Below are 233,006 nucleotides of genomic sequence, written 5' to 3' on the forward strand. Positions count from 1 at the left end.
GAAAATACTTACATGTGTATATTTATATTCATATAATTTATATTATATGAAAATATATTTTATATATAAGCATAACATATTTTTCTTAAATATATCCATGCATGTGTGTGTATTTAATATATACAAAAATAAATATATACACAGTACACACACATACATTATGTGAACAAAAGCTTTTATTTTAAATGCAATTAATCGTTTAACAGCACTAAGTACCACAATGAATTAAACACATAGAAAATTGTACATAATATTTTCTCGTGAAACATACTCCAATAATCTTTGTTTTATTTACAGTTTATTGTACAATAATTGTCTTGCAGACCACTCTAATAAAAATATATTCACTTTTCAATGTCCTGTTGACTGTCAGTCCAGTGCTGTATTTCATATTCATGTATTTCATCCAGGACGAGTCTGTCAATCAAACCTGAGCACACACAGTGAGTCTGGTGAAAGTTCAGCTGGTGCACAAACAGCTAAATATAGACACATTGGGTTTCTTTTTCTTTTATTTCCTTCTGTTATTTTTGTCTTGATGTGTGGCACGTCGCCCACTCGAGCTTAAAATTTTTTCCTGTTGTGTCGAAAAAATGGACGCTAGATGGCGATACAAGATCAGCCCGTGATTCAGCGTCCTCCATCACTTCTACTACTACTGGTCCTACTATAATAACAACAACAATACTACTACTACTACTACTAATAGTAATAATAAAAATAGTAATAATAATAATATATTTGAATCAATATCATTTTATGTTAGTTATTGTTTTATTCTTGAGGACTATTATAACATTTTAATCACCACTTTAAACATTTAGTAATGTAATTCATGTTTAAAAATATCAAACAAATAATTAAAAAATACAGAGTATATTTGATAAATATTGAAAACTTTGTAAGTATTTTTAAACAATAGGCCTAATTAAAATGGTAATTTAAAATATCCCAATTACACAACAAAGTACAAAAAAATACAAAATAGTCTGTGTACACACACACACACACACACACACACACACACACACACACACACACACACACACACACACACACACACACACACACACACACACACACACACACACACACACATATTCTTTGTCGTCTTACTGGGATTGTGGGAAGTCGTGGCCCAATGGTTAGAGAGTCGGACTCCCAATCGAAAGGTTGTGAGTTCGAGTCCCGGGCCGGCAGAAATTGTGGGTGTATATATATATATATATATATATATACACATATATATATGCAATTATATACATAAATCTATCTATCTAATGTATTTCATCAAAAATTATGATCGCTTTTTGAAGAATGAAATAAAAATGAAATGCTGTAGTGATTATATTATATAATTATAATATTATTTACGCGATCATACATCATACATGATCATATTATATTTACTTATAATTATATTTATATACAATTCAATGTTTTTTTTTAATACTAAATAATTGCAGTTTGCGTCCAACACTTATGTTTAAAACTCATTTTCCACTACACAGTTAAAACTATTTCATTTTAAATCTCCTTTAAAAAAAAAAATAATAATAATAATAATAAAAAAAATGCTACTACTAATGACAAATTTAATCAGTAAATATTTTACATAAGTGACCACCGCTCTGTTTTTGATTGACAGGTACGTCACTAGAGATAACCACGCCCCCTCCAGCAGAGCTCGCGGAGCGTCTCGTGCGCTCTCTGCAGATCAGTCGCGCGGAGCAGCACGAGGAATATAACGGAGAGACAGTAAAGGGACGAATGGCGCTCATGGCCGGGATTGTTAACGCGCTCGCCTCGCTCTTCCTGGGGATTTGTGCAGGTCTGTCCACTCCGAGGAATCCTCCGGCGAATGAAGGTGAGAGGGGCTGAATAAAGAGGAAAAGTTTAGGGCGCCAGCTCCCGCAAACTTATTTATAATTTTTACTACATTATCACTAAGGCTTTTTTGTAACATTAGAAGTTTTTATTGCAACTGATGTCTGGAAATATAAATAAAGTACACACTATTTATGTATGCACACAACTAACTTACATATTATACATACTAGAGGTATGCCACTTATGTATTAATCACATTTCACATTTTTGACATATAATTATTAATTATTTTATTGATCCATACTCTATTTAGTTTTTCAATTTTTTGTAATCTTAAGCATTAACTTTAAAGTGATTTGGGCGTTTTTTTAGCAAAAGGCTAGTAATAATTTGTTATCTGGATATATAAACAATAGCCTACAAAGTATGTCTGGCATCATAACACAGACTGTATATGAGTTTATAATTAACTTGAAGATGATTTGTTGGCCTTATTGTCAGAATGAGTTTTATTGTGAAGACTGGAGGGCTTTTTTAAAAGTGGTTACTGTACTTTGCACAACTTTTAAGAAAACAATACACTTTTCTTTACATTTTGATTAATTATTTTGCAAATTATTATTTTTAATAAATGTTGATAATTTTTGACTAAGTTCAGTGCTTGTTCAAACCTCTGTGCACTTGTCACTTTTCAGCGGCGTTTGCAGCTGTTGTCATTATTATCAGAGATGCATGGCTTCCAGCTTCATCCTAGCATCAGTTTTGTCTCTGTGGATAAGATGCAAGTCTTCTCAAGTCTCTGTGTTTTTCTCCTTCAGTCACGCTGCTGGATTCCAGATCAGTTCAGGGAGATCTGGCATGGGTCGCGAGCCCGACCGAAGGAGGGGTGAGTCCCTCTTCCTCCAACTTCACCTCATTAGTATTCATACGTATAGTTCGAACACCGTTTCATACATTTAGATAGACGCCACATCTAAACTGACGTCGATATATTATTACATTCATAGGTTAATTGCATTGCATTTCTAATAAATGAGAGGAGTTAAAGATGTTTAACACCATTAATTTAACTAATTCTACATTGTAACAGTTTCATTCTGTTCTGCTTTGATGATAATTTAATTCAGCAATACAAAGAGTGCAGGTGACTTTATTTTTATTAGACCCATCTGGAGTTCATTTATAAATATTTTTACCATTAATATTGTCTTTTTAGACTGTTATATACTGAAAAGTTCCATGGAATTGTCTTTAAGTAATAAACTTTGGTGGTACAGTTTAAAAAATCAAGGTTCTTTATTGGTATTAATTGAGATTAATCTCAGAATTGAAATATAAGAACTTGCAATTGTGCAATTGCAATTCTCAAAAAGTCAGAATTGCGAGAAGTTGCTGTAAACGAAAAAAAGGTGTGGGAGTTTTTAAGATAAAAACTTGCAGTTAGCTTTTTTATTTTTCATCCCTCGGCAGGAACCTAAAATGGTTCTTCTATAGCATCACCATTAAAAAAACAAACAGAAAACATTCAGAACCTTTATTTTCCTCGTTGTACCCTCACAATTTTGGTTCCAGTCTTCAGAGAGCCTCAAGGTTGTTTACTTCTCGTATATAAAAGCATTTACATTTTAGACGCTGTCAGCGTGCTGATAATGTTTGCTTCAGCATCCAAAAATGTTCATATAACGTATGAATACAAGTGAGATCAGCCTGCTCTCTCCACTTCTCTGGGATGTAAATTTGGAAAGCTAGTTTACAGTGACGGGCGTCAAATTTCCTAAATAGTTGAGGGAGACAGAAATGCCCTTTGTTAGGAAACTCTATCCCTTTTCTCTCAAAAGAGGTAGGGGGGAGAGACTTGGCAACCCAGAGGCAGAAAAAAGGTCTGTTTGAGTTTCTGTGTGTGTGTGTGTGTGTGTGTGTGTGTGTGTGTGTGTGTGTGTGTGTGTGTGATTTTAGATCGAGGGGGTCAGCGGGTTCTGTCCGATAATGTATGCTTCTGCACTGTTCGAAGCCCCTCATTACCAATTAGCAGTTTAACATCTTCAGATCAGGTGCATCTAAATTAGCACATCAGCGATTCAATAAAACACAGAATTCTCTTTCATTCCGGAGCAGCTCGGCTTCCTTTCGCATCGATCCAAGTCTCTTTGAGCTCCTGAGTTCCTCTCCCTCTGTGATCTTCTCCGTGATGGACAGGCATTTGGCACGGACGGTGGGCGGATATTCAGACTTTAATACGGCCAATTAGCTCCTTTCTCCTCTCGTCCTGCTATCAGCAGCTCCAGGTTCTTATCTCTGCGCTGCTCCTCAGGGCTTCTGTAGTTACACAGATGAAGGGACGAGCCGAACGGAGACGATCACGCTCTCTGACGGACACCGGATTGCTGTCAGTCTTACTATCGCACAAATGCTCAATTAGTAATTAATTCCTGGAGACTATTTAAATCTGTCGGGATGATCTTAATGGGACCGTGGATGATTTGTGATTATTTTTTTGCTTTCTGAAAATTGCTTATTAATAACTTGGTAAATTGATAGATCGGTCTGTGCCTGTTAACTGATACAGTATGTGCACATTTGTACTCTATTTGGATAAAAACGTCTGCTAAATGAATACATGCACATGTAGTTAAAGGTCAAATGGTCGTTAATACAGATCGGTCAAAAGTTTGGAATAATTAAGATTTTTTTTTTGATGCTTTTCAGTCTCATGCTCAACAAGGCTATATATATATATATATATATATATATATATATATATTTTTTTTTTTTTTTTTTTTTTTTTTTTTTTACAAAAATAGAGTAAAAGTGTAATACTGTCAGATATTATTTCAGTTTAAAAAACTGAATCATATTACTGAAAGACACAGAAGTGTACAGTAATGATGCTGAAAATTCAGCTTTGCATCACAGAAATTAATTAAATTTAAAACTATATTCACAATTGTAACAATATTTCACAATATTGCTCATTTTACTGCATTTTTGCTCAAATAAATGCAAAACAAAAAAAACATTTAAAAGTCTTAACGATTCCAAACTTTTGACTGTTAGTGTAAGTTAATATGTGATATTTCCCATTTAGACTCTTGGGTATCAGCAGTTAAATTTGCATGTGTTTATATGGTGGTCATTTCCTTTAATACAAGTCATTAGTGCTGATTAGATGATGAAAACTCAGTGAGTCCAATCAGACGCTGTAATGCTGGTTTAGCAGACGCAGAGAAGTGTTGTAGGCTGTGAAACATTAATGACTGTCTAGAGTTGTTATTGTATCTGAGGCTAGTAGAAGAAGAGTAATGATGATTTTCTGAGGTTAGTTCAGGCAAACGTATTCTCAAGCCTGTTAGAAGGGAAACAGATGTTATGTTTTAGATCTATATTTACTCTGTAGATTCTCAAGGTTCAGTTCTGTTTTCACTCTGGATGACCTCATGTTTGTTTAGTTAACTGATCGGCTGTTTTCTGTTGTTTTGGTGGGGTCTTATGAGCCTCCAGCTTTATGCTGTCATCGGTTTTTAATAGAGATGCTCCGATGAAGATTTTTCCAGTTTTCACATCTTCCGAATCAGCCGAATCTGATTATTTACATTTGCATTGGGAGTTCTGTCATAACTGATTGACAAATACTGTACTTTGATGTATGGATAATCAAACAAATAAGCACAAATGTACTAATTTTAAAACAAAAAATGTCAATACTATTCTTACACAAAATATTATCTGTTACAGGACATATGATGCCATAGCATACAATGCTTAAAGTCAAAGTAATGTTAAAAACTCACAGGTGAAATTCAATTATTGTCATGATCATTTGGCACATTTTATTCATGCATTTTACTGCATTTCTGCTCAAATAAATGAAAAAAAAAATATTCCAAACTTTTGACTGTTATTAACAATAATGAAAAAACTAATATAAAGTCATGACTTTGTGAGAGAACTGATTAAAATTCATCAGTCAGTTGTTTATTAACTGCTGCAAAGTTTCTGATTCACTAAAAAGAACCTGTATAAGAGTCATTTGTTCGTGAATGGTACACAGCCATATCAACAAATAATTGACAGATAGTTAGGAAATTGAAATGCAAAGTGAATGAACAGTTTATGTGAAGAAAAAAAAACCTCTCACTTGCATGTTTAGGTAACATGGTTTTCAAAAAGCAAGATAAATAGTCAGATAAATATTTGAACAGAATAAACTTATGAAGTTTACCACAGAATGAACACAATTTTTGTCAGAAAATATTCTGGATCATAGTTCACGTATTTTGCATTTTAAAAAGATTTAAATTTGACATTGAGATCATCTTGATTTTCTTCATTTCTAAAATTGTTCTTTGCTGTCTGGTGCAGTGGGAAGAGGTGAGCATCATGGACGAGAAGAACATCCCCATCAGAACATACCAGGTGTGTAACGTACTGGAGCCCAATCAGAACAACTGGCTCAGGACTCACTGGATCCGGCGCGGCCCGGCCCAGCGCATCTACATCGAGATTAAATTCACCCTGCGTGACTGTAACAGCCTGCCCGGCGTCATCGGCACATGCAAAGAGACGTTCAACCTCTATTACCTCGAGTCCGACTTCGATAACGAGCGCTACATTCACGAGAGCCTCTTTTCTAAGATCGACACGGTGGCGGCGGACGAGAGCTTCACGCAGGTGGATATTGGTGATCGGATCATGAAGCTGAACACTGAAGTTCGGGATGTCGGCGTTCTGCGCCACACGGGGTTTTATCTGGCCTTCCAGGATGTAGGAGCCTGCATCGCACTGGTTTCCGTTCATGTGTTTTACAAGAAGTGTCCGTTAGCCGTGAGGAACCTAGCACAGTTTCCTGACACGGTAACCGGAGCAGACACGTCGTCACTGGTGGAGGTGCGCGGCTCCTGTGTGAATCACTCTGAGGAGCAGGAGGTTCCCAAAATGTACTGCGGCGCAGATGGAGAGTGGCTGGTGCCTATTGGGAATTGCCTGTGCAATCCTGGATATGAGGAACGGAATGAGCAATGCCAGGGTAAGACACTTCTGATGCTACACTCAGACTAGCCACATTTCAGACACATTTCTCTTCATTTCATGAGTTGGAATTTTAAATCACATTGGTCACACCCAAAGGGAGTTGTCACTGTCTCTGTTTTTTTAACCTTCAAGTCTTTTTAACTCTCAGAGACCAAAGCATAGATATACACAATGTATTATTTCTTGTCACCCTTACCTGATAGTTTAGGTAAAATGTGCATTTGGGGTATAAATTGGACAAGAATTGCAAAATTGCAACACTATCCATTTAGAGTTATGAAATTTCACAGTTTTTTCACGAATTTCACAACACAACTCTGCACGCAGATGTATTTGAAATTCATCCGGTAAGGATACCGTTATGAAAAGTTACTAAATGTCATTATTTGGCTACACTTAATAATGACAAAATTGCGAATTGCGAATAATGACAAAATAGTGAAATTGTATCTTTCAGTTCTGACGTTTTTCTTGCAATTGTGAAAAACGAACGTACAACTGCGACTTCGTGTTATAAAGTCCAAACTGCATACTGTAAACTCTCAACTGCTAGAAAAAAAGTCCAAATTGTGAGATAAAAAGTCACAATTGCCTTTTTTATTTTTTATTCAGTGGCGCAAACAAGTTTTCATGCTTGTATAAATTCCTTTACATTTTTCAATTAATTTAAATTTTTGTTTGAATGGCCTCAATTCATATTCGGGAACTAAACTGAAATTCAAAAGGGGTTCTTAATTCTTTTCTGCATTGTGACTTCCGTCTATCCATCCATCCATCCCTGTGTCTTATTTCTTCTCTGCTCAAGCACGAGTCTGTCATCAGGTGGTAATAAGAGTGTTTCTGATTGGTTTATCAGCATTGTGCTTGTGTTATAAAGAGGACTGAGGACTCTCCTCCCATGAGAACAAGAGATGCTGATTACAAACACAGAGTAAAAGAAGCAGTAAATCCACGACTGCTGAGCGTTCTCATGGAAATAACTTCATTATAATCATACTAGTTGGGCTCTGGACTTTGTAATTAACAGATTTCTGGCGACTTCATGCCACATAATAGGATGTGACTCACTGTGGATGTGTGTGAGAGAGCAAGAGAAAGATGGAATGAGTCGAGGCATGTTATCCAGAGTCTAAAAATGGCAGAGGACCGCGAGTGTGATGAATGGATCTGTTGGAGGAGAAAAAAATGTAATTATCTTTAAAACTGACATTTCATTCTGCCATAGATCAAGCCAAATAAGAGCCTGTGACAATAATAAATACACATCACACAGAAGTGTTGACAGAGAAAAAAAAAAGTTGGAGTTCTCTTGTGCTTAATGGCTTCTAGACATGTACTGCTATTTGTAGAAGAGCCGCAAAGACGCACTGCAAACACTTTGCGTGGTTTCCATAGTGATGATAAGGGAAAGCCGGCACCACCCATGACCTTTGACCTGAGAGGTCACAGATCAAAGGTTACATTCTCGCTCTGGACTCAAGTGCAGTCATCTGGGGCTGTTTCAGGTTTCCTTATGGTTCTGAAGGGGAATTATGTTACAGACAGATTATTAGTGGAGCCTTCATGAATATTGATAGTATTTGAGTCTGCATTAATTATTCAGAAGATTGAAAACTATGAATAGCAACACTTTGTGGACGTTCTTTTTTTACACTTTGCATAGAGACACTTTCATGTGTGTGTGTGTGTGTGTGTGTGTGTAGATGGATATAAGTGGATATTTATGAATGCGTGTGTATATGTTATATTATCTTATATATATTTATGAAAATAATATATAACTTAATTAGATTTGTTTACATAAATGAAATATAATCTTAAATGTTATAATTGTTATAATATTATAAAATAATATTGTAAATATTACTTAAATATAAAATATAGTTTTACATTCATATATAACAAATGTTATATTTATATATAATTTACATAAATTTTATATATTTATTTTAATTTGAAGTTATATTATTATATGTACACTATAAATATTAAAATGAATAATTGTATCTGTCTTTCTTTCGATGTCTTTTTTTAAAATAGAAATGCATTGCTTGATTTGTTTGTATTTAATTCTATAGTTTAATTATATTATTTATTTATTTTCACAGTGGACAAAGTTTTTACCCACCAGTATAAAACTGTCTTTCAGTTAATTAAAAATAAACCTAAACAAAGGCACTTTTTGCACATTATATAGCCATGTCTAACCAAAGAGCTCGTGATTTCTGTAGGTCTACTTGACTATTTTATGAAGAAATATGTTGTTAAATACAATAAATACAAAATCTCATTCATTCAAAAGTTACCTTGGTAGATATAGTGTGGAAAGAAAGAAAGTAATGCATTACTTATCTCTTCTGAGGAGTTGCAGTGCATGTGGAAGTATCTGTGTGATGCAGGCGATGCTATTGTTGAGCTGACGCTGTGCTGAAAGGAATCTGTCGTTGCTCTGTGAGAGTTTTGGGGGTTTTGGGGGAGCTGCGGAAGAGGTCTGGGGCAGGTCAGAGGTCACTTACTCTTTCATCCATCTCTGACGCTTGGCTGACAGCTGGAGAGGAGAAATTTATTAAGACATCAAAACTCTTGACAGCTGGGTTTCCACAGGAAGCCATGAAGACACAGGGGCCGTGATCGTGGCTCCTTCATGGATCTTTACAAACTCATTCGTGTTTTCTGAACAGAAATGATATTAAATTGAGAATAGATATTAAATCGTGTCTCCTTTATAGAGTTTCAAAAGCAGACTGCACATTAGATTTTTAAGTTGCAAGGATAAGTAATAATAAAATAAAATCATTTTTTTAATGATAAATTATGCAGTATTTTTTTTTTTGGCTCAGCGATGTACAGATGGCCTGCAAATTTGCTCTCTTTAATATCTCAATTGCTTCTCCTGTCAGCTAAAATGTAAAGAGCAAATTGAGATTTTTATTTTACTTTATTTTAAAAGTGCCATAACTGTATAATAAAAAAATATTAGATTTGGCTATTGTCTTTTGCATTCTTTTACATGCATTTGTTTGATCTCATCTCCTGAGCTTTGAATAAGCAATCTCTGAGCCATAAAATGTCCTGTGTGTAATCAAGAAAAGGACAGAAGAGGAAGGAATCAATCTCTCTCACCTTTTCTTCATCACTTTCCTGCTTTTTTTTCCTCGTGCCTTTTATTTGAGCTTAGGGAAAGTCTGTGTTGAACTGTGTTTCGTGTTCCAGCTTTTTGTGGCCTCGTTTTCTCCGACACGCCTGAATGGTTTAAACACACAGCAGGATAAAAGGAACAGGTCAGAGTTTAAAGCTCAGCCTGAAGAGCTCGGGACGACCTGCAGAGGAAACGCAGACAGAAAGAGTCCTGTGTGTGCGAGTCCAACATCATTCCAGAGGTGTTGAGAGCTGTTTCTGGTCTGGATGGTGTTCTGTTCCCTCACTTCTTTATCTCCCACTGTCTCTCTCATCGCCGGCTCTTCCTTTTCTAAAAGGAGCGTGACAGAAGCGTGAAGGACGGCACCGACTTAACATTGATATAATGTTGCAGCTCGCTGACAGTCCCTTATATTAACCAGACTTAATGGACTCTCTGGAAGTCTTACAAGGGAACGTCAGGAGACGTGTGGCCTCGGCTGAACTGAATTTCAGTCAAATTTAGCGCTGATTCAGTCGTCTTAAAGGGACAGTTCGCACACAAACAGCCAACTCATCCTCATGTTACTCAAAATAGGAAATATTAAGCAAGCTTCAGATTTCTCCTGCACCAAAAACACCAGTACTACAAGAATGGTGAAAGATACAAGTTTTAAGTCAAACATTTCTCTTCAAATTCCTATTGAAAATTCCCTTCAAATTTCTTGTAATCTGATGACTCAGAAAATTCTAAAAAGCGTTCTATAAAATTTTATAAAAATTTGTAATAAAATTATTATAAAATGATATACTCTATCTCTCTCGCTCTCTCTCTCTCTCTCTCTATATATATACACTGTATACACACACACACTCACTTAATCCATTTATTTATTTCCAAACATACTATAATAGTATAATAGTTTTAAAGTAGCTCATATGATTAATGTCTTTTGCATCTTTTATTCTATTCTATTTTTTTCTGTGGCATCGTTGTGAAGAACCTATTGAGCACCTGTGTGTTTGTGTGTGTGTGTGTGTGTAGTAATGAATCCATATGATAAGTGCTGTGTATTTCAAGTTTTCTAAATCCATGCAATAGATCTGTGCATTTTTCTCCCCTTAAATCATATGGTGGAAAATAGTTAAACTTAATTTTTAGTTTGTTTCTCAACCAAAGTGATTGTATGACTACAGAAAACCTGTCATGTACAAGTCACATTGACTATGGTACTTTCACAACTTTTTTGAAGCTTGAAACTTTTTAGTCCAAATTCATTGTGACTTCTGTATTGTTTTCTCTCTCTCGCGCGCGCAGAGAAAACTCCTTCTGCCTTTGAATTCGTCTTTTATTTTCTGTCAAGAGGGGGTTAAAAAAGACAGAGAGAGAGAGATAGATGTGCAGTAAGAGTAAGAGGGAACAACAAAAGACTGAAAGACAGTGAGAATAAAGGAGGTGATCGCAGAGAAAAACTGATTTGTCAGCACACAGAGAAGGTCAGCGGCCTCCTCTCAGACAGGAACAGACCAGAGAATGAAAAGGAGCTGATGTCTAGAGAAAGAGAGAGGTTTTTAGGTGGTCTTTGATTTCTTTTCCTCATCATTCACTTCACGTTCCCTTTAAACATCCCTTTGATGTGATGACAGATGCTGTCTCTTTCTCCGTCGCTCTCCTGTAACAATGGACTGTGATTGGGAGGTTGGAGTTGAAATCTTAAGCTCGTCAAACGGAGGGAGGTGTGTATGTAGTCTTTACTCAGTTTTGTGATGAAATGATGGATGTAAAGAGGTGTAAAAAAATTTATATGTTCTGAAACTAATTTTAATACAGTGAGTGTGTTTCAAACCCCAATTCCATTGCTCTTCTTTTTAGGCCGCTTTGAAACTGGAACAGTAGCAATATAACACTTTTAATAAGCATGGTAGTACTCACAAATATTATCTGAAAACTAGTCATTTGTTATTAGATTATACTAATATTGTAGGTATATATGCACAAATATACATATGCATATACTCACACACAATTATATATATATAACTTTGGTTAGTATTTTTGAGATGTGAAGCATAAATGTAATTGAAATCGAGTTTGAAATGGTTTATTGTAAAGAACTTATTCACTCAAATGAATCAAACTTTCCAATTCAATGCCCAGCTCTAATGCATTACTGAAACATTTTAATTTATGAATCATTTTTACCTTGGAGGGCAACCACTTGAAATAACACATATAGAGTTGATTGAGAAAACCTATCATGTGTCTGTGACTGATTTCTAAAGGTCAAGTAGTCAAAGTAGTAAAGGTTAAAGGTCAAAATAAGAGAGTTTGTCTTGTTAGTGCTGCCATATTTATCATAATCACATCATTATGTTCACGTGTACGTGTTTGTACCATATCTGTGTGCATTTGTTTTCCAAACAAACCAATAGAAACGTATCTAATTCACTGCTGTTCACGACTTCCCATAATACACACACACACGCACACACACATGCACATGCACAATGGAAGGTGTTGCAGGTCCAGACAGTCTGTCGTCCCGCTTTTCCAGTGGTTTAGATTAACAAACTAAAAATACACAGCCTTGTTTTTTCACCCTGACTCTGTAAGTCACAGTATCTAAACAGTGAACTCATCACATGATGCATCATGTTGTAAACTTGAACTCATCCCATGATGCATCATGTTGTAAACTTATGTTTGTGTGATGTTTCTTTTGTAGTATGTGTCAGAAATGGCTTTGCATGAAGAGTTGTTTTTATAGATTCACCTGGAAACTGTGTGTGTGTGTGTGTGTGTCTGTGTGTGTGTGTGTGTGTGTGTGTGTGTGTGTGTGTGTGTGTGTGTCACTATATGAACTCGACCTATGTGTGTGTGGAACTCATTTGCATATCCTCCTGTGCCAAAACTTCCTGTACTAGAAAATAGTGTTGCAACTTATCATGTATAACAATACATGCAGACCTTGCCAGACACACACTCATCTTTCTAATCTCTCCATTCTTTTATTTTCGTGGTAGTCGCTATTAAATTGTGCATGGATTTTAAAGACCCCTGCAGCCCAGAAGGGTGTATGCGATCCTTTTCCCGATAAAAACGCCGTAATTTGAGGAAATTCCTCTCTCTGAATGGAGGAAGTTAGTGTACGTGGTCAGGGCAGCTTGAAGTTAAAGTCATTTCAGGAAGTCTTACATCAATAGCTTCAAAAACCTGCCAAATCTGTTATATTAAAACAACACGCTTTGACAGAATAATACTAACAACGTTATGGTTTCATAACATATATTAATAAATAATTCAGCCGCAGAAGTGAATGATGTGTTCATGTTGGGTATTGCTGAGGAGAGGTCAAGCTCAGGTGACTTTGGTTATAATTCACCCAAAACATATACAATACATTAATTCGCTGTAGGCCAAAATGCAGTGATTCACTGAAAAGTTTTCCATTTTTAGGCAAACCTGAAAAGTTTATATTTACAAAAGAGTGGTATATTGTATGATATATTATATATGTATATATTATTTATCATATAGCTATTATTTATAATATTATTGTATTTTCAATTTTTTTTATTAAAATTTTAATAATTTTGTTATGTGTATTTGTCATTTTTTATATTTCTATTTCGTTTTTTTTTAGTTTTTTTTTTTCATCTAATATTTGCATTTAATTTCTCAGCTATTTATTTTATTTTTTTACTATTTTTTTACTTTTAGTTAACAATATTGTTCTGAAATAATGCCCATATTCTGTTCATTTTAATTAGACATTCATTAGATTTTGTTTGTTGTGAAAAAATGATTTATAGAGATTAAAAAGACTAGATAAGAGCATAACTCGGCAAACTTAATAGAGCTTCTTATTATTTGTAATTTAAGTATCAACTTTGCCTCAAATGTTTCTCCTTGGAAGAAAAAAAACAAATTAGTCAAACGTTGACATAGAGATAAGAATTCAGAGTTATAAAATGAATGTGAAACTAAGATCACTGGGGTCTTCGTTTGCTCTCTATTTAATCTCATTGCTTTTAGGAGCAACAAGTGAGATATTAAGAAGATCTCATTTGATATTTTTCTTTTCTTTGGGAAGTTAAGACGTCATACAATACAAGCACCAGCATCCGAATCACAACATGCCCATCGATATCTACTCAGTAGCTAAATGAGATTTGCTTTTGTTCAGGTTAATATTATTACTAGAGCTCGTCGGATGCGCTCCGGCAGGCATCGGGAGATGGACGACTTCCTCTGGAATGAGAATAGAGTTTGTTAAGGTGAAGCGGGGCTTGTGCTGTAGGCCTCAGGGTGGGGTCAAGGTCAACATGTGGAGCGAGTGAGTCATCGGTCAATGTGATCCGCCGCCCTCCGCATGTTTGTCATCAATCACACTGATGGAGGCGGCCCTGCGTTTGGAGGGGGTCAGAGGTAATTGTTAATTAGTGACTAAACCCTGTAGAACAACAGATGTCAGACCGTGAGACTAGAAGCCAATTGATGTTTCTTTCACGTAAGTGTGTGTGTGTGTGTTTGTGTGTGTGTGTGTGTGTGTGTGTGTGTGTGTGTTAGAGAGATCTTCCATGCCCTCAGGAGAGAAAACTGATCTTGATGTTTTTGTCTGAAAAAATCCTGGTGCTCTGCAAACTGTCATTAACACACACACACACACACACACACACACACAAACACACACACACACACACACGCGCGTTTATCTAGCAATCTAAATGGAGACTTCCAATTGCCTTCTGTTATTCTTAAAGGCATAGACACCTAAAAATTATCTGCTCGTCATTATATCACAAAGTTTGTGGAATAAAAATATTTATAGCACTTTTCCATGCCTCAATGTCTTTTGTTTAATTATTGGTTTGTTCCCCACAAAAATGTATCGAATGTCTTCAGAAGACCTGAAATATAGTGCACAGGTTGCATGGACTACCTTTATCATGCTTTTTCTGGGGAGAAGACTGTTATTCAGCTTATTTTTTTTTAAATATAAATAAATACTCTTGTTCAGCAAGGATGCATTAAATTGATAAAAAACGACATTAAATACATTTAAAATGTTACAAAATATTGCTATTTTATATTAATTATATTCTTTTGAACTTTCTATTCATCGAAAAAACCTAAAGAAAACTTGAAGCAGCACATCTGTTTTCAGCATTGATAATTATAATAAACACCCATATTATTATTATAAATAACATTTTCGAAATTGATCAGAAAATCAGCATTTTAGAAGGATCATGTGAAACTGAAGACTGGAGTAATGATGCTGAAAATACAGTTCTACATCACATAAATAAATTACATTTTAAAATACATTGAAATAGAAACCAGTTTTTTTAATTGCAATAATAGTTCACAATATTGCTGTTTTTACTGTATTTTTGATCAAATAAATGCAGTCTTTGGAAACAGAAGATATGTGTTTCAAAAACATAAAAAATCATACAACCCATACAAAGCCAATAATGACATAATAGTGAGTAAAAGTGAGTAGTATCGAATGAAGGATGACAACAAGAGAAATGAGTGATAACAAGGTTTAATCAGAGTAGATTCAAGCAGATAATGAGAGTAGAGCAAAGACAGAGACGTACAGAATTAAACTTTAGAGATGTTGTTTAATAAAAGTACAAGATTCTCTTGAGCAGCCTGTCTGTGTGTGTGTGTGTGTGTTTGAGGATTTTGCGGCACAATCTGGCCACCCACCGATATATTTGTCTCTCAGCGTCTCGCTAATGGAAAAACGTTGATTGGAGGGGTCAGAAATGTGACTGATATATCTTCTCTTCATCCTGTATAGATATCAGGGAGCATTGGAATGCATGCTGGAAACCAGAAGACACTTTTCTTTGTCTCTTTATCTCAGAGGGTCATGTCATATAGCCAGTGTTTGGATGTCTGGAGGGTTTTTGTCCTTACAGAAAAGCTCTTTCAGTTCGGTGAAGATTAAGTCCAGTGCAAAGAGTGAATGAGAGCTGCTTTCCTCTTCCTCCAGCACCTCTGGATCAATCTCAAACAGAGATTAGAGTCCTAGGACCCTGGTGATAATCTGTCGGGAGGTCTGTTCGCTTCTTTAGGATTAGCAGAGGAACATCTAAGAGCCTAATGCGAGAAAGAGCTTCTTGAGGGGGTTATTTTTCCTTCCAGTTTTGGGGTTTTTTCTTTAAACTCCACAGTTTTCCAACATCATTTAACCCTATAAAGCCTCAAACTTAGCTGAAAAACATGTTGCACACAATCTACTACATGCATTCTGTCGTCTGATTGATAATTTAGACTTTTTTAGCAAGTAAAAACCCCTTTTAGTGTGGTTGTTCATACATCCACCTTCAACTCGTGCATCATGTGTCTTTCTGCTGTGAAACCTTTACTGATTTTTATCAAGTATTTGTAACAATAACTACAACAATAAATGAACACATACTTGGCAATCTTGTTCAAATGTATCAAATATGACTATAAGGCTATTGAGAAGTGTTTATTTGTTTATCTCTGCATTATATGTTTTGATCATAAAACTAAGCATTTAAATATCATATTACTAGTATATATTATTGAGAGATATGACAGAAGTGACAAATCATATTAATTTATGTTATTTTATGCAAGTAGTCAGATATACTGTTATAAAGATCTCATTGATTAACATTACAAGCAATATCAGAATTACATCTTCATCACTTTTCGGACCACGTAAATATCAGCATAAACACCAAATTGATATTTTTGCTCAGTTTTCGGTTTAAAACTAAGCATAACTTGGCGATGTAAGGTGTTTAACATCCTCCATATTTTTACTCTGAGCCTAAACATCCTGATTTGTATCAAATATGATACTCAACAAAAACACTTTTTTAGATTAAAAAATAAATAAATATTCAAAATTTTTTAAGTTTAATAAACCAATCTATAAAAAAAAGATATATATGTATATGTATATATATATATATATATTTTCTGGCTGTTTTCATATGTCAAGCTTTGCATGGTTAAGAATGCATGAATGACTTGCACTGTATATGTATCAAATCTATTATTGTTAAATGGGATTAAAAATGGGTGGTTGAAAGTGTTACTTTATTTGAGTTTATTTGACTTTTATGGAAGTAATTTAACTGTTTGCATTACGGTTTATTAATGCAGAGATGCTTTTTGCCATCATATGCTGGTTATAGTTGCAACATCTAGCAGCAGGAGAAAACAGGGTCGCACTATCCACCTAAACCTCAAGCCCATCATTTCTGTCTGGTCTCTGGAGGCGCTGGAGTCTAAGGCATCTTTCATCCTCCTCGTTTTCATCCATACACATACAGACATCCAAACACTGAGAGAGGTTTCCGTGCACGCTTGTGTTTGCATGTAAATGAGTGATAAGGATGACGAAAAACAGTTTTCAGGCAGGAGGAGTAGGAGGACGCGACACGCTAGATTATTTAAACATCGTGCATTCTTTGTTTATGATGTCAAAACATGTTTTACTCAGATATGCGAGGCGGATTCTTGAGACGTATAGAAGTGAGCGTTAAAGGTGACTGGTGCATGCTGGGAAACCTCCTAGAATTCCTCATTTATCATCGTCTGCTCTGTCTCGCAGTCTCTTGACTTCACCTCCCTTTCCTAGCTTCTCTCTTCATCATAAATGCATCACCGTTTTGTATACAGAAAGCTGGCAGGTTTTCATGCTCCTTTTTTGTCTGCTTATATACTTTATAATCATTTCATAATTGAGGCGTTTAATAATGTCTTATAATAGTTTGAGTCATACCCCAGGTATTTTGTTATCTGGGTAGCATACTGTATTCAACACCTTGTTTTTTGCTGAATTAACGGTGTCCTGAATCTTTCTCTTCTCTTGTAGTGTGTAAGGTGGGCTTCTACAGGTCTCTTTCTTCAGATGGCGGCTGTCGTAAATGTCCACTACACAGTTACTCCATGAAAGAAGGAGCTACTTCCTGTGATTGTGACAAAGGATATTACAGATCGGAGACGGATCCCGCTGCCATGCCTTGCACACGTGAGTTAAACATAAACATTTGCACCAGTTTGAAGTGGGTGCACTGTGTTATTTGGACACTGTGGTGGTGATTTACATGGGCATTTAAGTGCCTTTTTTAAAATTTTACTTTACTCTAGTTTTTTATATCACAGCTTCCATTTAATAAGCATTTTAACCCTGTAAAGCCAGACATATGAAATAATAGTCTGAAAATACAATGCAAGGCAATGATGACTGAGAGATGAACCAATAAACGTTCCTAAAAAAAGCAGAAATCATATTTGATACTCACATTTTAGCATGATTTTTCTAAAACGTTATCTATGGATAATCAGGTAAGTTGCTCTTGTGTTATTAGTATCAGTATAAAAGTTATCTTTTGTTTACTTTTTAAAAAATTAGTAAAGATTTAACATAAAAAAGACACGTGAACCACAAGCTGAAAGTGACCTTTTTTTGTTTTGCAATTATACTAAAAGGCTTTTACTTGCAAAGAAAGTATAAACTATCACTCAGACATCCGTTTTAGTCACGTTGATAATTAAGAGGAAATTTACACATCGAATACGATGCTGGAGGATTTATTGACATAAGCCATATGTTCTCTTTTGACTCTTGAAAAATCTATAGTATAGCTTCAGAATTTTTTATTGTTTCCCTAGACTAAAATTTTTATTAAATACAAAATGAAAAATTAGCCGAAAAGTATTCTTTTTGAAAGTATACTAGTTTATTGTCTAAAAAAAATAACTAAATATATAGAAGTAACTAATTGAAATCAAAGCATTCTAATAGAACGTTGTGCATGGGCATGTGATTATTTCTGTTTACATCCTTTTGTGCGAGCAGATGTTCCTCACATCAAATAAATGAATTTAAATGAGACAGTATCAGTCTCACTCTACCAGCTGTCTGTCCTCTCTCTCTCTCTCTCTCTCTCTCTCTCTCTCTCTTCCATACTAATGACCAGCTCTAGCTCTTTGTAGAACAGACGCTGTTTGTCTTCTCCTTCTGTTCTTGTTCTTTCTCTTCCTTCATCCTACTGTTCAGAAAGGATGGGAAATTTTAGAATACACAAAACGGTACTTGCATAAATAAACACACACACACACACACACATAAACAGTAAACAAAATAAACACTAACAAAATAGAACTGTTGAATGTACAGTAGCTCTTTCAATCAAATAATTTTAATTGAAATAATTCCAATTGATAATGAATTATATTTATAGAGAGAAAGCGATTGAGAAGAAATTTTAGATGTAATTTATTATAAATATTTGTTCTAATATTTATTGTATTATATATGTTGTATATATGCGCACCAAGTCTGCATTTATTTAATAAAAATTACAGTAAAAACAGTAATTTTTTGAAATATTATTACATTTTATATACTGTTTTCTATTTGAATATATTATGATAGTATCTATATAATAATAATAATAATAATCTATAATAACGTATAATCTCATTGCAACATTGTTATTTAAATACAATAACATTTTCCTCTAAGAATTAGCAGGCTATTATGTAAGTGTTATGCGCTTCAAGTTCTTGCTCTCTTTCTCTGTGTTTATGGCAGGTCCTCCATCCGCTCCTCACAATCTGATATCTAATGTCAACGAGACGTCGGTGCTGCTGGAATGGAGTCCACCTCTCTCCTCCGGAGGCCGTCAGGATCTCACCTATAACGTGGTGTGTAAGCAGTGTGTGCGAGACACGCAGAGATGCACACCGTGTGGAGACGACGTGCGATACTCTCCGCAGCGGCTGAGTCTGCGCTCCACATGGGTGTCCGTTCATCAGCTGCAGGCACACACCAACTACACCTTCCAGATCTGGGCCGTCAACGGGGTTTCCAAACACAACCCCAGTCTGGAGCAGGCCGTGTCCGTCACGCTCACCACCAACCAGGCCGGTGAGAGAGTGTGTGTGTGTGTGTGTGTGTGTGTGTGTCCAAACATGCTCAATTCAATCAAGCATCATGTTTGCATGTGATTAGGCAAGTGAAACTGATCCTCACTAAGTGTTTTCACGGAGGATTAGAGAAGAAATATAGCATGCCACCAGTCAAAAATTTGGATGAATTAAAATTTATTTTAATGTTTGGGAACAAAGTCTCATATGCTCACCAAGGCTGCATTTATTTGGTTAAAATGACAGTAAAAACTCTAATATTGTGAAATATTAATAGAATTTAAAATAACTGTGTTTTATTGTAATGTGTATTTTAAAATGTAAATTATTCCTGTGATGTGCAGCTGAATTTTCAGCATCATAACTTCAGTCTTCAGTGTCACATGATCCTTCTGAAATCATTCTAATATACTGATTTGCTGCTCAAGAAACATTTCTTATTATTGTTATCATAAACAACAGGAAATCGAGATTTAAAATATAAAAGAAGAGATTAATACTTTTATTCAGCAATGCAATAAATTGAGCACAAGTGACAGTAAAGACATTTATGTTTATAAAAGAATTATTTTCAATAAATTAGGTCCTTTATGACAAAAAAAAATAGTTTAGACAGAATTTTAGAATTTTAAGCAGCATTGATAATAATAAGAACCATTATTGGTACGTGTGAACCTGTAATAATTGATAATAATTGAGCAGCAAACCAGCATATTATAATGATTTCTGAAGATCATGTGATGACTAATGATGCTGAAAATCAGATTTGATCACAGGAATAACTTATATTTTGAAATTCAAATAAAAAACAGTTATTTAAATTGTAATAATATTTCACAATATTACAGTTTTTACTGTATTTTTGATCAAATAAATGCAGCCTTGGTCAGCATAAGAGACTTCAAAATCATAAAAAAGTCTTAATTAATCTGAACTTTTGACTGGTAGTGAACTATATTTCTCACTTAATCCTCAATGAAAACATTTCACGGGGTTCAATTTCACTCACATATTCACCGATGGAGAACTTCTGCATGACCTTTCTGCTCCATTACAAACACAGTCACACATGTAGAGAGTCAAAACACTATTTTGATTCATGGCGGTGTGTGTGTGTGTAATTGTGGACGTGTGATACACGGTCTGTGCTCTTGATGGTGTCTTGGGTTTCCTTCGGAATGAAGAGTTAGCTGGAGATCCGGAACTTTCTGTGACAAGCCCAGCCTGTAAATCAGCCTGAGGGTGGAGGCTGGAGGGTGGGGGTTTACCATGCATTGACGTGCATTTGGCTTTAGAACAGAGAACCTGAATGCATGTGTCCTACGTAGTCATGCACTAGGCGGTTGTGAGTGTATATTAAAAATAATTAACATATACGTCTTAAAGTAGATGCTGCTGACACAATATACGCATGCTGGCAAAGTTAAATTGAAATTCAGATAAAGGCATCTTAAACTTTCAGTGCAGGTGGAGTACATAAAACCTCCTGAACCATGATAAAAATTCACTGTAACATGCTGTCGTTAGGAACAGAAATATGATAAAAGACACCAATGTTTATCTTTAAAATCATGCATACGCCTCTAATAATAAAATAAAAAAATGCTTTTGTATTATAGATGATGGTTTTCTAACTGATGCAGCATTATAATGAGACTTTTTGAAAGAATATGTGAATAAAAATGCTAAATTAAAATGCTAAAATAAATTTTTGCATTTATTTTAAATTAACCTTTACTATCAAAACACCTGTTTTTAAGTTTAATCAATATGAATTATTATTATTTAACTGATCAAGTATGTATTTGAGCAATAAATCCAAATATCGCTGAGTATTTGAACTGTTATATACCACATAAAACAGTATTATTACAAATCATTTATGTAAACACATTATATATATGTGTGTGTGTGTGTGTATATATATATATATATATATATATATATATATATATATATATATATATATATATATATATATATATATAAAGTATGATAAAAATAGTTATTTAAAATATATTTTATAATATTAAATAAAATGCATTTAATATAGTAAACTATCTTTAAATATATATTTATTTATATACAGTAATATATTTATATTTTTATAAAAAAATTAAATATCTTATGAAGTCTTTTATGCTCGGCAAGGTTGCATTTATTTGATCAAAAATACAGTAAAATAAATGATGTTGTGAAATATTCTTAAAATGTAAAATTATATGTTTTCTGCTATATATTTTGACATTTTATATACAGTATATTATATAGTCTGACATTTTATATTTTAAAATGTCCTTTATTCCACTGATGACAAAGTTGAATTTGTAGTAGCCTTTAGTCATAACTATCAGTTTTAAGGATTTGGAATATTCTTAGAATTCGGTTTGTAATATTTATTATCATTTTTTATGGTCACAGCTCACAGGGATGCCATCAAACGTTACGCCACATGTGAAGTGCAGCATATTCCAGCATGCACTAAAGGTGTTAAATGAAGCATATAACATGTCGTTCCTAAATCAGTTTTACAAAATCTTAACATGCCTGAGTGTTTAAGATGATTGAGCACAGATTCTCATCTTTCCTTTAAGTTATCTCAGCCAGACACACACACACCCGCAACTCCATTACAGCCCATATCTGTCAGAGCAGAGGGCATGATGGATGAGCGTTAGAGATGAGTGTGTTAGGTGTGTGAAGGGGGGCCAGTGACCTCTGTGTTTTTGGCTGGAGGGGGTCGTCTCCGAGTCCCCCGAGGGACAACCCTAAATCACGTTTAGCCTGTCGGGCCTGGCAGAGGAAGACTGATCTGTGAGATGGGAGAGGGCCGCTGTCGAGCTGCTGCTACAGCTGGCGGGGGATTGAATTGTTTAACAGAATCACACACACACTCGCTAATGCACAGAGATGAAACTCTAGCTTAAGCATTTGTATTTGGGATGCTTGTAGGTAGGCCAACAGTAAACGTTTTCTGTGCTGATTGTGGGGAAGAATTGACCTATATATAAATATCGCTTCATAGTTCATCTAAATAAAACCGTAAATTGTAAAAAGGCTTATTGCAAAGGTGGCGATTTAATTAAATCTATGCACTGTATGTTTCTAAGTGAAGCACAGCACTGTGTACATTTACACACGAGCAGCGGGCTCCAGGGCTTTCAGCATCTCAAAGCGGCTCAATTCACATCTGCTTTTAGTTTGGGTCTCTTATAACGTGCATTTGTTAATGCAACATGCACCAACCGTCTTCCTGAACTTGAGAATCATTTAAACCAGCTGCTGTTGACATCAGAAGAGAAGCTTTAAGAGTTCCATGCGGTTTTCTTTCAAAATAAAAGCTGAGTAATTTAATGTTTGTAAATTAAGAAATGAAGACAGCCATAAATATTTGTATTTTAACAGGGTGTTAAAAGTTATTATTAAAAAAAAATAATTGTTTTTAATAAAGTGCCTGTTGTCAACAAAAGAGATACTTTATGGGTTCCCTGCAGTTTTGTGACAAAATAAAAGCTCAATTGTTTAATATTTGAAAATGCAGAAAACAGCCATAAATATTAGTATTGTAATTTTACTTTAATTTTAAAATAAACTAATTTTATTATATTATTATTTTACTTGGATACTAATTATATATATATTCATTTTATTCTATTCATTTTACAGTGAAATAATGGTAATATTTCTTGCTATTGTTTAATATTTAAGTTCATCTTTTTTATATTAATATTGTATTCAAACATGTTGCTATGTGGTTTCTGTGCACAATATTTTTTGTTTGTTTGTTTGTTTGACACTTCGATTTTTCAGCTCTCAGTCACCTAAAATACCATTTACATGTGAAAATGATGCCAAAACTCTACGTTGTCTGAAACATCGTGGCCTTAGAATTTGAGGGTTGTTCAGTGTCAAGTATGATCAATTGTAATAGTGATGCTTGACTTGGCAATGTGTAGGACTTTGCCAAAAACAATGTTTGAATTCTGTGGAAATATGCTGAGCTTTCTGTGGTTTTGATGTGTTTGGTAGAGGCAGCTAACACAGAAAGATCTTTGCCATCTTCCAGATCCGTTTTAACTTTCTTTCGCTGTCTTTTTGTTTACTGTGTTTTCAACTCTGTGTTTTGTGTCTTTGGAAAAGCGGAGAAGCCGCTTGCACATCTCTGTTTTGTTTGTTTCCGAGTCTGTTTGACTTTCTCACCCTCAACAAAAACAGCTTCGGGGGAAAAAACCCAAGCAGACAATAGCCGTCTTAACTCCACATCCACAGTTTAGAAGAAGAAAAAGCTCTCCTTGTCCTCCGGGTTTATCCTTTTCCTCTCTGTTTGTCTGTGATGTGAAAAAAGAAAGACAGCTGTGTTAGGAAAACCTGACAAAAGTACAATTTAGTAAGCCTAGTACAATTTAGTAAGCCTTTTATAAATATATGAACTCTTTCTGTGTGTCCTCAGCTCCCTCCACGGTCATGATGGTTCAGAGTAAGGACATCACGCGCCACACGCTCTCTCTGTTCTGGGACAAACCCGAGAAACCCAACGGAGTCATACTGGAGTACGAGGTCAAATACTACGAGAAGGTAAATGTTCTTGTTTTTTGTCATAGGATAAAAATTATGGGTGCACTGTTCCTTTAAGAAGCTATTGTTCAAACACGCTGAACGTACACACTACAGCAATCCTTGTAGACATTCGCTGTCTGGATAAACAGGAAGTGAGGTTTTTATTAGAGTTAAAATAGCTCCCTAATGTGCCCTTTGGCTTCTCACCTTCCTCTCGTCTTCCGTTCTCTGTCTCTCCATTTTTTTATGAATCTCAGGATCAGAACGAGAGGAGTTATCGCATCATAAAGACGACGTCTCGAATCGCTGATATTAAAGACCTGACTCCGCTGACCTCCTACGTGTTTCACGTGCGCGCTCGCACTGCCGCCGGATACGGAGAGTTCAGCGCCCCATTTGAGTTCAGCACCAACACCGGTGAGTGTTGAATGATCTAGAATGATCTAGAATCAGCTTCATAAACTCAAAAAATATAAAGAGACCTCATTTAAAAATCCATGTTGAGTCCCAAATGACATGCAATACTATATACACTTATACACTGTGTACTTATGCAAGTGTATGAATTATATAAGGTTATTTTTTCATTCAACTTTAGAGTCTGAAGTGCATGAAGTGTCCAACATTCCACATTTTGTTTTTTCGATTATTTAAATGCGTGATCCGGGTGTTTAATATGCAGCTTTTCTTTTAGAATTTTCAGTGTGAGCGAACTACTCGCACTATTTAAACTACAAAACAGCATAGAATAGTGCATAAGCACACAAATTGGGATGTACAATTTGCTCTAAAAATATGCAGAAAGAATAAATGTAAATGTCTTTCTCAGTCGCAGCTCCTGTTGTTGGAGGAGTCATGAGCTCTGCTGTGCTGCTGATGTTGGTGGCCGGATGTGTTGTTGTTCTCCTCCTCATCCTCATCATTACCTTCATCATCACCAAAAGGTGACTGAACATCCAGTATATTTTCCATGATGACAGACCAGTGTTGAGATTGTTAACTGAAACTAAATATAGTTTTCTGAAATAAAGCTGCAATAAAAAGAAATATAAATTTTAGATGAAAAAAGTTTCTAAAATGAATACAACTGCAATCAAAATAAAGCTAAATAGAAATATTGAAAAACAAAAACTAATAAAAAAATGGCAAAAGCACATAACAAAATTAATAGAACTTTAACTATAAAGTTCTGAACACTTCAAATATAATATGATTATAATAATAATAATAATAAAAAAATGCTTGTGTGTGTGTAAATGTAAAATGTTTTTTATATTTTTATTTTAAAAATATATTTTTTCTTTTATTTTTAAATATAAAAGAGTTTATAATACATTTGTTCATATATATATTTACATGCATCTTGAAAATAAATTCTGCTGATTTGCATAAAAGGCCTAATATTATCTAATTTCATGATGCTGAGATCACAAATATCAATAAATACTTTTCATCATGCACAATTTTTTTAAACAAAATAAAATGAAGAATTTAACTTATATGTGTCAGCATTAATAACAAAAGCAGTCAAAAGTACTGAAGTATTCAAAAGTACTATTACAGTGTATAAACAGTTGTAAAATACTACTGTGATAGATAAATAAAAGTATGAATGGTGAAAATTTATGTATGTTTTAATTTCAGGAGGAGCAAATACAACAAAACTAAACAGGCAGAGGAGAAAAATCTGCAGCCAGGTAAGAAAACCCCTTTCATTACTCCTCAGCTGGAGCCAAAGATGAACATCTATCGTTCTCAAACCTTCTGTTGATGTGCTGGCAGGGGTGCGAATATATGTGGACCCTTTCACCTACGAAGACCCCAACCAGGCGATCAGGGAGTTCGCTAAGGAGATCAATACCTCCTGTATCAAGATTGAGAAGGTGATCGGCATCGGTGCGTTAACAGCCTTTTTATGTCTTCAGAATGTCATTTATTGACGATAGATGCATGTGAAGTCACTTCCTGTCTCTGTAGGTGAGTTTGGCGAGGTGTGCAGCGGCCGTCTGAAGCTTCCAGGAAAGCGAGAGATCTGTGTGGCCATCAAGACCCTGAAGGCGGGGTTTACAGAGCAGCAGAGGCTGGACTTCCTGAGCGAGGCCAGTGTGATTGGCCAGTTTGACCATCCTAATATCATTCACCTGGAAGGTGTGGTCACCAAATGTAAGTCAAAGCTGACATCATACATTTTTATTTGTGAAATCATATATATATATATATATATATATATATATATATATATATATATTTTTTTTTTTTTTATTTAGTTTATTATATTTATAGTAAAATTATAATGTATGTATTACAAAGCCCTGCATCTTGAAAAAATTCTGATTTGCAGAGGTGACCTAATATTACCTTGATATAATATTACTCTCTTAATTATGCTGAATTAAATATATATATAGCATTTTTTTTACATTTCACAGAATAAGACTCAAGATTTTTCAAATATATGAAAAGTTTATTTGCAAAAACTCTGTTTTTATTCTTTTTTTTTTCAAATCATGTTTTCTATTGTGTTTTGTGTTAGTTAGCTGTTTTTTTTTAGTTATTATTATTTAATCAAAACAACCCAACTGCAGTTTGACTGATATTAATTGGAATGCAGGACCAAAAAAAATAAATAAATAACATTGATTTTTGCGATCTGTTTAAGCAAATGTACTCAATAAAAAAACAATACAACAAAACAATAAAGCAGTCAAATGATAAATGTTTTGGATTTAACTACAAATATGAAATATTCAGAATGTATCATTTTACTTTCATTCTGCAAAAGAGTGGAAGAGTAGAAATCAGCATCAAATCAGTATCGTAAATCCAGGACTTCATACATTTGAAAATGGGCTGAGAACTGAACAAATAGTTGTGGGGAATCATGTCAGCAGTTTTTCTGCTGATTAAGGGTTCATACAAGATTTCTTCATATTAGAAATTCTTTTCAAAAGAAAAAATGCTACATATTCATCATATTTTTAAGAAAGTGTGACATGCTTAAAGGGATAGTTCACTCTCATATTAAATTTTGATATGTTTTAGCTTACCTCAAGGACATCCAAAATGTAGGTTTCTCTGTTTCCTCAGTATTTCCCATTTTGATATTTTTAGGTCCAACCGTTCTTGTCTGTGACTCACATAATGGATGTCTATGGTCACCACCTCAAAGAGCATGCACAGAGGAGTCAAAATTAAACAATTCCCCATCATAAGTGCACATTGATGACCTAAGACACGAAACGAGCAGATTGTGTAAGAAAACAAACAGTATTTATATCTTTTTTACCTTTTGTACACAACCACGTCCAACTGATCTGAGTTCGCGAGTGCTTCCCGATGTGACGTGCGCGCGCGCTCAGGCTTAGTCTGCGCAAGCGCGGAAAGCCCCGGATGTGATGTCTCACGCATGCACATCACTCATTGTTTACCACACGCTATGCTTTCAATCTGCACTGTCTGAAATATAATGCAGTAATTGTAATAAATTAATGTTTATAATGCACCCTATAATCGTTGCGTTTATAATAAAAATACAACACATCACTCACTCTATTGACAGCGTGCCATTGGGTCCCTCTGGCATTGGACGTCGCCTCCAGTTTATACGTGGCACACTAAACACAACGTGCAAAACGCTGCGTCTCAACAGCGGAGAAAACTCAGGATCTTCAGTCAGGCAGGCGTGTGATGTGATACTGTCAACGTCCTCGTCGTCATCTTGTAGTTGCTCCATTCGTGACAACATATGCTCTCCACTTCTGTTGGCATCTCACAACACTTGCTACTAAAACACCACCAATTTTGAAGAGATCTCTGTCTCTGAGGCTTGAAGACGTGCTGCTGCAGCGGATCGCTCCTGAGTACTTGGTCTGTGTATTCTGTTTCAAATAAATATGGTTGTGAAAAAAATTCAACGTTGTCTATGGATATATTGAAATCGTCTTCCATTGCAATTTCCCACGCGCGCGCGCCCACGTCACATCGGGAAGCACTCGCGAACTCAGATCAGTTGGACGTGGTTGTGTACAAAAGGTAAAAAAGATATAAATACTGTTTGTTTTCTTACACAATCTGCTCGTTTCGTGTCTTAGGTCATCAATGTGCACTTATGATGGGGAATTGTTTAATTTTGACTCCTCTGTGCATGCTCTTTGAGGTGGTGACCATAGACATCCATTATGTGAGTCACAGACAAGAACGGTTGGACCTAAAAATATCAAAATGGGAAATACTGAGGAAACAGAGAAACCTACATCTTGGATGTCCTTGAGGTAAGCTAAAACATACCAAAATTTAATATGAGAGTGAACTATCCCTTTAAGCAAAACAGCTTTTTGGAATCAGCACAAAAAATTAAGTACTGAATTTTATTCAGAAAATATGATGCATTATTAAAATACATCAAGAGCTCATCTTTGTCTTCTTCAGTAATTTTTAGTTTGGGATGTTTTCAAGAGGTTCGATATTAGTTTTGAGTAAATCACGGTGGAATTCAAACAGGGACAGAACTAAAAAGATTCAAAAAAATTCCAAAAATATTTACTATCACGCAAATAAAATGCCCCAATGAGTCAAAACTCATACATTTCATGCTAATAAAAACCTGTTTATGCTTCTGTGAATTAGACAGCAGAATGCTGGTCAGAAGTGGGGATCATAAGTGAGCACAAACCCCTGAAGAAACAGGCTGCTGATAGAATGTGTCTTTCTTTTGATGTGCTAATGGTGGTGTGTTTATGTATGCATGTCCAGCTTATCTGTCTGTTTGCTTGCTGAGCGTGTCTTGACAAAAACTGCTATGTGATGCACACACACACTCACACACACACACACACACACAACCTTGTGGTCTCCAGATGGAGTGGGTCGCTCTGGACGGATAATGTGAGCTAAAAAGCACAGCAGAGTCATTAATCAAGTCGTCAGAGCTAAATGTGTTAGGGGTTAGAGTGTCACCCTATATCTCTAACCTACAGCCTCTGCTGTGTGTGTGTGTGTGTGTGTGTGTGTGTGTGTGTGTGTGTGTGTGTGTGTGTGTGTGTGAGAGAGAGAGAAAGTCACACTCCACACACTACACATTTAGCATGTTTCTGATTCATCTTGGCTTTCCTTCTACTTTATTTTTCTGTTCACTTTTACTAACTGCCATTGCACTTATCAATATTCGTGATAATGAATTAAAAGCTTTGTTTTAAATGTGAGAAACTGATTTTTTTCAGAACAAAAATAGATTTTTTTTATATTTATTAATATATATATGTAATATAAAAAAAATAATATATATATATATATATATATACAATTTATACACACACACACACACATATATATATATATATATATATATATATATATATACATATATTATTAATATATTAGTATATTCATTTTTTTTTTATAAAATTGTTAATTAAATATTTGTTTTTAAATGTATGTTATTAAAATAAAGTATGCTGTATAAGCCAAAAGAAACACAGTTTTGAGCAGCAGGTGACATCAAAACATTGATTTATAATCCCTTAGTAAATTAAAATGGTGGGAGACATTTCTAACAGTTGGATATCAGCCAGCACTGTCAATTTATAATTTAATTTTAGCTCATAAATGTCCCCTTGAAACTATAAAGCCATCTTAAGTCTCCGGCTTTGTGTTACAACAGAGCTAATGGAGTTGAATGCTTCATTTGCATAATGTAAATGAGTATGAAGTGAATCTAAATATGTAAATACGGTGGTGTTGGATACTGGGCCTCTCAGTTCTGATTCAACAGCATTTCTTTGTGATTATTTTTTTTATGACTTTTGGTAGTTGTATTATAAATTTTAAAAAAAATGCACGTTTTATTTATTTATTTTTTAAATATAAATAGTGTAATGTGTTATGTTTTGATGGAGATTATAATCCTTGTCTCATAGAGTTCATTGTCAAACATACACATGCATGTCTGCACAGCCGTACATGCTAAGTCAGTAAATGCTTCATTAGCATTGTAATAGGGTGGGCGGAGGAGGGGCGGGGCTGGGAAACTCTGACAGTGAGAGGGCGGGGTCAGAGGTCACCTGCTCCTCAGGCCCTCTGGAGGAGCTGTCAGTAAAACTCGCCTCAAGGTCATCAGAAAGGCCAGCCCAACAAAGATGTCCGACAATGTGTCTGGTCCAGCTTTAGTCCCGCACTTCCTCTAAAGAAAAGGAGCATTGGCTAAGTGTCAATCAGTCGGTTTGTGACTGTGTGTTGATTATCTTTGAAAAACTAATATTCATGCTCTGTGCTCAGTGTTTACATCTGACTGACATTGACTTTTGTGCAAGAAGTTTCAGTAAACAGTGTCGCATTTGCCCTGTGCATCTCTGGGATTTGTGTTTTTGTACAGAAACTTACAGAAAAGTAATTGTTCTCTTTTTGTCTCTATTTGTGATTTCAGGCAAACCAGTTATGATTATTACAGAGTACATGGAGAACGGCTCACTGGACATGTTTCTCAGAGTAAGATTGTGTAGAATTTGTGTGTCTTGAGTGTCGTTCTACATTTAAAAAATATATATTTTAATTACATTCATTTGTGCATTTCAGATAGTAAAACATTCATATAAACAAATATCCACTGACAGATATTTACAAACCCGATTCCAAAAAAGTTGGGACACTGTACAAATTGTGAATAAAAACAGAATGCAATGATGTGGAAGTTAAAAATTTCAATATTTTATTCAGAATAGAACATAGATGACATCAAATGTTTAAACTGAGAAAATGTATCATTTTAAGGGAAAAATAAATTGATTTTAAATTTCATGCCATCAAAACATCTCAGAAAAGTTGGGACAAGGCCATGTTTACCACTGTGTGGCATCCGCTCTTCTTTTTATAACAGTCTGCAAACGTCTGGGGACTGAGGACTTGTCTAATACAGGCTTCTAGTTGCTCAACTGTCTTAGGTCTTCTTTGTCGCATCTTCCTCTTTATGATGCACCAAATGTTTTCAGTGGGTGAAAGATCTGGACTGCAGGCTGGCCATTTCAGTACCCGGATCCTTCTTCTACGCAGCCATGATGTTGTAATTGATGCAGTATGTGTCCTGGCATTGTCATGTTGGAAAATGCAAGGTTTTCCCTGAAAGATAAGACGTCTGGATGGGAGCATATGTTGTTCAAGAACTTGGATATACCTTTCAGCATTGATGGTGCCTTTCCAGATGTGTAAGCTGCCCATGCAACACACACTCATGTAACCCCATACCATCAGAGATGCAGGCTTCTGAACTGAGCGCTGATAACAACTTGGGTTGACCTTGTCCTCTTTAGTCCGGATGGCATGGTGTCCCAGTTTTCTAAAAAGAACCTGACCACAGAACAGTTTTCTACTTTGTCACTGTCCGTTTTAAATGAGCCTTGGCCCAGAGAAAACGCCTGTGAAAGTGAAAGTGACGTGACATTCAGCCAAGTATGGTGACCCATACTCAGAATTTGTGCTCTGCGTTTAACCCATCCGAAATGCACACACACAGAGCAGTGAACACACACACACACACTGTGAGCACACACCCAGAGCAGTGGGCAGCCATTTATACTGCGGCGCCCGGGGAGCAGTTGGGGGTTCGATGCCTTGCTCAAGGGCACCTAAGTCGTGGTATTGAAGGTGTGCTTCTGGATCATGTTTAGATATGGCTTCTTTTTTTACCTATAGAGTTTTAGCCAGCAACAGCAAATGGCGCGGTGGATTGTGTTCGCCGACAATATTTTCTGGAAGTATTCCTGAGCCCATGTTGTGATCTTCATTACAGTATCATTCCTGTATGTGATGCAGTGCCATCTGAAGGCCTGAAGATCACGGGCATCCAGTATGGTTTTCCGCCCTTGACCCTTACGCACAGAGATTGTTTCAGATTCTCTGAATCTTTGGATGATATTATCCACTGTAGATGATGATAATTTTTCTCTGAGAAACTCCTTTCTGATATTGCTCCACTATTTTTCGCCGCAGCATTGGGGGAATTGGCGATCCTCTGCCCATCTTGACTTTCTGAGAGACACTGCCACTCTGAGAGGCTCTTTTTATACCCAATCATGTTGCCAATTGACCTAATAAGTGTTAAATTGTCCTCCAGTCGTTCTTTATATGTACATTTAACTTTTCCGGCCTCTTATTGCTACCTGTCCCAACTATTTTGGAGTGTGTAGCTTCATGAAATCCAAAATGAGCCAATATTTGGCATGACATTTCAAAATGTCTCACTTTCAACATTTGATATGTTATCTATATTCTATTGTGAATAAAATATAAGTTTATGTGATTTGTAAATTATTCCATTCCTTTTTTGCTCACAATTTGTACATTGTCCCAACTTTTGTGGAATTGGGTTTGTATTAAGTAGTAGTGAATTGTATGTAGTAAGTATTCTAAATGCATATCTATATATATAAAACAAATGTTATAATTTGTTACATTTTTTAAGACATAAAACAATCATATAGCCTTTTTTGCTATATTCCTGGCTTTGTAAATATTGAATCACTCAAAGTCATGCCAATGAAGTTATTACTTTCTAAAAGTTTCTGAAAGTTTCCAAAAATTGATTGAAAACTGAAAAACTGATGCATGTTTTTGATAAAGGACAGTGTTAAAGCTCAACTGGAGTTTTTCTCTATCCTAAATGATTTAGGAAAGCAGTCAAGACTAGATCAGCTTTGATTGTTGTCAGCGTGTCGTTATTCAGGTCTGACGTGTTCTTTCTCTTCCAGAAGAATGACGGCCGCTTCACAGTTATTCAGCTGGTGGGCATCCTGAGAGGAATCGCATCTGGAATGAAATATCTGTCTGACATGAGTTACGTTCACAGAGATCTGGCAGCACGCAACATCCTGGTGAACAGCAACCTGGTGTGCAAAGTGTCTGATTTTGGGATGTCCAGAGTGCTTGAAGACGAGCCAGAAGGAGCGTATACTACCAGGGTAAGAGAGTGTGTATGTTTTTACATTTATTTATTTATAATTGTACATTCATATTATCAAATATACAATCAAGTAACTTTTGGACATATAATGGCCAGTTATTTTGTTAACAAATAGGAACCACACAAGCTTCTTAAGCATTTATTAACATTTTTCATGTTTATTTTTTTGTTTTCATTTTAGTGTAAGCTTTAGTCATTTTGATGTGTTTAATGTGTTTGTAGGTTTTTTAAAGGTCGATTACATTTTTTTTTCAGCCTTAATTTAGTAATTGTAGTAGTACTTATTTTTCAGTAAACATTTTATTATACACATTTAAATATATAAATATAAAAACACACAATATATCAGAATTTCACAATACTAGCACTGGTTCCGATATTGTCATATGGAATATCATACTTCTAGGAATGTCACTTATTCAGATTAATTCTGATATATAATGCTGTTTTGATTTAGATGTTATTATTGTCAATAACATGAACCTGTCAATCACAGGGAGGGAAGATCCCAATCCGCTGGACGGCTCCAGAAGCCATCACATACAGGAAGTTCACCTCAGCCAGTGACGTGTGGAGTTACGGCATCGTCATGTGGGAAGTGATGTCATATGGTGAACGACCATACTGGGATATGAGCAACCAGGATGTAAGTGGCATTGTAGCACAAATCTAATTAATCTAATCTGGTGTTCTCACGGTACGCTTTCCAGAAATGCATGCAAAGTTTTAATACTCAGCTTTATCGTGCTATTGTGTGCCATGCCAAGTCATACATACAGACTGAATGCCGCAGTTCAGCAAGTTCAGTCATTCGTTTCCTCTCCTCTGTTTCCTAGGTGATAAAGGCAATAGAGGAAGGCTACCGGTTGCCGCCGCCCATGGAGTGTGCTCTGGCTCTGCATCAGCTCATGTTGGAGTGCTGGATGAGGGAACGAGCGGACAGACCCAAATTCAGCCAGATCGTCAACATGCTGGACAAACTCATACGCAATCCTGCCACGCTCAAGAGGACGGCAGGAGACGCCAGCAGGTGAACACACACAGAGATTTCCATTCACATTTTTATTGCTATTTTGAGAATATTTTGGTACAAGTATGTGTTTGGCATTTGTCAATGCTAATAATAATAATAAAAAAATTGTGTTCCCTTGTTCCCCAAACATGTATTTTGTTTTTCTGTTCTCTGGGGACATTTTCAGAAATGTATTCTTGAGAGAAAGCAGCTTATAACTGCTGTAATCTGTAACACTAAAGTTTGCAATATTTCAAAATACTTGTTTCATCTGCCATTGTGTTCCAGCTTGCATTTTCGTGTTTTTTTTTAAAGAAATTACTAATTTTATTCAGCAAGGATGCATTCAATCGATCAATTGTGACAGCAAAGACATTTATTAAATTAGAAAAGATTTGCATTTCAAATAAATGCTGTTCTTTAATTAATAAAAATTTATTAAAAATGTATCATGGTTTCCACAAAAAATACTAAGCAGCATAACTGTTATTTTAACAGCATTAAAATAATAAGAAATATTTCTGAGCAGCAAATCGGCATATTATCATATTTTCTGAAGGATCTTGTGACTCTGAAGACTGGAGGAATGATGCTGAAAATACAGCTTTGATCACAGGAATAAATTACATTTTAAAATATATTACATGGAAACTAGTTATTTTAAATTATAATGATATCTCATAATTTAAATCATTAAATAAATGCAGCCTTGGTGAGCATGAAGTATCATACAGACCCCAAACTTTTCAACTGTTGTGTATGTTTTAGGCTTAACCTAAAATATGCTTTTTGGTGCACACACACACAAACACACACATACAATTCTGACTAGTTTGTTTTTTTCAGGATTAAAATATATTCTCTGATGTTGTCATCTTCAGGCCCCACCATTTCACACTTCACCACGCCCCCTCTGAAGGCTCCGCCCCCTCGTTGGGTTCTGTGGACGAATGGCTGAAAATCATTGGACTTGAGCAATACAGAGATAACTTCATCACAGCAGATTTCTGCAGCTTAGAGAGCATCTTACCCATGAGTCACGAGTGAGCATCACTTTAACACATTACATACAATTACACATCCTGATGAGCTTGAAGATGACTTCAGCTTCCCAAAACTCCCTCTTTTACAGGGATCTGGCCAAGATGGGAATCTCATGCAGTTCACATCAAAGGAAGATCCTGAGCAGCGTGCAGGAGTTATCGTCTGGAATGCATCACAGACAAGACACAAAGCTTCCTGTCTGATCTGTGACGAGGAAAAAAAAAACAATGCATCATGTTGGTTAACATGGATTACAAGAGGGACGGAATATTTCACATCACTCTTGCACTTTAATTAATGTGAATGGTATGAAGATCAGAGTGAATGAGCTAAACTGCACTTTTCTGGGCCGCTTTGTGCTTCTATAAGGAATTTTCTTCAAGTCTAAGGATTTTAAACTGGCATTTTGCCGACAATTAACATGACTTAATGCGTCTCTCTGGATGAGATGTTTCTGTCCCTGTTGTTCTAGGCGGCGAGGCAGTGTTTTTTGACAGGAGAAAGCTTGAGAGGGTCCTCCTTCTGTAAGGGGAAAGAACCATTTCAACTAAGTGCAAACAGACTACGACGCTTTTCACCTCAGGATCTTTTCAGGATGGCCACTCGTCGTCAGCAGGAAGGAATTGTTCCCTGTGGATCAGATTTGAACGTTATATTCAAACAGATCTTTTGCCTCGGGAGATGATTTTGAGCCTTTGCAAATGAAACTAACAGACCTTTTGGATGGTGTGTGTTTGTTTTATGAAGGCCAGATGGGAGTTTCAGAGGCATTGCTGAATGGAAAATGATATTGCTTTATTTGTTGAAAAAAAATTAATAAATAAAGGGAATGAGGAGATAGATCCAGATAAGATTTTAAGTCTTAAGTTACTCATGTTCCTTGCATCCAATCTTTGCATTTTTATTTAGCAAAGTCAAAGACTGATGGTCTTTCGTATTTTCTTGTTTCTTTCATTTCTTTTCTTTCAGTTTCATTTATTTCCACGTCTAAATAAATCCTACGCAAACAGCTAAATCTGTGTTTCATTTGATAAAAAATTTTAAACTGCTGAACTGAATCATTGTGAGAATTTCATAGTCACAGGTATATTTTTTAAACGTTTTTTTCCACTGTACATAATCTAGGATTTTGTATGTACATAGTTTTTAATTTTTTTTCTGCATGATGTACATAATACTAGCAGATGTTTCCATGTACAGTTCTGAGTTCCCTCATCTTCCTTTTTTCTTTCTTAATTGAATGTATTTAATTATACAGCAAGCATAATATTCAAGTTGGCAGTAAACTTAACATTGTTAAACAGCAGTACATTTAAAAAGGTTCGGTAACAAGTTGAGGATTCTTTTAATTTCACAGTTTCTGTATTTCCACCTTTAGGTGCATCTAACTTATAAGCTTTATTTATGATCTTTTATATCTAGTTCATAAAATAAAATTTGGAAGAAATTGTTTGCAGTTGCCGTTCTATATTATCTTCATTATCCAACATCCACATTTCTCTACATTAGAACAAACCGTGAAATCCTTTCCATGTGTTCAGGATGTTCCTCTTCATACTGTACGTACAGCTTGCAATGACATTAATATTAATGCATTTTATGAGTTGTCCCCCTTTTTTTCCTTTTTTTTTAAAGGGTTAAATATAACATTTATTTTAGTGGTACTTCTTCAATTTTGCGATGATTTGTAGTATGGAGAGTACTTTCAAGTCTGACTCTTCCAGATCATTCTCAAGGAGATCAAGTTCTTTCAGCTGGGATGGATTTGATTTCAGAGCTTCAGTGCCGCCAAACTTTCATGTGTTATGTTACTTTTGGACAACCTGAAGAGAGAAGAGTGGATTTTCATAAAGTAGATAATTTAACAAACGAGGGTATAAATGTTGTTTGGGTATAAATGTTGTTTGGGTATAAATGTTGTTTATATATTTCTATATCTTAGTGTTTTCAATCTACAGTTTGGATGACGAAGAACAGCAGACACCAGCTTTACTTCCTGATCTGTTGTTTCCCAAATCCAGCTCTTTCAGAGTTTGAGCTCAGAGCTGAAGCTAGCGATTCGAAGCTTTCTGTTTTGATTTTGCAAGTTGACAGTCAAAAATCACTTTAAAGGAAAAGTTCACCAAAAAGTCTGTAATTTACTGATAAATTAACTTTTTTTGTAGGCTTGATTTAAAAGCAGACCTCATAATCCACATTTAACATTTACTTTTTCATAACAAAAGTTTGAGTCATTGCTGAGTGAAAGCTGATCTTTTTTTACATATAAAATTCCCGACAACGTTCATGTTTTTAAACGTGTTCTGGTTTGTCACGTGACACGTTGGGCGTCGATGACGTCAAACGCGCGTACAAAGGCGCCGTTTTTAACGGATACATTCGCATATTATATTTTACGATAATTACTCCAGGAGTACTTTAACTTTGCTGGTCACATAGAGTTATTGTATTGACCCGAGATACTTGAAACATTGCGGTCATATGAAGTAAGTCCATTTGTTTTAATTAGCCTAATTAAATTTTATTTTGGCGTGCCGTTTAAAAGAATGTTATTTGTTTTCACTGTCCTCAGTGAAATCTCGTCTTTCGCCGAAGAAAGAAACTTGCATCATAAAGACATGGGGGTGTGTAAATAACTTTCATTTATGACTCAGTTACTTTTTTAAAGACAACATGAATTTAAAAGTCACTCTAGTTACATTTTGATTGCATTTTCATGGTATCATTTCAAATATTTTTCAAATACTTTCATCAAAAATGCAATAACCACTGAAACAACTTACCTTTTCGATTGACAACACAAAGACCACATTTTTATTATAGAATAAAAACCTGTCATATAGTGACTTTTATCTTTTAATTCCCGAAGGATAAAATCAAGTTCAACCATAGTATTGGAATTGGGTTTGGATAAATAGCACATTATTATGGTATGTCATGGGTAAGCAACATTTATTAAATCAAGATTAAATGTCAATATAATTTGAAATTAAATGTAACTTAAACAATTTCTAATTTTAAGAATTTTTTAGCTGAACTAATACTGACTTTGATCCGTCACTGTTGTCTTGACAGTCTAGTGTACAATCTAGTTGTATTATATTTCTGTGGATAAGTACAATACTTATAGTAATGTAAGTAATCAAGCCTCACTCACCCTTTCAGTCCATTGAAAAATGTCCAGAAAAAACTGTAACCGTTGCCATTTATTAGAGACATGTTTTTTTTCCGTATGTCTCACTCACATATGTTTATTTTTCAACACAATCTGAAAAAAAGACTTTTAGGTTTAAAGTTTTTAATTTTGTGATTGTAACAAAGTTAAATGTTAGTAGTCACAGGAAGAAGGAGGCGGGAACCTGCTGACATTTAACTTTAACAATAAAATAAACACAAATCAATGCGACATCGAATACGAATACGACACGAATATCGCGCACAAACAAAATCAAAACACAAAATAAAACCCAGGCCTGGTCCTCTTTCGTCCTTCAGTGTTGTAACTCCTCCTTTTATCCTTCTGGATCTCCTCTGTGGCACTCGAGACCGATGAGTGCTGCAGGTGTTGCTCATTATCACTTTTACTCCACCGGCCTCGCTCCATTCCCAAGGCTCTCGGCCCCGCCCCACTCATCACAGTGATTATACAATATGATATGTTTAACTTCCCAGAGAAAGCATATATATTAATTATGTGTTTTTTTTGTTTTTTTTTACACCAATTATCTCATTTTGATAGAGATATCTGCAAGTTTATGAGTGTCTGGTGTATTTTAGCTCCAATTCAGGAGGTCATATGTTACCTGCCATCTATCAAAGGCTGTTCTCTATATCCTTGTTTGCAGTGGTGCTTACTTGTGTTTTCAGAACTCAACCTGCTGGTCCATGTAAATCAGTCAATCAAAGTGTTGTATTTTTCTTTTTCACGGGTTACCTGCTCCTCCAAATGTGAGCATGTTGTGGCATTAAGGAAGTGGCCTATAGTCTTAGCCTCAGTTGTCACACCCTCTAAAAGTCTGATGCTTGTTGCACGCAAAAATGAAAAGCACATTCTCAGTACAACAAGTGCAAATCTTATTGGCTGGTTTTGCACAACTTCCCTGAATAAAGGCACACCAGGCACATTAGTCTGCCGTGTAATAAAGTTTTTGAGGATGGAATAATTACTAGATTTAGCGGATTTTGAAATCAGAAAATGTTTCTGATTTTTTTATTTTGCATTTAATAACAAGAAGACTAGATGTCCACAAGCAGAACCACAATTATTAGAATGATTTTCTGCTTTGTTTATGTTTTTTTTTTTTTTTTTTTTCAATAATAAAGCCTAAGTCCAACCTAAAATGAATGTCATCAGTCACAGTCATGTCATTCGAAACCTGACTGGAGAATGTAGTCGGGTCAGTTATGCAGGTTTCTCTATGCCTCAGGTTTAATTGTCAGTCTTGTAATCTGGTTTAATCATATTCTATCTATTTGGATTTCTCTACCTGGATTTGATTTTATGCCTTTTGCTTATTATAGTCTTGGATTTTCTCCTGACACCATGTCATTCAAATCTCTATTCCTAAATCATCAACCTTGTGAGTTTTCCTAAATTCAATGTTCAAGAAATGAAGCATGAAGGTTTATGTATGTGTGCATTTATTATATTTATTTATTTACATATATTACACATGTGTAACTCTTTATAAAAGTGGATAACATCATATTAGTTAACATAACCAAATTTATAAATAGAAAATATACCTATGAACACAAAAAAATATATTTTGAATAATGTTGGTGACCAAATACTTACCGGTAGCCTTTGATTTCCACAGTATTGAGGAAAAAAATTAAAATACTATGGAAATCAATGGCTACCGGCAACTGTTTGGACACCAACATTCTTCAAAATATCTTCTTTTGTGTTCAACAGAGGAAAACTAAATCATACAAGTTTGCAACAACATGAGGGTGAATAAATGATGACAATTAGAATTTTTGGTCCCTAGAATGCATCATAATTTGGTATTATGATTTCACATTCTCATGTATGATTACTACTCACAATGTTAAAAGCTTGAGTCTTTATTTCTAGAGTTATTTAAATGATCACTGTTTTATGATGACTTTTCACTGACTCTTCCAGATCATTCTCAAGGAGATCAAGTTCTTTTAGGTGAGATGGATTTGATTTCAGAGCTTCATTCAGTGCTGTCACCCCTTCATGTCTAACTTTACACTTGGACAACCTGAAGAGAGCAGAGTAGCTTTATAAATTAGGTCAGTGATTTTAGCTATTTCTTCATCTGATTTTAGTGGTTTTGGATCTTTGATTGCACTAGACATTTTCAGACTTTTACCTTAGCTTCTCTAGTTTACAGTGAGGACTTGTTAGTCCGAGACAGAGCTTCTTCACCCCTGAGTCTTGTAGATAATTCATGCTCAGATCCAGTTCTGTTAGACTGGAGGTCTGAGAGCCGAGAGCTGAAGCTAAAGCAGTGCAACATTTCTCAGTGATTTCACATTTGTCCAACCTGAGACAGAAAATCATAATTTACAATGATCAGTTCTCAGTTATACTGGCCTTGTCAAATTATGTAGTTCACTGTTATTGGGGAGAAAAATCTAATTTTTAGGGTTCTTTCTTTTGGGTTAGTAATTATACAGTCGTTAACCTTAAATGCATTTAATAATGAGTTATATAAACTAACTCTGTTATAACTTACTTTAGTGTTTCCAATGCACAGTGAACTTTCACCAGAGCAGCACAGAGGTGTTTCACTCCAGAATCTGCTATTTCATTCCAGCCCAGGTCCAGCTCTCTCAGATGAGAAGGGTTTGAACTCAGAGCTTTGCTCAGGTAAACACAACCTGCTTCTGTTACTCTACAGTTCTTCAGACTACAGAGAAGAGAAAATACATATAGTCTCAATCTAAAAAGAAGAGAGTCAGAGCTTTCTGGTTTGATGTGGCAACATGAAAGCCTATTGAAAGAAAGTCCAAACATTCTTAACAGTAGAAATTCCAGTATATTTAATCGATTAGATTAATGGTTTAATCTTACTGACATCATGGTCACATGTATGTTTTTCTCATAGCTTTTATCAGTATATCAGTACTGACCTTGTCCATTTATGTATTTCAATGTTATTGGGGGCGAAAAATCTCATTCTTAGGGTTATAAATTATACATAAATGGGAGACATATTTAGGTTTGAGAGTAATGGTTTAAAAACCTCCTATTAAAAAAAACATATTTGTTAAACACTTATCTAAATATTAGACGAGTGCAGTTATCCCTTGCTTGTTTTCTAGTGTTTGTGATGTTTTTGTCACTATTACTTTGGCTTTGAAAATTCAGAGGTAGCCCATACAATACAAAAACCCTTCACCATGAAGCTAAATAGTTTAATGTTCAGTTTATTCACTTATTCTACCAGAAGTAATCAGAATCATCTTGCCTGAGAGTCTCCAGTTTACAGTGAGGATGATGGAGTCCAACAGAGAAGAGCATCACACCCAAGTCCTGGAGCTTATTCTCACTTAGAGAGAGCTTTTTCAGGTTTGAAGGTATTTGTAGTATTTTAGCCAATTCTATACAACTTTTATATGCTATGTTGCAGTTATTTAACCTGTTAAATACATTTAAAAGGCTCTTTAGTCATAATCTTGAACTATTTCATAATTAACTGTATAAGCTATTTGTGTTGTTACTCACCTGAGTGTTTCCAGTGCACAGTGAACTTTCACCAGAGCAGCACAGAGGTGTTTCACTCCAGAGTCTGCTATTTCATTCCAGCTCAGGTCCAGCTCTCTCAGATGAAAAGGGTTTGAACTCAGAGCTTTGCTCAGGTAAACACAACCTGCTTCTGTTACTCTACAGTTCTCCAGACTACAGAGAGAGGAGAAAATGGATACATGTTCTCAGTCTAAAAAACCCATGTTGCACAAAGTCTTCTGAGAGAGTTAACACAACCTACTTCAAATATTCCAGTCTACAGTCCGTGTCTTCTAGTCCAGCAGTGTGACATAAATAATCTTCATAATTTATGTTCCCTTGCTTACTCAGATTAAGTCCATCAATTTGCTTAGTGCTTAACCATTCCTTCACCCTGGAGTGAGATTGAAACATTTCATTAAATGTCTTTAAAAATAAAACATTTTAAATATAATGTTCCGATGTTTTATACTCCACAGAAGCGTACAGTGATTCCACGTTGGGTAATTTCTTTAATCCAATACAGAGTATTTCCACTCCTGAGTCCTGCAGGTTGTTGTGGCTCAGGTCCATTTCTCTCACATTGGATTGTGATAAAAGAACCATAGACAGCGTTGCACAGCCTTTATATGTGATATTACAGTCATTCAACCTGCCAATAATATAAGTTCATTATTTGCTATTTTTTTGGCTTTATTATTTTTTGTTGTTGTTGTTATGTAGACTAAATGGATTCTTCATGTAGTGCAATAACTGCTGTCCTGAATAAGTACAAATAGTGATGAATTCTACTTATTCAAGTGTTAATAGAACCCTAGTGAAAAATAAATATACTAAAATGTATTTTAAAAAATTAGTACATTATATGATTAATGCAATTTAATTGTGTGGAAGTAGTGCTGAAGTCCAACTAAAGATATACTGAAGTGTATTTGATTGTGCTAAAGTGGAACTACTGCAAGTATACTTTAGGTAAACTTTAAATATCTTGCATTTTAAAAGAAGACCACCAATTTCTGTGAACTCAGTGTGCAATGATCTATATACAGTGCTGCAAGACAAGGTGGATGAACTTGACAATCACCATTCTGGATTTTGGCTTATACTTGATGGGTGGCTAATAGACAAGGAAGGTAATATGCTATTGTACTAAAAGTAAAATATGTGCCAGTAAAGTTGATTTTGAACACATATTTGAAGTTAAATGTTCTCACCAGATCTTTTTTGACAACTTGATCACAGGAAGCAGCCAAAGCAGGGCTGCGTCCAATCTTCCGTATTTACGAAGGTCAAACTCCTCAAACTTTTCACTTGATGTCATTAAGATGTACACTAGAGCCAACCACTGATGAGGGAGAAGAGTGTCTCTGTTTATTTTACCAGAGGTCAGGTAGCTTTGGATTTCTATAATGAGGGATTGATCATTGAGTTCATTTAGACAGTGGATAATAACAAGAGCCATTTCTGAGCAAGGGATTGTGTTTAACATTTTCTTGAGATACTCAATAGTTTTCTCTCTTTCCAGGAAGCAGTTGGCCTTCTTCACCAAAAGCCCTCTTTTCACCAAAAGGCTCTCGTTTGACTCCATTGAAAGTCCCATGAGGAAGCGAAGGAAAAGATCAAGATGTCCGTTTTTACATTGTAAAGTTTTGTTAACTGCACACTTGTGTAAACTCAACATTGTTACAGGCTTTTCTGATTCATGTTCTTCAAGCACATTTATTGTGCTGTTGCAGAAGGTGAGGTGGACATATAGAGCCGCTAGATGTTCCTGAATGCTCAGATGAACAAAGCAGAAGACTTTCCCCTGATACAAGCCAAACTCCTCTCTGAAGATCTGAGTGCACAATCCTGAGTACACTGATGCTTCTGTCACATCAATGCCACACTCTCTCAGGTCTTCCTCATAGAAGATCAGGTTGCCTTTCACAAGCTGCTGAAAAGCCACTTTCCCCAGTTTGAGGATCATGTCTTCATCTGTCACGTTCTTCTCATAGTCCTTCTCATGTTTGATGTTGGTCTGAAGGATCAGGAAGTGTGTGTACATTTGAGTGAGAGTCTTGGGAATCTCTCCACTCTCTGCTTGACTCAACATCTTCTCCAGAACAGCGGCTGAGATCCAGCAGAAGACTGGGATGTGACACATGATGAAGAGGCTCCTTGAAGATTTCAGGTGTGAGATGATCCTATCGGCCAGACTCTGATCTCTGATTCTCTTCCTGAAGTATTCCTCCTTCTGTGGATCATTGAAGCCTCGTACCTCTGTCACTCGATGGACACACTCAGAGGGGATGAGATCAGCTGCTGCTGGTCTGGAGGTGATCCAGATGAGAGCAGAGGGAAGCAGATTCCCCACAATGAGGTTCTTCAGCAGCACGTCCACTGATGCTGATTCACTTACATCACACAACCTCACATCGCTCTGAAAATCCAGAGACAGACGACACTCGTCCAGACCATCAAAGATGAACAACACTTTATATTTGTCACTGGATATTTCCATTTCTTTTGTTTCAGGGAAAAAGACATAAAGAAGATCCGAAAGACTGAGTGTTTTGTCCTTCATCAGATTGAGTTCTCTGAAAGGAAGAGGAAATATGAGCTGGACGTCCTGATTCTCTTGTCCTTCAGCCCAGTCCAGGATGAACTTCTGCACAGAGACAGTTTTTCCAATGCCAGCGACTCCTTTTGTCAGCACAGTTCTGATGCGTTTGTCTTGTCCAGGTAAAGCTCTAAAGATGTCACTGCATTTGATTGGTATTGTTGCTCCTGCTGCAGTCTTCAAAGTTTTTTCTATCCTTTTAATTTCATGTTCATTACTGATCTCTCCATTCCCTCCCTCTGTAATGTAGAGGTCTATGTAGATCTCATTCAGGAGTGTTGGGTTTCCCTGCTTTGCAAATCCTTCAAAAATGTACAGATGCTTCTTTTTTATTTCTGATTTTAATCTATGAATCTTGACGTCAGGCGTTTCTGAATCACTTGTGTTGAAAATAGGTTTGTCAGTATCAGAGAATATGCACAAATACAGACACTATAAATAAGAATATTGATGCACTGAACCTACTGATGAATGAATTCTCCAAGAAAGCTGCCAGTCTTTACAGCGTCCTGACATGATTTAGTTAGTGAATCCCTTATAGACAAAATAATATTTTGTAATATGCATTCAAATCTATACAATGTAAAACCTCTGAGAATTAAGACTTTTGCATTATTCTGAGAACTGTATAAAGTTTTGTGTGCACTATTTACCATTAACTTTGTTGAAGCAAAATAAATGAGTTCTTATAATTGAATGTTACCTTAGTGTCAGTGGAGGTGATCCATTCAGATGAATTGGCATTTGCATTGACCGGTTGCTCTTCATGGACAAAACACTTGGGCCAGAAGAGTCTGATCTGTCCACCAAACTGTGAGAGGAAACACAATATAATGTCATGCTATATGATGTAAATAAAAAAATATTATATTAATATTTACATATCACAACATCACAAACATTTTCATCAGTTGGTTTACAGTAATTGCAATCCTATAATTAATTATTTATTTGTTAATTATGCTTAAAATGATGTAAAAGAAATTACCTTAAATGTGGTATATATGTTTTATTTGTTAAGTGAATTGGCATTTGCATTGATCGATCACTCTTTAAAGACAAAACACTTGGAGCAGATGAGTCTGATCTCTCCTGCTGAAGACTGACAACAAAAGTAGAATATACAGTATTTCAGAGAAGGGTTAACAAAAAACCATTGAGGGGAGGAAGGGATCAGAACCTTCATCCTCCTTATGAATGTGTTTGCTATCACAGCTGGTCACTTCTGACTGACTTCATTTAGCTTATGTGAGTTATTATCATTACCTTTTTCCCAATGGAGCTAATCCATTTTTCAGATGAATTGGCATTTGCATTGATCGGTCGCTCTTCATAGACAAAACACTTGGGGGCAGATGAGTCTGATCCCTCCTGATCAAAACTAAAAGCAAAAAATAACCATTTGTAGATTTTAATAAAGTCTGGAATTGTAGTAAAAATTGGCAGCAAACCATTGGTGAGGGTGTACCAATTCCAATCCTAATCCTTGTAGTTGTGTGTTACTGCCCTGATGACCCACTGTTCTGTCTACCTTTATCTTAAACTAGCAGTCGTCATTACCTTTTTTCCATTGATCCATTTTTCAAATGAATTGGCATTTGCATTGATCGGTCACTCTTCATAGACAAAACACTTAGGGCAGATGAGTCTGATCCCTCCTGATCAAAACTGTCAGATGCAACATTAAAATTATGAAGTTATATTTAAAACTACAGTTCAAAATGTAATCACAGCAATGTTAGGGCATATATAGCACAATACAATTTATCCTTGATAAGTTGAAAAATCTTCATCTTTTAACTGAACTGATGTTGACAATCCATCACTCAAGCTAGGTTGAGGTAGGACTGATGTAATCTGTTGTAATGGACTTTAAATATCAGAAAGTAATCGTTTCAATTTGTAATATAGGTTTCATGAATATACAGATTCATTTTATTGTACAAATAAATAAAATATATTTGTCTTACTCGTTCAGTCCATTGAAAGATGTGCAGGAATCCCTGTTGTCTTCAGCATTTATTGTCGACATAGTGTGTTTTTTTATTTTATACATTTGTTTTTCCAGTATAATCGAGGGATAAAGAACCTTTTGTTTTTCTGAACATGGCATGCTACAAATGAGGAAGATAAACATGACTAAGTATGCAAACTCTCTTTAAGATCTGGTTTTACTGGTTTGGTACAGTCTAAAAAAGGTCAACAGATTTAAAAAAAATATATATTTTAAAGCATTAATTACATGACATAAAAATGAAAGTATACAAATACTGTTTATTAAAACAAATACAAATATATTTTGTATAAACATTTGACAGTTAGCTTAACATTACATATATATTCTGCAAAACCTTTTCCACAAGCACAACTTCTAATAGTGTCAGGTTATTTTTGTCTAATGTGATTCATCAAATGCTGTTCTCAGTCTGTGCAGAAGTACCACTTACCAGAATGAAGATTTCTGTTTCTCACAGGTTACCTGCAGCAGGGTGATGTTTATTCTTCAGTGCTGTTGTGAGCGAGTTGTGGCATCAAGGAAGTTGATGGATTAGTTTCTGCCCCAGACGTCACAGACCGCCCACAATGTTCACTAACTGCTTTATGCATATTTTCATTTTTTAAATTTAACTGGCAGGTTTTGTCTGTGAGAAAAGATTCACAGCTCTTTTAACAATTTAATAATAATTATAATTGGTTACATTTATATAGCATTTTCTAGTCATAGCACTTTACATAAAAGGGGGGAATCTTTTCAACCTTCCAGAAAATAACATGTTCCTGTTTAGAAAGTATCCCGAGGGTCTGGAACCAGAATCTCTGGATTTTACGTTAAATTTGTGAAATATACTCAGTTTTAAGTAGCATTCTTGATGTTCAGTACATGGTTGTATATTTTGAATTGTTTTCTGCTTATGTGTTTGAAACAGTCTGACCTTTATCCCTTCTGTACTTCTGCACTCAACACATTTTTCTTTTTCCCCCAGCATTCAGCAATTTTCTGTAAAAAACTACTATATGCTTTTAATCTTAATATTACACAAAATTACTTATTTATTTTTTCTGTGGCACGAAAATATTTCTTGCAATAATGGTAGAGAGAATTTGGTCTTGCAGACTTCAAGGAAGTACCACAAGAATTGAAAACAATGCATGTGCTGTATTCCAAGTGTTGCAATACAATAGTTTTGTCTGTGGAACAGACTGAATTTAAGTTGTTATTAATTGAAAATGTAGTCTTCCACCTGTAAATTGCAAACCTGATGCTTCACTAAGATAACTATCATACAAGAACCCATGAAGTCCACAATAGCATTTTGCCATGATTGTTATGCTGCAAAACAATTAAGCCATATTTGAGTCAAGAATTTTAGTTAACAAGTCCCTTTAAAGAAGCCACTCCGCAATCACATTTGCAATGCACACCGTGTTGTTTCTTATAGTCAAATACGATTAAAAAAGCTCAGTTATTTAAAGATACAATACATTATATAGTCCTAACTTGTTCTCAAACAGACGTGTTACAAACATGGCAAATAAGTACTTTAATTTACACAATATATCACAATTTATTCATTATGCATTTTCATTGTGACATATGTATGCAAAAAAAAATGAGCAGTGTCTTAATCAAATTTAAATGATTTTGTAAACAATTTTTACCTTTTGGATACGACTTTCACCTTAGATTCTCTAGTTTACAGTGTGGACTTAGCAGTCCACCACAGAGCTGCCTCATTGCCTGTTACAACCTGAAAGTCTATTGAAGGAAAGTCCAAACATTTACTCAAGAAATTCCAGTATATTTGATTAATTTGATGCAAAAAGGTGTTACATGTCTTGCAAGTCAGAAATGACATAAGGCAGCCTTCATGTAATGAGTTATGTGTTTGTTTGTACAGTAATCCCCTGTGCTTGTTTTCCAGTGTCTATGATATTTATGTCCCTATTACTTTGGCTCTGAACATAAAGTAGCCAACAAAAAACATTTCATTAACAGATAATACCTTTTTAATATAATGAAGAAACTGAAATGTTACAAACAATTTATCAAAAAAACTTGACTAATTTGATGTTTAAAAAAAAGTTCTATGGTCTCTAATTAGAGCTTCTAACACTTTTTGTTGCTGTTGTTTATGTTTCACCTTTATGTGTATGTCTGTTGTATTATCTCTCCTGTGCAGTCTTATAGATTACAGATGCTGTTTTTACAGCAGTTGGGTTTCATACACCTGTACAGTGAGTGTGTTTCACTGAATTAATCAGATGCTCACATTCATCAGACTGCTGACAGAAGCATGAGATCATCTCAGTGATGTAATAATTCTCTCAGATATACCCAGCATGTTAATGCAAATAAGCTTCTAGTAAAGGTGTGTCATGAATATGCAGATGTATTTCCAGAAAGAGTGATTCATTATTTTTATTCTTTGCTGGTAGGGGTTTGAGTCTAATCCTGTTAAAGCGTCGAGCAGTCAGGTGTTCTGTAATGTGCTGAGACAAGAGAGATCAGGTGGTTGAGTGAGTGATTTACTTTTATTTGATAAACATTTGCATAATCTATAAATGTGATGAACAGCAGGTGCATTCATTACAAACAGTGAGTGCAGCCAAAATGAGTGATAATATGTGTGTGTATGTAAACTGATGTATGCTGTCCACCGTTAGCCTGTTACTGTGCTTTCATGTGCTGGCAGAGAGCAGATGTTGTACACATTCACACAATCAATTTACTTGAGAAGAAAAATGACAGAATATAAAAAGTCTTGTTTGTTTTTAGAGAGTTGTAATAAGGTTTCTGTTTAAAACTAGAAAAATACTATTTGCCTGTGGGGTTAGACAAACAATCCAGTTTTTCCTTAGTATTTAATTCATTTTCTGACCCCCATGGCTCATATTTTTTTCAGTAAACAATGTCACGTCATGCTGTTTCCTTCTCAAATAAATGTATCTTGTTTTATGCATGTTTGCATATTAATGCTAGGAAAACGAGACGAAAATACTGATTATTTTGTTGCAGTGTTCTTTCTATAGGCCTTGTGATATTTAAGTCAAAGTGAAAACACATTTGCAAATGTTACTAATAAAAATAAGTTGACAGTTCTGACTTGATTTTTAATGGAGTTGACAACGTCCGACTTGATCACAGCTCTATGTGAAATAGGATAGAATAAAATGCATTTAAAATTAAGAATAGAATAAAATCAATTGGAAAGGAGTAGCAAGTTAAATTACATTTTGATGACACATCATGCGGACAAACATGTCCAGAAATGTGAATTTCAGACATTGTGACAGACACGTTTATATATGAATAATTTGTTTTTAATAACAGACACACACACACACATTCACTGGTCTGCTCTGTTGCTGCCAGCATGGCCTGCTGCTTTTCAGTGGTCACATGCAAAATGTGTTGATTAGAGAAGTGCGGAGAATGCCAGATAGACCACTGTGACACACACTTCTCTGTGTTGTCTTTTCCTTACAGTTCAGCGCTGGGCTAGATTTATTCTCCATGGAGAGAGCTGTGATCATCTCACTATTTTGGGTTCTTGGCACATGTGTTTTTCAACTTTCAACCTTTTTCCAGCTTAAAATATAGTTACTTTATTCCTGGTTCTGAGTCATCTAATCTCTCTCCTCCTATATCTGAATCTGTTGACAGGAGTGGAAGTCCTGACTGAGTTAGCAGACTGACCTCTGACCCTTCAAGGAAACTTACATTTAAATCTAAGAACTTCCTGAGAAGAGGAAAACATCCAGTCTGTGATGAATGTCCTTTTTACCTTTTGTGTCACATATTACTCGATCCAGGTGAGGCCTCAGACGGCAAACCCATGGACTGTCTGATGCAGCACAAATATGACAAGAATTTCAAATCCATGAGTTCCAATATGATACGAGCTTTATGTATTTTCCAGAAGTCAAAGTGTAGTTTTTATTGGTCCGTCAGGAAACAAAGACATGTTTAAATGTACTAAAGTGCTTCAGTAAAATCTTCCCAGGAAGAACTTGTTGCTGGATTACGGTTTAAGCAAAGGTTTGTAACCATTGGAATTTTTAAAGAGTTTTATTTGAAGTAAATAAATTAATTCTTAAAAACCTCAGAATGCATTAAAGGCGCAATATGTAATTTTTCTGCTTTAAAAATAGCAGATATCACTATATCTATGTTATATATATTTTTTAGTTGTGTACTTACATTATCCCGAAAGTTTCCACAAACTTTCAAATCCAGAGAAAATTATACTTTAATTAGAAGACACGGCAGGTTTCTTTATTTCCGTTAAGTCGCCCGTCTATGGCGTCATATAAACTTTGACCCCTCTAGTTTATCTAACTTCCTGCGGAACCGCCAAATACAAAGGTGAATAGAAGCAAAGACGAGGCGAAGAAGAAAAAGTAGTAGCTAGTCTTGATCGAGACTATTATATTTTATATTTATATTGTTTATATTCGTATTTATACCTCAATCAATAACTTAGTTATGGATCATGATTATGCTTTGCCTGCACGTTCTGTGAAGTGCAAACGTACGGTTGAAATAAATGACCTGAGAAGGTTTTGGGACAAGAGAACAAACAAGACACGGGTAAATATTGGAGTTGCATTTCCAAGATAGAGAGAGCTTCGTGACAAGCTGAAATTACAGAGAGATGTTTGCATTCTAATAAACAGGTATGCATCCATTCAGCTAACTGTATCTATCCGTATATTTTGTGAAACGATGATGTCTTGTGTAAAACGCAGACGGACTAGCTCTCATGTAGAGTATAATGTAAATCTACATGTGTTCTATATCTAGCTGGATAAAGTAGCTTTTTTAACATATATTGTGTTTTATACATATATTACTACTAGCTAGATGGAATATTGATTTGATAGGGGTCTGATAATTCATATATCTCTCCGTTGGAAAAGACGTGATTGTCAAAATACTAGGCTGCTGCTGCTGTAGGTGACATAGAGGGAGACCGCTGACAGACCAGGCTCTTGTCTTCATGACAACAATATCTGTTGAACATAAATATAGCGCCTACTGATAAAGGACACCGTCAACAGTATTGAAGGCAAAATAGACGATGTTTGACAGGTGCAATATTTGAAAATCGATAATTATTATTTATTTTTTAAATTACATTTATATCTGAATTTATGTCAACCTATAGACTTCAAACATCAAAATGTCATGAATTAATATGTATTTGTGTACAAAATTACATATAAACATATTTTCCTATTATATTTTGCCTGGAAACGCGTCCAACACGCGTGCGTGTCGCGTGAAAAATAGGCGTCGGTTCTATTTCTAGCAAGCACGCGTTTTCCGCGTGCCTTGAGCCGCGCCTGAGACGCGCGGCTCACACAGGCAGTCTGCAAGCTCTAACCTATTAACATGGGAGCCGAATTAAAAACTGACACGCCACGCAGCTGAGACGCTTGCGCCACGCATCCAGTGTGTCGCCGGCCTCAGTTAAAATGAGTGAGGAATGTGGGGAGCGACAGGGCGCGTGTTCCAATGAACAACAACTCCCATGAGCCTACGCTCTTTCCCGACGTCATCAAAGTACGTCTTATGTTATTATTTTGATTGATGACCCCTGGTGGCCAAAAATTCCATACTGTGCGTTTAAGACACATAAGCTCTTAAAATACAATTGTATTAGACTTTAACCACATCAACTCTGGGGACCCACCGGTGGGTCCAATATTGCATATGCCTAATTCTCAAAAAATCAAAATAACAGCTGAAGTGGTTAAAAAATATCAAATTATGTGGTATTTATTGCAAAATAAAGTAGTTTTACATGCAAAATATTTTACAAAATACCATTTTTTAAAAGATAAACCCATAATCTTCCTATTTCAAAACAACCAACTTCTAAAAGTCACATATTAAAAGTAACCTGTGGTCAGAGACTTTATGTGGTGTTAAATGGCCTCTTGTCTAAATTGGTGGTTCTTATGCTGATGGTAGAAAGTCCGGCTACATGAGACTAGAAAAGCACAGGTGGGTCTGTTTATGAATACTGACCATTTATAAATTGCTTAGCCTTCTTAAATGTTTTAAAAAACAAGTCCACGTAACCAATATCTATGAAGACAAAGCACTGGTGTTCTTCCAAAGAGTGAGAGCGAGAGAAAGACATTTCATAGTGCTGTTCCTCATCAATTTCCTCTCTAATCCCTGCATAATTCCCTCAGAGTCATAAAATATCAGTCGAGACAGCCTTTCCTCCTCTTCTGGAGAAATTCCTGCCTGACTTTCGTGAGAGAGGGATTTGGGAAGATTAAGAGTAGTATGTAAATGACATGAGAGGGAAGGATTTAGGGAAGAAGGACCATCACATTCCAGAAGCAGACTGAGATGGGAGATGGGGAATAGTTCCCGGGAATTTCCCTTGGTATTCTTTTTCTGTTGAGAGAAAAGAGCTGTGATCAGCACCATATAGATTTGACATTTTGTGTAAGAGCAGTCAGGTTACAGGACGCCAGAGCGCTGGAGACCACAGCGGATCTCTGTGAGATGTATGACCGCAAGAGACAGGGAAGATGTGTTTTGCACCAAATACAACACAATTATGGACTATTATACAAACCAGCTGTTCAGAAACCCAGTTTGTTGCCTTTTTTGGTAAGACTGCTCAAAATGCTTCAATCGGTGTCAAAGTTTTTGATTAGAGTTTGAATATATTCACCAATGAAACACTGCAAATTGTGTGGATTTGATGGATGAATCTGACAAAAACAGTTTGGATGTCTTTCTAGGACCATTAGGGGTTATTATTGATGTGATTTTATTTTAATGACAGTTATACACATCATTCATAATTCCATCAAAAAATATAAATTAAATAAAAAAATGTATTTTTATATATATATATATATATATATATATATATATATATATATATATATATAATGTATATATATATGTATATATATATATATGTATATATATATGTGTGTGTATATATATATATATATATATTACTCCCAACGCTTATTGCTGTAATGCAAAAATACTCATTATTTTAATGCAAAAAAAGGTAACATTTAAATTTTAAACTGTTACATTGTGATTTAATTTAGTATTTAAGGTGGTTCCTGTAATATGTGTGGAATTAAATTAAAAATGTAAATAGTTTTAATGACAGTTCTGCCCATTATTCCTTCCAGTGTTCATTCCTGTAATGCAAAAAAGTAACATTTAAATTATAGTGCTTCCTGTAATATGGGTTTAAATGTGACATGTTTTCAGTGATATTCAATGTGAACTAATGTTTGGATTCTGTGTAGCTTATGTAAATATAAACATTAAGGCAAATAATCAACTAAATTCCTTCACCCTGCGATGTGAGCATAGCACATGTTGGGACCCTCTCTGGCTCTTTCTTCTCCTCATCTCTCTCTTTCTTTCTGTCCTCTCCTAATTTCTCTCTTTCTTCACGGTATAGAGTTTTAATCAGGCCCAGCTGTATGATATTGCACGGCCAATTAACGAAAACCATTTGGCTCAGTCTCAAATGAGACGACCACATTTACCCGTTTTCTCTCTTTCACACACACACACACACACACACACACACACACACACACACACACACACACACACAGATTTCATTTGTAACGTTATTTTTTATTGTGATTTTCTATATGTGATCATGTTTTACAAGATGCAGATAATTAACAAGCATAACTTACATGTTCTCCGTTACAGATGCAGTGAAGTGCAGAAACAAGCTCATGAAAAATCCACACGTCACCATCTCGCTCAACTCAAATTAAAAGTTCAACATCCCCGAAAAACAACTGCAACTGTCCCAGACACGTGAACACTGCATTCTGATGAAAGACTTCATTTAGGAGCCAAGACCTTTGCAGTTTCCTGTTGATAGTGGATCACAGCTGGAGGTCAAAGGTCATCTGTATGTGTGTGTATCTGTGTCACCCAACACTCTGACAAAGTGTCTTTCATTTTTCATTCTGTCCAACATCACTGATTAAACTATAAACAGACCTTTTTGCAGGACTGCTAAAGAGTGAGATCCTGAAACCAATTTTATCAACAATATTTTCATCCTTTTGATAATTTAATTATGTTTTTCCTTGTGAAAACTTACAAGACATTGTATCACAGCAACATAAATAAAAAGATAATATACATCATATTAAGCAACTTTTTTTTTAGTGGCTTAATATAAGAAAAATTCCACATATGTGCTGCCACAACATTAATTTCTAGGTGCAGTATTATGGATAATTTAGGTAAATGAAGTACAGTAAATGCTACACAACAGATCAAAATAGACAGTTTTATTGAAATCACTCATTCTACGTCAGCAGTTATTGTTTTAGCAGTTAGATTTATACTGTGTATGAAGTTTTTAAAAGGTATCGTCCAATTTATTTACTTGCCAAAGCTAATTTCACTTGCTGAATGTTCATTTTGGAGCATGTTTGAACTTCACATGTAGGTCTGTCCAGATTTGCTCCTTTGAAATCATGAAGTCTGATGCCAGCAAAATGACTTCAGAATGTTCTTATGAGCCCCATCCAAAAAAATCAGCTGGTTTGTTGTTTCACTTCAGTCGTCCTTTCAAGTTTTCCAATGATCCGATCACAGAGGTGAGTCTAGATCATAGTGCTTGATTGTTTTGTCATATCACGGCATACAGAATAACGCAGATGCTTTGTAACATCTTTCAGACTGATGGAGAAGTTGAGCGTGGATCTGAAGATGTGGGGGAGGTGAGAGAGGAGTATGTCGGGGATTTCTCACGTGACTTGGGTCTACTCGTGTTAATCAGGTTCAGTTAAACACAAGCACACTAGCGCCTGGATTGCATTGGACACGCAGATAATGTTAAGAATGAAACCAGTAGGGGTGAAGCAGAAGAAAAGAGCCAGATCAAAGACAGATTGAAAGTATGATAGATTCCTCCCCTGATGTTTGTCAGTAAAGAGACATGATGGACTTTAAAGAGAGAAGGAGAAGAAGGTGTTGGAGGACACGTTCTGCCTGTTTTTGTCTCGCAGACATACAGTGGAGCCCAAAAGCTTTAGCCCACTAGTGAAAATGCTTTCTTTTTTAAATTATATGGTTAATAGAATTTAAATACTCTAATGTCTGCTTAATATGCAGATACGACTGTAATAAAGCCAATTATGACATTTTCAAAACTTTGTTTTGGTTTCAAATGGCCTGACACAGCAAAATTGACCAATAGTGTGAGTTTGGGGTGGGGCTATCTGTTTAGCTGACCAGTGGAACATGGAGGAGTGGTTGGGAAACCTCCTCGATAACAATCATTATTTTGCAAATTTGTTTGGAGATGTTGGTGGTGCAGAATGTACGTAATTTTAATGGCAAATTATGTTTTCAGGATGCCAATTTAAAGGAAATTATGAATTGACTTTGAAATTATGATGGGACTTTACCATTTGTTTGTTATTTGAAATGTGCCTGCTTTGTTTTATTGACAGCTCTACTGGAGCTGACAAGATCCTGATGTTCGTTTTCTCATGTTCTCAAGTGCATCTTGAGCATCAATGGAAGCAAGAATACCTGGCCATCTGTCACTCCTTTACTTATACTTAATCTCTAAATTATAAATAGTGCATATTGTTTTTTTTACATTATAACTTATAATGTACTGTTTTAAGTGTAAAAGTATGATGTAAAAATATGAAAACATTTTATTTTCAGGTTTTCAGGACCCTGCTAACAAAGAAGTGACACCTTATGCATCAATGCACGTCATTTTCCTGTACATTTGCTTCTTTGCACGTACTGTAAAGCTGTACTCTTAAAGGTCTGGTGTGGTTCAGTGTGGTTTTTGATGTTTACTCAGAGAGCTGAGCTGTTTCTGTGTCACCACGTCCATCCGTGCGCTAGATCACAAACACCAAAACCACATGATCTCACTCATCTTTACGACCCACTAACAACCCCACTGATTCAGCTGCAAACACACTGGAAACTATTAAGACTTCACCGCAACGTAACACTTTATATGTGAAAACAGATTAATAACAGACAATGTTTCTCCAGCAAGCAGGATAAAAGATTGAGGAGTTTGGTTTCCTGATGCTAAAAGCAGCTTTCTTTAGGAGAGTGGATGGCCTCTGGGGACTGATGTCTGAAGTGTGTGGAATTAGACGTTCTTAATAAACATCCATGCTACGTAGTAAACATTGCCAAGTGATTAGAACGCTACGAACCCATTTGAAATCATCTGAAGCTAATTGAGTCTCAGAGGGGAATGTGACTCCTTGTTTTAAAGGAAACTATAAAGTATCGACTGCTGTCTCCTTCAGGGTTGACAGGATTCTGTTTTCCTCAACATGAAATCATCTGGAAAAGTTCCAGATCATCTATATCTCTATCTATCATTCCATATCTATCTATCTATCTTTCATTTTTATATTTCGTTCTATGTATCGTTCTTTTGTTCTGTGGATATATTGTTTGATCTTGTTAGCTTGAGATGTTTGTTTGTCCATCCCATCAATCTTTTTTGTTTTCCTCCCACTTCCCTTCTGCTTCATGAAATTAAAATATATAAAGCTGAATTGGATATAAACACTGCACACACTCGCACGACTGAAAGCACTGATTAGACGGACAATAGAAAGAGAAGACAGACTGGAACATTCAGTGTTCTTTTGGCAGCACCTGCCTGTTTAATTCAACAATCCCTAAACTATAACACATATATACACACATCTGTCTTTCTTCCTCTGGCATTGCTCAGTGATTAAAACTGTGATTTCTGTTAGCAAGGATTTAAACAACGGATGCACATTTGCTGATTGGTGCGTTTTGATCGTGTAAATGTTAAACCTTTATATTTGTGTTGTGCTAAATTGTTAAACATATGTGTGCTGTACGTTCAATGCTGTAAAGCAGGTTGTCTTAAATGTGTGCATGCCCATGATCTCAGCAATAATATGTCAAACAACATGCATTATTCTGCTCAATAAAACACATCGGAAGATAAATATCAATGACAGACGCTCCTCTGAGGGGCTTTTAAGATTGTGGATGTGTTTTCTGTCACATTTCTCTGAGTTATAGAGCACTACCAATGAGATACGGAGGCACTTTAAATGACCTACACACACACACACTTCTTTTCAAGGCTTTTCTGGAAACACTGGCAGTGAAAGAGCTGCCTCTTCAATGTCTAACCATACCATTTTTTTCAGGGTGAGGTATTTGAAGTCAAAGATGACAGCATGACAGCTTTTCTTAGGTGACTGACATTTTCATTCCTATTCTTTTGTTTGTGTTGGCTCATAAAAATGTTCAAAGTAGATCAGTGTGTATAGGTCGGTTTTCCACAGAGAATCAACACTGCCTTAACACTCAGGACCCCACCATTCCCATATTAAATTCATCTTTATAATTACCAAAGTGCATGGAAGTAACATGGTAAATTAATTCTGTCAGACTGGTCTGGTTGAGCGCAATCTCATGGGAACCCAAACGTGCAATTAAATCTTCAACCTTTGAGTTATGAGCTGAGAAGGCGAGCAAAACGAACTAGTTTAAAATAATTAAGACCTAGTACTCATAACTGGAATTGAAAATGCAATGAGATTTGCTTTTGTGACATATTTTAAAGCATGTGTTGCATATAACAGTACAAAGAGCATATTGTGTGAGAAGTGTGTTTGTGTCATTCCCCGTACATGTGCAGTGTGCGTATTAAATTAATGTGTAAAGAATGTGTTTTTTATAGTGTGTGATGCATGCTTTGAGTGTCTGTGTGCGTTCTGCAAGCAGAAGTGTGTTTACCAAGTCAAGTATTCTCATCATGTGGGATTTATTATTGTCAGAGTGTTAAAGTATTTTCACAGTTTGTAAATATTATTTCCATGAGATAATGTTGTACATTCAGTCAAACACAGCTTAAACCCTGGACTTTCACTAGGGGCCAAGCATTGAAGGTGAAACTGTATGTTTGCAACATGACCTTCTTCATCTCCACCATGCCTTTGGGGAACTTGAGCAGTTTAGGAATTGTGCCACTTACTAGTAAATGTTTCCAGTGAAACGGTAACAAATATAAAATGTCTTTCTTTGCTATGATTTTAATTATTAAAATAAAATTAGTATATGCCCACAAGACCATTTCTATAATAATATATCACAATACATTACTGGATAATAAAATAAAGAACCAGACAGGATAATCAGTTCTTTGGGTAAAGTGTGTAATTAATGTGCAACTAGTGGCACAGAATGGGATTCGAACAAACATAAATGCATGATTTAAAACATATAGCAGTCTGATTTATTTGATCTAAAATATTAATTCATCCACCCAAAGAAGTCCTGAAAAGGGGAAAAAATTACATAAAGGAAGAATTTCACCGCTACCTCTGGATCCTTTCAGACAGATTTAGTGCAGTTTGGGAAGTCGTAGATCCTGCACCTTTCACTGCAGAATTATACACACAGAATGACCTTAAGAGATTTTCAGGACATTGGTTTTGTGTCTTATGTGTCTGCGTTGATAACTGAACTCAACCACCTCCCAGTTTTAACACACGCTTTTCAAAAACACACACTTATATCCATAGATTTCTTCCAAAACACTGAATAATGAGTGAGATACAAATGTACTGACTGACTGACTGACTGTTTGTTTGAGTGTTTGTGGGTCTGGAGCGGCTCGGTTAGTGATTGTGTTATTGTATTGCGATATGTGTGTGGATTTGTTCTGCCCTGGGGGGTTCTGTGTCGTTTTGGCTCAGATCTGTTTCACCCATCTGGTTTTGGAGCACAAAACTGAGAGGATCAGACCTAGCCAGAAATATTTCACTCACTCACTCACACTGAGTCACACACACAGTGAAGAAACATGAGCAAAGCACTACAATCAGAACCTAAATTAATTAACAAACAATTTCTGTTATATGTTATTTTTATTATTCACAATTAAATTATCTTAGTTTTTCTGACACCAAACAAATGGAACTTACAAGCACTTTTTAAGCAATTCTGAGTGTTTTAGTGTATTATAATTGTTCTGGCTGGTTTCTAGGAGGTTGATAACTGGTTTAAAGTCACTGTTGTATTCTGGTCTGTACATATGTAAGCATTTTAAAATTCTACTTTTAAAAACAACCCTTTAAAATAATAGCACACCTCTTTTTAACAAGACATTATTTGTGTTCAGTTCTTTGCAGTGCATATGACATGAGTTGTGTTATGCTGCAATGATGAACACTTTAGGTAGAGTTTTATAATGAACATCTAAACTTTATTCATCTAAACAAATTCTACAGATGTCATTAAGACACAAAAGCAAGTAGATGCATAAGGAGATCAGAGGAAAAATATGCAGAGACTCGTGTGTGTGTGTGTGTGTGTGTGTGTGTGTGTGTGTTTCCCTGCAGGAGGTGAGCTGGTACGACCAGCAGCTCAGTGTGTTGTTGAGGAACAGGTGGAGATGGAAGACACCACAGAGACTGTCATGGGGGTGTTTGGGCTAAACCATGCCATACCTGTGAGAACAGCACGAGTTGAGTCCATTTAACACTCTGCTGTCCAGACTCAGTCATGCAGTCAAACAAAAAGCTTCGACATGCTCATTTTCATGAAGAGAAGAACAAAAACAGAACTACACCTATATTTAATGAAGAAAATGTGAATAGTGTTTGCTTAAGCAAAACTCACTGCTATAATGTTGCAGTGATCTGAGAGGTTGCTAGGGTGTTTTTGGTCATTGATAGGTAGTTTCAAGGGTGTTCAGAAGGTTGATGTGGTGTCAGGAGGTTATTATCTTGCTACACTCTCAGAAAAAAAGATACAAAAGCTGTAACTGCAGTACCTTTCAAAAGGCACACCTTTATACCTAAACAGTCATAAAAGGTACAAAAGTGTACCGTTTAAAAAGGTACCGCCCCAGTGACAGCTTTCGTACCTTTTTTATCTGAGAGTGTGTAGATGTTCTTTAGGGATGTAACGATTTACTCAACTTGTGAATATGCAATATGATTCACGATGGCTACTGATTTCATGATACAATTTTTTTTTTTATTATCAAAATGAGAATTAAGATGAATTATAACTGAAAAGGCATCCTTTTATCATTTCTCAGACAAAATGCTGCACATTTCTCTGGTAAATTGAAAAGTCTACATCAAATAAAAAAAAATATCTTCATATAAACAAAACATATCTGAAGGGAACAAAAACAGCAGATGGGCTGAATGAAAACGCACATTTACTCTGACAGCAGGTGGCGCTTGTGGAACAGCAGCAATACAGCATTTCCTTGGTTACTGCTGTAAACAAAGCAGTGCTGCACTTTACAAATTCTACTGTTTTAATATGCAGAGGCAAGATGAAAAGAAAATAGCATCTTGACTCTTCTGAAGACTATCAATTCCCCTCAGACAGAGAAACATTCATATAAACCAACGCCCTGAACTGTATCACGATTCGCTAAACATCTCATCCGTCTTGAATCATCAGTTTTTTTTCTTTTCTTGATTTTCAAACCCACTAGAGGTTCATGGTTACATTTTTAGTTAATAGAATGTTCTAAATTATTGCTAGGGTGTTTTTGGTGGTTGCTAGTGTGTTGTTGTTTTTAACATTCGTGTCCATAGTAGGCCTACAAATGGAAAAAGGACAAGTTACATCTTAAATGTTAGAACTGAAAGTCTTTTTGTGTTTTGTAATGAGAACAACATGTTTAAACCCACGCACACACTTTTGTTTACTCATCGGTCTGGTCTAAAATGTAAAGTCACTCTGTTAGCGTGTTGAGGGACGATTTGAGAGAGAAACACACCGCTTGGGCTCGAACTGATGAACTGCGTCTGGCGTGTGGAAGTCAGGATTTCTGAAACACTTCATGATCACTCAGCACCAGCATTCACTCGTCATTCTTTACCTTTGCTTTCCACTCTAACACACGGAAAAACTCTCGGTGCGTTAATGTCCAATAGCTTTCTGCACCCTTTGAGTGTGTGTGTGGAGACATATTCTAGTTGTAAGATCTGTTTTGGAGGGAGGAAACATCAGGTTGAAGAAAATGTTATGACAGAGCAGTGAGTGAAGCATCGCAGATGTGACCACACACACATTCACAGCGCTGAGAAAACCTTTTATGAAGACACACTCATGTTTATGTGTGTCTGAAGCCAATCGTTTATTAATCTTACAGTAGACATGATGAAGACCTTGATGGTGTTGCTCTAAACGGTTGAACGTTTCATTTGGACCCCAATTAAAATAATTGCAGTGATTTAGTTTGCTATTCTGGTTCTCCTTTTTACATTATATCTCTTGCTGAGAGATTATCGGTTTTAATTATCAATTAAGGGCAAAAACCTACATAGATATTATCAACAGCTAGGCTAAATTATCCTAAGAATTATATGGTTGGTTGATTAAAGAGGGGTTTTCATGCATTTCATTTGTACTTTTAGATTTGGACCACACTAAACTTAAATATTTGGTTTGTCTTGGTTTTAACCACAAGTTTTCAGTAACATTTAGTCCAAAATTATCCACACTGAATGTGAAGGCAACATAATCATGGCTATTCAGATCACATTTAATATTTACTATAGTATACAGTAAGTATGATTTTGGAACAATAAGTCATCATATTCATTATACATACTGCTTTTTGTATACTATCAGTGCTGGGTAGATTGTGTACAAATTACAGTCCATTACTGATTCCAAATGACACAAAAATTGGTCAAAAATTGGTCATCAAGTTAGTGATGTCATCTTTTATATTACACATTTTAGGTAATATATTCAGACTATATTTTAGTTTAGTAGGTAATATAATCAAACTACTTTTTAAATATGCATATTTGGTAGACATTCTCTGGAGATTTCCAAATGAATTTATAGGGGAAAAAACAAGCCATGTTTTGCATAATTGCTAAAGTAGAAATACACAAAAGAATGTTTTGAGTGTGTTGTCTTGGAGCTGCTAATAATTTTGTATCATGCTTAATTTGCTAAGTTAATTTTATTTCTCTCGAAGCACACAAACCCCATCTGAAACACACACCCTAACTCTCTTTAATTAAGATCGATTTCTCTGTCCAAGTCAGTGAATGAATGATCTTTTCTTTGGCGAGCAAGGCAGCGGCTAATTAAAATCATCTCGTAGAGATCAGAAGGCCTCAGAATCCTTTACTTACATCCCAATACACACTCTTGGGGAAATTCTGCAGATTACTCCTAGACAGATTTTTGGCTGCTGTGATTGAGCTATTCGACAGGCGAGGCTAAAAACTAGTCAGCATGATTTGCAATCTCATGTTTAACAATCATGACTCAAAGCCAAAGAAGCTTTCTGCATTGTATATGTATAATGCTGACCAATGAAGTGATGCTTGGTCTATTTCTATAGTGCTGACTCAATCTGAGGTCACTTGACTGAACTCTACTCTCAGAGCCACAGATGATGGTCTCCTGCCACCTAGTGGAGATCATACAAAACACAAAAAGAGGACTCGTTATTTAACTAGTTCAACACTTGTATGCTCAAACGAGTTAAAAGTGTGCCTGAAGTTGCCAGTTTCAATGAGATTTACTGGCGTTACACAACTGTGTAGCTGTCCTGGAAACAAATTTTTGTTGCCAGATTGATACACTGAAAAAAAAAAAAAGATTTGTGATGTTAGTGGCACCAGTTTTGTAAATGTGTAAAAGACAGTCCCTTGCAGAATCGGACAGTCAGTTCTCAATTAATCTTTCCACGCTGGACTGTTATTGTTTTATGAAGTAGCCCATTTAAGTTAAATTGCATGCGAATCAAAAACCGTGGTGGGACGCTTTACTTTACATGGGCAGATCTTGGACAGAATGGGCTACAAAGTGGCAGAGAGTCAAAAAGATGTGTATTTTCAGACAAACCATAGAAAGAAATGATTCTTTTATTTATAAATGTGCTTTAAGGTTTGGAAAGTGGCAGTACAGACTGATCACAACATCATTCATGATACAAAAGTTGACTGAATCAGTTTTACAGTACTCAGAATTACTACCACTCCTTTGTTTTACATCTACATTATGTGTAAACAAAGGGAAAGCACTCAAAGAAATTTAAAGAACACAAAATGTGTGAGAAATGTGTACAAACCAGTAAAAACAAATAATTCTGCTAATACTATTCAAGTGAGAACTCATCGAGGAGATGTGAAACTGAAATAACATCAGATTCCTGATCACTGCAGGAACTCTGCAATAAAGTGGCCAAGTGCCCTAAAAGTGTTTCAGAAATGTGGTCTAAAAAGGATATTTTTTTTTTATATTTAGTAAAACCACTGGGATTGTCATTATGACTGTGCAGCAGTCCTAGACCACCAACTCAAAATGAAAGCAAGAAGTGTTTCAACACCTGATTGTTTTGTGTTTGTCTGGATTCAGGAGCTCTTGAATCATAAATCAGACGTTCATACTCAGTCACAGCCTACAGCTTAAAATGCTTCCTGCTTTAAATTTAGTCAGTGACAATAGTATAATGCACCAAAAGCAATGTTGTGCAGGGACAGTTGTTTGGTCCGCAAACATAACACTACATCAAGAACATTAGTAGTACTCTTAAAGGAACAGTTCACAGTTTATGAACATGAACAGTTTTTTTAACCTTCATGTTATACTAAACTCCATTTTAGTTCTTCTTCAGGACACAAAAGAAGTAATTTGCTGCTCTTGATCTGCACAACGAGTGCATTCAGTAACAAGCGAACTGCGAACTCATTAGAATATAGTGCAGAAGTCGTACGGACTTTTAGGGAACTTACTTGCTTTTTTGAGCTTGAAAGTTTTGCATTCATTGAATATTTATCAAAAGTGTTATTTGCATTCCACTAAAAGTCATATCGTTTTGGAAGGACTTGAAGGATGACAGATTTGTACAGAATATTTAGGTAACCATACCTCTTCCTCATCTTTCCTTGCCGTTCCCTCATTCACGTTCACATATTACAGGACAGTTTGGTGGCAGGCCTGCTGGTAACTGGTCGCGTTGACAATATTAAACATATCATTTCTCACAAACGACATGAAATTACCCAGAGGGCATAGCGACTGAGCAGAGTGTCGATTGTGTTCACGGCAGAAGGCTGTGTCAAAGGTCAAGTCCTCTCCGTTATAGAGAACACGGATGAACATGTTCTTCATCCACTGTCCTCGTTTTCTATCACTCTTTCTCTCATTGTCTTTCGCTTCTGGTCCGTTCCACAGCTCAAACACCAGCCTCGCTGCAAACTTTGGAAATCCGGCCCTTTCCAGACCAAGCGCACACAGCACCGGGGCCATTGTTACGTCGTGAGCAGATGCTAAAGCGAAGACCACCTCTTCCGTTCCTCTGCGTGTTTGGCTTGCTCTGACAATCCTCTCCATCCGTGTTGCAGTACGGTTTAAGTACGGATGTGCCGCGAGCACAGCATATCGGCGGTAAAGCCCCGCCTCCCGCCGCTCCAGTTCATCATCTTTCTGCTGCCGTCGAATCACAGCAAAGTGCTGCAGTGTAAGACACGCCCCCTCATCCGGAGCGTTTGATGTAGTCCGTGTGCTAGTGCATGGGAAAGCAAGACCATGACAAAAGTGACACAACAATGCATCCACCGGATTGGCCGCCCTCAGAATTTTTGTGGCCACGCCCAGCGTCTTCGCCATTGTGACGTATGTGCGCTCCAGTTCTGTGTCTGCAGTCCTCTGCCGATACTGCCTGCGCTGCTCCTGCTCCAGGAACCGGTTCCGCGCGGGACAGTCGCACAAGGAACCGCAGAACAGCGTACTCCACTGCTGTCTTACCGTCAGCCGTGACCAATCGAAACGTGGCAGGAAGCCAAAGAGGAAGGCCAATCCACTCTGTAGGGTGCGGCTTTTACCTGTAGTCTCCACCCACAACTGCCGTGGTGACCAATCAGCAGTGAGCAGATTGTGACGCTTGATGTAGGCCTGGCGAAGATGATCGCCGTTTTTCAAGTGCTGCACGACTCCTGATAGAGAAAAAGAGAGAAACATTAGTAAGAATGTGGAATAACATTCCACACCAATGTTATTTTAGTATCATTGACATATTATAGTTTTTATTGATAGTAATACAAAAAAGTTTTTATTTTTATATTTGATTTTACATTACGTTTTAGTAATTATGTGTTTTTGTCATTTTTATAAGTTTTAATTAATGTTAAGGTTTTTTTTTTCTTCAATTTAACTAAATGTTAACAACTAACTGATATTAAGTTAATTCAGTACATTTAATTTGATTTCATGTATGTTTTTATGGTTTCAGTTTTGGTTAACTATATTATCCCAGTCTCACACCTACAATAAATCTATAAATAATAAAATTTTTGATTAAATTTTTTCATATATAAATATATTTACCTGTCTGTGTAAGCTCTCCCATTTCACAGGTGCTGTGATTGGGTAATCGGGGCAGAGATCCCAGTGATGCGTCCCAGTGACCACGCCCACCGAGAGCCATGTGACTAATGAAGGAGGCCAAGAGGGGGTGAGAGGGCTTTCTGCAAAATTATAACCATAAAAGATTTGTGTTTCAGAACTTTAAATCAGGAATAGTTTTAGATGTGATACATTTGAACATCATAGTAGGCATCATAATGACCAACAACGAGCAACTCCATGTGAGCATGTCATTACTAGATGTATCCAGAAGGGGGAGACATTACACTAATGATCTGAATTTAACAAAGCTATTTTATGCAATAAGGACATCTTCAAAAGGGAAAAGTGGTTCATAAGAAGTTGGCTAGCATTTTGATTAATTATACAGCCACCAATAAGTCTACTTTATTTTTAAAGTACATTTTGGGTCAGTCTGTAGTAAAATATTTAACATAGTTTGAAAACAATAAGAATCTACCTTGTTCCAGAAAACTAACTCTCGTCAATTGATGTTGACAACTGCATGTGCCAAAAACAATGATACAAAATTTGGAATTAGAAATACATGAAACATGCATAATTTTAATAATTACTTCATGGGTTTAATGCAGGTCTAATGCAACCAAGGAATAAAACTGGTTAGTAACAACTCTATATCTAACACCACACTGGGTATTATTTCCCTTTGCAGGCAGTTTTAAACGCGCAGGAGATTTCTGACAACATGGGATGTCAGATCACAATATTTTATTATAATGCATCTTCATTTTTGAGTCAAATCCCATCAGATCAACCCGGCCAGTTGGGTCAGGTCACAGAGTTGGCTCAGAGTATATCTGAGCGTATGTAAGAACCAGAGCATGTTAAAGAGAAAGAGATTGAAGGATTTGTGGTTTAGGATTACTTTGTAATACATAAATCATCATGGGAATATTATGATTTGCCATTGATTGGAATACTCTGGACAAAAGCATTTGTCATGCCATAGGAAAGAACACTACGATGAAACAATGGAAATGCAACAACAACTCTATTTTAGGTAGAGTTACAGTTGACTGTTCACTGCTGCAATAACCACAGAGACACGGCTCAGGGACAGATAAAAGACAGAGACGGGAATTAAATATTAATCTGATAATGATTCATAAACTGCATGACCTAAACCTGATAAACACACACACACACTAAGCATGCAAATATAAGTCACTTGTGCTTATCAGATAATTTACATATCAATGTGTACCTCTTGTCTGATAGGACGCAGTCAATGGCAGGCTTCTTGGTTTTGGGGATGGAGTACAGAGGGAAACGGTCTCCATGTCGGATCATCACATGTACCGACAGCAGCCTGTAGTCAGCCGGACTGTGACCTACGCCACACAAATACATCAGCATTCAGCACACGTCTGAGAGAGACTTCAGGTGAGTGAGTGAGAGAGAGGGGAAATTAGTGTGTTTCTTACCCTCCCAGCTGTGCTCGGTAAGGTTGGGGTAATTGCAGTACCGGTGAGAGTCTCGGATGGGATCTGGAGCAGGAGCATCCGTGTGGAGGACCGGATTCACACGCTTTCTGCTTTTACCAAGTGACATTTGCTCTGCCACCGGATTGGTTGGAATGAGGTGCACTAGGGAGAGAAAGAAAGAAAGAAAGAAAGAAAGGACTATGAGAGTCATTGAGCACAAGCACACACTTTTTCCAGCTTCCTCAGTTCTGACCTCATAAAACAAACATTGAGACTGCACAGTACTGCGGATTGTTACATTTTGGGAATTGCTATGGTGATGTGGGCAGAGGGAGGAGCCTGACAGGATTTTATTACCCAGTGACTGACAGCTACTAGAAAGTAGTGCTAGAGAGGATCCAGGGCACCTTGTCTCCAAAAATTTGACTGATGAGGGTCATAAAAGCCATCTGTTCTGGACACCTGTTTGTACACCCCCTCCCCTCCCTGTACACCCTCCAGTGACCTCAATATGAACTTTTGAACCAAGGAGGAATTTCGGAGGGAGGGAAAAGTTGTGGGAAGCTATGTGCTTTTTTTTTTTAAACTTTGAAAAGGGGCGAAATCATGAAAATGGTGTAAGGGAAGATTTTATTAAGGTTTTAAATAAACAGTGTATTTCAAGAAACAGATTATAAACACATAGCAGCAATGGATACAATGTAATGATCGTTTTCGTAGTTGGAAAAGTGTAACAACATTGTTAAAGTTGTTACAAATGAAATAAAACTAGGTTACTGGTTATTTATCTGATACAACCAAACGAGCAAATATAAGAACATATCTTATATCTGATATAAACTAGTATAATATAACGATGGTAAGTAAACGTCTCGAATGAAGACGATGTTTAAAGCAATATTTTAATACCCAAATTCACAGAAATATTGTTTTGTATGAACAAAGAGACCCACTTACATGAGTCCAAAAACTGGGAAAACGAGTCGTATAGGCCCTAAGCGTAAGACCAAACCATTGCAATTAGGATGGTGAAAACTACGGTAAACAGATTCAAACAGAAAGAGCTAACAAAATCATGGAAACATAATCGTTCTGGTTTCAAAGTTTAACGCTATGAAAAACATTGCGTTTTATATCTATTTATATGTGTGTGTGTAAAGTTCTCTAACTTGCTCTATTCTTTTTTTATTCAATCTGTTTTCTTTTTATTTATTATATTATTTAAAAGCCCATGCTTCGTGTACTGTGTTAACCTAACTGAGACTTGTTATAACACTTATATACCATTGCTCTTTTTGTTGTTTTGATTGCTTCCACCGTCCTCATCTGTAAGTCGCTTTGGATAAAAGCGTCTGCTAAATGAATAAATGTAAATGTAAATATCTCACCACTCTAGCAAATTTTAGGTGTACTTAGCGGGGGCTATTGTGTCTTTAGGGTATATTGTACTTATTGTCATTATGGATATTTGTACGCTTATTTTCATTTCGGCATCTTAATGAACACTTACACAATTTGTCTTCGTTTGAGTAACTAACGTTACTCGACGGTCACATTTAAGTTTTCACCGCTTACACTCATCAAAAACACCCGAAACCTGTAACTCTGTCATAATAAGGTTAGTTAAAAATACAAAAACTTAATGCCTGACACCTTTGTAACTGACTAAAAACTGATGTTTAAGCTAAACAAACGACAGTGGCACTGTGCCTAAAACTGCGAACACAAACATCACTAACTTAAATGAACAAAAGACAATAACCACCAATATGTGTTCACACAGTTAACTTTATTTAGATGATTCAACATTAACTTAAATGAACGGATGATAATAACCACCAATATGTGTTCACACAATAAATTTATTTAGATGATTCACGGAAATAAAATAACTCTTGAGTTGTTAGAAGAGAAAAATGTGTACTGAAATAACTGCGAAAATGACTTAAGGGCCCTATGAATCGGTTCATTGAACTAAACTGTTCAAGTGAATCATTTTTCAGAAGTGAATCGGACTTTGCATCACTAAAACAGATCACAAAAAAGAGATTTGTAACATCACAACATGGAAGGAGCGTATACTTCACAAACAGTGTAGAAATCTTTGCAAAGGTGTATGATGGGTATTGTAGTTCCCTGACCTGAAGATCTACGTAGCTTGAATGAGGTATTAGTTAAATGTATTAAATTGAACCCCTTTGTAAAACAAAAACATATAATACATATAATAACAATAAATAACTGTTAACACATATTTAGACTAAACGACTATATTCAAGAATAATACGATATACTGTACATGTGCTAAAATAGGGTTGGCTATGCTGTAATGGAGCAACCGTTGTCATGTTATCTTGTGAACCATTGGGATTCGTGTGTCCTGAAACCAAATAATTGTCTTTATCTTTAGAAAAAGACATTCGTGTCCTGCTGCTGTGGTCTGAATATCCAGTCTGTCTTCATCAGGAAATGATGAACCCCCATCATCAGACCCCGTTCTGGAGATTGTGTGTATGTTTGTTTTTACAGACATATTTCATCATAAAACTAGGTAAGCAGGGCCTTGTAATAATATGGTAAACATGTCATAAGTCGGTCAACTGTGCATCCAGAGTTTATCTTACTACATCTCTATAATAAATTTCTGCAATGGCTATACTTGTCACGGTGTTTTCAAGTCGGGGTCTGGGGGTTGTTTTAGGAGCAAACCCTTGTTTGCCAAACTAGTGTTAAGCAACACTGTCCGCATTTTTAAAGTTAAAGAGGATAATGAACACTTTCACAATCTATTATTGTCAGAATGCATAATCAGTGTTAGGGGTCAACTAGTTACATATAGCTAAATTATATCATTTGATTACAAAAATAAAATGTAATCAGTTACAGTCACAGAAAAAATAATTAAATTGCGGTTAATTATGAAAATGTTACATCTGAATATTTTTTCACACACGTACAGATTTAATTGATATATTTCATAAACCACCTTAACTAACTCTAACTACTCTATGTATTTAATCTCCAAGCAAATCTGATTTCGTGGTGGTTGTGCTTTAAAATGAAATCACGATCACAATCCTAATTTAAGTGATGAAGGATTTTGAAAAGTCTGACGGTCATTAGTTGTTGATTACTGTTAACCCCGTCCTGTTTACACGTTTCAAAAGATTAACGGTTGAAAACATTACAAGTCTTAAAACATGTAATAAAAAGTAATCAATTACATTACTTTTTTAAAGAAATTGATATAGTTCCACAACCTTTTAGATTTTAAATAGGGTCATTTGTGATCTATAACCTATTGCAAAGTTCATAGTAACCTCCCCAAAACTGTGCGTAAAATAATTCCACCAAGGTCTCAGTTACAGCTAAACGTTAAAACAAAAACTTAAGGTCTTTGTCGGCAGTTTTGTGAGGAATGTGTGTGAAAACCGCGTGGTTTGAAAGAAAAATGTTTTAGCTTATATATGTGATTTTACTACAAACTATAAGCAATCTAACTAAGAAACCTAATATGTTTTTATTTATTTTTTATTTTCCAACCAAACCGGTTGTTCGCATTTAAAAAGTCATAAGAATGTTTATTGTGTTTTGAAAAGAAAGTAAGTTATGATATATAAATAATATATTTTTTATTGTTTAACATCAACCACAATGCGTTTATGTATTTCTTCTGCTTCATGTATACAACAGTTACCGTACACACATTCAAGAGAAATGCATAAACTCAGTTGTTTTAAACAATCTAAACCAACTAGTCTGTCATTAAAAAACTCTTAAATATTTTTCTTCACGCATCTATTTTCATCTGTCTCTGGACTCTTGCTAAAAACATTTGAGTGCTGACATGAATCCTACATGAAAGCTAAAAAATAATACTTTTTAAACTATTTTAAACATCATGGTTAACAACCCCATTTGGAAAGTGATAAAGGACATCTAATGTTTTTCTGTATGTCTACATCTGTATCTGTGTGTGTGTGTGTGTGTGTGTGTGTGTGTGTGTTTGTTTGTTTATGATTGTATGGTTGTGTTTGTGTACTTGTTTGCATTCTCAGTACATCTATGTTGAGGTTGAAAGATCTATGGGTTAATAAAAATAATAAATAAATGTAATTAAAATAAAAACTAACGATATATATATATATATATATATATATATATATATATATATATATATATATAAAACACCCTCTGTCTTGTTAATCCTAACATTGGGATGTATGACTGGATGGTTTTGGCGGTTAAATGACAACACCAGATGCCGGACACAGTCACGTTTCGATGCACGACTTGAGACGATATATTTCTTTCCTGTTATATTGTTAAATGGGGATACTTTTAACTACATATGTCTGGTTTATTTACTAGATAACACGACATAAGCGCGGGAGAAGGACAGTATGTGTGTGTGTGTGGGTGTGGGTGTGTGGGTGTGGGTGTTGGGTGTATTGAGACTTGAAAAAAGCAAGGTAGACTACGCTTGTTTGTTTGTGTATTTATGTACCTGTTTGAGTGTATATTTGTATTTGTTTGGTTACATGTTCATGTTTTCTGTATGTTTAAATTTGTATCTGTGTGTGTGTGTGTGTGTGTGTGTGTGTGTGTGTGTGTGTGTGTGTATGTGTGTGTTTATGATTGTATGGTTGTGTTTGTGTACTTGTTTGCATTCTCAGTACATCTATGTTGAGGTTGAAAGATCTAGGGGTTAATAAAATTATAAATGTAACTAAAATAATCTAAATTAATTCGAATTAAACTACATTTTTCTATGGTCTGACTTGTTAAAAGATTTCACATCCTTTTGACCAGTAGATGAACTTTCAGCTAAACTTACTATCCAGGTCTAACCCATAAAGTTGAAATTGTCACCCTTTGATCACGGAAAACACCAGAACCCCCGGAAAACTAATTAGATTACAGTTGAGTTGCAAACCCCCCTCCAAAAAACCTTTAGATGTTTTAAAGTCTGACATGGTCGTAAAAGTTAACAAAGACACCAGACGCGTTTCTACGCACTACTAGAGATGAAATATTTAGCCTTTCCTGTAATGTTGTAAAAGTTTCTTTGGCAAGAAAAGCCCATCTTGACATATCACATTCATTCCTGTTTAATATTTGTGTTTGCCTAAACGCATGTTTTAATTGATATAGCAATGATATAAGTTAATATTGACAACATAAAAGACGTATTCAAGGGTTTAGACTACTAAAGTATGTGTGAGTGACTTATTAAAATTAAATAAAACAACACTTTTTCCAACAAGGAATTTTGTTGAGATTAAATAATTAAATCGTATATGTAAACCTAATTTTATAGTTAAAACATCGGTCTAATATTAAAACCAGGTAGAATGTTTTCATCGAATGAGAACTGATGTGTTGTTATTAAAAACATTTCTTGGTTTAATTCTTTTAACATACATTTAAACCTTTGCGACCAACGTTATTAGGGTGGTTGGGGAAGTGTTAGTGTGTGTTTTTTATTTTTTATTCGATGCTTTAAACATTAAAAACATAAAGACGTCCATTACATCATAAAACAAAATAAATGTAAAATAAATAAAACAACACTTAAGAAAAAATAAAAATATAATGATAAAGAAAATGTAGTGGGGAGTAACAGATTTTCACATTAAGAAACCAAAGTCCTCTAATGAAGAATACAAAAGTCTTGGTTTGGGACTTTTCACGCCTTTTAACGCCCCCAAATACATCACAAATTCCACTTTAAACGCCACTAAACGTGGGGAAATTTTGAAAAACATACATTTATGAATCTAGAATTTCGTGCCAGAAGTTAATAAGTTAATAAGAAGTTAGTAAGTGTGAGTGGCTTATTAAAATAAAATAAAACATCAAGGTCTTTTGTTTAGATTAAAAATAAAGAGCATAGAATACCAGAAAGAACATCTAATCATCCGTCCGTTTATACTACAGAAATGATTGTCATATTTTTGGCTCTTCAGTGGGGTTGAACACATTAAAGTAGTCATATGTTCAGACTCATTTTCAGTACTATCAAGTTTAAAGAGTGGTGAAGCTTCTACTAGACAAAGCATTTTGTCAGGCATTTTACAGAGTTTGTTCAGAATACAAGCAATAACAAAGATTTATTTTGTATGGATACCCACACATATAGTTAATGAAAGTAGTGGACCAGATAAAAGTGGACCATTAAAATGTCAGACATCTTATTTAATACTCCAATGAGTAAATTAGAAATAAAAGGTCTAATTAAAAATAAATAAAAATAAAAAGATACGTGTCAAATTAAATGGGTTGGTTAGAATAAATGCCATCATTTATATAATATTCAAAGACCAGTTGGAAATGAATGGAGAATTTTTGGGAATAGAAGAGAAGATCTCGCCATAGAATTGGACACATTGCACTTAATCAGTCATTATTTATAAGATGAAATACATGTGTCTGGACTTTGTGTTAAATGCGATATTGTGAAACAGTTGAGTGTGTGTGTGTGTGTGTGTGTGTGTGTGTGTGTGTGTGTGTGTTAATTGACATAGCTTGAGAAATTAAGCATGACAAAAATAAAAAAATATATCGACGGAGATAGTCTAAATTTAGACTAGTCATAGATTAAAGTAATTAACTTAACACATTTAAAACAAATAACGCTTTTTCAACTATGTTTTTTTTTAAGACTAGCCTAAAAGTAAATAAAAATCGTATAGTTCTACATCATTTAACAAGTAAAAATTGACCATATGTTTAAACGGATATAAAGTTTGCACTAATTAAGGACTGATGTCTATTTATTAAAAACTACTTAGTTTAATTATTGTAACGTTTAAATCTATTTAATGCTGCTATCACGCCTCCTGCCCTGCCCTCTCTAGCGCTGGAGGCGTGGTTTTTTTCCCGGAGCATTCCCGAGCCTCATTCTAACTGTTCATCGGTGCCGGGAGGTTGTTTTACGGACGCTTCACAACTCTGCCGGAGGATCTTTTTTTTTTTCTTTCATCTAACAGTCTTGCTTTTTAAAATTGTAGTTAGTGGTAAAGTACTGCATAGATTTGACAAGTATCTTGTCTGATGTAGGCTATTTTCTTTTAGATCCGCGTAAATGCCTAAGTTACCTATTTTTTTCTTTTGTTTTAACTTTTCACCCGACGTGACAAACGCCTACTTTCTTGGTTTATAACATTGCTTTACGTTCGCTTCTTTTTTTTTTTGTTTGAGTCGAGCTAACGTTACCGGAGACGTCATAACACTTTCCTGTGAGATCTTTTTTTTCTTTTGTTTAACTCTTGTCAGTAAAATTTTAGTTAGTGGTAAAGTACAACATAGTTTTGACAAGTATCTTGTGCTGGTGTTTTAAAGACGGGGTCTGGTGTATTTTATTTTAGATCCGCGTAATGTCTACCATCTTTTTTCTTTTGTTTTAACTTTTCACCCGACGTGACAAAACTCCTACTTTTCTGGTTTGTATCGCTGCTTTACATTCATTTCTTTTTTTCAGTTTGAGGTAAGGTACAAATGCTAAAACTCTATTACCTAGTTTTCTTTATTTTTTAACTGGTAACAAAACACCATTTTTAAATTGTAATGCTACAAGCTCTCACATCTTTTTCACGTATTGCTTAATGAAAACATATCTGATAGTTTTGACTCGTTTGGTTGTATCAGATAAATAACCAGTAACCTAGTTTTATTTCATTTGTAACAACTTTAACAATGTTGTTACACTTTTCCAACTACGAAAACGATCATTACATTGTATCCATTGCTGCTATGTGTTCATAATCTGTTTCTTGAAATACACTGTTTATTTAAAACCTTAATAAAATCTTCCCTTACACCATTTTCATGATTTCGCCCCTTTTCAAAGTTTAAAAAAAAAAGCACATAGCTTCCCACAACTTTTCCCTCCCTCCGAAATTCCTCCTTGGTTCATAAGTTCATATTGAGGTCACTGGAGGGTGTACAGGGAGGGGAGGGGGTGTACAAACAGGTGTCCAGAACAGATGGCTTTTATGACCCTCATCAGTCAAATTTTTGGAGACAAGGTGCCCTGGATCCTCTCTAGTGCTACAATCCTTCAATGTGACAGATGAAAACATCTGGATTTGACTAAACATCTAAGCTGCATACTTGCATTTAAAAGTACAAATAAACAACGGCAGGAACTCATTAAAGGGCTCATAATTATGATCAAGCTAATTTTCTTGGAGTTAAAGAGTAAACTGCACAATAAAACCATACTCCAACTTTAAGAACGGTCCAAAACCAGCATTTATAGAAACTATGACGCTTTAACAAAATGACCAAATTATGACTGTTCTGGCAAAAAACTAAAACAAATAAAAAACCTTCACTAACATATGTAGATCTCAAAAATAAATAAATAAACTGTTGTAAACAATGCATGATATGAGTCTTAAATAACATGAACCGTATGTTTTATTATAACTTCAATGCATGAAGTTAAGCCAGGCATTGCTAACATTTTTAATCATTCCTTCTATATAACAATTTGGCATAAATTTGAGCATAGTCACTTCTACAAATTTCTTTTAACCCACTGACATTAAAAAATATTTATGCAACATTATGAAAAACACTGTTCAATAAAGCTAAACACAGAATAAATGAATGAATACATGGGAATGGGCTGAAAGATACACATCAGCATTTCTAACTAACCCTAACCCTAACCAGGAGTTAAACTCACCAGACAGAAGTATGACAGTTAGCTGGTTTATACGCAGAGCGATGGACATTCTGGAGATGTTAAAGCCAGTGTGTGCAGGTGTATGTGTATTTGCACCTCTTACTGGTTTTAAATCAGAATCAAACCCCATTTGATTCCTGTAAAAGCTGCCTAACCAATCGCTTGTAAGCTTGGAGCTCTCAGCCAATCACAGCTCAGCTCAGTGCAGAGGCCGGCCACACAAAGAGCTCTTTGTAGCTGAAAGGCTGAGCATAGTGTACAAAATGAATCACACACACCTAAACACAAATACAATAGACTCAAATCAAACAGGACAGACAGTGTTTGCACTGCCGCTCAAGGCCGTCAGGCTGATATCGTGTGTGTTGTTAGTAGTGTGTACTTAGTAGTGTGTGACAGAAACCCACAATTCACTGGGATGAGAACCGGTCATCTTTCATTCTTCACTTCTGTCTTTCTCGTTCTCGATGTATGGCCTCTTTCTCTCTCTCTCTATAGACCTGAAGCCTCTTTCTTTAAAACTACATCAGTCATGCTTGAGTGAACTGAAGTGAAGAGAGAGAAGAAGAGAGGTCGGCTATTTTAAGATGCTGCTCTGTACTACATTCAGCTTTCAGCTCTTGTTGGAGACACCACAAAAGGAAGGAATAAATTAGTAATGACCTCACACAGGGCAAAAGAAACAGACAACGTGAGGAAGAAGACAGTAAGGATGAAAAACAGTTTGGGCAAAGATACACATGCATTCAGGCATTTAAGAACACTTAAGATCATTAGATTACAAAATAAACCAAGTGTGTAAACAGAGGCTGTTTGCAGAGTTATTGCAGCTGGTCTCAGTGTGGATGTATAACACAGGCCCCAAGCAATGAAATGCTTTAAGAACAGAAAGAGACTGTAAACCAGGTCAAAGGTCATGTCGTTACTATCAACAAGCACACATGCATGTCTGAACACAACAAAAATGTGGTTTTCTTATGTTGCTCTGCTGCTCAGACTGAGCTGTGATTGGCTGTTGAATACAGAAGGCGGGTATTAAGTGGATCGTTGACCAATCCCCGCTCACCTTCTCATGTTTGGTTTCATTAGTATTCAAATTCGTACCATCTGTGCTTTTAAATGACTAAATTAGCAGGATTTTCCCGTAGCTGTCACTGTGACATGAAACGTTTAATCTGCTGATATTTGCAGGGCTGGTTTCTCAGATCCCAGTCCACGGTGAAAGAGGATTTTGAGTCAAGGACAGAGGACATTGGTGTCTATTCTGGGAATAATCTGTCTCTGAAGCAAATCTGACTGACCATTGCATCAAAAAAAATACATAAACATTCATCTACTGCAAACCATGTCCCCGCTGATGACTTTCAGGGGCTTTGCTTTCACTTCTTAAAAATAAAAATTAAATAAAATTTCCCCGTTTATTTTCAAATGCATATTATAGATCTGATTGAACTTTTTTTTTTTTTGACGCCGTAATTCTTAATCAAAATCTCTTCCAGTGAAAACGACAGATAGAGATTTAAATCCAATTCATGTTATAGATCTTATTATGGACATTTCATCCATGCATGGGTGTGATTTTTTTGTTTTGACCTTGTAATTTTTAATAAAAATATAGATACAAATTGTATTTTTTTGGTTTGCATTTATTATATTTTCAGTCAATTGAAAATGTATCCCTTAAAACTGTGCTCTACTGAAATGTGGAAAATCCATGATATATAAGGCATATCTTCAAGGGAAATGCCTTTGTTTAGAGTGCTGAATGAGACCCTATTCCCACTGGACACAAAACCCACACTCATGCACATACTAAGAATGTAAATACAATTCAGCGGAGGTTATATTCCCACCTGACAGACTAAACACACAAACACAGCAGTCCCTGGAGAAACCTTAGAGCATGCATGAATAGCTGTAAGTTCATAGAGAGGAAATGTGACTGGAATTATACATTGTGTTTAACACTTACAATACTGCAGGCTGAAACTCAGCACCGCCAGCAGTGCACCCACCACCAGCACCAGCATGAAACGGCTTCGTGCCAGCATTGTCCTGTGATTGGTTCAGACGACTGTCCATCAGCCATACATGCACAGCCCCCGTACTGTCGCCTGGGAAATTAAGAGCAACGGTAAAGTAATATTGCACACATATGAAAAACACTAAATGCATGCAATGCTTAACAACTGTTGAGATGCTACAAGGACAAAATGCTCAACGCAAACATTGTAATGAAAACCCCACAATGCTGGTTTCCCGTTTATATGCAGCAAAATACAGCCAAAGTCTGGTGAAACACAAACTGACAAACCTACACACTACACCAAGAGGCAACGTGTAATTTACCCTGGTTGCACAGAAGCAAAATCTGCTATTAACTCTAAATACAGATAAGAGCTGTGTCTTTAAATTCCTACAGTGAGCTTTTTGAGCGAATCTGAAACATGCACAGCTGATGAACTGAGCAGATGTTAAAAGTCGCCAGAGAGTATTAAACCACTTCCCAGATTACAACCTCACTCCTCAGAGTAAAAACAGATATGCATTGAAATGTGCTAAATGTGACACCAGTATTACAGCTGCAGTTAGACTTGATCACCTTTTTCGCTGTTGGTTTTGTTTAAATATATCCCCTGTAACTGTAATGTCTTTTGCAGCATGACATGTTTTATTCCATCTAAAAGTATTTTAACTTTTTGTGTAATTATTACTCATGCCGTTTAATGGCAGGAGAGATTACATGAAATTTTTATGCTTTTAAAATGTGTCGCACAGCAGGGTTATTTAAATGAACTAATGAATGCTACAACAATTCAGAGATGCATTTCATACAATGACTTGAATACACACTAGTCTATAATGAACATGTTTTAGGTTTCTGAAATGAAAAGAACCATCTTGTCAGTTCTGTAGAAAAAAAACATTACAGGGTCATCGAGTTCATAAATTTCACAATGGACTTTTTTTTTTATAAAAGGCCTGTTTTGCAAAAAAAAAAAAAAAAACTTTTTTACACCTTTCACATCATACAACCGGTTTATGTGTGTGTGTGTGTGCGTGTGTGTATATATATATATATATATAAATACATATACACACACACATATACACTTACCTACCTATATTCTAAGGACTGCGTACTTTATATTATTACTGTATTTTTTGCAGATTTGAATATGTGTTTCTAAATATTTTACGATTTTCTCTGCAGGATTGTATTTCTTTATAGGCCATATGGAGAAGTTGCCGAGAAGACTGCTCGCATTTCATAACGCATTTACACAATATATGTCCCTGCCTGAAAGTGTTTAATCTTCAAACTCTGACAATGCTGGAACAGCGCTGTTTTCCTGCAAATATTTTACATTTTGTGTTTTACGAGTGAAGACGATCAGTTTGCGATCTCGACAGCGCAACAGCGGCGTCTTCGTGAAATCGTGCAGAAGGAAAATGCGAAGAATTCGTACAGAACACGACAGAACTGCATAGGATTCTGAAGGTAGAAGCAGCGCGTGCAGTGAGATCAGCAGATCAAACACACGGAAAGACACGTCAAGTGTGGGAAACCCGCTTTACCTGAGCCAACAGAGCCGAGATATTCCGTTCAGAGGAGTCGATCCGTGCCCTGATCCATCTGCCCCTGAAGAATGATCAGACTCAGCCCCGATATGAGCCTCTAACAATATAAACTGTGTGTGTGTCTGTGTGTGTGTGTGTCTCACACATATTATTTTTGTGTTTCATTGCTCCCTCTGCTGGTCATAGATGACAAACCGTTGTGGTGATGTGATGGTGTCTCATACACTAAAGCACTGTATATTTATAGGCTATATAATAACCTTCGCCTGGCATGTTGTGGTAGCAGTACAAGTCTGTGAGATGTTCTCACTACTCAATGCTTTGTGTGTAGGCATGTGTTTCTTGCGCCCTCATGCACGTAGACCTGAAAACTATTAATGATCCATTCTGGTTTTGCTTCAGAACACAGATTTTATACTGGACATCAAGTGGCAAAAGTATTTATTAACTGTCTCTTGAATTTGCCTGATGGGAGTGTGACCTACAAACAACGTTTACCCTTGTTGCAGACTATATTCATTCCTTTTGAAGTATACTAGTAATAATAGTAAGCCTATTTATTTTGTAAGTATGCACAATTGTATGGCTAGTTGCACTGTGTAATTTGCATTTAACATAGTCTAGATTTCTTTGCTGTCTGTCATTTTATGCCGCTGTGTGTGTGTGTGTGCTTGTTTGTATTGATTCTATGTTATTTGAACTGGTAGCCAGGTCATTTATCGACGACTGACCCATTACGGTACTTAATTGGTCTTTGGCGATACATTTGTATGTTTTTGGTATTTTGCATGTTTGTTCTTTTTGAGCTTATTGAAAGGGTTAAAGTGGATTTGTAGAGCAGCTCTAACAAGACAGTATAGTGTAATTATTAAGTTGAAGTCAGTTCAGTCAGTGTTTGTTCATTTCAGTTCAAACTGTGAAAAGTTTAATCAATTATAAAGCAAGATCAAGCTTGTAAGGAATAGTGGAGCAGAAGGGAAAGAGGAACTATGCAACAAGGATATACCAATTAGATACCAGTCAGAGAAGTACACTAATACTTACCATTCTCCCACAAAAAACAAAAACAAAAACAAAAAAACAAAGAATAAGCGTTTTCTGCCCTCTCAGACTTGCAGACACATTGACTGTCTGTGAGAGGTTCGCTAATTAATGCATGTTTGCGCACTGACTCATGTGACTTTTGTAGTTAAAGTCATACATACAGCCACAACCTGAATGAATAGAAGACTGAATCACTTTAATTATAGACCTGCCTGTTTACACAGAATACACACAGTTCAAACAGCCTCTGTCTTCTAAAATGCCCTATTACATTACTGACAGTTGTGATAGAGATATTCTGTGTCTTCATCTCAGATTTTGTCTCTCTTGAACATACAGAAACAGTAACTGCAAATGCCTCTGTTAATTATTCAACTAATTATTTATAACCTAAATATTTGAGGTTTGTTAATTGCATTTTGCATCTAATAATGGTTAGGATATACTTTTGTAATAGTTTAATTTAGGGGTAGGAACAGCAGTTTAACAAGTTTTGTCTAGGTTAAAGACGTGCAAAGATTTTACTGATCATCACCATGTTAATAAACAGTACCAAGTATTACAGTTACCCATTCACACACCCTAGTAGACCCAATAATTCTGCTTTGTGACCCTGGACCACAAAACCTTTATTAAGTCACTAGAGTATATTTTTAGCAATAGCAAAAAAAAAAAAAAAAAAAAAAACATTGTATGGGTCAAATTTATAGATTTTTCTTTCATGCCAAAAATCATTAGGATATTTGCTAAGAATTCATTTTGATCTTCAAAGGGGATTTTCCTTTCTTTGGATTTTTTTGCACCTACAGATTCCAGATTTTCAAATAGTTGTACCTTGGCCAATTATTGTCCAATCTTTTTGAGAAAAAGAATTGACACTTAAGACTGGTTTTGTGGTCCAGGATCACATATGTAAGTATTTATTTATTTTGTTTTATTTATTTTTATGCAATTCATGTGCAATTCCACAGTCAGAAAAATGAAACTGGCAGGTATGTTATGATTTATGGTTCAATTTCAGTAAGCCACCAAGGGAAAGAGTTAACTATGCTTTGAAATTAGTTTTGGAAAACATAGTGTCAATCAAAGAGCATGTTTTGTGCACAACATTATTGTTTGCTATCAAAGTACAGCTTCAGATTTTCCATTTTGAATTTGACATAATTTTTTTCTCCTCCTAAGATGCCAAAAGAAACAAAGTAAAGGTCTAAAAATCACATTGACAGAAAATCAACTTAAAATGTTCCCTGCTAATTAAATAATACTATCTTCCAGGGAAAATAAAGGAAAGTAAATAATTAATTAAAAGAAATATAATTATTTAAAAGGAAAAAAAAGCTTTCTCTGACGGAAGAATGCAGCAGCCAGTTATAGGAAGTTGTTAATAAAACAAAGACTATTGAAGTACGTTTTATAAGAATATGCTTCCTATTGTTACAAAATTTCATGTGTAATTAAATACATTTCTTTGTAAATATTTGTAAAAAAAAAAAAATACTAGCAATTTCTGAGTTATAGTTGTTTTTGAAAAGTATTTAATCCAGTGTATTATGCATAAAATAAGTAAAGTCAAGTCTGCTTTACAATTCTTCCACATGTACAGTATACATACAGAGAATTGAAATTGCGTTACTCTCAGACCCTTGGTGCATATAGATAACACTAACAGTAGAGCATAAAGATGGAGAGTATCTATCAGAGTATCTATCAAATAATACAGTTTAGTTGTTGCTGGCAAAGTTGGTCATTTAAAAAAAAATTATTATATCAGTATGTAACCCTTGACAGTAATTTGTGTGTGAAAGGGCAGTGATCACGTGAAAGGCGCTTGATGAAGGCGGGCTCTGAACAGAAATCCACCAATAGACGCTTTTGTTTAGCGCCCTCTGATTGGTCCATCGACAGAGTGAACTGAAAGCGCGTTTACGTAGTAGAGTATGTGTGTGTGAGAGCGTACACGCACGGGGAGAAGGTGAAGAGTACGCGCGGGGCAAAACAGCACGTTTTTAACTCTTTGATGTGACCTTCTGCTTGGAATTTGACCCGGATCAGTGATATGCAGTCGCCTCTTCACCACACATTCACTTTCAGACCAACTATTGAAGAATTGACGAGCGTTGATCGATCAGCGTGGGTTTGTTGGAGCTGCTTTTAGGTCGTATAAAGTCACGAGTAAAGAGCGCGACTCGAATCCTTCGCCTCCGCATGAGCACCAAACGGACGACTACAGCGCTGTCCAGTCCGGTGTTTACCGGGGAGCATGAGCCGAGATGAGCCAGAGAGACACGCTCGTGCATCTGTTTGCTGGGGGGTGAGAGCTTCGCTCATAAATAATTACTTTAACGTACATAAACAAACATATAGTCTAGTACTACTAACGTTACTAACAAAAATACTAATAATAGCTAACTTAATTGTTATTTTTAAAGGATATAATATATTTTTTGAATAACTTTTGTGGGGTTTTTTTGTCTTTGTTGATAACTTTTACTTTTTTAAAAGGTTACATTAACTGGAGTTTTCTGGAGTTTTCCCAATACTTTAACTTCCCCTTTGAGTCTAATGTGTTAAAATTAGGGAAAGTTTGCATTTTTCTTATGAACATATTTTCAGATCCTTTGTTATGCATGTGTATTATTTATTCAGTTATTTATAGAAAAACTACCCCATGCTACTGTTATTACCATCACATCAACTATATAAAATAAAAAAAAAAATTTATTTTTGTTTGATCTGCAAAGACGAAAGTCTAAGAGTTTGAAGATGATTACAGGTTTTAGATATTTCTAGTGTAGCTTTATTAGGCCTCATGACAGAATTCAGAATTGTAATTAAAAAACAATATATTTTTATTTATGTAAGATAGGGTTGTAACGATTAACTGTGAGTTTATATGAATGTATTTCTGGTGTAACACAGGAACTGACAGCTGTTATAAAGTCATTCAGAGCTGATAATGACTCTGATGATGTGACTTTCAACACAATCTTCACTTAGTGAGACACTGATATCTAGCAATTCAGCTTGATTCTGAAACAGACAGAAAATCAACAAGTAAAAACAAACGTAAATAAACGACACATTGTGGTCTGCAGTATGACTGTGCAGAATTTAGCACCATCACCCCAAGAGACCATGCCACACTGATGTTTATATAACAGTCTATATAGAGAGAGATATTTGCATTCTTTTTCTATAAAATATTTCTAGACATGAAATGGAAGGTTTAAAGCTTTATTATTTACTTGAATCAAAATGGTAATACTATTACTAACTGCTGGAATGTGTTCTTATAAATGACAGTCATAGTTTTCTGGAACTGATCTGTTCTGGTAGTCTGCTTTCCTGAAATTGCACGAGGGAATAATCATGCCTGGCATTGATATTCTGTGCCCACCGTGATTATAACATATGCTTTAAATATCTGTCCTCGAATAAACCAGCACAGTGTTTAAAATAGAACTATTGACTGGCACTCTCATAAACTCATATCTGACTTTTTATCCCATCTGCTCTGTGATTAGTAATTGCACAGTATCACATACCATTTTTCTTACAGTGTTGTTATATATGAAAATAATAATCATGGTATTACTATATGATACAGTTTTTTAAATGCAGCGATTGAAACCTTTGTTTAGTTTAGTATCTTTGTTTAATAAGCTGTTCCTCTGATTTGTAGTACATGTATCACACCTCAGATTTCAGATGCCGCTTTTCCATTGGGGAAACACTGATATCAGGTTGTTTTCGGCACTTGAGGGTGGTTCGGGTTACTGTGTTCATTGACCCACATCTTGTGGCACGAGTGCAAGTGCTGGAGCCGATTAATGGAAAGTTGTGATGTTCGACTGAAGTGTCTTGGCTTTCAGATAAGAAGTCGTGAGATGACTGACCCTCATTGTGAGGTCAACTTTGGACTGCTATTGACAGAATTTGACCATACTTTAAATCGATTCTTATGTGCATAAAAGGTTACATTTTACTGTCCCTGAATTATTATTTTTTTCTCTCTCAGATGTGGAGGCACGGTGGGTGCGATCCTGACCTGTCCGTTAGAGGTGGTGAAGACGAGGCTTCAGTCTTCCTCAATAACGCTTTGCATCTCTGAGGTGCATCTGAGCACAGTTAATGGAGCCAGCGTGGCACGTGTGGCTCCTCCGGGGCCCCTACATTGCCTCAGGTATGTTTAAACAAGTTAGACCTCTTTGCATTTTATAAATATATAAAATATACTAGCTCAACAAATTATATGTAGCCTATATAAACTAATTTATATTATAAAATATTTTATATAATGTTATATTAAATTGTAAAAAGGCACATGTTTGTAATTATGTACAGGAGTGTTGGCTCAGTGTTTTCTAAACATTTGCTCTATGGTTTGTGGGCCTAAAACCAAGTGTCCATCATGCCCTTTCTGTCGGCTCTTTCCAAAAGTGCGGTCATATTGCTTCACTTACGCCATCAAATGTGACTAAATAAAGTCAGGAGACAGGACAAAATAAGGAATGCTGTTTTGCAATCTAAGAGTTTGAGTTCTGATTGGTTCTCTATATATAATATATAATTATATACATTACCAAAACAGAACTTCAGTGTTTATAAAGTCTATAATACCCTCTCTCTGCCTCTTTCTTTCTGTTTTCCTTATAAAGAGACTGTTTACAGTGCTTTCCACTCCCCCTTACCCAACCAATCGCTTCCCTCACACTAAACACTGCGTCTTGGTGCTTGGCTCTCGGGTGATGAGTGTGTGTGTGTGTGTGTGTGTGTGTGTGTGTGTGTGTGTCTGAATCACTGGTTCTCTAAACAGGCCCCTTGTCCTCTTAGTTTAACCCGGGTTATACTTCACTGTAACATACCAAAATAGTAAACACACAGACATTTAGATTGACTTTGGTTTTGTTTATCAATGTAATACGGTGAGTAAATGATTCTGACATCATATACACTCCTTCATGGTTCAAACCTGTCCATTGGCGTAAGTCTATTTTGGCTTTTTGACGTATTGAAGTGTTGTAGACTTTGAATGAATGCATGTCTTTTGAGGTCAGCAACAAAAGGTATAGGAAGTGTTTCACCTGCTTTTTAAAAGTTGATAGGTCTGTTTATTTTGTTATACAGACTATGTCCAATTACGCCCAGTTACATGGGTGGCTGTGTTTTATTATTTCCAATTGGCATTGTTCCCTCGCCTGATGTCTGTGACCTAATGTGGCCCTGTTTTCTGTCACAACCCTCCAGTTGACAACCACTGGGGTTCAAGATTACATGGAGTATTAAGATTTAATGAAGTCCATGATAGAATAGAAATAACTTTTGCATGACCTGCTTAAGTTCACCATTTATTTGATTACATTTTTATTGAGATTTTCTTTATGACTTTCTTTTGTACAGTATGTCTGTGATGAGAATAACCTCTCACACATTTATTACGCATGTCTAGGGTATTTCTTTGATTGAACATGTTGTTCAGAGGTGTGTCTTATTGGCCGAGCGAAAGATTAAAAAATATTTTGGTGTTTCTCACAAAGTAATGTTTTGGTTATATTTAGTTCCAAAACAACTCATTTTAATTCACAGCTTTACAAAGGATAAATAATCAAATAGCGACCTGCTTATAGGGCTAATAAATTTAGTTTTGTGTCATTTTCGTGACAATTAAGAACCTATTTTTATCTATAAATATACATCAACAAGCATTATTATTATTATTTTTCCATAAAAAATTAATTATCGTTTGCTTGGATTGCTTAATTGTTATGAAAATGAAGTCACAATGAAAAAACACTACAGTGTTCCTAAAATAGTATAATTTTCATGTTTAATAAAATGTTGTATATATATATATTTTTTTTATATTTTGGAGTGAAATATAAGGCATACATTTCCCAGGAACAACATTACATGATTTACCAACTCCAGAGTGTGTTTGTGACCCTGGACCAAAGCCATATGTGTCAAAATTAGCTGTATAAATAAGCTTTTCATTGATGTATGGTTTGTTAGGATCTGACAATATTTGGCGGAGATATAACTATTTGAAAATCTCGATTCTGAGGGTGCAAAAAATTTATAAATCTAAATATTGAGAAAATCACCTTTAAAATTGCCAAAATTAAGTTCTTGGCAATGCATATTATTAATCAAACATCAAGTTTTAATATATTTATGATAGGAAATTTACTAAATATCTTCATGGAACATGATCTTTTCTTAATATCCTAATGATTTTTGGCATAATAGAAAATCCATAATTTTGACCCATATAATGTATTTTTGGCTATTGCTACAAATATACCCCAGCGACTTAAGACTGGTTTGTGCTCCAGGGTCACATTTATAATGTTCACAAAGCTATTCAGAATAAAAATGTAATTTGTCTTGCTCTGCTGTTGATATGTTTCTCTCTGTCTCTCTCAGATTAATTCTTGAGAAGGAAGGGCCTCGTTCTTTATTTCGGGGCCTGGGGCCAAATCTAATTGGAGTGGCTCCTTCACGGTGAGTGTTTGTCCATTAATACAGTTAAACTGGCAGATCAATACATCTCCATCTCAGAGAGCATTTACAGTAGGAACATGTAGTCCTGAACTCAGTGTACTGAAGTGATAGTGAATCTGATGCAGTGCGGCTGATGCAATCCCTGCTCAACCGGTAAATCTGCAATAACCACGAGGACACAAGTCTGTGTTCAGGGTTATTTTACAGGTCAGACATCAGCCATGCAGTTTACCCATTAAAATTCTATCATTATTTAATCACCTATATTTTGTTCAAATCCTGAATGACTTACTTTAATCTTTAGAACACAAAAGATATTTTAAGAAATAACTGTTTGTTTCTTTTCTGTTGTTTTGGGTAGGCTGCTCCTTTACAGTGAAACTTCTGAAATCCAAATGGGCCGTTTCAGCCTCCAGCTGAGGTGTAACAAACTCTGAGAGAACAGCATGGCTTAAAGAGCAATTAAAGAAATGAATGAGCATGATTAATGGTGGCTTTAACATTTAGTGTCTTTATAAACAGACGTAAACGTGTGTTATACAGACAGGATGGTGAGATCAAACCTGAGATTAGTTGCGGAGTGTGTGGAGAGTGTTTTCCTGTTGGAGTGCTCACCGTCCATTAGTTAAGAGCTTCAGGATACTACATGCACAAACATTTGTGGTTACATGCGAGGGTCTGATGAACATGCTGTCCTTTTGAGCTGCTTACGTAGGCATCATAATTATCCAGTGTGTGGCTCAGAAGGTGGGGAGCAAAATATGTTGTATTTGGCAGCATTGCATTTATCCTTTGGAAAAATCAAACTTAAAAGAAGATATGATGCTTCTTTTTGAAATATGGTAGCTTGTTTCTTTCTTGCTGGTCTGAGCTGGAAATTTGCTGGTCATTGACTGATTGACCAGCCAACTTGTTCCAAAACCCACCTTAAACTGGTATCAGGTTGCTTTGTTGCAGGTAATGCTTTGGACCAGCTAATGGCCAAGATTTACTAGTTGTGTGTAGAACATGTTAGATGGTCAAGTTAGCTGGTCACCAACCAGCTTGTTATAAACCCCACTAGGAACTAGTATGAGGTTAGTTTATTACAGCTAATGACCAATTTGGACCGCCTAATGACCAGATTTCCTCCTGAAAAAAACAAAAAACATTTTAAATCAGCTTAATAGGTGATTCGCTTGTCCTAACTGGTTTGCTCAGCTGGTTTAGTAAGTCTCCCAGTAAGTCTGGCCAAGATGATGTCAATCAGATAGATTAATCGGCTAAATGGTATATGGTTTGCTCATCTTTGCTGATGTGATGTTCAGGTGGTTTATCTGGTTTGCATCCCACACTGACCAAAATCAGCCTGGGCTGCGTTTCCCAAAAGCATTGCAAGCTTAAGTACATCGTAGACCCATTGAAATCAATGGAGCTATGATCAACAAGAGTTCACGATGCTTTTTGGAAACGCAGCCCTGTCTAGTCTGTTGTAGCTCAGTAGGGTGTGATAGCATTGTGTGCTGTTACTCGTGTGTTTTCAGGGCCATCTACTTTGCCGCCTATTCCAGCTCAAAGGAAAGACTGAACTGTGTGTTTGAACCAGACTCCACGCAGTTGCACATGACGTCTGCTGGAATTGCAGGTAACTTCCTTTATATTTGACCATGCAATCTAACTACATCCTGTTTCCTAGGTTTTGATGGGCTCATAAAATATGAGCCGTTTATTGCTTAATTGCATGTTGATGTGTCTAGTGAATTGGAATTGCAGTTGTTTGAGTAACTGTTGAGTAACATGCCAGTAAATATCACAGCACTCAAGCACTCAATAAAGATCCAGCACACGGCCAGAAGAGAGAATCTTGCAGTCGTATTTATCTTTTTTTGTTGTTCAAACTTTCAACATTTTACAACAGTAGCCAGGTGGTGAATACAAGAAAAAAAGAAATCAATTACAATGTCACTTGCACTCTCTGCTACCTAAAACATTGTGTGTGTTGCCAATGAAGACCGAACACTGTGGTGGTTAAACAATTAAAACTCATTTAGTACCATACATACAGGGTCTTCCAAGTCATCTGCAGGAGAAAAACTTAATTCATTAAGCCATATTAAGTGTTTGTGGTTTTCAACTGGAGGAAAACTCTTAATGAGAGACATTGCACAATACATTCATATTCTGCTATTCTGTGGCCACGGATTTGTGGGTCTTTGTCTTTCTTTTTCTCCTGCAGATGACTTGCAGGACCCTGTATGTTATACTACTAAATTATTTTTAATTGTTTAACCACAACAGAGTCTGATCACCATTGACAACACGCATGATTTTTGAAGATTGCAAGTGAGTTCGTTCGTTTTTTTTTTTTTTTTTTCACCAGCTGGCTACCGTTTAAAATTGAGAGACTCAATTAAAATAAAGTTAAGGAAAAAAAAGACTGCAAGTGACGTCACTAAGCAGAAACACAAGTGTCTCTGTTCTCATCTTTCACCTGGACTTCTGCCAAGGAAGGTTTAGAGGAACACTCGCTGTACTATGCTAGAGATTTCTTACACCTTTAAGCTGCTTTTTCATTGTTTAAGAAGATGATTGACAGAAAGTCATTCAGAAGAAAACGGAGTGAGATCATGCAATATTGGTTGAAAACTAGGACTGCAACTCTGAGCTGCAATGTTTTCCTGCAAACGAATTCAGTGCTATTAAAAATATATAAACTGTGCTCACATTGTGCAAAGATTTAGACAAAAACAAATGTTTTGTCCACTTTTAAAGCTGCAGGACACTTGAATCAAGTTTTGAATTGAGATAAAGAAAAACAAGCACATACATTGTGGGTGTTAATTAGGATTTCAAAAACAATATAGACAGTTTTAAATCTAAATGTAATGTCCAACAACTAAGTTATTTTTTTGTGTTTGTGTGTGAAGGTTAGTGCTCATTTCTGTTTACTAAATTTGCATCTTAATCTCTCCTCTTCTACTCCAATCAGGGTTCACGGCCATAACAGCAACCAACCCAATTTGGTTGATTAAGACGCGTCTACAGTTGGACGCCAGGTAAAGATGTGTGACATTATGGAAGTAAATTGTTTGATTAATATCCTTAGTGACTGATACCTTAATTCCAGAACATGATCTAGTGCTCATTATTCATAATTCCAGATTAAGTTTTGTATTTGACTCACTAAAGGGTGTTTTGTTGTTCACAGGAAACGTGGGGAGCGTCGCATGAATGCTTTCGAGTGTGTGCGGCGTGTGTATCAGACGGATGGGCTACGTGGGTTTTACCGCGGCATGTCTGCGTCTTATGCAGGCATCTCAGAGACTGTGATTCACTTTGTGATCTATGAAAGCATAAAGCGGCGTCTTTTAGAGGCCAAAGCAGCAACGCACATGGATGGGGCTGAGGACACAGCCAAGGACGCGTCAGACTTCGTGGGCATGATGCTGGCAGCCGCCACTTCCAAGACCTGCGCCACCTGCATAGCCTATCCACACGGTGAGCACCATATCATCATAAAATCAGCATGAAACTCTGTTCACAACCTGTTTTACTTCCATACTGTGACACCGCACAAAAGGTTTTAATACTTTTATTAAGCAAGGCTGCATTACATTTATCAAAAGTGACAGAAGACATGGCATTAAATGTTGCATGCATTGTAAAAAATGTGTTACACAGTATCTAAAATAACTATATTTTCAATACAACTATTAAAACATACATATGTAATATATAATCCATGATACATTTACTTGAGAACGAAATAAAGAAAGAAGAAATATGTTTTGGTGAAAAGTTTTGTTTCTCATGTTAATTTCTTGATTAAAGAATCTGTAGACATTTGCACTGGAAAACGAGACAAAATACTAAGGAAGAACACATTTTTTTGAAGTACAGTCAGAAAGTAAAGTACTTTTAGTGATTGGAAACTGTTCTTTAAATTGCAATAACATTCTATTTTCAGTAACATTTGTAATCAAATAAATACAGCCTTGGTGAGCATAAGAGACTTGCTTTGGAAAAAAAAAAAAAGTACTGACCCCAAATGTTAGAATTTTATATTAAAGGAAAAAGGATACAAACGGTATCATTTGGGTTTCAAGTTGACTCATAATGGTTTGTAACCAATTCTGAGCATCTGTTGTTCTCTGTTTGGTTCTGCAGAGGTAATCCGCACACGGCTAAGGGAAGAAGGTACCAAATACCGCTCGTTCTTCCAGAGTCTCAACCTGGTGATTAGAGAGGAAAGCTATCGAGCTCTGTACCGAGGACTCACCACACATCTGGTCCGACAGATCCCCAACACGGCCGTCATGATGTGCACCTACGAGTTCGTCGTCTACCTGCTCGAAGGCTAAACTTTGACTTGAGCTGCCTCAGTATTCATGACTGAAAGGTTCTGTGATTTAATTTGGTATCTGGTAGTGTGTTCTGAGGGGATGGTGTTTGGAGAAACAGTGGAAGTGACTTAAAAGGTGGTGTCTAGAAAACAATTTGTTCTTGGTTTTTCTTAACTTTGTCTTTTAATGTTCTTTAAAAAGATGCTACTTCTAAAAAGCCTGGACAGTCAGTTCACCTTTAGCCTCCTCTGAGTTGTTTTTCCCTCTCAAACAGCACCTCAGGTCAGATAGATCTTGTATGTGGATTCAGTAGGTTATTTCCAGCAGAGAAGCTGTTCTCATGTTGGAGGGTCATTGAGGGTTTTGTCCGGCCCATTGCTGTGCTGTGATTTTCTCTAACTTTGCACTGGAAAGGAATTGGAGATGATCCAAACTGATGCTTGCTTCCTGTCTAGGAACAGCCAATCAGGGTGCACTTACACCATGCAATACAAAAGCAAAAAGATCTTACATGGATGCATGTACCTAAGACTGTGTGCACATGAATGCAAAAAAAAAAAAAGATCTAAGGTCTAAAGTGCATTTAGTTTTTTGGACACTGTGCAGTGATTGTGTGCTCAGAGAGTCATATTGTGATTTGTTAACTCCCCATATTTGACCTCAGAACGTTAAAGTAACAATCATTGCAGCCAAAATAAGTTAGCACCGCAAACTCAAAAAAATATGTACTCTGCAGCAAATTTACTAATGAAAGGAGTAATCATTCAAAATTGACAAAAAGAAAAGCAAGTATTATGCAAGAAAGACATTGCACTGTAACTCAATAAGTTTATTTTTTGGTGTACATGTTGCACCCTATCACAAAAACACACAGTGAGCACACAAAAAATTAAAAGAGTCTCACGCTGTAAAATAAAACAGCTTTTTTGTCTTTTTGTAGTAAAAATACCAAAAGATCCTGTGAATAAGATCACTTTGCTTGAGAAGCAAAATTGCATTAGATATTAAGACAGACAATATATATTGAATTAAAACTAGCATCATTATTATTAAATTGATTATTACAATATAATATTTCATCATACAATCTAATACTTGACTCATTGGCAAGTGTCTTTTGTTGTCAAATATAAAAGTCAGTGCACGTCTTTATTTTTATTATATTTATATTTTTGAAAAGTGAAATGATCTTATTTTATATGAATGTTTGTTATTTTCATGAAAACAAGACTAAAATACTGGGATGTGTTGCTGTGTAGACCAAAAAAGTTATTTAAATATAAAATATTGTCAAGCTGTCAAAATCCATGTGACTTTTTGATGCAGTTTTGTATCTTGTTCTCTCACACTTATGCCTTTATGATGTCATGAGTCCAGTGTTTGGTTGTTTTGTTTACAGTCAGTTTGGTGTGACCTGCTCGGTTGTCAGTGTTCCTTAAGACATTAATATTCAGCTGTTGATCATATGGAAATAAATAAATGCATATACTGTAAGAAAACAAAGATGGGCATGCTTATTTTGGTTTGGATTGAGATTCTGGGTTATTCCTCTTAATGATGACTCGCTAAAGAAAAGTTAGCAATTTCTGTCTGTGTCCTTCAAACTGCTTTTCTTTGCTTTTAATTCAGCTTTCTCACATGCTCCGAGACATTTTGTTTGACAGCTGGAAAAGCATTACTTTTTAAACAAGGAATTATTCCTGGCAGGTTTGATGCCAGTGTGATTGTCCAGCCAGCATGAAATTATAATTGATTTAATCATTTTACACACAGATGGCTGGAAGTGTGTTAAAGCTGTTAAAACAATGAAACATATTTTATCTGTTATTAGACACATTATTCAAGTAGTCTGATTATTAGTGTTGAAATATACATATGATTCTGAGCAAAGTACAGAGGGAGGAGCAACGAAACTGCAGAGACACGGCCTCACAAACACAATATGATCTTTACTTTCTCTCTCACAACATGAACACGTCTGCACACTGAAAACCAGGAAGTGTGTCGATTCAAGAGAAACGAAACCTTTTCCCTGCTACACGAGCTTCTGCTTAACGATACACACTGATCTAGTTTGGCTGAAGCTGTAGAGTAGCAAATATTTACTTTTATTTTCTGTCAAAGCAGGTAAGAACTTAATAGAATCCTTAAATAATAATTTTACCCATGTCTATTTGCTTGCGGTAAATAGAGCATTCAGTTATTATTCTATGCTCGATAATTATATGTTAGTCTGTATGGTGCATGTTTATTCTATTGGTAAAAAGTGAAGCATTTCGTATTATTGTTTAATACACAAAACTAAGCACATTGTAGATTTGTAGATGATGTGCTCTTTCATTAATGATTTACATGTGGACTTAATCTCTTTACTGATTTACCTCTAGCAGGGCAGTTTTTATTAGAGGTATAAACTGTCTGCAAAGAAATGGCTGAATCTGCAACGAGTCGGTATGAGGATCAGTTCATCTGTTCAGTGTGTTTGGATCGGCTGAAGGAGCCGGTGACGATTCCCTGTGGACACAGTTACTGTATGAGCTGTATTACTGACTGCTGGGAGCAGAAGGAGCAGGAGCCGCAGTACAGCTGTCCCCAATGCAGAGAGAGCTTCAGTCAGAGACCTCTCCTGAAGAAGAACACTCTGATAGCGGAGATGATGGAGACGCTGCAGAAGACGTCTCTACAAACGGCTGCTGTGGAGTGTGATGTTTGCACTACAGAGAAGAGCAGAGCTGTAAAGTCCTGTCTGCAGTGCTTGGCCTCCTTCTGTCAAACTCACCTGCAGCTTCACTATCAATCTCCTGCGTTTATGAAGCACAAACTAGTCGATGCCTCCAGAAACATTCAGGAGAACATCTGCCTCAGTCATAAAAAACCTCTGGATATTTTCTGTCAGGATGATGGTCAATGCATTTGTTATTTGTGTATGATTGATAACCATGATGGCCACAGAGTGGTGTCTGTGGATTCAGAATGGACTAGTAAAAAGGTATATATTTGTATATCAATGATTTTTAGAAAATACAAATATTGTAATAATAATATTAATAACAGGTATTATGTTTGTATTGGATATATTTATATGCTATCATTTTGATTCACGTTGTTAAACCCCTTTACCAGAAAGGAAAGGTATTATGTCTATTTTTTTGCCTATTGTTTTTTTAATTTTTGTATCTTAACATCCTCAGAAAGAGTTAATGGAGAAAAAGGCTGCATGTCAAAAGCTAATCGAGGAGCGTGAAAGAGGTCAGCAAGAGCTCAATGAAGCTGTGAAGTTCCTCAAAGTATGTTTTTTTAAGTGTTCTTTTATTTTAGTAAAGACTAAAGTTTGTTTAAAACACAGCTATTTTAAATTCAACAAAGGTAGACAGCGATCAGTGGCCTTTAAACTCCAAAAGAAAAGCTAATAATTTTTATAAAAGTAGTGAAAAACAATTCATGGTGTTCTTTTTGCCTTTTGTCAGAGTTCAGCAGAAGAGGCCGTGGAGGACATTGAGAAGGTCTTCACTGAGCTCATCTGCTCTCTGGAGAAGAATCGCTCTGAGATTAAAGAGCAGATCAGAGATCAGGAGAAGACTGAGATAGATCGAGCAGAGAAACTTCACAAACATCTTGATCAAGAGCTGACAGAACTCAGAAAAACACAAGCAGAGATTGAGAAACTTCTGATTACTGATGATCAGATCCACTGTCTGAAGGTAATGATGAAGAAAGGTTGAGAATCTATAAAATAAAACACCAGTGTCCTATGCTTGCAATATGTTTTGAAAAATATATATTTATATATAATAATATATATATATATATATAACGCACTCTCCAAGGGCGGCTGCCCTGAGTGCGACAACATGGCTATATCGACCCTGCGGGCTCGATTAGCTCAAACCATATAATATATAAGTCTGAATCATTTGTCTCATTTCAGAGCTGTCAGTCTGTGTGTGTTTTACCCACATTGGAAGACGTTCCCAGCTTCACTCAACACACTCATCTGTCTTTTAAAGACATTTCAATCTCAGCATTCAGAGAAGTTTTGGAGGACGTCTGTCAACAGCAAACAGCCAGAATATCTCGAGAAGGTATTAAAAAAAAAAGAAATCAAAAAGCTTTTTAATTAAATATAGGCTGATTTATTCATGCTGTTTTAGATTTAATTTATAAATTATGCATTTGATTGTGTTTCTTACCTTATCTGTAGTGTCAAAGGTCCATGTTGCAGAGCCTCCAAAACCTGAAACCCCAAATGAGTTTTTGCAGTGTAAGTTGAGTTTAATTTTTTTACATTGTTTCCTGACACAATTGCAGAATGATAGTAAATAATATGTAATATTTATTTATATTATCTGTTGAAAAATATAATGAGTCAGTATATTGCTGTTGTAAACTATTAAAATTTGACATTTTGAGCAGAAGGCTGGGGTGGGAGGCACAGCACTTAATATGAATATTTATTTTTTCCTTCATCTTCATCAGATTTCTGTCAACTTCACCTGGATCCAAACACTGTGAACACAAATCTCAAACTGTCTGAAGGGAACAGAAAAGCATCACATTCAGATGAAGTCCAGCAATATCCTGATCACCCAGAGCGATTCGATATATATTCCCATGTCCTGTGTATAAAGGGTTTGTGCGGTCGCTGTTACTGGGAGGTTGAGTGCAGTGGGAATGACTGGTCTGTAGCAGTTTCCTACAGAGGAATTAATCGTAAAGGACAAAGTAATGACTGCAGACTTGGGTTTAATAACAAGTCCTGGAGACTGACCCACTGTTATCAGGATTTCTATATCAGACATGATGATAAACAAGTCCATCTCTCTCCTTTCCATTCATCTAGAATAGGAGTGTATCTGGATCACAGGGCAGGAACTCTGTCCTTCTACAGCGTCTCTGACACTATGACTCTTCTTTACACATTGCAGACCACTTTCACTGAACCCCTCTACCCTGCATTTGGGATTGGAGAAGGTTTTATCAGGATCATTGAGCAGAAGAGGATTCTCCAAACCCACAAATAAAAGACAAGCAAAATTTCCTAAACTCACTATTTTCTTGTGATTAAACCAAGACTATACAGAGTTGCAGTTCATCATTAAGACAAAAGGTGTCAACTTTAGCTTGTCAATTTACAGAAAGGTTTTCATTTTTGTGTGAACTGAGCCGACTGCTGTGACTTTGCTATTATTTCTGAATTTAAGTTTTTTATTTTAACTTTTTTGAGGGATCATATAAAAGAATATAAATACAACTATGTGTATTATGTGTTTGTATTAAAACCTGCATGAAAATATTATTAAGGCATGTAAATGCGCTTTACAGAGTATAGACTGCATTCTGCATTCATATTGGAAGCAAATGATGTTATGGCATATACAGTATGATGAATATGGTATGTACTGTATCCATGTAATTGAGCATAATAGAATAGAATAGAATAGAATATACTTTATTTTCCCATTTCTGGGAAATTCATCTTGGATAACCATGAAAAGGCCAGTACATAACATTAACTCACATATCACATTACAACACACCAAATTACAAATTAACCATACCAAATATATTAAAAAGCTACAATATGCCAAACAACCAGGGTTCTAAATTAACTTTTTTGATCACCAGCCAATGTGGCTGGTAACTTTCTAAATATTTTTTTTCGGTAAAAATAACAAATTATAAGTGCCACTGAATGCATTTAATCATTTTATTAACATTGTTGGCATGAAAAACACATATAAAGTACAATGCATACAACAAAATATACACTGACTCAAATTTAAAATTATTAGTTCCCACCACGAAATTGCTTGTTTTGTTTTTTCTTTCGCGTAATTTACATGAGGCAATCCTGACAAAGCATTACGACATTCTTGTGATCAAACACAAGCCATTCATGACCCGTCAGCCATTTGGCATGACATTTTATTTTCTTTGTTTCTCTGTCCATAATACGGAGAGACCCGCACGTCAATGTAGGAGAAAAAAAATCAATCCGTGGCGACGGTTTTGCAATCCGTCCCCTCAGTTTATAAACCGTACTCACGAATTCATAAACTGTTCCCTCAGTTAAACAAATCGTGCCCACGGATCCCAATCCGTGCGCTCAGATTTTGTAAACCGTACCCTCGGTTTTTGAATCCGTACTCACGAATCCATAATCCGTGCGCACGCTTTCGCAATCCGTTCCCACGGATTTGTAAACTGACACGCATTTGTGGCTCCGCCCCCACCGGCAGATTCATTTCTGTTTATTAAACATTATTTTTCATAGTACCTATCCAACAAGACCACGATCAGCATTCACAAAATAGTCTTAGCGTTAGCGTTTATTTTACATTAATCACCAATAGGATAAGACACAGCTGCCTGTTTTTTATGGCCAAAAAAATAAACGCTAAAAAGAAGAAAATAAGGGTAAAAAGCAATAAAAAACCAAATAATATGTCGGTTATGTTCCCTTTCGAGAGTACTCTCGTACTGCGTAAGCTAGCTTACGCTATGGGAAAAGGTCCCCTTTTCTCGAGAATATGAAGCCAAAAATTATCCTTAATTTTTAAATAATGTAAAACGCAGTGCTGCAGCACAGCAGACCTAAACGAAGCGGCTCGCGCGCTTATTGGCTGTGCTGTGGCAACTGCAGCAACCTATTGTGAGGCGGCGGAGAGGAACGAACCAATGGGGGCGCTTCGCGCCCATTGAACGTCAGAGCGCGCCAAAATAGGCGTGGCTGGAACTATATAAGCCACTGCTTCGCCATAGGGATCAGATTTCATCTCTTTCAGCGATCTCACCTGCACTTCGCTGTCTTCTCCGGAGAAGCCTCTACACGCCGTCGAAAAGCCTCTCAGCGGGATAGCACTGCAACGCAGATCTGAGGACGTCGGCTCGTGCTTCATCTCGACGCCGCCTTCAGCACTCGCTTCCTGCTGCGCCATCCGGCGTGACTATATCCTTTATAAGCTAGTGTGTTTGCCGCTGCATCACACTTTTTTCTCCAAAATTCGAGGCGTTGTTTCAAATGCCTCGGGCCTGCGCTTCCTGCCGAGGCCCTCTGCCCAGCGAGGACCGCCACATCCTCTGTGTCTCCTGCCTGGGCCGCGAGCATGCTGAGAACGCACTCTCCAAGGGCGGCTGCCCTGAGTGCGACAACATGGCTATATCGACCCTGCGGGCTCGATTAGCTCAAACCAGCCACGATGCTCCACCTGCTCCGCCTCTTCTCTCTCAAGTGCCGCGTAAGAAACGCCGCGATCAGAGAATGCCTGAGCACACTGCTACACGCGAGCTCACGCCGGAACACTCCCCGCGTGCCTCGCCCGCTCTCTCTCCTTCGCCTGTCCCCTTCGTGGACGAGCAGCGCCAGTCTCTGCTCACCAGCGCCCCCTTCTCCTTCGGAGCGCCTGAGGCGGAAGAGGACAGACACGACAGCCTTTCTCTCGCCGCATCCAGTAGTGAGGAATGGTCGGGCTCCATTGCGGACCCCCCCCCCTCTACAGCCCCCAGCTGCACCGGACAACGCGCTGATATCGACGCGGAGCTTACTCGCGTGCTTACAAGGGCTGTCAGCGACCTTCAGCTCGACTGGTCTCCTCCAGACGAGCCCGCTAAAAGCAGGCTGGACGAATGGTTCTTGCAGGGGCGCCCTTCGGCCCCTCCGCAAAGAAACGCCCCCTTCTTCCCGGAAGTTCACGATGAACTCACGAAGTCGTGGAAAGCCCCATTCTCCGCACGCTTGAAAACTTCTGTCTCGTCAGCGCTCTCCTCTGTCGAGGGCGCCCGAGACCATGGTTACGAGAGCCTCCCCCCTCTCGAGGAGGCAATTGCTGCACACCTCTGCCCGCCCTCAGCTGCAGGATGGCGGTCGAAGCCTGTGCATCCATCCAAACCGTGCCGCACCACCTCAGCTCTCGCTGGCCGAGCATACACCTCCGCTGGTCAAGCTGCTTCGGCTCTACACACCATGGCTGTGCTGCAGGTTTTTCAGGCCAGACTTCTCCGTAACCTGGACGAGTCTGCCCCAGATTCCTATGACTTTAAAGATCTCCGCAGCGCTACTGATCTAGCCCTGCGTGCGACAAAGACCACAGCACAAGCGATCGGCCGAAGCATGGCAAGCCTCGCTGTTTTAGAGCGACACCTCTGGCTCACGCTCACGGAGATGAAAGACGCCGACAAATCCGCCTTTCTTGATTCTCCTATCTCGCCTTCCGGCCTCTTTGGCCAGTCGGTTAAGGGTTTCGCTGAACGCTTCACTGAGGCTCAGAAGACGTCACAAGCAATGAGACACTTCCTGCCGAAACGCTCTAGCTCTGCTGCGGGACGCCGTAGAAATGCGACGCCCCCTCAGACCTCGAAGCCATCGCAGCCAGACTTACAGTCTCGCCCAGCGACCAAAACCCAGCACCGCTCTCGCTCTACGAGCCGCAAACCGCCAGAGAGACGGGGACCTCGGCCCAGGATTGTGCTGAACCCCGAGCCTCCGAAGCCCTCCTGACCTTCGTGCTGAAAAGACCGTGGTTAAGTCCCGCTGCAGCCGGACTACCACACAAGAAACCTCACATACTTCCTCCAATCCCCTCACTAAAGGCGGTTGGAGATGTCTATACTGCAGTAAACGAGCCTGTTACAATGCACGCACGCCTGCACACAAACGCTGTTTTCACGGCGACCTCAATAAAGCACAAAAAGAGCTTTTTCTATGTAGGCAGTGTGCCCACTACACAGTACGCACCCCTACATGTATACACACTCCCCCAAGTGTCACAAAAACACACTCGGGTCCCCTTTCATGCCCACCTTCCCGCTCGCGCCGGAGGTGCTCTAAATGTAGCGCGCGTGCCCACTTCTCAGTGCGCAACCCTACAAATAAGCGCTGTCACCACAGTGTCCCAATCACAGCATACTCGAGCTACTGGTCCCCTCATAACAGGCGGCCAGTGCCCGAAGCACATTCAACCCATAGCCGCACGAGCCGCTGCATGGCAGGCCATCCCCGGCATATCAAATTGGGTTTTGAATATAATAAAACGAGGTTACTCGCTCCAGTTCGCTCGCAGACCGCTGCGCTTTCGCGCCGTGGTCGAAACGAAAGTGAAAAGCGAAATGACACACGTCCTTCGCGCCGAACTGATAAACCTTCTTGCAAAAGGGACGATAGAAACTGTCCCCCCTGCGCAGCGCGAGTCAGGCTTTTACAGCCGCTACTTCCTCGTACCAAAAAAGGATGGCGGTCTCAGACCCATCCTAGATCTCAGACGTTTGAACAAAGCGCTTATGGCGCGATCGTTCAAAATGTTAACTACCAAACAAATACTCGCGCAAATTTGCCCGAGGGATTGGTTTTTTCTCAGTGGATCTGAAAGACGCTTACTTTCACATTCAAATAGCACCTCATCACAGGCCATTCTTGAGATTCGCCTTTGAGGGGCAGACTTATCAGTACATGGTTCTTCCATTCGGCCTCTCCGTAGCGCCCCGTACGTTTACACGGTGCATGGATGCCGCTCTCGCACCCCTGAGAATGCGGGGAGTGCGAGTATTGAACTACCTCGACGACTGGCTAGTTTTAGCCCATTCCGAGGAACTACTGACGACACACAGATCCTGGATCCTCAGCCATTTAGAATGCCTGGGTCTCACGATCAACACTGTCAAGAGCGCTCTGTCTCCCAGCCAGAGGATTTCCTTTTTGGGGATAGACATAGACTCTGTGACGTGTACAGCGCGTCTGACGTCACAGCGCGCTCTCACTATTCAGCATCTAGCCGTGTCGTTCAAAGCTGGGTCTCTTTACCCGCTCAAACGATTTCAAGAAATGCTAGGTCTGATGGCATCAGCCTCTGCGGTTCTCAAACTGGGCCTGCTGCGCATGCGCCCACTACAACGCTGGCTGAGAGACCGTGTTCCAGCGCGCGCCTGGATTTCCGGCCGCGCGCGCATCAAGGTGACCCACGGCTGCATCACAGCTCTGGCCCCTTGGAAAATAGCCAACTGGTATCAGTTAGGCGTAAGCACGGGCGCTGTCTCGAAATGGAAAGTAGTCTCGACAGATGCATCCAACCTCGGTTGGGGCGCCCTGTACGAGGGCAGGTCTGCCTCCGGCCTCTGGTCGAGCCCGGAGCGACTGTTACACATAAACTGTCTGGAGATGATAGCGGTCGAACTATCCCTGAAAGCTTTCCTCCCATTTTTAAAGGGCCACCACGTTCTGGTCAGATCAGACAGCATGTCAGTGGTGGCCTACATAAATCGCCAGGGTGGTGTCAGGTCAAAAACCTTGCACACCCTGACCGAACGTCTTCTGACATGGGCACATTACAATCTGCGCTCGCTAAAGGCAGCGCATGTACCTGGCATCCTGAACCGGGGCCCGGACATGCTTTCCAGGGCGAATGTTCCCCCTGGGGAGTGGTCTCTTCACCCACAAACGGTTCAGTTGATGTGGAGCATCTTCGGCAGGGCAGAGGTCGACCTCTTCGCCTCAGAAGACAACGCTCATTGCCCAATATATTTTTCAAAGAGCAGGGACGCGCTGGCCCTCGATTGGCCCAGACGCCCGCTTTATGCCTTCCCATCGGTCGCGATGCTACCGCAGGTCATCGATCGGGTCAGGAAGAGCAGATGTGCTATGCTGCTAGTAGCCCCACTCTGGACGACCCAACCTTGGTTCTCCGAGCTGATGCAGCTGTCCAGTACAGCCCCATGGCCAATACCGCTGCGGAAAGATCTCCTCACGCAGCTGAAGGGCGCGCTCTGGCATCCCCACCCCGAACTTTGGGCCCTTCATGTATGGCCCCTCAACGGGTACCCGGGAACCTCCCTGAGGGAGTGTTAAAGACCATTACGGAAGCCAGAGCGCCCTCAACCAGGCGCCTTTACGCGCAGGAATGGTCAGTGTTCTCCACCTGGTGCGGGACACGGAACCTAGACCCTCACTTATGTGACGTGACGGAGATACTCTTCATCCTACAGGAGCGTTTAGATGCGGGCAGATCCCCGTCTACGCTCAAAGTGTATGTGGCAGCCATTGCAGCTTCTCATGCTCCGGTGGCCGGCCTATCACTGGGAAAAAACGAACTGGTCATTCGTTTCCTTAAGGGAGCTCGTCGGATGAACCCTCCCCGACCCCCTTCAATCCCTTCCTGGGACCTGTCTACGGTCTTAGAGGCCTTAAAGGGCCCCCCTTTTGAACCGCTTCAGTCTGTCGATATGAAGCTTCTTTCGTTCAAAACCGCTTTTCTACTGGCTCTGGCCTCAGTCAAGCGAGTGGGGGATTTACATGCGCTATCTGTAAGCGCTGACTGTCTCGAGTTTGGGCCTAATGACTCCAGAGTCATTCTCAGACCAAGACACGGCTATGTCCCCAAGGTGCTCTCAACACCGTTCAGAGCACAGGTCATCTCGCTGTCAGCCCTTTCCTCGCAGAGCAACGAAAGCAACGCGAGCTTCATCTGCCCCGTCAGGGCTCTCAAAACCTATATTGCGCGCTCCGCCTCATTCAGGAGGTCGGACCAGCTCTTCATATGCTTTGGTGGGCGCACCCGAGGTCTCGCCACCACGAAGCAGAGCCTATCGCGATGGATAGTAGACACTATCTCGCTGGCTTACAAATCTAAAGGCCTTCACTGCCCATTCGGCATCAGAGCCCATTCCACCCGAGGTATGGCCTCGTCATGGGCGTGGTCCTGCGGGATACCACTGGATGATATCTGTGGGGCGGCAGGCTGGGCCTCTCCGTCCACATTTATTAGATTCTATAATCTGCAAGTCCCTGCCCTGCAGGCCAGGGTACTTTCTATATAGACGTGCTAAGCCTTATCACGTCCCCCTTTTTTGTTCCCTATATAAAGCTCACTAAGGTTGGCTGTTGGGACTGGGATTTCTCCTGCTATAAAGCCCCGGGCTCTCGCCTCGGGCTGTGACAGGTCGAAGTTCCCGAGCACGCACGGCGTTTTACATTGTGTTCCCATAGCGAAAGCTAGCTTACGCAGTACGAGAGTACTCTCGAAAGGGAACGTACTCGCTTACTAACGTAACCTCGGTTCCCTGAGATGAGGGAACGAGTACTGCGTAACCTGCCGTGCTATGTGCTCGGACCGGGTGATCGCTTCAGTCGATTTAAAACCTGATCCCTATGGCGAAGCGGTGGCTTATATAGTTCCAGCCACGCCTATTTTGGCGCGCTCTGACGTCCAATGGGCACGAAGCGTCCCCATTGGTTCGTTCCTCTCCGCCGCCTCACCATAGGTTGCTGCAGTTGCCACAGCACAGCCAATAAGCGCGCGATCGCTTCGCTTAGGTCTGCTGTGCTGCAGCACTGCGTTTTACATTATTTAAAAATTAAGGATAATTTTTGGTTTCATATTCTCGAGAAAAGGGGACCTTTTCCCATAGCGTAAGCTAGCTTACCCAGTACTCGTTCCCTCATCTCAGGGAACCGAGGTTACGTTAGTAACCGAGTACGTTTTCATTCCTTTTCTCTCTAACTGAATGCAATGTTATTTTTGGCCTAATTATTTAATAATAACATTAACAGTGAAGCATGCATCTAACTCCGGCAGGTGGGGTGGGGTGGGGTGGATGGAGCTTAGTATAATAAAATCACAAAAATAAGTCTTCATGTTAAGAAAGAATTGTACACAAGCATTTCCAAAACTGTCAAAGGTTATTTAGAAATAAAGCAATTCATGAATTATTTTATGACAAACATTTTTACTGTCTTGTAATCATTTATTTAGCCTACAAATTAAAATTATAAAAATAACTTTCTTTTTATTTTTATCATTATTATATATTATTATACAGGTTATGCATAAGAATCTTTAATCCAAAACAACTTACAAAAGAGGAAAAATAATTACTCCAGAGTTAGTCACAATGGCAGGTTTATTGTACAATAATAATCAAGTGCTATTATAAGGTTATCACAAGATTTTGATGCACATCTTTCTTATTAAATCTTTGTATTCCACCTCGTACTACACTTGATAGAGAATCACTTAAGCCACTTTGCTGTAGACCCATTCCACATAATAATATTCATTAAAACTGTATGTTAACACGTAGGAGCTTGCTGCATGAATCTGTGAGTACTGTTTACAAATCCATGGGAACGGATTGCGAAAGTGTGCGCGCAGATTATGAATTCGTGGATACAGATTAAAAAAGCGAGGGTGCGGTTTACAAAATCTGAGCGCACGGATTGGAAATTCGTGGGCACGGTTTGTTAAACCAAAGGAACGGTTTATGAATTCGTGAGTACGGTTTATAAACTGAGGGGACGGATTGCAAAACCGTCGCCACGGATTGATTGTTTTTTCTCCTACAGGTGACGTGCGGGGCTCCGTAATATCCTCATCCCCTGCCTCGTTCCTCTTTTCGCCCCCAGAAATCTGTCCCAACCACCGCCGCATTTAGTTTAATCTTAATTTTTTTCTTTAATAGCTAACTCCCTCCTCTTTCAGTCTATGTTCCCTGCTCTGGCTCCATTCGTTCTTCTTCCTTGTGTTTTCTGATGGACGCTCTATTCGTTTCCATGTTTTTTCGCGCTGGTTTAACTGCAAACTGCGTGCAGCCAATGGGCATATGAAACGTCATCACGTAGCATTACAGCACAGTGTTCATGGGAAATGTAGGAAGTGCTGCCAGGGGGATAAATCACCGAGAACAGAGCCTCATGCCATGGATCACCAGCCAAACTGGCTAGTAAGTTTAAATTAACACCCGCCAAAATTAATTTTAACCCGCATTTGGCGGGTGTTAATTTAGAACCCTGCAAACAACATTAACTGTCTGTGTACTAATGACTACTGTGTATTGACTTGTCTCAGTAAACATTTACCTGCGGTTGATATCTGTATATAAAAGTGATAAACAACAGCATTCAGCTAGACAAAACTGACATTCTTGTGTAGTAGTAAGTAGCTGTGTCAACAAAAAAGTAGAACAAGATTTTAATTTGTATATTCCAAGGTTGACTGGATTGGTGAAAAACATTTAATTATTTTGACCAGTAGCTTAAATCAGAATCAGAAATCAGAAAGAGCTTTATTGTCAAGTATGCTTGCGCATAAGGGATTTGTTTTAGTGACATAAGTCGACTTCAACAACAACACACAGACAAAAATAATAATAATTATCTCACATAATGACAAAATAAAGTTTAACTCGCATGACTAGGTTTTGAAGCATGAAGTGTGTGGATTACTAGAGTTTGCAGACTTTGAGTAGTTGTAATATTCCCCAAAAAATTATTTATCCGTAAATGCAGCATGTGTGTGTTACCAGAAATGTCCAACAGGTGGCAGTAATGCACTGAAACGTTTTCAAGTTTGCCAGACACAAAAAGAACAAACAGAGTATGCGCAGAATAACAGTTATGTGTTGCCAAATCCGCGGTTTTTCAGGAATACATAAAACTGTTCCGCGGAATTAAACTCTTCTTTTTTTTTTTTTAAGTACGTGCTTTTCAAAGCGATTTCTTTGAGATGCCAATTCGAACAAAACGAAACCACCATAGGCTAATATTGATTAGCAATTCGGCTAGTTTTGTTTCGCACACCTGGCAACCCACCAGCTAAAGCTAAAGTTTAAAACGCTCATATTGAGTATAGAGTGAAAATCTAAAATTAACGTCAAGTTAATTTACTGTAAATTGTTTCTGAATTCCACAACAGTCCACCAATGAAGGTTAGCAATATTCCCATCATCCTATCGGAAGAGGAACTCTAGCTCTGTAACATACTATGGTAAAGACTGAGTTCATTTAAGAGGAGATTGATGACATGAGCGATCCAGAATGAATCACGAAGATACTAAGGGACAAACAGGTTGGTGTCTGTTCTTGAGTCTTTATTATTAACGGCTCAGAAACATAAAGGTATTTACATTATTTCAGCAAATCAGTGAAATTATAAGCAATATACCAATGATAAATAATAGAGAAAATGCATCATAACTATAGCAGTTCTCATCCACACTTTGATCATATTATCATGGAAATGAAATCTGACACTTCGGACATACTGTTGCTTTCTGCTCTTAAATCAGCTTCACTTGAACTATTTTTAACTATTAAATATTTTTTATTTTAGATCGGATGGAGGTGAAAGAGCAAAGGCAGGAATTAAATGAGGAGGAGGAGCATCGTAACTTCAAAACTCAAAGAGGAAAATCAAAGAAGCAGCACACCTGCTCACAGTGCGGAAAGAGTTTCAGACTTAAATCAGGTCTCAGTAATCATATGTGGCACCACTCTGGAGAAAAGCCATTTAACTGTGATAAGTGTGGTAAAAAATATACCTCAATATCAAACCTAAGAGCTCACCTGAAACTTCATTTAGATGATAAACCTTATGTTTGTTCTGTCTGTGGAAAGAGTTTCAGACTTAAATCAGGTCTCAGTAATCATATGTGGCACCACTCTGGAGAAAAACCATTTAACTGTGATACGTGTGGTAAAAAATATACCTCGATATCAAATCTAAATCTTCACATGAAACTTCATTCGGATAAGAAGACTTATGTGTGTTCTGTCTGTGGAAAGACTTTCTCTCAGCTTAACTGTTGTAATCGGCATCAGAAAACACACGATGAAGTGAGAGATCACGTGTGTTGTGAGTGTGGGAAGAGCTTTACTACAGTTGGACAGCTGAAGCAGCATCAGAGAATTCACACTGGAGAAAAACCTTACAAGTGCTCATATTGTGACAAGAGCTTCTCTCAACCTGGAAATCTGAAATCACACGAGCGAGTTCATACTGGAGAGAAGCCGTATCAATGCACTCAGTGTGGAGAGAGTTTCAAATATTCAACAGTTCTCAGTGATCATCTTCACATTCACTCTGGAGAAAAGGCATTTAACTGTGATCAGTGTGGTAAAGAGTTTTATTCATCATCACAACTGAAAAGACACCAGAGAATCCATACGAACTGGAGGCCTTATGTGTGTTGTTATTGTGGGAAGAGTTTTTCACTGTTGCCCAGTTTTATTCTTCACCAGAAATCACATACCGGTGAGAAAAATTTCATGTGTAGTGAGTGTGGAAAGAAATTTACTACATCTAGCCAACTAAAATGCCACCAAAGAGTTCACACTGGAGAAAAACCGTACAAGTGCTCATACTGTGAGAAGAGTTTCTCCCAGTGGACACAGCAGAAATCACATGAACGAATTCACACCGGAGAGAAGCCGTACATTTGTACTCAGTGTGGAGACAGTTTTAAACATTCAAACTCTTTAGTGCTTCATATGAAAAAGCATTTTCCATCGAATCCCATCCATTCCTCCACTTAGTTAGTTTTCAGGTGCTTTAAAGACATGACAAATATTCATACATTTAGATCGGCATCAATAATTGCAGTGTTTCTACATATGTTTAAAACTGAGAATGGTGCAAAACCGCATGAAGAAAAACAAAACGTTGTAACTGACAAAGAAACAGGTGGCACTGAAGATTAAAAATGTATAAGTAAAAGTCAATAAAATATGAGTGCTTCGGCAAATTATAAGCCTTTTTCCTATATAAGCATATTTAAATGTTAAATAATGTTAGATTCAGATTAAGTAAATGTATAAGGTACAATAAACAAGTTTTTTAAAATCTGAACTGCTGAAACTTTGTATAACGAGCACTGCATGTGTTCTTGTGAATCACTTGTATTCCTCATTTGTAAGTTGCTTTGGATAAAAGCGTCTGCTAAATGAATAAATGTAAATGCAAAGTACCACAAGAATTGTGGGTTTTTTTTCTGTTATGTTGAATCTTACATGTATGTATTTTTATTCTTTGACTTAAAGCCCACTTATTAAGACATGATCAAGAAACAATAACCAAATTTAAAGAGATTGGACACAATTATACCAAAACCCAACAATCAGTCATTCATCATTACGAAATGATTCCTCCCATTTAAGTTTTTAGCTTTAAAGTTTTTTTTTGTTTGACTTTGTTTGGACAGTTTTCTAAATCTAGATTTCTCTGCAGCATAGAAGTTGTCTTATAGGCTGTATAAAGGCAAAAATCGAATTATCTATTGCTATTATATTATCTGTTGCTATTATATTACTATTATCAAAAATACAATTATCATAAGCTATGTTTATATTGTCAGTCCTGTGTCTTGTTTGTAAGTCACCCACATGCTTAACCGACGCCAAAGCAAGGAGAAGGGCAATTTTAAGCGATAAGGGCCGCAAGTCATCCAAACTGAGCAGCTCAAATGTGGGCCTTTTTAGGGCCCATAGGACCATGGATAAGTCCCAACATGGCACAATCCGAGGGCAAGGAGGATTCAATCTCCTCACGCACTTCAGAGATTTAACGACCAAGTCGTTTCTGCCTATTGAGTGGCCAGCCTCGAGATAATAATTCGCTGTGATGGCCCACCACATATACTTTGAGTGTGGATGGGGCACATCCCTTCTCCAACAGCTTTTGCAGAAAAAGTCAACATGCAGGACATGTCACATGAAAACAGCCCTATTTGCCATACAGAGCACCAATTGAGGAATACTGACCATTTCTGGCCATAGAGCCGTCTCGTAGATTGTGCACTTGCCTCAAGAATGGTGTTGCTTTTTCTCGCTGGGAGCCTATCAGACTCCCGTCGAGGCACTAGACATGAAGGCTCAACAGCTCTGGGCAGGGATGCCAAATCATGCCTTTCGCTTGCGAGAGAATGTCCATCCTCAACGGGATGGGCCATGGGGCCATCGTCACGAGCTGCATTAGCCCTGGAAACCAAGCCTGGTTCTTCCAGAGCAGAGCTACTAAGAGGAGGAAGCATTTGGTCTCCTTGACTCACCTGATGATCTGGACAATCAGGGTGATAGGAGGAAATGCATACAGGCGAACCAGATATCGTGGGTGAGGGTGTGGGTCTCTTTAAAGCATTTGGGTCTGCTATAACAGCGGTAAAATATTCGGATATGCGCTGCACCTGCAGGACGTAACCTGCTGAGAATAAACCAGATATCGTGGGTGAGGGTGTGGGTCTCTTTAAAGCATTTGGGTCTGCTATAACAGCGGTAAAATATTCGGATATGCGCTGCACCTGCAGGACGTAACCTGCTGAGAATAAAACTCCATCTCTCAGAGGTGTTCGAAGAGGTGAGGAGTGATGGTGAGCTGTTTTTTTGAGAACGGCGAGAACGGGTCCCTCGTTTTCCTCTCTAGCGCCTCAGGACGGCTTCGGCGGCTCAGGGTCCAGCTCAGCTGGGTGGGGACCTTGATGCTTTGGGAAAGGGAAGCGTTTCGCTGACATGGAGTGCTGTTTCAACCCAGGCGTCGTCTTCAGCTGAGACTGATGCTGCGCCGGGTTTTTAGGCTGAGCAGCGGGACTCTAGGGAGTCTAGGGAGGAGGTGACGCAGCGCCTGCAACATTTTCTGAGCCTGTGAAAACCGCTCAGTGGACCTGTTTTTAACGGAACCGAATAGCACTATTGGTGAGACTGGTGAGTCGACGGTGATGAGAGCTGCTGCATCAGAGAGGTTTACCTGTGCCGAGTAAGGGGCTCGCCACGTCCTGGTAAGCTCGTCGTAGACGGCTAGCAAGAACCGGTCTGGGCGCTGATGGGAAGATTGCTGGTGGGTCTCTGGCAGGAACCATTCGTCCAGTAAGCCATGGGTGGGCTCGTCCACAGCTGACCACTCGAGGCCCAGATCCTCCACAGCCTTTGCGAGGACGTGGATAAGCTCGTCATCTGACTTCAGCCTTGGCACCTGGGGGGGAGGGGCTCCTTCGGGCTCCTTGCAGAATCTCCCTATTCCTACGTTTCTGATAATGATGTCCTCCTCGGACACGACGAATGAGACCAGTCCACTTGCAGCTGAAGAGAGGTGCTGGTCCTCATTTGCGAAGCACACTGGGGCACGCGGTAAGGGCGGGGGGATGCAGGCGCTGAGCCAACGTGACACTGCCTCGGCCTGCGAGAAGGGTATAACTGCAGCCTGGAGATCTCCAAATTGGGGCGGGAACTCCAAAATGGAATGGGAGCTCCAAAATAGGGCGTGGCTTCCTCCCATTGAGAGACAGGCGCCTGACACGCATGAACAATTTTCCCCCCAATCCACTTCAGTGCAAACTCCACCCCACAGCTGAGTCTGAGTCTGAATCTACCTCACACCTTACCTTAACCAGTGGAATTGACTGAATGGCTGGATTGGCGCTAAATAGTGTGGTAAAGAAAGTTGCAGTTCAGGAGATAAACAGTTAATACGATTATGCGATATGAGTCTCACCGGACAATGGCACCTTTTTAGTTACACGCAGCATCACTACACCCTCCTAGCCTGCGTATTTCATGCCTCGGGGGATGGCCCCGTTGCTTGGAATAAAATGATAGAGTAAAATCTTTCCCCTCCGCTGGGACGGCTCCTGAGTGATTCCTGTTTAAATCATGAAGCAGAGGTTCAAACTTGGGTCAAAACACCACTGGCCACAAGCTTTGGCCTCTGCTCTCATGGAGAACATTTATTTATATAGCATATTTTATTTTAGATGAACTAGAAACAATGTTTAAATTTATAAAGTTTTATTCTGAAATGTAAGTCAGTAACAATTGGCTGAAGGCACAGCCAATGGTGAAAGTCCTTGCGAAAGGAGACTCCGCCCCATTTTGGAGGTTCTGCCCAATTTTGGAGTTCACGCCCCCATCACGCCCCATCAGGTCTGCAGTTATTCCCACTTGGGGCCTGCTGGATAATATCCGCTGCCCCGCTGTTTTTTCCTCTTAGGCGAGGAAAAAGACTGGAGGGCCTGGCAGGGGAATAACCTTGATGGAGCAAGGTGACCCACGAGCGTAGACGAGAAAGGCTCATGCTCTCGGAGGAAGAGCATGAGCCATCAGCAAGCCCAGCCTCTGCGTGGGCGCAGCCTAGACAGGCAACGCACTCACTGTGTTTGTCTTCATCGTGTGAGAACCCCTTGTATGAACCACACTCATTGCACAACAATTGTAGCAACGCGTGCGGAAATTTGCTCTTTTATAGCCAGATGCCTGCAGTGAGATTTGTGTTCACTGCTACGGCTTCTTCCACAGCGGTGAGCATAGCTGGTGCTTCTTCCAGAGCTTCTTGCAGAAGAGTCAGCGAAGAGATGATCCTCGTCCCTAAAGGAGAATAATCTGATGAATGGTGCTATGGGCCGACTTATGTAGCGGTCGGCCCCGCCTTTTTGGGCGGGTTGAAGCACCATTGATTTGTGCAGCTACACAAACGTGAACAAATCAGGCTTCAGCAGAATGGAAAAAAAGTCATTATGCATAAATGCATACTTCACATTTGCATCCTACCCTCTTATGGAAAGCAATTATATCATATACAGTATGCTATTTTACAGTGTTTTCACTCTGTTCTCAAATGAGACGCATAAATGGAGCTAACCTGGATGTCCTTTTGTGGCAATTTTCTTTTCCCTGCATTTTGCTTTATATGTATTAAATGTGCATAAATGGACATACAAATGTGAATTTTCTGCTTACATGTAAAACATTGCTATAAAAATAAAATAATTGTCTATACAAGAATGACAGTTTTGTCAAATTGTATACTGTTGTTTATCACTTTTAGATACAGATATCAACAGCAGGTAAATGTTTAATGAGACAAATCAATACACCGACAGAAAAAAAATAATATGCACAATTACATGGATAGTAGTAAGCAGCTGTGTCAACAAAAAAGTAGAACAATAATTGAATTTGTATATAACTCACATTTCCAAGGTTGACTGCCTTGGTGAAAAACATTTAATTATTTTGACCTGTAGCCTACATCTCACACAATGACAAAAAATATATAATTCTGAAAAATAATGACTAGGTTTTACTGCATACTTGGAGTTGATATTCCCCAAAAAAGGTTATATGAAAGTATATGCAGCGTGTGTGTTACCAGAAATGTCCAATAGGTGGCAGTAATGCGCTGAAGCGATTTAAAGTTTTCCACACAGATACAAAAGAACAAACAGAGAATTCGCAGCTGTTTCGCAGAAGAGAGTTGTATGTTGCCAATTCCGCGTCTTTTCAGGAATACTTTTAAACTGTTCCGCGTACCTAAACTGTTGTTTTTAAAAATACGATCTCCCCGAAAACTATTTCTACTGAGGTTATAAACAGCGGTAAGCCAAAACAAAACGAAACCACGGCGTATAGGCTAATATTCATTAGCGATTGGCTGGTTTTGTTTCGCACATCTGGCAACCCACCAGCTAAAGCTAGGGGTTGTTTTAAACGTTCGTGAAAGAAGGACTGGTGTAGAATATTTTTTTGTCTGATGTGAGAGAAAATGTCGATTTACAGAGTTTATCAACATTAACCAGCTCGAGAACTGAAATCCGAATGAAATGAAACGCAGTGTGTGACCCGGTTTATTACTAATTACAGTGTAATATGTTAGTAATATGTTTTTCACAGGCTCTTAGTAAGCGTGCACTTCTGTATCATTGTGAAGGTTTCGTTTAAATGTTACTAGAAATATCGTTTCTTTAAAAAATTTATAATTCATTTTTTTATTGCATAATTGTACATTCTCTGATCTGTAAACTACCAGAGCACTGAATAATCATTTATTTTTATATTGAGTATAGAGTGAGTCTCTAAAATGAAAGTAATTCAGTGTAAATTTTTCTGAATTTGGTAGATCTGGTGTCCATCCCACAACAGTCCACCAATGAAGGTTAGCAATATTCCCATCATCCTATCAGAAGAGGAACTCTAGCTCTGTAACATACTATGGTAAAGACTGAGTTCATTAAAGAGGAGATTGATGACATGAGCGATCCAGAAACATCCAGAATGAATCACGAAGATACTGAGGAACAAACAGGTTGGTGTCTGTTTGAGTCTTTATTATTAATGGATGAGAAACAAAAGTAATGCTTAAGTTCACACGATGTAGTGTCAGTGAAATAAAAAGCAATATATCAATGATAAATGAAACAGACAATGCATCATAACTATAGCAGTTGTCATCCACATTTTGATTGTATTATCAAGGAAATGACAGAACTACACTTTAGCATTAAAAAAATCTGATACTTACAGACGTACTGTTGCTTTCTGCTCTTAAATCAGCTTCACTTGAACTATTTTTAACTATTTAATATGTTTATTTTAGATCAGATGGAGGTGAAAGAGCAAAAACAAGAACTAAATAAAGAAGAGGATCATTGTAACTTCAAAACTCGAAGAAGAAAATTAAAGAAGCAGCACACCTGCTCACAGTGCGGAAAGAGTTTCAGACTTAAATCAGGTCTCAGTAATCATATGTGGCACCACTCTGGAGAAAAGCTATTTAACTGTGATAAGTGTGGTAAAAAATATGCCTCGATATCAAATCTAAAAGTTCACTTGAAACTTCATTCAGATGAGAAACCTTATGTGTGTTCTGTCTGTGGAAAGGCTTTCTTTCAGCTTAACTGTTGTAATCGGCATCAGAAAACACACGATGAAGTGAGAGATCATGTGTGTTGTGAGTGTGGGAAGAGCTTTACTACAGTTGGACAGCTGAAGCAGCATCAGAGAATTCACACTGGAAAAAAACCTTACAAGTGCTCATATTGTGACAAGAGCTTCTCTCAACCTGGAAATCTGAAATCACACGAGCGAGTTCATACTGGAGAGAAGCCGTATCAATGCACTCAGTGTGGAGAGAGTTTCAAATATTCAACAGTTCTCAGTGATCATCTTCACATTCACTCTGGAGAAAAGGTATTTAACTGTGATCAGTGTGGTAAAGAGTTTTATTCATCATCACAACTGAAAAGACACCTGAGAATCCATACGAACGGGAAGCCTTATGTGTGTTCTTATTGTGGGAAGAGTTTTTCAGTGTTGTTCAGTTTTAATCATCACCAGAAATTACACACCGGTGAAAAAGATCATGTGTGTAGTGAGTGTGGAAAGAGATTTACTACATCTAGCCAACTAAAATGTCACCAAAGAGTTCACACTGGAGAAAAACCGTACAAGTGCTCATACTGTGAGAAGAGTTTCTCTCAGTTGTCACATCAGAAAACACATGAACGAATTCATACCGGAGAGAAGCCGTACATTTGTACTCAGTGTGGAGACAGTTTTAAACATTCAAACTCTTTAGTGCTTCATATGAAAAAGCATTTTCCATCGAGTCCCATCCATTTCTCCAGTTAGTTAGTTTTCAGGTGCTTTAAAGACATGACAAATATTCATACCTTTAGATCGGCATCAATAATTGCAGTGTTTCTACATATGTTTAAAACTGAGAATGGTGCAAAACAACATGAAGAAAAACAAAACATTATAACTGACAAAGAAACAGGTGGCACTGAAGATTAAAAATGTATATGTAAAAGTCAATAAAATACGAGTGCTTCGGCAATTTATAAGCCTTTTCCCTATATAAGCATATTTAAATGTTAAATAATGTTAGATTCAGATTAAGTAAATGTATAAGCTACAATAAACACGTTTTTTTTTATCTGAACTGCTGAAACTTTGTATAACGAGCACTTCATGTGTTCTTGTGAATCACTTGTATTCCTCATTTGTAAGTCACTTTGGATAAAAGCGTCTGCTAAATGAATAAAATGTAAATGTAAAGTACCACAAGAATTGTGAAGGTTTTTTCTATTATGTTGGGGGACTGCAAATGTTTTGAATCATTGACTTAAAGCCCACTTATTAAGACATGATCAAGAAACCATACCCAAATTAAAAGAGATTGGACACCAATTATACCAAAACCCAACAATCAGTCATTCGTCATTATGAAATGATTCCTCCCATTTAAGTTTTTAGCTTAAATTCTTAATTTTTGACTTTGGACAGTTTTCTAAATCTACAGATTTCTCGGCAGAATAGAAGTTGTCTTTAGGCTGTATAAAGGCAAAAATATAATTATCTATTGCTATTATATTATCTGTTGCTATTATATTATTATTATCAAAAATACAATTATCATAAGCTATGTTTATATTGTCAGTCCTGTGACTTGTGTTTTGTTCCCCACGTGTTCCATGTCCCAGTTTTCCCATGTTGATTGTATTAATTTTGTTCCATATGTATCTTGTGATTTCCTTGATTCGTCCCCAAAACAGCTTTCCACTTGCAATACGGAAATATCTAATAAATGTGCTACACATCTTTGTCAACCTCTACCCGTAGCACCATTCATCAGATAATTCGACTGAAGCAATGATCATCGATTCATGCAACTTGTAGTGTGACATTCTCGTTATGTATTGGAAATGAATCCAGTCACTACAAGCTACAATTACATGCTGCTCTGCAAGCCAAGTATTAGAGCACTGGGCCATGGGGCCATCGTCACGAGCTGCATTAGCTCTAGAAACCAAGCCTGGTTCTTCCAGAGCAGAGCTACTAAGAGGAGAAGCATTTGGTCTCCTTGACTTGCCTGATGATCTGTAGAATCAGGGCGATAGGAGGAAATGCACACAGGCGAGCCAGGGGCCAGTCGTGGGTGAGGGCATCTCTCGGTTTGAGAAAAATGTTGTGCAATGAGAGTTGTCTTCCGAGGTGAAGAGGTCAACCTCTGCCTTCCCAAAGACCACTATCGTGCTGTCTGAATAGACCAGGATGTGGTGGCCTTTGATGGCCGGAAGGAAGGAATTCAGGGCTAAGGAGCCGCCAACATTTCCAGGCAGTTGATATGTAGGCACCGCTGCTGAGCTGTCCAGGAGCCAAATGCCGGATTGCCCTCCAACAGCGCGCTCCACTCTGAGTTGGACGTGTCTGTTGTGATCACATTCCTTATGGAGGCCACGCCCATCCCCACTCCTGTCTGAAACAGGTGAGAGGTCCTCCAGGGGGCCACAGCGTCGATACAGTGGTGGTCCACCCTGACCAGAAATCATTTCAATCACCAAGCGTGGGGCGAGACTCTGGCTTTTAGCCAAAACTGGAGGGGCCGTATGTGGACCTAGCCCAGTGGAGTTAGAGAGGTTGCAGTGACCATAAGGCCAAGCAGCCTCCGAAAAACCCTCAGGGGCGTGTCGTCCCCAGTTTGAGGGAAGCCGTCATCCACTGAATCGTCAGGGATCAATCTGGCGAGATCCATGCTCGCATCAGGGCAGAGTCTAGAACCGTTCCCATAAAGACAGTTCATCATCTGGGCAACAGCTGGCTCTTGCGTGGGTTGATGACCAACAGGAGACACACTAAGTGACTGAGCAGCAGCTCTTTTTGAACGTTCAGTTCTGATTTTGATCTGGTTAGAACTAGCCAATCATTGATGTAGATCAATACGCGGATTCCCCTCTGCCTGAGAGGGGACAGAGCTGCGTCTATGCACTTCGTAAAAGTGCGTGGGGAAAGGGACAGTCCAAATGGAAGAACTGCATACTGATAAACCACTACCTCGAATGCGAATCTTAAGAACGGTCTGTGACGGGGGTTATGTGGATGTGAAAGTAAGCATCTTTCAAATTCATGGTCAAAAAACCATCCTCCATGCGCAAGAATCTTTTTGACCTTCATCATCTTGAACGACCTGTGCAAAAGTGAGCTGTTCAGATGTCTGAGATCTAGAATTGTTCTGAGCCCGCTGTCTCTCTTTGGGATGAGGATATAGCGGCTGAAAAATCCTTAGTCACTGTTTGATGGGGGGACTTTTTCCACAATCCCTTTTGCAAGCAGTGCTTGCACCTCCTGCCGGAAAACAAAAGCTTTATTGTCCGGGACAGAAGTTTGAACAAGGCCTCTGAAGCGGGGTGGTCTGCGAGCAAACTGTAGTGAGTAGCCTCGCTGAATTGTTTCCATAACTCATCTCGAGATTCCCGGAATGGCTGCTCAAACCGTATAATGATAGGTGAGAGGTTTAATTTTCTCGAATTAGAGCTCACCTTGAAAAGCAGGTAGTCTATATTCATATAACTGATTGAAAGAGGATGATACATTTTTCTCTTTAAAGTATTTGGGTCTGCCATCACAGCGGTAAAATATTTGCATATGCGCTGCACCTGCATGACGTGACCCGCTGAGAATGAAACTCCATCTCTCAGAGGTGTTCCAAGAGGTGATGAGTGAAGGTGAGCTGTTTTAGTGGGCGTTCCAACCGAGGCGAGAACGGGCCCCTCCTTTTCCTCTCTAGCACCTCAGGATGGCTTCGGCGGCTCGGGGTCCAGCTCAGCTGGGTGGGGACCTTGACACTTCGGGAAAGGAAAGCGTTTCGCTGACATGGAGTGCTGTTTCAACCCAGGCGCCGTCTTCAGCTGAGACTGATGCTGCGCTGGCTTTTTAGGCTGAGCAGCGGCACTCTTCTCGCTGCCTGCTGAGTCTAGGGAGGAGTGAAACATTTTGTGAGCCTCTGAAAACTGCTCAGTGGACCCGTATACAGTGGAGCCGAATAGCCCTATTGGTGAGACTGGCGAGTCGACGGTGGTGAGAGCTGCTGGAGTAGAGAGGTTTACCTGTGCCGAGTAAGGGGCTCGCCACGTCCTGGTAAGCTCGTCGTGGACGGCTAGCAAGAACCGGGCTGGGCGCTGACGGGAAGATTGCTGGTGGGTCTCTGGCAGGAACCATTCGTCCAGTAATCCATGGGTGGGCTCGTCCACAGCTGATCAATCGAGGCCCAGATCCTCCACAGCCTTTGCGAGGACGTGGATAAGCTCGGCATCTGGCTTCAGCTTTGGCTCCTGGGGGGGAGGGGCTACTTCGGGCTCCTTGCCAGAATCTCCCCATTCCTACGTTTCTGACGCTGTCAAGGACACAGAGTCGTCAGCGGTGACATCGTTGATGATAATGTCCTCCTCGGACATGACGAATGAGACCAGTCCGCTTGCAGCTGAAGAGGGGCATTACTATAACATTGCTATTAAAATAAAAGAATTGTCTATACAAGAATGTCAGTTTTGTCAAGTTGAATATTGTTGTTTATCACTTTTAGATACAGATATCAACAGCAGGTAAATGTTTACTGAGACAGATCAATACACCGACAGACAAAAATAATATGCACAATTACATGGATAGTAGTAAGCAGCTGTGTCAACAAAAAAGTAGAACAATAATTTAAATTGTAAATAACTAACATTTCCAAGGTTTACTGCCTTGGTGAAAAACATTTAATTATTTTGACCTGTAGCCTACATCTCACACAATGACAAATAAATTATATTTCTGAAAAAAGAATGACTAGGTTTTACTGCATACTTAAATTAGTTGAGATTCCCCAAAAAAGGTTATATAAAAGTATATGCAGCGTGTGTGTTACCAGAAATGTCCAATAGGTGGCAGTAACGCGCTGAAGCGATTTAAAGTTTTCCACGCAGATACAAAAGAACAAACAGAAGATTCGCAGAAGAGAGTTGTGTGTTGCCATGTCCGCGTTTTTTCAGGAATACTTTTAAACTGTTCCGCGGAACTAAACTGATGTTTTTAAAAGCACGCAAATTAAAGCGATCTCCCCGAAAACTATTTCTACTGGGGTTATAAACAGCGGTAAGCCAAAACAAAACGAAACCACTGCGAATATATTAATTAGAGATTGGTTGGTTTTGTTTCGCACATCTGGCAACCCACCAGCTAAAGCTAAGGGTTGTTTTTAACGTTCGTGAAAGAAGAACTAGTGTGAATACTTGTGTCTGATGTGAGAGATGATGTCAAGTTACAGAGTTTATAAACATTAACCAGCTCGAGAACTGAAATCCGAATGTAATGAAACTAATTACAGTGTAATATGTTAGTAATATGTTTTTCACAGGCTCTTAGTAAGCGTGCACTTCTGTATCATTGTGAAGGTTTCGTTTAAATGTTACTAGAAATATCGTTTCTTTAAAAAATTTATAATTCATTTTTTTATTGCATAATTGTACATTCTCTGATCTGTAAACTACCAGAGCACTGAATAATCATTTATTTTTATATTGAGTATAGAGTGAGTCTCTAAAATGAAAGTAATTCAGTGTAAATTTTTCTGAATTTGGTAGATCTGGTGTCCATCCCACAACAGTCCACCAATGAAGGTTAGCAATATTCCCATCATCCTATCAGAAGAGGAACTCTAGCTCTGTAACATACTATGGTAAAGACTGAGTTCATTAAAGAGGAGATTGATGACATGAGCGATCCAGAAACATCCAGAATGAATCACGAAGATACTGAGGAACAAACAGGTTGGTGTCTGTTTGAGTCTTTATTATTAATGGATGAGAATCAAAAAGGTAAAAGCTTAAGTTCACCAGGGGTGCTTTTCCCAAAACCATAGTTGCTAACAATGCAATTCCCATAGCCAACAGGTTAGCAACTATAGTTTTGGGAAACGCACCCCAGATCAGTGAAATAATAAGCAATATACCAATGATAAATAATACAGAAAATGCATCATACCTATTGCAGTTGTCATCCACACTTTGTATTCTCAATGAAATGATAGAACTACCCTTTTGCATTTCAAAAAATCTGATACTTACAGACATTCTGTTGCTTTCTGCTCTTGAATCAGCGTCACTTGAACCGTTTTTAACAATTTCATGTGTTTATTTTAGATCAGATGGAGGTGAAACAGCAAAAACAAGAACTAAATAAAGAAGAGGATCATTGTAACTTCAAAACTCGAAGAAGAAAATTAAAGAAGCAGCACACCTGCTCACAGTGCGGAAAGAGTTTCAGACTTAAATCAGGTCTCAGTAATCATATGTGGCACCACTCTGGAGAAAAGCTATTTAACTGTGATAAGTGTGGTAAAAAATATTCCTTGTTATCAAATCTAAAAGTTCACCTGAAACTTCATTTGGATGATAAACCTTATGTGTGTTCTGTCTGTGGAAAGAGTTTCTCTCGGCTTAACTGTTGTAATCAGCAGTGTTGGGAAGGTTACTTTGGAAATGTAATAGGTTACAGATTACAAGTTACCCTGTTTAAAATGTAATAGTAGTGTAACTTTTTCAATTACTTTATTAAAGTAATGTAACTAATTACTTTTGAGTACTTTTTGATTACTAATTTGTGAAAATTAAAGAATAATAAATAAAAGCATATACATCAACTTAAATACAGTTTTCTAATAAGCATGTGACGTATTCTGTGTAATAAACTCCTGAAACATTGGTGTTTTTTTTTAAACAGCTTTCTCTTTGTATATGATGATAGTTTTCTCAAAATAAGTAAAATGCACATGAAGTGACACAGAGCAGTTCTAAAAAATTATGTTTATGTGCTCGTGTACTCCTATATTGAGGCAGCAGAGGTTGAAAACACTGCGAGCTTCAGTAGGCCTATGTAGTAAATGAAACCATGTCTTTGCCATTAATTTACAGGAGGGGCGGACTGGGAAAAAAATTCAGACTGGAAAATTCAAACTCATAGAAACAAATTCATGGACAAAACTATTTTTTGTATGGACCTGACATAAAAAAAAGGTTTAAATCTTTAATTTGGGGACATGCTAAATAATTAAAAGTTCTATCCTGTACTGCACCTTCACTTCCATTTTTCTCTTCAGTCTCTTTATTTTGCCCTGTTATCCATCTCTCTTATGACTTTAATACTCAAGATTGAACAAAACTATACTTTACAATACAATACTCTACAATACTACAATATCTTTATCGAAAAATCCTAATACTGTACACGAGTCATGTTTTTCCCTTACAAAAATTAACCATGCTTTTATTAGCCTATATAAAAGTAAAATAACCTTGTTTTTTTTTTTGTTTTTTTGCAAATGGATTTGTATTTATTTTTAAATAAATACATTTGTAAAATAATTTTAAATTTTTGGTTACCACAGTTAAACAATAGTAACCATTTTCTCTGGATTTATAGTTAAATATTAAAATGTTAATTTTCGTAAGGGTTGTGTTGTTGTCTGTCGTAGCTCCCCCTAAATCTATTAAAAAAAAATCTGATTTTTTTTTCAGCTAATTACTACTGTAACATTACAACAGATAATAATGTCCTTTATATAGTATTTTGAGTGATGACTGATGAGCAACGTGCTGCTGCTAGATAAAATAAATAAAAAAAACAAAGACAAAAAAGCATCTTTACAGAGATGAAACTGACCCGAAACCCTGAACAGGAGTTCTGCTTCTCTGCTCCAGCAGTCCACTTTATTCTCTCTCTCTCTCTCGCATTGATTACTCTGAGTCTGATCCAAACCGTTTGGCGGAGAGCGCGCGAGTCATGACTAACAATTCATGATTTATTAGAGATTTAATTATCAAATGGCGGATTCGCAAATGATGGCTTTAGTACATTCGGCGTGCAATTATACAATAACAATATTAAAATAGAGGGGCAAATCATCTGCCAGGCCACCGGGAATTGTCCCGGTTCTCCCGGTGTCCAGTCCGCGCCTGATTTCCACAGACACGCAGAATGTGCAAGTCATATATTGCATCTTTGGGGCTTAATATTTACAGACACTAGTCCATGTCATGTTTTGATTCAAGTGTACTGACCTACTTTTGATTTAGTCATCCAAAATGTGGCATATTCCGTTCGCGTTAGGCATTCCGTTTTTATGACTGGATTCTACGAACCAGACTGTATTTCCGCATCCTGGAAATTATTAGGGTGGTATGTCTCAGAATATTCAGTGCAATTTGGGAAAGAATCAGTTAAATCTGTATGTGGATGTGTGTAAATATTCAAATGTAATCCCCTTTGTAATCGTTAAAAATTTCATAAGTAACTGTAATTTAATTACTCATTTTTTCTTAGTAACTGTAACTAATTACAGTTACATTAATTTTGTAATTAAATTACGTAACGGCGTTACATGTAACTAGTTACTCCCCAACACTGGTAATCAGTATCAGAAAACACACGATGAAGTGAGAGATCATGTGTGTTGTGAGTGTGGGAAGAGCTTTACTACAGTTGGACAGCTGAAGCAGCATCAGAGAATTCACACTGGAGAAAAACCTTACAAGTGCTCATATTGTGACAAGAGCTTCTCTCAACCTGGAAATCTGAAATCACACGAGCGAGTTCATACTGGAGAGAAGCCGCACCAGTGCACTCAGTGTGGAGAGAGCTTCACACAATCAACTATTCTCAATTATCATATGCATGTTCACTCTGGAGAAAAGCCATTTAACTGTGATCAGTGTGGTAAAGAGTTTTATTCTTCAACAAATCTGATAAAACACCTGATAATCCATACGAACGAGAGGCCTTATGTGTGTTCTTATTGTGGGAAGAGTTTTCCGCTGTTAGTCAATTGTAATCGGCATCAGAAAATACACACCGGTGCGAAAGATCATTTGTGTAGTGAGTGTGGAAAGAGATTTACTACATCTGGCCAACTGAAATACCACCAAAGAATTCACACTGGATAAAAACCGTACAAGTGCTCATACTGTGAGAAGAGTTTCCCTCAGTTTTCACAACAGAAATCACATGAACGAATTCATACCGGAGAGAAGCCGTACATTTGTACTCAGTGTGGAGACAGTTTTAAACATTCAAACTCTTTAGTGCTTCATATGAAAAAGCATTTTCCATCGAGTCCCATCCATTCCTCCAGTTAGTTCAGGTTTTTTAAGGGCATGACAAATATTCATACATTTAGATCGGCATCAATAATTGCAGTGTTTCTACATATGTTTAAAACTGAGATGGTGCAAAACAACATGAAGAAAAACAAAACATTATAACAGACAAAGAAAAGGTTGCACTGAAGAATAAAAATGTATAATATTGCTTCTGCAACATAAGCCTTTTACCTATATAAGCTTTATTCTGTGGCACTGAGAGCAAATGTTTTCTTCAATAAACTTGAGTTGTTTAACATCTGAACAGCTGAAACTATTAGGAGCACTTCATGTGTTCCCTTGAATCACTTGTATTCCTCATTTGTAAGTCACTTTGGATATAAGCATCTGCTAAATGAATAAATGTAAATGTAAAATGCCACAAGAATTGTGAAAGTTTTTTTCTGTTATGTTGGGGGACTGCAAATGTTTTGAATCACTTGAATCTTATATTTTTATTCTTCGACTGAAAGCCCCATCATTAAGACATGGACAAGAAAAAATAAACAAATTAAAATAAACTGGACACTAAATGTAAAAATCTATAGCTTAGTTGTGTTGCATTTACACCGTTTTGATCAGCAGGTGCAGCCAGTCTGGTGTTTCGATGGCTTTGAATCATTTTACGTGTTCACGAATCATTTGTTTCAAATTATTCAGTTTCGAAAAGCTTCGTTTCTCACATCACTAACAGAATGTTCATGCTCTCGTCTATGGCAAACCGTTTTTTAATTCTCAGGATATTCTTGATATCAACAATTCAATTCTCAATAGTTAAAATGTTTATTCTTGATGTCAGGAATTATATTTCTACTAGTAAAAATTATAATTCTTGATATCAATAATTTATATCCTGGGAATGGCAATAGGCAAGCCTTATTGACTTTTATTCATTCGCAGGATACATACTTGATATCAGCAATTCAGTTTTCACTAGTTGAAATGTTAATCCTTTATATCAACAATTTAATTGTCACTAGTGACAATGTTCATTTCTGATATCAACAATTGGGAGGGTCATTTCTGATATCTAAAATGGCTTTCTTACTAGGAACAATCACATTCATGATATCAGAAATGAACATTTTCACTTATGACAATTAAATTGTTGATAACAAGAATTAAATTGTTGATATCAAGAATAAATGTATGTACTAGTAACCAGGGGATTACTGATATCAAAAACAAAAGTTTTTACTAGTAAGAATAGCATTTCTGAAATCTGAATTTGAACTTTTAAGAAATAAATTTCTGATATCAACAATTAAATTTGAATGGCAGTCTATGGTGACATTTAACTAGTGAAAATACAATTACAGATATCAACAATTATAATTTTTACTAGTTGAAATGTAATTCCTGATATCAAGAATTTGCATTTTAACTAGTGAAAATATAATTGTTGATATCAGGAATTAACATTGTTACTAGTGGAAAGTAATTGCAGATATCAAAAATGGCAAATTTTACTAGTAGAAATCTAATTCCTGATATCAAGAATAAAAATTTTAACTAGTAAAAAATTAATTGTTCATATCAAGAATTCATATCCTGAGAGTGAAAAAAGTCATTGCGGCTTGCCATACTCGTCACCGCCCCCGCGTCGACTTGGCCAATCAACTCGCACTGGCCTGGCGTGACGTCAGCCAGCAGCTAGCTCGCGGAACAAAAGCCGTCTGGCTGCTCTGCTTCTCTTCGCCGGATGCGACCGAGAAAACGCGTGCCTGTTCTTTTTTTAGCTTTTAAGTTTGTTTTATAGAAACCCCCCGTGTTATACATACACGTATACAGTCTAAAATACAAATATCGACACTTGCGGTAAGTGTTTTTGTCTGCGCTGGAGCTCCGAGGGATTCTCGCGAGAGTAAGTAGAGCAGCGCGTGGCTGGTTTGTTTGTGTTTGTGCTTTAGATTGTTTCAAAGGAGCTGAAGCCGCAAGACAGTATTGTGTCGTATTGCGATTGTGCGGTCTGGTTCTAGACCATGTTATACATGATTTTATGATGAAAATATTCAGCCACTTTAACCCCTCAACATGCAGGAAACATATCTGGCCTTATACACCTTTAAAACGCATTGTTTCGCGTGCACAAATGTTTATGCGTGTTTAACGGTTTTTGTGGAGGAAAGAAAATGAACAAAAGTTGTCTGTCAGGCAATGCATATGAAATAGTATATTTTGAAAATAGGTTTGTGTGTCATCTTCAGTATTTACGTGCAAAGGTCACAGTGGAAAGAGGTACAGAGATAATCTAATCATGGGGTTTTCTTTCCTGTACCCTCTATTTGTCTCAGTTTCGGAATATTGTGAAATGCGTGACCTAATCAGAGGTGATCAGTGAGGGGGAGACTCTATTAAAAGCTTCTGATTTCATCTTTTGTGTATGTCAGCAGTGATTCAGATACTGAATGATGTTGTTTCCTAGTTTGGGGCCGTTGTCACTTCTGCAAAGTTCTTTCCATTCCCTTTGTCTCATCTGTTTTTGTCTTTAAAATCCTGCCCACTTCCTGTTACCTATGGAATTTGCATATGTTCGTTATTCATTGTGGATACCTTACTCAACCCTTATGCAAACAAGCTCTGAGAAGTGTGTGTACATGTGTTTGTTTGAGTTTAAACAAAGGGTTCGAGCTTCATGTCCTTCTAATGATCAAAAGGTGAGTTTATCAAATAAAGACTTGACATATGTCTATCAAAATCAGCATCACACTTTTAAAGGAATAAATAAAATGTTTATTATGTAATCTTATACTCATCCTCATGTCACTATAAACCTGTATGACTTTCTTTATTCTGTGCAACCCAAGAAGTTTTGAAAGCGTTAACACCGTATTTTCTTACTGACCACTTGATCTGACTTTGAATTTAGTCTTAAGGGTTTGATGATGCTGTTCTTTCGTTTTGCTTAAAAGAGTTGCAAGCTGTTGGAAAAGACTGTTTGTCAGTAGTTTTCTGCGTTGTGACGTTTGCACTTTTCTTGACTGGCACATTTATTATTGATGTTATATTTATTTAATTTTATAAAAAAATATTCATTTAATTTTTATAATAGTAAAATTATGTTTTCAGGAAGCCAAATTAAAAGGCAAGTTCACCCGAGAATGAAAATTCGTCCATCTTCTTTTCACCCTCGAAGCATCCTAGTTGTATGTGACTTCTCTTTCAGAATAATCCAATCGAAATTATATAAAAAATGTCCTCGCTCTTCCAAGCCTTTCAGTGGGGTTAAGCGGGTGTTTGTGGTTAACAGTTCAGAAGATGTGAAATAAAGTGCGTGCATCTGTAATAAAACTTCCCTCACACGACTCCAAGGGGTGAAAAAATGGCCCTCTGTAGCGAATCCATGCGCTTTTGTAAGATAAATATCCAGATTTCAAACGTAATAAACCCTTTTTTCTTCTGCTGATTGTTGGGAACCGGAGGACTTGCAGGTTGAAGATGGAAGATGTATGCGTTGCGTGCGCGACTCTGGGAAATGAAGGAGCAAAGGAAACAAAGTTTCCTTACTTTAGCAAAGGAAAACTAGTCTCCTCTTGGCTTATTTGGAAATCCTCCGACGCTTCTCTTTACAAATCCTTGTTTTGTGCCTAAATTCGTGACCAGAGTTTAGTTTTCTTCTCTCTCCGTGCTCGTCACTAACCACACAGCGCTGATGTACTACAACATCCACCTACACGTCTTCCGGTTCCCAACAGTCAGCAGAAGTGAGAAAAAAAAGTGTTTATTACATTTATTAGCTGTGTGAGGGATGTTTTATTACAGATGCACGCACTTTATTTCACGTCTTCTGAACTGTTGACCACAAAAACCTGCTTACCCCAATTGAAAGGCTTGGAAGAGCAAAGTTGATTTGATTATTCTGAAAAAAGAAAGGTCACATACACCTAGGATGCTTCGAGGGTAAACTAAACCTTTAATAATAATAATATTTTCGATTATATTTACATTTTTTATTGTTATAAATGTATTGCTTTAAAATGAATTTATATTTATTTATTTAAAATAATAGGCTTTATTTTCATTGTGAAATACACAGTTAATATTTTGGGGTTGAAATATGATCCAGAATTTTTTTTATTATTATTATTATTTTTTTGGACATGCATTGTGTAAATCATCCACCTTTTAAATTGTAGTGTTTGGTCACCTGGGCTTGTGTTATTGTTAATGGAAACAGTCTGTTTTCAAATGCAGTAATGTTTAAATACAGCAACTTTCACTCTTAATAGTGAGAAATCAGTCGACTCCTGCTTTCACCTGTTTCTGTTACAGTTTTGATCGTCCACTCAACCAAATCGCCTCATGAAAAGGCTACTTTTCATTTTCTTAGCTTCTTTCTTCTGCTGTAAACTCCATTGGTGTTGATTCCTCCTTCCAGCTGAGGCCAAGCTCAAACACACTTTTTGAGCATGCTCAGTAGGAGAGAGGGAAGCAGGAAGTCTCCAGTAGCTACTGTTTCCTCTTCTTCTTTCTTTCATCTCGTTCTATTTTCAACTTTTTTTATGGGTCATGCAAAGATGTGTTCTCTGGAATGGGGTTAAATGGAGGACAAGGTCGTCACGGAAACACACACAAAAAACGTCTTGCTTAAAGCTTTAGAGGTCTTCATTGACCTGATGTTGAACTCTGTCTGACCTTTGAACTTTATTGTGACTGGCTGTGAAAGTCATTGACCACATGTGGTGCTCTTGTATATGAAGTTTTAACATCTAAAGTTACTAAATCAGTGCTATGCAGAAAATGCAGCACGATTTGAGGAAAAATATATTTGTGAATTGTTTGCTTGTTTCTTTACTGATTTATAGATTGATTAAAATAAATGCAATTGCTATTTTAGAGTGCAATTGCTTAAAACAAATTCAAGGTTTTTTTTTTGCACAATTTGTTCAAAGTTTTGTGATATATTAATGGCTAATAATAATAGTATTAATATTAAATATTGTTGGTATTGTTGCTAAGTATTATAATAATAATAATTAGTATTAAATAAAACAAGAAATATTAGCCTGCTATTGTAATGTTACTGTAAAATAAAACTGCTAACAATTTTTTCACTTTACAGCATTTACAATATAATATGGCATAATTTCCTCTTATTCAAATTTCAAACCATCATTTTTTTATGTTTTTCATTGTGAAAGATGCAGCTGATTTATTTATTAAAACACACAGCCATATTTATGATTTAGGTGTTATTTTCATGCAGTGTACCCCTCAGTGCACAGTATAATACAACTTTCTTCACTAATACAAAATTTTTATTGTGTTTGACTCACAATGACTTTTTATTGTATACGACTGCTTTTAAGCACAGAGTTTATTTTTTGTATTTCATAACATTTTAAGCTTTCTTGTTTTTGGTACTGACATACATTAGAGAGAAAACACTTATTATTTATGGAATAAATAAGAATTCATGCATTTGCATAATATGTTTATTTGAGTTACAATTTATTTAAAGTTGGGATGGGATCTGTCATGAATTGATCGAGGCTGTACTCAAATCTGTGTCAGTGATTTATAGACCTGTTAACCTTTCTTGTCTTTTCATATTATTATTATTATTATTATTATATTAAAAAAACAACATCAACCTGGCTATGTGTTCTGTGCTAGACTAACTGAGACTTGTCATGGCACTTGTATACTGTTGTTGTTCTCTTGTTGACCTGATTGCTCCTAATGTTCTTATTTGTAAGTCGCTTTGGATAAAAGCGTCTGCTAAATGATTAAATGTAAAATGTTATAAACTCTCTTGTGTCGCAGATGCATCACATCAATGTAGATCTGACTGTTTTCGATCTATGTTTTTAATGAATGATGCAGGTGTGACAGATGGAGGTTGTCCTGTAGTCAGGTTTGACCAGCTGCTGGAGTGTCCACTAAGATGTGCACGACTGCTCACTCTTGCCAGTGGGTCAATGTTTGCCTTATGAAAGTGAATCACAAACTGTAATTGGGGGGATGTTGGGTACACGGCTTTCTCGGGACACATTTTGCTAACACATTGAAACATAACAAACATTGTTTGTGCACAAAAAAGGAAAATAAATAAGGAAACCTCCTAGCTTAGACAAAAATGGAAAATGATAACCTTATTTTTCTGCTGTGTGTGTGTGTGTGTGTGTGTGTGTGTGCTGACCGATGAAATTATCACTTCCTGGTTCTGGCTGGGCACAGGTAGCGTTTCTCCTAACAGAACTCTTCTTTGTCTCTGTGCAGAAGTTGGAGGCCTGATAAAAGTCGTCCGGCTGACGTGGATCCTCCTTCAGTTCTGCAGTGATCCGGAAGGTGAGTGTTTGCTCAGTTATTCACACTTACACCACAGTTTATTCCAGTGAATCACCGTCGTCAGGAGGGAGTAGAGAGAGAGCGAGCAGTGGAAAGTCATGTGTTTGGTGCCTGTGGAGGGAGGAGAGCGGCTTTGGAATCGCTCCACTGTGAACTGCTTTACCCCTTTCATTTCTCTTTCATTTTCTCTCGCTTCTCCTGCTCTGCAATGCCTGGAGGGTAAGCTCAGACTTTGTTCTTGTGTGTGTGTGTGTGTGTGTGTTGTCTTCTGTTAGTTGTGTGGAGATGTTTATATGATAAAATCGCTTATTCTTCATATAGCTCTCATTGCTATGCTCCTAGTTAATGATCCGAACGCACTTCTAGAACTTAGTATTGAGCTTTAGTAACTCACGCTGCACTGTTTGTGCTCCACACATGAATGATTCCTCAAGTAATGTGTCTTGTTGAGGAGAGGTGTGCTGTTACTTTTCGAAGCAGTTGGATTTGTTTGTTTATAAATGTATTTATTTATTTGCTGTGCTAGTTTGTAGGACTGGCCAAACATTTTGTAATTTGTATACCAATATTATAATAATAACGATATATTTGTTGTTGATAATATTGATTAAATTATTTGTATATCAATATCACAACCACAATAATAATAATATTAATAATTCTAATCATTATTATCAAAATAAAAACAATAATTAGTAAAAGTTGTAATTGTAATAAATTAAAAAACATAAAGATTGAAAAGACAAAAAAATTGAGTAAAGAAAAATAATAATAAAAATAACTATTTATTTGTTGTTGTTTATTATTTTTATTCATAGTGCATTCAATTTATTTATTAAATTATTACAATTATATATATCAATGTTACAACCACAATAATAATAATAATAATAAGCCTAATTTTAATATTAATAGAATTTTTTATTATAATTAAAATAAAATAAGTAGTAGGAGTAATAACAAATAAAAATGTTTAATACAAATAAAGTAAAAAAAAAAAGTAACAAATTAATAATAGTAATACAAATAATTTATTTTACAATGCAAATGTAAAATTGCAATACAGATATTTATGGCAGTCCTAATTTCTTAATATTTAAATGTTAAAGTCACTAATAAAATTAACAATGATTTTTTTCATAATCCTTAATTAAAAACATTAACTTGCCATCCCCTTGATGACATCTCATCTTTTCTCTTTACTAGCACTCCTTTTATAAACTTGCATGTTTAGTTGCTGCATTTTGGGCGACATTTAACTTTTGATTTTCATAGAAATAACAGTTTTCTTTTCTCATCACTTTCTTCAGTTCTGTATTTAATCTTGCTCTCTTAGTTTATTAAGATGTAAGTGTGTTTGTTTGGTTTAGACCGGTCCAGCTCATTTCCTGACAAGGGTTTGGCTCCTGGGATCTCTGTTCAGTAACAGGAGGAAATATTCACTTCCCATCCACATGCTCTTTTGAAACCGCAGTCTTCTCAGTTTCAGGAGAGATCTTGTCAGTCTCCTGGTAGAGTGTGAGTGCAAGCGGCTCCTTCAGATGGTGTGTGAACTTATCTTTATTAGTCTAGAGAAGTGTCTCTTCAGTCAAGTGCCCACTGATTTTCTTTACATTTTCAACTTCCCTTTGCCTTTTCCTATTTCAAGCCAGAAGCCATACTGGGTCGAACTAAGTTTTGAGCTAAATATTTTTTTTTTATTATTAAATGTATTGCATTATATTTTCAAATCTGTTATACTGTATAAATTATTCATATTGACATAAAAAGATTTGAGATGAATGCTTTCACTCTTACGGAGTTGTTTCCGTAAGCCTTGTTTTATTTCTATTTATTTTTTTTATATAAAGAAAATAAAAAAATATAGCTTATATAATATAAATGTAAGAATCTGAAATATTGGGACTCGTTACTTTTTTTGATCCAATGTGACAGTAAAGACTTTTATAAGGTTATCAAAGATTTCTAGTTCAAAAAAAATGCTGAATAAACTACGTTCATCAAAGAATCGTGAAAAAAGTTTCATTACCACCCCAAAAATATTAAGCAGCACAGCTGTTTTCAGCATTGATAATAAAAAGAAACTGACCAGTAAATCTACATAATAGAATGATTTCTGAAGATCATGTGACACTGGAGACCGAAGTAATGATGCTGAAAATTCAGCTTCAATCACAGAAATAAATTACATTTTAAAATATATTCAAATAGAAAACACCTTACCATTTTTACTGTGATTTCATTCAAATAAATGTAGCCTTGTTGAGCAGAAGAAACCTCTCTCGACAAACATTTAAAACTCTTGAACAGTAGTGTATTATCAAAAATACCGTATTCAAAAGAAAGTTTAAAAATTGCTTTCAATATTTAGTAGCTCATCCTAATTTTTTACCTTTTTTTTTATTCCTGTTCTGTGCAAACCAGCAAAAATAAGCCCTTCCTCTGTTGTTTATTGACATGTCAGGAATCATGAAATCGTTGTGCGTGAGAGTTCAAGGGAGAGTCCAAGTGAACACAGAATTGACACACCTAGTCTGCGACTTGTTTGATTTAAAGTGCAGCAATACAAAACAAAACACCATGTCTTGTTTCAAAAGTCACAACAAGCTTCCTTACTCTCTTTTGTTTTACTCTACAGTGCCACCCACTCCGCTCTGGACGACGTCTCGCGTATGGGACAGTGCCGTCTCTTCTGATTGGCTGCTGCTCTCTGGTCCATCCTGCTCATGAGGTAACCCCGGCTGTGGTTGTTGATGCCCGTGGCTGGGCCGTGATGGGGCAGAGGGTGTCAGGTGTGGTGAAATCTGCCGATGAGCCGGAGACGAGCGAGCTGGCGTATCCGCCGGTGTGTGCGTCGCTCCGTAGCTGCGGCATCCCGTTACCCGCCCGTCTAGAGCTGCTGTTGGACATGCCGCCGGCGGGACAGGAAATCCAGCATCAGCACGCCTGGAACCCAGACGACCGCTCTCTCAACCTCTTCATCAAAGACGACGACCGGCTCACGTTCCACCGCCACCCGGTGGCCCAAAGCACGGACTGCGTGCGGGGAAAAGTAGGATTTACCCGCGGTTTGCACGCTTGGACTCTGCGCTGGCCTGTACGACAGCGCGGCACACATGCCATTGTTGGGGTCGCGTCTTCTTCGGCTCCCTTGCGAGCCGGCGGATATTCCGCACTAGTCGGTAGCGACGCTGAATCCTGGGGTTGGGACTTGGGACGAGGTCGACTTTACCATGACAGGAAGAGCCGGACCGGCCCGGCGCCGTCGTACCCGGAGTTTATCGAGGACGAGGAGGATGAAGGGACGTTCTCGGTGCCAGAAGAGATTCTGGTGGTTCTGGACATGGACGAGGGAACGCTGGGATTCTGCGCCGATGGGAAATACTTGGGCGTAGCGTTTCGCGGGCTGAAAGGGAAGAGGCTGTACCCAATCGTCAGTGCCGTGTGGGGTCACTGCGAGGTCACCATGACCTACGTCAACGGATTAGACCGTAAGTATCATTTTCAGGTTTTGCTGCCTTTGTTTTCCCTCCTTTTCTCATGTTTTCCATAATTACCATCTTTGGGCACTGCTCTGGGTGTGTTCACACTAGGATGTGTTAAAAGCAGAGCACATATTCTGAGTATCGGTCACCATACTTGGCCTCACATCACTTCACTTCAACGTGTTGATTTCCATCCAGCTCTTTAGAGATGCTCGTCATAGCTTTGCTTTTGCGTCACGATGAGAGTGATTGCGCAACCCCTCGTAGTAGCTGGGAACAACATGTTGTTATGTTCAACAGATTTAGTGCTTATCTGCAAAAGCAGTTTTTAGAAATTATGCACCTATGAAATTATTCCCATATTGTTGGCATGATGCACACAAGCATATTCCAAACCTAACTCTGAAAAGGCAATGCAGGCATGGTTGCAACACCGACCATGAATTTACAGAAATAAGTAGCATTTTATAAATGTTTTCTTCTCCCAAAAGCCCACTTATAATTGATCTAAATATGATTGAATATTGTCACTTGCTGTGCTGCAGGATCTTTTTTTTTCTTTAGCCAGTATACACTACTGTTAAAGTGTTTGGGGTTGGTATGAATATAGATTATTTATTTTGTGTGTGTGTTTTTGAAATAAGTCTTAATAATAAATAAGTATTATGAAATATTATTACAATTAAAAGGAACTGTTTTCTATTTGATTGTTTAAAAATTATGAGCAAATAAAAGCGTCTGCTAAATGTAATATAAATGTAAAATGCAATTTATTCCTGTGATCAAAGAATTTTCAGCATCATTACTCAAGTCCTCAGTGTCACATGATCCTTCAGAAATCTTTCTGATATGCTGATTTTCTTATTATTATCAAAGTTACCACAAAAGCAAAGGTTTTTGCTGCTTAATATTTTTCTGGAAATGATAACCAATTTTGTTCAGTTTTAAAGAACAGCATTTATGTGAAATAGAAATCTTTTGTAGCATTATAAATGTCTTTCCTGTCACTTTTGAACAATTTAATGCATCCCTCCTGAATAAAAGTATTTTCTTAAGTCATACTGACCCCAAACTTTCAACAAATAGTGTTTATAGTCCGTTCTCAAGTTCCACTAATGCCTCACAATGATTTGTCATGGTTTTCAATACTATATTTAAAAAGTAAAACAAATGTTATTCAAGCTGATTTCCCCCCTTTCTACATTCCTTCTATATATAACTTGCCTCTCTTGTGATTTGTCTTTTTTTTTTAATGATTCTTTTGCAACTTCACAACTTAAATCCTTCAGCTTATCTAGAATCAGTGCTGGTCTTTGAAGTCCTAACGAGTGTTTTCACATGATCGCTTGAGGTCTTTGACCCTTGACCCTAACTGATGTCTGCTCTGTCCTGCAGCTGAACCTCTGCCCCTTAAGGAGCTGTGCAGAAGGGCGGCACGACAGGCTTTGGGACGCCACCGAATCCATCACATCCAGTCTCTGCCACTGCCTCAGACGCTCAAGAACTACCTACAGTACCAATGAGAGACACACACAGCCAAAAATCACCTGCATTCACTGAAAATGCACTCAGAAATGATCTGCAGGGCTGAAGAGGCTTTGTGCTGTGCACAGACTTTAATGAAGTGTCGTAGGGAAGGACAGATTTGACCAGCCGGACCACAAGTATCTGGTTTTATACATGATTATGATGTGACTAATGAGAAGGTGTTTGCATTTGTGAGTGAGAATGATTCAAGTTCGTGTCTTCCATGGAAATCATTTTATTAAGAGCTGATGATTTTGCTTTTTCCTTCACTTTCATCTAAACACTGAGGACCTAGTTTTCTGGACATAAATCCAACATAATTATATTAGACTATTGCAAATTCCAGAAAAACTGGTTCTTATTCTTTCACCAGTCTTAACTAACACACATCCTCAGTGCCTGAGATCTTTTAAAATCTTTTTTCCGTTTATTATGAGTTTATTATATGGTTTGTGATCATGACGAAGCTGATTAAATCGGTTTCAGGTGTTTTTAAGTGTATAAACGCTGATTTTTACAGATTTGATTTTTATATGAAATGGATGCTTGTCTTTTTCACCGATCAATCGGGAACCCGCAAGACAGCAGACGTGACATTTTTCTTTTGTGACCTTTGCAATGCCAATAAAAATACAACTCCAAATCCAAACCCTGTCTTCTCTTTTACTTCTGTAGTCTCACTCGGTTTAAAAATCAAATGTTTGACAGATTTAAAAAAAAAGTGCATTTTCAGATTAGTTTGGACTAACGGGTCTATTTACTAATATGCAAAGTTATTTGCTGTAAAAATGTTTTTCGTGTATATATTTACAGTTCATATTTTATTTAATATAAATGTCCCTATATATTATATACCTTCAATATTGACATGATTAGTAAAATATTAATTTCATATATTATTTTCAAAAAAACGTTCCATTGTTTATCTTATAGTGTGTGTGTGTGTGTAGGTTACCTATACCTATAATGTCACTAGTGGGATGACTTAATTTCGAATCTGGAGTGTTTTTTCAGATTATTATTATTACTACACACTCCTGTTATGGAACCTGTTTGAGTGGCCTAGTTAGGATCTGAAGTAATACAAAGATGTCTTTAAAATGTATTGTGTAAAGTTTTTTGTATTTAATTTTTTTCAATCAGAATGTTTTCCCATACCATTGTTTTTATTGCCCCAGTTTGACATTTATGAAAAAAATGAGAGAACAGTAATCTGACGTCATGACTGTATCAACAGCGACGCACCACTAGATGTCGCTGTTGTTTAACGCATAGACCTTGTGCACGTTCAGACCGACGCAGCAGAAGTGCCAGCTCGCCTTTTTTATATTTTATTGTAGTTAAAATAAAAATTCCAGTATTGCAGCTATGCTAATGAGTGAAAATGAGGCAACGCATTTCATAAAACACTTTTTTGTATTGTACCAATGTAAAGAAATTGCAGCAGTGACCACAAAAAGGAGCAAATTCTGTTTTGTCGGTAAGATGTACAAACATACAACCCATTCATTCGCAAAACCACTCAACACACAAGAACGCTACCATATTACACAGAAGAGCAAGACTACATTGAAAAGGTGCACGGATGGATTTATAAAAATGTATTCAAGGACGCCAGTTATTATGAGATGAATTTCAGGGTTATTATGAAAGGACGATCATTTCACATGGAACAGGTCTGAGAGAACACGAGATGCACTGTAGAGGCCTCAAAAAAGAAGCTCGCTTTAATCAAAAGCCTGAACATGCGGCTGCTCGAGTTTCTTCTGTGGCTGCACTTTCTCATACTTAAATAACAAATTTGTTATTGTCCTCCAGCGGCTGAGACAGAGAGTGTAAAAAGATCAGACGGGATGCAGGACTTTTATTAGTTTGTCACCTCACACCAAAAACAGTATCACACAGGATCAGTGAAGTCTTTCGAAGTGTTTGCACGTAAATTCCCTTGTACTGCTACAGGTAGAGCGTTGTGCTGTCGAGCGTGTGAATGTGTTTTCATCAGTGTAATGTTGATGTTCCCCATTGCATCCTGGTTTGATGAGGTACGAAAGACGTGCTAGTTTCCTCTTCATCGCTGTCTGAGTCAGTACTAGAGATATCGCAGTCCTGTTCCTCTTCGTCTTCCTCTTCCTCCTCAGTCACTTCTTCTGCTGACTGAAGCTCCTGAAAGCTCTAGAATGAATCACATTAATCTGCTGTGATAAATTATTCCAAATACTTTTCCATTTATCTGGTTACTCTCATGCAGTGTTGTTTAAATTAATAACCGTATTGAAAAACTAGACAAGAATGAAGAAACTTAAAGCAACTGTATGTAGTTTTTGTGTATATTTGCGACTTTGGAGCCCCCTACAGTCAAGCAGGTGAAGCTCACTGTCGTAAATATACTTCTGTCGTAATTATAGTGGATAGCTATAGAAACCTGTTTTTCTTCCACAAAAAAAAGTTATTGCAACTTTTTATTTCACAGTTCTGACTTTGTTCTCATAATTGTGATATAAACTCAAAATTGCAAGAAATAAAGTCAGAATTGCGATTCAGAGTCAAGTTTTTTTCTCTCATTTGCAAATTTATATCTGACTTTTTTTTCTTGCATTTCTGTTTTTTTTTTCTTTCCCTTTTCAGAATTGTGAGATATAAACTCGCAATTGCTAGTTCTAAAGTCCAAATTTGAGGTGCAATGTTCTCATAATTGCGAGTTTATATCTCAGAATTCTGAGAAAAAAAAAGTCGGAATAGTGAGAATTAAAACTCCAATTTTTATAGAAAACTGTACACGTGGTTTGGGAAATAGACACAAGTAATATTTGCCTCATTACAAGTTTGTGTACCATCAAAATTATTTTGAAACTTTTGATATTTTAAGATAAAAAAAACATAAATACAGTTGCTTTAAACGGGTAGTACATCTAAAATGTAGTTTATGTCTAAATTTACTCTATACATTCTTCCAGGGACACAAAAGACAACATTTATCTCTGAATGTCTAAGCTGTAAATTACAGTAAATTACAGATTAATATCAGTCTTTTCCACATGTATAGCTGTCATACATCTTGAGTGAATATATTGAATCAAATGGACTACCTTTTTTTTTTTAGTTTGAAAGCTCCATCTACATTCATTGTAAGGAAAAGTGGAATGTGAACATGCTTCAAATTTGGCTACTGAACATCTTGCTCAGCTGTAATAATCAATATTAATTTGGTTGATTATAATTCTGCTTTGTCACAGTGTTTTCATATTTTTTTTACAGGGTTTTGTGCTGATGAGGACTCCTGCAGTGATGTGTGACTCATTTATAGTTATTTACAAGGAAATTCACTGCATTTGTGAACATTCAGGAAGAAAGTAAGTCATACAGGTTTTTGAAGTGACATGAATATGAAAATTAACAATTAAAATTAATTACATCTCATTAATCATTTTTCCTTAAAAAGCACAAAACAAGGCTAAAGCGAGGCACTTAGTTGGACCAATTGTAGTGGGGATTTAAAGCTTTTCATTTTGCAAAAACACATTTAAAATTCTATTAAACATGCAGTATTTGAGATGTCAAGCTGTTTAAATCAACATTTCTCAAGTCATTTGAGGATTTATGGAGTTCTGTTATCACAACAATGTTGACAATTGGAAATAGCATTACACATTTAAAAAAATATTTGAAAGGATAGTTCATCCCAAAATGAAAATTCTGTCATCATTTACTTACCATAATGTTGTTTCATGTTTGACTTTCGCTCTTCAAATCATCTTCTTTTGTGTTCCAGAGAAAGAAGGCATACAGGTTTGGAACAATACGATGGTGAGTAAAAGATGACAGAATTTTTATTTATGGGTGGACTTTCCCTTTAACGCACAAATAATTTAAGTGTTGTGGCCATATGACTGAATCTGTGTATTTTAAAGTTTACGGATTGGTACTAATCTCTTCCAATGTAAACGCCTCACTGTAACCTAGATTTTTGCATATATATATATATATATATATATATATATATATATATATATATAAATCTGATTTTCTAACCTTCAAATCTGATTCAAATCTCAAGGATCAACAGAGATCTTGATTGAGGAACGTACAAATTATTGGCAAAATACTAGGCCAATGATCTCTCATATAATTTTGGTGCTTTCATTTCTTATAAACAACAGTGTTTAAATCAGCTCTAGCTGATTGTGTAACTGTTGTACTGCCCTGTCAGCTATAAAGAAAAGTTTTCGTTTTCACAGACTCGTGCATGCTGTGACAGTTTGACAGGCGTCAACATTCTGCCAGCTTCTTTACATTATGGTGTCTTGTGTTGCTTGAGCATGTAGACGGTTTGTCGTACCTCCAGAGGGTTGACAGTGATGGAGAGAGAGGATCCATCACAGTCCGCTTGTTTCTCTGGCAGCGTGTGAATGTGCTCTTGGTTTTGTGGTTGATTAAGGCAGTAAACATTCATCAGTGCCACCAGCAGGGCGGCGATACACAGCACAATGACTGCAGTAGCAATGGCAGGTATGACTGGAGAAAAACAATAAATGCACCTAAATCTAACACACTATAGACTTTAGAATAGATGTCATAATTTGACAAGAAGCTGTAAGGATGACAGTCCCATCTGTTTAGTATGCTGGAGTAAATAATTGCCATATTTTTGTCAGTTGATTTCTTAATGATTTTGGTACTTTTAAGGAAGCCACACTGAATCAAACTGGCTTGACAGCTGTATTGTGTGTGAATCTTTAAGAACATACAGTAGTTATAGTTCTTGGTTCATTTGAGTTTATGAAAGTAATAACTAGTGGTTAACTGAGTGAGTCAATAACTGTGCCAACTGATTCAGTAAGTGATTCATAACCTAGTTTTAAGTCTGAGTCTTAAAAAAAAAAAACCTGGAACCTTTTCTTTTTTTCCCCAACCTTTTAACACATTTTCTGAATGACATTTCGTTAATGTTTACTTTAGTTAATTCATTAGATATCATGAACTAATAATAAACAGTACACTTTTTATTAACAGCATTTAATTTATAGAATTATTATTGTTCATTGTTAATTTTTCTTCCTTTAATAAAATGGGGTTAGTATGATTGTTTTTTCTTAAATAATCAATTTATTCTGCAATTACACATTAAATGGATTTAAAATGACAGTAAACCATTTAGAATGTTACAAAAGATTTACATTTCAAATAAATGGGGTTTCTTTTGAACTTTGTTCATCAAAGAATCCTAAAACCCAACTTCACTCACCTGAGCTGTAGCTGTTAGATTCTATGACTGTGGGATGAATCATTTGCATGTATTTGGGTGGAGCCATTGCATGATTGACATATTCAATAGCTTCCTCACTGTGAAGGATGTTGACCTTGGAGAAAGAGTGATAGAGAGCATCTTAATGTCATAGATCAGAGCCGTGGCAAAGTGCATTTCTTTGTTTGGCTCTCACCTGTAGTGTATACTGATCGCTGATGTAACGTCCGTTGAGCTCAGAACAGGTGAGCCTGAAGGTGCGGACGGAGTCGACAGCCTGACGGCTCTGATAACGCACCTGTCTGATCACCTCTGTGTAGTGAGAGATGGAGTCCACACCTAAAACAGATGTCAAAGATGAAAGGGGTGAGGAAATTGTGTTTGAGAGAGACAGGAGTAAGTTGTTTGTTTTTACCATATATGGACATGCCGGTGCTAGAGTTGGTGTATTCCAGATGTTTGCCCAATAAGGCGCTGTGGTGCAGTTCCAGACTCTCTAGCCCCGCCTTTAACTCCTCCCCCAACACCATGATGTCACAGTAGTCCAGATTATGTGTGATTTCCTTAAATGCACCTGACCCGTGATCTGCACACATACAAAGATGAAACAAATTTTTAATGAATAATAATAATAAATAAACCTTTCTTTCTCTGTTATAATTAACACAGTTTTCAGAAATATAATATCCATGAAATATATAATGGCTCCTGAATGTTTTTCCAGACCAGAAAAAAACACGCTTCAACTGATGCCTTCAATCTTTTCAGCACGTAAACAACAGTCCATACCTCTTAAATTCCTTCCGACCTTGTTTTGTGTAGAAGGGGCCAAAACAGTCAATACCAGAATACGAGAATGGACGTGAGGGTTCCACTCGGTCAGCTGGAAGGTCATCCATACGTTGTTCTTCGACTGATCTACGCAGCTTTCTGGAAGTAACACAATTTTTGATGTTCTTGGCCACTACATTGCTTGCACCTAATATCCAATATCCACTTGCTCTGAGCTCATTCAAGGTTTGACCGCGGCCTTGATGTTGAGTTTTCTTGTGGCAATGGTCAAGTATTAGTTGTGTGACAATGCCTTCCTTAGGAAGAATTACTGGATGTTTCAACTCAAACGTTGCGTTAGACTTTCTTAATCGTCCTCCAACCCTGAGCAGATCATTCTGGAGGATAGGATCAAGTTGGTATAACTTGTTGTTCTTTGGCAGCTTAGCAGGGTTTTGACTGAGCAATTTCAGTTCTTCTTCAAAGGCTTCCTTTTGTGCTGCCTTGATGAGCACAATAGCTGCTTTCTCTTTCTCTTCTACACTAATGAACCCTGACTTGTCTTTGTTCACCAGTCTTTTGATCCTAGCAATAGCATTGAGGGCTGTATTCCAATCTGAGAATCTTGAGTGTCTTTCAAGGAAGCTACCTCTTATACAGGCATCTGTTTTCAGGACCTTTACCTCAGGGTCACCTACAAGAAGCACTGGGGATTTTTCATGAGTGCTAATCTCTTGTTCCCATAAGCACTTGGGACCCATCAACCAACTTGAGTCTATCAGGTCTGCCACCTTGACGCACAGTCTGCAGGATTCTGACTTGTTTCCACATAGAACCATTGTCTTGGATCTGTAGAGTCTCTTATCTTCTGCACACGATTAGCCACAAAAACATGAAAGCGCCGGGCTTCGTTCTTGATATACCCTAGCACTACCTGGGAATCTGTCCAGAAAAACTCCTCATTTACCTTCAGATCAAGCTCTTCCTTAAGAACATGACTTACTGCTGCAGAAACTGTGGCTGTGGTCAGCTCAAGGCGTGGTATGCTGAAAACCTTTGTAGGGGCTACTCTGGCCTTACCCATGACCAGTGCACAATGTACTTGTTCATCAGCAACAATCCTGATGTATGAACACTGCCCATATCCCTCACTGCTGGCATCTGAAAAGTGATGCAGCTCTATTTTCTGGATTCTGCCCATATTTTCAGGAATGAAGCATCTTGGTATTTTGATCTTTTGGAGGTTCTCCAAGTCATGGATCCATGTATCCCACTTTGGCTTGAGATCAGAAGGAAGAGGTTCATCCCATCCTACCCCTCGTTTGCACATCTCCTAGAGCACTTTCTTCCCAGTCAAAATAAATGGAGCGAGAAAACCTAATGGGTCGTACACACTTGCAACTACTGACAGAATTCCTCTCCGAGTGGCAGCCTTTTCATTAAGGTCAACTTTGAATGAGAATGTATCCGTCTCTATGTTCCACTTTACTCCCAGTACACTCTGCATTGGAAGTTCATTGTAGTTCAGATCTACATCCTTCACAACACTGGCACGTTCGCTCTCTGGAATTGCACTCAAGACTTCTCTGCTATTGGACACAAACTTGTGTAAACGCAGGTTTCCCTTAGCCAAGGCTTCCTGCGCTTCACTAACCAACTTGTTGGCCTTCTCGATGGAATCAACGCTTACAAGTCCATCATCCACATAGAAATTTTTGCGAATGAAGCTCGCTGCTAGTGGGTAGTCCCTCTCATATTTGCTGGCAAGATATTTCATGCCGTAGTTCGCACAACCTGGAGAGGATGCAGCTCCAAAAATATGTACTCGCATGCGGTATTCCTTGGGTTCCCTTTCGGTGTTCCCTTCTTCCCACCATAGGAATCTCAGGAAATCACGATCTTCTGGACTGACATGAAAGCGGTGGAACATCTTTTCCACATCCCAAACAATTGCAATCTGATGCTCATGAAATCTGCACAACACTCCAGTAAGAGCATTTGTTAAGTCTGGGCCTGTGAGTAAGTGGTCATTTAGAGATGTACCTTCAAATTTGGCTGAACAGTCAAATACCACTCTTATTTTTTCTGGCTTCCTGGGATGATACACCCCATGGTGCGGAATGTACCAGGCGTTGCCTTCTTTCGGTGTGGAATCTGCTTCTTCGGCATCACCATCTCTAAAGACACCATCCATAAATCTCACATAGTCTTCTCTGTACTTGGGATTTCTCTCCAATTTTCTTTTCAAATGCTTCAAACAAACCGCAGTTGCTTATTGTTCGGTAATTGAGGACGTTCTCTGAATGGCAAGGGCATTTCCACATGTCCTTCTTTGTTGTGTTGAGTCGTTTCATCCAACTGTTGAAGAAATTGAATGTCCTCCCGAGATATTGTTTCTTCCCTTGAGTCTGTATCTCGAAAATCTGCTTCTAATGTCCTGATTACTGAAGCAGGTGTGATTGCTGGGAGTTCATTCACAGAAATGCGATGACAGAACCCCGCTACTTTTCTAGAGCAACCATGGGGTGTTATGGATCCCACTACACTCCAGCCTAAGTCTGTCTTGACTGCATATGGTTCGTGATCCTTCCCTGATATCACTTGGGTTGTCTTTAGAGCTCTTGGACAATCAAAGCCAATGAGAAGCCCTACAGGACAATTCAACAACTCTGGCATCTTATCTGCAACACTGAGCAAGTGAATCCATCTCTGAGCCTTCTTGCAAGTAGGAATGCTATCTCGTTCCAAGGGAATGTATTCTCGAGTGTATACGGGTGGCAACTCGATGTACTCTTGCAGACTATAACCTCTGACTCTTAGTCCAACTGCTCTCTGACAATTCTCTATTGAAGCTCTATCAGTCATTCTGGACAGCTTTAATTTCACAGGTTCTGTCTTTGCTTGCAGTTTGTCACAGATGTCCTGACTGATAAATGTATTACTGCTCTGTGTGTCCAGTAAAACATAAGCTAGAATTTCTGTGCTGTCCTTAGTTGCACAAGAGAGCCAAACTGGAACTATCATCGAAGTGTGATTACCTTTATCGATCTCCACACTGCATAAACTAGTTGAAACCCTTTCATCAGGTAACACTTCTGGCTTTCCTCCTTGAGAGCGTTCTTCATGAAGTGGAGAGGGGTGACTCTGCTTGCAGATGTTACAAGTAGCTCGTTTTCTACAGTTTTTGGAGACATGGCCAACTCTGAGACAACCAAAGCACATCTTGTTGTTGATAACAAACCTTTTCTTCTCCTCAAGAGGCATTGTCGCAAACCTTTCACATTTGTATATAAAATGATTTTGCTGACAACAGACACATTCTATTTGTCTCTTATCCTGAGTGACAGAAGGGTTTAGTTTAGTGCCTTTCTCTCTTTCCAATGCACTCTTTGCAATGAGTTTAACAATTTGTGCCAGAGCACTGGCCTTGAGACGTTTCTGCTCCTTTCCAGGCCTTTCATCTTCATGTTTTAAAGCAAGTAGAGAGGAAACAGGATTACATGCAATGCCTGCCTCCTCTGCCACAAAGTCAGAAAAATCAGTGAAGCTTGGGTATGGCTTCTCTTCATCTAGTGCTTTAGTGACATACCTATTCCAGCGAGTTGGTATCCAGTCAGGAAGTTTCTGAAGCAATTTCTGGTTTTCTTCGCAATCGTCCAAAACCCTCAAACCATGTACATGAGGCATTGCATTTTTGCAAGAGATGAGGAAATCACTAAACTCCCTTAGTTTCAGTGATTCTTTGGGTCCAAGTTTTGGCCAGTTATTAAGCTTTGCTCTGAACGCTCTTTGAACTACAAAGGGGTGTCCATAATGTTTGTTCAGGGCATCCCAAGCTTGTGTGTATGCATCCTCATCACTCCTATAAAATGTTCCCTCTAGTACACTAAGCGCATCTCCACTTATGTACCTTTTCAGATAGAACAACCGATGTGCTGGGCTTGTACAGTTTGTTTCAATCAAAGCTTTAAAGCAGGTGCGCCATTCTGTGAACTTGAGTGGGTCACCCGTAAACGTGAATGGCTCTGGAGCTGGAAGTTTAGTCATTGCCAAGGATTCTTTTAGTGCTTTCACTAACAAGACCTCATCTACTTTGGTCTCTAGCTCATTTTCAGAGCAAGGTTGAGCTAAAGTTTCTTTCTTGATGCAAGAAGGGTTATTGTGGTGCAGTGGCAGCTGACTTGAAGGCATAGTGCTTTTTCTTTAGCATCTTCTATTTCAGCATTTAATCTTGATTCCTCTTCTGCATACACAATATATTCAGCTTCCATTACTTCAAGATCTCTTTGCTCTTCCAGCATTTTTAACTTCTCTTGTTGAGCTAGTACCTCTTTTCTTTGAGCTGAGATTTCTTGTTCTCTCTTTAGTTCAGCACGTTTTGCAGCTAAGCGTGCCGCTGCTTCTGCTCTTTTTATTGACATACTACTTCCATGTTGACTATCTCTTTTAGCTCTCGACACAGTTGAACCATAAATTGACCTGGCGTCATCTCTTTGCAGTAACTGAGTGAGTGTTTCTTTTACAGCTTCAGCATCAAACTCCTTTATGCCAACTTCTGCGCAACGTCCTTTCAGTAGTGCAGTTATTTCACTAGTAACTGAAGTGCAGCTATCCATTATCCTCCTTATATCTTGAGATGGGACGTTCAGTGCACGAATACTCTCATATATTTGTTTTAACTCTGCTTCACGTTTCTCTGATGTCACCATCATATCGTCTAACTTGGTTTTAGAGCAATCTTCTTTGAGCTTGGATCTGATAAACTGGGATGCCTTTCTCTTTCTGATCGTCTAACTGCCTGCTCAACTCGTGATGGTGATTCCTGGAATCTCGTCTTATTAACGTCCAGATCTGCATTAATTTCAGCTAAGCGTTCTTCATATTTTTCTCTGTCAATGGCATCAATCTCAGTTTCTAATTTCCCCTCTAATTGTGCTTTTTCTTCTTCAAGAGCTTGAATCACTTGGTCTAAGACACAGCTTTCTGATCTATCTTGATCCATGTTGGTAACTTGCTTTAAACTACACTATTATTTAGCTTTACCCTGCTAACAAGCTGTAATACCATCCATGAGGAAATTGCACAATGGTTTTATTAAACAAGTTACACACTATCAATTTAACTTGAAAGGTATGAAAGGCAAACATTTGTTAAAATCATTTGCTAACTATTTTAACTTGAATAAATGTTATTCAACCAAGAAATGAAAATTCAAGCTAAAAAGATACAGTCTGACCTGCAAATCCAAAGGTAGCAACTCTTATTGAAAGCTGAATTGTCCAAAAACATCACAACGTTGCCGCCTTGTGGCTGTCATTCGTCACTGCAGCACTATTGTCTTGCGTTGCCCTTCCACACGGCAAGGAATGCAGTCACGCGAAACGCAATAGTTTCAATGCGACGAAATCGCGTAGAATGGCGGCGTCCTCACTTTACCCAACAGCTGCAGTTTTCCACCGAAGTCGACTGGACTATGCTCTTCACATCGAGGTCTGGCGATCTTTCCTTTTCCACGATGCACTCTTGCACTCTTCCAGGGGAAAGTAAACAGACGTTTTTTCACTATAACGGCTCCTGAATGTTTTTCCAGACCAGAAAAAAACACGCTTCAACTGATGCCTTCAATCTTTTAATGTCTTCCTTTCAGGAATCATGATATTCAATATCACAAAAATTGAATGGACACCGTGAAAAAACTGAAAAATAAACCAAAATTACAATCAAATTTGTTGAAGTGATTCTACCATGACATCACTCGAAACTGAAAACTGAAATCAATGTACACAGTACATCAAATTATAAATAAACAATAACCAAAATGCATACAAACATACCGTGTGCTTTCCAATCGGGACTCAGGAGACATTAGTAGACAATTTTGCTCGAACACTCTTTCTATTTTACCTTTTTCGATTTGTGTGCGACACCTCGTGTTTCTCTCTTATCTTTTTTCTTTTTCCTTTTCCGGTGAGCACACAAAATATAAAATCACATGTCCAATACGTCTTATATTACTCCTTTTTCCCCTGGGGTGTCACTATTACCAAACTATCATGTAGATCAATACAATTTTCACACAAGTACACAAAATTTATAAAACAAAACAAACAAACAAACCAAAATCCTAAAAAAAAGGTAAAAAAATATCTGCGACAGCTACAAAATATATGCAATATAATATTCATGAGCTCTCTGGACTACTTTATTGAATTTTTATTTTTAAATTACGCATTTTCAGCACTTTTATAATCTTTAGTAGTTCATATAAAGCAGGACAAGTTTAATTTTTATACATTTATACTACTGTTCAAAGTTTTGGGGTCGGTAAGATTTTTTCAAATTAATATTTTGTTTATGTTTTTTATTTAATTGGAAGAACACATAAAAATACAGTAAAACAATAATGTTATTAATTATAAAATATTATTACAATTTGAAATAACCCTAAATTATATTTTGAAGTGGAATTTATTTCTGTGATGTAAAGCTGTATTTTCAGCATCATTCCTCCAGTCTTCAGTGTCACATGGTCTTCAGAAGATTTGCTGCTCAAGAAACAGCATTTTCATTTTATCATTGATTATTATCAATGTTGAAAACAGTTTGGTTTCTTCATATTTTTGTGGAAATTGATACTTTGATGAATAGAAAGTTCAAAACAAGGCATTTATTGGAAATATTAATACTCTGTTTTACATGTTTTACATGTCTTTCAATTTATTGCATGTTTGCTGAATCCAGGTATTCATTGATTTAAATAAATAAATAAATCCTATTAAATCTAAATTTTTGAATGCTAATGAATATCTACGTAGTGACTGAAACTGTCATTCGAAAGAGTAAGGAAAGTGTAGTTTTCTATGATTTGTCTCATTTAAAGTAAATAAGCCCTCAGAATAATAGAGGGAGAGGTGTTTCAGATTCAGAAAAGCATCCTCATGAAAGACTCATGTGTTGTGAGGGTGGAGGGTGCAGTGAGCATCTGTCTTTTATGATTTATTAACATGTTTATTTTTATTTTTTTGCATTTACTGTTGTTTCCCACCAAAACAGCATGCCACCTGCGGTCTGTCAGTGAATAATGTGCTCTGTGCTGCGTTTGGGGACTTTCTTTGTGGGTTGTTTTCATTAGTAGTGTTTTTGTTGCAGAAATAAGTCACCCAAAAAGGAAAAATCTGTCATCATTTACTCAACTTCATGTCTCTGACTTTTCTTTTGTTCAACACAGAAGGTAAATTTGAGCAGGATGCTTTGGCATAGAATGGATCCTGTCAAGCTACAAAAAATGATGATAAAGCACTCGTAAAAACACAACTTGTGCAATATTTTCTGAAAATTTGCTGAAAGTGTTCCCTCTCAGGGTTCTAGTGTCTGTATATTGAATGTGGTGGGTCAAAACAGGTTTGAATAAGCTCTACAATATAGAACTTCAATTTTAAGCTAGAATGATATGAAGATGAGTAAATAATGATGTTGATCAAATTATCCCGTTAAGAGAAGAAAGGTGATTCGAGAAATGATTCTCTGTACCTGTGTTTGTCTGACCGTCACGTTTTGTTACTGTGCTGATGATATGCAAATCTCTGAACAGGGATAGGCCAAGGGCAAGGTCGGAGGCGGGGACGGTCAGGTGCTCCGCCCCATTGATGGTGATGTGTGGTTCACTAGGCTGCATTACCATGACAACTGCCTCAATTTCAGGGACAGAAATACACACATCTTCTCCGAAACACCTGCAGAGATCACACACACACAACAACACATTCTTTCACTTTTGTGGCTGTTATTTTAGATACAGACACACAAACACACAGGGTCCAAAATGCAATTGCCATATTGACAGTTGCTTTATTAGGAACTTTTATTATATATATATATATATATATATATATATATATATATATATAATTTATTTATTTATTTATTTTTTTTTTTTGCATCATTTGGTCATCTTTTTTTTAGGTTGAGTTATTTTAGTACATCAATATAAACTTAATTAAAAAAAAGTGTTGCCTAACATACATAACGTTTATTTTATTAAAGTTAAAGTAACAAATTGTTCTATGGTTTTTGCTTTTGTTTTGGTTAATTATAATAACCCTGTAATATTCAGAGCTGGTAAATTGTCTCAGTTCACTTGCTGTGGCAGGTTGGGCATGAAGTTAATTTTGGGTCCTGCAAACACTCCCTCGGAGGTGAAGACATCTCCACTTGGATATAAATAATAAGAAGCGTTCGACAGTGATGTGTAGAGTGTAAACAAATGACTTGGAGCTGTTCCCAACTCATTACAGAGACGGCAGCGCTGATAACCTCACACAAAGAGAAAAACTACGCCTGCAGTGAATTAACAACACTTCAGCCTTCTTGAATCTCACAGTAAATTGGAGTTAATAAGCTTAAAAGCAAAACACAAATGGTGTTTACTAGAATTAATTTACAACTCTAGCGATTTCTCCACCGTGGAGCAGCTCAGAACGACAGGAAGTAGGAAGTCCATTATTCACAAATGAACACAGATCCGCCTTCTCTAATTAAAGATGTTGTTCTTAATCCTGACGCAAACAAAAACTCACATTCATCAACAGACAGGAAATGAATGGAGGAAACCATCTGTGACTGAAGGTTTAGATACGCTGAGGCTTGAAGAGATTCATTCATGTTTAGTTGTGCTGTTTGCTACAAGATACAGTTGGTTTAAACTAAACTTAATCTTTTAGGATCTGTTACGATTGACTGATGACCAAATGATGCATGCTATTTGACATCTTTAGCCCTATGTTTGGATGTTAATTGTTTCTCAGAGTGACGTGTGTTGAACACCTGCTTGGATTTTCCATGATGACAATCATGCTTTCGTATCACAGTGGATAATGAAGGATGAGTTATTCTGCCATTCACTAAACCTGGATGTTTGCCTCTGTTTAAAACACATGAACATCTGTTTAAACACATGAACATATTCCAACATGGCACTGAAGGAGCCAAGTGTAAACTTTGTTCAGTATTGAATATTTAATTTTGCATGATGATTTTCTCCTAGTTTTACATTTATATGCCTTTTTTTTGCTATAATATATTTTTCATTAAAATAATTTAATAGTACTGTTAAATATAATATTTAGCAAGTCTCAAAACAAATCTTTTTTTATTTAAATATTGGGATATATTGTACTGTATTGCAGTATTTTTTGTAATATTTTTAATTTCAAGATTTGAAGGAAATCCTAAAAACCATTCAATAAGTTGAATAAATGAAAGATATTAGTAAGTGAGTAAATTCACTATTGGCCAAAATAATGCTATTTATGATTTTTCTTGCATCATAAATTCACTTGTAGCACTTAAAACAAGATATTTAATATATATACTGTATATATATATATATATATATATATATATATATATTTTTTTTTTTTTTTTTTCTTTGAACAGTATAGCATTTTATCTGTTCATAAAACACAAATAATTATCAGCTTATTGTTACTGGCAGAATTATTATAAACAGAATTATAAAGATAATTTTATAGTAATTGCAGTGCATCCCTGATGATTTGACCACACATTTTAATTTAGCTGGTGGGAGAAAAACCCTGATTTTTCATATTTTTTAATCACTGTCTAGCTCCTGTAAATGTTGGAATGACTTCAGGTCACTAATCAAAACAAGTTCTGTCCCCATAGGTCTACAGTCTCGCTTTTCTATGTTTTTATGCCAAGGTGCACATGTTTGTCTCCTTGACAAGAAATTTGCAAAAGTTTAAATGAAATGTGTAAATTAATTGTAGAAAAACGTTACTAATTATGCAAAACACAACACGTTTGTGCTTAATATAAGTCTGTGATCAGTAAGTTTTAAGAATGAGAGAAGCTAGAGTTTAATTATATGTCTTATGACAGTAATATAATACTTAATTGCTCTTGATTTTGTGTTTTAGTTTTGTGTGTGTGTGTGTGTGTGTGTTTGTCTTCATGCTAATTCCCTGTTGCTCTTTCTGAAGAAACTCCGCCCACTGGCTGTGCTGCAGCCTCAGAGGGGCGGGTCAGAATCCTCTAGGGGCTTATGCATATTCATGATCTGCTTTGAATAATCATGGAGCGCCAGTGGGTACATTTCTGTTCCAAGAAAATTCAAATCTCTCTGTTATTCTCTTTCCATTTCCCTGTCTGTACATAAAATTAAACCTCCCTAAGCATGGAATATGAATGAGATAAGAAGAGTAAAGGTTACAAGAGGGGTTAGGATTGGTTATAGTATGATTAGGGATTTGAAATAGCCAGCAGCTCTAGATAGCAAAAAAATATACAAATCTAGTTATAAATACACTTACAGTAAAGGTTCTTGTTCAGTAATATAATATAATATGGTTCCATGAAGAACTTTTAGTATCAATGGAACCTTCCCATTGTTCTTTATAATGGAAAAAGGTTGCCAGATTGAGGACACTAGAAAGTCACTAGCGAAAAGTTGTCTGTGCTTTAATATTCCTCTAATCATAGAGCTCTTCACATGGATGCTGAAGCTTTTTAGGTCAGGGAGAATCTGTGAAATCTGTTTTAATACTATTGGGTAAATTGGCAATGGGTGGAAACACACAGACCAAAACAAAAACAGACATTCCGACACAGGACACACATTTCAAAGTAGAATACATTTAACATTGTTTTTCAAAGAAACAAGTATGTAAAATTAACGTTTCCTAACATGTTTTTGGAATGTCTTACATTTAAAGGTGCTTTATGTAATTTTTTTGACTATACTAAAGCATAATAATATTATGGTATGTTTATCTTTAGTACAGTCAAAAAAATCCATACAGCACCTATAAATGTAAGAAATGCCAAATAACACATTGACTTAAATGACAAATTAGAAAGACTAAAATTGTATTTTCTTGTAAACCATGCTTCACAATTTTTTTTACATGCTGCAGGATACGGTTTTTATAACTTTTCCAGCCAGAGTCAAAGCACAGTTAAAAATTCTGGGATGCATATCACAACTGTGCAACCAGATATAAATGCTTTGATCATTCATATTGCCATATTCCCGAGCTAAAATTCTAGTAGTATTTCAGAAATGGGATCTCATGAATATTTATAATCTTACTGCACTGCCGTTGAGATCCGGAGGTGACGTGCTCCCTTGGTGGGAAACTGCCGGGAGTTGATGTAAGAAACTTTTCTCAGTGCGGCGTTCATCTGCTCCAGATCCTCTCCCTCCATCACCACCAGAGACTGAGCGGGATTCAGATGAAACTGAGACAGAAAACCGTGAGATATTATACTATCAAAAAGTCTATGACATTGAGTGTCTGAGGCAGAGACGTGCAAAATTCAGAAATGAAGAAACGTCTGTGAATCTGAATTGGAAATTTGAATGGCAGAAAGTGAAAATTCAACATAGGAATTGCATCAAATACATAAATAAGATTAATAATGCATATTTTTAAATTTAGAATTTTATTTCTACATTGAAAAATATTGGTGTAGAAAATTTTCTCCTACAAATTGATAGAAAATTTCAGAATGACAAAACATGCAAATAACATTGAATTAAATGAAAATTTTAAGCAGAAACATCTTTGTTATATTGGCATTTGGCAACTTTGAAAAGAAAATACTTTTTATAGTGTAGGTATGTTTGGCTATATACTATAAAAATATTGTAATTTTAACTTTAAATTACTGAATATAATATCTTTTTTAATGTATTATTAAATCGATATCACATTATTTATCAATGTAAATTATTCTTAAATGTATTGAATTTAAATAAGGTTATTTAAATATATATACATTTCCTTTCTTTTTTTTTTTTTTTTTTTAGAAAAAGCATAATTTTGCTCTAAAATATTTTAGTGTTTGTTGTTGTGTAGTGTATATAGGCTATTAAACTATACAGTCAGTTCAATGTGTCAATGAATTGGTCAAATGAATTGGTAAATTGGTGTCTTTGAATGATTTTATCATCATCCAGGAGAAGTTTAGATATGCATTGTTCAGAGTCCTGTGGCATTTCAGAAATGAATACTGTTTTGTGCATGTTAACAGGTGTTTTTAGGTAATTTATGCTAAAAAAAGTTTGGATAAACTACACTTACAACAGCTATACGAATTAATTTTCTTAAGTCTAATTTAGATTCAAATTCTGCATGTTGCATCACAGCAAGAACGTAACTGTTATTTAAAAGTAATTCTGAGTTTGGTTCTGAATGAAGCACAATCCTGCTTTGAGCTTATGAGCGATCAGACCAGCTTCTGTCTCTCACTAACACTCTGACTCTCTGACTGTAAGACCTGCTTTCATTTGATCCTCAAATCTTCCCTAGAGCTTCTACAATACAATAGAACAGAACAGAGGAAGGCAAAGCAGAAAATGGAAAATGTGCGTACAGAAATATCTCTCCTCAAGTCTCGTCTCCTGGCTTTTCTTCACCTTTTCCTCACTCTATTTAAAAAACATAGTGAGTTTCATCTCTTTTTTTATGGTTTTATTCATGGCAAACTCCTTTTCAGAACTAATGCAATGTTACTTACAGTATAAAATTTACCAGAATGCGCAATCGAATCTGTGACCTTGAACTAGTTGAGCTATAGTTGAGCATTGCACATTGGCTTTAAGCATAGCTCATTCATTCAGATTTGTAATTACAGTGTTTTATAAAGTTAGCCGTGAATGTGTGTAACCTTTATCCTCTGTCCGAGGCTCTCCAGTGAGGTGATGTCCAGCCCTTCTTTGCAGGCCTGTAAGCAGGAGATGATCTTCTGGCTTTCGATCTTTCCTGGTCGTATCGTCAGTCCAGACAAACTGCCTCTGAAGTACTGCGTAAACTTTGCTTTAGAGACCTCTCCACCTGCACACAAACACATGTGACATGATTCCTAAAGAGGCTTTGAATGTTTAAGGAGACCTATATGACTTGAACTGTTTAATTCTAATGGTGCAATATTTGTTATTTTTTTATTTTCTCGAGGCATTTCTAAATGAAATATTTGGTTGTTTTAAAGAATTTGATAAAGTTGCCCAAACAGTAATTCATAACGGTCTATATTAAAAACATTTATTTTATTTTTAATATACACATGTATATATATTTGTAGTATGTAATGCGTGTTGTAATCATCAATGTGTTTAAATGTTCTTTATAATGCACATGCCTTGGAAGCCGTTCTGAAAGTGTTATGTGGTTATGTATGTGGCTTTATGGTTTGGGGACAAAATGGTCACACGAATTGATTGAGAGACAGTTCGGCCTGACCACGATTCTCAAACAAACAGATCAATGTGTTGATAGAAGAAAAGGAGGTTTGCACAGGCATTCAGTCTGAACAAAAGACTTGTGACCCAACACGTTTGATACTGCCGATGTTTACGATTCAACTTGCTTACCTTTACTACTTCTTCTCTGACTGGGTATGGTGCTTTTATGGTTTATAAAGTATATATATATATATATATATATATATATATATATATATATATATATATATATAGTTTAGAGGAGCATACAGATAAAAAAAAGTTTATTATTAAATTATTAACTTTATTAACTTCATGTACTAAAATACCTGGAACTTAAAGTGGAATCAAATTGATTAAATATTATATAGACAAAAAAAAAACTAAAAGTGACAAAAACACAACATAAAAGATACAAATAAAAACCCATTCAAAATATAAATAACAATTAATAGAATCTTAATGATATTAATTTAACAGTAGCTCTTTGAAAAAAAATATTTATATATATTACAGTGTTAAAAATATAGTTCTATCTTCTATAACCAGTGCATAGAAAGTTGTGTAAACTGAACAGAATCATGAGAAATCATTAAATTATTCAGGCTCCACAAATCTTAAAAAAGAGCAAATATCCAGTCAGGGCTCATTAAATTCTTTCCCACAAAAAATGATCTTTTTATTATCCATCTCACTCTTGTATTGCTTTCATTATGAAACAAAGAATCTAAGAGACACAAAGAGAGAGCCCGGGTAGAGGTGTGTTTCCCAGAAGCTTCGTTAGCTAACTATGGTCCAAATCCCATTTAACTCTATTGGTAATGACAGAACTTGTGACCATAGTTGCTTTTGGGAAACACACGGCAGGTCAAGAGGTCAACTCATTTGTTTTCCCGCAGCTGCGCTTGAGGAAGAGGAAAATAAGTGAAATAGGGATTGCAAAAGAACAGATGATGTGTTTAGTAAAGAGATATTTGTTCATTGTGTGAGATTTCACATTTCTGTTTTCAAGTTATGTGCACACTGACCACACCCACTACACACACTAGCCACGCCCACTTGCCATTCCTCCCACCTTGCCAGCAGGCTCCTACAGTGAGCTGCACGTGGATCTGAGAGGAGTGGATGGGCCAGTCATCTGTTACCAGGTACGGGTCAAAGGTCACGCCGTCCACATATAGAGTCACCACTGGGAAATCAACGCTGATGACGTAATAATGCCACTCCTTATCACAGATCTGAGAGAAAGAGAGAGAAGTTTACAGTATTTTTGCTTTCACTACATCAACTGTTTTCATTTTGTGTTACTTTAGTATAATTTATATACCGTTTTAGCAAAGGCAACATTTAAAAAGTTGAATTTAAATAAAGTTGTTTCAGTTTTTTATCTAATATTTATATTTTATTTCAGCATAAAAAAAATACTTTTAATAGTTTTAGATAACAACAGCCATGCTGAAATCACTAACCCTAACTGTGCTCAGTAGTATAGTTGTAGAGATGCTATAGTTGCGTCTTTGCCATTGTGAGTGTGTTTGTTGATGAGGGAAATCGCTGTCTGTGTTTGGCCTGTTTGGACCGTTTCCAGTCAAAAACACGCAGCAGCAGAAGGTTTCTGCTCGCTCTGTCACACACAGTGTGTGTTTGTGTGTCTGGCAGGAGGTCTGGGTCGTAGAGTCTAGTGGAACTGATTGTTAAACCCTCAGATGAAACCATCAGACATTTCTCATCTTCACTACATCTTTCCTCCTGCACCTGAAATCTCACCATCAGTCTCACTTCTTCTCACTGTCACACTCTCTCCTAACAAATGGAAGCTTCCCCCTCTGCCCCATGTTCTCCTTTTTCTCTTCCCATAATGCACACAATTTCCCAAAATTTCTCTGAATTGCTTTTTCATTTCAGAGTGTGACCTGCAGAAACAGGACATAGAAGACAATATAAAGAGAGGATAAAATGTGCCCTGGTCTCTTTCTTTCTTATAAAGTATCATATTTAATGAATAATATTTGTTTAAGTGTTTATTTTTATCTTATAATTATTTATTTATTTATTTAATTAAAAAATATACAGCCCCTAATCTGCAGATGTCCAGGCAAAAATATTTCCATATATATTTAACCATATATTAACCAATATATTATTAGCCATATATTAACCTATCAAAAGCCTAGCATCTTTTTAAAATGAATCATAAATTATGACATATACTACCATTATATATATATATATATATATATATATATATATATATACATACACACACTTTGCTATTGAAATGTGTTTAATATAGTAATAATAATAGTAAAATAATTCTTAGTGGCTGTAATAAAAATGTAAATGTATAAAGTAATAATATACATTTTTGCATTACAGTAATGAGAATTATGAAATATGAAAATGTCATACTGCAAAAAACATTGATGCACAAAAACAGGCTTTGTTTTCTTAATGCAAAATATGTTTCTAGACAGGCATTGTGAGATTCAGCCAGAGCGAGTGTTATTTTTCTGTATTTTTCTTTAATAAGTTCCTTCTCTCTGTGCACACAGGTCATCTCTCTCTGTTCTTATTATGAATAATTTGATTTCTTTTTCTTTCAATTTTACTGTTATACTCTATTGGTATTCTTCTCTTATTCCGTTCAGTTTTCAGCCTTGCTTCTCTGTCTCTGGTTCTCTGCGTCTCTGAGCAGGCATTGATTTTCTGCAGAGGTGTGTGTGTGTGTGTGTGTGTGTGTGTGTGTGTGTGTGTGTGTGTGTGAATGTGTGTGTGAATGCAAGAATAACTGGGAATAGCAGTTGTGGTGCATGCAATCTAGTGGATCCAGATTTATTTAATGACTGTTATTTTACATCTAGCACACATTACTGTGATTTTCAGTTTTATAAGCATGCAGAAAACAGATACGTTCCTAGAACTTGTCCATGTTCAGACGAGCTAACAGTGTGTCCACACGATCCCTGGAGAGCAGAGAGCTTTACTGTGATGTTTTCTCTGTGTGTGTGTTCAGTAAATGCAGTAAACTCTGAATCGATAGAGGTGGTAAAAGACTTATAGCCACACTAAGCCAAAGTCCACTTGATTGCAGGGCAATTTATCAAAGACAGAGTGAGTGAGAGAGGTAGAGAGAAACCATTGCAAGTACACTGGGCACTTGAACACTTACTGCTGTGCTACTGTGTCTCTCACATCTGTGTGAATCACCTGTTTGTCTTTCTTTTTTAGCTTTCTATTTTGACCCTGTTTCAGCAACTGTCCATTTTCTGTTTTGCAGCCTTTGAGAAGGTACAATTTCAGAGTTTTTCTCTCAAATTTGAGTCTTTAGGCATTACAAAATGTGTCTCTGTGCACTTAGACACGTGCTGTCTAACAACTGTTGTCAAAGAGTGAGTGCCATATCAAGCGACATTAAATATTTAGTTCTTATTTAGGATAGCAGTAGGTCTTATTCTCTAATTTGTTTGTGAAATATTTTTTACACAGGTATCATGATTTACCAGAAAGTTTGCATTCAAATGTATGCTAAATTTACTTTAAGACCGCTGGTACACAGTAAAAAGTGATTTAATTACTCTAAATCAAGAAACATTTACTTTAAAAACAAACAAAAACAATACATTTATTTTACAGATTTGTCTTGAAAAAATATATTTTTCTAGTTTAATGGTTAAACCTACTTTATTTTGAGTTTCCATAAGAATTTTAGCTTAAAACAATAACAATTCTGAGAAAATGTTAGTTTTTTTTACCCATTTGCAGAGTTTTTTTTCCTTTTCTTGTTTTAAGATCAAACTCACTTAATTTACATATATATATATATATATATATATATATATATATATATATAGTGTATGTATATGTAATCTATGTGATAATGAAAATATTAATTATTTCTGACTAACAATAAATAAATAAATAACTTAAAAATGCAACCTGTAAATAAGAGTTAAGACTGAGTGTGAGGACAATTTTATGTGCATATGATCCTGTGTATCCAGTGGAAATTTTTCTGCATCCATAAATATAATAAAAGTAAGGTTTATTTTATTTTATTTTGCAACAAATGCATAAAGCAAACGGAGGAAAAATGATGTTTGTGAAGTGCAGTGAAACACTAGAACTGGCATTCATTTTATTCATCCAACACTCTGCGCTTGTCCAACAAATCTTCACATTTGCATTAATATTCATAATTTAATATACTTTTTCATTATGGAAACACAACACCATCCACTTACTAATTAAATTAAGCTCAGATTCTTTAAAAAAAAAGCTAATTTAATTAGATCTCTTTCCTCTGCGGGTAGAGCAAAGAAAAAGTCTTTAGGAAAAATATAAAAAGATCGCTCATGTTCTTTGAAGTGTCTGAGACGTGCAAAGACCAAAATGATTTTCCCTCAGGCCAGTGGACCCTCAACCCCATATATTTTATGTTACGCATTTATGTATTCATGAAACTACATTATGAAATACATTTTAAGGTGGGGAGAAGTTCTTCAAGAGCTCATTCTCTGGGGAAAATAAGGCTCTTTGATGCTTAACATCTCCGCAGAATCTATAAACTATCTTCGCATTTTCTAATGCAGATAATGTAGGTAGCAAATGTACAGTCATGGTACAGTCATGGTAATGAAGATTTCAGAGGAACAGACACAAATAAAAACACTATCTACTGTATATAGGTAGTGCTAAATTGTCTCTTCAAATCGGTTTGTGGTTTGATGCACTGATGTTTAAGTTGAGCTTTCGTCAGTGTGTTTGTTTTGGACAGCAGAACTTTGCTCATCCTCGGTGCCCAATCCTGTCAGAGGAGTTTGTGTTTTAAAGCCCCCCTGCCATTTTATCTGATGGGTTTTTAAGTGGTCTTAGACAGGGACGTTCATGCAGCACACGGCTAGTTTTGTGTTGCGCTGCGTTTGTGTGTTTGTTCTCTCAGATAATTAAGTCTTCCCGTTCTCTGGCACAGCAGTGAGGAGAATTCACTCTCTCTTAAGGACTGCACTGTTTTCTCTCTCTTTCTTTATTCTAATGTTTTATCTTCACCCCAAAAAGTGGATATTTGCATAATTATACACTTAATGATGGACTAACTCAAGTATTGTTGCATGTACACGGTGAAGGATTCAATTAACCTGCAGAAGACCTGTGAATCTAAACAATACACTCACAACACATTAAGAAGAAATTAATCACTAATATTTGTTAGACGGTGGCTGTTTTTGTGCTTAAAGTAAAGAAAGTTCTGTGAAGAAGTTAGAGAGCAATCTATCTATCTATCACTGGGGTCTCAATCAGACTCAAAATCTGATTCACGAACCCACTCTGTAGGTCAAATAATTCACAAACCATCATTTCAGAATTCAGACTACGGGGCCCGTAATGCAAATCATTTGATTCAGATTGGGACTCGAAAATCATGATTCGCGAACCTGCTGCGAACTTCCGATCTGAATCAAAAGATTCATAAACCTGTTTTGAACCTCTGATTTTAAAGGGTTAGTTCACCCAAAAATAAAAATAAGCCTGTTATTTACTCACTCTCAAGCCATCCTAAGTGTATATGGCTTTCTTCTTTCAGATGAATCCAATCTGAGTTACATTAAAAATTCTCCTGGCACTTCTAAGTTCTATCATTGGAGTGGACAGGTGTTTCTGTTCAACAGTCAAAAACACGTTAAACCAAGTGCATGCATTCCATAATTTAGCATGCCTCACACGGTAAATAAAGGCCTCCTGTAGTGAATCCATTCATTTTTGTAAGAAAAATACCCATATTTCAAATGTAATAAACAATTTTCAATCAACTATTTCAGATGCAGCCAATATAACAACAACAATGGTTACATACACATATATTTAATTTTTGTTCTAAATTATTGCTCGGGACAATTTAGTAGTCGCTGGATATAAATACGGATATGTGTCCCTACTAAACTCTGGGCCCTTGCACCCATCAATCTGTCTGTCAGATTTATATTATCTAAACATGCATACATGATAATGTTTTGTATTCATCTGAAATGAAATCCCTAGGGTCTCATACCTGCTCTAATTTCCAGTGGAATTCAGCCGGTCTGAAGGAGTCCGTCTGTGCGTAGTCTGTCCTCAGCAGGAAAACCAGCCTGCAGTTATGCACATACAGAGAGTAATGGTGCCGGTTCATCTCTGAGAGAGACGGAGAAAGTGATAGAGACAGAGAGACAAAAAAAGCACGGAGAGGTCAAGAGACAGACAGAGAATACAATTACCTCTTGACATACAAGATAATATCGCTAAATTGAACCTGAGAGAAAAGAAACGGCACCATTTGGTGTGTGTTTATCTATATAGAGATCCTGACAGGAGAGGAAGTAGAGCTCCAATCGTCCAGTACAAATGAAAATGTGATCTTAACTGTTTCCTCTTCAGTCCTAATGAAAGACCAGTGTGAACCTCCATGTCCTGGCTGGTTTATGCTAGCTAGCAGACCAACAAGGGTTTTCTGGTAAAGGCTTATCGTGGACTTCTTGGTGACTAAGCTAGTTATACTCTACATGAAACTTTCTGTGTGAAATACATTACTTTATGTATAATGCATTATAAAGGTATTCATGATGTATGTTGTAATGGATTATATCTGTAATAATAACTGTAACCAAAGTTGAAATGCATTATAATATTAGGCTTGTTTGTCATGTGTTGTAATTCATTATACAAAGTACTATACTTTCCTAAGATTGAAAGTATTCTAATGTATTATAACTGTGGTAACTAATATTCATGAGAGCATACAATGCATTATAAGGTGAATTAAAAGCAATAAACTACTTTTGTAATGCATTATATATAAAGGCTTTAAGTAAAGTGTTACCAAGCTTTCTAGCAAGCCATGCTCAAATTCCATAGGAAAATGAGAAATAGACACGAATGAGTTAATAGTTGGAAAAAGCAAATGTAAAGAGCTACATTTATAGCAGATTAAATAATTTAGTCTTAAAATAATTTGATGAGAAATTTGTTCATATCAATTTAATTTTTAGTAATGAATTATGAAAATAAATAATATATTTATTGTATTCAGAAAATATATATATACATTTTTATATTAAAATATACTTTATATATAATGTAGAATAATTAGTATAATTATATAATTCTATTGCATATGTTTAATTTTATTTATTTTATTTTATTTAAATTTTGTGAATTTATTTAATTTTAATTTAGTATTTAATTAAATGTATTATATTTTATTATTTTATTTATTACAATTATTCTATTATATTAATTAATTAACAAGTAAATTATTGAGATTTCCAGAGTTTTATTGGACTTTATTCCTTAGGGTAAATCTGGAAGGTATAAAACTCATATGCTGTAGGAGAATGGTCTTTTGAGCAGGTTTCTCCTCTTCTCATTCAGTTCTCCCTCTGTCTCACCTGTTTTGTCAGAGTTGCAGAGCAGCGTTTCTTTCTCGGCTCTCTGTCCTGGACTCGGCCCGTGCTTCATCCATGTGGTTATGGTGAACTGATGGGTTAGATTCTGCGGGACGACCCAGTCTGGGATCTTGGCAGCTTGACGACCATCAAAGCGGTATGTGAGGTCACTGTCCCGGCCGCCATCCATCACAAGAGTCGCCGTCCAATTAAAAACACTGCTGGAGGCCGGCAGGAGATCTGTGCTGCCTGATGAAGCTCCTGGTATGATGCCAGTGAGTTGAGAGATAAATTGATCATTTGAAACACAGATCACATTTGAGGAAGTTTAAATGGACTTTGACTTTAAAGTCCAAATGAAAAGTCTTACAGAATTTGATATGTAATAATTCGTACAGTATTTCTAATAAATAGGGTTATTAAAATGCTTAAAATAAACATTGTGCATATAATGATGCATTGATGCGTTATACAAATTTTATGTAATATATACTTTGTATATATATATATATTATGATATAAATTTATATAGATATGTTTTTAAAATGTTTTTGTTTTTATACACATCTTTTTAAAAATCATTCATTACATTTTTTTATGTTTTAATGTTATAAATATATAAAAATTAATAATGAATTTCATCTTAAATTATACTTTCAATTAAATATATATATATATATATATATATATATATATATATGTGTGTGTGTGTGTTTGTTAATATTAAAAATATATATTTTTCTTTTTTACAAAAATGAAAAGAAAAAACATTATTTTAAAAAATAAAGATAATTATATAAAAAATACAAATTTTTCACTGCCTGTCATCTTATAAAAGAAATCTTACGATGACTTCAGTTCAGCTTTTATGTGTGGGATTACCATATCTTTCATTATAACACCATTAATATGACTCTTCAGCCCATAGAGTCCAATGCATTGGGATATGCTGACACATGTCATATAAAAGGACTGTTAGTCTTCTTGGAGATATGTGATGATGTGCGTATTTGTTTTTTATGGCTTAATTTGTAGATTCTCAAGACAGTCACTCTGATATGAATGAATTACACTGCTAATGATTCTGCACTGAGACACATACCTATTCTAGGACAAGGGTGGAGGTTTTGTCTGACTAGTTTAGCCCTCAGGCACATTTTGTAATTAAAGCGACCCGAGAGAAATGAGGAAGCATGCAGTGCAATAAATAGCTGTTAATCATACCGCAGAGCTTCTGAAAGGATCGTTCAGAGTAAGACTGTCTGTCACAGCCTCTCTCAGCAGCGCTCATCTCCAGCTCCACTGTGGCCCTGATCCACGACACCGATCCCGCACATGTCTCCAGGTGCATCTTGGGAAATAACAGCTTACTGCCCGTTCCTGGTTCATAGTCAATGAGCTTGCTCCAGCCTGGGAAGAAAGAAAGTTAGATAATGGTTTGATAAGTAGCTTAAATATGAGTGATAATGTCACTGTGCTGGAAAATGAAGATATTGAGGTCACAGTGTTTTCCAGACTTCCACACATTTAAAAAGTCAGTTCCTCAACATGACGTGCATTTCAAATATACCTTGAAGAAACGTAACCTGCTTCTGTGCATGAGCCAAAACATTCACAATTTAAAACTAAGTGATTACCACTTACAAAGAAAGTACTGTGGCGGGAGTATAATATGTAGTGATGGTATCGAATGGAAATATCATGGTACACCATCAAAGAGTATCATGGTATACTATGTAGTGTCCAAAATCTACACAAAAAAATTAAGTCACAAATTATTTTAATGAGTCACAATTTATTTTAAGGTCCAAGTTTCGCCAATAACAAACCATTGACTACGACTTTTCCCTCAATGAACTCCTAATTTGCTGCTTATTGATAGTTGGCTGTTAAGTTTATATGTATTGGGATTAGGGATGTAGAATATGATCATGCAGAACATGTGCTTAACAAACTGCCAATATGTTCGAGAATTAGTCCCTTTACTGAAGTTTTACCAAAAACAGCTTTAACACAGAAACTCAAACGGTCTCCTTTGTTCCTTCTTTACTCCTAAATGGTGCATATTTGTAGAGTAGTAATATGTACTCTTATGTTACTATTGTTGCACATTGTTTTTCTAACAGTGTAGAAGCATGTCATTCTTGCATTATCAGCTGTAGATAAATCATTTTAGACAGCTGTGTTAGAGTCAACATGAAGTGCAGTTCATAACCAATTTTACTTCCACAATCTGATGCATTTTAGAGTGACAGGATATTCAACAAGAAAAATGTCACTTTTTAACACTGAAACAACTGCACACAGGTCAGGGTTAAAACATTGAATTGATTACAATTTCTACCCTTGACAGCTTTGTTTTGGAAAATATTTCAGCATTGCGTTGAAATATTTGCTGAAATCTGTGCATTATTCTCAACAACTAGACTTCTGGAGAAAATGTGAGTCATTATATAGGCTGCTGTTAACAGGTAAAAAAAAAAAAAAAAAAACTCCCTCAAGTCTCTAGAAATTAATATTCTGTTATTTAGAAATTGCTGCACTTTAATTTAAATAAAGATTTAGCTAAATCAACACAACTGCTGAACCTTTTATCATAATTGTGTTTAATTTGCTTAAATATGTGAAATTAAAGCTTACTTAATTTGTATTGGGACTACATGAATAGCTGTTTGAAGCATGAGCTAAAATTGCAAGTTTGATTATTAGTTTCTAGCATGCTTTGTCTAGGACTGAATTGGTAATGCTGTAAATGTTGGAATTAAGAGTTATTTTATGAATTTATGAGTACAGGGAAATCCCAGTTTAAAAGGCCAGGAAGGACTTGGTTATTGTTACAGTACTTCATTTAGTCAACATAGCTGTGCTAATAGCAGAGCAGTGACAAATTAAAAATGTATGTCTACAACAAAAATAAAAAAAAGCATATAAACACTTGCCTTAATGGAGTCAAACAAAAAAAAAAGTATGTACTTATTAACTTTCATTTTACTTAGTTAAACTGGTTTTACATAATAACATGTGTGATATTTACTTAAATTTGTCATTTTAATAAAAATATACCTGATATATAGTCAGTAGGTTCACCCTGAGTTTACATTAAATATAATATTATAAATTCAGCAAAGTCAGTCTTTGGTATTTTTTTGGAGCACAGATATGACAAGTAGCAAAACAGGGTTTATGTAACTAACTGAACAAGCACATTTGTTTGTTTCTTAATGAAGAATAATTATTTTCTTTTTGTTTTATTCAGTTATAATTTATTATATATTTGAGGTCTGTTACCCAGAGCTCTTAGTGCGTCTGGCGGGATATTACATTATTCTGGCTACATTGTGGTTGTAATGAATTCTATAGCCAGTGGTTATTTAACATGGATTTATGGGTGAAAAATGAAAACGGTGGACAGTATTAAATGGATTGTGTAAACATGCATTCACATACAGACCACACAAATATTAGCTCACACACAAACACCCAATGAGCTGCTGGGTTTGGGAATTTGCAGCTGAAAATGATTATTTTATGGATGGAGGGAGCCTAAAGGTAACAACAAAATGTGTGTGTGTTTGTCTGTGTGTGTGTGTGGACGGTGCATGTCCACCCCTGCTGAATTATTCACCCTTGCTTATGAGACACAACGGGGAGCTGTTTACTTTTCTCTCTCCTTCATGCTTTTATGTCAGATGTGAAAAAATGTCCTTTACTCAAGTTGTCATCATCCAGTGGGCTGGAAAAAAAATTGACCTGAAGCTTCTACCAAATGTGTGTGCGTGTGTGTGTGTGAGTAAAGAGGAACATGTTTTGTGTCTCTAAACTCACCTGAGGGACAATAACATCAGAGACACATCAAAGTGCATTCTTGGAGACACAAACTACTCTAGACCAAAGGTTTACTTGATTTTATCCACTGGGAATTGACTGGATGGTAAAAATGAAGGGGAGGAAAAATAAGAGTTTGATGACGTTAGCAGACAAGTAAAGTTTGAGGGGGATTTTAATTAAAATGCAAACTTTTTTTGGTTTTAGAATAACATGCACAACTGATTTGTGCACAATAAGACCAGAGACATATATTAAAGGGAAATTTCATGCAAAAATGTCACAATTTAAAGCAGTATTTTAAATAATATAAATTTTTTAATTAATTTTTGTACAATTTTGACAGGAGAAAGAACGTCATACAGGTCTTAACTGGAATGATATGCGAGTAAATAAATTATGACAAAATGTAAATTTTTGGGTGCACTATCACTTTAAGAATATAAATTGGTTTGATTGATCATTTTGATTGAATGTTGACTTGTAAAAGCTTCTATTTTATACATTCATGTTTTTGATCAAATTTAAGTTTTTTTTTTACACTTCAGTTCTTTGATGTTTAATTTTGCATAAACTTGGGTTACAACTGAGAACGAGAAACGCCTGTTCGTAGCTGGGAAACAACTCATGAGGAGATGTAAAAAATGGAAAGAGCTTTTTAACATAATTTTATGATATTGTTGCTATTTATTTCTCATCATGTGCAGAATGAAATGTGCCTTTCTGCTCTCATATCAATGGAGAGACTGCGAGAGATTGAAGCCTTTTGGCAAAGACTATTTCTGCAGAGACAAGCAGCAATGAGAAATGCATTATACTTTATTAGACAAATGATAAGATATTGACGCAGCTGACTTCTGCAAACTAGGCCAGATTGCTTTTATACCAAAGCTTATTGGAGTTTGGGTGAAGACTAAATATATCTAAATGAATCAAATGGCAAAATCAAGCAAAATCAATCGAGTTGGTTTTTTTTTTATTGCTGAAGAGTGTTGAACCTTCTTCTCCTGTGTTCTACTGTACAGACGTGAATTTACTTATCCGTCAGCCTGAGGTTTATTCATTACACTTTTTGGTGTGAAAAGGCTTTAACATTTGCTATAAATAGAACTTCTTATATTAAAAACAATTTTCATATTTGAAAAGTAACGCGAAAGTAAGTGGATTAGTTACTTTTTCAGGGAGTAACGCAATATTGTAATGCATTACTTTTAAAAGTAACTTTCCTCAACACTGATCATTTGAAAGTGTGTGTGTTAATTCAGATGCAAGCCTCCTGCGGTAATCAAAAGCAAGAAAAATGCTCAAACCTACAGAAAAAAAAGACAAAAAAATGGTTGCAGAGAGATGGAAGGGGGTTAATACTATATTGAGTTTAAAAGCAAACAAATATAGCTTCAAGGAAAAAGAAAGAAATAGACAGAAAGTGACAGGAAATTCAAAGCACAGAACCAGCTCTTGGTTGTGTGTGTGTGTGTGTGTGTGTGTGTGTGTGTGTGTGAGTGTGTAATTTACTCAGCTGAATCTGGTTTTAAACAGAGAATCTGTCATGCACAGATCATAGGAAATGTCTGGAATTACTGTACCAGAACTGTATTTTGATTGTTTAGACCTTTTTGTGCATTTTAGTATTGAACATGCATCTAATTCCCACACTGACCTATGTTTTGTTTTATGTTGCGTTGTATGGAGCAAACAGTCTTACAAGCTGAGGTGCTTTCTTAAACTCTCCTCATTTTAGTAATCCAGTAATGCTTGGAAGTCTGATTCATTTCAGAGAACCAGTTCAATTCAATGATTCACAGATTTGAATCTGAATGGTCTGTCAGATTCAAACAGAACTTCACCAACTTCAGTTTAAGTTTATTTTTAAACATGCAAATTTAGGAGCAGGTTTATCTGAAACAGTTTAAATAAGTAAATTAGTAAATAAATGAGTAAATAAGGCACCTTTAGCTTTTGTAACTTAGGGTGCTGGCCCACTAACAGCTTTGTAACTTTTTTCACGAGAGTGTACAGAAAACACTAAAGAATTTAGTGCATTAGCTTCCTCGAAAGTGCACAAATTGGTAACTTGTAAATCTGACTTTGCTCCCTGGTGGACCACTGAAGCCTGACTATTTTCACATGCAAACTGTGTCCAAGACTAAAACATTTCCAGATCTCACCCTGCCATCCAGGCTTGCAGATGGGTTTGACGTGGATGTGTACGACAGCGTCCTGCGCCGCTCTCTTCTGACCACAGTCGAACGCCGTCACACGGATTTTATAATGTGACTTCTTATCAAAACTCAGGCTCACTGTGTTCCTGATGTTACCTGCACACATACACACTTTTAAATACAGACAGAAAAGTGCTGTTGGCATGTGTTCCTTGTATGTTTGTGCACTAACCGTTGCGGTCTATAGCGAAGGCTGTGTCATGAGAGGTGATCTGGTAGTTGCAGATCTGGCTGTATTGTGGAGAGCAGTCCTGGTCTGAAGCCTGCACCTGCAGAATACTGTCATACACTTTGCCCTCCGTCACCGAGCCGTGATACTCCCGCTGACCGAACACGGGAGAAAACTCGTTCACATCTCCCACCTGCACATGCACCACAGCCCTGAGAAAGAGAGAGAGAGAGAGAGAGGTTTTTATTGCTTCTTCATTGTCCAGGAGACTTCATGGAGAAATGATACTCACCTTCAGGTCATGTAAGATGAAGATGAGTTTGTTTTTTTATTGGAACAGATTTGGAGAAATGTAGCATTACATAATTTGCTGACCAATGCAGTGAATGGGTGCCGTCAGAATGAGACTTTAAACAGCTGATAAAAGCATGACAATGCATGTTTGTAAGAATCAAAGCCATCATGTTTTTAACATTAAACCATGTTAAACTATACGTTTTCTATGCTCCCTCCTGTACAAACTCATCTACATCTGGGATGACCTGAGGGTGGGTAAAATTTTTGTTAACAAATTTTCATTTTTTTTGTGGTGAACTATTACTTTAAGTATCAAATTTGTTTAAGGCAATTCTGCTGATTGCAGAATATATTACTTTTAGCAAATCTGAGGACAATATGAGACATTGTATTAAATTTCGAACTAGAAAAAATAAACAAAAGTCCCAAATGAGATCGTATTCCTTTCATTTTTATTGTAGCATTATTTATAAAGGATACCATTAGACTATTCATTAATATTGTGAATATTTTTATACTTTCCGCTTTCATTTTAATTTGAGTATTAAAAACAGTATATTAATTGTTCTTTCAACATGTATCTTTAATTTATTTCCATGTTAGTTTCGAACATTTTAGTGCTTCAGCGTATTTTATTTCTGTTAGCCGCCAAAGCAACACTTCCCAACTTTAGTTTACATTTAGTATTTCATCGAATATTCATATATTTCAGATTTATTTTAATTGACAGACAATAATATCTATTGTTTCTCTTGGACAATGATGGAATTAAGTGGAGAATAATGAAGACCCCCCCCCCCCCCCAAGAAAAATACTTCAGTCTCCTCTCTACATTCTTTAAATGTCCTTCTCTACATATTTTTATAAACCTATTAAAAGAGCAACTATATGTCAGGTTATGTTTATCAGGAAAGGAGCACGGCCGGCTGCATTTTATTTACTGATTTTATGGAAACATGGCATAATAGCGCACCACAGATTTGACTGCAGAGTTAATAGTGTGTTTTTAGGGGACCAGCAAACAAAGACCATTTAAATTGACTCTAGAATGAACATTTACATGTCAACAGTCAAAAACTAATAAAAGTAGTAATAAATAAGAAGTAATACATCAAAATAGTCTGCTGCTTTAGAAATAATACTAAACCAATTTTAAAAAGAACTGACCAGAGGAGATGATTTTTATTCATGCCATTTTGACTAAATGCTATGTAAATCAGACTTTGCTTTTGCCAATGCAGTCGCCTATGCTGCAGGTCTTGTGTTTTTTGCATCTATAATCATAATGAGAAATTATTTGTGGTCCAGATCTGAACTAATTAGTGTTCTCTGCTTAAGAAGAGACTTTTTCCCAGAAGAAAATGCTTCAGAAGTGTCATTTTTTTCTATACAGGAGAAGCAGTGAACATGCTAAAGAGATCTTGTTTGTGATTTCTCTCTCCTGCAGGTCATTATAAAGTCTTAGAAAGTCTTCAGGGAAAGAAGTACATGAAAAAAGAAGTCTGAAAGAAAAAAAAGTGCCTCCAGGTACCCTCACGGCCAGTCTTGGCACACTTTTGTGAGCTGAAAATACCAAAATAACAAGCTTGCATCATTCATGTCAAAGACAGCATGAAAAGTGAGAAATACTTTGCAAAGGGCAACAGCTCGTCTGACAAATGACAGGATTTCAACCCCCCTGCTAATCTGTGTTATAATGTTTAAAACCAGAACATACGCAAACACATTTATATATGCATTAGGCATGAAATCTCTAGTAAAGCAGTGTGATTTTTCAGCTTTGCTGCCCTTCAGAGTCTAATATCTCACTATAATCCTTTATCCATGTGTGTGTGTGTGTGTGTGTGAGTGTGAGTGTGTCATCCGAGCTGTCAAAGCTGTGTATAGTAATCCTGTATGGATTAAAGAGTAATAAGGAAGGTCCCTCTTTCTCTTTTCTCTTTTTTTCTCTCTCTCATCACCAACCTCGTTTCTATCTCACTCATTCACAAATGTCATTTTGTTTCAAAGGACTTCAGTCTAGCTCACCGCGTTAGCTCTGTTAAAGGGTCTTTATGTGGATATCTAACGAGAAGCGTCTTTGGCTCTGGGTGTCTGCAGGTAAACAGGTGCAGCGTTCATTAGCAAGAGCTCTTCAAAGCTTTTAACGCCTGAAGGTCAGACACCTGCTTTTCATTGTCAGTTCTGAGATAAAAACATGCAATACTGTATATACACTAATGTAAGAAGAAGTTTCTTATGCTCACCATATAGGAAAATTGTGAAATATTTTTACAATTTGAAATAACTGTTTTCTATTTTAATATATTTTCAAATGTAATTTATTCCTGTGATTAAAGCCTTATTTTGAGCATCATTTCTCCACTCTTCGGTGTCTCATTATCATTCTAATATGCTGATTTGCTGATTTATTATCAGTTATTATTGGTATTCATTTATTAGTAATGGTTGTCTCTATTATCAATTTTGAAATAAGTTTTTGCTTAATATTTTCAAAAATCATTATTTGAAAAATATTTTTGGGGAATATTATAAATGGTTTACTTTCACTTTTGATCAACTTTGATAAAACTATTAATTTCCTTTTTTCTATATATATATATATATATATATATTTTATTATACTTATATAATATTATATTATACATTTTTTAATAGTATTATATCACGGTTTTCACAAAAATATTGAGCAGCACAATATATAATAATAATCAGAAATGTTTCCTTAAATCAGCATATTAGAAAGATTTCTGAAGGATCATGTGACACTGGAGAAATGGTGCTGAAAATTCAGCTTTGATCACAGGGATAAATTACATTTTAAAATATATTCAGCAAGCAGGTGTGTGACTTAAAGGACAGACAAAAAAAAACAAATGTTGATTCAAAGAGGTGAGTCAAGCACGGCTGAATCATTTTAAACACAGTTCACCGTGTTCCTTCCAGTTCAAAACATCATCACAAACATGAATCCGACTGAGGTGGAGAACATGCATTTATTTAAACACACACTGACTTGTGTGATCTCTTCTCTGCATGTCCCTCCGGTCCCGTGCCACAGTCGTGAGCTTGAATGATGAAGGTGAACTCTCTCTGTCGCTCGCAGTCGATCGGTCCACGCGCCCGCAGACGGCCCTCTCCTGACGTACGGTTCAGAACCACAGCCTCGAAGGGAGCGCTGAGACCCTGCACGTGAAAGCCACAGATTTCCCCTACAGTACAGAGAGAAGACCAGAGATTAAGACTTTGCTCTTTATAATCTCAGGGCTTTTGCTCATTTTAATCCCACAAAGGCTTCTCAGTGAGGTGCAAATTGGTTACTTTTTTAGCTTTTTATTGTTTTTTCCTCCCTTAATATGTCAATTTAAAGGGACATACTCTGTTGGCCAAAAGTTTGTAATAATATATTTTATATTATTTGATCAAAGATACAATAAAAACTTTATTTATATATATATATATATATATATATATATATATATATATATATATATATATATATATATATATATAAACATGCTACGTGTACTGTATTAGGCTTACATATTACGTACAGCACTTACATATTGATTCTCTTTTGATGGATTTGATTGCTTCTGTTGTCCTCATTTGTAAATCTCTTTGCATAAAAGTGCCTGTTAAATAGCTAAATGTAATGTAAAATATCTATTTAAAGTTGATTTATAATGTTAGTCAAGCTGACATGATCAACAAAACTCAAATGGACAACCTGTCCTCCAACCAATACGCCCGTATAGGTCGTTTGTCCAAATCCCTGAAATACGACCCATCAGAGAGTACAATTGCGCCCCTATCGGCAAAAGGTCGTTTTCATATTAATGTTTTGTACTCTTTTATTTGCACTCTGATTTGCGTTTCGTGTAGCTCAGTTGGTAGATTATTGCGTTATACATTGATAGGTAATCATGCTATCATGGGTTCGATCCCAGGGAACGGATGTGCACGAAAATGTATATGCTCAATAAATCATAATTTAGCATGATTTCTGTGAGGGTTAGGTTTAGGGGTGGGGTTAGGTGTGGTCATTCGAATGAATAAGCCACCTAGTAAAATATGTAGGAAATACTGTGAGATCGGTGTAAAAAGCCCACACATTGCATTTAAATAAACGTGCGTTTTGATTGGTAATGACGTTATACGTCATTTCATGACGACAGACGCAACGCGATACTGTCATTATTTTTATTATTTTAACTTTAAAACGTAAATATAGGTCGTAATAAGGTGCTTGCACAAACGACCTATATGGTCGTTTTTTGTTGGAGGACAGGCTCCAAATGGAAGTCATCTTGGCTAGTAAGAAACCAATTACCTAGCAACCACCTACAACAGCTTAGCAACCATGGAACACCATAGTAAAAGGGCAGCAGGATGCTAACAGCCGCTCATAACACATGAGTCTTGCATGAGCGAACATCCTCACTTTTGGTGAAATCTAGTTATTAAAATGATTGTGTGTGTGAGTGTGTTGTGTAAAACGGTGCTGCTGTCCAGCAGAGATAAGAGTATTCTCCATCTCTCCTCTCTTTGATCTTCAGAACAAACCCACATATACAAAACAACAGAGAGAGAAAGAGCCAGAGAGACGGAGCAAAAAGGAGCAACCCCTTTGTTGAATAATATTTCACAATCTTTCATTGGCTATCATTGTGCGAACGCATAAGACTAAAACAAAATAATAGTGCATTCGCGCATTACAAAGCGAAAGCATTCAGAAGTATGTGTGGGTTTTGTGTTCGTTTTTTTCAGCTTTGCTTTTATCAAAATTCACTGACACTGATATAGCAAGGGGGCGTTCACACAGCATGTGTTCTCGCATTTATTCTGCACTATTTTTTAATTGTTGGTTTATGTGTTTTCATAGATGTCAATGTTGTTTCACCCCCTTGTTTTTAATACAGCCTGCATCGGGTATAAATTGCTTCCTGTTTTGAAAGTCACTTTGGATAAAGAGTGTCTACTAAATGCATGAATCTAAGTGATGGACGTTTTTACTATATATATGGCAAGCTTGATCATCCTGAAGGGTGTATTTTGCAAAATTGATGGGAAAATACACATTCTCTTTAGAAATGAATTATTAAATGGAAATGAAATATTAATCTACGGTGTCTTTTTATTATGAGCGACAAAAGAGACAGTGCAGTGATATATGAAGTATATGAATGATGTTTTCCTGAGAGCTGTGCAGTAACACAATAGTTTGTATAGAGGATGTGTAGTTTGGATATAAACAGATCTGTGATGATCAATATCTGTGATTTATATATAACATGTCCATGCTGAAGTCATAAATATGGCTGTAGAGATGAACTTGACTGCGTTTGTTATGAAGGTATGAAAAATCAGTATGGAGTGCATGTATTGAAGGCTGGATCACTAAAAGGATTCATACACACACACACACACACACTGTATGTCTATGATTGACATGCTCTCCAGTATTTCCAATAAGCTGTCAACTGAACACAAAGCTCAGAGAGAGAGAGAGAGAGAGAGAGAGAGAGAGAGAGAGAGAGAGAGAGAGAAACCCCTTCCAGCCCATTTCTTCTCCTCCAGTCTTCCTCAGACAATCTGTTTCTTTTCTCATTTCTTCACCCAATGTATTACCATCAGGACGTTCTTTAAATCAGTGTCTCTCATCCATTTTCAGAAAAGACTAGTTTTATACAAGATACGTTTAATGTAATATATACGTATTAAAATCTAATTTTAAAGTTTTATATTTTTTAATATGTTGTATTTGTTATATACTTTTTTAATTAATTGGTGTTGGATTGGTGACTGAACACAAGACAAAATAATGGGGTTATTATTAAATATACATTTAAATCAGATATAGATTTAGCTGCATATACTATAATAATATGCAAAATGATTTATGTAAAAATGCTAGAAAGTAAACATGGAAAATTGACAGTTTTGGTTTCTAAACATCTCGTGCTGCTTTCTGCAAACAATAATTCACAAATGTATTTTTTGCATCTAATGCAACTAAAAATGCAACTGATTTGTATTTTTTTTACCTTTTGATGTTTTCTTCATTTTTTATTGAGGTTAAGAGCATTTCATTTTATATGTAACCGTCTGTCTAATTTAACTGGCTTCTAAGTGAATGATGAGTTTTTGAGTTTTATGGGACATGCAACCTTTGACAACAACAAATGACTATTTACTTAGCTATGCATGATCATTAGATTTAGTTGCTTCTTGTTACCCGAATTTATCTTTTTTAAATCAATACTGACTTGCGACCCAATTACATTTGGAGCTTTGTTTAATTTTCAAGGCATAACTTTGGTGCATATGCATTTAAAACAATCAACAGCAGTTTAAACAATCTCCAAAGCTGTGTCCGCATGAAACAACTGCTTTGCTTCCTTTTTGCTTGTCATTTATTCTAAATGCTATTAACAGACTTGACGATTTTTTTCTGTCTATTTGTTGTTTTAAATGTCATGTATGTTTTTAGCATGAGCCTTATCAAACATAATAAAGCTTTATTAAATTTAAAGCCACCTTTAATGAGATTTCAGATAGGGAACCTAACATCACATCTAATTATATAGTTAAATGAGCTTTTGAAGAGCAAAACATTAAAAGACTACAATCTGTATTTTTTATAGAAAAGTGTGTCTAATATAGTGTCTCATTTCCCGCCATGTGTTTGATCAATGTTTACAGGCCGCCGTAGGCAGCTGTGATTTATACTCTGTTACTGTCCATCTTAGAGACGGAGTGTCTTATAGGCCTTGAGGGACTCATATACGTCTGCACTCGCATTGACCCCACACACACACACACACACACACACACACACACACACACACACACACACACACACACACACACACACACACACACACACACTGAATGCTGTCTTTTATCATTCAAGATCTTCCTTCCCTCTGTCACTCAAGCTTTCTTTCAATTCAGTCTCTTGTCGCTTTTCATTTGAAACAAAACAACATGTGAGGTTTCCTCCATTTCTAGTTCTTCATCTGTCATCTGGCAAAAAAATAAATAAATAATTATATATATATATATATATATATATATATATATATATATATATATACAGTATATAAATAAAAATATCTTTTTACCAATGACAATGACAATTTTTTGCCATTTTCCTTGCATTTTGCAACAAAAACATTGTCCGCATTCTGGGCACCCACTGGCAAATAGTCTATCTTTTATCTACAGCATTTTTACTCTCATTTGGCACTTAATAAATGTTATTTTCAGATCCCAGAGTCTTAAAGTGGTTAAGACACATTTCAGAAATGCTACATAACTTCCTTCAGAATAACTGCATTTATCCTCTTTTATAACTACCACTGACTGTACCTTTAGTTTATACAGTCTACACTTTTATTTATTTATTAAAGTAAAGTTCTTTAAAGCATTTATGACAGAAACCTATCAACGGATTGCTTAGAAACAACTTGATAAATCTTGAATTTGATCTTGCATTCACAGCAGCCTTTGACTTTAAGAACCTCTGGCTGTTTTCATCCACTCGACTCTTTATAACCCCTGCTCCGTTACAGCGATCTGCTCTAATCACTGGAGCATCACACCCATCAATTATTCAGCATGTTGTTTTGTAACCTGCCAGCAATTACCCTCGTAACAAACTCAGTCTTGCTTCAACATAAATTACGCCCTCTTAATTAATTACACTTCATCAGTAGTTGCTGGAGAACCATTAATCACACTTTATATTTAATTACATTTTATAGGTACATTACCTGTAACACACACTGAAGACAGTTTGAGTGTCCAACAAAAACCTAATTCAACCAGACGTGTGTTTCTGCATGCATGAAAATATTTTCTTGGTTTGGTTTGGTCTGAAGGTCAAGCTGAAATGCTATAAACTTAACAACATTAAACTTCAAGTAGTTCACATCTATCTATCTATCTATCTATCTATCTATCTATCTATCTATCTATCTATCTATCTATCTATCTATCTATCTATCTAATTATCTATAAATAATTCTGACATTATAAATAATTATTTATATTAAAAAATAATAAATTGTAATATTTCTAAATATATAACACAAAATATTATTTGTTTCAAAATATTACAAGTTTATATGAAGAGTCATCATGTATGAATGTACTTTTTCCATAGATGCCAATGAAGCGTGATTTGAGAAAATTTAAATTCTTAAATTTGTATGTAAAATATGAAACATTAATATATTAATGTATATTTTTGTCCCTGTAAAAACAGAATGATTTAGCTTGTTTTTGGTGTTTTAATATGAAAAATAATACCCTGTTGCTCTGTATTTTTATGAGATATAACCTAGAACTCCTTTATACTTTCTTTCTTTCTTTCTCCCCTTTCCGTTCCTCTCATGGGAATGTATTATGTACACTAGATAATTAATCTTCTTGTCAGAATACAGTCAGGGATGTTTGTGTAAAGGTCACATGTAGCAATAAATCACATGGACGAATATGCTGGGGAAGATGTGAACATCTGAGCAAACATCTGAGCTTCAGCATCAGTTCTGCTTTAGTGATACTGGTGCTTCCGAACAGTGGAGATGCACAGATGTCATTTCAATTGTAAAATGTGTTTGTTTTCTAATTAATATTATTTTGGTGTCTAGCAATGTACTGAAACCCAATGCAAGGTCATTTCCCCATGTAAAAAGCACTTTCACAGAATCACAGTGAAGCACAGCTTCTTTTCGGCTGTAGGTCTACAGAAGCTTATGTGCAAATGAATGTAGATCAAAGTGGAAGTTTATTGAAAGAATAGTGCAATAGTGTTGGGTGATATTTTGTGCTATTATTTTCCTTAACATTGAAATGCACCATGAGTTGTGTGTATAGATTATTCATACATATATACATGTCATGGCTTCATTTTGATTACATTTTAGAGTGAAAAAAAAAACAGAAATGAATAAGTGTATGTGTGTTAGATATCAGGGATCCCAGTGTCTTTCTGAAGGGATGGGTCTCTTTCAGCAGCAGCTGTCTGACTAGAATTCTGCCAGTAAAAACTCCACTAAAACTCCCTAAAGAACTAATTTATTTAGGAGGAATAAGAAAGAGAAGAGATTGTTAAATCTGATAGTATTTCATGGAGAGAAAATGAAAACCGCCAGTGGCACTAAATCATCAGAGATGGAAAAATGAAAGAATAGGGTAAAAAGAGGGAGAAAGGGTAAAGAGGAAGACTTCCTTTTTGAACTATGTTAATTGTTATTTTAAAATTAATTCCTCCTGTATCTTGTTAAATTGCTTTGAGATGCTTTATAATTCCAAGTTGATTGGAACTGCGGGGTTGTGCTCCATTCAGAACTGAAATGAGACGCATTTTCAATTGAAGTGAGACAAGAGTGAGAGAACAGGATGCAGAATTGACATTGAAATTTAGATCTAATGGAATGCATTAAAATTCAGAGAAAGTCATAAATTTATATATTTTTTACTTTGAAGCAAAGTTTATCAAGACAAACCGAATGATGGTTTTACAATGGATGGATGGATGGATAGAACAACAGGTGATGGATGGATGGATGGAGCAACAGGCAATGGATGGAAGGATGGTTGGATGGATAGAACAACAGGCAACGGATGGAAGGATGGATAGAACAAAAACCCATGTATGGATGGATATAACAACAGGTTGTATAGAACAACATGTTATGGATGGATGGATAAAATAACATGATGGAGGGATGAAACAACAGTTGATGGATGGATGGATGGAACAACAAGCGATGGATGGATGGACGAATATAACAATGGGTTGGATAGAACAATGTGATGGATGGAGCAACAGGTGATGCATGGATGGATGGATGGATGGAACAACATGTGATGGATGGATGGAGCAACAGGTTATGGATAGATGGATGGATGAATGGAATGGATAGATGATGGATGGATGATAGAACAACAAGTGATGGATGGATAGATTGAGCAAGAGGTGATGATGGATGGATGGATGGATGGATCAACAGGTGATGATGGATGGATAGAACAACAGGTGATGATGGATGGATGGATGGACAGAACAACAGGTAATGATGGATGGGTGGATGGACCAACAGGTGATGCATGGATGGATGGATGGATGGATGATAGAACAACAGGTGATGATGGATGGATAGAACAACAGATGATGATGGATGGATGGATGGATAGATAGATAGAACAACAGGTGATGATGGATGGATAGAACAACAGATGATGATGGATGGATGGATGGATGGATGGATAGATAGAACAACAGGTGATGATGGATAGATAGAACAACAGGTGATGATAGATGGATGGATAGATAGAACAACAGGTGATGATGGATGGATGGATGGATAGATAGATAGAACAACAGATGATGATGGATGGATAGAACAACAGACGATGATGGATGGATGGATAGAACAACAGGTGATGATGGATAGATAGAACAACAGGTGATGATAGATGGATGGATAGATAGAACAACAGGTGATGATGGATGGATGGATAGATAGAACAACAGGTGATGATGGATGGATGGATAGATAGAACAACAGGTGATGATGGATAGATAGAACAACAATATAATAGTTGCCACGTGTATAGATAGATAGATAGATAGATAGATAGATAGATAGATAGATAGATAGATAGATAGATAGAGGCAATGCTGGCTGTGTGTGTGCGTGTGTGTGCCTGTGTGTGTATGTGTGTGTGTGTGTGTCTGTGTGTGTGTGTGTGTGTGCCTGTGTCTTCTTAAGCAGTGACTCAGTTTAAGTGTATCAGAGAAATACAGTTCAGCTGGAGGATCTGATACATTGGCAGTGTGATCTGGCAACCAGCAGGGGATCTGGAAAAGCATAAAGCATCTAATAATCAGAACGAACAGATGGAGTACACAGACACACACACACACACACACACACACACACACACACACACTGATCAGCTGAAACAGCCTCAGGAAAGATGTGTGTGCAGCACTGTACTACAAACCCAGTAGCCCAGTAGTGCTAATTTCTTGCTTCCTTACCAGCATATGGAACTGGAGCGTCTTTGTCCAGAGCCACTAAAGGAGGGTCCAGCAGAACCCCATCTGTGTTTTCTGTGATGATGCCGTGGTATGAGCTCTCGATCCACGGCTTGTGCTTATTCACTAAGAGAAAGAGAAAGATGTGGTCTTTCATTTACAAAAGCAAACCATTTTAAATCTGTTTTGAAATACGTCTGCTGCATCCTCTGTAATGTTCACAAAGGCATGATTCTCAGAATACAGCCAATCAATTCACACTGCTGTAAATGTCACCCTTTACACTATGATGGATCAGGTTGACTGGACTTTTCTTTCCATATCAAAAATGAAAGAAGGAAAGAATGCAAGCCAAATTTTCTGCAGTGTTTAAGGAGACCAGTTTTTGTAAGCATCACGCAACAATGTTAGGACTCCAACCAGCAACTTTCTGGATTGTTCTTTAGTCAATCTGTCTTTAGATGCAGCAGTTTTTTAAATCCTCAAGACCCTATGCACTTGTGGAGAAAATTCATGTTCAAATTACATGCATGTGCAGTAAAGAAAGACTATAATTGTGGCAGATACACATTGCTGAGCCTATATTGCAGAATGAAGTTGAATCATAAATCAGTACATTTTATAACCAACCATTTAAAAATGAGCTGGCAGCTTTCAGCAGCCAATATTTTTTTACATTGTACAATGAATTATGTTAAAAAAAAGACTGTATATGAGATGTCAAAGGCATTTTTTTTATCTTTAAGACCATATACAAACTAAATAGTTTGATTTCTAACCAGACACTGAATAGAAGAATAGTCAGAATAGAGACAGAAAATGAAAATATACAATCATCTATAATTAATTTTGTGAATTACACCTTGGAAAGGTTGACCCACATGTGCACCTGATCTGTTCTCACCTTCTTCTCTCCATCCACAATTTTTCTTCTTATAAGAAATAAACCATGCCCTCTAAAGGTCAGGGCCATATCATTTACTTGTTTTATGTCCCAGAGAGACCAACTAAAGCTGAGAAAAGCACAGGAGAAAGGTAAAGAATAGAGGACAGAAAGAAAGATGAGGGAAATGGGGAGTAGGAGATTGAATGGGGGCCAAATTCACTAAAAATCTACTTCTTTTTTAAAAGACATGGAAAACAAGGACTTTCGTTGACTGATAAACACAGCAGTCCACTTTATACCCTGCAGAGAAGAAAACATATTTATTAAAACTATCACAAATGCTCTAAATCAACACAGTAATAGATTCTCATTCTGGGTCAGTCAAAAAGCTTGCAGAACCAACCGAAAGAGTCTCTTTCTCTCTTTTTCTCACATGCACAACCGAGGAAATAAAGTGTTAATCTGTCTTAAAGCTGTTTTAATCCGCTGGCAGCTGTTATGGGTTTTCCTGCATCCCGAGTGTCCAATCTCCCACCCAAATGCATGTTCTCTCCTTCTCTCATCTCCTTTATCTTCATACCAATACCATCATGTTTGTAAAATGCATGGGTATTTCTAGCAAGAATTTAGTTTTAATGTAGCTAAAAAAACAAACAAACATATGAATAATAAGTGTAAATGTATTCTTTCCCCAATTAATCAAAATGTTTATTTCAGTCAGCTTGATACTGATTTCCCACACGGCTTTTTATCAGTTCATGAATTTGCTGCCAAAGCTACAACCCCATGGCAAAAGAAGTCATATTTTATATGGAGTATGTAATCAAGATTGACTGTAATAGTTTAAAAATAATGACAAAACACACACACACACACACACACATATATAGTTTTACTATATAATACACTTAATATGTAGTTATAATATATATCAGTTTCATAAATAAGTTTATTTTGGTTGGTTTACCTGATATTGTGTTGATTATTATATCCGTTATATAGTTTGTGCTATAAAGTTATTATATATTTTGGGCCTTGTTGTTAACTTTCAAAATTAATATTTATATTTGATGAGATTAACGTATTTAAAAAAAAAAAATTCTTTATTTTTTATTATTCTATTTATTATTTACCAAGTTAGAATTACCTGTGAGAAAGAATTTATTAAGCAAAGAAAATAATAAATATTACTACATTTTAAAATATTAAAATATATAAGAATTTGCCTAAATTAATCAGAATTGGAGTCAGATGAAATTAAGAACTCTGCATCGACACCAGTGTTGCCACAGTTACTTTGAAAAAGTAACTTAGTTACTTTACAGATTACTTTATTTAAAAAGTAACTTAGTTACTTTACAGATTACTTGATTTTAAAAGTAACTAAGTTACTTTATTAGTTACATTCAGCAGCTGCCGACAACATAAAAATGACTACCGGTTTTGCCAACACTCACTTTATTGGAAGTGTATTTTTAACAGTAACATCAACAATCTATCTCCTGACAATTAAAGTTGAACTTAAAAACTATTTCCTGAAAAAATGCATGTTTTTACAAAAAATAAAGGCAGTCTTTCTTGACTTAACATAAATACTTGTTTTAATAAAAAATAAAATAGTCTTTCTTGACTTCACTTAACATAAATAGTTGTTTTTAATATAAAATAAAGAAAAAGACTATCAAATTTCTTGACATCTTTTTAACATGTTTCATCAACATTGAACCTGTTATTCACAGCATTAGAGCAGCAAGGAGTGGTTTTACAAAACAAAACAAGTGTATAACACCACATGTAAGCTTATATCATGTTTTTTTTTACTTTTGTTACTTTGGCCTAATCTTATGGTGTAATCCCATGTTATGAGTGAAACAGTGGAGTGGGGCGAGTAAACCAGTGGTTGTACCTCATTAACAGAAGCTTCTCAAACCTTTTGTCAGAAAGTCTATTTCTTCTAGGAGTGAGCACCAAACCTCCCAGACTGAAAAGCCGCTCCACAGGACGACTTGATGGGGTTGGAGTGTTATACTTCAAGAAAATGTTCTTTATGTTTGAAAACTGATGCAGAATCTGAAGGTCATATGCTGACCTCAGGTAGTCCATGACTTCATTTTCTGCAGAATAGGTCTCCTCTGGCTCTGCCTCAAAAGTGATAAAGTCCATCTCACCTTGGCTGGCAGATGTGGTGGGCACACTAGCAGGGCTCTGTGCTGCAAGAGCAGTTGTACGGCGGCACTCTGCTGTCAGAAGCTCTTTTACTCGCTCTCTCCTACCTGCATCTCTCAGCCATCCGAGTTTGAATTTTGGACAACTGACTGCTGCGAGAAGGGCATCTTTGTCGTCCAGCACACCGCCAAAACGAGTCTGGATAGCCTGAAAAATATAATTGATATGTTAATGCATACAAGGCCTACTATTTATTATGTCATTGAATTAATTACAAATCATGCCTAATGTGGGATCAATATTATGGATTTAATTTTGTTTTAGGTTACTTACTGACATTTGTATTTTTTATTTTATTTTATCTTCTTTTGCAATGATAATGTACATTCTGTTCCATGTTCATGACTAGTGTGATACAAGAAATTTTAACTAGTTTAAAAGAGGGGAACATACCTGCACTATGGCATCTGGAAGGCCTGCAGTCATACTGGATAGGGCATCTTTCACATCCAGGGTCTTCTGCATCAGAACTTCAAGTGTGGGCAGTAAAGTCCCATAAGGACAGCTTTCTTTTGCTGACTTCCTCCACTGTTTCTGATGCAAGGGTAGATCTACTTGATTTGGTCCAAAGAGCTGAGCATTTTGCTGTGCTGCTCCTATACACAGCCTTGCTCTCTGCATTGGAAGTTAAATATTTATCTACATCATTTGTGGAAATTAGGTTGATGGTGTGTGAAGCACACCTGTGGTGTGAGGGAAAAGATAGCTGGCATTCACTTTCATCTTCAGCTGAGAGGATTTCTGACATATCTAAAAAAGTGACATCATCATTTGTGGGGGTGGACTCTCCCTCCTCCGTCTCATCATCGGACTCTGTGACAGGCTGATAAACATTAAACGCCTTGACAAAGTTTGATCCATTATCAGTCACTGTTGCAACGACTTTGTGTAGTAATCCATACGAAGAGTGAATGTTTTCGATTTCTGCACCAATAACATCATACGTGTGTCTGCCGCAAATTCTCCTACATGCCAATGCAGCCTTGTTGCGCTCTAATGTGGATCTACTGATCCAGTGGAGCGTTACTCCCATATAACTTCTGTTGTTAGCAGTCCAAATATCCGCGGTAGTTGACACAAAGTCGACCTCATTCAGCGCGGCCTTCAGATTTCTCTCCATCACTGCATACTCCTCCATGTAAGAAGAAAAAGCTGTTCTGTGAGGCAGCGCGGCATTGACAGTAGTAGGGATCTTGTTTATTATGGCACGAAACGAGGGCGAGTCAACCGTATTTAATGGCAGCATTTCCTCCACAACAAACTGCCCGACTAACTTCTTCAACTCCCCCACTTACGGGTTTTGCACCGAAGTCCAGCTTTTGTTGTTTGGGTGGTCGGGGACCTCCTGCGCTCTGCTTCGCATCACCTGGTGTGACTTGCTCTATAAGTTTGACGGTGCAGTGCTGCGACTCCAAATGTTTTTTCAAATTCGACGTAGTGTTTCTGTAGCTAGATAGCAATTTGTCGCCGCCAGCACAGAGTGTACAACGGACCTTAATGTTGTCATCTTTAGCTGACACAAACTCAAAATAGTGACTGTATTTCCATCTAGAAAATGCGCATCTCTCGCCACCCTCCATTGTTTACGTTTGTGTCGCTGCGTGATACCTACACGTGACATGAACCTCATGCATGCTGAAAACGTGACTTGTCGCATACGTGACTTCACTCCCCGAGATGCACGAAGATATATATTTTTATTAAGGAAAATGACAAAAATAGTAACGCACAGTGCTTGGTTAAGTAACTTTAATCTGATTACTGGTTTGGAAATAGTAACGCGTTAGATTACTCGTTACTGAAAAAAGTGGTCAGATTAGAGTAACACGTTACTATGTAATGCGTTACTGGCATCACTGATCGACACCCAGATCTAAAAGCTATAATGGTGGACCCTGATATATGATATAGCCGGTTGCTAACTGTGGTCAGTGACCTAAAAGTGATTTTCTGATGGAAAGTTGAGAATCTGCTTCAGTGTCTTTTATTTCTACAACATAAAGGCCTGTTTTATGAGACACGGCATTAACAGCATATGAGTGTTTCTTCAGCATGAATCCAGTTAGCATTAGTACTAACACGGCTCACAGCTCCACTCCTAACCACAGCACTCATGATTATCAACATTTTCCACAGCAGCAGGGCAGTGGGCATTGAAGGAGCGTGACTGCACCCCTGCAGCTTTATTGTGCCAGTGATACAGATGGGAGCTCAGAGCCAGAATGGCTCCTTTACAGTCTTGTGCATTTAGAGCCAAAATGGTTCCTTTCATCACTGTTATGGAGGGAAATGAGCCCAGAGCACAGGGAGAATGACAGAACTAGGTTACAGGAATTTAATAAATAACATATAATGGTATAAAAATGATTGTTGTTTTCATCTATGCAGATATGATTGAGGTCATGTGACAGTTTCATTCAGCGTAAGAATTGTTTTTGTGTTATATGTAAGAGAAGGAATGAGGATGTAGTATACTTTGCTAGATGCTGTCAACAATAACAGGGTTTCTGCAGGTTTTACAGAATGAAGGTAAATTTAAGACTTCTCAATGGACTTTTTAAGTCAAAGTGGAGGAATAAATTCAAGGGAACATATTTATTTATTTATTTGTTCACTTTTTAATGCCATGCCAGCATCAAGGTTATTTTCATGGCGATCTCAGAATAAATTACATAATGTATACAATTAACAAAAAAAATTCTAAAACACATTCAGGTGATACATTTTTAAATAAATCAGAATCAATCTTTTGTTCGTTATCTGGCTCATCTGTTCATCTTCAGTTCTCTCTTCACAGCAGTTCAGTCAGTGTACTGTTTGAGTACATGAATTACTCCGGGCAGGGGCGCTGGACTGGGGGTAAAACCAGTACTGATTACCAGGGCCCCAAAGGAAGAGAGGGCCCTTGAAAAGTTTGGAATATATATTTTCAAGGGGAGGGGGGCCCATTATGCCTATGCATAGGGCCCGGGATCTTGTGCAGCGCCCCTGACTCCGGGATATTGGTTTGTTTGAACTCAGAGGGAGTGTCAGCCACATTAAAAAAGTTAACAGCTTAAGTCATTTGTGGATTAATGCGTATTGGAGATGTGAACCGTTTCAGATGATTCAGTTCGATTTAGTGAACTGGTTCAAGAAGATCCGGTTACATCGAGTGATTTGTTCACGAACCGGATATCCCTACACTGCAGAGTTTTGAACTCTCTCACACAACAGACCCGGAAGAGAAGACAATGCTGAATAAAGTCGTAGTTTTTGCTATTTTTGGACCAAAATGTATTTTCGATGCTTCAACAAATTCTATCTGACCCTCTGATGTCACATGGACTACTTTGATGATGTTTTTCTTACCTTTCTGAAGGTAAACAATGAGTCCGCACACCAGAAATGCACCTTAGCAATTTTAATGGTTGCTTACCTTTCTGGGCATGGACAGTATACCGTACACACAGTTTCAATGGAGGGACTGAGAGCTCTCGGACTAAATCTAAAATATCTTAAACTGTGTTCAGAAGATAAACGGAGGTCTTATGGGTTTGGAACGACATGATGGTAATTTATTAATGACATAATTTTGATTTTTGGGTGAACTAACCCTTTAAGCCTTTGAATACTTATTCCCAACCACTAGACTATGGAAATATTTTATTGTACCTGCAAGTTGTGTTTTCTTTAGTATTTTTGCCTTTTTTCATTAAAAATGTCTAAAGATTCTGAAATCAAGATGAAATCACTTGAAAAGCATAGTATAAGAAGGCTTGTTTGCAGAGAAACTGATCAGAAAACAAAATGAAGTGAATATGTGATTAAAGCAAGAACACATCAGACTAATCAAAACAAATAAAAAATAGACTCCGCAAAATCAACTTAGTTTGAAGGGATCATTTTTTTGTACCTCACTGGCAGATATTTGTAAATGCTTTAAGCATAATTTTGTTCGGTTTTGCAGAAAACAAGACTTTATGTCTTCATTTTCAATCTTAAGTAACTGAATCTTACTGTAGGGATGATTTTTTCAGTGCAGGAAACATTCAATGCCATCACCCACAAAAACCCTGAATAAAGTTGTGAGATTTCCAGATCCATTTCAAAAGCATAATCCACATTTATTAATAATAAAATGCAATGATACCATGATAACACTATAAAATATCACTGAATCAAACATTTAGACTTATAAGTACTTTTAAGACTGGCAACCTTTTGTTTTGACTTTATTTTGAGCATACATGAACACAGAGTTAAATGAGAAATGAGTAATGAACATATGGTGTGGGCCTCCCATGAGCAGCCAGACACACACACACACACACACACAGACAAACACATGCACACACACACATATTTGAGAGAGGAGGAACATGTAGCTTCTTTTGTGTGACGATGATGATGATGATGATGATAATGATGATAATGACACACTCACTCCACTAATGAATATATATGATACACTGTTAACAATCAATCAGAGGGCTGTCAGAACCCACACAGGTTCAGATGCTCGGCACATTAATCAAATGTATGTAGAACGCTGCCTCAGCGAAACCAAACCCAAGAGTCGACAAACCAAGAGCCTAACGAGGTCTGTTCAAGCATCCTGATTATAGTTCAAGCACTGCTATCTCCCAAAGAACAGGACAGAAGTGTAAAGGTGATGTGAGGCTGTTTTTCTGTAAAAAAAAAAAAAAAAACACTTTCTAAGATAGGGGATCAAGCACGAAACTCTGAAACCCTGTTGTAGATGTAAGGACTTTAGTATTTTGTACATTTCCTACCATAAATATATATCTTCTTTAAAATATATTTATTATTTTTTTTAGTAATTTGCATTGCTAAGAGCTTAAATTGGACAACTTTGAAGGTGATTTTCTCATTATTTATATTTTTTTGCACCCTCAGATTCCAGATTTTCAAATAGTTGTATCTCGGCCAAATCCTAACAAACTATACATCAATGGAAAGCTTATTTGTTCTGCTTTCAGATAACATATAAATCTAAATTTCGAAAAATTTACACTTAATTCTGTTTTGTGGTCCAGGGTCACATATATAATGTATTTTTATGCACACATCAGCACCCTAATAATTGCGGTTTGAGCTATATTTTTGTAATTATTTTTGCTATTCCATCCCTTTTCATTTCTTATTTCACCTTTAAATATCCATATGAGTGTTTAAAAGTCAATGTTACCTGTCAACATTGACCATGATTTGAAAATACTGTACAATAAACATGACGAATAGGCCCCAAAAAAGCATAGTAGCAAAATTTTGATTATAAAAATACCTAACAATACATTGTTTAAAATTAGTTTCCCTGATAGTTTAAATACTAAGGAATTTAGACATCAAAATATTATATATGACAGATGTATAATCAAGATTATTTTAACAGTGTGCTAAGGTAGTAGTTTTTTTTAATAAAGTTTAACTTTAAGTGAGCACTTGATGAGGCTCATTTAATTTAAATGTAAAAAAAGGTAGAAATGAGTGTGCCGTTATCATATATCACTAATATCAGCCTACATGATTGTGCATCCCTATTTAAAATCTATAGTTTCTGCCAGAAAACATATAAAAATATTGCACAAAAGAGAGATGTGTGCAGGATACACCGTATTCCATCAGACCTGAACCCTTGAACTTATAAGAAATATATTTTATTTGCTATATAAACAAAGAAGTCTGTAATATCATTGATTTGAAAACCCAAGGTCTGCATAGGTTCCTTTCTCTTCTTAATAATGCATTGCCTTTTGTTGCTTGGAAACATAACGCAATAGACTGAGAATTCAGCAGCTGCTCGCTGTGTGTGTCACAGCAACTGCACACACAAGGCAAAGGTGTCCACTACTAATACCAATCTATCCAGCATCTGCTGACACTGATACACTCATAACAGCTGGACACATTTGGTAGTGGTTTATTTAATGATTTCCAAATGTTTCTTATCATTCCAGGCTGAACTAACCACTTTGTGCAAAATACATTTTGATATAAACTTCTATCTTATGTGTCTGAAGAGGAGATGGAGGGAGGTTTGTCTATTCATGTAACAGGGACAAACAGCCCAAGAGTCTGCAGCTAGTGAAGTGAATCATGAAATACACAAACACAGGATGGATAAACACTGAAAATTGAAAGAGAAAGACAAGAACATGCGTCACCGGACAGTGCAGGACAACAATTTAAGACAAGAAAATGATGAGAACAGAGAGAGAAAAGCTGAGCACTGATAAATTATTGTAAGCTCAATATCTTCAGTCAGTTTTGTGAGCCAACACACTACCAAATTAGTATATTTTATGAGAGGGCTTTGTAGGAAACAAAGGTAATCATGTTGTCTAAAATTAAACCCATTTAAAGCTTGATTACTGTATTATTGTCATAATAAATAAACAGCAGGATTGCAGCTGCAAAGTACTGAATTTATGAAAACTAATCTAAAAACTAATGACTATGAAAACTATGAAAACTAATCTAAAAAAACAAAAAACGTTAGAATTATTCTGCACAATAAAAACGTATTTTTATATATATTTTTACACGTACACACACAAGACAGATACAAAACGAACCCCTACTTTCAAATGCAAACTCTCAAACTTTGATAAAGGCATCATATAAAATATAAATAAATATTGCATCCCAAAAACACACATACAGCATCATATGTAATTCTACATTTTGTTCAAGCATGTGATCAGTAAGTTATAGTGTTTCATAACAAAGACCGTCTACAAATCTGACATTCAGCCTTTATCTTAATACAACAATTAAAACTTATTTAAATGAGGGTACAATTTTGATCTGCGACTTTTCAAACCTCTCTGGAAACCAAAGGAAGAAATTCTTTGTCATGTTCAAAACGTTAAAGTGTCTCAGAAATGCATCATATTTTGTTTTTATGTGAAGACACGTTGATGTAGGATGCTGGCTTACCTCTGTGCGCGCGCACGCAGGACAGCCCGAGCGCGAGCAGCATCAGGATCAATATTTGTCTCATTGTAGTAAAACTCCTCTGGTCCTTCTGTCCTTCTTGATCTCTCTCTCACTTACACAACAAGAAAATTCAATTAGATGTTTAATAATACATCTAGATTAAACAGCAGACACAAGAAAAAGTCGCTGAAAGATTTCAGGTAAGGTGCGATGCTCAGTTGCGTGAAAGCGCTTGATACACTGAGGAGAGAGAGAGAGAGAGAGAGAGAGAGAGAGAGAGAGAGAGAGAGAGAGAGAGAGAGAGATTCCAAAAGACTATCAGACCATAGCTTCACGTGTCTGTGTCTTTATGTGGCAAATGAAAGGTTAACACCCGACATCCATCCATCCATCAGTTTTCTACAACGCTTATTGGTGGACACGGGCACCAAATAAACAGTTTGTTAAATATCAAAATATTTTTAACTCAGCTTGCAAAAAAAAAAAAAAATAATAATAATAATAAAATAAACAATAATAATAATAATAATAATAATAATAATAATAATAATAATAATAATAATAAAATAAAGAATAGTAAAATCACTTTTACGCGTTGATGGATCTTGAAAAGTTGTATTTTGGCTCCGCCTGGTGGCCTTTTCGTGAACTAAAGTCTGGCATATTTTACGTCAATACATTTCAGGAAAAAATAAATAAATAATTAAATAAAAATACTTGCTGTCCCTAGTTATGAAACCCAAGTGTCATTTTCGATTTGCGAAACTAATGTTGTTTATGGACGATATGGGGAGCGATACATGTAGCCACGCCCCAAACATTGTCACAATGTTGAGAATTTCTCAGGTTCAAGGTAAACACCATGGTAAAAACCAGCTGAACTCCTAATACAGGTACGGTTTCTATGGGGTTAGAATTGTTGCATTATTCCAAATAAATAGATTATGATCCACAAATAAATGTAACGAGATTCACAAAAATATATCAAATTCACAAATTAATATAAAGAGTTTCACAAAAAATTTTAAAACTCACAAATAAATAAAATCAGATTTGCAAATAAAAATATATATATTTACAAATGTGTTTAATGTCACAAACACAACTCTACCTGGTATTTATTTGTGAACCGCTGTCTGTGCATTTGTAAATCACTGCACGCATTTGTGGATCGGTTCCTGTGCATTTGTGGATTTGAAACACTTCTAGCGTCGACATGCAGATAAATCCACAAATAAGTGGACTCCACCCACCGTTTACTCAAGCCAATCAAATAACGGCCACATTGAGCTGACCAATCGTAGCACGTTATCGCTTCAACCAATCACGTTTTGGCTTACAGCCAGGGGAACTGCGGGAATAGACACCGAACTTGAGACCAACAACAGACAGTCAGGGCATTTCTCAATACCAAGTTCGCAGAGTCTGGACTTCCGTCCTTCCGAGTTTGGACATGCCAAGTTGGACTCAGAAGAACGAACTCTCGAGGACGGGAGGACGCGAGTCCAGTCATTCTACAAATGGAACGGAAGCGTACTTGATAGCATCACTCAGCATGCATGTTTTACTTGAATTAACTTCTTTTTTATTTTCAATATATTAAATATATTAGTATTAAAAAACTAATATGTACCTACTCTGATTATTTTCACTTTATATTTATAATGAAATTGAATATAATATTAAACGACTGTCTCTTTTTTATTTTAAAAACTATTAAACATTAATATGTGGTTCAGGTAACATTAATACTGTGATTATATTTACGTCGTTCAAAATAAATAAAATATGTGGAAACAACTGCCTCTTTTCATTAAGAACAATCTAGCAATAAACCCACTCAGCTACAATTTAAATAAAAAAGCGGGAAAAACGGTTGAAAGGTGTAAATCAAGCTTAGGATTGCCATTGCAATTGCTATTTATCAAGATGCTGAAGAGGAGGCTGCCGAACGGAGGAGACGAATCCTTCAAAGAAAATCCAGGATGCAGCGGAGGATGGCGAAGAGACGTGCCATATTAGCATGTCTCTCTAGCATTGTACGTTTTTCTAATTATTCTTTCTTCATAAACTGCCCATATACTTATGTGGACTTAGTTAGGTATATCCAAATGAAAAGTCATAATAAAAATGTATTATAATGTATCATATAGGCACCCTATTTACAGACTACAAAGTACTATCTCACAAAAAGTTATGTAAACTATTGCAGGGATGTAATGAGACTACATTAGATTTTTCAGTATACCAAATAAACTGACAAGTACAATAGGTTTGACAGTTGATAACATTTAAATTAACTAGCTTACACTTCACACACCTTTTATTTGTCTTTGTGGTGCTCAAATAAGTTTATAGTTTATCATCTTTATATAGCTAGGTGCACATCATATTACTGCATTAACACAAACAGGACAATTTAATATCTATAATAATCATATAGGCTACAACTTTTAGACTCTGGGATGAATGTTGTGCTAGAGCTTATCAATAAATGAATGAAACCGAAATAGAGTATAAAGAAATACTTCACGAAAAGAGCAAATGTTAGAGGGAGATTTAATTATGGCAGATTTTAGTAAATTTTAGACAAAATCCTTAAAACAACTGAGTATATAGCTTATATTAAATCCAAAAATATAATAAATACAATGCAACGACAGTACATATAGTAACAACTTTTTAAAAGCAATACATATAACAAATACATAATACAACAAAAGTAAAAACATTCTTAATATATTATCTATATATTTTAACAGGAACAAAGTCCCACTCGCAGGTATTCACAGATCAATGACCAGGTACCAATCCTGGTCAAGTTTTTTTCTGGAGAGGATTTAAAGCCAGCTTTCAGGCTCTCCAGGAACAGCATCAACATGCTGGTACAGATGCTGCCCCGTCAAAAAGCCCATGGATGGAGCCGTGAAATTGAAGTACTTGTTACGGTTTATTGGCTTGCCTGTGGAGCATCCTACAGGGTCACATCAGATGACTTCAGCATGCCACTTTCAACAGTTTGTAGGACTGTTCACAATGTTGTGGAGGAGATGATGACCATCCTCCACAAAATTATTCATTTTCCAAAAGCAGAGGAAATGGATGAGGTGGGGGGTGGCTTTGCTCACCTTGCTGGCCATGAGGCATTCCGCTGTGCTGCTGGTGCCACATCAGGATTGTTCCTCCTGCAATGCCACAAAAAAGATGCTACATAAATAGAAAGATCTTCCCTTCCATCATTCTACAGGGCACCTGTGATGCTAAAGGCATATTTATAGATGTGTATATTGGCAATCCAGGCTCTGTACACGATGCCCTTGTGCTGCGCAGATCACCAATGTACCAGCAGGCTTTGTATTCACCAGCTGGATACTATCTTTTGGGAGATGGGGGATACCCTTGCTTGCAGCATCCTATTGCAATCATGACCCCATACCGCCAGCCTGTCGCAAGTAAGAACACTTTTTTTATGTCAGACAGACAGACACACACGATAAACCAAATTTTTACTGTTATGAATTTGCAATACACTACACATTTTCTACACGATTTTTGATTAACAGGCCAAGTTGAAGCCCGATACAACAGGCATTATGCACAAGCACGGAACATCATCGAGCGCACTCGATGATGGGATATATATACTCGATGATTGGGATGTTAAAAACTCACTGGCGTGCAATTTTCTTGCGGGCCCTGGAGATCAGGCCACTGTTCGCCCCAAAGGTGATTGGTGCCTGTTGTATCCTCCACAACATCTGTGTGATGGGAGGTGATCTCTTGGAGGAGGAGGAGGAAAGCCAAGGACAAAAAGACCGCGAGGATGGTGAGAATGCAGCAGTGGGTGAGAGGGACCTATCAGGGAACCATCTCCGAGGACGTCTGGCTGCGCAGCTTTCTTCTCCCGTGGAACTGCCTGGGTGTCTAACTGAACAGTACTACATCTAGACAGTAAACCTTTCCAGGTGTTGTCATGTTCATTAAAAGAGCAACATAAACAGTTGAAATAGCTATGACATTAATTAGAAAGATAGGTATGAATAAATGTGCAAGTAGATGGGTATAGATACATTTATACGTTTTCTTAATTTTGGTATGTTCTTCTTGAGATTCAACTGCATGATTGTAAATAATTATATACCACTATAGACATTGGATATTACATTATTTTATATTATTTGTGTTTTTGTTGTAAATATAAAGAATACACTGTTGCTATAACAATGATTTGCCAGGGTTGAAATTGAAACATTCATTTTTTATTTTTTTTTATTCAAATAATCTATATAAAATCATTTATCATTAAATACAACATTAATTTAGAATTTATTAAGTTTTTCAAACAGAGACAGATATGTCTCTGCTCTGGCTGTTGCTGCCCTCTCTCTCTCCTCTTCTCTCGCCAATGCTTCTCTCTCCTTCTCCTCTTCCCTCTCTGCCTGTTCTTTTAGAAACTCAAGAAGAGCCTGGCTGTCCCGTCGCCTCTTTCTTGACTGCTGGCTACTCCTGGCTTCCACAGAAGGGGTAGAACCTGGTGTGCTGACTGAGCCACCTGTAGTGGCAGTGGGTTTGATGCAACAACTACGGGCATAGTAACTGAGTGCTGCCCTTGGAGTGCAGCATCCATTGCAGTGTACCACTGCCAGGTGGCAGCAGTCACACTACCGGCCTCTACCCCTTTTCCTGTGGGTGGGTCCCTAAGCTCCTGAAATAAAGCAAAATGCTGTCATGTTCTCACCTCACGTTGTTCCACACTTTTAGACATTTTTTATTTTTGCTCTACACAGAGGAAGATATTCTTAAGAATTTTTGTAACCTAACAGTTTGAGGCACCAAAAATTACACATGTCAGTGGTGCCCCAGAACTCTTAGGTTACAAATATTCTTCCTTTGTGTAAAGCAAAAAAAAAAAAAAAAAGAATAAATAAATAGTGTATACAGGTGTGAAACAACTTAAAATTGTAGGTGAATGGCAGAATGTTCATTTTGGGGTGAACTATTCTTTTTACAGTCTCAGAGTAAACAATGTAAACGGAGTAAACTACATTTTACAAAATAAAATGTAAGGGCCAATGCATCTATGTTAGGTTTCAAATATGACCGGAAAGTCTTTACACACATCTAGGTAAGCCTCTTTCAGTAACAGAAAGTAGAGAAACAGGCAGATTACCTTGTATTTATCTTTTAGGTTATTCAATTTTTTCTTTGCCTGTTTGGCAGTTATGGCCAAACCAGAAGTGGAACAAAATGCCTATAGGCAAAACAAAACCATAAAGATTTACATGATTCCACTTCAATAACGTATTCATTTTTATGGATGAAGACTGTCCAAATCTAGCTCCAAACCTTCAGACATACAGGGAATTATACAAGCACTCAAAATGAATACTCACTCCCATCAACTTTTGGAGGAATTGCGCCTCCCGGTGAAAAGCCTTTCATTGGCCGCCCACCACTCTATTAAGGTCCGAGTTTCCTCAGCAGTCCCTTGATAAAAAATAATGCTTAATTTAAGTTGATGAAAAATAATACAATTATAAAAGAATTTGTAAAAAAAATTTAAATAAAGACAAGCAAACTATTTGGTTAAAATGACAAGAGCACTCTAAAATAAGGTTTGCATTTGATACAAGTATCGTTAGGCAAACGTTAGTTAGGAAACTTTTCCCTCAGGCAAAACAATTGCCCATTAGATATACCCAAAGCAAAATATATCAAATGTTTATCCACTACAGAATCAACACAGGCAGCCCCATATTTTACAAAATGTTACAGGGCCTAGCTACTTTTTTGGAGGACTTGCCGAGGGTTAGGCTACTTTTCAACTCGTAACGAAATCGTCTGAGCAAATTTTCAAATAGTTCCTTAAAATTCGACGGTAGCTTTGAAGTTTAAACAACATTCTGGCATCAAAACTCTTAGAACTACGTTACATTTTGTGATAAAACAACAATAGTATTTCGAAATGTATAACTTACAGTTGTGAGTTTTCTCCTCCGCCATTGATGCTAACCTGGTTCGAGCTGAATTCTGGGTTATGGCCCGTATCAAGTCCGCACAAGTCACCTCTCCATGCATCCTCGGTAAAAGGAGCGGAGCAAGAACACATCCGGGGATTTGAACTGGACTTGGCTAGATGTGAACTTTGAAAAGGGAAACAGTACTTGGGCAGCGACTGATGACATTTCACAAGTCCACAAGTAACGTTACAGACAAGTACGCATAACATGGCCGATCAGGCAAGACGCCCCCCCCCCCCCCTGGATTTAAGCCAAAACGTGATTGGTTGAAGCGATAACGTGCTACGATTGGTCAGCTCAATGTGGCCGTTATTTGATTGGCTTGAGTAAACGGTGGGTGGAGTCCACTTATTTGTGGATTTATCTGCACGTCGACGCTAGAAGTGTTTCAAATCCACAAATGCACAGGAACCGATCCACAAATGCGTGCAGTGATTTACAAATGCACAGACAGCGGTTCACAAATAAATACCAGGTAGAGTTGTGTTTGTGACATTAAACACATTTGTAAATATATATATTTTTATTTGCAAATCTGATTTTATTTATTTGTGAGTTTTATATATTTTTTTAAAACTCTGTACATTTATTTGTGAATTTGATATATTTTTGTGAATCTTGTTACATTTATTTGTGGATCATAATCTATTTATTTGGAATAAAGCAACAATTCTAACCCCATAGGTTTCTGTTCGTCTGGTGAAGATCAATGTATCACATGCCACTCTGTCCAAAGCCCGCTATCGCATCATGTTTTGATACATGGACCATTCTACCGTTTTTACTGTTTACCGTTTCTTTCCACAGCGCTAACTTATATTTTATATTCTGTAAATATAACCCCATTGCGTGGTTTCTTATAAAAAAAATCTTTTGGAATCAAAACTTTTTAGAAACTTGACAAAATACATATCGTCTTCAGATTTTAAAATTGTGTTATTTTGTGATAGGAGTAATACTGAGAGAGAAATTTGTGACAGAAAAATGCATAAAAAAATTCAATGTGGCACCTGGTGGCTGTGTTTGGGATAATACAAAACAGCATGGTGACCTCCATTTTTTTTAATATAAACTTTCAATTCAGAACAAATTTTTTTAAACATGTTGCTTTAATTTTATGCCAAAATTGGATTAAAACCTATTTTGTAAAATATTTATTTAATTAAATGATTTAACTTCTGCAATAATCTGCTGATTTTCTTTTTTAAAAAGAGACCAACCTTAGGTCTCTTTTGAAAAGCGTTCATGAATTTTAACAATTTAAGTTTGAATAGTGCACTTTCAAGTCTATGTTCAATTGCTTTTTAATAAAATATTTGTTGTATTTAGGAAACAATTTTTATAAGAGCTACATATTTTAAAGTCTTTCATTTACAGGAAAAATAAATGTCAGTGACAACATTGCGGTGTTAAAGAGAATGAAATGTGTTTCTGCCAAGCATTCTTCTGATCTGTTTGCACTTAAGATTTAATTTGCTGAGGTTGCAATGCATAACTTTATGCAACAATTTAAATTGTGTAGGACATATTTAAAATGTTGCACGGAGCTTTGACGCCATCCAGCGGCCCATCACTGGTTTCCATTGCTAAATGTGACGCTTGATTCAGTCTGGGAAGACACTGACGGAACGTCACGTTTATCGCTCGCGTTATAAATAGAGAGTGAAAGTAAATGTTCAGGTGTTTCGCCATGTATGAGTGGATTATTTACAATACGGAATATTAAAGTGTATTTATAATGAATTTACCCGTAGCTTCATGACAGGAAAGTTGGAGGATTTGAGTGCTCAGGTCTCGTGACGCTTTTTTTTCGCATTTGTATTTTCCCTGAGGGACGTAAGTTATTTATGTGGTTTATTCTAGCATTGATCCAAATAGAATTGACATGATTTGAATTTGAGTGAATGGATCGCTTTTATCATGATCTTGTTTCTCCGAGTTTCTGGATCTGTTTGACGTCAAAGCCCCCGCATCTCTAATAATAAGTGAAAGTAGCTTAAATGTTGATATTTAGACATTTAAACAATTAGAATAGTATCTTTATAATACTAGCTAATATGAACCATGAATTATAGAAATGGCGAGGCGGAGCATGTTGTCGAAATAATTAAAAATCAACAACCCATTCTAACTCCAAAGGCGTCAAAAACCGATGAATGGTCAAGCGCCCCTAGCGTCACTTTTATGACGCCAAATGTGCCTTTAGGCGTCGCAATATCGATGCACTACGACCTTCATTGCTTTCAGTGGGAAACTTTTGGCGTCCCCTACTTGGGCAGGAACAGCAACACATGTGATGGTCTAACTCTCTGTCTCTGTATACTACAGGTAAGTATAATAATACTGACACCTAGTGGTTAGTTTCTATATATACAACTACACTATCACTACATCCCCTCTCCATTAGACATAAAGAATAAGTTATTACAACAAATGACTTCTAGATTATCTAACCACTAAGTAAGCACTGTACACATTATACAGGATGTATAGTATCAAATAATCTCCAGAATTATTTGCTTTACAATCACAGTAACAATAATTAACTGATTACATTTTCTTTTATCTTTTCATTTATGAACCTTCTAATGCTTCTGATCCGTTTAAGCAATATTCATAGGTTCAGTCTATCAGGAGGCTTTACTGTGCGATTGGATCTTCTCAGCACAGGTGAATGCATTTCTTTAGCTTGCTCATTGTGATGCAATACTGGAAGTGTTTCAGATGTTGACTCTGCACAGTCAGTGTCACCTGTATGTGTATTCTCTACTGTCTCTTTTGTTTTTAGCAGACTTCTCCGGTTTCTCCTCAGGATCTGACCATCTTCTGTCCTGACAGTGTAAGACCTTGGCTTCACCTCCTCCAGGACTGTGGCTCTTTTAGTCCAGGTATTGGAATCCTCAAGTCTTACTGTGTCATTATTGGAGAGTGGTTCTAGGCCTTTTGATGCCTTGTCATAGTTCGCTTTTTGTCTCAGTTTCAGGTGCTTTTGTTTTCTTTTCAGGTACTTTCTCTTGTTTTGTGTTGCTAAGCACGGAAGTGTGGTTTGTAATCTGCGCCCCATCAGTATTTCAGCAGGAGACACACCGTGTTCTATTGGAGAAGCACGGTAATTCAGCAGAGCTAAATAAGGATCTGATTGACTGTCCACTGCTTTCTTGAGTAGTAGTTTCACAATGTGAACACCTTTCTCTGCCTCTCCGTTCGACTGCGGATATAATGGGCTCGATGTCACGTGTTGAAACCCATATTCCTCAGCAAACTTCTGGAAGTCCCTTCCACTGTAGCATGGCCCATTATCACTGCAAACCACCTGCGGAATGCCGTGTCTCGCAAAGATGGATTTCATGTGTGTTATCACACAAGCAGAAGATGTATTGGTTAGCAACGCAATCTCTGGGTAATTTGACAGATAGTCTATCAACAGCAAATAGTTTTGTCTGTCCAGAAAGAATAAGTCAGTTCCAACTTTCTGCCACGGCTCATCCGGAGGATCAGTGATGATCATTGGCTCCTTTTGTTGCTTAGCATGATGCTTCAAGCACGTATCACAGGTTGACACCATCTTGTCGATGTCCGCGTTTATTCCGGGCCAGTAGATTGCAGTTCTAGCCCTTCTTTTACATTTCTCGGCCCCAAGGTGTCCCTCGTGCAGTTTTTTTAACATCTCCTGTCGCAGTGACTGAGGATAATGATCCTGCCTTGTCTCAGCAGACATCTCTTAACAACACTCAACTCTGTTCTGATGTTGTAGTACTGAGCACATTTTCCTCTAGGCCAACCTTCATTCAGATGTGTGATGACCAATTGCAGACATTTATCTTTTCCAGTCTCCACTGCAATCTGTTTGAGTTTTGTGTCTGTGACTGGAAGAGCTTCAGCTACCATGTTCACATGCTGAGTCACATCAGCCTCTGTGGAACTTTCACTTTTTCCACTCTGTTCCACAGCTCTGGACAGAGCGTCCGCCAGAACTAGATGCTTCCCTTGAGTGTACTTTAGCTCCATATCATACCTCTGCAGTCGCATCATCAGTCGCTGGATTCTTGGAGACATTTGGTTCAAGTTCTTTTTAATGATGGCAATTAATGGTTTGTGATCTGTCTCTGCCACAAATGTCGGTAAGCCGTACACATAGCCGTGAAATTTCTCCAATCCATACACTAAGCCCAGGCACTCTTTTTCAATCTGTGCATAGCGACGTTCCGTCGGAGTCATCGTTCTCAAGACATATGCGACTGGCCTCCAATTCTCTCCATCCGCCTGCAGTAGAACTGCACCCATTCCATCTTTGGATGCATCTGTCGAGATCTTTGTCTTCTTTGTCGGGTCAAAGAACGTCAGAACAGGCTCTGTGGTGAGGAGAGTCTTCAGGCTTCCCCATTCTTGTTCATGATCGGCTGTCCATCTGAACTCGCCTTTATCGCACAACAGTTCTCTCAAATAAACAGTTTTTGAAGACAGGTTAGGTATGAACTTCCCGACGAAATTGATCATCCCCATCACTCTCAATACAACTTTTCTGTCTGTGGGTCTGGGCATTTCGAGTATTGCCTGTATCTTACTCTTGTCTGGTTCCACACCCCTTTCTGACAGCGTATCTCCAAGGAACGTGATTTCCTTCGCTCCAAACTGACACTTGTTCCTATTTAACTTGAGCCCATACTTCCTTACACGCTGTAGGACATCCATGAGCCTTTTGTTGTGCTGTTCTATTGTGGATCCCCACAATACAATGTCATCCACATAAACACGCACACCCTCGATGCCTTCGATTACGTGTTCCATAGCCCTGTGGAATACTTCAGGAGCTGAGAAAATTCCGAATGGCATCCTCAAGAAGGAGTAGCGGCCAAAGGGCGTGTTGAATGTGCAATACCTTGTGCTGTCCTCATGTAGTTTCAGCTGCCAAAAGCCCTGAGATGCATCCAGCTTCGTAAAAAACTTAGCCCCTGCCATCTCACTTATAATTTCCTCCCGTGTCGGAATCTGATAATGTTCTCTCTGTATGTTTGCATTTAAGTCCTTTGGATCCATATAAATACGTAGATCCCCATTGGCTTTCGTCACACACACCATTGAATTAACCCACTCCGTAGGCTCTTCCACTTTTTCTATGACTCCCATTGTTGTCATTTTATCCAGCTCTTGCCTCAGCTTTTCACGAAGTGGTGCTGGAACCCATCTGGGTGCGTGAACTACTGGCTGTGCATCTTTTTTCAACTGTATTTTGTAGGTGAATGGTAATACTCCAAACCCTTCAAAGATGTCTGGAAACTGTTTCACGATTTGTTCCACACTGTTCTGTGTTTCTCCATTATTTATGGTGTATATTCTTCTTACCAGACCCAGATCTTCACATGCCTTATCTCCCAACACAGAATCATGGCCATCTGGAACAACCACAAACATGAGGTAATGTTCTCTGTTTTTAACTTTTACTCTGAGTGTACATGTTCCTTTTGTTGGAATGTTCTGGCCATTATAGGCTTTGAGTTGCACAGTTTTCTGACTTATGCGCGGCTTGATTTTCATTGCTCTGACATCATACTCTGAAATCAGATTGACTTTTGCTCCTGTGTCTAGCTTGAGTGATACTGTTACTCCATTTATTTCCAGAGCAGTCATCCACTTGTCCCGTGCAACACTATTCACATCAGCCTGTTCTGTTCTTTCTTGACTGATATCGGCCTTCTGCACCATTCCAACGAAGAATGTGTCACTGAGGAATGTTTCTTCCACTGCATGCACACGCTCTCTTTGACTTTGTCCACCTTTTGAAAAGCATTGTTTGGCCAAATGATTCTGCCCTTTACATTTAGCACAGACTTTGGCAGGTGTCTTTTGCCACATCTCTTACAGTTAAACAGTTCTTTCTGCTGTTTCAGTTTACTCATTCCGCTTTTCTGCATCTTCTCTGTTACTGCAGCTACGGCTGAATTGTCACTCCCGCTCATCTTTGTGTGTTCACTAAAGGTTTTAGCATGCTGAATAGCTATCTCACTGGCATGACATATCCACACTGCTTCATTCAAGGTTAGCTCCGTCTCTCTCAAAAGCCTCTCTCTCACTTTTTTATCACTGATGCCGAACACAATTTGGTCACGGACCATTGAATCTTGCAACAGTCCGAAATTGCATGTTTTAGCTTTCAACTTTAAATCAACTAAGAAACTGTCAAACGTCTCTCCTTGTTGTTGTAGACGAGAGCGAAAAACATACCTCTCAAAAGTCTCGTTTTTTCTTGGTGTGCAGTGTACATCAAACTTTTCCATCACCACGTCATATTTGCCTTTGTCCTCGGCCTGTGCAAACACGAGTGTGTTAAACACTTCTATTGACTGAGGTCCCGCGACGGTGAGAAGCAATGCAATCTTGCGTGCATCTGACGCTTCATCCAAGCCCACTGCTTGCAAGTACAGCGTGAATCTCTATTTGAACATACGCCATTCGTGATCAATGTTTCCAGTCCAGTTTACAGCGTCAGGCGGTTTAACACTTTCCATGACGACTCCTGGTACCATGTAATGTTTCTTATTTCAATGAAGAAACTGTTTGTAATTAAACTTATCTTTTAATTCACTTTCAGGTTGCGAGCAGGAACAGCAACAACACATGTGATGGTCTAACTCTCTGTCTCTGTATACTACAGGTAAGTATAATAATACCGACACCTAGTGGTTAGTTTCTATATATACAACTACACTATCACTACAATCCCTGCACGATCTAATCTATAGCATCTTATTAACTCACTGTCATCCATTGTCTGCAACACATTTCTTCTGCCTCTTTGTCTTTCTGCCATTTTCTCCTCTTCTACTCTTAAGCCTCTTAAAAGTCCTCGTCTGTGCTCCTAACAAGTTTGACCTTAAGACCTCTTTTAAGGGGTTAAGATGCTTTCTGAATTACTTTTTTCTTTACTAGGATTGTTTCTTAAATTTTAAGAGTAAACGCCCACATTTCTAAGAATTTTCTTAGAATTTGGCCCTAGGAGCCACTTTTGCACAAAAATTCTTTAGGGATACAGGCCCTGGTGTTTAGCGATTGTGTTAAGAGTCCATAACACCTCGGCTTTCATTGTTGGTGTGGACCCAAAATCTGTGTGAAGATCCACTCTAGTTGCAGTTGTAGCTGAAGGGTCTGCAGCGCTAGCAGCAAGCTGGCTAAGGGGCCGTTCACCTATCGCGTCTTTTGCACGCTCAAGTTCGTTATTTCCAATGTAGGCGTGCGGTATGCGCGATCATAATAGAAGCGACGCATCCGCACCGCATCGAGTTAAAAACATCTCAACTTTTCAGAGAGCCGCAAGCGCACCGCAGGTCATGTGACAAGAACTAACCAATCAGCTTCATCCTTTCCCGTAAAAACGTTGAAAGCTCAGCCAAGATGAAAGAACAGCTGATCATAGCTGTATATGGATTGCCATTTTGAAATAAATTTAGTAGCAGAGCTACTGCAAGCGATTTTTAGTGCTGCAAATCCATTATCCTGGAGAGAGCGCGTCATTGTTGCTTAGCAACGGCAGATGCCTCAGGAGCGCTTCTGCCCGAGCCCTTTGGAAAGAAGGAGAAAGCGGCGCGCCTAGCGTTTTCCACACGTTTTTAGGCGCGACATGTGAACGGCCCCTAACATTAGCTCCTGCTGCCGCTTCAGACACATTAGCAGCTAGCTGGCTAACACTAGTTGGTTGAAACACGCGGGCGAAGGAAGGAGTTTGTTTTTGACTTGGCATGAGACTCTAATGCCTTCATTCCCCTTTGTACGTAGCTGAATCCTTTTTTGCACATGGTGCAAAAAGCCTCAAAAACGTTGCTGTCCACTGGTTTTAACCAATGACGAAAATAGTTTTTATCCAGCCACGCTTCATTAAGTTAACATTTCCCCATAACCTCAGAATGAAATTGGTAACGTTAGCTAGCTAACATAAAAACAAACGTTAAAAATGTAACAGCGTCAGTCAACCTTTCCTGTGGAATGCTGAGATTTTCTGTGATTTTTCGCGCTTCTCCTTTGCTTGTTGCTCGAGGTCTGTGTTGTGTGTTTTGTTGCAGTCTATACATACAGTCAACATCTAGTCATAGCTGGAGGCGTGGCGAGGGCGGAGTCGGCGTGGGGGAAAACACTGCGAACATCGTGTGTATCTGAATGACAAAAATGCACATATTGAGCGCTCATTCCCAGAGACGCGTAGAACAATTTTAGTCTCTTTTAACTTTAATATTCATATACACAAGTCCATATCGATATTTGATTCATTTTACAGCCCTAATATAGATGTATTCATTAAAAAATAGCCAAGTTCCGTGACGTTCTGCTTTATACAGCAAGTTCTATTTTTGACTGGATTCCGCGATTCAATCGTTTTGCAAACACAGACGGGGTGAATTTATGAATGAAAGTGTAAAAGTTCTGACACAAAACTAAGTTGTTACGTGTCCACACGCTTTTTTAAGTGGGTAAACGGGTTTATGTTCGACACTAGGCTAACGTTACATAGTTTTGCTTAAGGTAGAATGATAAGGCTAATTATATATACAAGCCACTTTCTGAAACAACCTTACACAGTTTTGATAGCGTTAATAATGAACACAATGTTAACGTAGCCTGCCTGTGATGAATGCCGACTGCACACATACACATGCTTAGTCTTGGGATTTCCACAACTTCCCTTGATCATCCTCACAACTTATTGCTTGTAGCCATTTTGTCATCGTTTCCGGTTCTGTATGTTTATTAGGAAGGATGTAGAACTTAATTTCATAATTTGTTAGTTTATTGGAGGTACAGAAAACGACACAACAACTCTTCGGCATGATTGTCCCATGTATTTCAATTGGCGCCAACGCAATGTTTTCCCCCACGGGCTAAATTCGCATCACGTGACGGGGCGTTCCCGGGGGCATTCCCAGACCAACCGTCTGTATCTATAGGCTTGTTCGACTTCATGCAGCTCTGCGCAGACCGATTGTCGGCTGACTTGAAGCAGTGCATGCTGGTTAGAAATTTTTGGCCGACTTGATACAGCGCTGACGCCACGTGACTGTGACGTGTGCCATCAAAGTACCGCGAGAGCGATTCGAGAGTAGCCGGAGAACTCAACCAGCGCAGCTTCTGAAGAGCGGCTGCACAGGTTCTGATGACTGCACAACTGATGCACGATTGGCTGGATTCACTGATGACACCGATGACATGCGTTTCAAGTTTATATCGAGTCGACTTCAGTTTCAGAAATTCTTATATGGACTTTTAAAACAGTTCAATACGTTTTTATGTCGTCTTCATCTTATAAATCATATTTATTAAATATTGTTTTACTGTATTTACTTTATTGTTAATATAAAGTTTGTGTATGTTTATTTTGCATGAGTTTCTTTTTTATACAGACCTTTTACAGTATTCAGCAGCATAACCTATTCAGATGAGCATTTTTAATAACTAAAATGTTAATCTTAAAAACATACAATCTAATCTGGTCATAAATGTATGCTCCTATACAAATGATATATAATACATTATGTTCCTCCATTTGTTTGGTTTCTTCATATTGTCTAGTTTATTTTGCTGTGTTTATACTTCACCTGCATGTGGTTAGCAAACTGCTAACAACTTGCTGTAACTTCAACTTAACAACTTGACAACATTCTGTTCACTTTCAAATAGTTGGTCTAAATCACAATATAAATCCAACAGAATTGTGCTTTTCTGTATATGAAAATCAGTGGTGTTATGTTTAAAATGTTAAAAAGAGCTCAGCAGGAGGGTACTGTAAATCTTGTTGCTGAAACCTTCTTAAAAAACACATACCCACCAGGGAATTTTTTTATAGGTTACTTTTATAATTTTGTATTAGCAGAAACACCCATGTCATACTGCTAAAGTATACATCCAATAAGTTATCTTGTTTTGTAAGACACCCTTCCAAAACACCACTTATACACACATCTTAAACGAGATCAAGTAAGCAAACGCCACGTGATCTGCCATGACTGACGTAACTGCATCAAACTACGGGAGCCACAACGTGTCCGGCTTCATATCTCCGTTTGCAGCTCCTCCCCACCTGTATGGAATGCCAAAGCTGCCAATTTTAAAAATAAATAAATACATAAATAAATATACAAATAAATGTAAATAAGAATAAATAAATACATAAATATATAAATTAATATACATAGAAGAGCAAAAAAATGAAAATAAATAATTATTTATACATTTATTTCCATATTTATGTATATATTTATTTTTTTCCATATTTATTTATTTATTCTTTAATTTATTTATACATTTATTCATTTCTACATTTATTTATTTTTACATTTATTTATTTTTACATTTATTTATTTATACATTTATTTATTTATACATTTATTTATTTATACATTTATTTATTTCTTCATTTATTTCTTCCTAAATTTCTTCCTGCGTAGGGTAATGAGGAGGGCGTTGTTTACCTCAGACATAGCAATCGAGCTCAGAGTAAGCGAAGGCGAAGGGTTGAGGCCATAGTGACGCCTATTGTGTGGCGAAATACAATTAGTATAGCTCACTGACGTTGATACGGTCTGTGACTGCGAGGTATATGGTCAAAATCCTAAATCTTACTGTGTGACATGGATAGGCTACTCTTTATTCCGGACATGGCCGTAGAACATCGTTTGGTCTGGATTTGTAAAATGTCCTGGGCTAACAAACATGAAACGGGGACTCTGCAGTGCTTAATTTGTAAATTGCGAGGTCCCGGAACAAAGCGGGGTAACGGATGCCGGATGCATGTGATTACAGGAGGGAGAGGTGACGGAGCACTCGCGCAATCACATTGGTCAGCAGTTTAAGTGATTGACTGCATGCATCAGTTGCTTTTAGGGTCTGTATGTTCATGAATAACATGGAAATGCCATGCAATTTTAAAACAACAATTTCCAGGCCTAAAAACGTTTTGAAAAAGTAGAATTTTATTTGACAAATCCCTGTATAATAGAGTCCTACATTTCAGTGGGGGACTGTGTAGCTATGCCGCATGGTTTTAATAATTCTCGCAGCTTTCAAGTTTATAATGAGGAAAATTCCTGCATTTATTCAACATAGCTTGTTGGTTTGAATAATAAAATTAATCCGCGCAAAATTTAAGATTAAATAATTCATTCGAAACCAGTCTTCGAATCCATGAACTCTCTCGCGCGCTTCTCATCAGCGCATCTCGTCTGCACAGTGACCTGCAGCACGCGCCGACACAAGACTTCACTCGCATCTCGGGACAGCTGACAGAACTGTCACTTGACTAATCGGGTCATTGTTGCATTGTCACAATAATGTATAATTTGCACACATTTTTAAGTATTTTAAGCCATATGGTACTCGCGCGCTCCGAAGGCTGTATTATGTGCCCCTCACAGTCACATCCAAAGTTCACGCGTATAAAGCCGCCTCGCGAGTAGCCTATTATTGTAACGTATGACAGACACAGGATGTAAACGCAAGGCGTATTTATTGACAAACAGCACAAGAGTCAGATAATGAGCAAGATCACAGGAGACACAGGCGGGCGGACACAAGGCTGATGGAAAGATGACGCAGGGACTTCGGTGGACAACAGGTGGTGGTGCTCAGTCCAGTGATGATCCCTTGAATCCCGGTGAGTGAGTAATCCTCGTGAAGAAGCTGTAAATCCAGTGCTGAGTGACGATCCAGGAACGAACGATGAAGACAGGAAGACTAGGCAGGAACTAAGGACACAGGAACAGCACGGGAGCACACTGGGGAGAAACAACGATCTGCCAACATGAAACACAAGTTACTGAACCTATATAGGAACAAACAATTGAAATCAGCTGGCGCTGCTGATCATCGCTGATCAGTGACCACGCCCACACACACACACACACACCACAGCATGCTAGACGAAAGAGAGAGAGTGAATTCATGAACCGTGACAGTACCCCCTCCCCTAAGAACGCCTCCTGGCGTTCCCTGGCGGACTTACCTGACGATTGTAATCATCGATCAGAGAGTGATCCAGAATGTCTCTAGCGGGAACCCAACTTCTCTCCTCCGGACCGTAACCCTCCCAGTCCACCAGGTACTGAAATCTGCGTCCCCTCCTTCTCAATTCCAGATTACGACTAACCAAATAAGTAGGTTCCCCATCTACGAGACGCGGCGGGGGAGGAACCGGGACAGGCGGATTAATAGGTGCCCAAAACACGGGTTTGATTTTGGATACATGGAAGGCGGGGTGAAAGAGAGACTAACCGTCGCCCCCAATGATCTACAAAACTGGACACAAATTGGGGACCCCTGTCGGAGACCACGTCCATCGGGAGGCCATGTAAACGAAAGACGTGATCTATGACAGCAACCGCTGTCTCCTTGGCTGAAGGTAATTTGGACAAGGCGATAAAATGAGCCCACATCCAAAGACGTCACACATCCAACCCTGCCCACCCGGATTTGCCATCATAAACCGCGCCTATATCCGTCCACGTCTCTCTCTCTTTTTTTTTTAATATATATTCATTTATTTATGTCTTCCCAATGGGATCACACCTCAATCCAGTAGATGGCGGTAATACACAAAGATTGCAAACTGCCAATAAAAGTCACTGAAGAAGAAGAAGAAGAAGAAGTCCACGTCATGTTGTCATTAAATTTCAAACAGGAAGAAGCGTCGAGAAGACTAGAAGATACGTTGAAGAAGTTTGTGTTGTTTTTAATCGGTAAAAGAAGGAAATATTGTTTTGCTATTGCCAGAAAGAAGAAGAAATGGTTGTTTTCTGTATTTGCCAGTTGCCCAGAAGAGTAAGAAGTTATCTGCCATGGCTGTAAGTAATGAAAAATTTGGTTCTTAGCCCGGTGTAATTCCAAAAGTGTTTGTCACACTGTATGTCTCTGCTTAACGTTAATAGTTAAAATGGTAAAATGTATACATTAAATTATCAAGGAATATTTTGTTAGACATGAAGTGAAACTAACAGCAAAACGATAACACGAGGCTGACTTCACACAGGCACGTTATAAGGCTACCAACACTGCTGTGTTTATTTTCATAATGTCTATAATGTTCCTAACTGTATCCTGATAAAATGTATGTGCATTGATTCACCCTTCATGTTTTTTTAAATATCCCTGACACATAATACTGATCTCTCTCTCTCTCACACACACACTTCACCTGTCTCACATACATGTACTCCACTGGCCCCACACAAAACATATAGAATATATTTAATGATATACACTGACAACTCTTGCACAATAACTTGTTTGAGCAACCACATCATTTCTTTCTTACTTGATAACTCTCTGTTCGTGGAAAATCTTTGTATCCTTCTATATTAATACACATCTGCAGTCCAAACGTGATCCAGAACAGTTCTGCCATGATGGGGGGTTTGAATGTCCCTGCTGCAGTTTCACCACTGAAGAGAAGTTCTCTTTTACACTTCACCTTCTAGAGAAACACATAAGTCATGCAGTGGAGCATGTAGGTATGGTGAGAGCATGTCTTTAGATATTGATTGGTTTTTGTGTTTTTAAATCATATATTCATGTATATGTATGTTGTATAATCTAAATATGTATGTGAATCTCAAAGAACATCAAGATGAACTGTAGTTTCTTGGGAACCACTAAAGTGATGAGAATATTGTTGTTATTTATCTATGTGTGTTTTGTAACTTGCTGTGTATACTCTACAGTTTTGTTAACTTTTTTTTCTACAATCCTACAGGTTACTTCCTACAGGTTACTTCCACGATTTAGGGAAGTCGTGGCCTAATGGTTAGAGAGTCGGACTCCCAATCGAAAGGTTGTGAGTTCGAGTCCCGGGCCGGCAGGAATTGTGGGTGGGGGGAGTGCATGTACAGTTCTCTCTCCACCTTCAATACCACGACTTAGGTGCCCTTGAGCAAGGCATCGAACCCCCAACTGCTCCCCGGGCGCCGCAGCATAAATGGCTGCCCACTGCTCCGGGTGTGTGCTCACAGTGTGTGTGTGTGTGTTCACTGCTCTGTGTGTGTGCATTTCGGATGGGTTAAATGCAGAGCACAAATTCTGAGTATGGGTCACCGTACTTGGCTGAATGTCACTTCACTTTCACTTTCACTTCACTTTCACTTCATCTTAAAATGAATGGCCTATGGAAGATCATTAAAACCAAGGTACAAGAATGCAATCATTTTTTTTTCAGTCCTTGTTCTGTAGTTGTATGTATAAAGAAATAATTATATATTTAAATATTTGATAGAATATTCCAACCCAGAGAGAGGGACTGGATTGTGGTCTGTTCATGCTGATGGTAAACTGTGAATTACAGATTCTGAGCAGTTATGGTGATGGCAAAAGTTTAGTTTAGTTTACATGCAGTATTTAGATGAATACGGTCTAGTGTTATCTGTACGGTACAGTACAGTAAATTGGTGTCAGTACATTTTAATATTTGAATTTTCTCAATGGTATTTGTTGTCTGTTTCAGTATGCACTGTATATGGCCCTGGACTGGACATTTGACTTTAGCCAGGTGATGACCTCAGATTTTCTTTTGGAAGGTTTTCCTTTTTTTATATAATTAATTTTTCCAGAAGTTTTTTGAATGCATTCTCAGTTTTTTTATTTTGTGTTTTATCTGTTAGGATGACATCCCTCACCTCCGAAGGTGGTGGTGTCGTTTGAACTTGCAAAACCTGTCACATCCAAGGTACACACAACTGGTTAATGAAATGAAATGGGCTCTTCTGCATTCAAACTACCCAGAAACACTAAATGTTTCCTCCTAGAATGTTTTGGTCCTAGAAAAAGATTCTCTACAAATGGTCCATTTACCTAACCTTTGAGTCTGTCCTTAGGTTGTCAGAGTCCACCATCACCAAACAGCCAGCTAGTACGGAAACTGTGATGGGTCAAGATGACAGTGATGAGGTAAAAATGTTTTTTTTTTTGTGAAAATAATTATAGTAATTTTAGATTTAAGTCTTTTTAAGTCTTAAAATTTAAGATTTTAAGATTTAGTCTAATATAATCAAAGACTACCTGAAAGGAGAGACTGGGAAAGCAAGGGATGCCTGTGTGTTTTCCTTTGACAATCACGAGAATATGGAAGCATTCTTATTAAAATGTGTTTATGAACAGGGGCTGAAAGTCAATGCCATGTTTCTGGGAGAAATTTAATTTATAATAATTTATTTACTCTACATTGTTGAATATTATTGTTTTGTGAAATAAATATAACAATACCCAGTGAAACAAGGGATGTCTTTTTATTGATCTTTATGCATCCGTAGGACTTGGACACATTTTTTTATATATTTGTGTTGTTGGAAAAAGGCCCAAAAGTCAATGCCATGTTACTTACATAATCTATCAAAGCAACCAATGACTTAAGCCTATGTATGTGTAGCTTAGTCTATATAGAGAACCGTCAATCCTATCATGCAAAGTTGCTCTTTTTTGCGAGGTGATAAAATTTTTATTTAAAATGAAAGAAAGATGAAAAATAAACATTTAAAAATAATAAATAAAGAGGGGAGGATTCCAGTTATTGCATAACACCCATATTTATCCTTAAAATAGTGATATGATCACTAACGTTCCCACCTTATAAGTGAAACATATTTTTAGAGAATTAGATAATTAAAAATGCCTTAAAATTGTCTATTTAACTTTGATATTGTCTAAGGTATGTTACAATCGATCATAAAATATGTGAATTTGTCATTACATAATCGAACAGCGAAAGGTATAAATATTTTATTAATTTGCCTAAGTATAATCAAACAATGCAGGCGTTTTACCGACTGTTTGGATGAATTTACTTCCATACATTAGAGATGTGGCCTAGGTTTAATTTGTACTATTTAAATTTATTTAATACAAGTTATTTAACCTGTATTAGTAAAACGAAAGATAACATTATTTAATTTGATCCCCGAAACAACATTTTTCCGCCATTTTTGCACATGCGTACAACACATGGGTGTTCACCTGGCATCACCCGATGACGTATTTTTACGTATGGCATAGGTGTCGCGTCTGACGTCACACTTGGATGTGGGCGGGGTTGGATGTCCACCGCAAGCTGCAGCGAGACGCTCCTCGGATCTCCATTTACTGAAGGCATCACATGTTCACAGTATTTTGTACTGTGACCCGGGGCTGCCTTGCGTTCTCAATTTTTGGTTCCGCCACTCTTTATTTATACTACGTCATTTAATCAAAATAATCGTGGTTGAGAAATGAAACTTTTGAGGAAAATTACAATACATAGAAGTTACATACAGCACAATTTTTAAGACCCAGACATCAAAATTCAAGACTTTTTAAAGTCTTTTTACCCGATCAAGATTTCCAAATTAATAAATTCAATGCTTTTAAGGCTTTTTAAGACCCCGCAGGAACCCTGCACTTCTGCCTGCCCCCCCGACCTGCTGAACCATGGCTTCCACATCGTCCGGTAACCCATACCTCAATATGTGTGATATGTTTGGAAAATTAAGCCCATCCCAAGAGCTGTTGTAGCCTCTGAGTAGCTGCAAGCGCTGTGTCTCCTTCTTGTGTGACAGTGTCAGCGTTAAGGCACAGTACCGCCACCTGGGAGCTCAACCAGGTACTGGCACTGGAGTATTTACATGTGGTGTTATCATAAGAGAACTGTTCATTTTAAATATTGCGGTTATTGCTAATACCGGTATATCATCACACAGTAAATTAACACGATATCTATAATTGTTACATTTACATTTATTCACTTAGCTGACGCTTTTATCCAAAGCGACTTACAATTGCCACATATGTCAGAGGTCGCACACCTCTGGAGCAGCTAGGGGTTAAGTGTCTTGCTCAGGGACACATTGGTGTCTCACAGTGGATTCGAACCCGGGTCTCTCACACCAAAGACATGTGTCTTATCCACTGCGCTAGCACCACCCCTAGTTTGTTGCTTTGAATATCATGGTTATCGCCAATACCGGTATATCGCGACACCCCTAGTCCAGACCGAACCTCCCATCCAAAAAAATGTTGTGGGCGGGGTTCGGGCTGGCACCCAGGCTAGCAGCTTTTGGTATTCTTCATAAATGCACAAGATGGTCAAATTCAAATCTCATGACAGGCCTTCCTGAAATATAAACATGTTCAGACAGTGTGTTAAAATGATGTGTGACCAAAATATTTGATTAACACATAATATAAGGATGCATTCATTAAAGCAAATCAGTTATAACTAAAAGTCTTCAACATTACCTGTGAAGGGTTGAACCTTTGAAGGACTTGTTAAGCCCCCTTGACAGCTTCTTCAAAATCAGCATTGGGAGCGTGGAGTTGAAGTTCCCTGTTAATTCTAGCAGAGAGAGAGAGAGAGAGAGAGAGATTTTTACAAGAGATGGCTTCTTTAAAGAGCTGCTGGATTACAGGTTGTTGTGGAGTATGTAATCCGACGTAACTGAAAGACAGAAAAAACACTGAATTACAATTACATCACAAAAAGGTATTAAAGGCGTGGCAAACTTAGTGGTTACTGTGTTTTACAAATAGTGTAGAGTAAAAACACAGTTACTGTGGTAAAATCCTCGTAAGTGTTGTGGTTATTGTGTGTTAGTAACTACAAATACCAGAGTAAAACTACGGTTAACGTGGTAAACCCATAGTAAATGTTGTGGTTATTGTGTGTTAGTTACTACAAATACCAGAGTAAAACTACGGTTACAGTAGGAGAAGCATGGTAAATATGTTGTAGTTACTGTGGTGGTCGAGCAACAGTTTGGCTACTATTGTAAAAATATGGTAAATGTGTGGACTTTTTACCCGATCAAGATTATCACGCGATATTGGGTTGGTTGATTTGTTGTGCTTGCATCAGTCATGTCTAAAAGCTGAAGACCCATGTCACATCATTATTTATTTAAAACTGCAACAGGTCTATATACAGTAGAGGTTAGCTTATGCTAATGACAATGGTAGGCTAGCTGAGCAGCCCACTGTCCCATAATTTGAGCATACGCTGCCCTTTGAACACACGTCCCCATCTAACGTGATGCAGAAATAAAAGAAAAGAAAGAAAAAAAAGATCGTTACCCTTGCTTACCTGTTTGAAGGTGTACACGCATCAGGTGAACTGGACGAGCCTCGCTGGTGACGTCACTACCGCTGAAGATGATGCGTGCTATTAGGACGCATCTGTTTCCCACCGAAATTAATGTGAAGGATTGGCGTATCATATGCACGCAAAATTGGCATTTGGCGTATGCATTACACGCAACTAGAAAGTGTAAAGTCGTGTTATTTATACGCAGATTGATGAGAACGGGTTTCAACTTTCATCCATAGTTAGCTGGGTTGACCTGGGATAATCAGAGATTATTATTAAACATATATAGATATATTTTATCAGTCTAATCCCACAGTTTTATAAATCCATTTGCTGATTTTGTTTAATATTGTAGACCTAAGTGCGCGCGCGCACACACACACACATTCATATGTTTATATATATATGTGTGTGTATATATATATATATATATATATATATATATATATATATATATATATATATATATATTGCACTTCACCTCATATCTCAATTAACGGTCTAAAATAGGCCTATTTAGTGTTTCATATATAATTACTGTAAACGTTTATAGTATTTTGCCCTATGTATCGTTTGACATTGCACGAGGTGAATGCCTGTATACTTCCATAGTATTCTGTTAGTGAGGGAAGACGGACAAAACGTTTTTTTTTTATTTTTATTTTTTTTTATTAGAATTCAATTAACAAACATACAAACATCACAGTTCGTAAACAAATAGTACACAATAAAAAATAAATATATATATATATATATATATATATACAAATACAAAACAGAGCCATCAAATACAAATTAATATTAAACAATAATAATAATATATATATATAATAATAATATTAATAATTACATAATATATATATATATATATATATATATATATATATATATATATATATATATATAAAAAAGACTTACAAACTTTATTATTTGTAAAAAAAAGTATTTTTATATTTTCAATTGAAAAGTTTGGAATATATATCAGTTGCTGACATAGCTTTCTTATTTTTTTACCAATTTAAGAGACTCAAAATATATTTCAGTTTCAGTTTGGAAGAATTTAAAGCATGGTCTTGATTTAGAAAATTTAGCTTTATGAATATGAAACTTGCCTAATAAAATAAAAATATTTACAATATTACATAAACTTCTATCTCTACAATCAAAATATGTAATAATCTGTTTCCCTTCAAGTGTTATTGAATGTTTTGTTTTAAAAGCCAGATAACTTTCAACACTTTTCCAAAATGTCGTGCAAAATGAACAACTATAAAAAAGATGAGTTAACGATTCTTGTTCTGTCTTGCAGAAACTACAAAGATTATCAACCGGTTTAAATTTTGAAATAAACAAATTTGTGGGATATATATTGTGTAATATTTTCAAATGTAATTCCTTAACTTTATTTGAGATACAAAATCTAAAAGGAACAAGCCACGCCTTATGCCAATTAATTTCAGAAAAATGAGAATTCCAGAAAAATTTCCCACGAGGTGTTATTTTCTTTAAATTTAAAAAACCTTTTCTGATATGCCTATTAGTACAATTTCTACTCATAATATCCATACCGTTAATATAAAGAGTAAAATTAAAACCTAGAATTTCGTTTTGTTTTTTATAACCTTTCATTAGTTCTAATATGCCATTAGGTATAGACTTGAAAACCGAGTTATATTCTTTGAACGTTATTGGGAATGCTTTCTCTTTGAGAAAAGATTCATAATTAAGTAATTGATTATTATCATCAAAAAGGTCTTTTAAAAAGATAATATTTCTATCTATCCATTTCTGCAAATAGAGTGACTTGTTCCCCTTAGTGATGCATTCATTATTCCAAATGATGGACTTGTGTGGAGAAAAGTTGTGCGAATGACAAAGTTTCCAGGCCAGAAGAGCTTGCTGGTAAAATTGGGACAGCTTCAGCGGCAATCTTGTAATATTGTAGTTACATTTCAATAAAAATTTTAGGCCTCCTACACTATTATAAATGTTGTTGGGGATAAAGTACCATATGGACTCAGGTGCTTTCAAACATTCCTTCAACCATTTCACCTTAAAGGTATAATTTAAGTCACAAAAGTCCAAAAGTTCAAATCCACCTTCATCCTTAGAACCAGAGAGCACTGCTTTTTTAACATGATGGTGTCTGTTTTTCCACACAAAATTTGTAAATATACTATTTATATCTTTACATATTGAATCATTAACATCAAGAGAGAGAGCAGGATAAATAAATCTTGAAATCCCTTCTGCTTTAGTCAAAAGAATCCTTCCTAAAATAGAAATATCTCTTTGAAGCCATAAATTTAGAATTGTCTTAGTTTTCTTCAATTTAGGTAAAAAATTTAGTTGTTGACGTTCCTTGTGATCCTTGCAGATATGAATACCTAAATATTTTACACATTTCTTAACAGGTAAATTAAAAATTTTTACCTCATCAGTCTGATACAGGCATAAGATTTCACATTTAGATTTATTAAGCGTTAAACCCGAAGCAGCAGAGAATTGGTCAATTATGGTTATAGCATTATCAATCTGATGTTTGTCACTCAAAAAGAGAGCTGTATCATCCGCTAATTGAGTTACTCTGATTTCTTTACCAAAAATAGACAATCCCTTAATAATAGGATAATGTTTAATATGTAATGACAGTAATTCAACCACCAGCAGGAACAAAAACGGTGAAATAGGGCAACCCTGGCGAACTGATCTCAGTACAGGAAATCTTTTTGTGGTATTTGGATATAATATCACAGAACTATCAATATTTTTATAAAGCATTTCCACTATAGATATAAAATTTTGTCCGAAATCAAAAATCTGAAGTGCTTTAAATAAAAAATAATGTTCTACCGTATCAAATGCTTTATAAAAGTCTAGAAATATTATCAGTGCCTCAGTATTAATGTTATCAGAATAATCCAACAGGTCGAGAACAAGTCTTATGTTAGAGCTAATGTGACGGTTAGACATAAATCCTGTTTTTGTTTCACTTATTACCTCATGAAGACCCCTTTTTAACCGTTTAGCAAAAATTAACGATAAAATTTTGTAGTCAATATTTAAGAGTGTAATAGGTCTCCAATTTTCTATAAATAAATGATCTTTATCAGGCTTAGGGAGAAGACATATTAAACCTTGCTTCATACTCGAAGACATTTCCTTTTTCAAGATACATTCTTTAAATAAATCAAATATAGGATTTTCAATAATTTCCCAAAAATGCAAATAAAATTCAACTGAAAGCCCATCATTACCCGGCGATTTACCTTTTTTCATTGAACTAACAGCCTCTGAGATTTCCACTTTAGTAATGGGACGTTCACAATCCAACTTAAACTGTTCAGATATAGCTGGTGTAAATGCTTTAACTAATTTAATAAATTTATCACAATCATCAAATTGAATATTAGACTTATATATATATTGCTATAAAATGTACCAACATATTTAGAAATGTCTACAGAATTAGAAGTGATGTTATTATCAATTTTAAGAGTAGTTAAATTATTTCTCTTGCGATTTCGTTTCTCTAAAGCAAAGAAATAACTCGAATTTTTTTCTCCATGCTCCAGCCATTTTGCTTGCGACCTTACAAATGTCCCTTTAGCCATTTCACTATACATATTATCAATTTCCTCTTTTAATTTTTTCATTATAGTTTCTTCTTCCTCTGAAAGATTATTCTTAGTCATTAAAATATTTAGATTATTCTTAATACTTATTTCTTTTGCTATATTATTTTTTTTAATTACTTTACTTCGTTTAATTGCGGTTTCTCTAATTTTAAACTTGAAAAATTCCCATTTTTGTATGTGATTCTCTCCATTATTATCAAATATGCTTTTTGCTATTTTTTTTTACTAAATCACAAAACTCCTTATCTTTTAATAAATTATTATTTAGTTTCCAATAACCACGTATATTACCATTTTCTTGTTTTGTTCCTGCTAAATGGATTGAAATTACTTTATGATCGGAAAATGGAGCATAGCTATGCGATGATTCTGCTACAAATTGCAGACAAGAGCAAGATATAAGCCATAGATCAATTCTAGACTGAGAGGATCTACTAACATTGCTCCAGGTAAATTCGTTAATATCAGGGTTTAGAAAACGCCAAACATCTATAACTGCCAGTTGTTCACATATGTATGCAGTACTTTTGAATCTCGAATGTGGAGTTAATCTTACAGGTACTCTATCTACAAGATCATCCGGAGCATCATTATAGTCACCTCCAATAATCAAATGTGCCTCCTTATATTTGTTTTTAAGGGCTTCGAGTTTCAAACAAATTTGTTAAAACATTATTTTTAACATTAGTAATGGGACGTTCACAATCCAACTTAAACTGTTCAGATATAGCTGGTGTAAATGCTTTAACTAATTTAATAAATTTATCACAATCATCAAATTGAATATTAGACTTATATATATATTGCTATAAAATGTACCAACATATTTAGAAATGTCTACAGAATTAGAAGTGATGTTATTATCAATTTTAAGAGTAGTTAAATTATTTCTCTTGCGATTTCGTTTCTCTAAAGCAAAGAAATAACTCGAATTTTTTTCTCCATGCTCCAGCCATTTTGCTTGCGACCTTACAAATGTCCCTTTAGCCATTTCACTATACAGTTTCAAACAAATTTGTTAAAACATTATTTTTGCTTGAGCTGTATTGTTATAGTTATATAAATTACAAACTATAAAGAAGGAATTGTCTAATTTGAAAATCAAGATTATCCATCTAAATCCATCTACCCTCATTTGAGGACGCTGATTCAATGATATCTCCTTTAAATTTATTAAGTAGAATGGCGACACCTGCTGATTGTTGAGAAGCATGACAAAAATAACATATATCACCCCACTGTGCTCTCCAAAACTTCACATCACCGTCCACCGAATGAGTCTCTTGTAAAAAAAATTAAATCAGCGTTCTTCCGTCTACTAAATAAAAAAATGGATTTCCTCTTGGTGCTATCGCGAATACCTCTGACATTTAAAGATACTATTTTTAAGGAACCAAAACAGAAGTCTGTCATAATACAAACAAAGAAAAATAAAGAATTGGATGTTTGAAAATTTATAAGAACTAGTTAAAGAAAAACGAAAAGAAAAAACAAACCTGAGAAAGACGGACAAAACGTTTTTTTTTTTTTTTTTTATTCAACAATTGCACAGTTTACATGAGCGTTCCTCTCCGTTTAAAAATGACATATTGTGCAGTATCCAACATTGCAAGTATTTTAACATAGAAAAATAAAAATAAACAAAGACTCACATCATCACAACTTGCCAGGGGAAGTACAGATTTACAAAAATATATTAAATTGTTTACACACCTTCACAGTTTTTGTAGCCTTTTGATTAAGCGAATACCTAATCGTGTTGACATATTGCTTGACCTCAATGTTAAAAGCAATAAAGGATGTTTTGGAATGCGCAAACTTACATTTATGAATGTAAAACTTTGCCAAGAGAATAATGAGATTAATAATGAAAGTTTCATTAGGCCTAGTCTTAGTTCTGTAGAGGTCATAAAGGCCAAAAAGAACATCCTTCCAAAACAACTTGAAATCTTTCTCAATTTTTTCTGCAATAAAATTACAAATATCAGACCAAAAACTCTGGACAAAAGGGCAGAGCCAAAACAAATGGGTAACTGTTTCAATACTCATAGAGCAGAAAGTGCACATTACATCAATGTCTTTTTTTAAATTTTTTAACAATATAATCATTAGACGGGTAAAACTTATGAATTATTTTAAATGATATTTCTCTAATTTTGTTGGTCAGCAAATATTGGTTGGGTAAGAGCCAGACCTTCTTCCAGTCAATGTTTTGCACAAATTTATTCCAGTATGGAACCACATATGGGACTGTGATCATTTCTGTTTTGAACAGGGATCTAATTAGTTTATTGTTCTTACCATTGTTACAAGAAAAACAAATCTTACCAACTGAAGTGTCAGTCAGCGATAACAAAGTTAGTTGTTGAGTGTCCAATCTGGGTTGAGCTCTATATAACATGCAGACACCAGAAGAAATTGCTCCAAAGACTTTGGCATAATCTCCAGGAGACACAGGAATTTTGTATTCTTCTAGAAACTCACTATAAGAGTAAAGACAACCATCCCTGTTAAATAATTGGTCAACAAAAATAATGTTATTATTAAACCAGTAATCAATAAATAAAGATTTGTTTTTAAACAGTATGTCTTTGTTGTTCCATATGTAATATTTGTTGGGTGAAAAATTGTGTTTAAAAATAAGAGACCATGAAAGGAAGGCCTGGCGGTGAAAGGATGCCATTTTTATCGGGACTTTATCAATATTATAATTACAGGTTAAGAAATAACTCAGCCCACCCAGTTTTGACAGAATATGATATGGTATGACATTCCAAATAGAATTAGGATTTTTAAAGAAATGTTTCAACCAATTTACTTTAAACGTATTATTAAGAGAACAGAAATCGATAAAGTTTAATCCACCCTTTTCATAGTCATTTGTTAGAACAGACTTCTTCACATGATGAGTTCTATTTCTCCATAAGAAATTAAAAAGTAGCTTGTCAATCTCAGTAATATGTTTTTTGTCCACATACAGAGATAGAGCTGGATATGTTAACCGTGATAAACCTTCTGCCTTAGACAGTAGGGTTCTGCCTCTGAGGGAGAGATCCCGTAACAGCCACTGGTTCAGCTTTTTTCTGGTTCTTTGAATAATCGGGTTAAAGTTCAATAAAGTCCTTTTTTGTTGGTCCTTGGTAATTGTGATACCTAAGTGAACAAGTTCACTCTTGACTGGGATACTACAAATGGAAGATTTCATGCAGACGGACAAAACGTGCACGGTTGTAGATCACGAGCGTGACATCACGTCACGTCATCATCGCATAAGGAAAAACTGAAACAAACAAACAAAACAAAAGTAAATGTTCGTAGTTGATGTTTCGCCATTTTAAAAGCCAGAACAGATGCATTACATTAATTACATTACGGATTATCAAAGTGCTTCATATGAGTCTTTATAATCAATTGTCGTGTACTTTACTTAATAGAACAGTTGGTAGGCTACAAATTGTGAATCTCTGTGCAGCCTAATTAAATGTTGATAAAGGTGAGTGCTTATGTTACAAGACGCTTTACTGACTTCCGCATTTATATTCTTTAAAGAACGTATAGCCAATTAGTTTGATATTTTTGTTTTTTGTTTTTAACCAACTGAACTTGTTTCGTCTGTTAACATTGGAGTGAACGCCGCGTCTCAAAATCCTGTTCGACTCGCTCGGATACATTCAGCTGAATTTAGTTACAGTTTGTATGCGGTCCAGAGTCAGCACGGCTTTTTGTGCTTCCATACGTGTTTGCAGTGCGCAAACTTATATGCGGCTGTTTACCACATAGGCTACAACTAGTTTTCCTTGCTTTACCCAGCGCAGAAAGTCATATGTCGAATATGAAACATGGACTTGGACTATAGATATGCACTGGAAACGCAGATGTGTGAAATTGTGTTCGTCATTTCCATCCAGATTTTGTGTTGGAGATCAGATTCTGTTTCAAGTGTTCATCATGGATGATACAGAAACATTCAGAAATGAAGATTTTTCAGGATGCAGGTATTTTGAATTAATACTATATTAAATCACGTTTTTTACGTGTGTGTGTGTGTATATATTAATATATATATATATATATATATATATATATATATATATATATATATATATATATATATATATATGTGTGTGTGTGTGTGTGTGTGTGTGTGTGAGTGTACGTATATACAGAATATATAAACAATAAGACTATAGCCTTCTCATAAAGTGCACTATATACTTAAAGAATATATATAGAATGTATATATATAGAACACTATATATATATATATATATATATATATATATATATATATATATATATATATATATATATATATATATATATATATATAAGAAATAATTCCTTTTATAATATTCATCATAGGAGATCAGAACCAAAGCTCAGTTGTGTGTCTATGAGAAGTGATGAGTCTGTGTATCATATAGTACATTTTAAGAGTAGAGATGCACAGAATAAGCTCAGGTGTTACATTTCTAGAAAAAAAAATGTCATTGTGTTTTGGTATTATGGTATTTATTCTAGGTGTTTTTATCTTCATTTTATATTTGATCACTCTTAGAAAAAAGGTACAAAAGATCAACACCCATACACCTTAAAAATCTGATTTACTCCCAAATGGTACACTGTAAAAAGATTACTGTGAAACTTACAATTGGCAGCAGCAATTGTCCAAGTATGTTGCTGTAATATATTCCACAGTATGCTGACTGTAATTTTTATCACAGTAAAAATGCCAGTACTATAATTGCAATCAGAGTAATAGAATGATGTATTTTTTTAACAGAAAATATCTTTTTAATATTACTATATTAATTGTGTGTAGTGTAAAAGGAAGACACAGTTTTGCCACAAAAATAACACTTATTGATTTTAAAATGTGAAAATACATTAAAATGGCATAACATAGTATTAAAAATATATAAAAGTATTTTTCAGTCAATAAACACTTTTTTGTATAAACCTAAAAATCCCAGTGTGTTGTGATTGTCTAAACCATCTCTAGTGTGAGTCTAAATGTCCCATGTGACACTGAAGACTGGAGTAATAATGCTGAAAATGTATCTTTGATCACAGCAATAAATTAAATTTTAACAGATATTCACAAAGAAAACAGGCATTTTTAATTGTATGCATTTCATACATTAAACTGTGGTGGGCATAAGAGACTTTTAAAAACATAAAAGATCATACCCACCCAAAATTATGATACAGTAGTATATTTTTTAGATTTTACTTACTACTCCTATAGTTTATAGAATCTTGGGAGTTGCTGTCTGACAGAAGGTTCACTCCAACTCTGCTGGGTGCAGCAGGCCATCAGCACTGAAGGATCTAGGATTAAAACAAGCAATTCGACACAGCCAACAATATTATGCAGTTCCAGGTTTATTAGAAGGAAACAAGCTAAAGCAGAGGTAAAATGCAGATAAAAGAAAAAATAATATACAATGATATAATAACATATGTGACCCTGGACCACAGTTCGTATATTATCACATACATAAATCGGGGATTAAACGTGGAGTTATGTTCTGTATGCTAAATATGAAAACAAACGTATGTGCACAGTACCTATAACTGCACTTTGCATTTTGCAAGACTGACATGCTAAATGGCCAACTGACCCGGTTTACTCTCATTAATTTCGCTTATGAACGAGATAAGCTATTTACCAGTTCATTTCATTCACGAACGACATGTATCCGTTCATTTAACTCGTTCACGAACTACATGTGTACCAGTTCACTCATTTCATTCACAAATGAGATGTACTAAATCATTCAACTCGTTCACGAATGACATGGGTACCAGTTCAGTCATTTCATTCATGAACGAGATGTACTAAATCATTCAGCTCGTTCACAAACGACATCGGTACCAGTTCAGTCATTTCGTTCACGATCTCTAGATCTCCTTCAGACTCATATGAAACTCGTTCAGTGTAGGGCGTATTCGTTCACTACATTCAACAAATCACATGCTCCGTTACGTGTCATACTCGAAGGCTATTAGCTCGAGGTTGAGTAACTCTTTGACAGGATGAAACAGTTCACAGAGATACCTGGTTCACCGAGCTGCAAATGCGCTGCTTATAGCTCCACGCTGCTGTGGAGGGTGGAACTTCAGTGAACAAGAAATATGAGTCAGTGGATTACTTGAACGAGAACGATTCGTTCACCTAAAAGATTTGTTCAAAAAGAACGATTTGTTCAAAAAAGAATGATTCGTTCACGAACGACACATCACAACTAAGCAATAGCCAACATAACATTGTATGGGTCAAAATCATTGATTTTTCTTTTATTCCAAAATCATTAGGATATTAAGTAAAGATCATGTTCCATTAAGAAAATATATCAAAACTTAATTTTTGATTCATAATATGCATGGCTAAGAAGCTAAGTTATGATGTCACACTATAAAGGACATTCTATTCTGTTGGGAACTCAGAAACAAAGACCAGGAGACTCTTGGGTAATCTTCAGCAGGATTCTTTATTGAGAATGCTCTGCCTGGCGCTGCAGTCATCAAAAGTCTAACTTGTCCTTAAGACATTGTAGTTTTTATACATTTTAAGGGGGTGGGATACACAGAGGTGGAGACAACCTAAACAAAGCATGCAAATGCAATACAGGGATCAGCCTGATATTGGCCATTTTCCCATCTTTGATCTTGTCAGCATAACAGTGTCATTTAAATACAGAGGTGCCTGACAGTATCGCTGATACCTTCACATTATCATAGAGACAAAAGGCACAGCTGTGCCTTGAGCTTAAAAAGCCAAATGGCAAGGAAGAGCACAAAGACAAAAGGACATTATCTCAGACACCTGATTTACCTCAAAATGTATATCAAAATGGTTTCAGTTCATATGCTATTACATTGGAACCTAGATTGAATATTTTATAAATTTGTAATCCCACAGTCCTCCCGTTGAGAGTTCTAATAACTCTCACATAATACAAATTTAAACCTTCATAAGTCCATTCTATGGCCTATGTTTGTTAACATAAGCCCCATCTTCAGTCATGTAACTTGAAAAGGTTACAGGCACATTTAACTTATTCTGTGTCTTGTACTAGATTTACTTAGGTGTATTTTTAGAACCATAACTGTTGACACATATGGCATGGATGGTAACAAGTTGTAAAAACTACATGAACTACATGGAAGTCTTGAAGTCCATGGCGTCCGAATAGCTGTGAAGTCTGTTTTATGTAGTCCATTTCGCATGTAGATTCAATCAGATGACTCTTTGTCCTCATGAAGCTTGTTCATGGATGTCTGAAGTGATGCTTTACACCAGGGTGTCACATATGGAAAAGACTTCTCATGCTAGCATACCTGCAACACAAGAAAACAAAGAAACAGCAGACCAGCAGTATTCATGCATAGACATTTTTAGACTTCTGTTGATCGTATAGTGGTTTTAAGTCTGGTGATTGTATAGTGTTTTTCTCAAACTAGTTTTAAGTTTTTTTGTCACCTATGGACCAGTAAGGTGGGCATAAAACTACGGACAGGGGAAACCTATGAGGAAGTCTTCACCACAGGGTTGGCCCCCGAGGCCTGTTGCACTTCGGTTCTTCCCTGGGCTCCTCACTGGTCTCTGTGTGTCCTAGTCTGTCCCTGTAGTTGGTGTGCGAACTTTACTGGGTGACATCTCCATCCTCTAATGAAACATCAGTCATAACAAGACATCATAACCCAAAAAGAATAGAAGCGACTGGAGTGTGCTTTAGTATAGCTTTGATGGCTGTGAGTGTACTTAACATTCTCTCAATGAAAGGAAGTGACAGTCAACATATTTACAAAGGATGTTTCATCTTTGTTGTACATTACTGGGGAAGTTAAGTACTCACAGTCCTTACAGTTAACACCTGAGCAAGCTGCTCCAACAGTTAGGTGATGTGGGGAGGGGCAGATTCAGCGTAGTAAGTAGACTGAGTAGGAACTGACTAAAGCTGTTCATTTCTCTTAATGTCTTCTTGCTTTTTCTACACTCTTTCATCCAGTGTCCAGTTTTACCACAAAAATTACAACTGCCCTCCTTCTTAGGACTTTTACATATCTGTCGGTTCTCTGTTTTGACCTGAAAAGATGCTGCTTCAATCTTTACTCTGGCTTTGACATCAGAGTTTCTTTCCCAAGTAGCTAAACTGTCTAGATTACTTTTGAGAATTTTGTTAGACCAAGTTAGATCTAAGAATGGCAAAGCTTTTCTGTACTCAGCTACAAGGCCATCTGACCAGATGCGAACTAATGGTCACTTGTCCTCTAACACACTTTCAGGATCATCAACTATTCCACTGTAAGTTACTGCTGACTGACAAAATCTTTCAGTGTATTCACTCAAAGTTTCAGCCTCCTTCTGTACACAACTAGTGACCTTTGACCAATCCACTTTTGGTCCAACAATATTCTTTAACTCTCTCAGAACTCCCTGTCTCAATTCATCTTTACTGGCATGTTGTAGTTCAGAAGTAACAGCAGACTCAAAACTGTTGAATTCAGATTCAGTTAGAATTTGTGACATCAGCTGTGTGACTTCTGCTAACGACATGTCATAGAGACACATTTTGCTGATCAATGCTCTTCTGAATTCAGTAAAATTTGTGCGTACAGAGGGTAAGCTCTGGGATAGTCTCTCTATATCCTTAGGTCTTAGCCCTTTGGCAACAGTTTGTATTTGGACAACAGAAGAGTTGGCAGGAACACTTTCAGTTCCTTCAATCCTCTGAGATCTTTTCCTCGCTCCACATTCCTTTACTGAATCTACAGGCACATCAGTTACTGACTGGATGGCTACATCTGTTTCAAAGAAAGCTTGTAAGTCAGGATAATTGTTATCAGTCTGACTAACTTCTTCCACATCAGTTTTTGCTGCAGCTTTGTTGCGATTCAGTTTCTTAGTCAAAGAGGATACTCTAGCTCTGAGCTCTTTGTTCTGTTCCTCTAGTTCTGAGGGACGCTGAGAATGTTGCGTAGCTAGTGCTAAACCAACTTCTCTGTGGCAGCAGATAATGCCTTTCGCATTGTTTTTGCGAATACATGATCCTAGTACCTTTTTACATTCTTCAATTGACCATACTTTTTCTGGATCAATACCAAATTTCTTTATCAAATCTAATCTGACTGACTCTGTCACTATTGAGTCCATGTGCTGTCCTAACAATAATTTGAACTCACTGTCGGTCCATGAAGGAGCATTTTTCTAACTTCTAACAAAGAGCTCAGAGCTAGTCCACCTTTCTTAGTTGTTGGAATCAGCTTAGGATTCCTTCTCAACATTTTGTAAAGTCTTTCTGATAAAAAGGACACTTCTAACACTTCCCTGGCAAGCAGAGGATAAAAACACAAACTATTAGCACTTTATGCTAAACTTCCCTGTCAGACACAGAGGGTAACAAAATATTAGCATGTGATGCTAATCTTCCCTGCCTAAACAGAGGATCACTTTCATCTCTAAAATATAATTTTTAGAGGGTAACTTAGTTAACCAAACCCTACAGCTGTCTATTAACTCTTCTCTGACGGCGCAAAGGGTAACAAATTTGTTCTGGTCTTAAAGGTTCTTTTGGATAGAGGTACACTCACCAACCATTGGTTGTACAGAAAGATTCAGTCAGGAATGAAGTCAGATCTTTGTTGAGATTGCAGTTCCAATCTGGATTCAGGTGAGAAGCTCTATCCGGGTCATGGCACCAAAAACTGTTGGGAACTCAGAAACGAAGACCAGGAGACTCTTGGGTAATCTTCAGCAGGATTCTTTATTGAGAATGCTCTGCATGGCGCTGTAGTCATCAAAAGTCTAACTTGTCCTTAAGACATTGTAGTTTGTATACATTTTAAGGGGGTGGGATACACAGAGGTGGAGACAACCTTAACAAAGCATGCAAATGCAATACAGGGATCAGCCTGATACTGGCCATTTTCCCATCTTTGATCTTGTCAGCATAACAGTGTCATTTAAATACAAAGGTGCCTGACAGTATGGCTGATACCTTCACATTATCATAAAGACAAAAGGCACAGCTGTGCCTTGAGCTTAAAAAGACAAAAGGACATTATCTCAGACACCTGATTTTCCTGATTTACCTCAAAATGTATATCAAAACGTTTTCAGTTCATATGCTATTACATTGGAACCTAGATTGAACATTTTATAAATTTGTAATCCCACTTCTGACAGGATTAATGTATAACGCGGTAATGAATTTAAATTGTATCTGATCAGTATTGTATTGTATTGTATTATAATAACCAAAAGACAATCAACACATTGTGACAGCTGAAATTTTAATGTAACCATTAGCCCAAATAACAAACATTAAGCATATGAGTCTGATATCTGATATCGTGTCAAGATCTGACGTGGTTTGCTAAGAAATTATATTGTTTAGTTTGTGGTGCGATGCCATTTTAACAGATATCTGAACACTGACACAGTGCTCTTGGGATGTCCCAAACTGTGCCCGTGCAATGAAAAAAAACATAGTCCTCTGAAAAATGTTGTGCAGTTTAAAAGTCTTACCTGTTGCTGTGTTTTATTTCAGTTTTAAAGTCAAGTCACCTTTATTTATATAGCGCTTTAAAGAAAATACATTGCGTCAAAGCAACTGAACAACATTCATTAGGAAAACAGTGTGTCAATAATGCAAAATGATAGTTAAAGGCAGTTCATCATTGAATTCTTCATCATTCAGAGTGATGTCATCTCTGTTCAGTTAAATAGTGTCTGTGCATTTATTTGCAATCAAGTCAACGATATCGCTGTAGATGAAGTGACCCCAACTAAGCAAGCCAGAGGCGACAGCAGCAAGGAACCGAAACTCCATCGGTGACAGAATGGATAAAAAAACCTTGGGAGAAACCAGGCTCAGTTGGGGGGGCCAGTTCTCCTCTGACCAGACGAAACCAGTAGATCAATTCCAGGCGGCAGCAAAGTCAGATTGTGCAGAAGAATCATCCGTTTCCTGTGGTCTTGTCCTGGTGCTCCTCTGAGACAAGGTCTTTACAGGGGATCTGTATCTGGGGCTCTAGTTGTCCTGGTCTCGGCTGTCTTTCAGGGCAGTAGAGGTCCTTTCTAGGTGCTGATCCACCATCTGGTCTGGATACGTACTGGATCCGGGTGACTGCAGTGACCCTCTGATCTGGATACAGACTGGATCTGGTGGCTACGGGGATGTCGGAATAAGAGAGAAACAGACAAATATTAGCCTAGATGCCATTCTTCTAATGATGTAGCAAGTACATAGGGTGTTATGGGAAGTGTTTCCGGTTCCGGTTTACCTAATTAATGCAGCCTAAAAATCCTTTAACGGATTTGGATATTAAAAGCATATTAGTATGTTATGTGTAAGCCAGGTTAAAGAGATGGGTTTTTAATCTAGATTTAAACTGCAAGAGTGTGTCTGCCTCCGAACAATGTTAGGTAGCTTATTCCAGAGTTTAGGCGCCTAATAGGAAAAGGATCTGCCGCCCGCAGTTGATTTTGATATTCTAGGTATTATCAAATTGCCTGAGTTTTGAGAACGTAGCGGACGTAGAGGATTATAATGTAAAAGGAGCTCATTTAAATACTGAGGTGCAAAACCATTCAGGGCTTTATAAGTAATAAGCAATATTTTAAAATCTATACGATGTTTGATAGGGACCCAGTGCAGTGTTGACAGGACCGGGCTAATATGGTCATACTTCCTGGTTCTAGTAAGAACTCTTGCTGCTGCATTTTGGACTAGCTGTAGTTTGTTTACTAAGCATGCAGAACAACCACCCAATAAAGCATTACGATTAACATTTCTGCATTTCACATTGAGAGCATAGGCCGTAATTTAGATATATTTTTGAGATGGAAAAATGCAGTTTTACAAATGCTAGAAACGTGGCTTTGTAAGGAAAAATTGCGATCAAATAGCACATCTAGGTTCCTAACTGATGACGAAGAATTGACAGAGCAACCATCAAGTCTTAGACAGTGTTCTAGGTTATTACAAGCAGAGTTTTTAGGTTCTATAATTAACACCTCTGTTTTTTCAGAATTTAGCAGTAAGAAATTACTCGTCATCCAGTTTTTTATATCGACTATGCATTCCATTAGTTTTTCAAATTGGTGTTTCACCGGGCTGCGAAGAAATATAGAGCTGAGTATCATCAGCATAACAGTGAAAGCTAACACCATGTTTCCTGATGATATCTCCCAAGGGTAACATATAAAGCGTGAAGAGTAACGGCCCTAGTACTGAGCCTTGAGGTACTCCATACTGCAATTGTGATTGATATGATACATCTTCATTCACTGCTACGAACTGATGGCGGTCATATAAGTACAATTTAAACCATGCTAATGCACTTCCATTGATGCCAACAAAGTGTTCAAGTCTATGCAAAAGAATGTTGTGGTCATTTGTGTCAGACGCAGCACTAAGATCCAATAAAACTAATAGAGAGATACACCCACAATCAAATGATAAGAGCTGATCATTTTTAACTCTAAGGAGAGCAGTCTCAGTACTATGATACGGTCTAAATCCTGACTGGAAATCCTCACATATACAAGCAATATTTTTGCCCAGTATCAAGGAAGAGAAAAACGAATCCGCAGCTTCAAACGGCTAATCCACAGAGATACACAGACATCAGATTAAATACCAGATTATTTTTACCCAGCAATATTAATCTTTTACTGAGCTAATTACGTTATCAATATAATGTTGCCAGAAATGAAAAGATATAAAAATGTAATGCGTTTTTTGTAATAATATGCAAACATTTACCGGCTAATATGGAAGTCCTTGCACTAACGGTGGACTCTTTTAAAAAAAAATTAAATAAATAAATAAAGTGGAAAAACCCGTAAAGATAAAAGGGTCATATGACGTTGCTAAAAAGAACATTATTTTGTGTATTTGGTTTAATGCAATGTGTTTATTAGGTTGAAGGTTAAAAAACATTATTTTCCACATATTGTACATTATTGTTGCTCCTCTATGTCCCGCCTTTCTGAAACACGTTGATTTTTACAAAACTCATCCATCTGAAAAGCGAGGTGTACTTTGATTGGCCTGCTATCCAGTGCGTTGTGATTGGCTGAATAGCTAAAGTGTGTGATGGAAATGTTATGCCCCACGCCCCATACTGTAATGCCGTCTCCCGGCACGATGACACAAAACCAATAAAACACATTACAAACAAGGCATTTGTAGCATCCAGTGGGGACATAATTCCTGTTTATAATGACTTATTCGGTCTTTATACACATTGCGTTGCGTATGGCGCAGCGTAAACATAAAACCCGTGTCTGCATTTATGATCAGAGAAACGACAAGCGCTACTCTACACTGCTCAAAACTCACAATTGGATCATCATTGGCAAATTCTTTAAGTATGTTAATGTGCTTACAGGCTGGGAGTCAGAAATGCCAGACTGTCCTTGCAAAGTTGGAATTGTCCCACTTTAAAGAAACAGCCTTTGTGCACAGACCCATTGTAGGCTATTGGGTCAAGAAACAGTCCTCGTCCTCTGTAAAATGCACTGCACACATCTCAATATTTGGGTTGAACTGTTCTGGAAAAGTATTGTAATCAAAATTTAACCACTGATTTTTAGTTGTGTCCTCTTTTGGAAGGTCAAAGTAGTTTCGCTTTCACAATGAAACACACAGGATCTCCACAACATGGGGGCGATGGCATTATGCAAATCTTTCCAGGGCGACGCTGATGAGAGCTCGGGACACGTGTCACAAAAGAATATCTCTTTGGATTTGAGACTTTAGTCTTTGCAACTTTACAGATCGTTTTTATGCATCAAGAAATTATAACACTCCAAAGAGGAAGGAAAAATTGAAATCGCATCATATGACCCCTTTAAAACTGTCAGAGAAATATGCAAAAATCATTACAAACACAGACAGCAAGAGGTTTAGTAGTGCATCACATTTCTTTGATGAGAAGATGAAGGGTTGATTGTTGCTGGTTACTGTATGAACTGTATACTGTATGATTAAAATCGTGAAATGGCCTTAAACAATTAGTAAATAAACTGCTGACTGTTATGTTTTCTAATCACACACAAATTGCAGGTATTGTGACAGCACTGCATGAGCTCGCGGCGCTATCTGCTTGTTAGGCGGGGTTCAAAGTTCAAAGGAGGAAAATTTGCACTGAAACAGTGTTAGTTATCAGTTGCTCTGTAACATTTTTATTTCATCTACAAGGCATGTGATATGTGCGACAAACATCTTCACAAATTCATAACGAGAAACATTTATAAATTTGCTGTTTATTGTGTGTAACCTTTTTTATTGTGGTATCCATAGGTGTTTTTATCTTCATTTTATATTTTAACATTGTTGCTCAGAGATACATCTAGAGTGCTTTGTTTAATTTACAGCCTTTGTATCAATAAAAACCATTATGTACTCTTTAAAGTGTTTTTAGTATAAATTAATGTGTGTGTGTGTGTGTGTGTGTGTGTGTGTGTTAATTACAATAACGTTTTTGATGCAAAAATTTAATCTCTCTTTTCATCATAGGAGATCAGAACCAGATCCCAGCTGTGTGTCTTTAAGGAGTGATGAGTCTATGGATCATATAGTACATTTTAAGAGTAGAGATACACAGCCCTATCCCAGGTATATGAGATTGCTTGTGATTGGTGTTTTAACCTCATTTTATATTTTAATATTGTTGCTCACACAGAGAGACATTAGAACACTTAGTTTTATAGTATGTATTGACATCACTTTCCCACCGGAACACACCCCTCAGCTGGACTGAGTGGCAAAAGAGCCTGCTGCATTTAATAAGGAAGCTGAAGTAAAACAAATGTTAAACGAAAGGTTGTTGGACTCAATATAGTGTTCCTTACAACTTACCAAAGATCCAATGGTGGATATTGATATGCAGCCATGAATCATGTTTCTTAACATTTATATGTGCCTGATTTTGACCCCGGGGGAAATACATAAAGCAAAGTTTTGCAATGGCAAAATAGTTTGGACCGGTTTAAATCCGGTTGATCACTTAAACCAATGTTATATCTATCGTCATATCATCCAGCCCAAAAAAATTATATAGTTTCTGTCAGTGTTTATTTAAAAGCATCCAGTTATACAGAATATAAGATGGTAAATATTTAATTGGTGAGCTGTCAATACAATATATAACAATAAAATATATAGATGATTTTACCGCAAAATTAAAAAATATTAACATAAAATGATAACTGCAAATCCATTTGTTTCTTTGAATTGCAGGGATCCATTTGCTTCTCTTTTCTGTAGTGGTTGGCAGTCTATAAAAAATGTACCTCAGATTTCTTGTCAAATGCATACCCTCTATTTACAGGCTAGTCGCACTTTATTTTAAAGTTCAATTCTCGCTATTAACAAACCATTAACTATGACTTTTGCCTCAATTAGTAATTAGTAAGGTAGTTGTTAAGTTTATGCATTGGGTAGGATTAGGGATGTAGAATATGGTTATTCAGAATACATGCTTTACAAGGGCTAATAATCTGCCAATATCTTAATAATAGGCATACTTACAAGCAACTAGTTAATAGTGAGAATTGGTCCCTATACTATAGTGTTACCTACAGTTTTTGTATCAACATAGTGTAAATTAAAAACATTTGGTGCTCTTTGAAATGTTCTTAAGGATAAATAAATGTGTGTTTAATAACATTTTTGTTGCAATAACTTAAACTCTCTTTGTTGTTCTTTTCATCCTAGGAGATCTGAACCAGAGCCTAGCTGTGTGTCTTTAAGGAGTGATGAGTCTATGGATCATATAGTACATTTTAAGAGTAGAGATACACAGCCCCATCTCAGGTATAACATTTCTAGAAAACATATGATTGAATTTTTTATTATGTACTTTTTTATGGTATTCATGTTTGTTTTATCTTTATTTTAAATTTTAACATTGTTGCATATATCTTGCTCTCTCATCGGCTGTTGGTCATCGCCGATGTACACTAAGTAGACATCGAAAACGGCTCTTTTACCGCCGCACATACCGCGGCGGCGGCGGTAAAGTGCATTTGCAGCCCTTGACCGCTGAGTGGCGCTTTAACCACAAGTTATCAAACAAGCGCATCAAAGCACATTTTCGCAAATAGACGTCAGTTTTGCCTTGCTGATGTGTTACATTTGACTGCTTCAGTCACAGAAAATGAAAGAAAAACACTATAGTTTAAATATAAATAAGTATAAATAGTAGGGTAACATCATATGGCCTAAAAAAAATCCCAGTTTTTTTTTTTTTTTTTAGAAAAAAAAATCTGATTTATGATTTAAACCGATTTTTAAATCAATATTCAAATGACGAAGAAATTTTACAAAACAAGTTTTAATATAGTTCTTTATCATTCATTTAGCAGTCAAATT

General features: G+C 36.8%; 9 protein-coding genes, 5 long non-coding RNA genes and 1 pseudogene across 23 annotated transcripts; 10 read left to right on the forward strand and 5 right to left on the reverse strand.

Moving 5' to 3' along the window:
* Positions 1-1,698: 1,698 nt before the first annotated feature.
* Positions 1,699-36,924, forward strand: LOC132107715 (ephrin type-A receptor 4-like). Its single transcript, XM_059513870.1, has 17 exons — positions 1,699-1,867; positions 2,649-2,716; positions 6,190-6,853; positions 17,850-18,005; positions 19,575-19,910; positions 24,360-24,484; positions 24,724-24,883; positions 25,296-25,410; positions 26,111-26,163; positions 26,249-26,362; positions 26,444-26,629; positions 30,888-30,949; positions 33,205-33,414; positions 33,913-34,062; positions 34,253-34,446; positions 35,310-35,471; positions 35,561-36,924. Exons 1-17 carry the CDS (start codon positions 1,771-1,773, stop codon positions 35,673-35,675), a joined length of 2,967 nt encoding a protein of 988 aa, XP_059369853.1. The 5' UTR covers positions 1,699-1,770; the 3' UTR covers positions 35,676-36,924.
* Positions 36,925-37,127: 203 nt separating this feature from the next.
* Positions 37,128-46,459, reverse strand: LOC132107575 (NACHT, LRR and PYD domains-containing protein 12-like; the record flags this gene model as incomplete). The annotated part of the gene is made up of 12 exons (XM_059513688.1): positions 37,128-37,183; positions 40,591-40,706; positions 40,818-40,991; positions 42,176-42,349; positions 42,438-42,569; positions 42,663-42,827; positions 43,390-45,192; positions 45,243-45,311; positions 45,481-45,588; positions 45,766-45,879; positions 46,021-46,158; positions 46,338-46,459. Coding segments are annotated over 12 exons (3,171 nt in total), but the record flags the coding sequence as incomplete, so codon positions are not given.
* A 2,754-nt stretch (positions 46,460-49,213) lies between these two features.
* On the forward strand, positions 49,214-56,477 carry LOC132107739 (uncharacterized). Of its 3 annotated transcripts, XR_009424349.1 has the most exons (5): positions 49,221-49,295; positions 50,266-50,591; positions 54,499-55,406; positions 55,488-55,593; positions 56,265-56,477. It is a non-coding gene; the product is annotated as an uncharacterized LOC132107739 (long non-coding RNA). The 3 variants fall into 3 exon arrangements; XR_009424348.1 differs by lacking the exon at positions 56,265-56,477 and having other exon boundaries at positions 49,214-49,295; positions 50,443-50,591; positions 55,488-56,188; XR_009424347.1 differs by lacking the exon at positions 56,265-56,477 and having other exon boundaries at positions 55,488-56,188.
* LOC132107743 (uncharacterized) lies at positions 52,540-54,502 on the reverse strand. The gene is made up of 3 exons (XR_009424353.1): positions 54,372-54,502; positions 54,127-54,330; positions 52,540-53,193 (listed from the first exon to the last, which is right to left on the reverse strand). It is a non-coding gene; the product is annotated as an uncharacterized LOC132107743 (long non-coding RNA).
* Positions 56,478-64,489: 8,012 nt separating the features above from the next.
* LOC132107726 (2-phosphoxylose phosphatase 1-like) lies at positions 64,490-80,085 on the reverse strand. 3 transcript variants are annotated; one of them, XM_059513891.1, is made up of 6 exons: positions 79,927-80,085; positions 78,320-78,461; positions 67,653-67,814; positions 67,433-67,559; positions 66,169-66,308; positions 64,490-65,777 (listed from the first exon to the last, which is right to left on the reverse strand). In XM_059513891.1, the coding sequence occupies exons 2-6, from the start codon at positions 78,396-78,398 to the stop codon at positions 64,756-64,758; spliced, it is 1,530 nt and encodes a 509-aa protein (XP_059369874.1). In that variant the 5' UTR covers positions 78,399-78,461; positions 79,927-80,085; the 3' UTR covers positions 64,490-64,755. The 3 variants fall into 3 exon arrangements, with proteins under 3 accessions (XP_059369874.1, XP_059369875.1, XP_059369876.1); XM_059513892.1 differs by lacking the exon at positions 78,320-78,461 and having other exon boundaries at positions 79,927-80,075; XM_059513893.1 differs by lacking the exons at positions 78,320-78,461; positions 79,927-80,085 and adding an exon at positions 76,348-76,411.
* A 2,831-nt stretch (positions 80,086-82,916) lies between these two features.
* LOC132107731 (solute carrier family 25 member 36-A-like) lies at positions 82,917-92,198 on the forward strand. Its single transcript, XM_059513902.1, has 7 exons — positions 82,917-83,284; positions 84,992-85,156; positions 87,400-87,477; positions 89,001-89,101; positions 90,446-90,512; positions 90,665-90,954; positions 91,624-92,198. Exons 1-7 carry the CDS (start codon positions 83,244-83,246, stop codon positions 91,815-91,817), a joined length of 936 nt encoding a protein of 311 aa, XP_059369885.1. The 5' UTR covers positions 82,917-83,243; the 3' UTR covers positions 91,818-92,198.
* A 1,308-nt stretch (positions 92,199-93,506) lies between these two features.
* Positions 93,507-97,396, forward strand: LOC132107725 (E3 ubiquitin/ISG15 ligase TRIM25-like). 2 transcript variants are annotated; one of them, XM_059513888.1, is made up of 7 exons: positions 93,507-93,926; positions 94,187-94,788; positions 94,991-95,086; positions 95,267-95,500; positions 95,728-95,881; positions 96,001-96,060; positions 96,276-97,396. In XM_059513888.1, exons 2-7 carry the CDS (start codon positions 94,228-94,230, stop codon positions 96,818-96,820), a joined length of 1,650 nt encoding a protein of 549 aa, XP_059369871.1. In that variant the 5' UTR covers positions 93,507-93,926; positions 94,187-94,227; the 3' UTR covers positions 96,821-97,396. The 2 variants fall into 2 exon arrangements, with proteins under 2 accessions (XP_059369871.1, XP_059369873.1); XM_059513890.1 differs by having other exon boundaries at positions 94,190-94,788.
* A 9,502-nt stretch (positions 97,397-106,898) lies between these two features.
* On the forward strand, positions 106,899-108,418 carry LOC132107728 (zinc finger protein 501-like). Its single transcript, XM_059513896.1, has one exon. The coding sequence runs from the start codon at positions 106,900-106,902 to the stop codon at positions 108,094-108,096; it is 1,197 nt and encodes a 398-aa protein (XP_059369879.1). The 5' UTR covers position 106,899; the 3' UTR covers positions 108,097-108,418.
* A 4,402-nt stretch (positions 108,419-112,820) lies between these two features.
* LOC132107729 (zinc finger protein 501-like) lies at positions 112,821-115,126 on the forward strand. Of its 5 annotated transcripts, none has more exons than XM_059513900.1 (3): positions 112,821-112,922; positions 113,480-113,629; positions 113,921-115,126. In XM_059513900.1, exons 2-3 carry the CDS (start codon positions 113,536-113,538, stop codon positions 114,952-114,954), a joined length of 1,128 nt encoding a protein of 375 aa, XP_059369883.1. In that variant the 5' UTR covers positions 112,821-112,922; positions 113,480-113,535; the 3' UTR covers positions 114,955-115,126. The 5 variants fall into 5 exon arrangements, with proteins under 5 accessions (XP_059369883.1, XP_059369881.1, XP_059369882.1 ...); XM_059513898.1 differs by having other exon boundaries at positions 112,873-113,188; XM_059513899.1 differs by having other exon boundaries at positions 112,873-113,157.
* Positions 115,127-119,304: 4,178 nt separating this feature from the next.
* Positions 119,305-120,527, forward strand: LOC132107741 (uncharacterized). The gene is made up of 3 exons (XR_009424351.1): positions 119,305-119,474; positions 119,753-119,915; positions 120,288-120,527. It is a non-coding gene; the product is annotated as an uncharacterized LOC132107741 (long non-coding RNA).
* A 21-nt stretch (positions 120,528-120,548) lies between these two features.
* On the forward strand, positions 120,549-123,669 carry LOC132107577 (gastrula zinc finger protein XlCGF7.1-like; annotated as a pseudogene).
* A 1,268-nt stretch (positions 123,670-124,937) lies between these two features.
* LOC132107733 (SPRY domain-containing SOCS box protein 4-like) lies at positions 124,938-135,233 on the forward strand. Its single transcript, XM_059513905.1, has 4 exons — positions 124,938-125,145; positions 129,504-129,572; positions 132,211-133,063; positions 134,453-135,233. The coding sequence occupies exons 3-4, from the start codon at positions 132,346-132,348 to the stop codon at positions 134,578-134,580; spliced, it is 846 nt and encodes a 281-aa protein (XP_059369888.1). The 5' UTR covers positions 124,938-125,145; positions 129,504-129,572; positions 132,211-132,345; the 3' UTR covers positions 134,581-135,233.
* Positions 135,234-135,873: 640 nt separating this feature from the next.
* Positions 135,874-138,943, forward strand: LOC132107742 (uncharacterized). Its single transcript, XR_009424352.1, has 4 exons — positions 135,874-136,064; positions 137,840-137,934; positions 138,354-138,388; positions 138,820-138,943. It is a non-coding gene; the product is annotated as an uncharacterized LOC132107742 (long non-coding RNA).
* On the reverse strand, positions 136,000-189,111 carry LOC132107718 (calsyntenin-2-like). The gene is made up of 17 exons (XM_059513875.1): positions 188,879-189,111; positions 178,828-178,950; positions 170,788-170,983; positions 167,478-167,686; positions 167,252-167,401; positions 162,483-162,668; positions 161,262-161,519; positions 159,887-160,008; positions 154,916-155,078; positions 153,288-153,454; positions 151,708-151,856; positions 148,128-148,330; positions 140,242-140,412; positions 140,023-140,165; positions 139,827-139,941; positions 138,921-139,096; positions 136,000-136,756 (listed from the first exon to the last, which is right to left on the reverse strand). The coding sequence occupies exons 1-17, from the start codon at positions 188,940-188,942 to the stop codon at positions 136,583-136,585; spliced, it is 2,769 nt and encodes a 922-aa protein (XP_059369858.1). The 5' UTR covers positions 188,943-189,111; the 3' UTR covers positions 136,000-136,582.
* A 33,979-nt stretch (positions 189,112-223,090) lies between these two features.
* On the reverse strand, positions 223,091-226,798 carry LOC132107740 (uncharacterized). The gene is made up of 2 exons (XR_009424350.1): positions 226,696-226,798; positions 223,091-223,444 (listed from the first exon to the last, which is right to left on the reverse strand). It is a non-coding gene; the product is annotated as an uncharacterized LOC132107740 (long non-coding RNA).
* Positions 226,799-233,006: the final 6,208 nt, after the last annotated feature.

Source organism: Carassius carassius, chromosome 28 (genome assembly GCF_963082965.1).
Source record: "Carassius carassius chromosome 28, fCarCar2.1, whole genome shotgun sequence".
NCBI lineage: Eukaryota > Metazoa > Chordata > Actinopteri > Cypriniformes > Cyprinidae > Carassius > Carassius carassius.

Bases quoted from the DNA above. Each gene is read 5' to 3' on its own strand.
- LOC132107729 (XM_059513900.1), top strand. From the start codon at position 113,536: ATGGTAAAGACTGAGTTCATTAAAGAGGAGATTGATGACATGAGCGAT. The intron at 113,630-113,920 runs GTTGGTGTCTGT...TGTTTATTTTAG, and splicing joins AGATACTGAGGAACAAACAG to ATCAGATGGAGGTGAAAGAG.
- LOC132107718 (XM_059513875.1), bottom strand. From the start codon at position 188,942: ATGAGACAAATATTGATCCTGATGCTGCTCGCGCTCGGGCTGTCCTGC. The intron at 170,984-178,827 runs GTAAGGAAGCAA...TCTGTACTGTAG, and splicing joins CGCTCCAGTTCCATATGCTG to GGGAAATCTGTGGCTTTCAC. The intron at 139,097-139,826 runs GTGAGTGAAGTT...GTTTTTCTCCAG, and splicing joins ATCTAACAGCTACAGCTCAG to TCATACCTGCCATTGCTACT.
- LOC132107725 (XM_059513888.1), top strand. From the start codon at position 94,228: ATGGCTGAATCTGCAACGAGTCGGTATGAGGATCAGTTCATCTGTTCA. The intron at 94,789-94,990 runs GTATATATTTGT...TAACATCCTCAG, and splicing joins CAGAATGGACTAGTAAAAAG to AAAGAGTTAATGGAGAAAAA. The intron at 95,087-95,266 runs GTATGTTTTTTT...GCCTTTTGTCAG, and splicing joins AAGCTGTGAAGTTCCTCAAA to AGTTCAGCAGAAGAGGCCGT.
- LOC132107726 (XM_059513891.1), bottom strand. From the start codon at position 78,398: ATGCTGGCACGAAGCCGTTTCATGCTGGTGCTGGTGGTGGGTGCACTG. The intron at 67,560-67,652 runs GTAAGAAACACA...TGTGTGGCGTAG, and splicing joins TACCGAGCACAGCTGGGAGG to GTCACAGTCCGGCTGACTAC. The intron at 65,778-66,168 runs GTAAATATATTT...TTTCTCTATCAG, and splicing joins GGGAGAGCTTACACAGACAG to GAGTCGTGCAGCACTTGAAA.
- LOC132107731 (XM_059513902.1), top strand. From the start codon at position 83,244: ATGAGCCAGAGAGACACGCTCGTGCATCTGTTTGCTGGGGG. The intron at 85,157-87,399 runs GTATGTTTAAAC...TGTCTCTCTCAG, and splicing joins GGGCCCCTACATTGCCTCAG to ATTAATTCTTGAGAAGGAAG. The intron at 90,955-91,623 runs GTGAGCACCATA...TTGGTTCTGCAG, and splicing joins CTGCATAGCCTATCCACACG to AGGTAATCCGCACACGGCTA.
- LOC132107728 (XM_059513896.1), top strand. From the start codon at position 106,900: ATGGAGGTGAAAGAGCAAAGGCAGGAATTAAATGAGGAGGAGGAGCAT.
- LOC132107715 (XM_059513870.1), top strand. From the start codon at position 1,771: ATGGCGCTCATGGCCGGGATTGTTAACGCGCTCGCCTCGCTCTTCCTG. The intron at 24,884-25,295 runs GTGAGTGTTGAA...TGTCTTTCTCAG, and splicing joins TGAGTTCAGCACCAACACCG to TCGCAGCTCCTGTTGTTGGA. The intron at 30,950-33,204 runs GTAAGATTGTGT...TTTCTCTTCCAG, and splicing joins CACTGGACATGTTTCTCAGA to AAGAATGACGGCCGCTTCAC.
- LOC132107733 (XM_059513905.1), top strand. From the start codon at position 132,346: ATGGGGCAGAGGGTGTCAGGTGTGGTGAAATCTGCCGATGAGCCGGAG. The intron at 133,064-134,452 runs GTAAGTATCATT...TCTGTCCTGCAG, and splicing joins CTACGTCAACGGATTAGACC to CTGAACCTCTGCCCCTTAAG.